Raw genomic sequence first — 288,358 nt, 5'->3', positions numbered from 1 at the left:
TGTTACTGTGAGGAGAAATGAACTAAACCAGTCTATTTGTGGTTACAGTTAATTAGGATAAGAAATGTCAGCAAGCAAAATTTTTTTTAAAAAGAAGGTCTTTTTATGATAAAAATAATTATGATGAATTGACAGGAGAAGGAGTGAACTGTCTTGCAGATTTTTAAGAACATATTAGATAAATATCTGCCAGGAATAATTTGGTTGACTCATGCTTGGGGCAAGGGGAGGTCACTTACTATTTTTATGAATTTGTGTGTGGAGAATTACATTTTGCAATACAACTTGTTATTTATTTCTTCCTCAGCCTAGTATTTGACTAAAAGAAATATATATTTTTTTTTATCAGAACAATCAATGTTGTTTGGGTAAGTACAACTGCTGTGCTAGGCAATCCTGAGTTTCGGCCCAATCAGATTATAAAAGACTCTGTATTTAGCTGAGAAATATGAATTGCAAGAGAGAAGCACTCTCTAGCACTAGAGGTCTAGTCAGACCCTTGCACAGAAGACTTGCCAGAACCACTGAAATGGAGAGCCAGTTTTTAATCTTACTATGACCCGGGATGTTTACAGCTACAGATGTCTCTGTTACAGAGACAGTTTTACATTGCACTAATTTTACAGGTGAGACTGAAGGCCTGTATAATGTACTTAAGGCTGGGGAGTAAGTAACAAAAGGAGAAAGGCCTTCTGATGTATTTGGATCATCATACAGGTTGAAACTTGGGGTTCATCGAGTGCTGTAACCTTTGTCAGAGGGTTACAGGCACCAGCTTAATTCCTCATTTGGGAGAGAGTGTAAAGATTCCACATGATGGCACAGATACATAATAAATTGTCCCTTCCCTTTGGATCTTGAAATGTTGTGCAGTTATTAAGTATCCTTTCCAAAGACTTATACTATGATAATTAGAATAAGTATAGAAATTCTTGATAAATACTCTTTTTCTTTTAAGCCTTGGCCGTTTTTGACCTCAAAGGCTTCCCAGGAAATCAAGATCTGTAGTTTAATCATGTGTGGTTTGAAAAAATGCAGTGATGCTTCCTGTAGTCAATATGTGTGGGGTACTTTGCAGCACTCTTGATGGTAATTAAGATAAAACCCTTATTATAATATGACTGATAAAGACTAGAATGCTTTTTGCAAAAGCTGGCCTTTCAATACAACATGAATTTCAAATTCCGATTCTAGTAACATCTCTGCTTAAATACAAGCCATTGTATGTTAATCACTCTATGATTAAAGTCAGTATTGTTTTAAAACTATTATTTTATCGGTTGTAGTATTCATATTCCCTTCAGACTCTTCTGATTAGTGTTCAACAGCTGTTTCCCTCAACTTAAGAGGGGCTTAAAAATTATGAGTGAAGTCACTTGCCTATGGTGATTAGCTTCCCAAATTATTTTGAGATGAAAGCTTGAATTTAAATGTAATTTATTTTTATAGATTTGTAAACAAAAAAGTACATAGTCATAATTACTTTTTCATTGTAATGATTCTGTATTTTTTTCATTTTATTCAACAGATCTTGGGCAATCAATTTTTTACACTACTACATGCTTACTTCCTTTTCTCAGTGATGATATTTTGAGTACTTTACCCTATACAATGATTTCAACACTAGCTACCTTTCCTCCATTTCTGCACAAGGATATTATAGAGTATCTCAGCACCTCTTTTCTACCTATGGCTATATGTAAGTAGAACAAATAGTATTGTTTTGTCTTGGTGCATAATAGTATCAGACTGTAGGAGTCAAAGCTGGGTCTGTCATAATATTGTAATGGGACATCAATCTACTGTATATATGCAAAATAATTTCATGTGACTACTTTTCAAAGGGAAATAATTCCATAATTTGTATTTATTTGTTATGCTATGCTTTTGTGTGAATTCTTCCTTCATTTACGGGGTGAAGTTCACCTTATTTAAGAAATACCAGGTTTTCAGACTCGTAGAACTTCTGATGCCAACAGTGGGAGTTTTGAATACAGAATCAATGGGCAAACTGCTCCTGAAATTAATAGATGCAATAGCAACATGCGTAACTTTTGCATCTGGACTATATCTGGATGTACAAGTATGATTCTTCTCAATGTAATGATGTTTGTGATGAATTTCTGATTTTTCTTTGTCTTTTCTACACTTTCTTTCTTAAGTTCTGTACTAAATAGCTGTGCCTGTGTCTCCTATCCACAAGTGTTAAGATTGAATTTGATGGTGCCTGCTTTTTTTCCTCTTTCGTTTTTCTTCCCCTCCCTGATTACTTAATTACATAGTCCTTGGACAGTGTGGATCCTGAGGTGTGTTTTGGGCAGTCATCCATGTACCTGATAAAAAGCTTGATGGAATTTCAGTAGTAACAAGAAACGTAACCATATTCTGCAGATGGAAGCGTTAGGGTCAATATTAAGTCAGTTTTAACCAAAAGGCCTTTTACTGTGTGGGATCAAACACTGGAACAGTTTGCTAGAGTAGTTGCAGATTCTCCATCCTGGTACATGCTCAAAGCACAACTGGTCCTGAGTACCTGCTTTAGTTACTTTTCTTTGAGCAGAGGGGTCAGACAAGATGATCTCCAGGGGTCCCTTTTAACATGAACTGTTCTGTGAGTCTGTGAGAATGTCTCCTACTTACTCTGTATTCCAGACCTTTATGGAAAAACATGAAAAACTTTTGTATAGAGATCAACACTGACGTCATTTAAGCATGTAGAAGATGCTGAAGGAAGCATGGTGCAGTGTTGAGATTTAGATTTTATGTAAACTTATCACGTATGTTTTCTGACTCGACCAGTCAATGATCTTGGAAAAAATCCCTTACGTCTCCTGTACCTCAGTTTTCCCATATAAAATAGTAATTGTAATTAGACACCGTATTGAGGTTTTCTCTGTTACCTTTGACAGGTCTAATGACAGTATGCGATATAAGTCATATATATGTGCAATATAGCTCCTCTTTGGGTTAAGATCATAATGCTGCATTAAACAACTCTTTTTTCCATTAGTGCTATCTGTTAAAGAGCAGCTGGAGTTGGTGACTTATCCTGTCTGTCCTCAGATCTGTAGAACTATTCCTCAAAATAACTGGTTGAGCCAAATGCTTGGTTTACTTAAATAGATACTGTTCCCGAACTGCCCTTGACAGAGATTGCATTCGTGCATTTGCATTTGTCATGCTGCCTTTCTTCTCAAACAGTTTTGGTGAGATCTCTGTATGTAACCAGTCTGCTGCATTTTAAATTTGGCTTCTAGTAGTGTCCTACTTTTTTTGCTGATGGCCACATTTTAATTGCCCAGTTGGAGCCGCTGAGTATTTTTCAATTTAAATCCATACAAGTAGACCTTGCTGTAATAATTTGGGGGGCTCTTATTTGTGTGGATGAGATTCAAAAACAAATGAGTGAAGTGCAGAGAAGAGAGCCATAGTACTGCTGGATCATGTGGAGAACAGAGAGAAATTCTCCATTTTCCCTTCCCTTCTTTTTTTCTGGTTGAGTGCTCTTTTAATTGGTGTCCTGGTCTTTCCCCACTGAGAATTGTATGCTCCTTTACAAGGCGAGTGCAGAACCTCTCCTTCCTCTAGTGTTCAACTGTAATTTAAACTGAAAGGGAGGATTCAAGAGATTGTGTAAGCAGTTGGAGAGCCAGATGGGAGGGATGAAAACAGCTCACTGAGCTGGTAGCTACAGTTCTGTGCTTCTATCCCAAATGCTTGGTATTTGGGTCCTGGCAACCAGGCTTGGGAAAGTACTGTGAGGATGGAAAGATATATGCCACATCTCTGTGTAGGAGGTTGCCTTCAGAGCCGTATTGCCCTGTAATAGTTCAGCAAATAAACACCTACACTCTGCAGGGTTTTTCCAAGTATACCATTTAATAGTAGCCCACTTCATAGGAAACCAGAAGGAACTCCGGCCACTTTTTGGGTGAGGTCAAAATTACAATGTAGCTTAGCTACAGTGCTACTGTTTATCATTATCTTAGCACAGTTCACATAACGGTGGGGACTAATGTTTCTGGTATGTAGCTGTAACTTGAGCTCATACCCTGTGCTCCTGGAGAAGTGCTCTGCCATACACCTGCAGCTATCAGCAGCCCCAACCCTTTGTCAGGATGCCTCAACAGCAGGCTTTCCATTTTTTCTTGATTCTTTACCCTCCAGTTCCTTTTCACCCTTCCTACAATCCAAGGCTTAGGTGGACTTGGCTATATAAGTAATGTTATTTTGATCAATCTGTGGGTTCTGAAGGAGAGTGCCTGAGAAGATAACTGTCTGGTTAATGTAGCTCTGGGAATGAAATCTTACTGATCTGGAAAACCAGGTGTGCACTCTGTGAATCAATATCTAGTCATCTTTCTCTTTCACCAGAAAAGATGGAGTACAGAAAGTTTCTAGTTTTTTTAGGTTTTTTGTTTGTTTTGTTTTGGTTTTGTTTGTTTGTTTTAGGTTTTTTCTTTTTTTTTTCTTTCTCTTTTTCTTTATTTCTTTTGTTTTCTTTTCATGACATGGTACCTTAGGAATTTTATTTGCATGTATTGAAAACAGTTACATGCTATTGTCACCTATGACAGTAGAAAATTTATATATTTTTTGCCCTTTCTTTTAAGTGGGATCCTCAAAAAGAGAAGGTGTTCCAGCACATGTCAATCTGTCTGCATCATCAATGCTAATGATTGCAATGCAGTACACATCAAACCCAGGTATGTGTAAACATGAAACACGGTATCATTCTTTCTAAAACTATCAATCAGGAAGAATTGTCAAATGCAATCAGAAAAGTTTAGATGATGGGAAAAATCTGTGTCATTATCCAGCACAGGATGAACAGTAATTGATTTTAGTCAAAACTGGAATTTCTGAACATTGTGCTGGAAGTAATCATTATGTGGATAAGAGATCTCATTGTGATGAAGAAATAGGATTTTGCTCAGGATTGGAGATTCTGGTCTACTCTTGTTTGACATCAGAAAATAATGTTAATATATATGACATCAGTATTGGAGAGAAATACCACTTACCTTGACTATAGGAACTCATAGTAACAGTTTGTCTTATACTGTGATTCATCTACCATCAAGTTCACAACTGGTACTATCTGTTAAAGAAAACAGGTAATGCTGGCTGCAGGCTCAATGGAACAATAATGAATTTAAGTGTAATCATGAGTATCTAAACACAAGTCCAAGGCCATTCTCTCTCACGGTGACACAGTCCCAGTTAAATCAGTGGGATCACATAAACAAATTGAAACAAAAATTTAACCCGAAGGAGCTGTTACATTACATGATAGTTAACTATCTCCTGTTTTATATAGATGGGTTGATGGTGTGTATGTGAGGTGTCACATCATGACATGTACTTCACACAGGTAAATAAAAGCAGCACACCATTCTTAAAAACTACTTTCAGAAGTCAGTTTTTTTCATGAAATGTTCTATTTTTGTTTGTAAATTCCGTGTTCAAACCATCTGAGAAAAACGTTGCCCTGTGGTTTTTGGGAAATCAAACATGTAAAGTAGTTCATTTGTTTGTTTGGTGCAGAGTGGCTCCTGTAGCCTTTGGTATTCGTGGGAATAATGTATTGTTACATGTGACTCCCATTGTTGCCTCAAGATGAATGCAAAGACACCCATTTACATTGTGGCAGAGGGATAAAATTTAAATGAATCATCTGGTATTCTTCAACTAGATGTGTTTAAAAAAGATCTCCATTGCTGTACAAAAAGCTGTACACTCATGATAATCACCTTACTGCATTCCTTAACAGAAACAAGTTACCAATATTAAATTTCTAATATTTTATGATGACTCTCAGGGCAATGATTCTTTAGCACTTTAAAATAAAAAATAATTGGATAGAGTTTTGGATGGACAAAGCAAAGCCAATCAGCTAATGAAATAATTTCTGTAACCTGAGTTTCCATTTCCATATTAAGACTATACTGTCTCTTTTCTCTCAGTGTATCACTGCCAATTGTTGGAATGTCTCATGAAATATAAGCAAGAAGTATGGAAAGTAAGTTTATGATCATATATACTTTGTGGAAATGACTGCATTTGGGTAGCCATGAAAACCAGATGGCTTGAAAATTGAACTGACTGTATGCGAAGAAATTATAAATGATCTTTATATCCAGTCATCCCTCTGGATTATGGAGAGGAAGGTCCCTCTAATTTCTAGTTACTGTCTAGAGACAATTCCATGTTTTGTGGAACAGAGCTCTGTTTCCTAAATACCATGTGGTCGTGGCTCCAATTAGCACAAATTTTAGTAACTAGCAGTCTTCTCAGTTCACGTGGGACTGGATTTTTAAGAGAAGTATTTGTGAGTATTGTCATCATCTGAATCTGCTCTGGATTCAGTTCTTTATCTATATAGCACCTCTTTGCTCCATGGCTATATAGGGGGTTATATAGCCTATATTTTGCTATAGTTAGTACACTGCAGGGTGGGTGGTAGCTGTTGCATGCTCTGATCAAAGTCAGAAGAGCTGAAGTTAGTCATCTAATCTGTCTGTAAGAGCTGCAAAGGAAGTTTGGTAGGGCATGAAATGTATTAATTTTGTGTGTTCAGATGTCTTTGAAAACAAGGACTATTTTGAATTGTGGTTTGTTACCTTGCAAAAATAAACTTTGTACATGTCTTTCCTTAGGATTTGCTATATGTGATAGCCTATGGACCATCTCAAGTTAAACCTCCAGCAGTACAAATGTTATTTCACTATTGGCCCAATTTAAAACCCCCTGGGGCAATCAGTGAGTACAGAGGACTGCAGTACACAGGTCAGTGCAGGTGGTTTTGTATAGGCCAAAAGAAATAAATGATCAGAAGTATGTTAAAGTCACATATTTACAGTTCTATGATGTATTTTGAATTTTTTTGTTTGATAAGTTGTACTTTCATAAGTATTGAATATCTGTTTATCTGCATTTTCAAAAGATGTTATGAAAAATAAAAACTCAGATCGTGGCTAGTAAATACGTTGTCTTATTCCCAGTATTAACTAAACCAGAACAGGAGAAGGAATAGGAAATACTCTGTTTGTTCCAAGTGGTCTGTGAAGCTGCTGCCTTGGCCTTACAATGGTTCTGGTTTATGTTCCTTTCAATTATTGCTTTGTTTGCTTTTGTTCTGCCAGCTGCTAACACTGCTGCTGTTGCTAAGAGTCCTTATCTGGCTGTTACTGTCAAAAAAAGTCAGGTGATGTCAGGTGCAGTCAGTATAATGGATATGTTCTCAAGGTTGATTATAGGATGAAAATGAGAGACAAACTCAGCAATGCAGCTGGAGCTGAGTAGGTGGATGGTACAAAGTCTACTGTCTACCAAACTCCCAGTGGTACTGATGGGACAGTGCTACTACAGGGAAGACTGTCCACTCATGACTTGCTTTTGCCTGCGTGTCTGTCTCAACCTCTGTAATATGGCATATGTTTTTTTCACTTTTAAAATTTCTGGACCAAAATGTGTCATTTTAAATTATAAAAATGAAGGGTTGGAAGAAACCTTAGAAGACCCCCTAGACCAACTCAAGTGCATCCTGAATGTTCCTGATAGAAGTTTGTCTGATCTGTTCTAAAGCTTTCCATTGAAGGGTTGATAGGTTTTCGTGACTTTTTTTAAAAAAAATCTTCATGTACTGCTCTGCATCACTTCTATGCAAGCAGGTGTGTAAACTAAGCATGATATTCCATCTGAACTGTTACTAACACTGGATAGACTGGATTTTTTTTAATATGTATAAGTTTTTCGTTAATATATCCCAGAATGGGATGAGTATTATCTGCAGTTGCATAGCATTTTGACGTGGGGGCAACCTGTAGAGAGCATCCAAATGTTGCCACTTGAGCATTCCTTTGTTATTTACTTCTTGTTGTTACAAAACTAAGGCTCCTTCTGTCACTGGACTAGTTTTCCTTTGTTATAGTTGTGTTTTTGTTTTGCCTGGGATGTTACTGAATTTACTCAGCTACTCCTACCATCCTGCTCCTGGAGTGGAAGGATATTTAATTAATCAAGGTGTCAGTGAGATGAAGAAGGGTCTGCAACAGGAATCTCCATGTCTTACTTTTTCCATTTCTTCGCTGAGTCCATGGTTCATTTCATTGTATCATAAGTAAGTCAGTAGGCATGTATGTTCAAGTTGTTTATTGTAATTATTAAGCCTCCTGAGGAATGGCTATTTGTGTAGTACTCATGTTGTATAGTACTTACTACAAGAGGATCTTGTTCTCAATTGATATCACTAGACACAAAGAATATAAATATCTCTTCTCCATTTATTAATCAGCTGTGTTTTGGTTTTGCAGCCTGGAATCCTATTCATTGCCAGCACATTGAATGCCATAATGCAATTAACAAACCAGCTGTGAAGGTACTGCTGTTATTTCAGGGGTCAAACCCAACTATCTGGGGGATGGGAGGTTGCACTTTTACCCCAGCCATATGCTGTGGTTTTGTGCAGGTGACCAAGAGCAGGAGCTAAGGGAACAGCAAAGCCTGTTGAGACCACGGGTGTCAGACCTTTGTGAATATGTTCTTTGACTGCTTAAAGCAAGATGAGATATTCACTGCAACTACCATGGGCCAGATCTTGAAATTAAACATGGGGATGGTTGTAGAACACTTTATAAAATTCTAAACTGGCTCCTGGCTAATCCCTGTAAATATTTTCCTGAACATGTATATGTGTATAAATACGTGCACAAATATTACTGTATACAGGAAACATTATTTCAATTGCATAAGTACATGTTCACCTTGGTATCTTGGCTGAGGTCATACAATGCACCTACTCTGATTGTGATCCTTTGCTTGAAATGTGTCCTAAAGCAAATGGCAAAAAAGCTTTACTTACCTCTTCTGCAGCCCTGTTGAAGGAGGTAAATTGTATCTTCACACACAGAGTAAAAATGCAAAAACGTTTGACACAATTTGATGGCAGCGGCAAGAATACATCCCGAGTCCAGAGCATATTACAGTTAGGTGTACTAATTAATTGATTTGTATCTAGTTAAATATGTAGACACAACCAATTTTTCTAGCATCAATTCATATACTAACATAATTTCTTTAGTCAAACAGTTCTTCAGTGAGCCTTTTCTGCAGGTTCTGTTACTGACAGGGCATAATGGTGGTACCTATCTCAAAAGTCCTGGAAGAGACCACCTTCCTGTCTATTCCAATCATTCTCAATGATCCCTCATTTATAGGAAAAATGCTGAAAGGTGTTGCTTCATGTTGAAGTGATCGCTAGATTCAGACTAATAACTCAATAAAGCAAGATGTCAAAAAAGTACAGTTCCAAGCTTTGCAGATGAAATACTTGAATATTTTTGAACGATCTCTTATCTTCATTTTGACAGAACCAGTCTTGATCAGTCGCCACTCAGAAAAATGCAGCCTGTTTTGTCTTGTAGAGATGAATGTAAATTTGGTTAACAAAAATGAGAAACATTCAAGGACACATTTGTCTTTGTAAATTAGGTCTTGCACTTGAATGGATTAAGAAACATTTTGATTAAAGTGGTTAAGATATTGTGTATGCATACTACTGTTCAATGTTTCCTTAGTAGTACAGAACACTTTGACAAATATGTATGTAACTGGCTATTAACTGTAACTGTTTTCTGTAACTGACTAATGTGAAAGAATAAAAGCTAATGCAAGACAAAGTCTGGACCTATGTTACCAAGGGAACTGTGAGTCTTTGTTCTGTCACTGCAGTTGTGCTGTGTGTTAACAACTGTGATGACTGAAAATTAGATTTTGCTGGAAGAGGTGTTACTGAGAGAGAAAAATCTAGACTTTTACATTACCTTCTCCTAAACAATGGAACCTCTAAGTGACTATGTCTTTGGGTGGAAAAAAATAAATTAGAAGTCTATAGTGAATATGCAATGTGAATATGTAACACAATGTACCTGTCTTTCAGACAGTGATAATACTGATACTGAAGGATGTCCTATTTCTTATAGGCTCTTATTTTTCACGTATATCCTTCTCTTTTTTAGAAATAATTTGAGATCTTGTGTGCCACATCCTGAGTACCCTCTTTCAGAAAGTTGCTGTCAACACATATCAGAGCTGTGTTACATTGTATGTCCTAGCATTAATGTGTTGAACTTTTTCAGTGGGTTTCAGTGAACAGGTGTCTTAATTCTTTTCCTTCTCTGTTTTTCAGATGTGCATTGACCCATCCTTGTCTGTGGCTTTGGGTGATAAGCCACCTCCCCTATATCTCTGTGAAGAATGCAGCCAGAGAATTGCAGGGTAGGTAAGCTAAGAGCTGTAAAGTGATCAAATATCATCAGACTCCAGAGTTCAGAACTCTGGAGTTTTGCCTAATTTTCTTATGATTAGCATATACTTTATATAGATAAACCTGATGAAATATATGGAGCATGCTGCCATTTGTTATGAATAAGGATTGCAGAAATTTGTCTCGCATGATCAGCATTTGCACCTAGCTTAAACAGAAGGGAATTTTGAAGTTGAGATCTCTGAATGGATACTGTGGGATGCATTGACTATAACAGGGGAACCTCATTATTGTACAAGCTTCTGCTTATGAAATGTCTTTTGTCCTCATCCATTAGTTGCCATTAAAAGCAAAACGTTACAGTGAAGGCTCTTTCACAGAGACTTCATTGGTTTTCTGTAGCATGTATTTGGGGTTATTCTCTAAGGTATACTGTGAGGCAGCAGAGATCAAAGAAATTGATCCAGGATTGGCTGGTACTTGAAAGAAATATGGCCTGAGATGAATTAACCTCACTTGGGTTTTTGGTTTGATTTTTCTTTTTTTCCTTTAAATTGCTAATATGGTTTGCATTAGTTTATAAAATCTACTAATACTTACAGGGAATGCAAATCATTAGTTGAAATGGGCAAGATTACAGGTGATTCAGAACCTACATGAGTGTTTTTCTCCCCAGTTTAAGACGACTTTATATCACACCAGCTGTGGGAAAAGCAATTACATCTCACCTTAGGTTTTAAGGCATCATTGATTTAAAGCTGCAGGAAAAAGTAGCTGGATTCTGTAGAAGCATAGCTTCTATGGACACTCACAGAAAATAGTACTGGTAGTTTGGTTTTTTCCTATGTTCATCTGTTATTCTTCACTATCATTTCTTAACTGTCAGGCTTTCAGAGCACACACTATTTTAATTTGATAAATTTATGCCTCAAAAGTAATTTTGGAAAGCCTTGAACATGGTGACCAACATCAGCAAAGTGGTAATTTAATAAGACAGGCACAACAAAGAGACGTAATGTAAAGCAGCCTGCAGTTTATAGAACTACATTTGAAAAAAGTAGCTTCAGAATAACGTCAGTGCTACCACATTATCTCAGTTTCCTCTGTGCAAAAAATAAATGCATAGATAAACAAAAAATGGAAAGCTAATTATATCTATAATATTTATAGGGATCACAGTGAGTGGTTGATTGATGTTCTTCTGCCACAAGGTAAGAGGTATTTTAAGGGTAGGTACAAACTAGTCATAATTGTACAAACCTATGGTTCTGATATTTCTGCATACTGTATTACTTGCAATGCTGCATTCTGTTCAAAAGAGGGTTTTTTTAGAATTTTAAAGTAGTTTGTACTTAATGCTGCTGAATGACCTTGAAGTACTATGAAAAATTGACTAATCCTCTATCTGAAAATTGATACAACTCTTTATGTGTGAGGAAACAGAGACAACTGACAATTTTGAAATCTTGAAGTATTCACAGTTGGGACCAAGTTCTTAAAAAGTATTTGTGTCCCACACCAGTGTCCAAACAGGGGAGCTGGTTCTTCCAGTAACCTGGGTCTGATTCGAAAGCTCTTAAAGCTTGCGAAAATCTGTAATATGAGCCTGCAAAGGATATTGGAAAAAAACATAAAAATATAAAACATAAAAAACATAAAATATTTTTCCATGATCCAGTCATTGATCCGATCATTGTCCTTTGGCCAGTGATATTTTATTATCTACTAGAATGCAGACAAAGCTTGTTGACAGACTAATCAGCATGTTATCTAAAATAACCCTTTCAGGGACACAAGGAAGACACCACCTCTCTCTTTGCTCTGCAAACTGAAAATTCGTAAGCAGTTGAGATTTTTTTGCTGTCTGCTTTTAGTTGAAATGTTACCCAGATTAAGAATGTTTTATTTACTTAAGGGAAGTACTTCCTTTTAATCAGCCACTTAAATTTACTGAATCATATGTTGCCAGGACAACAGATGGAATAGCTACTGCTTACAGGTTCAATCTGCAAACATTTCACATGAAATTATAGGCCACAGACGTAGTAGCTACTTCATCCATATTCACTACTCTTTTATCCCATTAACTTTCACAAGCAGTGTAGGCACATCTAAGCTATGTTACTTACAGCATGCCACAGTAGTGTGCCTACGAGGTGTACTTCTACAAGTCTGTCCAGGAGGCAGAAGCATAGGCAGAAGGTGGATGGGTAGGAGAGCACACCACACTTAATGCACAAATGCTGTTATTGCATTTCAATGTGGAAATAGCCATAGGCTTAAGTATAGTGTCCTACCTTATGCTGTCCAACTGGCTTAGAGGTTTTGACAGTATCTGGAAACCCAAGTTTAGCCTTAGAGATTTCCTTGCAGGAAGTCCTTTTTCCCATGGCTGCCATAATAAAACAGAAAGATCGTCATTTTGTGTTCATGTTTTGTATGCCTTCCCCTTACAGCTGAAATTTCTGCTATATGTCAGAAGAAGGTAAGATTCAGCCATTCGTGTGATGAGGCATGATTTGATGTTGTGTGTAGTGTCATTCCATTACTATGTAGTGTGCACTTCTTTGTATCATTCCAAAATTTCACAATTTATCCATGAATGCATTTGTTGATGGATGAGAATGATTCAGCAGCAAGGTTTCTTTTTGTTAAAACTGACAGTGTTTGATTTGAGTTGTAGATTTTAGTTGAAGTGTCAATTAGTAAAGCAATTCAATTATGCAATTGAGCTCATTTTGTATTCTATAACTCTGCCTATGAAGAGGGTAGAGGAAGAGGTGGATTAATCCTAAATTGGACAAAAATCGTACTCTACAATGTATATTTTTAAAAGTCTTCAGTGCTTGGCTCTGAAAAGATTGCTGACAAAAAGAATCTGCTTGCAATACATACTAGCTAGTGTGTTTTAATAACACTTTAACAGCCAGGGATACAGTGCATAGCATATTCTAGTTCTCATATGGTAATGAAAGCTTTTATGTTGGGCTGGATTACTAGGTGGCAAAAATAAAGATAGCACCTATTTCAGAGCCTTGGTCAGTTACCTGTGATAAGGTAGATCCTTACATAGCATAAACTGTGTCATGGTGGCACCATTTTTTTGCAATCCTAAGGATCTGCCTGTTGCTACTTGTAATTTAAAAAGACATTCTGAAGCATAAGAGAATGAGCGTAAATTTTAGAGATTGCTCCAAACCAGAAGGTTGAGGCTGATGACTTAAATGTCAATTTGGTCTGCTCCAAAGGAAGAGCAACTGTGACATTTAGGTTCAGGCTCGACACTTGATCCTGAGTTTATCTTTCTGGAAGGTCAGTGATACTTGACTTTAGGAGTTTGCACACAGTAGTGCTTATATTTAATGATTTTGGAAATTACCAACACTTGAGCCAGTTCCCAAGTTTTCACGCCTATTTTCATTCCATTTCCTGATACCTGTGGCCTGATAAAATCTTTTCTGTTTTTCAGAACTGTAGTTCACACGTCAGAAGAGCTGTTGTCACGTGCTTCTCAGCGGGCTGCTGTGGCCGCCATGGCAACAGGCCAGTGCGCTACTGCAAGAGATGCCACTCGAATCACCACAGCAGCGAAGTTGGGGCAGCTGCAGAAACCCACCTGTATCAGACCTCACCCCCTCCTATCAACACCCGGGAGTGTGGGGCAGAGGAACTCGTGTGTACTGTGGAAGCTGTGATCAGGTAATATGGCAGCTTAGGAGGCATCAGTATGTAAAGCAGGATCAGGCTTTCCTGTAAATATTACCTGCAGGTCTTGTGCAAGTGGATTTTAGATTCACCTGGGTGAGTTCGGAGCACGGACACTGAACTCCAGCTGCCTTATCAGACAACAGATCAGCTGTGAGTGTTGTCCTGACCAGGAAGTCAGCCTTGAGTCCTAGAATTTGATGTTATTTTATTACTGTTCTCAGGAAAATGATGACATCTAATGCCTTAACCTGTAGTTATTCTTGGTTACTCTTACCTGTATCCAGTGCAGGAAAGTTGCATTCACTGACCACAAGCTTGTTTTATAGCTTGCTGAAGGAAGCAGAGTTTCATGCTGAGCAGAGGGAGCATGAACTCAACCGCAGGAGACAGATGGGCCTCTCCTCTTCCCATCACTCCCTGGACAACACAGACTTTGATAATAAAGATGATGACAAGCATGACCAACGCCTCCTGAGCCAGTTTGGAATATGGTTCTTGGTGAGAAATTCATGCTTTCTTCTCACTCTTCATGGTTCAGTCTACTTTCTGAAGCCTCAGTTTTAGCTAATATTTTTTCCCCACTTCTTTGGAAAGTTGGAGACTTTTCTGATTTGTAAGCAAAAAGTTGTTCTTTGAAGCTGTCAGACTAGGAGATTTCATAACTAGTTTGGGTGGAGCTTGTGACTGCCTCTGACTACTACGTAGAGTGTAGAACAGAATTGTTCAGTCTAGGTTCTTAATTGACTTTCTATGCGCCATCAGCTTCTGCTCACAAGTACCCCTTGCTGAGTGTCATTATTTTAACTTCAAAAGGCAATCCCCTAAGAATCTATTTTTCACCTTCCAGCTTTCAGCATCACTCTCTGGAAGCACAGCTTTCTCTCTTACCTCCAAAAGGCTGGAGGAGTCTTAATGGGCTGCTCTTCCTTCCTGCGTTTTGCTTGGTCTGTCTGGATCAGCCAGTGTATTCCAGCTGATTTACCTGGTGTGGCTTGACAGAATGAAGCTGTGCTGGTTCTACCACTCACAATAGTTAGCAGAGATTATTCCAAAATATCAGGACTGCTGCTGGCCAGTTCATGAGCAGGCCAGGCTGCAACCTGATAGATCCTCAGAAATTGCATTCTGCAATTCCCCTTCAGGAGAATTCTCCCTCTCAGGCTGTTTCCAATTCCCTTTGAGTTCTCAGGCTCTCTCCTCAGTCACCCAGTGACAGGTGGGGAATAGCAGGACCCTCATCTGTCATCTAAACAGAGATAGGATCTCTGGATGGCCAGGTGCCAGGTGTGGAATTCCGTAGCCCTTAAAGACTTTGGAGCAGGGGAGAATAATGTTGATTATTATGTGGGGATTTCTGAGGACCTAAAACTCACTCCAAGTGAGGACAAAAAATCAAAATTGGAATCTTTTTGCAAAGTAAAGATCACTTATTGTATTAAGTAGACATCTTCTTTCAGAATTTTTGAAGTTCTTGATTTGACTTTTTATCTTGTATGTTTTATATACGTGTGCGTATGTATATCTCATATTTTACCAGGTATTACATTACCTTCTGAAATGAAAAGTCATTTTAAAGTTCAAACCAAAACATTTCAGTTTGTCAAAGCATTCTATATTGATATTTTTCAGTGTTGAAAGTAAATAAAAAAATTCAGTGCTTGGCTTTTTTTTATTTTCTGGTTTGGAAATGTTTTGTCAATTGTCCTGTGCCAACCTCTGCTTAAAACTGATCATCTTATTTGTCTTCTAGATATATCCTTGTAAATCTGAGAATATGCAAAATATAGTTGATAAATAATTTGTCACCTTTAATTCTAGAAATGAAAGTTGATTTGTGTTTCTCTCTTCCAGGTGAGCCTTTGCACTCCCAGTGAGAATACACCCACAGAGAGTTTAGCAAGGCTGGTTAGCATGGTATTCCAATGGTTTCACTCTACAGCTTACATGATGGATGATGAAGTTGGTAGCTTGGTTGAAAAGCTCAAACCTCAGTTTGTTACTAAGTGGTTGAAGACTGTTTGTGATGTCCGTTTTGATGTCATGGTTATGTGCCTCCTTCCTAAACCAATGGAGTTTGCCAGGGTAAGAATGATTTATCTGAAGGTTCCTTTATTTGCTGCAGATATTAAGGTCTTAAGTAAAAAGATCTTTTTTTTCCTAGTCTGTCAAGGCAAAGAAATCTCAATGGTAGAGGGAACAGTGAAGTTCAGGAATTTTTGCTCTTCATAGCATTTTTAGTTTTACTATATTAGAAAGTGAGCATTATTTACACTAATACGAAGACAGGTTGGAAGAATGTAGTAAGTATTGAAAAAATACTGCATGTTTTTGATAGCTGCATGTTTTCATTATGCTGCTGAAGTACCCAAACTTGTCTTTAGTAAAAGGTATCGTTTGCCTACTCACAAATATAAGCCTGTCCTTTCATAATGTTTCTCTGTTCTTTGCATACCTCATCTCTGAAGCTGTGAATTCAGGTTTGTGAAATCACACAGTTGTAACCAAAGGGAATTCTGGGCATACTGATGCCCTGTAGCTTCAGAGACCTGATTTAAGTGACTGAGTTGAAGACCAGTCTGACATGGTTTGCCTTGTTGCTGGTGAAGAGAAAGAGATTTACCTGGAAGGCCATCCAGGGTGCCTAAGTGCAACCACTGGTAGGATCTCTTCCAGAAAGAGTGTCATTCTTTCTGTCGTAGAATCATAGAATCAACTGGGTTGGAAAAGACCTCCGAGATCATCAAGTGCAACCCTTGATCCAACACTGCCGTGGTTATCAGACCATGGCACTAAGTGCCACATCCAGTCTCATCTTAAAAACCTCCAGGGATGGTGAATCCACCATCTCCCTGGGCAGCCCATTCCAATGTCTGATTACTCTTTCTATAAAAAATTTCTTCCTAATGTCCAACATAAATCTCCCCTGGCACAGCTTAAGATCATGCCCTCTTGTCCTGCTGCTGGTTGCCTGGGAGAAGAGACTGATGCCCACCTGGCTACAACCTCCTTTCAGGGAGTTGTAGAGAGTGATGAGGTCTCCCCTGACCTTCCTCTTCTCCAGGCTGAACAACCCCAGCTCCCTCAGCCCCTCCTCACAGGACTTGTGCTCAAGTCCCTTCACCAGCTTTGTTGCTCTTCTCTAGACCTGCTCCAGCACCCCAACATCCTTCCTGAACTGAGGGGCCCAGAACTGGACACAGTACTCCAGTTGCAGCCTCACCAACGCTGAGTACAGTACCTTCCCTGGTCCTGCTGACCACATTGTTCCTTGGCCACCTGGGCACACTGCTGGCTCATGTTCAGCTTCCTGTCAATACAAATTCCCATGTCCCTTTCTGCCTGGCTGCTCTCCAGCCACTCTGTGACCCCCCTGTAGCGCTGCATGGGGTTGTTGTGACTAAAGTGGAGGACCTGACACTTGGCCTTATTGAACCTCATCCCATTGGAATCAGACCATCTCTCCAGGTTGTCCAGATCCCTCTGCAGAGCCCTCCTGGTTTCCAGCAGATCAACACTCCTCCCCAACTGGGTATCATCTGCAAATTTGCTGATGGTGGACTCAATCCCCTCATCCAGATCATCAATAAAGATATTAAATAGAACTGGGCTCAACACTGATCCCTGGAGGACACCACTAGTGACCGGCTGCCAACTGGATGCAGCCCCTTTCTCCACCACTCTCTGGGCCTCGTCCGCCACCCAGTTCCTGACCCAGAACAGAGTGCCCCTGTCCAAGCCATGGGCTGCTCCATAATTAGGATGATCTGTCCATTAATTATGAAGCAGAAATCACCACTTAAGCATGCTTTTCCAAGACATTCATTTTGTGACCTCTCATGTAAAATGTTCAGAAGACATGTTGGGTTTGTTTCCCAAAAATAAGTTTTGTTTCCTAAAATTAAGGCTATGCTAGAAAGGGCTGTTGGGACTTGATGTGATGTATCACATCATCAGGCATGAGCATCTGTGCATTTTTCATGACCTAACTAATGGGATTTGCTGTAGACAGACCAGCGTACGAGTGCAGACCAGCATGTATATGTGTCTTACTGTGAACCATTGCTCGGAAGATACATAGGACTGTGGGAGGATTGGAGGGCAGCTGAGGGAATTTGAGAGATGGATGGATACTTTGACTGTTAGAAACTGAAAAAAGAGATCAGAGTTTTGAGGCTAGGGGGTAGAGGAAGGACTGAACCTCATTCTGTAATCTCTTATGTATTTTTTTCTTGGATCCAGCCCCTCTTTTGAATTTTGTTACCCCCAAAGACTAGACTGACAACTTGCCAGATTTGCAGGGCTTCATTAGAACATGTAGACAAATAGCCATGAAATTAGCTGTGATGAAGAAGAAAAAGTAGTTTGTTGGCCGAGATTACCAGTAGTTTCTGCCAGAACAGCAGGCATCTCAAGAACCATTAGTCAGGAACAGCAGATGTGAGCTGAGGTCAGTTAGAATAATTAATCTCTGTACACCAATTACGTACGTGCTTAGAAGTACACTTTTTTGGCTTACATCACTAAGAACCTTTCCTCAATAAAACCCTAAACAAACATCTATGAAAGAACACCTGGTACAGACCATGTTTCTCAAAATAAACATCCAGCACTGTAACAATTTATGGAGAGCAAATACTTTATGGTGCAGTTTAATGAAATAAATGTGTCCCTTTTTGAGAACTGTAAACAGTAGTACACTGTAAACAGTAATATAATGGCCTGGAAGTGAGTGAACTTCTAAGACTTTGACAGTGCTTTTGGGTACTGTGAGTCAAATAGGAGAGGAAAAAGCAATGCAACCCCCGTGGCCGAATTCTAAATTCTGCCTTGCAGGTACTAATGATCACCCCCTACAGTTTCCTGGCTGCAACACACTGAACAAATTTATGATGCTTGGCAATTTACGGGGACTAGAAATGTTGTTCATCATTGTAATGCTTGGAAATACCCACAGGTTGGCGGATACTGGGACAAATCGTGTAGTGCTGTAACCCAGTTAAAAGAAGGGCTAAATCGAATCCTTTGCTTGATTCCATATAATGTGATAAACCAGTCAGTGTGGGAATGTATCATGCCAGAATGGTTGGAAGCTATAAGGACAGAAGTGCCTGACAATCAACTGAAAGAGTTTCGGGAAGTACTGAGGTATGTAGACATAAGTTGGAATCATTCTGTTGTTGCTATGTTGATTCTTGAGCGTTGTAGCACAAGACGGTGACAAGGAATAAAAATGCTTATATGTGCAACAGACAGTAGTGAGCGAATGCTTCTGATTTGTTTTTGTGACATATTTAGACTAAAGCACTTAAGCTTTGGGAAAAGTCTTTTATTGCTTCTGATATCCTCATATCTGTATCAAGAACCAAGTACATGGATGCTTCTTCGCTGTGAGCAAGTCACATTTTTAGTGACTTCCTGCAACATGTTGGAAGGACCATCTTTCTCCTTCTGTCAAGTTGATGAGAAATGGTGGGGATTAGTAGAGCTGTCAGTGATATATTTATTTAGCTAATATCTTCCCCTATTGAGCTAAGAAAACACCAGAATAAGAATGGTGGCTGAGTCATAATTTCATGCCTTTAACAGTAAAACTTCACATTGCCTTTTAATTGATGAAAAGGCTCTGAAACTGACTGTAAGTTCATATCTCTAGGTATTGCTGTAAACTTTTTTTTAGTGCAAGCATGGAATAGTGGACTACTGGTGTGATAAGAAATTTTCCAATTTTTACATTGAATGTTGGAGGAGATATTGCTGTCAAATGCAACTGGGCATATTAGATGTGATGTAAATTCTTAAGGTGCGTCACCAAATTCAGAGATGAACTTACACAGTCAGGACAGGTGGTATCAGCAACCTAGCAACCCTGTGGAGGGTGAAAATGCAAGCTTTCTACCAGTTTTCTGTTATGTCTCATATGGTGTGTGCCATCATAACTCAGTGATGATATGTTTTTGTTCTACTTTTCAGCAAAATGTTTGACACTGAACTTTGTCCTCTCCCTTTCTCCATGGAGGAGATGTTTGGCTTTATTAGTTGTCGATTCACAGGATATCCATCCTCTGTGCAAGAGCAAGCATTACTCTGGCTGCATGTAAGTGTCCTCTCTTGATGACTCATGCTGGAAGAGCTTTTAATTTTGAAAAAGAAAAGAAAAAGGAGAGTAAAAAAATGAAGCCACTTAGCCACTTTTCCAGAGTTCATACAATCCTTCTGCTCTTTGCTTAGCTCTTGTGTAAGGATGGTTGGTAGACGGACCCTGAGAAGCTTTGTTACTAACCCATCATGAGCAGTAATCTAGTTGACAGGGTGGTGATCTAGTTGACAAGGTGGGGATCAGTCAGAGGTTGGACTTTATGATCTTGGAGGTCTTTTCCAACCTAAATAATTTTGTGATTCTGTAATAAAATGGAAGGCTGGGAATTTCTTTTACCTCTGAATGCCAGTTGTGTTTTCAGGGTCATTGAGCTGGTTGACTTTTTGACAGCGGAATTTGTTCTGTAGATTCCAAAATTAATTCCAGACTCCAGAAACAGCTGTAGTTGTTCCTGCATATGAAGACCTGAATGAGACTAGCTCTATACCCATCAAGCTTTCTGCTGCTCTGACCCTTTTGCACTATATTTGCCCACAAAACTGGCATTCACCCAATGTTCATATTTTAAAGCTACAGGGATAATCATGTCAGCTGAGAGTGGTGACTTCAAAAGGGGTGTAAAATTTTCCACAGCACCTTGGAATAATACCTGTACTTTTCATTATCGCTTCTTTTCTGCTGAGGCTTATTTTAATTGAGCCTCTGCAAAGACCAATTTACCTGATGACCGTAGCAATTTTCAGGTATACAAGGTTTTCAATTAAAGCATGATATTTTTAGAATTTTCTTGACTTAATAACATTTAATGACAAGTACAAATGAGCTTATATTTTTTCTGAGTGTTGGTGACAAAATAGATTGTGAATATTCTCAGTGATTTGCAAAAAACCATCCCGTTACTATGTTGACACCTATAGGCTACCATTGTGACTGGATTCTTAGAATAAATACAGGAACTCAGTTTTAAGTAGTAATAAATAGAGTAAATAGTTATTCATTCAAGTATTGGTAATCTTCTGCTTTACAGAAATATTTTTGTGGAATAACCTCACATCCCTGTATGGTTTTGTGCATAAAACTGATCTCAAGGTGCACCAAGTGGATGCCAACAAATAATTTGAAAATAACCTATTTTTTACCAGTTTTCTTTTGCCTGGATTCTAACAGAAATCTAAACTTGCACCTCACCTCATTGAATCCCAAAATTAAATACATGGAATTTGCTGAGCTGAGGATTGTATTATAAAGATGCTTATAAAGTAGATGGTGTTTGTGATTAAACTTGAAACTTACTTTTTATTTATTGTCTATCCTCAGGTGTTGTCTGAACTTGACATTGTTGTACCTCTTCAGTTACTAATCAGCATGTTTTCTGATGGAGTTAATTCTGTAAAAGAGTTAGCAAATCAAAGAAAATCGAGAGTCAGTGAACTGGCAGGAAATCTTGCAGCTCGGAGGGTAACTGTTTCTTATCCTGCTTATTTTTTTTGCTTAGAACAGTCTTCCTAATAGAATGCATGTGAAGGATTAAAAAACCATCTTTCAATATGGCAGCATTTGATTAGAAACACTGTAAATTTTGAAAATGGAAGAAAATTGACGTAACTTCACTTAACATCGCTCTATCACATGATCAGTGTAAAGATAATACAGGTAGCAACTTGGTATCTTTTCCAACCTTTTCTGTTCTTTTCACCTTCTATTAATAACTGTCAATGGCAAGTTGTTATGGACAACTGGTCACCCAGAATAATCTTTTGTGTTCTGGTACGAATTTGGTGGGCCCAGGTATGTTTTGGAAGAGTGATGGAACAGAATTATTTCTGTTTCCCAGAATTTTTTTTCCACACCCAAGAGATGCAAAATTTGATCTGAAGTTGCCAAAGGCTTTTGGTCTGAAAGAAAACACATACAACTCTGTAGGCATTACACGTGCTTGGTCTGGCTAACTTCCCGGTAGTTTGGATGAAGTGCTTCAAGGACATCAGGAACAAGATTGCTTGGGAAGATCAGATTCTTTAGATTTAAGGAACTACAGCATCGAGGCAGTTGATGATGCCTTACATGTGGTCTGCCTGTCTTCTGATGTAGCTCTGCAGACAGCTCTCCCACATCTAACCCAGGATCACTTCTAAACTAAGCAGAAAAATTGACTAACTTACTCTCTGGTCTTTCAGACCACACCTGACCTGAAAATAGACCTCATGTGTCATCTACGTGTGTATCTCCCTACAACACCTAGAGCTTCTCAGAGTATTTTAGATGGCCTATTGTGGTGTGGGCATAAATCAGTGCAGACATACACATCTTATTACCATTGCGTCTAGTTCAATTCCAGCTACCTGTACTCTTAGTACAGCCTTAGTTAACACCCTTCTCTTGAGATGGCCTCCTTTATTAGCCTCCTGCTATTAAAATTAGTGTCCATAGATCATGAAGCAGATCATTGTAACCTGATGGCTGCTTTACTGCCTGCACCAGTTTTCTGTTTGGTTTATGATATTAAGATTCCTCCTCAGTAAGAGTAATATAACGAGTGTCAGCCACTTAGCTTAAGAGAATATATACATCTGTGCAGAATATGGTTCTCATACTTCTATCATATTCTATCATTTAGTGGCATTAAGGGACGTGTATATTTTGCAAAACAGCTACAGAAGAGTAAGGCTGTCATAGTTCTTGATATTTTTTCCGTTTTCATATAGAATGGGATTTCTTAAATGTCTAACAGTCATTTGGACATGTTGATTTTTTAATATTTTCAGGTGAGCGTTGCTTCTGACCCTGGGCGCAGAGTTCAGAACAACATGCTGAGTCCTTACCCAAGCCCCTTCCAGAGCCCATTCCGGAGTCCAATACGTAGTCCTTTTCACAGCCCTTTCAAGAACTTCGGACACCCTAGTGGAAAAACAATTGATTTTGACTGTGAAGATGAAGAAATGAATCTTAATTGCTTCATTCTGATGTTTGATCTCATACTGAAACAGGTACTTGCAGAAGAAAAACACCCACATGGAAGGGACACTGAAGTTCTGTAGTCACTTTTGGCTCTCCTTTGATCCTATATTGATTCCCTTTCTGTTCAGGGATGAAGTATAAGACATTTAAATTCCAATACAGCTGTCATCTGCCTTTACCTCTATAGGAGTTATAGGTTCATGTTCATTGAAGTTAAATACTTCCACATTCAGGTTAGACACTAACCTCATAATAGTGAAAGGAACTTCTTGAAGATTTCTACAGACTAGAAGCAGAGGATTGTTGATAGGCTTAGATTAGATACATAATTTTTGTATAGCTAAATTTGGACATTGTGAATCCAAGGGCAAGTGCTTTAGATAACTGTCTCCAGGTAAAATTAGTGTATCCTGTGCTTGAAATTGTCTCTTTAGTTTAGTTGTTGGAGCTCAGGCCTCAACACCAGTGAAAATTTAAAATTTAATATGTTACAGTTTATCTCAAATTCTTCCCAGCACTCTAATATAAAACTAGTAGAAATTTAGGATGAGTCAGACAGTTAGGACTCTGGCTTTTAAATAAATAATAAATCCTTACCATTTTCACTTTCTTTCAGATGGAACTCCAGGATGATGGTGTCACTTTGGGCTTAGAGAACAGCATTTCAAAAGATATAATATCCATCATAAACAATGTATTTCAGGCACCCTGGGGTGGTTCTCACACCTGTCAGAAAGATGAAAAAGCAGTTGAATGTGGCCTGTGCCAGTCCAGCATTCTGTGTTACCAGCTGGGTTTTGAGCTGCTGGAACAGCTTGCTCCAAAGGAAGAAATTAGGCTTGTGGTAAGTAGAGCTGGGAAAGGGTCTGTATTATTGGTGTGCTCAAACTCCTCTTCCTCATTTTTCTCCTTCCATTGTGCTTGAGGGAGCAAAGCTGCACTGACCTTTGGCAGGAAGGATTCAGAAGGTTAAAGCAAATGCCACTGAACTGTAAAATTTAAGTCTGAATTGATTCAATGAACCCAGGGAAGATGACAATATTCATCCACTGTGAACTCTTCCCCTGTAAACATTCAAATGCTGTTTCACTTTGAAAGGTTACTCCTGTGATACTGTCTCTCAAGTATAAATGTAAAATAATCGGTTTAATACTTAGTGCTTTTTGTCTTCTTTTAAAAGCAAAGAGTGGGTACTTTGAAATGATTAATGATTTTGAATGAATCAGTTGTCAAGTGAGCAAGCCTTAGTTGGTGCTTGACCATTGAAAATGCTGAGCATTGTTGAAAAACCAAATGTACTTCAGGTTGTGTATCCAACTTTTCAGACACAAATCTGTACTCTTCAATCGCTAGTCATCATTAAAGTCTTCTGTAGGTTTGCAGAAGAACTAGAGCGTTTTCCTGTGGTGGTGATGGTTTGATGAATTTGTTTTAAGCTGTATGTCTATTATACATAACTGTTCCAACTGATAGTTGAGAAGACAGCATCATTCCACTTATTCTGAGTGCTCATTTGCTGTGACATGATAGTAGCAGATGTTTATTAGTATTTCTTTTTTCAGTGGAGGGCATAGTGATGGCCTTCTAAGTGTAAAAGATTCAGGACTTCATTTGGATGTTTTTGCTAGTAGAAGGTATTGTGCATGTGGTATTCAGTATTTGTGCTAGAAAAATGTTCTCGTGCCTGGTCAGTACAGATTCTCATCTCAAAATTAGCAAGTAGTGCAGTCTTGGATGCTGGAGCATGGTACCACTTCTAGGATCCACTCTGCAATTTACAACATAAATGTCACAACGACAACCTTTAATCCTGAGCTCCTGGCCACTGGCAGAAGTAACTACAGCCTATTCCTTTGTTCAATGTAAAAGTGGTTGAGGTACGTCCTGCCCCTAAGCCTGTAACTCTGCAATCATGTAGGAGATGCCTTGCTCCTGTCTGTTACTCCTTTCATGCAAGGATGACAAACTTGGTGAAACATTGGCTCCGTGACTAGATCCACCTAAGGTCAATATGGATATGCAGTTTCTGTTAAATCCATGTCTGAAACATAGTCTTTCTGTTGGTATGCATTTGCTGATGCAAAATATTAGATAGCAGGTGATTTGAATGCACAAATGTACATGGAACTAAACAATGCCTCATTTGAGCTCAGCTTATCACACCAAATGTAGCTTTAACAGCAGGATATGGACAATATCAAGAAATGAATTTAACCTATTATATTCTTAAAGGAGCCCACAGATAACCTCGAAGATAGTCTTCTGTATACTAGACCTGAGTTTATTATAGGAACTGAAGGAGAAGAGGAAGACAAATCAGCACCAAAACATGGAGAAAATCCAGGAAATCACACAGAGACCACAGAAAATGCTGGTAGGTAGAGGATGAGAAGGTTGAGTATTTCCATAAGGCTTTGAAAGTAATGCTTTACTCATATAGAATACAAGTTTCTGAAGCACTCTTTCAGTTCAATAGTGCACAGTCACTTTTTTATCATGCATTTAATTATTTCAACATATTAATTAAATAAGAAGGCTGTATTTAGGTTGGTAGCATGTATGACTGTCTCTCAGAAAATTGTTAAAAGAAATTTTGACTTTTTGAACATAAAATAGCAAAAACATTGCATGCCAAATTCCATGCTGTTCTAACTTTATTGACTCAGGTTCTGTGGCTAGAATTAATATATCTTTCATAACCTCAACATTCTTTAGTTTCATTTTTAATCCACAGATAAAAGAATTTTAACATTGTCTGTAACTTACATTTTTAACAGCGATAAAAAATGACACAGAAAGAAAGTTTTGTTATCAGCAACTTCCAGTTACCTTGAAGCTCATATACACTATATTGCAGGTAACATTGATTACTTGTTTGTTTGGTTTGAATTGTTGGTGGTGTCATTATGTTGACAGTAATACATCTGCTTACACAGGAAATGTCAAGGTTTGAAGAACCAGACATTCTTTTTAACATGCTGAATTGTCTGAAGATCCTGTGTCTTCATGGGGAATGCCTATATATAGCAAGAAAGGACCATCCACAATTTCTTGCCTATATTCAAGATCACATGCTGATTTCAAGGTAGGTTTTTATTGCATATTGTGTCCTCATACTTTGTTGGTTCTCCAGCTATACATTTGTTGTTAGCATCAAAGAATTTTCAGGTTTAGTATGGAAAATTAACAAGGGTGGTAGGGAAGCATGGAAGGGTTAAGAAACCCATTTAAGAGCTCATTGCACAGGCTAATTAAGACATTAGAAATGAAGCCAAGGTACCCTGCGTTGTCCATCATGGCTACTCTGTCATGCACCATTTGTTTTGAATAATAGCATTATGTGAGACTGAGGTATCTTCCCTGACTCTACAACATAAAATAAAATACGATGTAGAGACAGGTACATGGTTTATAGGACTTTAACATTAAAGCTGAGAGAACAACAGTATTGCACCTTATTTTTATGAGAAAAAGGAAGATTTTTCATTTAGAATCAGAGCGAATTGGATTAAAATCTGTGCATTTTAAGATTCTCTTTGGAGAAAGGGACTTTACAGAAAACTAGCTGAATAAACATCAGCATATAATCTTCTAAAATAGTGTGTTCATCACCACTTACAGCTGCTCTGTATCAATTTCACTGAGCATCTCCTGAGGCTGTAAGGTTTCAGCAGACTAGAGAATCTGTTCTGAATCTAGATACCAGCAAATTGTGAACACGCAACATCTTAGTTATTCGTTGTGCCGGGACAGTTCATGTGGCTTATGTTCTGAAGCTGGTCATGCTGAAACTCCTAATTCATAGGACAGTTTATGTTCCATGGTAGTTGCCTTGAGTTAGGCAACCTCTTTTAAAATTTGAAGTGTTTCAAAGTAAGGAATATTTAAACCTGGATTTTCCAGAAAAACTGCTCAAGTTGAAGATTTCCAAGTAGCTCTGTTTTCCTACAAGCCGCTCTGTAGAATTCACGTAAGTCTCTAGGATGGCTCACGAAGATTTTCATGAAAAGTGCATTACATTTAGAAGAAAGGATATAAAGGGAGTGTTTTTATAAGCAGGTTTGCTCTTTTTTGTCTTTCCAGTTTATGGGGAGTTGTGAAGTCTGAGTTCTCTCAGCTTTCTTCCCTGGCAGTCCCACTTCTTCTTCATGCACTTTCGCTTCCCCATGGAGCTGACATTTTCTGGACAATCATAAACAGCAATTTCAACAGCAAAGATTGGAAGATGAGATTCGAAGCAGGTAGGCCTGAGGAATGTACTCTATTTTCTCTTTGTTACTTCTCTGAAGAGGTAGAACTTTCTCTGCTGTAACTGAGGAGACCAGTAATAGATGATGATCTTTTTGCTGCTATGGAGAGTTTTGAAGATAGTCTGTTGCAAAACTATGGCACAACAGTGCTATAGAATAGAGGAGAGCATGAAACATTTTGGGTAATAAAAACAAAATTACAACTCTCGCTAGCTATTTTTGTTGTTACTTTCTCAACTCGGCATGTTTCTAGGAAAGTTCTATTCATCGATACATAAAGAAGCCATTGCCTAAATGAATATGTCTCTTTTCTTTGTCTGGGTACGTGATGGCTACAGTGGAGAAGGTAGCTGTTTTGTGCAGATTTTTGGATATTCACTCTGTGACAAAAAACCACCTACTGAAGTACTCCTTAGCTCATGCATTCTGCTGTTTCCTGACTGCTGTGGAAGATGTCAACCCAGCAGTAGCTACAAGAGCTGGGTTATTACTTGACACCATAAAGAGACCAGCTTTACAGGTGGGTGCATTACATGGGAAAAAGTACATTCAAACAGGAAACTGGGTTTTCACCTGAAGTTCAGATGTACAGCATCACAGTCACTGCTAATACATCTTTAGGCAAGCGTTATAGGTCTTGGTCATTGACATAGGCACAAAATAGCCAAGGGAAATGGTACTGCCCTACCCCCAACTTAGAATCATGGAGTTGTTTACATTGGAAAAGACCTTTTAAAGATCATCTAGTCCAACCATAAATACTTTGATGACTGCAGAGGATACTATTGCGTTTGAAGTGGTTGTAAAAAGCTGTAAATATTTTTTATTACTTTAAAATAATTTGATATTTTTCAATTAAAAATACATTTTTAAGTCTTATGACACCCTGCTGAGCTCACAATGAGAAAATATATTTGAGCAAAACCAAACATGGCCTTGATCTTCAAGAAATTTACCTAGACATGTCATTTTGTCATGTGAGAGAACCTGTCAATCCGAATTCTCATGATTAAAACTAAATGGATTATGAGAGAGAGATAAGCAAGATAAATAAATCTCATAGTACACGGTTCAGTTCTAGTTCTGTGGAGAATAGAATGAATATGTATTTTGAAACGTTCAGTTTTGCTGCCTGTAAGAAGTTGTTAATATTTACTAGTTTTATTCCATTTGGTACCTTTTCAAAATAGTTTCCAGAGAACTTGAATTCAGTGAGACTGTTACCAGTATACCACACTTCCATATTTAATGTGAGCTTTCTTCTCAAAGTTAAGTCTTGACACTAGAGCCGAAATTCTAGTGCAAGTAGTGTACAGAAGAATTTTGAGGCAAAGTGCCTCTGATACACTTCACCGTGTAATTTTTCTTCCTCTATTTGGGCTTGATGATTCATTCTTTTTATAATTAAGGGCTTGATTCGGTTACCTGAATGTAAGGTTTTTCTCAAGCAGGGGTGTATGAGCAAAGTACTTTGATATTGTGTACCAAATGTTCAGTAGGACAGAACTTTGCCTGCACCTTTACATTCCTCAAAGTCCTAGCAAATTCTACATTCTAAATATGATGTTCATTTATCTCCTTATTTACCTTACTTTCCTGTTGATATCAATAGCATTAATTCTGACTTAAAGGACTTGATAGAAAAAAGGAGCTAAATCTTTATCCTATACTAATTGGCAGGAGTTGTGACCTTTCACCTCCTTTTGCTTTAAAATATCCTGAAAAGACTTCATATCTCACTTCTATGTTATTTTTTTTGTTTCCCTCTATAGGGTCTCTGCCTCTGCCTTGATTTCCAGTTTGACACAGTAGTCAAGGACAGGCCCACAATTCTTAGTAAGCTTTTGCTACTTCATTTTTTAAAAGCAGACATTCCAGCTTTGAGCTGGGAGTTCTTTGTGAATCGCTTTGAGACCCTGTCTCTGGAAGCACAGCTTCATCTGGACTGCAACAAAGAATTCCCTTTCCCAACAAGTAAGCAGAATCGAAATCAATCTGATCTCCTTTTATCATGTTCTGGAATTTAATCTTCCTGCAAGGGTCTGAGAGACTTGTAGGTATCACATGTATAAATTCTCTGAAATTAAGTAATCTTTCAGGCCAAAAGAAAATAAATCAAAGTGAGGATTTTTTGACTGCCCAACTACGGATTAAGCTATAGTCTTTTGCACCTTTGGGCATCATGTTTTGTTCTCCCTAGCATGTGATTGCCAGCCTTGGTTGAAATGCAGTCTGGTTCTATCATCAACTACAACCTGCATTAACCCACCTGTTCTACTGTAGCTGTTCTTATGCTGTCAAGTTCACTGTTTTCGAAGTCCTAAATTGTACCTGACCCTGTTCTGTGGTGGTCTGTCTAAACTCAGCCCTAGGAGCTGTATGATCCTCAAAAAACCCCCAGTGTATGTGGCATAACACAAGAGGCACGTGGACTCCTGGAACCAGTGTTCAGTTAACTATTCTTGCAGTGATAAATGTATGTAAATGTTTATCCTGTTCATACTTGGTTTCTTGATGAGATACCATGTCTCCTTACATTCACTAGGAGGGGACTAAAAAATAATTCATGCATGATTGTTTAGCATTTAGAGTAATTGAAAATTTCCTAACACAAGTGGTGGCCCATAAGGAAGATCTATTTCCATCTAATTTTCTTGGAGGAGGTGGGAACAGCTGTTTGAACAGCATGTGCTCCCTCAGCAGCCTAATGCCTCCTCCTACATTTGCATGAAGCCCAATGCTTGAAAATTCCTGGGTGCTGCTGCACAGGAGAGGGGTGGAACTGCAAATGTATTTTCTTCTCCGTATATTAGTAGCTTAACCCAATCCTGGGAACTGCTGATGTGGCCTGAGGAGGGAATCTTGACACTGTTTTCTAGCATCTCTAGCTGCAAGTGTGGGGTCATATCTTTAAATATGTGTATTTGGGAGTTATTTAAATTATGCAAAAGATAATTTTTAGATTTCTTTTTAACCTTCTCTTTGCCATTTCAAAGAGTGGTGCAAAGGATGGGCTCACTGGCTTCAGTCACTCAGATCAATAAACTCAAGGGGTTTCAGTGCACTCTAGACGTAAGTATGGAAAAGTATTGGTGACCACATTAAGACATGCAGTGATGCTGCTGGTAACACCACTGTAACTGCATAATGAACACTCACAGGTTTTTTGTTCATATACAGGACGGTAGGTGTAGGCAGGACCAGAGGTCAGTGAGGCAAGACTAGAGGCCAAATTTGTGTATGAGTGCACTAAATGTGATCTGTACTCGTGATATTTTTGCCATTTTAAGTAGGGTGCATCTCATATTCCCTTAGCCTGAAATTCAGGTTTTGATTTTAAGAAGCTGTTTTTATCCAATCTCTAAAGAAGAAAGTAACAGCAAAATTTTTTAACATAGTTATGCCATTTGGGGTTTTATGGATTTCAGAATGAGAGCATGCAAATGAGTACCTTGCAGGTGGACCCCTTGAGCCCATATGAAGCTTTCTTGACTGGAGTGGGACCTGGGGCCCAGTTGCATTAGGCACTTGGCAGCGCTGGGGCCTCACCATGCTGTGGAATGAATCCTAACTTGGTCAATTGCATTTGCAAAGCTATCACTGCTGTCCGGACAAATGTCGCCAACCTCAGTGATGCAGCAATGTGGAAGATCAAGAGGGCTCGTTTCGCGCGTAACCGTCAGAAGAGTGTGCGCTCCCTGAGGGACAGTGTGAAGGGACCAGCGGAGTCAAAGAGAGCACTCTCCCTTCCAGAAACCTTAACCACCAAAATTCGTTGAGTATCTATTTACGTTTTTGTGACACACCTCCGTCTTCTCCCTTAGGATCGTATCCTATTTATGGGTACACATTGGAGCTGCCAATATTTATCCAATTGGATAGCATATTTAGGTTTCTGACTGTTTTGGGCATTATTCAGATAATGACAAGTTAGTGAGTTTGACAAAGAACATAGACAGACATTATGTCTATGCTGTGTTTGTTTAAAATGACATAACAAAATGCTCCAAGACTAGTTTGTATATAGATCTTTATTTGTGGCTAAAACACACCAGTTTTGTCTTAAATAGAAGCAGTGTTTACAGGAAAATTAATTTGTTACTAATTTATCTATTATTTGTAATTATTAATCAGTGCATGCAGTATATGGTAGACATGTAAAATCAACTTTTAATGTCTCAAATGAATTTTTGGATATACTCAGAATGCTTTTGTTAAGAAAACAATGTCAATGCAGCACATCCTTCCTGCTAGCTTCTATAGGAGGATGTAGGTGCAGGAAAACCATAGGCCTATATGGAGTGCCATGCAGATACCTTTCCAAGCAGAAATAAAGTTCAACCATTCTCATTTAGAGAATTTTACGAACACAAATTAGTGTTTATATTCAAATTGGACCTCTCATGTTGCTCTTACCCATATAAAAGGATGATAAAACTTTCAAACTTGGTGCTAGTAAACTATTAAGTTACAAAGTAATTTTTCTTCCAACACTCCCTCTGCCCTCGAATATTTTGGGATTCTTAGGTAATCCTGCTTGACCAATTATCGATCCTGCACATGGACTCCTGTGTGATAACTCTTCTAACAGCAAAATTAAATGATGGAGAAAGTTAGAGTTATAGAACATGGTGCACAAAACCTGTAGGGCACAGAAGAGACACATTCCAAGCAATTACACTCACTGCCTGACAACAGCGCCATGAGTAAATGGCACATAAATATGCTAGCACTGAATATATGCTAAGTGTAAGATGTCAGTGCTGCCTTATTAAACAGAGTTGCTCTTGTTTTTTTTAAAGCTGTGAGCTTGACCAGACATGAGCAGTCTGCACCAGCACTTGGAGGAACACCAGAGCAAACACCAGGTGGGTTTGACAAGGGAGGTGTGTTTTGATGGAACAGGAAAAGGAAGGCTCTAACTCTGACTCTCTTGCTGAATCATGAGATAAACTTACACAAGATGGAAGTTGTCTAAGTGGCACAGTGAATCACATCTCAGCATGGTTCCAAAAAGTGTAAATTGAAGCTTTGCTCACAGTCTATACTGAAAACTGCCTCCAGTTGTAAACAGTACTTCAGAGTTGGGAGGAGGTTATTCAGAGGCAGTCAGCTATGCCAGCAGTGCCTCACCTTCCTGTGTTTCATTGTCCACAAGTAAATCTTTAGTAAACTGGCCCTGTGGGTCACCTATGTTGAGCCTGATCTTTGACTGTCAGGTTTTACAGACAGCTTTTGCTTGTCAGTACCGTAAATAACACTTATCTCTTCTGTATGCTTACAGACATCTTAAGTCCTTTGTTTTGTATTAAGTGACATTTTGTGAAGATGTCACCCTTCTGTCAGGCATCTGTAGAACAGATAGCTCAGTAGGGTCCAAGTAATCTCTTATGTAATTGTGACTACTGGCAGTTCTTGCTTTGAGTGCTGTGTAGACTGACAATTTGGAAATGAAAAAGTCTCAGATTCAAATCTTTTCATGCTCCTTCTTCAAGACTTGGATACTTCCAACAGATGCAAATTCAGAATCAGAACATACCAGTTTATTGGGCGATCAGCTGAAAGGAAGATATCTTGTCAGTGTGGGTGCTGACTAAGCTGAGAAATGGAATAGTAGAGCTTCTGAATTAGTGGTATATAGCCCTGTTCTCCTAGCCCAGTGAGAGCTGCAAGTCAACCAGTTTCTTACAGAACTGGTGGGTTGTCACAGGCTCATAGAAGGAACAAGTGAAATAATGGTGTGATGAATAGATGTGTCAGTGAATGACTGTTCTTCACTTAATGGCACCAGTCACCTGGTATGTACTGGGCTTAAAGGAACTTGTCATATAAAGAGTGTCGGTCTCACAGTAGGCATTGTTAGCCATTGTGATTTTATTAGATGTATTCCGGTATTTTGAACCTTCACTTTCCATGCTCAGGCTCTCTTCTGCCTCTTAATCACCTGAGGTTCAAATGAAATTTCCACTAAAAATGTATATATAAAAGAAGTTGCATGTAGCTAGTAACTACTGATCTGAAGTCTGATGATATGATTCAGAATATCACAGATGATTTGGGAACTAGGAGACAAGTGACTGTCCCTCTCCTCCTGCCCAGTATTTATTATTTCTTTCTGAAATAAATAAATAAATTCTTGTAAAAAATTATTTTAAGGTTTGACTCATTGTTTTTAACACTGCATTGGCAGTACTGAGCATATCTGATTCAGCTAAGGAACTGACTGACTCCTGAACAGAGGCTCTACATCTGTTGTAGAAAAACATTTGTTTTACACTTATCACTTGAATGAACTAGTCCTCGTGCTGGTCTGTTCTTTCTAGATCTAAAACTGTCATTCTTGCACAGTCCAAATGCAAGCTGAGTTCTGCGTGCATTTTGTATGCATTGAACACCAGGATCATGTATTTGTTCCTGTATCCTCTACCTGTATCCTGGACAGTCACTGAGAGAGTTCAGCCTAGAGGAGACTGAGGGGAGACCTCATTGTGATCTACAACTTCCTTGTGAGAGGAGGAGGAGGGGCAGCCACTGATCTCTGTGGTGACCGGTGACAGAACCCAGGGAATGGCCTGAAGTTGTGTCAGGGGAGGATTAGGTTGGATATGAGAAAGAGGTTCTTCACCCAGCAGGTGGTTGGATGCTGGAACAGGCTCCCCAGGGAAGTGATTACAGCACCAAGCCTGACAGAGTTCAAGAAGTGTTTGGATGATACTCTCAGGCACACTCTTGGGAGCAAGGCCAGGAGCTGGACTCGATGATCCTGGATCATCGAGGTCCCATCCTGGACCCACTCGATGACCATGGGTCCCTTCCAACTCAGAATATTCTGTGATTCTGTAAAGTAAAATGTCAGGAAAAGTCCTGGGAAGTCTTTGTTAGCTAGTGTTAGTATTATGAAATACTGGCAAAATTGAGCATTTTGTCACTGAGCTTCTAAATTATATTGTTCAGCAAGTGAAAGTAAAATGGATTAATCTTTTCGGATTAATTACTCATGGAGTTCTGTTTGGAGAACCAGGATTTATTTAGAGCTCAGTGATCCTTTTCCTCACTTCATCTTATCTCCTTCTTTGTTTTCTTGAAAATATCACAACATGTTAAAGAGATGAAAATAAATAGGGCTAATTAAAACAGATCTAATGTCATCCTTAAAAATTATGTCTTTATGATACAATTTCATGGAAAATTTTAACCTGGGTGTAATATGTGGAAATATTATTTCTCAGTTGATGTCCACAAAGCTAAGGTTATTTACTACGTGCATTTTTAATGTGCTTCTGAAAATGGTACTTGCTTTATTTCTCATTCAAATTATTTCAGATTTCATTGTTTTTGCATCTGCAAATCTTGGTCCAGCAAAAGCTTGGGTAGAGAATTTTCATTTTGAGGGAAGGTTTCAGTAAATAAAAAATCCCAGTGAAAACTGTCTGGAACAAAAAATATCGTATAACATGAAGTTCATAGTTTCTTTTTACCAAAATGAGACCAGGAAAGGAAAGTTATTCTTAATAGATGTGGATCTGAAAATTGCACAACCCCCCGCCCAGTGGAATGACAGTTTTCATTTTCACCTGTCATAGAAATAACAACCTTCTCCCATGCTCTGCAAAACAGCGAATCAAACAAACCCCTTTGCTCACCCACCAGTAAAAAATGTAAAATATTTTACCATTATTCAAAAAACTAACAGACACTGCAGTTTGTCTAGTGAAGATGCAGTTGTACCAGCAAAGGAGTCCCTTGTCAGAATAGCATATTACATTGAGAATATCGGTAAATTAGAATATTAAAATAATTTTTAGTATTTACTATAAATATATAGCTATGAATGTACATAAAACCTAGGGCATGTAAGTAACTTTAACAGACTAAGTGGATGTTAAATGCTGACTAGTAACCCTAACACAGATGCAGGAGCCATTTTAAGATTATACTTTGAGTAATCTTGCTTGTTTAATTTTCAAATTAGTGTTTTTGCAAAAGTAAGGACTATGTCTGGTAGTTGAAAGGATTTACGCTTGAAATGAAAACAAGCAGATCGCTTTATAATTCTGCTTCATACCAGCTTCCTTTATCTCAGTTATTCACTGTCAGACAGATTTTAACCATGGATCAGAATATACATCAGAATACATTTTAGTAACTAATTTAGTAATTAATTTTAATTATTCAGTTATAGTGATTAATGAACAAACTAAAATTAATGGTGCAATAAAAAAATTAATGTTCATGTATTGCCCTGTTTTGATGCTGTCAAAATATTTCTTTTGTTCCCTTTGTTGATCAATACAATGAAAAGTTTTTAATTTATTTTGCATGTAATGCATATATAATGCATTTTATTTATACAAAAATATTTAAGTTTCTCTTTTAAAATAGAACACTGTGGACTAACATACTTTACTGTTATTTGACTATGGATTTATTCAGAATTATTTAATAAAAAGAGTTGTATCAACTGTTGTGTGAAATGATTTCTGTTTTTTCATTCCTAGTGTTACTACCATGTAGAGCTTTAGAAACAGCTAAGCACTAAAAAAAGGCTTCATACATAGGGTGAAATGGAAGAGAATAATTTCAAAGGGAATTGCTAGAAAATTCTATTAATCATACATGGTTTTAAGAGTGACTGGAAATACTATATTTTAAAAAAAAATTAAAATACAAGAATGAAAACACTTGCCCAGTTGGCAACTGTTATTTGCAGTGTGTCTGTTTTGGGTAGTGACAGCCAGCATCCAAGCCTTCCTGTGCTTTGTAAGTAGCCTCTTGTCTTTAGCATTATCATATTCCTGTGGAAAGTACTACAGATTGATTATTTCCATTCAGAGTTTATAAACCAAATCTTAAGGTTCTACTCTGGGAAAAAGTCACCAATGTTTTCACATAATACATAGTGTCCTAAGAACTAATAAATGATAATAGTGCCTATGTTTTGGTCCAGGTTATTTAAGTGAAATACAGATTCAATGCTGAAAGGGAAAGTCTTCATTCTTTGTTTAATCATTATTTGGTAGAATTTTTCATATTTCCTACCTGTATTCTGTACCCCATTTATAGTGTTACTCAGTGTCTGATTCCAGTCTCTCTTGTGCTGATAGGACAACCCTCCCCAGAGAATGATAATACGATAAAAGACCTGCTGCCAGAGGATGCTGGGATTGATCACCAGACTGTGCACCAGCTCATTACGGTGCTAATGAAGTTCATGGCAAAGGATGAGAGCAGCGCCGAGTCAGACATCAGCAGTGCTAAAGCTTTCAACACAGTCAAGCGCCATCTGTACGTCCTGCTTGGCTATGATCAGCAGGAAGGATGCTTCATGATTGCACCGCAAAAAATGCGTGTTTCAACATGCTTTAATGCCTTTATTGCTGGAATAGCACAGGTAGGTGAAGGCACTTAACTACTTTTTGCCTCTATTGCTTATTGCCTGTTGTTGAAATGGTGGTAGCACAGCGTTCTTTGTAGCAAAATAATGGCTAAATGTGTTAATCTGACTTAAAACTTCAAGACCTATTCTGTTGGTGAAAGAATTTCTACTTTCTACTAGTAGTCTAAACTTGCTGCCTCATTGGCATAGGGATAATGGTTTTGTGTGCATGGAGGCATGCAAATACTATTACTGTATGAAAAATTAGTGACTGCTTCAGACCTCTTTGCCTTCTTTCACTAGCCTGTGAACGCCTTACTTTCCTCCTGTGTATTTCCTCCTTTCCTCTTCAGGAAGACCTGGGACCCATGTGTTCTTGCTTGTTTCCCTGCGTGAGTGATCTGTAAACTCTTGAACATTCTTCACTTTGTAGGAGGCTCATTTTTCTTCCAGTATTTTCTCTTTTCCCTTTCCTAGGAAGTGGCATCACCATGATGAACTTTTGCCTACAGTGCTATGATAAATGACCAAGCACATCTTTGCCTTGTACCTTCTTTCTCCATCTTGTAAGGAGGACCATAATTTTCTACCTCACAAGGCTCTTCTAAGGCTCAATTAATTCTTAGTCATAGCAAGTGCGTGGTACTGGGCTGAAAAATATTTCACACTTATAGAGTATTATTTGCAATGAAGCATTATCATGGCTTCAATGCTTTTTCCTTATCACAGACTCTTATAAAGGATTACCTTAGGGGAACAAGAGGGTTTTGATTTCAGATGTCCACTGTAACCTTCAAATTTCAGTGATCATAGTTGACCTGATTTTCATAAGTACTGCTTACTGCAACTGTAAATATCATCGCCTGCCTTTCTCTTCCACTTTTAAAACATCTCATGATAGCTGAATTCACCATTTCTGTTTAAAAGCTTCATAATTGAATCCTAGTTCCTCTGACGTCAAATGGAGTTTGAGAACTTCAGTAGGCCAGGATTTTTTTCTGTGCAGCAGACATCAATATTTTAGTTTATATTTTAGGGGAATTTGTTTCTTAGCTATAGGGCTGCTTAGTGTTGGGAATCACCTTTACTGCAAGAGAAATGCTCTTTGCAATCTGAAGATGTGTTTCCGCAATGTAAAGTCAATACTGAGCTCCTAAGAGATCTATTTCAGTTTTAGTTCCTGCTGAAGTCATAAATACTTGCTTTCCCCGCCAGCTCCACAAAGGTTGGGATTGGGTTGGCTTGCTGGTTCGTTGATTTTGATTCAAAGCTTGGTTGGAATCGCCAGTTCAAGAAAAAAAAAGTCCAATATCTCTTAGTATTTTTCATCATAAAATCTGAGTATTTTGAACTGCTGAAGACATAACCCGCCTATTTCTCCCCCTGGCAGCCCAAGCTGCCTGTTTGGCGCTGGCCGCCAGTGCGGTGCTGCCCCACGTGGTGGCGCTGCTGCGCAGGCCTGGCCCAGCATCCATCCCAAATCTCCCTGTGACAGCTTAAAAAGTGGGTCTGCTCAGCCTGAGACGTTTGCATTACAGTACGTACTGTGCGTTAAGGCAGCGCTCTATCTTCTTTGTATGGATGAGTTTTTCCTAACCGTGCTCTGTAACTATCACAAGTTACATAGGCACTGCAGTGTAGGACCAAATTCGGTGATTATATATCATATATTCAACAGGCTCGCCCTACATGGAAAGGCATGGGATTCATCTCTTTAGCTTTGTGTGCACGCAACACAAATATTTGAGACAGCTGCACATCGAACTGGAGAATTTTATGTGGAAAAACTAGTCATCTTGTTTAGAGAGAACTTGAGACATGAGTTTAGTGTTTGTAAATTAGGCTCATCCCCTTGTTCCAATGAAAAACAAAACAATTACAGACTGTCTGTTTAAATGTACAGAGCTCCTGATAAAATGTACTTAGTCCACTGAAACTGCAGGGACATGTTAGATCTTGGGGTTGTGCTGGACTTCGTTTGGCCTGTTGTTACATCTTCCCAGGTGTCAACCACTGTAGGTCAGCATCAGAGACGAGAGCTTTGTGGATCCTTGTTAGCATCTAGTTTAACTGCTGATTTCAGGGTGTGTGATTTTAAAAATAGCTAATGTTGCAATGCTAATGGGAAGATTATGAAAAATAGCAATGCAGTTTCAGTCGAAAGCACAGTTGTGCCAGGGTAGTGGGAATATGTGGTCTTACTGCACCTAACGATCAGGATTCAAACCTCTAGGGCAGACCCCAAATAGCATGATGCTCTTCAAAGTTCATGGAAGGCAAGGCATATGAGTAGCAGTAATCACAGCAACCTGTCTGGGGCCACTTAAGATTGATGAGTATTTTATTTAAAGCAAGATATTTTTCATTCACTTTATTCTTGGATCCTTTAGAATTTTTATGCTTAGACTTCCCACATAACACAGTGGACACACTCTTACCTTTGCTATGGTGGAGAGTGGGATTCTAGTGTCATTACCTAGTTCCAGAACCTGGGGCTTAAACATCTAATGTGGCAAGCCTGTTGAGAAAAAAATAGAAAACAGCTGCATCCTATCTGTTAAACATGGGATATACATGATATGGTTTTGTGTGTTGAAGTATGATCAGCTTGTGCTATAATACAGGGCTATCCCAGCATAATATACTTTATGAAATTGCCAGTGTATGTTAGGATTTAGACTGTACTGGATGAAAGGCTTTCAGAACACATTTTCTTTTGTTTAATTTTGCCTATCTAGCTAAAATGAGAAGATGGCAAACTCGCAGAAAGCTTCTAACTGGTAGTGAGGCTTCCTTAAAACTGTCCATTTCTTTTCACTTAACTAGGACCTCAAGTGTATTATTTTTCAACATAAGTGGATTTGGTTTTGGTGAGGTAACTCCTGTACTCTTTTCAGGTGATGGACTATAACATTAACCTGGGAAAACACCTTCTTCCCTTGGTGGTGCAGGTGTTGAAATATTGCACGTGTCCTCAGCTAAGGCATTACTTTCAACAGCCTCCTCGCTGCTCCCTCTGGTCCCTCAAACCTCACATTCGGCAGATGTGGTTAAAGGCTTTGCTCGTTATTCTCTATAAGGTGAGTGGTCTTAAAAAGAAGCTGTCCACAGAAAAAATTACGCTTCAATTTAAAATTTGTTACAGGGAACACCTAAATGTACAGCAAGTGAAAGGAACTGTAAAGAACACTTTTCTTTTATATGCTTACTTACTGCATTTAATTTTAATGTCTGAAATAGTTAGGCTTTCTTCTGTGCTACTGACTTCATCTATGCTTCTGCAGTGTATATTGTCTTTTGTGTGTTTACCTGAGAAAGAAAAGTATGAATTTGAAAATAGGAAAATGATGTATGAAATTCCAGTGAGAAGTATTTTGAGTAACTTAAAATTAGTTTTGAAAAATTAGTAACTTTAAATGGGGGAGTGTGTCAGTTTAACAGCTTGTATTCTTTAGCTGAGTGATGCTTTTAGGAAGTGTTGTTAAATGGTAATGTGTCTATGCACTGAAATGGGGCTGTGAGTACTTTTGAGGTGCTTAACAAATTTCTAGGAAGTCTGTAGGGTATACAAGGAAGTGGAGACACTAAATGTTACTAATATGGACTTTTAATATTTTATTAAAATAATTCTGTGTACAAAGCTGACAACAGTCCTGCTTCTCATGGTGTAATTGTGAATGTATGATGAAAGGAAGGCGAAGGGCATCCAGCTGACCATATTCTTGTAATATTTCTATTTTACTGCCTAAATGTTTATCCAAGGAGAAAAGTTAGTTTTTAAGCTGAAGTTTTTCTCTTTCGCTGAACAGTACCCCTACAGAGACTGTGAAATCAGCAAGATTGTACTGCACCTAATCCACATCACAGTCAATACCCTCAACGCTCAGTATCACAGCTGCAAGCCCCATGCAACTGCTGGTCCTTTGTATAGTGACAACAGTAACATAAGCCGATACAGTGAGAAGGAGAAAGGTACTTTTAACACTGATTTGTATGATAGTCATTGATTTAATTCGTTAAATCTTGCAGTTGTTGTAGAAATGGGTAAATACGGTCTAAACCTTAGAACATAATACTCAGAATTAAGTCTGAAGTGTGACTTTTATGACCAGCTATAGCCACCTACAGTAAAAGACATTCACAGTTGCTCCTTAGGTTGAGATGTCTCACATCTCTTGGGGGGAGTGTATCTTAAACTTAGTAGTTCAGTCATCATGATAGTGATGATAGTTCTTAGCCTTTTCCATGACAATGCTAACTGACCATGTTCACATGCAAGGTGTGCAACCAGCCTAATGCCACATTCTGATTTTACATTGTCATGACTTGGAATCATAGCAAGAAAAGAGAAAATTATCAATTCAGTCTATAGTTTGCTTTTCTCTGTTAAAGGAGCTGAAGTTGACTAGCTTAATGCAAATGTATTTGTGAATGTCTAAGGGCAGAAGAGAATGGTTCAACCCCTTGAGTCAGTGTTTGATTGTTAACTCTATGTGCTTGCAAAGGTGCTCTCATGATGTGAGCTGGTGTAAGCTTGGGCCTTGAAGTCACATGGTGTCACTGAGTGTAACTCCTTACAATTGTGAGGTTTATTACATGGTAAGTGTTAGTGATCAAAAGGTTTTATCAGGTTTAGCAGGTTCTTTTGATGATAATCTATAGCTGCTTTTCAGCTATTTTGCCTTTTAGCTGCTTGTCTGTGATTTACATCCTCCTTCTCAAACAGTCGTCTTAGTGTGGAGTAAACTTCTGAAAAAAAATCCAAGAAGCACTCTTGTTATGCGTGTTGGTCCCTTTTCCTCTTGCTGCTTGTTGCTTGTGAAAAGATATCCAGCAAAAGAAGAACACATTTTTTTTATTACCTGAACACCCTATTACTCAGCTCTTGAAAATTAAAGCAAGCTTAACATGGATTTAACCTATGTATCACATATTCTCACTCACTTGGATGTTTAGTATTGGTAGTGGAGGGCTAAGAGTGTTTAAATAACTGTGGCCTTACTATAAATTTGTCTTTGTTTTGAGCCAAGTTAATGATTTAATTCGTAGTGACTTAATAATGCTGAGGGTAGTAATGATACATTTATAAAATGCATTGACTTTCTGGATTGATTCTGAGATGTTTCTAAGACAAAGTGAGGTGACTAAGTACCCAGCTTGTCCAACACTGGTTCCCTGGGTGGCCTTGTGTCTCACTTCATCATTGTTTCCCTATGTTTACATTAAGGTTAATAATATTTACTTGCTTTCCAAAGCTGTTGTGATGGGCTTTGGGCTGCGTGGAGGTAAAGGACCATAAATGGACGCATTTTACTCTGTAAATACTGACTTAACCATAGGGCTTATTCTCCTCCTTTGTGGAAGGGCTGCAGAAAAAGGAGGATGTAGGAAAGTTTTCTTCCATCTGCAAGAAGCAGCCAATATAATTCCATAGGGACTTGGAAAGTTGAAGCCTTTCCCACCTTTTCTTAGGAGACTTGTTTAATCTCTGGTCAGGTAGTGTGTGTATTGCTGCCATCATCAAAAGTGATGTTTAGAGAAATGAACAGATGAGAATTTCTTGTCAGGCAGCAAGAATCCCTATACTAAAGATGGATTTTCCAACTATTGAACCTTTTTCCTACTTTTTCTGCAAAACTTTGTTGTGGGGTTTGTGAGTGTTGTGGGAATCAAGTATACAGACTGCTGTAGAACCGGTGATAAATATTGTGAGAAGAAGCATTTGTTGCCATGGGGAAGAAGAAGTCACACATAGGATGTGACATTAAAAGTGATCTCCTAACTTATTAAACCCAGTTCATGTAGAAATTCTTACTATCAACCTTGTTTGATTTTTCTGGATTTGTCATTTCAATTAGGTATCTTATGCCCTGGTGCTTTTAGGTGGCAGTTCCATAGCTTCACATGTACTAGCACTTTCCAGAAATTTCAAAGCTAAAGATATTTATGTTGAATTTAAGTCTTCAGTTTTTGTCCATTCTAACTCTTTGACTTACTTGCCTCTCCACTCCTAGACACCAAATGCATTTCCTCTCCATATTTGCTTGCTAGAATAAACAAGGCAAACTTTGTTTTTCTTTTGAGTGCTCTGTTTTCTTTATGGTCCCAGTAGTGTTTTATTTCCTTGAAGATGAATCACTGGATGTAGAATCACAGAATGATTCCTCGTGATAAGTATGGATTTTTCCTTTTTTTATTTCTGTTTCTTTTAATAGCCATTTCATACAGATGATGTGGCACTTTTCAGATGGATAAATAGATTTGGATCTTTCTTTCTCTTTGCCATTTTCAACTGGCAGGTCTCAGAGCATAATGTTTTACTATTACTACTTATATCAATAATTTCATAGTTCATACTCTTAGGTCTTATTCTATTACCAGCTTCTCCAGATTATCCATTTCTTCCTTTTTCGCTTTTGTATTTTGCTGGTTTATTACTGACCCTGCAGTTCTTTGAGTAATTTCCGTCTTCTTCAAGTTACCATTTCTCACTGAGCATTACAGAAGTTGTTTACTCGAGTCAGTGTCCCGATCAAGTGTATTTCTTCCATCTAAACAATCTGTATTATTATCAGTAGAAAATATCAGCTTAGAATGGTAAAAGCATTGGTATACTTTTGTTGTGTTGTAACCCATTTTTCATTTATCTCTGACTTTAACTGAAGAGATAACAAGAATGACAAAGTTATACCTGGGATATAAATTGTCTTGCAGACTTAAGATGATTCTTCATTTTTCAATCAAATTTAGTTGAAACTAGCTGGGGTTTTGTTACATAGACAGCTTTTCATTCGAGAAATTGTGCTCTCTTAAGAGTAATAAAGCTTTTTCTTTCTTCAGCAGAGGAAGACAGTGTTTTTGATGAATCTGATATTCATGATACACCAACTGGACCTTGCAATAAAGAGTCTCAAACTTTCTTTGCAAGACTGAAAAGAATTGGTGGCAGCAAAATGGTGAAATATCAACCAGTTGAGATGAATGCTCAAAGAAGTATGAATTGTTTTGTTGGTATAAATTCATGTAGAAATACAATTTCCTACTCTGAGTTTCAAGCTAACACCTTTCTTTGTAGAGTTTGTTGCACTGCCTGATTTGAATACAACTGCTCTATCTGACTTAAAAGAGCAGATACTCCTCATTTTCCTGAATGAATTATCTTTCAAGAATCTCAGAGTAGGCATTCCAGAATAAAAATATCTGAAATCAGCAGTTGTTTTCTGAAACTTTAAGCTCTTTTGAATTAAAAAAAATTGTGAGGATTTGTTGGAATTTTCTTTGACCATTGGGCTGAAGATTTTTACTGAAATTAATTTTTACTAGAAATTGATTTTGTTGGTGAGGTGGGACTCAATGGTAAGCAAATTTATTGTTGCTGCTGCAAATGTTACGCTTTCCCATTGGCAAAAATGGTCATTTGGGGATTTTGAAAAGTTGGAACTATTTTGATTTCAAATTTAGGGTTCTGAAATGAATAGCCTAAAAAAAGTTGAAGAGATTTCCATCACCACCCACTTGCCTTTTTTTTGTTTCAGGTATTTGAATGGGGTAGGGGGGATGATTCTGACTAGAGCAAACATCTACTTTATTCCTCACTTCTTTTTTTGCGTGGTGATTCATGTGTGGAGTATTTTGAAATATGGGGATATTGATGATTAGGAATATCCTGTCTTATGTGAAAATATGTAATTCATAATAATAATACAACAGTGTTAACCCCTAAAAATGTTCTCAGTGAGTATGTTTGCATAGCAAAATACCAGTGCGGTGGTAGTACCAGCAAGTGTAACTGTGCTTGCTTCCCTCCTCCCTAGGACAAGGAGCTATGACTAAGTGGTGTGATAGTTGCTAGACTTACAGCTAATACTACCCTTGCTTCTTGAATTAGAAGCATCCATTTTAAGCCCACTTTGCTGCAGTAAATTAATGTAGGTGTACTACATGCAGTCAGCCCCAAGTGTCTGTAGAAATGTCTCCTTTCAATGCACAAGGCTAAACAGTCTATCTTCAGGGTACATCTGTCCAGGATGTATAGAGTTTGGACAGTTTTTAGATAAACCCTATTATCCAAATGGCAGGTTTTTTTTATTATTCTTTGTAAATATCTGTGTAATGTGATTCTGAGGTTAAAACGAATGTGGACAATTTTGACTAATACTAGGTTTGTATTTGAAATGCTAGTCATGTTGAATTGTGAGATAAAGATGAAGATATCTGCCAAAAGTCTCCAACTGAGGTAGTATTAGCTCTTTCTGTTTTGATCAGGTGAAATAGAGCTGGCTGAATATAGAGAGACGGGGGCCTTACAAGACAGTATTCTACGCTGTGTGAGAGAAGAAAGCATTCAGAAAAAAAAACTGCGCTCTCTAAAACAAAAATCTCTTGATATAGGGAATGCAGACTCCCTGTTGTTTTCATTAGATGAACATCGCAGGAAGTCCTGCATAGACCGGTGTGACTTAGAAAAACCACCTGTCCCTGCTGCTTATGCCATGCACAGGCAGAGCGATTATGGACGATCTCGGCAGAATTCTTCTACTAAAGCTGAAAATATAGAAACACAAGAAAGTCTTCCTCGTACAGAGAGTTTCCAGGAAACAAGAAGGCCCGTCATACCAGAAGTTAGGCTAAACTGCATGGAAACCTATGAAGTAAAAGTGGACTCCCCAGTTAAACCTGCTGGTCCCAAGGAAGATTTAGATCTGATAGATTTGTCCTCTGATTCAACATCGGGTCCTGAAAAGCATTCAGTGCTCTCCACTTCAGACAGTGACTCTTTAGTCTTTGAACCACTTCCTCCCCTTCGAATAGTGGAGAGTGATGAAGAAGAAGAAACAACAAACCCGCTGAACGATGAGGTCTCTGGCAAAACTACTGTGTCATCTCCTTCAACTCCTATCAATGTCTCTGCACTCAGCCTTAGCACAACTCCTCTGGTACAGTTCAGCATTGAAGATTGCTCCAAAGACTTTAGTTCTAAGGATACAAGCAACAATACTTCATCAGGAATCGAGGAGATAATTTCCACTTCTCCCAAAGATCAAAAGGACTCTTCAGAGTTAGTTAAGCTGGAAGAACCTCAGGACATGTCCTCTGGGAACCCACTAACACTGAAACAGAAGAGGGACCTGCTGCAGAAGTCATTTGCCCTTCCAGAAATGTCCCTTGATGATAACTCAGAGCTCAATGTGGAGGAAATTAGACCTAGTGGAACAATTCCAAGCCCTAATGTAAAGACAGTCCTTATTAAAGTCCCCGAAGATTCTGAAAAGCAAACAGAAAGTGATAAACTTGATACCAACACAGAGTCTGACACTGAACAAAACGCAGAGCAGAAACAAGAAGAGGAGACTGAGGAGTCAGAATTTAAGATTCAAATTGTTCCTCGCCAGAGAAAGCAGAGGAAGATTGCTGTGAGTGCTATTCAGAGAGAATACCTGGACATTTCCTTTAACATCCTTGACAAGCTGGGAGAGCAGAAGGAGTCAGGTGAGCTCACTGACCCAATCGAAAGGATTATTACTGCATGAAGGTTTTAGTAACAGACTGGTGTAAGGAGATGTGTATATTTACAGGGAGAGATGTGTATATGTAGCATCTGACGTGGTCCCAGCCAGCTGATGCTTCCAGGTGTTTGTTTCTCACAAGGAATGTACTGATACAGGCATTGTGCCTGTGCGAGGGCCCATTTGAAAAGAAAGTAGAGCTCAATGACAAAAATATTCATTCTGATTCGAAGTTAAGAAGTGAAACTCCATGGCCTCTTTATGCAGGGAGTCAGAAAAATGGTCATATCTCTGTGCCTTTTATCCTGCTGAACTAATCCATGCTACACTGATTCTCTTCTGGTGTAGTGATTTCTGGCCTTTATTTCTTTTTCCAGCATAAGGCAGTGGAAAGCAGAGTGGATCACAAAGTGCAAAGCTGAGCAGGCTGTAAACTTCAGAACTAAGAGCACTTAGAATTAACCACAGTTTGCATTTAGGAACAGACATACACACATATTTTGGTTTTATACACTAAAAGCTTTTGTATTAGGTATCCACAAAGTTTACATGGCCTGTTTAAATCTTTGTTAAAAGTTTAAAATTCAAGCATGGGGAATCCTCTGTGTACCCTAAGTTTTTCCAGGTGATTTCAGTGCAAAGTTTTGTTACTAAGTTTTTTCAGATGGAGAGAAAGTAAGTTTTTTCCATTTCCTCAGTTTCCAATTGAAACTGTGAAACAGTTTGAAAAACTGTATGCTGCTGCACTTTTAATTGTGTGGTGCAGTGAGGGGGAATATTTATGCATTCCCGACCTCACTTTTTTCTTAGTTGCTTCAGAGACAATCACAGTGTACTTTCTTATTATGATATTCCACTTTCACAAGGAGCAGTCGTTCAGTGTAATCATAGTTACATTTTCCCCTTTATGTTTCAGGCCTATTGTCCCATTTATGGTTCTAGTAAGCTGAAGAACTACTGGAGCTTTATAGAAATTAAAGAGAGCTGAGTGCTTTTGAACCTTTTATATGGATACTCAGGGAAGCAGAGTCCTGAAAGAATTGTGCAATTAGACTCAGTGCTTCTTTGACCATTCATAAGGGCCAGTTTTCATGCAATAACTAGCACTATCATCCCTGAAACTGCTGTGCCAGTCCTGTATCGCCAAGTGGAATCTTTTTAGTGAAAGAATCTTAAACTTTATGAATCTTTGGGATCAACTGCTGGATCAGCAGCCTTTTGAAGGGTAAACCAGACAACATGTTGGAGATAAGGCTTTTAAAAGATGTTAAACCATCACTTAAACTAGATTTACATCAGTGGTACCTCTATTATTTCCATGTTGGTGGTTCCAATAATCACTCTGAGAGTGGGATCAAGATCAAACTATGTGCATTTATTAGTTCTGAGCTCTAAAGACCACAGGCAGCAGTCTCCTTTAAAGTGATTTTGAGCACTAGATCCCTGTTCCCCTATAAAAATTCTTGTGAAACACACACTGAATCCTTTTGAAACTGCTGGGAATGCCAGATGGTGTATGGATGACTGAAATGATTCGAAAAAGCACAATTTTCACATGCAGATCCTGCTGCCAAAGGACTTTCAACACTGGAAATGCCGAGAGAGTCATCATCTGCACCGACCCTTGAAGCAGGTGTCCCAGAGACAAGCAGTCACTCTTCCATATCAAGTAAGTTTACCTCTGGTTTGAGGATTAAATCAAAGTTACTGTATTTGTGCAGCAAATGCATAGCATGTATGGTAAATTCCTTCCTCTGAGTTTCATGGATTTGTGGAAATAATGTGTTGGATATAATTAGATCTGTTAAACCTCTGATGGTCAGCAGGATTTTAGCAGTTAATGGGTACAAGATTTTCTGTTGTGACATGGCAGGTTTGATAACTGTGGTTTTCTTGAATTAAGGTAGGTAGCAGCAGCTAAAAGCAATATTTCACTAAAGCATTGTCAACTGTCAGTGCACAGAAGCAGAGGATGAGAACTCCACAGGGCTGTTACTGTGGCCTTTGATACATTTCTTGCTGTACCTTAGGGAAAGAATCTCATGCAATTTTTGTAAAATGCCTTGAATGCCACTTCCTCAGCTGCTTGCTGTAATGTGGTAACTATTTATCTGAGACTCCCATATCCATTTCAATTGAAAATGAACTATATTGACTCAAGTAGACATGACACATAGCTTAACAGAACACATGAAGATAACATGGTTAGAACACTAACAAAATTCAGAATGGTGTGTTCATCTAGGTAGTGCTAAATAACACATCTGAAGGCTGATGGAACAGAACTCTGACTAATAGAAAAGGGAGGGGAAATGACCTTTGATACCAGTGAACTGCTAGATCAGCTCAACTGTCTTGCTGCGCTTCAATTTCAGATTGCTATAGAAATGTTGAATTTCAGTTTCTGAAATTCATTGTCTGCTGATTTGATCAGAAGGGGTGTCTGGCCTATGAAAGGAAGGTGTTAATTTAGACATGCAAGTTGAATACTCTGAATTAGATCTTACCTCTCCAGTTTTCCCACACGCGTCTCGTGTCATGTGTATCTCATAGTCAGAGAATATTTGTTGGCCAACTAATGATACAGATGTCACTTAGTAAAGCAGCTGAAGAGGTACCAGTTAAGACCTATCTCTTTTGGGTTTAGCTGAGTGCTAAGGATTCCTGTAAATACCAACATATGACACTGAGATTAGCTCAGTTGTTTAGAGCATGGTGTTAGTAACTCCAAGGTCATGGCTTTGATCCCCATATGAGCCATTCAGTTATGAGTTGGATTCGATGTTCCTTGTGGGTCCCTTCCAACTCAGAATATTCTGTGGTTCTGTGAAATTGGAAATATTACCTCTATGATGTTAAGCCTAAGTTCCTATGTAAATATTTCTTTCCTCTTTCTGTGTACCTCAGTTTCCAGCTGCAAAAAAGAACATGAATGCTTCCATTGTGTCTCTTGTCCATTTAGACTGAAATGGTTGTGACCTACTGTGTGTCTTTACAGTGCTTGGCATAAAAAGCCCTGATCAGGTCTGTGAGCACAAGACACTTCAGTAACACAAAGAGATAACATTACTTTTACAGCCAGTGCCTGGCCACAGGAAGCATACATCACTGACTGTGACAGGAAGATTTTGCCTTTGAACTTCTCTTTTTGAGTAGAGAATTCCACAGGAACGGAGGGATGATTGTGTTGATCACTAGCTAACAAATGAAAGAGTTGCCAGCTACTATATGAGGGTTACTGATTTTCTCATGATTGTTAGGTTTGTTGGAGAAAACCTGAGAAGGGAAAACTTCCCTCCCTATGGCACTAGTCAGTCACAGGCATGAAAAGTTATGTGCTGGTCCACAGCAATCAACCTGGCTCCAACGCTGTTCAAATGCTGGCAACTCTTTGGTTTTGTGTTTTTTGTGTGTGTGTGTGGTTTTTTTTGGTTTTTTTTGTTTTTTTTTGTCTGTTTGTTTGTTTGTTTTTTAATTTGTTGTTGTTGTTGGTTTGTTGTTTGTTTTTGGTTGGTTGGTTTTTTGTTTTTTTTTTTTTGTTTTATATTTGTGTGTTTGGGGGTTTTATTTTATTTTATTTTTATTTTATTTTTTTGATAAGCTTATCAATATTTGAAATCATGGCTGTCCTTGAGAAATGAGGTAAATAGTCCTGGAAATACAAACCTGCTCAACAATAGCCTGGTCATGTGAAATATGCATGAAATTTTTTAAATTGCAATCACAAAAAGCTGTTAAGAAAATTCAAAGAGATAATTTTCTCTATTTTGACAGTCATCTGCTCTCCAAGCAGTCTTGTCAGTTCTAACATTAATTGCTGTTCTTTCATCAGGAAATTCTGTGCTTGATAAAGTGATAAAGCATCTATTTAAAATCATTGCCCTGGAAACGATGAAAATTCTGTTTTTTTCCTAATTTGCTCTGAAAGGCAACTGCAGTATAACTTTTAAAAGTGAAATATGGAATGGTCTCTTGGTCAGCTTCAGTTCCGCAAGCTCAGTTACACCAGGACTGCTTTGAAAAAATGCTGTAGAGGTTTGTACTTGGACCAAAAATAGAATTTAAGTGGACTTTGAAAGGATATAACTGAAAAGGATATAATGAGGAAAACTTGAAATACTTTATCCGATAAAATAATTTCAGTGTACAGATTTCCTCTGAAGTATTTATTGTGTTTACTATTATGCAAGGCCTGTGTATGTTTTGTGAGGGAGTACTCTGTTTACTCTGCATTTTAAAGTCTCTGATAGAAACTGAGTAGAGCAATTTTAGGAGAAGGCACTCAACCCTTCAGAGCTTTCTGAAAGTTGTAATTTATCCCTTATCTCTGGTTCTTCATCACAGTTAATAAAGTGAAATGCTGGGTTTAATTTCACAGCTTAGCTGGGTACTGTTTGGAATTTTAGAACAGAACTAACTGATATTATGTTAATGTCCTTTTTAATGATGTTGAATGTAGTGCAGATGAAAATAATCATTCAGAAAAGATTTTACTTTGTTGCCCTTGTTTTAAGGCCCTACTGAGGAAAGAAGTTAAACATATACTTAAGACAACATTTTAAAAGCTTTCCTGGATATTTATGTCAGCAGTTTCACAGTCCTTGTTCAAGCATGGCCTTAAAACTCTGTCTTCGTACTGTGAACAATGATTTTATTTTCAGTGGTGGAAATATATTGTTCGGACTCAACTGTCAAAGTGAATTTATTATACTCATTCAATTTGAATTATTTTATGAATGAAGGAAAAAGTAAGAAACTCAGGAATTGTGTATAATCTGTTTCTTCTTCAGTTTGAGCATAGAAAATACATAGAATCATTTAGGTTGGAAATTACCTTAGCATGGTAATTTAGCCAAGTCCACCCTTAAGTCATGTTCCTAAGCACCAAATCAACATAAACAAAAAGTGTGAAATTTTAAATCCACTTTATGTTTTGATTTTGAGCATTATCCAGTGAGAAATATCTCATAAAGCAATCCTTTTAAAGAAGTAAATAGTTGGATGAGGAAGAATTGAATGCTTGTTGATAAATAGCTTTGTGCAGGAAGTATGGCAGTAAAGTTACAAAAGGGTCTCATCTTCAAAGGTGTGCTGGCTTCACACTCCAGCAGAATGGGCAGGTGTTAAGCCTGAGTGGTGGGTATGTAGGACTGTGTTCAGGTTGTGCCACCCACGAAGGGTGCTGGTGGTACCCTTGGAGGGTGCTGGTGGAGGGTGCTAGTGTCAGTGAATTTGTTTTCTTGCAGTGAGCACAGACGTAGAGCAGCAATCCTTACTTTGCCAGGGGGAGACTGAGTTTCCTTCCTTGGTACATTGTATATGAGTGAGATTCAAGTACACATTTATTGACTCAGAATGGGAATTTTGGGGTAGTATCTGACACTTCACAGATACCCAGTGTTTTGATGAACTTTCGTGATATTTGGAGATAAAAAGGCACTGACAGTTGACACAGTGAATCCAAGCCACTTCTGACTGATGGCATTGAGGCCAGAACTGTACCCTGTGTAGTTGTGTGAAAGGTGTGTATTGACTTGAGAAAGATCCTTAGAGCAAGCAGTCATCGTCCTTTCAGTATTTATATAATGCTGGCTTGTAAGATCAGGAAATAAGAGTAGTTTTAAGTGTTGTCTGAGCTCCTGAAATCCTTTTGCATTTCTGACTTGCAGCTCAGTTCAGACAAATGAAAAGAGGCTCTTTGGGAGCTCTGACAATGAACCAGCTAATGAAGAGGCAGCTGGAACACCAGTCTAGTGCTCCTCACAATATCAGCACTTGGGATACTGGTGAGCTGCATTTATTGTTCTTTATTTTTATTTTCTAAACCAACTACCGTGTAACAATCCACTTAAAAAAAGAGGAATATTTCTGTTCTACCATCACAGATAAGTAATCAAGATCAAGTCTAAAGTGAATCTTTGTAGTGAGTACAAGATTCTCACCTGGTATGAGTTGGAATAGTTACGTATTTGGGAGGTAGATCCTCTGGTACAGTGGTGTGCCTACAGTTTTGCATATTACCTGGATTATTCCCTGGCCTCATTGAAAGAAATGGAAGTATCACTGTTGATTTCATTAGGTATAGGATTTCATCCCTGGTGCATGGAATTATTTATTTGCATGTGTTTTTACAATGGTGTTGGTACATCACAGAGTTGTGCCTTATACCAGCCAGTTTTGTTTCTCTTTAGAGAAGTTTCTACCAGCTCATGCTGAACACATGAAGTTTCTGTTCACTCACTGTTTTTTCTCCCCTTAAGATGAATGAAAGGGATGAAAACTGAATTAAACACAACATTTACTCATTACTTGTTTTATTTGTTTTTATCATCTGTAAAACATTTTCAGTTATGACCAAATTCATAGCAGATGTAACTAAACAATGACTTCATTCTGGTTTATCATAAATGCTAGATATTTCAATGCTCATCTTGATGTTAGTGGCATTACACAATCGTGCTACTTAGGAATTTATTAGCAGATCCAGATGCATCCAGAGACAGGAATGCTTAAAATGTTATATGGTACTTCTGCTGACTGAATTGTCTCACCACCAGCTCTGGATAACTGAGTTGAAATTTGTCACCAATTTAGATTTCAGCATGAAGTTCCATCAAACTAAATTTTGTAGCTGAAGAGTGGCTAAAGATGTGGTACGTAGTTCAGGATTATCCTTTTTATTCCAGTCTGCTGAGCAGCATGCTCAGCATGACATCCTTAAATCATAAAGGTCACAATTTGTCAAAGATAACAATGGTGGTCGTATCAGCAGGTAAGTTTATTTATTGAGGAGTCTTAACTGGATCAGCTAATCTCTCAGACAGGGTTTTAAAGATTAAAAAGTTACTGTTTTTTTTCTGCAAGAAGTAGTTAGCCTGTATTCAAGAGAAACGAGTCAATACTCAACACCACTTAGGAATTCTGTCTTGTTAATCCTGTTGCAAGTTTAGTAGCTTTCTTCACAACATCTATGACTTTTCCCTCCAACATTAATTTCAGCTAAAGGCCTTCAAGCATGGAGAAGCAAAAGAAAATGTTCTTTTCTGGAAAGCTTTTCATCTCTTAGTCTCTTGTTCAACCACTAGCTTAAAAGTAAAATTATTATTTGTACAGTGGGGTTTTTTTTCAGGACAAATGCTCAGTGTGACTATTTGTAATTTCAATGTCACACCACAGTTTTAAGAAATGAAAATATGAGTTGTTATATTTATGTACCAGCTAGGAGGTGGTCTCATCCTACATAAGTATATGACTTGTGTTTGGTCCATGCGCACTTTAGTAATTTATTTATTTATTATGTGGATATGTAATTGCTCATTTCAAACCACTCTTTTCTCAGGCTTGCTATCTGTAGAATAAAATCATTCGGTGCCTGGCTTCTTTCAGTACAAACTATATCTGACTTCTAGTCTCTTGGTATTTCTAAACACTGTCTCTTTCTCATTTTGTGGTTCATATATTTCGTATCTTGTTGAAACTTTATGGCTAGGACTTCCTTCCCTTTTTTAATGACATTTTTCTAAAATGCTTTCTTTGTTATTTGGTTACCTGTGTCCTTTTTCCTTTATGGACTTCTTTTGTCTTTCTCTCCCCTTCCTCTCTATGCTTAAAAAATTAACTCTTTTGTTTGGTTTTTTTTCAGTAGCAGTTGTATTTGTCTTTTTCTTGTTTTAACAGTTCAAGACTTGTGGTGCTGGTGACTGGTGACAGATGCCGGAATCATAGTTCCGGAGACTGAAATTCTTTCTTTATTCACAGAGCAGATACAGCATGGAAAGAGGCTGTGCAATGTTCCTGTTTGCCTAAACCCTGACTTGGAGGGACCACCACTAAGAATCAGAGGTTAGTTCAGTGTCCATTTGACCTGTCTCTCTGCTAAGACTGCCAGGAAGGTTTTATAGCTAGTACAAAATGGTACTGAATTTTATGTTCCATTCAGCTGTTTTAAAGCCCTCAACTGTCCTGCAGATTGTAGGTTATTGGGAAATTATTGCACAAAACATTTAATTTAAGACAGGAACAACTGATAAGGAAGTACTGGCTTTCCTCTGTTATTTGTTTTGGCTGTCAACCCGGAAATAAAAGACTCTGTGTGCAGTGTGGTTGAATGTAATTTCTTTATGAACTTTCCTCCCTCTCAGCTGAAGTACATCCAGACTTTCTTACAGCCCTGCAGTGAGGCAGTGACCTACCTTCTTTGCCTAAATCATGTGTTTTTTTTCCTACTCTTCAGTAAACAAGAGAGGACATTTTCATTTTGAGTGGTTAAGTCTTATTTCAGCATTGTAACATGCGTTATGACTGCTTTTAGCATTTGTGTGCTGCAGTGGTGACTTAAATCTAGAGAACATGACAATGAAACTTCCAAAGTCACAACAGAGGGATCTTTATGCATTTGTGAGGGAAAGGAAAAACTTCTCTAGAAAAACCTGAAGATCTATTCCTATTCCTTGCATTCTGGATGTTGTCCTACATTACTGGAGTATTCTGGACTTCCGTCATATCCAATAAAATCTTAGGGGGCAGTTATGAAGTCCTAAACTCTCTATGTAGACGAAATGTTTCCTTCCATGCTTAGTGAAATGTTTGTTGAAAACCTGTCCTATTCTTGTGAAACAAGCCCTCATCACTCCACATATTTGGACTTCAGAAAGGGTGTGAGCTTCTTAGATTATTTTGCCTGAGAGCTGATGTTAAATATGCTTTTCCTGCCATAACAGGATTATCTCATAGCAAATTCCATCTGAACCTTACACAGAGAAGCTTCCTTCTGTTTCCATACTTAAATATTATCAGAACAGGCTAATGTTAACATTAAATCTGAATCTACAGATTGAAGCAACCAGAAAGTCAATAATGAATTATTTAATCTGTGGTTGAATTGGCATCAAAAGGGCTTTGATACTCTTTTAAAAATTGGTTCACAAAATGAGCTTTTCATAAATTGGTCTTTAGAGTGAGACACTCTTGGGGGACAGCTTATATAAATAATGATGAGGTTTATCAGCTGAGCTCCATGGCTTTGTTATTGCAGCTGAGCTGTATAGGAACAGGAGTTAATGCTGTTTCTTTTATGGCAGCTACATGTGACAACAAAGAGATATATTTTTCTTTAAGAACAGAATATCTTGTTTTGTCTTAGTGACTTCGAGAATGAAACTGTTAACAATATTTAAATGTTCATCATGAGGCATTGCAGATGAATGATGTAGCTCATACATCACAGTAACTTTGATCCAAGTTTCTGATGGCTCATAAATGAGTGTGATTATTCTCAAGTGTTTCTGAGCAATCAGACTAGCTGGAGAGTTGTCTTTTCTGTATGTTATTTGGTTTTGTTTGGTTTGGGGTTTGGATTTTTTTTTTCAATTGCTGTTGTCTCCTTAATGAAAACAAAGGGACCAAGGGAGGAAAACTCTCCTTACTGGAGAGAAGTTAGACAGTCGGACTACCCATATTGCTGTAATTCTGTAAAGCAGTGCTCTCAGAAGCCAGGACTTTGGATCTTTCATTATACATAACTTTTCCTATTAAAACAAGCATCTATCAGACATTAGGTGCATATAATGTGCCAAAGGCAAAGGTAACCCCATATGTTGGCATGATCACAGTGGCTGTGCCCCCAGTGAACAACTCAGCTTTGAAGAATAAAGATATTTGTGAAGGCTTTCAATAGAAAGCATTTCTAATGATCAGCCCTCCAATGTTTTCAATATTTTTCAACTCCTCATGAATTATTTCTTCTATCTGTTCTTTCCTGGTTTCCCTCCTGTGGCTCTGTTAGGGACGGTATGAATAGACTGATGACCTGGTTTTGAGACATAAGAACTTATTTTCTTCTTCATGTCACTGAGAACTGTGGAAAGTTAATTGTCCACAAGTATGGGGGAAGAATACAATCTTCTCATGTCCACTCTCATAGCAACTGTAGAGCCATCCTCTCTCCCTACTAGATACAATTGTATCCACTTTCCTGGACTTCTTGTTATTTTTCATCTTTTTTTTTCACCAAGGATTTATTTATTTATTTTTAATTGATAGTTCCAGGTAATTGGAATAATCTGGCAGAAGCGAGGAATGTGCTATATGTCCTTTTGTGGACACACTTTATTTCTTATTTCTAGGCATAGTAAAACCATTATGGTTATTCTTTAGAAGTTTGCTCTTTGGATTTCTGTTTTATGATTTTCTTTCCTTTTTTTTTTCCCCCTAATTGCCATAAGGTGCTACAAAATCTAGCTTGCTGTCAGCACCCAGTATAGTCAGTATGTTTGTACCTGCACCAGAAGAATTTGCTGATGACCAGCCCATTTTGATGACTGACAAGTAAGTTTTTTTTTCTGTTCCTTTCAAAGAACTAGTTGAACTTTAAATATGTCAAGTAAAGTATAGATATACTTTATGGAAACATTCTGTTATTTATCTCTATGCCAAGTTTTTTACTTATTTTTTTTTACCTCAAGGTAAACACTTCCTAAACACTGCCAGCAAGATGTGGTTTTAATTCAGTAGGACCTGGATGATTTTGCCCAGGTGAAATGATGACTCAGGCTATTGCGTGTGCGCAGAGGGCAAGGGAAGCACTTTCCATCCTATTTTAAATCAAGGGTTCTTTGTGATCCATCAGAAACCACTTTTGTCTTAGGGAAAAAAAAGAAGTTCTATATAAAAATTCCTTTGGGTTTCTGTTGAAATCAGTATTGCGTAATCATGTGTAATCAATGTAGCATTTTTAAAGCTGATACTCACTGATCCTCAAAGCTTTTTCAAACCCTAATTGGTTGATTCAAATACCTCTAAAGGAAGTGTTAAACAGAAGTATATTCATTTAATGGAGAAGTAAAGCAGTCATCAGGGAGCCATGCAATACTTGGGAAGAGAAACCACAAGTTTTTTCCTGCTCAGTCCAAACATGCAAGGATAATCACTGGAGAAAGACAGGACCATTGTGCAGGCTGTGACTGGAAGTGGACCTTATTGTGTGACTAAGTGAAGCATCCCAAAAGTTAGTCTGGTCTGTGGCACTTCCCTTGGCCATTTCAGCAAAGCTTAAGCACCACCTATTAAGATACAGACCAGCTCGGCTTGACTTTCATGGCTTTATTGGCGTATTTTCTTTCTGTTCAGTAACAAAGGCAAGAAAATTGCCTGTTCAGTTCCATTAAGTTAAAATCTCACAATCTGCTGGAGTCATTAGCAACTGATTGATCAAATTAAGCAAGCCTTCCTACTGGGCTGAGATGAGCCAGTTTCCCACGTTGGTTTGCCTTTTTCCTAGGTTGTGAAAGCCTGTCTCATCTCTCCTAAATCTGACATCCCCTTTATAATTAGACATTACGGAGCTCTTTCAGAACTTCAGCAGTTGTCTTTGAGCATTTCAGACAGGATAAGTGACTCAGAAGCAAATCTGCCCTGGGAAAGTAGACTTGTCTGAAATCTAAGATTCTGTGCCCCTGAAAGGTCCTTTCATTTATTTCTTAATAGCTGTAACTGCTGTGGGAACCAATCATATTGTTTCCTAATTGTGTAATTTGTTATTCATAATTCATGATTGACAGGAAGGGCAATGTGAAATTGTTCCATCTCTTTAAGATCATCTATGAGTGTCATTGTTTGTGTCTATGCTACTACACAGAAGAGTGCCAGGGGCTTGAGCCCTTGCCTGAGTCCAAGTCATATGAATTGGCTTGTGCTCACTTTGCTGAGGGCTAGTCTTCACTGCTGCAGGTTTCTCTTGGATAGTGCAAACTGTAGCAGACCAATACAGTGAGGGAGTTGGAATACAATTACCAAGGAAGGACTCAAAACAAGGCCAGCCCTGTGGCCCTCTTTCATTTGTCACGGAAGAAACAGCCAGTGAAGCTAGTGAGAAGCTTCATTAACATTTAAAAGCTATACAGTATTATTAATTATAGAATGATCACAATTACATTATTTTTCTAAATAAATTTGGAGTAGAATGTACTAAGTAATAGTATTTTAAAAAGACATAATTATATACAGATGTATGTATAGTAATACTTTGTTTTAAATTTGTTAATATCAGTTTTAAAAACTGTTCTTTGCAGGTGCCATGACTGTGGGGCTATTCTTGAAGAATATGATGAAGAAACACTAGGCCTAGCCATAGTTGTGCTCTCAACCTTCATTCACCTTAGTCCAGACTTGGCTGCTCCTCTGCTATTGGACATCATGCAGTCTGTAGGAAGGTAAATTCAGGACTTTCCTCTCTCCAATAAGATTGAAAGAATTTTGTGCCTGGAATTGGGTTTACATAACCTTCACTGTAAAAAGGTATATCTTTTAGAACTCTTAAGTAAATAACATCTGTTTCTGTCTTGTCTTCGTTACTCATCATTTTATAAATTTCTTATGTAACTTCTTCCACTATTAGTTCAATTTTGGGCAGCTCCTTTGATATTTTCCCTTTTTACTCTCCAAAGGGAGATTCCAGCCGAGGCATCTCCCCAGTTTGTCCTACTGTAAGCAGTGATGTAAAGAACAAATTCAGATTTTTTGCAGTACCCTTATTTATTTACTACCCTGTTTATTACCTGAACAGCATTTGATGCAGCAATTGGCATGCTTCTTGATTGCTTTATGTGAAGAAAAATTTACTGTTAGTTTTTATTCCTCCTACTAGTTGCTCCTTGAACTGTTTTTTTGTGCTTTGCTAGTTGCTCCTTGAACTGCCTTCCTGTGGTTTTTATATTCTATTTGCTTTCATTTGAGACATGACTTCATCTTTTTGAGAGGCCTTCTTTTTGTAATAATCTCCCTCACCTTACTTTCTTCTGCTCTTCTGAAGACTTCCTTAACAAGTACCATACCTTTGCCCTGTGCTTCCGCTGTAATATTCTTAAACAGCTTCTGTGCTTCTTACAAAAAATGAATTCTCTTGGCTCCCCCTTTTTCCTGCTTTGACAGAATTTTTCACTTTTATGTGATTCCTGCTTTAGAAGTTATGCAGAAGTGTGATCAGGTTTTCTGAACTTTGCTCCTGGAGGACTCCTAGGTAGGATCATTCATTAGCATACCTGAAAGTCTTCAGGCTTTACACCTGTATTTTTTATGCTAATTAAGACTAGGTAACAAGTTGCATCTCCTCATGAGGGCTTCCAAACCAGCTGCTGCCCGAGGTTGTCTCTGATAAGGTCTTAAACACATTACCTGTGGTTGCTACCTTGGCCACTTCCACGGCTTTTTGCCTCAGAGGTGGGATGAGTGTGTTGGGGGTGTTATAGAATAAATTTCTGAGCAGCACTAGACATGTAGAAATGATGCTCTCCTCCTCCATGTTCTTTTTAGTGACTGAAGTTCAATTTGCTTGACTGTGGCTTCTGCAGGGGCACAGCTCTTCACAGCCCTGCTTCTCCATTACTTCCCAATTCCATTTAAACACAGCAGCTAGTCAAGTCCTCTATTTCCATTAATTGCAAGGCTGCACTTCCTTGCCATCACTGGTAATTAACTCCAGTGGAGGCAAAGTTTCTAATCTAGACAGATACTCATTCCGTATGACTCTTGTAAATACAGCAGTACTACAGCCACAGAGAGTAAGTAATTTGGAAGATGAATTAGTCTTGTTGCTACTGGCTGTAGTTTTGGACAAATTCTAAGTTCAATAAGAGGCTCCCCACAAAAGAATTATTTTGAATATATGCTAAATAAGTAACATATACAGGCAGAGAGGCATTCAGGTACCTCATGTATATAACCTAAGTCTGTCTTTCATCTAGCAGTGCCATATCATTACCTCCAAATACCCATCTAGCAGCAGAAGTGAGAATGAATTAGACTTTTTGCATTTCTATTTTTACAAAAAGAACCGCTGCTTTCATGCATAGAAGAGGAAACAAGGAGTTAGGTAATCCAAGGTCTTTCAGAATACCTAAACAACACACAGAGAGATTTTCAAAAGTTATTTGGGTACACACAAATACAAAGGGGCATTTATTGTGATTTTCAGAAGACAAGAAATTTTTGGGTTCAAATGACTGAGAATTAGAGATTGACATGTTCCTAAGATTCTGACATGCATTTTAGTTTATGCTCTGGTTCCTGAATTAAGATTTTTGATTTGGTGATTCTTATTTTATTGATTTCCAAACAGTAAAACTGGATTTGAAAGTTTAAACATTTAGACTCTTGACAGTGAAGAGCTTTGAAAAGGTTAACTTCTGTTCCTAATATGTACAGATTTAAACACATCCGTTTACTACCTACTGTCCATTTACTGTTCTGCTTTGTGGTCTGCAAAGTGGAGGTAATGATGGGAGTTCGTGGCCTTTGTGCAACTAAGATATTTAGAGTAATGATAAATACATACAAACTGTACCTTTCACAAAGTTTAAGGTGTTCCCAAGCGTTCAGTGTAGTTTATGTCTCATGAAGTTTTTCCAAAGTTAGAAACCAAATACTTTGTTTATCATAAAACCCATGCTTGCATTATCAAATTCAAAAGGAGAAGAGAACATTGGACTTCGACTTCTTTTAGAAGACAGATTTTAAGGTCTTGTTTTTCTATCCTTCAGCAGATTTTTGAAGGCAAGTATCATGTCCATTGGACATGTGATTAGTCTCATTGCATTCTGCAGAAATCCTCATGTGCTTTAATGTAATCCCATGCTACAGTTATTCCAGAATAAAGGTCTGTAGTGCTTGAAGGTGGCTTCAGACCTTTTCACCCAGAAAAAACTTTGCACAGCAGAATTAATATGTTGTATTTTAGTGTGGATTCCTCTTAAAAATAGTGGAGTCAGGAACTCTAATGAATTTTTCTGATTTATGCTACCACAACTGAAGAAAATTTAATCTTCAATCCCCTGCACCATCCAGTTTGAGATTATTGCACTGTTGACAGTATACTGTGTCCCCAGCTTGCCAGGCGTAATTAATGAAAATCACCATCCATTTTGGTTTATGCTGTTGCATTCAGATGAGCTGCCTTAGGGTCCTTTTTGGATTTTCTGTGGTGTTTAGAGAGGAAACTATCTTCAGAACAGAGGCTGAGCAACAACCTAAAAGGATCATAAATCAAAAATAAACATTGAAGACCAGGTCATCAGCAGATATAAAATAATGTAGTTCTCTGAACTTTCCACTTAGATATATTGTCTTATACCATCTGAAATACTAATGTGCAGCAGATTAAAGTAAAAAATGCATAGTATTTTGTATGTAAGAGATGTTTCCTGTGTACATGTTTATAATTGCTTTTTAGTGGCTTTTATTATTAAAGGTGTGTTGCTTTGACATTGTAAGCCCTGATTCTGTTCATTTACATGTCCTGCATATTGAAGTGCATGATTTTACTTTAAGATTGTGTCCAGTGTTTTCATCACTGAATGCCCGTATTTAACTTTAAAGTCTATATTTAGGTACTAAAATAAATGACCTGATTTTGGGAACGCAGTCTTTCTCATCTGACTTTGTCAGAGCTCATAGGTAACTTAGCATTTCTGAAATTAGGACAGTTATTTAGGTGCCAAAATGTGGAACTAGGAGCCTTACTTCAGACTGCGAAGCAGAGAATTTTTTGCTTAGTCTGTGTTGCTGAGTTAATCAGAAACAATTCAGTCAGTAGGCACCTTCTGGCAAACTTTCTTTCCCTCTAAAAAAAAATCAGTTATTATCCATGATATGCTGTAAGGCAATAACTTCACTATCTTTGTGTAGTAGAGGGAGCCAAGTAGATTTGTCTTTAGAGCTGTTAAGTATTAGTGAAACTGCAAGAGTGAATAGGGTTTATATGTCATGCAAACATGATTTTTCTGAATTTAAATGCTCTGCAGAAGATCTTTCTGGTGACATTTTAAATGTTCTCTAAAGTTGTTGTTCATTATTTATTTAAAATAATACTTTATTGGCTTACTTAAAAGCGAAACTCAGGAAAGCGTATATGAGCTTCAGTTACTTTTTTATTTTTATTCCAGGTTGGCATCAAGCACCAGTTTTTCTAATCAAGCAGAAAGGTATGGTAGCAAATGATACCTTGACAAAAATGAAACAATGAATCTAAAGCATCGTATTCCCTGACCCTGAAATCAACTAAATTTAACTTTTAAAAAATGTTATTTAAGGTTTGTGAGTAAGAGGAAAAAACTGCTCTTTCCCGCTTGTTTCAAATACCATGTGTGTTCTGAAGATGAACAGGAACCCTTATTCATATGTATTAAACTTGAAAAAACTCAGATTCAAATGTAATTTAAAGAGGCTGCCTGGTTTTCACAATTTCAATGCAGCTTTTTCTAACTTGTCCAGTGTTCAGTATTTGTCTCGATGAACTCTCTCTATACATTCAGTCAAATGAATTGTCCTTGGCCATGGATAATCCCTGGAAGTGTTGTCTTATGAAGTAAAACAGATGCTGAATAGGTTAAATTCATTTTGAGAAGCTGTACAGCATGTTAAGATATGCAGTTTATGAGTAAATAGGTAATACTTTAGCTTTTTAAATTAAATCATTCATTTATGAGTGATTAGGAAGTATTTAAGCTCTTGAAGAAAACTGCAAGAGGCAAATAAATATTATTGTTCTTGTTTTCTTATTGTTCTTATGTATGTTGGTAAAGCAGAGAGCCTTACCCTGTGTCACTGAAATACACAGGGTGAGAGCAGGATTGTATTTTGCACTCAGATAACTCACAAATAAAACTGGAAAATCAGGAAAAATACAAATACAAATATTTATTGAGACAAATACTTTAGGTTTGTGTACATAACTTATTCAGCTCTTCATAGTTGATCTGAAGTCATAAAATCAATATGCTAAATTTTTGGGGGGATCGGGACAGTTCTGCTATTGACTATCTCACTCAAAACTGAACAGTTCCACAATTAGAAAGAGTAGCATCATTATTTTCTCCCTGTAGTTAGCTTTGAGAAGTGTTTTATCTGCAATGCATTTTTTTTCTTCTTTTTTTCTTGCCTTCATTTCAGCATGATGATCCCTGGAAATGCTGCAGGTGTGGCCAAGCAGTTCCTCCGTTGTGTGTTCCATCAGCTGGCTCCCAATGGCATCTTCCCTCAGCTCTTCCAGAGCATTATTAAAGGTAATGTGCGATACCTGAGTGCATTTCTGACCTTTGGTTTCCTCTGTATGAACAGCCAGTGCAAAAATGTCCTTCAAATTTCAGATGGAAGCTTTTTAAGGACCTTGGCCACGTCTCTTATGGACTTCAGTGAGCTGAGTTCCATTGCTGCTCTGAGCCAGCTCTTAGAGGTATGTTGACAATTGGCTGTATTAATGGTGCTAGTTTTATTAGCGTTGCCAAGCACAGTGGATTATTTTGCCTCATTCGAGTTCAAACTGGCATCATCAAAAACAAAGTAAATTTTTGTATTGTCATCCCTGGAAGCAAGCTGTCCTCACCATTTTCTTTCTGGGTTTTGCTCTCACTAGTAGTTTGGGTTTTTTTTGTTTTGGTTTTGTTTTGTTTTTTTTAATCTCACACCAGCTCCTGGAGCTATTCTATTCATTGGTAGTGAGACCCATTCTTTCTTAAGAGTTAGGATCCTGTTTATAACATTTTGGCTCAAAATCTTTTGGTCAGTAGTTTAGGAACTGAACTGGACTAACACATAAATGTCACATATACAGTTCAAATTCTCTCCACAACATTATCATTAACATCACAGAAAAGCTAAGTGGTATTTGATCTGAACAAATTAGCCTCAGCACTTCCAAATACTGTTTAAGGGACCATTTCTGCATGTGTACGTTTGTTCACTGTTCTCATTTTCTTTCCCAGGGTTTAAACAACAAAAAGAATTTGCCAGCAGGGGGGGCAATGCTACGCTGTTTGGATAACATTGCTACCTTTATGGAAGCCTTGCCGATGGATTCACCCAGCAACCTCTGGACCACGATTAGTAATCAGTTTCAGACCTTTCTTACTAAACTCCCATGTGTTTTGCCACTTAAGGTATGATGTATGGACATCTGAAACAAGATATACTACCATTGTTCAGGATGTACTGAAACAGTGGGAAAACTGTGGATGACAAATCAGAGTGTCATGTGAATATTTTCTAATGATTCGACTAATGTTTCCAGAGGACTGGATTTATTGCACCTCTGATCCATCCCTTTAATTATGTTTTCCGTGGGTAACAATAGCGACTGACCAGTTGACTCTTTGCTTCTTTCTTGGCTTTTTGCCTATATGCTTTTCATACCCTGTCTTTGTCAGATTGTATTTGAGAGAGTCAACATTTAGGCAATAAAAATCCATGTGGTTTTAACTGTTAAAACTAAATAAAACTCTCAAGAAAAGCAGCATCACTTAATTAATTTGCTGAAAGTACACAGTAGTCAGACAGGCAGAGAGAACTGAGACTACTGGGAATTGGGCCTAGCTTGTTCGGCTGATCAGGCTGTAGTTCTGGCTGTAATCAGAATATAGTTGCAGAAACTGAATCTAGAAGCTTTAGACTCTGCTTTCTGAGAACTCAGAGGACATACAGCAGGATCTTAAGTCATAGGAGTATATTTCCAGATATCTTTTCAGTAAAGACAGTAAAAACTTTATTTCCTATGGTATGAATGAGCCCAGTGGTAATTTCTTCTGTGCAAAGTAGTGTTGCTCAGTATGAGCTGAGGGATCCAAGATCTGATTTTGTGATTGATAACATTGTCTTTTCAATATGGGGTCATTGCCCAAGTACATGAATGATATTAAATTCCATGGCAGTACTATGCAATAGTCAGATCTTGAAACCTCTTTAGGTTTTGGAAGATTGAGACATTATCCTGCAGCACTTATTAAACCAAACAGGCAATAACCATTCCCTCTGTATACTAGCCACCCCAATCTGCTGCGTCTTATGTAACTGAAATAAATAGAAAGAAATTAATTGGATCTTAGTGGTTCCAACTGCATATGTGCCATTCACAGAACCTTTAAGGTGAAGTGTTTACTCTGATTTTCATGGAGTAAAGCTAACTTCCCTAAACTAGCCCTTTAGTGGAGTGATCTCATCTCAAGGCCTATGCTGAGGTATGTTACCACTGAAGGGATACAATTGTATTCAGGAATAAGCCACTTTAGAGAAAGTAATTAAGAAATCATTTTTCAGACTCTGCCTATAACTTACTCATAGCTGCTACCACTGTAAGCGAGATGTGCACAGAAAGGTGCTAACTCTGTTTTTTATTTTCTTTTCTGTCTTCAAATATGTTCAGTGTTCTTTAGACTCTAGTTTAAGAATCATGATTTGCTTGTTGAAGATACCCACCACTAGTGCCACCAGGGTAAGTTCCAAGAAGATAAAATTCTATTGCCTCAGATTTAGCCAGCCTGTGCTACTGTATCTATTGTATACTGTTGTGCTACTGTATTGTGTGCTTATTCCCTGGCTAGGAAAGTAATATATAAACATAAAATGGTGCAGTCCAATACTCTTTGGAGAATAATAAGATCTTTGGAATCTAGGTTACAGTAAAGCGTGGATAGAATTACATTCTTGCGTGGGTGTGAATGTATATCTTCTTAAAGATTTGATGTTCTCTTTTTTTTTCACCTCCTCTTTTTTTTCTTGAAAAAACCCCACATGAGTAATGAACTTCCTTAGGCATTTTTCGGTACAATTCCACTGAGGTCAGTGAGGTTTTCCTGCATAAACACTACAGAATCTCGTATACCTCATAAGCACTGTGTCAGAGGTGAAACTGTTCTCTAATTTTTCGCTTCTAATTTCTCACAGAAGCAGGAAAGCAGATAACACAGCTGTTGGACCAAAGCAATGTAAATCCCAGGCAGAAAGACTCTGAGCTAAAAATAGTACTGTTCCATTCAGGCATTTCTGAGTTGGAATGCTTTTTGCTGTGTTGGGCAACCAGTTATTGATTTCTCTAAATCATGTCATTGCAGAGTCTTCTGGACCCTTTTTCAAAATTGCTAAGTTTTATAATTCAGAATGCTGTCTTCACTCTGGCCTACCTGGTGGAACTGTGTGGTTTGTGCTACCGAGCCTTCACTAAGGTAACAATGATGCTGTATCTTCCTTTGGGGACAAGGGAAAAATAGGACCAAGTCCTACTTCCCACAAGTAGTTTGGAAGTAAAGATGAAATCTTTGTCAAGTTTCAGACATGTCAACAGTTTTAATGTAGTTTGGCTAATCAAGTAGTTATCATGATTCAGTGCCTTTTAATAATACTGAGCTTTACATTCATAGTAAAGATGCAGATGAAGGGAACCTGCTGATAACATTTTTCAGAAAAGTATTTTGGTGTGATTTCATGACTTGGACTTTTTTTTCTCTTGTTGAGAAGATACCTGGTATTCATGCATTGCTTAAAATGTCTGTACAGTCATATCTTTCCTAGTGCACAGGTTTAGCCACACACTTTGTGAGTAGAAATGTAAACATTCCTGGTAGTGCCTTTTGAGAGCACAGCTGCGGGGGGAGGCAGCAGATAATTAAGTAAAATGGAAGACTCCAAGTTAGAAGTTTTCCAGCTTAGGTAATGTTTCATTCTGTATTAGCATTTCCCTTTGGCATGCACGGCTGTAAGCTGTGTAGAAAAGAGAACAGTATGTGTGCACCTTAAAAAGGTTTTAAGGTTCCTGGATGAAAGCTATGGTCTACAAATACAATCAATTACTACTAAGTTTCATTTTTGTAGCTACCAGTAAGAAACTGAACAACAAAATCCACAAAAAGCAATCAAACCTTTTACTAAGGTCGTATATGCTCCATTATGTAGATGGTCAAGGTCCTGAGTGAAAATGCTGCTTCAGCCACTAAGTGCACAATTTTCCATCCTTGATATGTTTGTCAGAACAGTAATTAATCCTCAGGAAACATTTTATCATAAGTAGCTACATGATTTTCTATATGGGTAATGTATAGCTGGAATATGTGTTGTTTGAGTCTTGATAAGACTTAAAATATTGCTGGACAAACAGTGAAGAAATGATAGAAGGAATGACACTCACAGAAAAGCTGCACCACAAGAAAATCAGAAACACTTTTACCAGATGTAATGGTTTGAAGCCAACAGTATGTTTGATGACAGCAAGCAAATACTACCTTTTTGTCTCATTTGAAACAGTAGATTTTATGAGACAGAAAAATCCTGAATACAGAAGAGATCATCTAGCTTTTGGAAGTAATTTGAGTTAGATTTATAGTTAAGGCTTTGGGAAAGGCAAAGTGAAAAAAATTAATGACTGCTGTTAAAAAAAAAGAAATCATTTGTAATGTGTTTCTCTACAGTGAAAATTACTGTAGGTAAATAAGAGTGTTGTTTGTGATAGAATACCAAATAGAAGTGAATTCCAGAATAATTTGTGAGCATTGAAACTATTCAAATTTAATTACTTGTTTTGCAACTTTGAGTATGCTGACTGGAACAAAACAGCAACTTTCAGCTAAGCTGTGGATGGTTCTTGTCCTTTCAAAGAGCAAGCTAGTCCGACATGCACTTTGTAGAGGTCAGTGCTGTACAACCACTCCAAATCTTTTTTTATCTCCACCATTTTCCTAATACCCTGTGGCAGAAATATCTGAGTTTCTCTTGTCTTGGAGCCTGAAGACTCACGTCAATCTGATATTTCCTTGTCTGAGTTTCTTTTCCAGGTCAGCAATTTGATTTTCTCAGTGCCTTTGGAACTCTCAGTTGAGAGTAGCATCTCTTCTGTGGATTGTAATCTTATCTTTAAGTTTTCCTTTTAAGTATCTTAAGGTCCTAAATGGACACTTTCTGGCTTTCTTATCTCTTACAGCTGCAGAAGTTTGAACCTGAACATAGCCTTTTGCTAGTATTCTGTTGTCCCTTACAAAGGAAATGCAGAATGCCTCATGATTTTGCTATCGAATTTTTTGAAAGAATATTAAGTGGCTGATCTTCACTATTTGTAATTACCATAATACCAACAGAGGTAAAATAAAGAATTTTGCTTTATACTGGCTTACTTGGAGGATAGCATACCACTCCATTAAATATCCAAATTTACTCTTCTTATTACTAAGTTTGGAACCTGTGGTACTGCTAGAACTTCAGTAGTTTCATGTACTACATGTAGACATCTGGTAAGTCACAATTTGAAGGTTGCAAGGCATTTTTTTATAGGGATGCATAGACATTTGAGAGGGTTAATTTGGCTGAACAGTGGCTAAAGTGTTGCATTCTTTACACTCTGATACCAGGTTTACACATGGGGTTCCCCTGGGTGTTATTCTCGTGCAACAATGACTCTGTGGCAGAATATGAAGTTCTTAAAGTATTTATAAACTAGGCTTATACATATTTATCACCAGCATAATGATAGGAATAAGTAGACTTGGATAGGAAGGGTATTCTGGGCCATGGACTTACGTGTCATCACTCCTGCTTATAGTGCAGGAAGCAAGAGGTCAGATGTCAAAAAACATTTTGCCTGATTTTGCTCGATCTCTCTGTTCTGCATGTGCTTAACAAACATTAAGAGTTTAGACTGTGAGATAGGAGGCTTCTTTGAGAAAGAGGTAGTTAACTGTTGTATTATCCTTAAAACCAAGAAGAGCTGGGATTCTTGAAGCCTGTGATTCCTTTCCAGTGTTCTGACAAAGCAATTTATTATGGCCCAATTATGTCCTGTATTGCATAGATGTTAGTATGTTAGGTAACTGGAAGCTTTTGAAAGAATTTTGTTTCTGTTCTTTTCCAGTATGTGCAGGCTACTGTGCTGGGTTACTGATAGGAACTTCTGTCCACTTTTTTGAGGCATATAATTGTCAACTGACTTGAGGATGGCACTGTGTAATGTATGCATTCCAAGACTGAAGGCATGTGATGGTAGGAAGGGTCACTCTTCCTGGTGAATTTTAGGAAGTAGTCAGAGCCTGTTTGCACCATGAGTATTGTGCACTGTTCTGGTTCTCCATTCCCAGTCAGAGTGGAGTAGAATCAGAGAAAGTTCAGGTAAGAGGTAAGAAGAATGATCAAAAAGTAGGATGAGTTCCACATACAGAGAAATTAGGTTAGGGCTCTTTAATCTGAAAGAGCAACAACTGATGGGAATGTGAGAGGTCTGCAAGGTCATAAGACAGGGATGGGTAATTTCATTCCTTTCCAGTACAAGAACATACTAAGTTTGTAGGACTTGGTGTCAAAGCAAGTAATGGGAAGTGATTCTTCAACAGTGTGTGACTCCTTGCCAAGTACCGTGTGTACTAAATGAGTCCAAGAGGTCAATGGGCACCTACGTGGAAGAGAAATCCACTGAGAGTTATGAATTATACAGAAACCACACTGAGCTCAGAAGGTCCCTGAGCTGAAAATAGTTGGTGGAATTATATGTGCTTGCCTTGTTTTTTTTCTTCCTTTTGCTTCTGCAATGGCTTAGTTGGAGACAAGTTACTGAAGACATTTGTTCTGGTCTGAACTCTCCTGGATATTCTTATATTGTATTATTTTTATCAGAGCACCACTCATGCATGTGGAACGTGTGACTTTTGAATGCTTGCCCCCTCAAGTAATGGTTTCATAACACAGCTGATTTTGGAGTGTTAGCTTCCTATGAGTTTAGCCTAGACTGCAGCAATGTAGTCAGACAAGGACAAGGACTGCAGTTTGGGGCCCATTCCATCATCTAAATGTGTTATCTGTCTGCACACTCCATGTAATTGAAGATGAAACTAGGGAGGTTGAAGTAAGGTCTGTTGATTCACAGACTGGCATCATAATGTCCATGAAAGACATACCATTCTGTTGTTTTGGCACCTTCTCCGAAATTGAGGCCTGATATTTAAAATCTGTTTTCATTAAAAGATATGTGTGTTCTGTGGAAGACAAGCAGTGTTGCTGTAAACTCTGTTTGATAGTATGCTACACACATAGTGTGGTGACATCAGTTCTCTGAAGAGGAACACTGGTGACTGTTTGGTCTGCTGCAAGCAAAGCTCTCTCTCACTTTCAGCTACTCATGTTCTCCAGGTCCTTCTTTTAGCTGCATTCTCTACCGTGTGTGGCTGGAGGTGGCTTCAAACTGACTATCACTAACTATACCTTGAAAGACTTCTCTGAGGAAGAGACAAATGAACCCATTTTACAGATACTGCAGAGAAACCGAGGCCCTGATTGAGTAAAAATTTTCACTCATTTAGCTTAAGTGAGCAGGCAAGTGCATGCGATTTACAAGATGGAAGATACTAGATTTTTAATCTTAAGCACACTTTGGATATGCTCTCATTACTGGACAATATTATTTCATTTCTAATGGTTGTCTGAAAGAGAACACAGCCTAAGTTGTCCTGCTGATCAAAATTCTTGAGTTGCCATGGTTGGTAGCAGGTTATAGATTTGTTCCACATTTTTATCTTACCATCTAAAGTCAGAGAATGTCAAAGTAAGATGTATAACAGGCCCATCTTATCTCTTGTACCTCCTTGCTGACTCAGCTCTACCGCTCTATTCTTAGGCTTCTGTCTTCTAATCTCCTCTGGCTGATTTCCCCCTATGTTTTAAAATGTTTCTGGTGTAGCAACTGTAGCCAAGACTTTTTATTGTGAAAGTGGAAAAGTACTGCTAGACTAATGAGTGAAAATGGATGTCCAAGCAGCCATAGTGCAGCCACCTTTATTTTAAGGGGAATAACAGCAGAAAAAAAGTATGGTAAAATGTAAACCATTTTTGGCAGGTTCAATGAAAGAATGATGCTAAATACTATACCAGTTTTGCTCTCCTGTGTCATTTTTTACTGCTTTCCCCTCTTCTTATTGTATGGAACTTAGTGACAGCTACATTTGTATGCCTGGGCTTTTAACTGTTTTATAAAATCTATCTGTATTTCATATGTGAAATATTAAATCTTGGATATAGTGCCTGATAAAACATCAAAGCATAATGACATTCACTGTTGTCTGTTCAATCAAGTCCATAGAATTATATCAGTGATGAGTGATGTCTGCTTTTTTGTGAGACAGGAGAAACTAGTACACTTTTGTAACTTTGTTATTCTCAAACTTAAATAAAAAGTATCCCTGTTTACTAGTGGCTGTTGGTGACTTTCAGGACATTCATAATTCTGTGTTCTTTTTGTTGTAGGAAAGGGACAAATTCTACTTGACGCGCAGTGTCATATTGGAGTTACTGCAAGCACTCAAGTTAAAGTCACCCTTGCCAGACATGAATCTGCTGCTGTTGGTGCAGGTACAGGAGATTCTTATGTTATTCTCATACTGAACCTGTCTCAGCCCAACTTCAGGAGTGGGACAGAAGAAAAACTAAGTCCAACATGGTTGCAAAAAGTACCAGCAATGTTAGGGAAAGCAGGAACTCTTTGAATGGAAATCCAGTTACTTATGTATGCATTGTTGCATACATTTAGGCTTCCACATTAAAATTTAAGAAACATTTCACAGAATGATAATGAGCTGTGCATCACTGCTGCCATATTGAGGATCATAGAATATATCTTGAGTTGGAAGGGACCCATAAGGGTTGAGTCCATTGAGCTTCATACCATGTCGCAGTGGAGCAGGTGCCCCAGGTGCTCATATCCTAGCCCCAAGCACAGTGTGCAGTTTGTTTGGGGAAGGGTGCTAGTTGATCATGGGCCAAAACTCAGTTTCTAGCAGTAGGCTGTCTCCAGTCCCTGAAGGTCATTGTCTTTTAACCTGTAGTTTTTCAGTAAAGAATACATAGACAATATTTCTGTTCTTTTCATTCTGTGGAGTTAAGCTAACTTTTTCATTGGAATATCTGAGGAAATAAGACACAGACTTGTGAAAACTTCTTCTGCCTCTGAGATGGCAAGTGCGACACAGTTTGGCACCACAAACCTGTCCCACAAAAACAATTTACTGAAGTTCTTCAAATGTAATCACAGGTAGTGGGCTCTCATTGTTTACAATGAGCTAACAATGAAATGTGTTTAGGAACTTAAAATTCTAGGGAACCAGCATAACAGCAGTCCATAAAGTGCAAGCAAGATGTTTATTACGTAGATCATTCATAATGCTTCCAGCATCTGAGCTCCATTCACTCTTTCCCTTCCCATTATGGGATCAGAGCTTCATGTAGCTTACTATGGCCTTATTTTCTTCTGAATACTGGTACATTAGTCATAGTAAGTAAGTGATTGCCAGTTGACAGAGAAATAATACTGACAAATGAAATTATATAGCCATTAGGATAACTCTGAAAACAATTATTTTGCCATCAGTGTTAGGGGAAGAATTTGGGGAGGGAACGCTTGTTTTTTTTTGTTTTTTTTTTTTTCTTTTGTTGGTAAAGGGTTATTTTTTAAAATCTATTTTAATTTAAAAAACAGGAATTTACCCTTTTAAAAAAATTATTATTAATTTCAAACTTCTTTTTTTTCACTCCCAACCAATACCATCAATTAGCTTAACAACCACCAATCTCTTTCTGTTTTACAGGTACAGTGATGCACCTTGATACTGTGTGCATTGGTATTTGGTTGACTAGAACTGACTTTTCTTGTATTACAGAATAAAGCAATTATTCTGCATTACTCCATTGTATAGCTTAGTCCTGTGACTGCCCCAAAGGATGACCATCCCCCAGTTTAGGCAATCCTGAATTTCTCATTTGAGAATGCAAACATGCCATGTCAGTTTTAGCAGTGGTATTTAACCAATGAACACTTGCCCTTCATATTGAGTCAAACACCTGATGGACCCAGTAAGCAAAACTATGCATCTTTATATTATCTCATAAAGTTAAAGTGATATTTGCCTGGATTTTCCTCCTAGCACTGTTCCCATATGCTGTATTCACTTTGGGATGTATTCATACCTTACACAACAGCATCTAATGTGGATATAAATGTCTTTTATGATGTCTTTCTTTCAGAGGCTGATGAAGTGATTCATATTTCCTGCTATCCAAAGCAGCCAGCTTCTGTTTTTATGCAGTCAGTGGTAAAGAATAGGGGTTGTATTCAGACCATCTGCCATAGATGATGCCTACTGGAGGCATGATGACTACTTCTCCCATTGACTGTGCAAATTGGCAGCTCTCAGTAGTATGTGGTCTGAATCATTCAACAGCTTCTTGAATTTAAATACCATAGTAACCACTAAGCCCACTGTAATTTAAGAAATTTGCTAGTAAAAACGCATACATATCTGATTTTTTAAATTTTCTTTGGTGTCATTAATAGAATGAAGGGATTAGTTCATTTACCACACAGAACCACTACAATATTAATTCAAATTGTATGATTTGAATCAATAAGGCCATAGCAGAATTAATACAGCACCAAACAGAAATGGCTTTAATTTCCAACAGTCGTGTCTCCATGGACATGTGAGCTTGTATGCAAGATTCCATACAGACAGTGCACACAGAATACAGAGATTCCATCAAAATGTTCCAGATAACAAAGAAACTAAGAACACTTTAATTTAATGATAGATCATTCGTGGGCTGACTAACAAAGGAATTCCTAGAAATGTACATTTGACACCCACATTTTTCCAGATTATATAGTGCCATCAGTGTCACTGGTGACATAAGTGCTAAGATGAGAGTTAACTTTATCCCACTTTACAAAGAATGAGAATTTTAACCACATCACTTCAATCGTTGCATAGGTGTCCTGGATGATAAAGGATACAGAAAGTCTGTCTCCTTGATTTGTCCTAGCAAATGAAAGCCATCATGTACATGCTGCTGTTCCATGGGTTTCCATAGGAACTGCTTCTTCACCCAGCATTTTGTTTCCCATTGCTTTTCTCCTGCTCACATTTCATTAGCACACATCTTCAGGATTTTCACTGACTTCAGGTTGTATTAGTGTCTCTTTAGAATTTACTTGTTCAGTCAGGCTCTAAGATTCAGTGTATCTGATCTGTTTTGTTTAGGTGACTCCTATTTTGGGAGGAGCTAATTTAAATCAGTGTATATCTAGTGGTTTCACTTTATGTTTCTGTGAAACTCTAATCTACTAATTACTGAATGAAAAGATTTAAGGTGACATATAATATGTTTATAAGAATATATATTTTAAAACATCGGATTATGAGTAGAGGTATAATATATACAGATTATGATGTATAGATAATTCATTACAGTCAGCAGACATTACAGTTTAGACATTACACTGCAGCTGTATCTCAGCAGGCAATGCCAGTAAGATGCATGACAACTACTTACCCATTTCTCATTTCTTTACACTGTCAGGGTATTTTTCTTTCCCTTTTTTTTCCTTTTTTTTTTGTTAATTTACACGACTGCCATGAAATTGCTTGCCAGTGACGTCTTAATGTATTATAAATTTGTAGAGGGAAACACATAAATGACAGTGAATTGGACTGGAAATGTAAGAAATTTTTCATTTTGAGTTTGGTTTCCCTGTGTTGTAGCGAGGTCGGGGTCAGTCTCTTTTCCCAAGTGACAAGTGAAAGGACAAGAGAAGATGACCTCAAGTTGCACCAGAAGAGTTTTAGGTTGGCTATTAGGAAAAATTTCTTCACTGAAAGAATTGTCAGGCACGGGGACAGACTGCCCAGGGAAGTGATGGAGTGGAGCAGCACATAAGGGTATGGTTTAGTGGTAGCCTTGGCAGTGTTAGGTTTATGGTTGGACTCTGGTCTTAACGTCTTTTCCAACCTAAATGATTCTGATTCTATGATCCTTTTTTGACTGCATTGCAACTTCAGGAAGGATGCCTGGAACTGCCAGTCTGACAATGAGAAAAATAAGCTAAACAAGGCCTAATTATTCGCTAGAGGATGACTTAAATTTATCAGTTTTTTTCACATGTAAATTAATATTTCTTATTTAACCCAAACTCTTCTGTACAAAAGATACAGAAAAGCTATAGATATATAGTTGGGGTTTTTTTTATATAGCTCTCCTGCTTTTTTAGAAAGCTTACAGCAGACCAGTAGAGGTTCCTTTGGGTGCTGTTTCTTGTTGTTGTTTTGAAAAGAAAATGTTTGAAATAAATGACATTTGTCTTTGGTGAGGGTTTTTTGTGACTTAGATGTTGAGTCCTGTACAGTGGCTGTAGCAGTGCACTGAATTGTTGGGTGCTAAATATACCCAGCCAAATTCGTCATGGAATTATGGGGGTATTTTGCAGCTGATGTAGTACAAGAGAAGCCAAATCTGCACAAAAATGGTTGACTGAAAAATCCTTTACACAGGAAAACAACCTCTCTGTTGTGCAGTGGACCTAGTGTCAGCATTGCTCTTTCTGAAATAGGGTGCATTAAGAAAAAATCTGTCATCTGTTTGCTTAAGTCCATTAATGGTCCTTTTTAAAAGAGAAGTGGAGAGTCATGGTTGCTGTTTGAACTAAGACTCAACAGTCTTTGCTGGATTGATATGCCCATACCCTAAGGCTTTCCTTTGCTTTCCATGTACTTATTATAGCTGTGGCACAGAAGAGCACCAGGCCATGTCTCATCTGAAATATGAGTTAGATTCCTGGTTTATTTCTATTTGACTCATTCTAGTGTAAAATAAATTTTAACCAGAGGAAGAGTCAACTGGAGCCAGGCCAGTGTCTAACTAGTTAGATTATTAGTCTAAACTCAAGTATGTCTCAGACTTTTTTTCAAGACAGGTGAAGTAGTTTCCAAGTCTTGGTTGGCAGTCTGAGTTCAGATTAAATCCAATTGAAAGGTAAAGCTTGTGGAGTGTAAGAGTAAATTCTAGGTCTGTAGAGGATATTCTGAAATTTTCATGAAGTGTTCGGTCATTGAGAGTACTGCTAACACACATGCATTAGACAACCATGAATTATATTGTGTAGTCAATATCTGTCTCAGTTTGTGAAAGTACCGTGGTATTAATTTTCAAGAAAGAAAATTAAGTCTTAGACCTTAGTTTGGCAGTTATTTTCTGTCTGCTCTTTCTTAGAAATTTACATTGCATCACTATGGACAGAAATTGCTCAAGTGCAAATGTAGTGTTAGGACAAGAAGTTGTAGGAACAATCAAATCATATGCAGGGTGTCCAATGCCTTATTGAATCTTATAATGATTAAATAACAGTATTAGCTGGTTTAATATATGAATGATGTGGACATTGGAGATTTTAGGTCAAGGGATTTGGAAATAAAAAGAAATAAAAAAAGAAGAATAAAGCAAGGAAAATAAAAGTGTAAGAGCAATTAGAAATATTCTACTATAACAGAATGACACTGACCATCTCTCAGAAATCACTTGTTTATGTAATACTGCAGCCTGTATTGTGCAGAAGTTATATGACACCATACCAGCATGTTCTCATCTTCAAAACTGTTTGTATAATTCATCGTTGCAGAACTTCAGTGAACATGTTATATCACAGTGAAAAATATAGCATGTTCTCCCTTGTCATTCTCTATCATGGTTTATTCTATAATGAATGAGGAGCATTTGATATATAGAAGGAATAGCAAATATGTATATATATGTTTGTTCATAAAGAAAGTCTGATTTTTATGCAGTATTCTCCAAATTGCTCCTGCACAGCATATGTGTTAATTAAGCACATTAAAGTCAGAATTTTTTCATTATATTTATCTCATTTATAATGATGAGTTAACTAGGTTGTTTGTGAAGAATGAGGTCTAGAAGGGCAAATTACCATGAATAAAATCAAGAAGACATCTGAACTGATTTTAATGAAGTAATGAATAAATTATTAGTGTCTTCAGGTTACTCCAAAAAATTTAAAAAATAACTTGTATTTAATTTTTTCTTAGTTTGTTTGTGCAGATGCTGGAACAAAACTAGCTGAGTCAACAATCTTGCATAAACAGATGATGGCCTCAATGCCTGGAGTAAGTACTGAATCAAAGTCTATTTCTTAGTTCTGTTGTTCTGTTTTTAAAAAAAATATCTTAGTCAGCTTGTTTCCTTAAATTTAATGCTCTTTCTTTTTCATTTCTCCTCTGGTGGGTAAGATGTATTGCAGGCAGAGGTTGAGATGCTTCATCCTTTTTATTAATTTTGGAAAAGTTCTGAACTTGATGTTGCTTCCCTTAGTTTCACTTATAATCTTTAGTCATGTAACTACTTTAGTGGAGCCTGTGCTCAAGACAAATGGAGATCTTCTACTATTCTGTGTGAGGAACAGACCAGCTGAATGCCTCAAAAAATGGTAGCAGGGTGGAAAGCTACAAGCCATTGCTTCCATTCTCACAAAAGATTATTTGGTTAAAGAAGGGAGTTAATGGTATATTCCTGGCAATGTGTAAGGCATTCATCTATATCCTGATGATGAGTTTAGTTTAGGAGTACTAAATTACAAGTACTCCTATTTACCTAGACACTGAGCATGCACCTGATGAATATGCGAAAAAGTAGCACAGTGGGAAGTCTTCTCTTGTTCCATGACACATGTGACTGAGTACCCAAACAGATGGAAGAGGGTTAGCCCAGGTTTGCTTCACAAACTGAGTGAGGAAAATGTTTCCCTATATGTGTGTCAGCTTTAGGGATGATGGGATAGGATCTTTCCCATTATCTTCTGAAGTTCATGATTTTTTAAATGCCAGTCTTTAATAATACCTTTCCTCCCAACAGAATATTTTAATTTATACTTGCTGTAAATAGATAGACTAACACTGGTGTTGGAAGCTGTGATAGGAATGTGATCATTTCAGAAGAAATCATAGAAAATCAGGCTTTGAATGAAACAGAGTAGATGGTTGGAAAGAAGTCTTGTGCAACTGAGCATTATTTTCAGAGATTGGAGTATAGTATCTTGTATAATTCTGTTATTCAGTATTCTGAAACCCACGTGGAATCCTTCGTACACATAAACTAGATGGAGGATATACTGACAGGGTGACCTTATTTTACTGGGTTTTATTCTGTCATGGAAACCGACAGGAACAACCTTTGAAAAGCCAGAAGGTGGCACAGTTCAACACTGTGTAGATTGATATTACCATACAAAAATGAGGAGTGCCCGGGCCAGTTGTTTAAGTATAGAATGCTAGCAGTTTTTCAAATTTCAGCCACTAAAACTCAATTATGGCTTAATAATTTTGCGATCAAAACTAAATCTGGTATACTCAGATAGGGTAATCAACCTCTGTGCTTCAAAGTGTAGTTAATTAAGTAGAGGTCAAAGAGGAGGAGTTTTCTTCTGTAAACTCTACTGCAATGTTTTGCCCTGAGCATATGACTTCGGATAAAGTAGTCTTTGGTGACTTCAAAAGGATATTTAATTTAATAATTTCATCGTTTAGCTTCAAAAGTTAATCATTGCTTTAACTTGGCCCCTAAGCATGAGGCATTCATAGTTCCCCTTGAATTCAGCTAGCATTGTCTTCACCTTAGACTATTAACATGGAAACAGAAGTTTATTTGATACCTAGTGGGTTGGTGGTATCACCTTCTGAAAGCTTGTCTCCGGGGTTCTCTGGTCTGTTCAAAGTCTTTATTTAATCTGACAGCTTTGTTCCGTTGACTGCTTTGCACACCTTGGGCACATAGTGTAATAGCTGAAGGCCAGATTCGCATTTCTCACTATGTTCTAGGAAAAGGATTATGAAAATTTGTACTGCAGAAATACAGCAAGCACCATATGGAGTCCTTTTGTTTTCCCTTTGGGGTCGTTCTTGCTCTGGCACATGTGGCTTCTCAGTGCTCACACCTTTATGATCTAACTGAAGCAGTTTGTAGCTTAAGTGCCATTAAGATGCTGTATTTTGAATGATTTTGATTCAGGAGTATATCAGAAATACTCAGTTTTTAAAAAAGGGAAAAAAAGTAAATTTCAGTGATGTTCATTTTAGTGATGTTTACACATAAAATACCTGAAGACAGTTATTTATACTATTTTTCCATCATGATTAGTGTGAATATAAGGGCATCTGTGCATGTGACTGAATTTCAATTATAGATTATTGTTTCCATTTGCAGAAATGCTCAGCTGCCTGAAAAACTGAGTTGTTAAATTCTCATCGTGTTTTTAAAACTTTGATTTTGGATCACTGTAAATTTCAGGATGACATGACAAGGGTATTCTTGCAAGTTTCATGAGTTAATCTTTTATCGCTGTCACAGATAAGAGTATTTTATAATGCATGAAGAAGCTTACAGACACTGGGCCATCTTATACTGTAATCAGATAAGAGGGCATATTACAGATAGAAGAAGAAGATCAAAGCATACCTATTCTTAATTAAAGTAATCTAACTAAAAAGTAAAATAAAGAATTTGAGACAGACCTTGTATTCTGGTGAAGAAGAAACAAAGACAAAAAACATTGAATGAACATTCAAAACCTGATACTTAAACTTATTTCTGTTGTGTTTTAGTGTGGAACAGCAGCAATGGAATGCATGAGGCAGTATGTTGGGGAAGTGCTGGATTTCATTGCAGATATGCATACCTTAACCAAATTAAAGGTTGGTTCTGAGCATACATTGATTTAAAGTGTATGTGCTTTTTTTAAAAGAAGTGTATTTTCTGTAAGGAACCTGCCTGGGAGAAGTATCTGAGGATGAGTGACAAGGTTTTTTTCTTTCTATTTTAAAAAGCTGTTAGTACTGCTATAGGTTAGAGACTTCTGGGGGATTAGTAAAAAGTAGCTTATGCAGTGTTGAAATGGAGGCTGATTCAAATATAGTGAGCACACAATAGAAATGCAGGCTTGATTTTTCTGAAATGTTGATGATAAGCTAATGATAAGTTTTTCTGAAATGTTGATGATAAGCTAATGTCATAGCAAAGTCACTCTGAGAAGTAGTGGTGTTTAATATAACACAGGGAAACATAAAAGTCCTTGCCTGTATGACTAAGTGCACTCCTCTGGAGGAATCCTGTGTCTCTTCTATACACAGACACTGAAAAAAGGGGGTGTCCTTTTTCTAATGGATGTTGTTTTCATTTTCAGGTTATGTTCTGTTGAGGTGGGGAAAACCCAAATATTGGTCTTACCTCTGTAATTGAAACTGCTTTTTGGTTTATTTTCATTAGTTGGATGCTGATTGTAGCAGGAGTGATAGGAAAATACTTCTGTCAACATAAAATATTTTATTTAGGAATGCATTTCATGAAAGCATCCTAGTAATCATTAGCTGATCAAAACCTAGAATTCCTAAAACTTCTATCTGGTTTTTCACTTTTGTGTTTTGAAATTGGACAAGAAGCTTCCCAAATACGTGGTCTGGCTGTTTAAAACTACATCAGAACCCAATGGTCTAAAATTACATGTTGTTTTGATTTAGCCATGTCATACAGGAATCTGAGAACAAGATTAGCATAATAGGAGAGTAACATATGACTAAAACATTAAGTATTGTAAAAAATAAGCTTTGTCTGTCTTGGAAAATTAAAGGGCAGTTCTTGTTTAACCAGACCAGATAAAACATTCTGTGGTTCCAGCATAGTTGAGAAAATATTTGTAAGCATTTCTGATTTCCGAAATAGTCAGAACTTTAAAAAAATTCACAAAATCTAGATTCAAATTCTTGTAAGCTCATTTAATATATTTACTTACATTACTTGGGTTTTATTAACAGAGGTGTTACTCACTAGGAAGTGAGTCCTAAGATCATCCAGTTGTACAGTTTCTTACTACAAGTATGTATTATCAACAGCATCTGGAGCACCAAGCTAACTAAGAATGCTATATGATTTATATGGCTGGTAACAATCCCAACCGCAAAATTTTAATATGTGTTCAAATTTGGAAATTTCTACTCTCTCTAGGAATTGAGTGAAGAGAAATAGTTGTTTGTTTATTCTTGCCTCATATCGTCTTTTGCGAGTCTGAGAATATTTTTTTGAAAGAGGTTAATTATTTTCAGTCCTTTGTATTAGCAACTACTGCATTATTGAAAAGGTAAAAATGTTAATTCTGAAGATAATCACATTTCAGTGTACTGTTTCAATTCAGCTTATCATGCTTTTTATCCCTTTGGGATAACAGTTTGCAAAGTTTGGCAAGGCTTTATTTAGAAAATTCCACCTTTTTTGAAAATGTATAATGTATCTGCCTACATACCTGTCTATCCTTTTTACCTGGCTGTATAACAAAGCCATTAGATATTCATGCTGGTAAACAGGGTTTTTTTCTCTTGAAAGAGACTTTAATTAAGTGATTTTTGAGAGTGTAAGTTTCTGGAGTCAGATACTTATCTGTTACAAAAATATTATTGGTTCACTGATTTTTTTATCCTATTATAATAATTGAATAACTGATGACCTAGATTTTCTTGTACAAAGCATATGGCTCTCCTTTTAAGCAAGCAACTGCATGTATTCTGTTATAGTCTAGTAGCAGAAGGTAATGCAAAGTTAGCTTAATAGAAATATAGAAGTATTTCAAGAAGCACCAATGAAACATTCCTTAAAGCTGGAAAAGCAGGATAATAAATCATCTTTCCAGGAATAAATATATATGTGTTTCTTGGTAAAAGGTTGGCCCTTTTTATTTCCAGGGTTCTAAGGCATTTTAACAACAGAATAGTGCAATATAGTCATATTGCAGGTGAATAAGTGAGAGCTTCTTTCTGAATGTGTAAATGGAATATTGTACAGGGAAGGCACTTCCTGCCCAGATGCTGTCTTGTTAAATGTTTAGATTCTTCCATCTTCACTTAAGCTCTCTGGATGTTCAAGCATTTATCAGCTGTTGAGTTTGCTCAGACAAAAGCTGCCTATACATTTTGTACAATTTATATTTTGTGTAGGCTCTTGAAAATATGACCCTCTGTGGAAAGATCTGCATATAAAGCTGTTACTAATATAGCTAATACAGGGACTAATACTAATACAGGGACTGGACAATTTTTTAAAATCTGTTTCTGGGTTTTGTTTTGTAGACACAGTTAGAGATCCTGAGAAAGAACTGAAGGGAAATGAAATAGAACATGCTGTTGCTTGGAGGAACTTAGGGTTTGGGTAGGAAATCAGATCTTTGCCTTACAGAGTCACATGAAGACTTGTTCTCAGCCACTGCATGAAGACACGTTTGGTGGACATCTGAAAGTTGGTTTAGCTCAGATTGCTGCTATGGAAATCACTCGGGGAAACCACAGAGACAACAAAGCTGTGATCCGATATTTGCCTTGGCTTTACCATCCTCCTTCTGCAATGCAACAAGGGTGAGAATGCTTTTCCACAGAAAGGAATACTAAAATGAGTTAGAAATCTTCGCCAAGTTCTGTGTTTATTGCCAGATTCCATAGATAAGACCCACAGTAGGGAATAATGGGAGTGGGACATGGAAGCAGCTGGTCAGCAGCTCCCTGATCCTTACCTGAGGAGTTTGTCAATGTAATATTTAAAGTACATGCCAAAGAGACAGTGGAGGTAACTTCAGTGGCTTGACTGGAGTTACCTTGGAAATTATCTTGATTCTTGATCTAGATGCAGACAGTGAAAAGCACACAAGTGCCTGATCAATCCTAGAATGATAGAAAATATTTTGGGAATTACAGAGAATACAATGGGAAATGGCCTTTGAAATTAGGGAGTACAAATGAGTGAGAACTCCTAAGGATAAGCCTACTGATGTGATGATAAAAATACTAACTTCATCTAGTTAATGTTAGGTGTGAGAAATCCTGCTCAAGACATGTTTTTTGTCCCTTTTCACTGTGATAAATCCTGATATGCAGCATTTTATCTTCTGAAAAAAGGGAGATACTGTCCCTTGTCTTACCATGACAACAAATGAGATGTTTTGAGTCTAGGCCATTTGACTATGTATTCTTGTCCTAGATTTATCCTGGACTACCTGTCCACTAAGTTCTGTGTAGTCTGAGTCTTCTCCCAAGCTGTACCAATGATCTGTGCCTCCATCACACTGAGACTGCATCTGCTTAATGTGCATAAGGAGACTCCATATTTTGGGGAAAGCCAGAAAAGCTATTATTGTTTAAAATCTGCTCTCTCTTGACAGGCCCAAAGAGTTCATAGAATGTGTCTCACACATTCGTTTGCTGTCCTGGCTACTTCTGGGTTCTCTGACACATAATGTTGTCTGTCCAAATTCTCCATCATCTTGCATGCCTATTCCACTGGATGCAGGCTCACAAATTGCTGACCACCTTATTGTTATTCTGATTGGGTTTCCAGAGCAATCAAAGGTAAGGGATTTCATGTTATATGTGGAGAGGTGTTGTGTGTTGGCCTTATTGCAAACACTTATTTATTTTTTTATAACAAAAAAGGAGGGATAAAACCTTAATAAAATCTGGGATCTAGGGAAAGAGGTCTCTGTAGTTTTTTTTACATAGCTGCCTCTTTATGCATGGAAAACTGATGAAATCACCACAATTAGGTTTGAAGTTCAACTACTTCAAAATGTCTCAGCACAGGAGTGAGGAAGGCAAAACTGAATTTCAAATTGAAGCTTTAGCAATGACCTAAATTGTAGCAAATCTCTCAGAAAATTATTTATCCTAGTTGTATAGTCAGGCTGGATAATTTGTAAATAATTTTATGATCAAAATAATTGCAAACAGTGATGATTCAAGCACAACTTTTTTCTCAAGGTGCTCGGGACAAGAAGAGTTATTGAAGATTATAAGACATTTGTGACAGTAGTTTAACACAAGTATAGCAGCAGTCTTTGACACCAACAAGGTTTTTATTAGTGACAGAAGTGGAATGATCACACATTTATCTTGTACATAAAATCCTCCTTTCTTTCCCTTCACCTAGCCAAGACACTGGTGCTTCCCATTCATTTCTTTGGCCTTTTTTTGCTCTTTCAAATACCTCTTTCCAGTTACCAGGCAACCATTGCGGTGTTTGGTGCAGTCAGACGACCACAGAGCATGAATTCCTGTTGCACTTGCAAACTGAGAAGACATATCTGGCCAGAATTATCTTTGTTGTAGTGAAGTAGTTAATGTCCAGCAGTCCTGGAGGCTCAGACACTGTGATATATAACAAGAATTAGCAAAGAGCCATGCTTTATGCAAAATGAGTTCTCTCTTAGTTTTTCAAAACTTACTTTCCTTGACTGTTTTCCTGTGACTGTGAGCAGTCCCAACAAAGTAGAAATGGATGACAAGTTAACAGAACACATGTAAGATCATGTATTTTGTGTGATAGCCATCCTTTTAGGTGATCAGAAGCTGAATGACTTAATCCAGTAGCATTTCTGAAATGGAGTCATATATGCCAGGGCCTCTAGGCCTTTCACAGATTGCAGTGAAATTTTCCAGGAAGAAAGTCTCAGAACTAGTCCTGAATACCTGTTTTGCAAAAGTAACCTTCTTTTAAAGGAACTGACCTTAATGCCATTCTCTTAGATTGCATGGGAGTGTGTTTGCAAATGCAGTTTTTAGTCTGAAAATATAAGCCCATTTTTTAAACATGGAGAAGATGTTATCAAGTGTACTTGACTTACTGGCTCCTACTTAGAGGGAAATATAGGAACGGGAGGGGAGAGACTGCACAGTCTTGGGATGCATGACAGAGAAGTGCTTTGATGAAAGCCTCTGCGCTGTATCCCAATACACTTACTCAAATAGACATTTTCTTGTATTTTCTGTTTCTGTACAGACATCTGTTCTGCACATGTGTTCCCTCTTCCATGCATTTATATTTGCTCAGCTCTGGACAGTGTACTGTGAACAAACAGCAGTAGCTCCGACAGTCCAGAATCAGAATGAATTTAGCTTTACAGCCATCCTTACAGCCCTGGAGTTCTGGAGCCGAGTGACACCGAGCATCCTCCAGCTAATGGCACATAACAAAGTGGTGAGTCAGGTGCTGCAGACAGATTTAGTACAGATTAAACTCGGAGAGGGCTTGGCTCTGCTTCAGTGTTTCAGTGGAGTACAACAGACTATGAATAACATCATAAAGTGACTTCGTTGCTTTTGAGAAATTAAAGGGATAGCTAATTAGTAGTGGTTTAACTTTGCAGTGGGCCTGAAACAGGATCTAACCAGGTTCTGCCTGAATCAGAATCAAGAGCTAGAGTCACTGCTTGTTGGATTAAGAGCTCCTTGAATCAGGTTTCATATATCCTGTTCTTAACTGTGATCTGTTGTTTTATCTGACTCTGCCTTACAGCAGCAATGAAGTGTTCTAGGATAATTCTATGAATATCCACTTGATTATTTTTTACCATGTGATGGTGAAAAAATGCACAGCTGCTGACAATTGACTATTCATAACTCACTGGCCACTCATCAAAAATAAGCTGCATAAATATCACTTCAGTTTTGAGTAATGAATGACCTGAAGGAGGTATCTCTAGAGATAAGAGTTGAAAAGGAAATGTTCAGTACATCCAGAAATCATCCAGACTGTTTATTTGGAAATAACTTTTAAGCATTTGTTTATCTCAAATACTCACTGCTGTTGGAGCAATTTTGTACAATAAGAACCCAGAGGGGTCCCAGCAGCCCTCTCATAGCTGGTACCATTGCTTGCCCTTGACTAATGATTCTCTGTGCCTGCAGGCTTAGGATTAAGAGCTTGTTTCTGATGGGCAAGACCTACTGTTTCCCACTTCTCAGAAAGTCATGACGGGTCAAAACTTTTTAACTGAGATGTTAACTAGTAACTGTGGCTCTGGCGAGCCTGATGTTAGCTTTGAGTGAGAAACATCCTTTATACACAACCCAGTCCGCTGAGTCAGGTGCTCTTAAGGTTTGGGTTTTTAAGGTTTGGTGCTTTCGAGTTTTTCGTTCTGTGTTTGTTTGGATTTTATTTTTTCTTTTTTAAATATGTAATTTCCCTTTCCCCATGTGAAACATCTTCCATCCCAGGCAGGCATGGACCTTGCCCTTTTAATTGTCATTGTGTGGGCTGCACTTGAATGTCTCTGAACCAATTACTATTTGCTTGTGTCTTGTCCATATCAGGCAAGGGCCACCTAAAGCTGTCTTTAGATGATATTTTAGCCTCTGACACCTAGTGAGGTCTCTGTGGTTCACAAGCCACTTTTGGGAACAGTACTTCATGAAGCTCCATTTGAAGAAATGGGAAGTGTGCATAATGTTTCTAACCAGCCAGTTGTTTAGTCAGACATAAAAGCCTCTTGTCAAGCCTTAGGACAAGAACATGACCTGGAAGTCCCAAGTTCCAATCCTGGTTCTGAAAGTATATCGTTAAGTGGCTTTAGTGCAAGTTATTAAGCTCTCTGCTTCAGCCATTGCTCTTTGAAATGTAGATAATAATACTTGCTGGTCTCACAGGGGTGTTGTGAGGTTAATTACTTAGTGTTTGTGAAACACTTTGAAGATGAAAAGCACAACATAAAAGCTAAGTTTATTATTATTGAGGGGAATTTACATGTAGTTTAGACAGGCACTGTAAATGCTCACTGCTGGCTCAGGGTGTTTGTCTTGTATCTATGAATTAACACAATATGAAATATAAAAAGCTGTCTACTACCAAATAAGTGATATTTGCATCTGTCATAAATTGTGGTACAAAATGGAAGAATTATAGACTAGCTGTCAGTTCAAAACAATAAATTGTCTTTTAATGGGGGATAAAAAGATGGGTTTTGTGAGTATGTTAATTTTCGAAGATTCAGTGAATAAAAATACCAATTTGTGACACACAGATTGATGAGAACTACACAGCAAAATAAAAACAATTTATGATGTCTGAAAAGAACAAAGCTGAAGGAAACTTGTTTTGATGTGTGATATGAATTAAAATACATCAAGCACTTGAAATATTTAATAGATAGATGTTATCGCATCAGGAGAAAACGAAATAAAAAGAATGTCCCGTATGTGCTCATGTAGTATTTAATCTTGTATGTCAGTGGTTAATAAATGCACATCTAGTGATTCAGTATAACTGCCCAGCAAATACAGGAAGACTGTGCTTAGAGAGTGTTGGCTTAGCTTACTACGTTGTTATGCTGGACATTGTTTGATTTTATGCTTGACTTTTTTTTCCAAGATGGTGGAAATGGTGTGCCTGCATGTGATCAGTTTAATGGAGGCTTTACAGGAATGCAACTCTACTATCTTTGTAAAGGTAGGCGTACCATACCATGAATATTTACTTAATGCTGCTGCCTGACTATTGTGATGTCTAAACATACTGTCCTCTGCTTCCCCTCCCACTGAGAAAAAGAAAGTGGAAGAAACTGAAGTTGAATGATAATGCAGAAATAAAATGTAGTAGAGCATAATGAAAAGTAAAATCTCTGGTAAGAAGACCAGACCATAATCTCAAATTCAAGTTCTCCTGATTTTTTTAAGGCAACATTTAATCTACTTCCTCTTTGCGTTGTTGCAATGGTCTTAGTCCTCTACTAGACATAACTGATGTTGCTGACTTTGGGAACTTCTAGCTAGTGTCTGAATTTTCAGCCATCTTTTAATCATCATAGGTCCTTTGCAGATCAACTCACTGTGCTGAGCCTCCTGTTTTTAGGTGAATAACAAAACATTCGTGCCACAGTGGTTTTCTTGTTATTTTATGTGTACCTGTTGATTTTTTAGAAATCAGTAGTCAGTCTCCTATGAGTTACCACAGTGTTTGCAGAATAGATTCCCAAAGGAGTAGGGTAGTCTCACAAGCATAAATTGATTTTACTAGCCTTTTTTACATGTTTTCACAGTGCATTATTCTGAAGAGAGTTTTCACATGAAATATAAGCAAATCAAGTAGTTAAGGTTAATATAGTTCTTCTGTTGCCATAAAGGAAACTTCTGACTGTTGCTTTACTCCAGTCTTTTATGATCCAGCAAGAATTGAAAATAAAGTAGCTAAAATTGAAGGTCTTTTATGTCAACTGGCATAAAAGCATTCACATTTACTGTGAAAATACAGGTTTATAGTCAGTAATGGCTTGATTCACTACAGAAATTCTGTCACTAAGGGATGTTAAAGTGATTATGGCTATCCCTGGAAGACATGTAGGCTTCTCTTTCAGCCGTCCAGGATGTTCAGAATTTGGCAAGGATGAAGAATGGCTTTAAAGCTGTGAAAATAGAGGCCTTTAGGGCCAAATCCCTGTCATGATTCAAATGAATGCTTTCAAGGGGGTTATATTTGAGAGTATATATTAATACTGTGCTAAATCAGGTTAAAAGGACATTGTTGTTACTACAAAATCAAGCTCATAAAACTGTGAAACTCAGAGTTAAGTTGCTAAGCTTTCATGTTTAGTGGATGGGAGATGGAAGAGAAGAATCTGGGTGACCAAATCCCCTTCATTCAGCCCTAAAGTGAAATCCTGAAAGAACAATATACATACATAATGGTACTATAGGATTTTTAGTTCCAGGTTACTATATTTTTTTTATAACTAAGTGTAAAAGTAGGTACTGTAGATCTGAAAAGTATGTGTCATAATTTAGGGAAAGACTTACTGTATTGTTTAAGCCCTTCAGAGATTCAGCAGCACAAAGTTTACAGAGGAACCTGTGAGTGGCTTCTCTATAATTTAAAAAAAAATCAAATTTGATACTGTCTCTTCTTCAGTGGCTGTGAAGTGGATCTGAACTTTGTTACTCCTACTTCAGAAGTCTGCAAGGATGACAATTCTTTGAAAACAGTTGACTGGACAGTCTTTTGGTAGCTTGTTTTATTCTAGACAATTTTATCTTGTGTTTTAAAGATTTTTGTTTCTTTTATTTTAGATGTAAGTCTTTCAAACAAGGTTTAGTTTTCACTGAAGGAAAGGACATAGTGTAGTGAGATATATTTTTTTATACAGAACATTGTTTACACTTTCAGAGATTCATTCAGCAAAATTAATAATTACCAATTATTTTCTCTTGGAACAGAGCTCATTAGCACTGAAAAATATTGACCATTTATCATTCATATAATGATGTTTACTGCAGTGTCTTTTATTCTGTCTAAGGATTCAGGTGCTGCAAGAACTTACTTTGTTAATGAAGTCATGGCATGACTCAACACACACATTTTTAATGCACCAAAATGAGAAGGTGGTGCATGTCACATGGTGCCAGGCAGTTTAGGGGGTAGCTATCCTACCTAGGTGGTCATTTTATGTATGACAAGTGAGGGGAAATTTGTCATAAAACAAGCGAGAAAGAGATGACATAAACAATCTCCTTCACTGAAAGAAGAACTTTCTTTACACCTGAGATAAGCATTCCTTCATCTCCTCCTTGTGTTGGTGCTGTGCGATTTCCTCCTCCTGGTACCATTGGCCTTTGCTATTAAATTAAAGTCACGCTGATAGCATTGAGGCAGGTCTTGATTACTTCCTGTAGTCTTTGAGCCATTCCATATATTCACAGAGGATATTTTTTGGATCTGATATTAGACTATCTTTACCAGTCTGCTGCAGAAAACAAAGTTGCTTTCTTGTGAAAACATTTCAACCATTATGCATTTAATTTTCTTACTAAGTTGTAGTGAGATATATATATACACACACACATTTACACAGATGCACATATACCTGCATCTATATTTAATTCATTATATATTCCTCTGAGGGGAAGCATTCTGCTTTAGGAGAGCTTAAATAGAAGTGTTCGATTTTTCTCCTGTTTTATTATGTCAAAGGAACTGGGAAACTGGCCATCCCAGTGATAGTTGTTGATGATGGGGACCAGCTCCTTGCTAATCACATCTTTGTCTGACCATCAAATGTACCTCTGAGGAACCTGGGGGCTTACAGTAAAGACAGGAACAGCTCACCAATCACAAGGCCATTTTTAGAGATTCAGGGGTTCTAGGCAGCTCCAGCAGCTGCTGGGTAGCTTTCTAGAGAACTGGGCAGGCAGCAGAGTTGGGAAGCCAGAACAGCACAGTGACCAGTCTATTGTACAGCCTGATTTCCATAAAAAATTGCTTTGGAATCAATATAATTCCATTGAAAATATAAACTCAAAAAATTTAACATTGTCTGACAGCACTCTGTTCTTCCAGCTTTTCTAACTACCTTTATGTATTCTTCCTTTGTGAAGAAAAGGTGGCCTAGGGATTAGTTAACAAAACTCAAATGCTTCAATAAAAATGTCTTCTTGTCTCATTTATCTGTCTGGCAGCTGTAGCACTAGAGGATTTGCTTGCTTGTGCCTGCAGCAGAATGTTGTGTTTCCCTAAATGAGTTCAGACCCTGGAAGACAGAAGTGGTGCTGGAGGACAAAGATCTGTATCTAACCTTAGACCTCTCCGTAAGAGACGTCGATATAAGCTAGTTTCCATAAGTGCCCTTTATAGTCAGTGGAGATAAACAGTATTTTTGGACATGATTCATCTTGATCTATTTTAGATACTTGCTTTGGGACAAGATGAACTGGATGTGAAGTGCTTCATTCTCTCAGCTGACTGTAAAAGTTGTCCAGTGAATTGGTTCAGATGCAGTGGGGTATCCTAAGTTTTCTACCTAGCTTCCCTCCTTGCTTGACATACTTCTGACACCAGTCCTGTCACCACTGGCTGTCTGCATAGGAACTTTGTTAATGCTGGATGAAATTTTCAGTGACATTTTGTTGATGGCACTGGGGCACAGAGCATGGCTTCTCAGTATAAATACCTGTTTTCTCCTCACCAAAGAACACTCCAGCAGTCACTGGATTTTATTAAGCACTTCATTAGTGTGAGAGCCCACAGAAGGATGTACAGAGCTCACGTCTGCTGCATCTGGCTGCATTCCAGCTGTTTTGGCATTCATCTCTCTGTAAATGCTGAGGTTTGACTATGGTTCTTCATGTGGTAGACTTAAGTAATGAGTCCTGACAGAGCTGCATATGATTCTCCAGCAAAACAGCACTGAAATTGAAACAATTATCATTCCTTGCACAAGGGAAGCAGCACTTTATCTAATGTTGTCAATAGTGATTAGGTTTAACTTGCAGCTCCCGGAAGCGTAATTGGCAAATTGCAAAGTTTAATGCCATTTGGAGGAACATTTTAGAACAGTAACCTCAGTGGTTAAATTAATATTGGAAAACATGAATACTTTTGCTAGAAATGCCTCTCTGTCTTCCATAAGCTTGTCATGTTACACTTACACAGAAGTAAAACTTCCCTAAGGAGCAGGAGTCTGAAATGCATACCAGTCCAGTTCAATAGCAAGTGACAGATTTGTATACCTCCTCACCTTTTAATTCTGGATAGTTTTTACCTGTTCTACCAGGCCTAGAGAATGTCTTACATCCTGCAGTGAAGCACTGATGTGACTAGTCCTTATAAAATGCTGGTTACCATTTAAATATATGGCATTTTATTAGGAACCTCTGCTGCATGTTTTTTTCAGTTCCCGATGAATGCCTCACGTTGCAGAATGTTTACTGTATTCACTCCAGTACTGCTCACCTGCATATACAGAAACACCCTCACAAGGAAAATAAGTGATTTCCTTTAACAAGTTTTTATTCTGTACTCTCATCATTGCCTTAAACAGGATATTAATAATTGTTACCAGTGATTCATCAAGCTAGAAACAAGGGGAGCTGGCTTCTTTACCTCCAACAGTTACCTTCCCCAAAACATATGCATCATTTAAAAATAACCACATTCTCAGATTTGTGGTTCAAACTATGTCAATTCAAATGGCTAAATGCATTAGATATATCCTTTTCTGTCTCACAGTAACTGAAGCATGTTTACAGTCACTTGTGTAATAACAAAATATACCTCTCGTCTTACAGCTCATACCAATGTGGTTGCCAATGATACAGTCAAACCTAAAGGTGAGTATTTTTCTAGTACCTTATCTTTTTATTCTTGGTGTTATACATTCCTGTAAATTCTGGAAGTAAGATCACTAGATGCGGGTCTCCAAACTCTCTCAAAATAGATCCTTTTAGTGTGTCCAGATGAAGATCTCAAGTTTGAGTATACAGAGCATCACTGGCTGAGATACTTGCCCTGTAATCAGTACTGCTCTCCTTTTCCCTTCTGAAACACTTTCCTGTAACCTGCAGGTTCTGCATCGAGGCCTTTCCTCAATATTTACTGAGATTGGTTGTTCCCTGATCTGTGGTTTTCTTTGATGTCTTAGGCTTGAGAGTCCCCTGACAAATCAGGATTGTGACTGTTGACTCAAGAGATAGATTTGGGTTCTAAAGCAGGTATTATGGGCTTGGGTAAAACTGTGCCAGCTGGCCCTCCTCGTAAGAGAGAGCAAGGTGGATCGAAGTGGTTTGTGAGTCAAGAAAATTTTGGTGAAGAGAATAAAAGTCTTGGAGTTGGTGTCAATATGGAGTTGTTTCTGTAAGCACATTTGCCCTCTGTGGCAACACTACAGTGCAGGATGTGGAAGAAAGAAATTCAGCACTCGGGCAGGTGTAAGAACTTTCCCTGGCCAACAACCTGTACCTGTCACAGTGCTGTATTAAAGGAAAGAAACTGAATGGTTTGCATTATTTCAACAGCATTTATCTGCTGGACTACAGCTACGCCTCCAAGCCATCCAGAGCAATGTCAACCATCACAGCCTAAGGATGTTACAGGGGTCAGGACAAATGAACAATAGCTCGTCTGTGCTCCGCAAATGGCTACAGTGTACCCAGTTCAAAATGGCTCAAGTAGAAATTCAGTCATCAGAAGCTGCGTCTCAATTTTATCCTTTATGATTCGTGTAATTTGTTCCAAAATATTAATTTTTTAGCCTAGCAATAACAGAGTTAGAGCTGTAAAAGACCTTTTGTATAAGTCAGTATACAGAGTATATACTGTATCTATACTTTTTAGCCTAGGACAGATTGTGAAAAAGCTTATAATGGGTGAAGCTCAGAGCCTGATCCTGCTAGTTTATAATTACAATTACTCAGGATCAACAGGTTCTAAGTCTGCATTCATGAGCATATATTTGGAGGATTGGACTCAAATCTATCACACTGTACATATCTCTCTGATCATTGAAATATCTTGTTCTTAAATGTTTCTTTACATTATTTTTGAAGCTAAGACGAAAATCACTTTTCTTTAACTTCTATTTTTTTTAAAAATAGAATTGTGGGTATTCACAAACATGGAAGTGCTATGTTGCTATTTTTTTGACAATAACAAAATAAAACTGGGTTTTTAGGAACCTTTATAGGAGTTTTTAGGGGGGGATGTCTTTTTTTTTTTTTAGATTCACAGCTGGCAATGCAATAAAATCTGTCACTATAAAACAGTGATGTTCTAATGAGGCTTTTTGTCATCATCTTCTGGGAAAACAGCAGCTTGTAAGGAGAGTTGTTATGAAGTGCACTTAGAAATTAGGTTGTTAAACTGTGCCAATTCATTCGTCTTTTTTTCAGTACGTTTTCCAAAACTGCCAAGTCTGATTTATAATTCTTTGAAATACTGCTTTTACTTCATTGATTCTCTGCTGCTCTTCTTTGTAGGTTTCATAGAAGCCTTTTTAATTTTGTGATTACTGTATTGTATTCTTCTGTCAATACTTGTATACAGTGCAATTAAAAATGGATATCCCAGATCTATTCTTATTGATGTCTACAGAATTTATGTTGCAGACTTCAAGAGGAGCATGATTGGACCTGAAATTTTGCATAATGGTATTTACAAATCCCAGCATTTGCATACTGCTGTATTAAACATGATGTTTAATAACAGATGGATTTTAATATTGTTAGGGGACTCAGCCAAAGCCCATTGGAATCTAAGGAGAATCAATTAACTCAGTGGATTTTACATAAAATCTTGAAAGCATCATAGTTTACCACCTCTTGTAATAAATACTTAAATCTGTGCAATCCCAGTTGTATTTTCTGTATTTATTCTGTAATGCACTGATTAGAAGAATAACAAACATTAAGTTGTATATTAGAATGCTATTAAATCCCTAGTCCTTATTACCACTCTCGGAATCTGCCTAGGTACATCTCAGCTTTTGTGAAGGGTCAATCTTTCCTCACTGCATTTACTAAAATAAGAATGGAAATGTTTGCATATATGCCACTATAATACCATTATACATTAAAAAACAACAATCAAAAATAAAACTAACCTATGAAACACAGAAAAGACAGTAAGGCATGTGCTAGCTTGCTTAAAATAGCCCCCTATCTGTGTTTTCAATGGGGAGAAATTGATTTGGCTTTCCTTCCTTCTTAGGATTCACACATTATAGGGTCTAAGCTTAAATGGCAAAGGGGGCATTCAGTACTTCAACCTTTTCCACGTCATGTATAACCAGGTGCCCTGTCTTATTCAGCAGCAGGTCCACATTTTCCCCAGTCTTCCTTTTGTCCCCTATGTACTTATAGAAGCCCTTCTTTTTGATATCCCTTGCCAGCTTCAAATACTGCTGGGCTTTAGCTTTCCTAACTTCATCCCTGGATGACTGGACAATGTCTCTGCATTTCTTCCAGAATGCCCATCCTTGCTTCTGCCCTCTGTATGCCTCCTTTTTGTGTTTGAGTTTGGCCAGGAGTTTTTTGTCTGTCCACACAGGTCTCCTGGTGTTTTTGTCTGACTTTCAACTCATTGGCATTGTCATGAATGACAATGAGGTCAAATAATCCCCGGCAAAGGTATCGGCAAAAGCAGGTTTAATATAAAAGTGAAAGTTGGCAAGGTCCACTCTCCTATTTTCGTCGGTGGCTACAGCACACAGAGAAAAATCAGACTAAAATCAATAAATCATTCTAAAACTAAAATCAGCCTAAAATGATCTACATGGAGGCTGGGGATGAAAAAGGGATAAGGATAAAAAGGAATGAGAGACACCCTCCTATTGAGTCACAAGGGTTCAGAGTGGACCTTCTTGCTGAACTGAACAACAGTGTTTAGGCCTAAAGGTTTTAACAGCACTTAACAGCACTTAATTGATAGCCTAATTTAAACAATTTAACAAAAGATACTATAGAATTTACTATAAACAGTAACTCACTTATAGGCCTATCTTACTTATGCACCTAACACGTTTAAGAGTCTAAGAGAGGAACATTCATAGTACATTTGCTAGAGCACATTTGCACTCACCATGTCTTCTTCTTGGTTGTGTCTGCAACACAGGTGATAACTTTGCTGGGTAACCACATAAATAGGGCCCAGGTTCACTATTGTGAGGACTGGGATCACCCTAATGAAACAGGAGTGCTATTGGGCCCCTGAAAGTGGGACATGTAGGAGAGAGATATGTTTGTGTTTTGATGTGCTGTGACCCGGTGAATCTGAAAGACAACTGAAAGGCAAGGAGAGGGAGGAAATATGAGGCCCTCGGGTGGGTACAATGGGAACTGTGGAAACTTGAAAGATGAAGACATGATTTGCAGGGAAGAGCAGAGCCTGAGAAAATTTGTCTTTAAAGCTAACTTCTGGAAAGGAGAATCTATGATCAGGCATCTCACTTGGTAGATAATGCATGTAGACAATGTGGCATAAGTGCTTTCCCTGCCTAGCAAAATCTCTGCTTCAAAGCATCTAGTGTTCAGACTGGCAAAACACAAAACAAATGCAAATATAGTGGTGGGTAGTTATTAAAATTAAACACAAGCCAAAACCAGACCTGCTGAATCCAGGTCTGGAACTAAACACTTTAAACCTTTGTGGGAATTGAGATCTGGTTTCAGCTCTGGGTTTAGAGATAAGAGCTGGTCACAGAATCTACTTCCATTTTTGAGCATAGGGTTTAGTATGTATCTGTCACTGATTATAATTAATACGGTTCCTATGGAGCTGTCATGCGTAGGCAAATTAAGACTACATATAAACTGAGAAGCTGCTTTAGCACAGAGAATACAGCCTGGAAGATGGTATGACCAATGATTAGGGGTATGTGGACTAATAAAAACAAATAGCATGGGGCTTGGCCAGGTATGTGTGCTTTAACACTTCATGAAAATCTCTTTAAGTGCACTCTAGGGATCTTCAGAAGTACAGAAATCTGCATTAGTAGTTTTTTAAAGCACTGTAAAATATATCTTTACTCTGCCTGAGGTCAATATACAACTCAAGTGAGTCACTCACATTAAGTCTCTGAAATAGCCTAGAGCAGCAATTCTTTATATTCTGTAGGAAGATTAGGAAGTAAATAACATTTGGTGTTCCCTGAAAATGCTACCAAGTAGCAGGGGCCAATCTTTCTGCTCTGCCACGCTCCCAGAGTGGCTGTGTCTCTGTGCACATGTCACTAGGAGCAGAATCCATCCTCCGTCTGATCATAGAGACCTGCCATTTAGGAAGAACGTTTAGTCTTCTGTTGAAATAAGCTGCTTAAATCAACGCCTGTTACCAGGCCTGACCTAGTAAAAGAATCAATTTACTGTGTGCTGAACTGTGAAATTTCCAACAACAAGGGGCACTTTGGATGAAGCGATGGTTAAAACCTCACACCGGCTGCAGTGCGTCCTACCGCTGGGTTACATAACCCGTGTCCTGAGTGCGGGGTTAATGTCTACGTGGGCATCTCAGGGTGCTTTCCTCTGCCTGTCAAGAAAGCCATGGCCTGAGCTACACACAGGGTCACACAAACAAAGGCTTTTGCAGCACATCAGTTACTATCTACATACATGCCTTATCTTGTACGTAATGTTTCTGCAACGTGTCATTAGAGCCATGGCAGTCCAAAGGCCCTAAAAACACAGTTGGTTTTCTGGCTTTCTTTTCCATGCTATGACAGCAGTCGATGTGCTCTAGGACTGACGAACATTCTGAGATGGAAGATCTTTCTGAACTCTGGCCTGCACAGCCTCCTTTCAAGCTGGATGAAGATTACCAGAGCCCAGGGCTGTTTGTCTTTGCTATCGTGTCCTGGAAAAGAGCTCTGCAGCCAAGAATCCTGTGCTGTTCCCCCAGCTGCACGCAGCTCTGGGAGAGTTCTATCCACAGTTTTTCTTGTTGACTTTTACAGCAAGGCTGAAGTCTGTTTTTTTCAAAAGGATCTGAATCTCGATTACACAGCAGCCATTTAGTCAACAATGTGGGTCTTCATTTTAGCAGTCTACCTGAAGTCAGGAAGAGGCAACAGCATTACAGTTTGTGGGACTTGATGCAAATTAGGAAGGAAGGGCTCTGCATTTGTCATTTGATTTATAACTCTGAATTACTCTATGCCCTTCAGCCTCTCCCTGCTGAGAACAATTTCAGCTGGAGGCTGAGCATCAAGGGACAGCAGTGAGAATTGTAACCGAAGGGGAAGGTATCCTGGTGGTCTCCAACTGCAAAGGGCTCAGGAAGAGAACTTGAATCCACCCTTGGCATTGCCCTCCCCGGGGCTTGCTGATGGGGAGTTGGGCTATCACTGGAAATGCCTCCAGTCAGATAACAGGAGGCCACATGACAGTGAGACCTGACCCGTCTGGTGAGCTGCTATGGTACCTAAATCCTGCAACTGGGAACTGGGGGGATTTCAGCTATCACTGTGTATGGTTTGTGTATGATAATGTGTGCAAGGGGCAGGAGGGGGTGAAGAGCTGGCAGGGCTTGGGAAGGGTGGCTGGTTTCTTCATTCATCATTATGAAGCATTAACATGGAAAAGCAGAACCCATGACTCAGTCATTGAAAGTCTACATCATGAATTATTTTCCAGCATTTTGCTGGAATTTGATAGATACCACAGGGCTTTCAGCCAACTGGCGAGCAGCCTTCTGTGCCTTGCCCCAGGTAACCTACTCTAACACTGCATTTAAACAGCTCCTCATCAAACCTGACAAGCCATGACTGAGAGCTGGGAGGCTCTGAGTTTGATAGACACGATGTAATGCTAGGTTCAGTTTTCTCAATGCATAATTCAGCAGCTGGGCAACATAACTGTTACAGCTGTTCTACTACTTTAAATCCTTTTAGAAAGGTACAATAGCACATCTGTGAAGTTTTACACACAGAATAAAAATTTTATAGGTAATAGATTTTTTATACAGGTTAGCTTTTCTGGCAGCTCCACTACTTTCATGTCCAATTGATTGCAGTAAAATTCTTTACAAAAGCTTTGCTACACCTGGGAATCCTTGTCATGCAGGAAAAGTACCAGTAAAACAGAATATAAAGGACTATCACTAAAAGATATCGTTAGTGATATCCAAAGAAAGTACAAACTGCCAGACATGTAGCGAAATCTACAGAGAAGTACGATTTATACCTGTTACAGATCACACCCTGTATTTATAGCTCAGAAGGAGCAAGGCCTGATATGGTGAAGCAACTGAGCACCACAGCAATATGTGTTTCAGGTGCTAGTTGATTCCAGGGAGGTGTCAGATTAAACTGCTAAACTGATGCAGCCATGATCTGATTGTCCTCCAGATTCATTTATTCAAGACCAGGTTTTGCCATCATTTTAGAATCAAGTTAACAATGGAGATTTTATTCTTTGTCATGTGTGTGTGTGGCATATCTGTTCTCCTGTTTGCTCTGATCACACACAGAGTCCAGCACCTTCCTAAATCGTCTTAGTGCTCCAGAAGCTGCAGCTCAACTATTGCTCAGGAGATCCTGTTAACTGTACCTGATCAAAGCATTTTTCACATTTTTCAATAGCATATAAAATCATAGTATTGGCATTTTCCTCCCTGTGATCACCACCCTTAAGACACCAATCCGGCTCATGTCAGATGTTCATCTGTTGTAAGTGTGTGTCCTGAGTAACAATAGCCCAGACATGTTTTCAAGCTTTCCCAGGAAAAATGTTAGAGGACCATATTATTTTACCAACTGATTTTGTTAGGCCAGCTTTCAAATTTAAAATAGTTTATTTCTTTTTCCTTGCACCAGACCCTATATCAGTCTCAACAACATTTATGCTTGGATCCCAGTCAGAACTTTCTCAGCCCATCTCTAATGATTATTTAAGATCCATTAAGAGTTGTCAGGGTGAGAAAAGCTGTACAAGCCAGGACAAAAATATGCTTCCTACTGATTTTATGAAATTTAAACATCCATTTACAGTTAAAGACTTCCATGTAGAGATAGCCTTCTTCAGAACCTTTTCAGTAGTAATATTTATCTATGTTTCATTGTAGCTACTTCAATATTTTCTAACATTTCTGTCAAAATGAATTGCAACTGATTCACCTAATGTGTACTAATTTGCAAATTAATTCTATTAACTGAATTAGGCTTAACTGATCTACATTGTCCAATTATTCATCTGACTCACCCATCCACAGACAGGAGGAGTAGCCTCAATGGGCTATTGTTCTGTTCCTTTTGAATTACAAAACAGCTGCTAGTTTTCCCAAGCTGTGAGGCTGAGATGAAACATTAGGGCTGCTGAAGATGCTTTACTTCAAATGAGAGTATTAGATATAGGGAATTTAATGTTGCCTCAAGTGTCACAAAGGTGCAGAATGACATGGCTCAGAATCCACAGCAGCATTTCAAGGCTCTACTTAGTCCTGCCTGAGGGTGTTTTCCCATGTACTGTGACATCTCTCCAGGGATTTGTAGTGAGTGTTACTATTCTACTTAGGGTGTGTGAAGTAGAGCAGGACAAATAAACGGTCCCCCTTATGGCTTCCATTGGTGGACCAGCCCTAAGTGTGACATAATGCTATTCCCTCACCATTCAGCAAAACAAGAAGGGTTTTGGTGAGTCTTTGATCTCCCTTATCTCTTCAAGAATGCAAGGAGCATGGCCTGTAGAGACCTGAAGAACCAAGGAAGTGCTGTTCCTGCCCTGTTCCAGGTGTGAGTGGGAAAGGCCACACTAAGATGCTTTGGGATGGGCATGTAGACCTGTGCCAGTGTGAGGTTTCCCTGACCAACTTTTCCAGCTGAGAAACCTGGATCTTAAATTTTACCCAGAGGTTAATTTTCAGGTAAGTGATAGCAGCCTGGGGCATTTAAAATGCAACTCACTTTCTTAATAAAGCATAGTTCCAGAGGTCAGGAAATGAACGTCAGATGTTGGGACATTTACATCCCTTGCAGCTAATTTTACTTTTTGACATGGGACAGCTGTTTTGGCTGGTACCTAGAGCAGAGGGAAACATAGAAGGCACCTCAAATATGTCTGGTTTGGGTTGAGCTTAGAGCTAAAGCTAAGAGGGGCCTTTGTCATAATTTCAGAGCAAAAGGAACAGCTGATCTTATAATCACAGACAACATGAAGGATCCTGGCATCATCAAATAAAAAACCTAGATGTGATTTAGCTTATTATCTCTGAGTCAACAACATCTTGCCTGAGTTGTCACATGATTCTGAAGTGGACCCAAATCTTAGGTGCCCTCCTTAGTCTACTCATTTTAAGTTCAGTAAAATATTAATTCTCAGTGCTGCTTCCATATGAAAAACTGAAAGTACCAGCGAAGTGTATTGATTTTTAAAAGTGAAAACTGAGTCTCAAGGGAGTCTGGCTAGCTCAGAGGATTGTGTAATACACTGGCAAATCTGACATCCATTGCTATCTCCAGAAGACAGTGATAGCTTATGATTGTGGAGTGATGCTCACTTTTAGCCCACTCTCAGGGAGTAAAAGCCTTGACTCTTTGAGATTTCTGGGCATTCACCTCAAAGGGAGCAGGCACATTGCAGTTCTGATCTAAACACCTTCAGTTATTGCTTGTTGCTTAGGTTTTGTTTTTAGAGGGTGTTCTGTTGCTGAAAATCTCCCTTTAAGAGCCTTAAAAGAGACAGATAGCAATTTAAGAACTACATAAAGGAAAAAACATTTTCATTATTGAGAGGATTGCTTTATAATTTTCAACATAAAAAGGGTATTTCTAATTCAATGACTTACTATGCTTAAGCAACATGAATATAGCTCAGAAAAACTGCAAGAGTGATCCCCAAAGTGTCTCTGTAAATACCATACTTTTTGTGCTCTGAATATTGCAGAAGCAGTTAAGCTTCTCAGAACAACTTTTTAATTAAAGCAACAAAATGTGCCACTCACCACAGAACTGAAGTGGCCTCCTCTTTGCCTTCTAAATAGTAATTATGATTTCAACTCCTTTATCGCCACTTCTACTAAGCAAGAATCAAAAAGCAATCAAGTCTGAAGGACTGTAGGAATCTCAGATTAATACAATCAGCCCAACAGTAGGGAGACTTCTTTTTCTGGTGTAAAAATAGCAAATAGCAATGCCAAGTAGGTCCTTTTTTTTTTTTTTTTTATTGCCACTTGTTTCACACCATTAAATGCTTTGAAAGAAAGGTACAGTAACTGCAGCTATGATAGTTAAACTTTAGATAAATGTACCTGTCAGAATATAAATGAAATCTTATATCACTTTGCTCATTTTGTTTTGTTTTTCCCATCCTAAATAAAATTACAGAGAATTAAATTTTTGAAGCATGACCATTGCACAGAGAATCATTCAGCTAAGAGCTGGCCACCTGCAAGAGATTCTCTCCTCCCTCCCCTTAAGCTTGTTATTTATTGTCTCCGTTACTAATTAGGTTTGCTGACTTAAATTTAGTTTGCAGATGATGGATTTTAAACAATATTGTAAGGGACAGGACATCAAGGTCAATATCTAAAATTTGTAAAGTAGTTACCTTCAGAGGGCTCATGCTCTGTAATAGCCCAGGAAGGGAGACGCTGCGAGCTGAGCTGACACTCTTGTTAGTGTTTTTTGTTGTTGTGGGGTTTTTTCACCCTGAAACCACAGCATGCAGCAGATAGGACTGCTGGTAGTGGCACCATAGTTATGAAAGTTAAAAGCCTTACTCATTAAAAGCAACACCTGGTATGTGTGAAGGGCTTCCCTAGGCATCTGGAAAATGCTTCCATGGTGGAAAAACAATACATTTTCTTGCAATCTGAGGACAAACTGACAAGGAGTAAAAGGGAGAGGGAAGCACTATAAGCATTTTGGATAAACATTGACTGCTTTATTCCTTACTGCAAATTCAGACAGGAGCTTTTCAAGGCTGAAGGGAGAAGAGTCATAATTGGATCCATGGCTAATTCTGCAGCAGTGAGGTGCAGTTACAGTCTAATCTTTCATATGTATAAAATGGAAAATTCCACTTCAGTTCAGTTCTGGTGCTAGATCTACTTTAAATCTTTCTTTTCTCCCCCATTAGGCCTAATGACTTCATTACAGTCTCTTGTGATATAAGGCACTGCTTGGAGCAATAGGGTGATTGGAGTATGGTCCTCCACTGGTTTCATGGTTCAGGGAGCCCTCTCAGTAGCAGAGTTTCACCTTTTGGTCTATGGGGACTAGGGACCATAAGAAGAGTATTCTCTGACAAAAAGCCCAGGGTGAAAAAGCAAGAATAATTTTAGACTAAGTGTACTTTGGTGGAGTCTCATCTCTCTGAGAGATCTGAGCTGTTTGTTCAGCCAGACTGGAATTTCCTTCCCTGACTGATGTGGTGGTGTCGGAATTCTTCTGAAATCCATTCAGTCTTCCTTGACTTCTACATTACTTTTCCTTTTGCCATGGCATACCTAGGCTTTAACTTGTGATCAGCCAGAAAGTGGTCAGCCAGTTGGTCTCGATGATCATTGTAGGCCCCTTCCAAGAGATATGTCCTATTCTATATCTGGGGTGGCATGTCCAGGGCTGGGAATCTGTGATGATGCCTTTGTCACTGGAAGTTCTTCTTTCAGCATCAGCATCAGCATCAGCTGTGGTCTCAAAGATATGCAGACTCTCGGCTAGATCTGCAAAGGCTTGTGTAAGACTTCTTCTTATGAAATGCAGGTGGCTGGGGCTACAGCCTTGAGATCTTCCTAAGAAATCTAATAAGTTGTAATTGTTATTACTCATTTATATACAAAGCCAGGATGACAATCTGAAACAAACTTAGAATCACTGGTTTACAGAATATTCCAGTAATTCATGCATTACTGACAGAAAACCCCAGTATTTCAGGTTGTTATTGTTCCATACTTGCTTGTGATATCTTGGTATTTATATATGCAAAGTCTTGCTTTTTCACACTGTGAGTAAGTGGAGGGAATCACTAATTTCAATCAGTCTTACATCAGTAATAATTCAGCTCTCCCCAGCAGGTTGATTAGGTTCGTTGGATAAGACAGCTGTAGGATGTGCTGTGACAGGAGAGAATGACTGTTTGCTGAAACACTGCTGTCCATGGAGGTGGTTTATTTGGGAAATGCCAGCAGTGGGTGAGATGGAAAGGATGTGTTTGAAAGCTTAGAAGCTAATGATGGGACAGGCTACTTCCTACTAGAGAAAGAAGAGGACTTGGAATAATTGTTTCTGGTTTTGTTCCAAGTCATTGCTCTTTATTGGATTAGCCAAGCTAAAATCCCCTCTAAATTAATGCTTAGGAACAAAACATATGTAATAATAGAAATAATATTTATGTAATTAAATTTATTTGTCCCCAAATTACCTGATCTCCTTTGCTGTCACAGAGTTATATTCTAAAATGTGCATATTTTGATACTACATTCAATTCCAGCATACACAGATTTAAGTTGTGACTGAAGTACTGATACAACCATTTTATGCTTTTGTGAGGCAAACCGAATTGGAGACTTGTATAGATCTACTCTGTAATATACAAATAGGAAAAAAAATTGTTTAATGTATGGTATTCATTGAGATACTGTGATTACATTGACTTCAGTAATTGTCAGCAGTCAAATGATCTGCATAGTAATGCCCTGGGACTGGACATGGAGAAGAGAGGACTCACTTCCATCTTCTTGGTCCCAGAGTGGCACCAGTCTTAGACAATGCATCTGTGTCTCAGTTCCTTCATCATATTGGAGGGAGGTAAGACTAACCTCCCTCAGAGCAATTTTATGAAAATTAGGTTTATATTTGTAAAGCCCTCTGAGAAATGTCAAAGGAACTTGCCCATCCCCAGGGTCTCTGTGTAAAGATCTGTGCACAAATTATGGTTTAAAAGGAATTTGAAGGCCACAAGAGATAGAGATCTGAGGTAGCCATGGGGTCTCAATGGGTCAGTGGAAGAAATTCCACATGAACCTGTAAGCAAAACAAATAAAGCCAAACCAGTTCTTTGTAAATTCCAGTACTCCTAGAGGGAAAATTACCCACTCAACAAGCATTTCAGATGAACTTTTTCTGGATGTGCTACCTGACTTTGAGGGCATATCAAAATTAAATTAGAAGTAGAGTAGCTCACATATTGGATGGGGCAGAAAGAATTTAATTTATTCGACCTTTAGAGATTGCATCATGTTTTGAAATTTAGAAGTGAACTTATATTCCGGATTGAACCTGCCTGTACTTCATGCCAGAAAGACTGATTATAGCCGAAGAAGGGCAATTTGATATGTTTTCATAACAATATTTTGTTAGCACTAATAGGCAGCCAAATGCCAAACAGAAGATTAATTGAAGCAAGTCAGGGAAGAGCTGAAGTTCAGCTGGGAAGTCCTTAATGAGCAAAATACAAATTGTACATCATTGTCAGTGACCCACAAATATTTCTGAGAAATATTTCTTCCTGTTAAGAAGCAAAGAGATGTTCTTAAATTTAAACAAAGGGGGAAATTGGGAAAGAAAGGTCTTACTAATAAAAAGGTAGAAGGAGGAAGAGATGAACAATAGCATGACAGGCTGTGGAATGGTTTGTATTTTCTCTAGAAAGATGGCTTTCAGTTCTCTGAACATCTGATGACTTTGGTGCCTTATATCACTACAGTTCTGGACCCTGAGCTACCAACGGTCATAAATCGCACAGTACACGTCTGATCCCTTTAGGGGAATTTGTGTGCCTGAAGCAGCTCCTTGGTATATGTAAGACATCTGCCTGTGATGCAAGAGGGGTACGGTAAATTGTTGCTTCTGCACAAGGGAGTTGTAGCCAATCTTCTCCCTGAAGAGTGGTGTGTGCACCCACTCGTAGGGCAGGATTTGCCAATTGGGGAAACTTCTGCTAAAAATCCAAACTTATTCACTCCTTCAAAGGTTTGAAATGTAGTCACCCAACAGCCCAAAAAACCAAAAAGATGGAACCTTCCAAATACCAGAGCAAAATCCAGTGTTATCCTTTTACAATCATCAGCAACGATAAGTCAGTTTTGGGTTGGACAATGGAGTGGGTTCAGAGTAGGACGGATGACAGAAAATGGTCCATAAAGGCAATTCCATCTGCATTTTTTCCCCAGACATGTAAATAAATTGTTTTTTTGGGGGGAAAAAATATTGCTGCTTTTGGAAAAAAGTAGATGTTTTATTTTTCTTAGTTTTGATGAGATGTTTTAGCTAAGGATAAAGGCTTCTATCAAATTCTGATCCTGCAGAAAACATTTTCTCCTCAGATCCAGTTTCTACTTTTCCTCAGCATAACAACCTCAGGCCTTACATGGCAGAGGAGTAACATTTATTAAGCTTCAGTGGCAGGAACTGATGAGCTTAGCAAAGATGTCACAGGGTGCTTTGCTTGCAGGCATGTGTGTAGAGTAACAATTCAGAGACAATCACTTAAAGTCTAAATCAGGCAACTTCTTGATCAATGAAAAAACACACTCAGAAAATTAAATTGTGAAAAGTCAAGCTTGGTTGTTCATTTTCTAGAGGGTGTGATGGAGTGGGAAAAGCAATAGAAAACAAGCTCTCTGAACTCAGAAAGCCTACTCCCTGCTGTGCTCCAGATTTCCTGCTAAGTCCCCTCTGTGCCAGCCCCAGGAGGTGTGCGAGTCTGTGTTGGAACAATTTAATTACCCATCCCAGAAACAGTGCTGGAGACACTGTGCACTCCACTTTTGGGAAGTTTGGGGCTGGATGCAAGCAGTTTCCTCTCCTGATCCTGACAGAGAAGCTAGAGTCCCTATGTAACACACCCACTTTTCCTGCCATGACTGGAAGAATGTATAAGCTTTTAATCTCAGAAGCTTCCCTGGGGGAGGGAAGGAGCAGAAACATACTGAAGAGACAGCAAAGCCTTTTAAAATCTGGCATGGTGGTAGTCACAGAGATGGAGACAGTGGCATTCCACTGCAGTCTGCTGGCCTGTCTGCTCCTCAGCTTTCTCCTCCCTCTTTATGGAACTGCAGTGTGTGACTGTGCTTGTCATGGGCTGGCCTCACTTTCCTGCTGCTGCACTACTAACGTAGCTCTGTATACCGCTGCACTCAGAGCACAGACATGTCATCAGTATAACACACCAGGCTCCTGGGAGACTATGGAATGCATTTTGGGAAGCTGTGGAAGCTGATGAAGACAAGCAAGCTTATGTATATCTGCAGCAACCCTTCTGTTTGACGTTTTCAGAGGAGGCTTTCCACAACCAGAACTGACTGGCCACCACTAGTCTATCTTATGGGCTTCAGTGCCTGGATGATTCCTGGAGGTATCTGTCTTCCTTGGTGCAGAGTTAGCATTTGTGAAAAACATATTTAAACACCTAGTTCATTTTACTTAAACACCCATCTCATTTTATCTCTACTTGCATGCAGTACAACTGCCATGGTGGGGCATGGGGAGATGCAATGTTTCCCACTTCTCTGGCATATAAAGCAGCTGCTTTGCTGATTTGATTTATACTGAGGTTTGACTCTGGCTCTTACCTCCAGGATGTGGCTGCCTTTGGGTTTCTTGGTTTTCTTTCTTTTCTTTCCTCTCTCCCCATTTTGCACAATATTGACTAGACAGGCCAATGATGATGACTCCCTTTCACCCTGGTCAGTGCCCTCACCCCAGGCTGTAAAGCTGGAGTCTCCCTGCACATTCTGGTCAGATCGAGTCAGAAAAAACAACCAGTTTGTGATTCCTGGTGAGTTTTAGCATTCAGAATTGCTCGGCTGGATGGAGCCCAGAACAGATCTACTCTGGTGGGGGTGTCCCAGCAGCATGTGAGTTTAAGCCCCTGTGAATGCAGGCAGCAGCTCAAGAGGCACTCGAAAGCCCTGCCTTTGGATTGCTCTGTCAGATGTCTGCTGGGGATCTGGCTTTGTTTGTTTTGTCCATGTCTTCAGAGAAGTACATGACAGAATGAGGATTTACATAAAAGTCTCTGTCTCCCTTTTTTTTTTTTTAATAAATCTAAAAGGAAACTTATTTTGGACTGAAACTAACTTTGAGGGAGGAACAAAGGAAGTTGTTTACAATGTCTAGGTCATTGGATCACAAGAGAAGAAAAATAGAATTTATGTAATAGGTCACATCGGTCACACTGTTCAAAATTTCAGATTGTGATTGGTTAGATGAAAATTTTATCAACAAACTGTTTGCAGAAGAATGTCCCTGTATCAGGGTTTGTTTGGATTAGAAATAATGAGAAGTCTTCTTGCATGCAGACTTAAAGATCTTAAATGAAGAAACAATGTCAGATCAGAGCATCAGCTGCTCAACTAATTAACTTAATGGATTTGGCTCTCTAGAGTAGAAGCGGTTCTGCATCACTTTTCCTGGTGGTTTTTTTGTTTGTTTGTTTTCCTGTTGTTGTTTGTTTTTTAATTCCACATTTGAGCACTGTTAATTTTAATCTGATTTTTCTGACCCTGTACTGTCTGAATACCTCAAACCCTCTATAGAACATTTTCATGTACAACAAAAAGCCAAGCCCTGCTGACATTAAACCATAAGACACAGATTTAGTTTTATGCCTGTTGGGACAGTGGAAGCTTAAGAGGCTTTGCCAATTTTCCTGGATATATTCACATTTTGACCTTTCTCTACTGTGAAACTCATAAATATAGCGAAACCAAGTTTCACATCTTCAGGGTAGATAAATTTCTGATTGAAATGCTACTCTGAGGCATGTTCTTTTTTGTATGAATTTTCTCCCCCAGCTAGAAAGAAAAATAGAAACCTTCCTGTCCTAACTGGTTTGGACAAGTAAACTAAGAGGGTCTGCAGATGTTTAAAGTGGTTACAAGAAAATGCCAACCTCTTTAACTACAGGAAAGTTAGAGAAAGATACACTGCCTTTGAACTGCTTTCTCCATTGAAAGAGAAATGCATTTATTTCAAAAGTTAAAAATGCCAAGAAAAAAAGCAGCAAGAAAAGGCAGTCATTTCCATCAAAGACAGTGACAGAATAAGCATTGTTGTGGCTCAGAGTGTATCTGTCACTAAATGTGGTGACTGGGTGTGTAGGGCCATGCTGGCAGGGTCAGACTGTACACAGGAGCAGCTTCAGGGACTCTTGCTGAGTCCTCCCCACTGGATGTTATAGGTATCCCCCAAACTGTGGGCTTTTTGGGCTATTCCTTATGAGCTTTTTTGTGCAGGTCACTGAGTCTCACAATTTTCCCCTTTTTAGAGTAGGAATAAAATTTCTCAATTTCTCCTTGATTTTTCTATCTCTTCAGTTATTTGGAGACAGAATATCTCTTGTTATATGCATGCCCAGCATAACTGGACCTCTCTCATGATATGCCCATCTGCAATGAGGCATAGTTGGATGGAAATTCACATTTAGAACCAAAAGAGAATAATTATTCTTCTATGATGAACAGATCTTCTGTTCCAACAGACAAATCAGAATATTGGTACTGATACTTATTAAGTCCTTTTTCCCATCTTAGACTCAAAACAAGGACATGTTCCATATTATTATTACTACTATTATTATTAAATTATTTCACTATTATTATATTAGATTCACATATCCTAGCACCCATATCTGTTTTAAGTGAAACATATTCTTGAAAGACATTGCTATTTTCTTCTTCTTGCCAAGGTCTCTACATAGTGTAAAAGCATGCTTGTCCTAAGTAGCACAGCTAGAGCCCCTAGGAGAAGGCATTTGAAATGCTGTTTGCATTTTTGGCTGCATTTATAGGAATACATTTCTGCAAGGCCCTTCTATAATCTGTGAAATCATAGGAAGCCAGAGCATAAGGGAAATATACAGCTTCATCTTTCTATGAGGGTTTTTTATAACCTGTCATTGAAAAGAAATAAATTATCTTCAAAAATCCATGTCAAATAAGTACGTCACCTAAAAAGCTCTGTATTGCTTGACTAGTTTGCTACAGGGTAGCTTTGTATAATTCCTTGGATAAAATAAATGTTATGAGCTTTCTCTTTCCAGGTAATTACATGGTATCATGCTTAGCCACACTTAACCCCAGGATATCCTGACCATGGCAAGATTTCATGTGCAGTACAGAGATGAAGATAAGAGTTAACATGACCATATCACAGGTTTAGGACATCTTGGCTACCCTTTGCTCCTGACCATCAAGGTAAATGCATTAAAGGAGAACTCCTTAAATGTGTAACACAGGCCCCATTAAACAGATCATAAATGTTCTTCAAACAGGTAATCAAACAACAAATATTAAGACAACCAGTAGTAAGGTGATGTCAGAATAGCAAAAAAAAGAAGCAAGCAGTGAAACACAGTAGAGTAGATCAAAAGAGCAGGGCAGTACATCTAGTACTGCAGCGTGGAGATCCCCCTATTTAAAGAATATTAATTGGGCAGCGATTGATTTTTAAGGAGAGGCTGGATACTGTGGATAAAGGATCATTATTTTAATAATGCAGATAAACTGGCGCCCTGGAACCTGTCTGGAAAAGTGTTCTGTATTTGCCTAAATAATGGAGATAAGGTAATGAAAAGGTCTGGGGTACTGGAAGCCATCCTTGTGCTGCAGGCAGAGGGCACAGGGCTGTGCAGGAGCAAAGATAGTCACAAGGATGGGGAGAGGGAATAGGGCAGATACCAGTTCACAACAGGACAACTTTTATTCCTGACAGTTTGGTGAAGGGAGAAAAAGGGATCTTTGCTTTCAATAAAACTGAAGATCCTTTGCTCCAGTGTGAGGTGACCTTTTACAAGGTGAAGATCTCAGCTCATTTCTATGACTGGGGCAGATTTATGGCAGTTGCTCTATTTTGCATGAAGTAGCACAATTCTATGGGAGGGACAGATTGCAGCATGCTATCATTAGTGAGGCAAGACTGCACTATTTCTGTTCTTGGGTGACTTATCAGAAATTGATGTTATCCATATGTTGGGGGTTTTTATCTACATAAAATTGTAAAGTGGAAAAAAAGTGCCACCCATAAAAATAGAATGAACTAGTAAATAATTAAAACATTGAACAAAAGAGAAAAGGGAAAACGGAAGAGAGAAAAATTTTGAAGTGTGGTATCAGTTCTATTGCCTCTATCATTTTAACTTAGTGACTGGGAGATGGGATCAGACAAATAACCTTTTTGCCCAGTTTATCCTTTCCTACAGCACCCACTGCCAGTAAACTGTAGTGTAGTTTTCCTCATTGGGCAGCTGAAGGGGCTCTGTCTGAGGAGTCACAATTGCTTTCAGGGAGGTGGTGGGTGCATATGCAAATAATTACTGCTGGATCCACAGGGCACTGGAAAAAAATTCTTCTGACTCTAGCAAATGCTCTTTGTGGGCCCTGCATTGATGTTCCCAAATCAGTTGCCTAAATTTACCTCAACTTTGAGACTATATTCACTGATGCTGGCTAAGAGAGAGAGCAGTCATACTCTGAGATCTGTGAGGGCTAATGAAAACTCAGCACTTGCCTGTTACCTCTTTCAACCACACGGTCCAGGGAGAAGCAGAAGCTTTGATGTTTCACAGATTTCACAGAATATTCTGAGCTGGGTCCCTTCCTTTGTTCAAAGCTTTAAAATGCAAGGAGAATCTAGAAAACATTTATCCCTAGAAACAAACAAATAAACAAACTGCAGTCCTCTGTGAGATGAGATCCAGGTAGGCAACAAGCAAAGAAGAAACAAATGCTTGTATGAGCTGCAGTGCTGTATCTGAACATCTGGGTACCTCCAGTCCATCAGAGTCTGACATCCTCCACAGGCTCTACTGCCACCAGGAAAGTGCAGGAGAGTCTGTCTCTACAGCCTGGCACAGGCACCCTCAGCCTACCAGAGGTCATGTGGAAAAGCTCCTACCACAATCCCTAGTTCTGTAAATTCAGTTTTCATACAGCTGGTGATGCCCCCTGAGGCCCTGCTGGTTTGTGGATGCAGGTAGGGTCCATCAGGGTGAACTTACATTTATCACAGCTGAGAAGGGTTTTAAATTTGGCCTGAAAATGTGGCTCTTAGCTAAAAATCTGTCTTTTTGTTGAGTTATTTTGGATCACAGAGATGAAGAACTAGGAAAAAAATAACACCTTTGTTCACCAGGATAGTTTCAGATTGTGTTTTCAAGGACCCAATACCTGTTTCATTTATCATACCAGTAAGATTGATTAACGTTGTATCAAGAATGCACAGGCTGGCCTTGTGCTTACCATTCAATATCAATCAGAGAGGAGGACATGATCTACAACAAGGGCTTCATCAAAATGTGACAACTTTTCCCTCCAATGCTTTTCCAGAGCTATGACTTTCTGTGAGAGTGGTTTCATGCAGCACATGAGGCCGTGAGGCTGAGCCTCAGCGGTGAGGTGGTGAGCAGGATGGGATGCTCATTGCTCAGCTCTGCTGAGTAAAATATATGAGTAAAAACATAGAGGCATCTACTGGGAAAATCACATTTAATTAGAAGGGAATAAAATGAACATGCAGAATAAAAAGAGACCAGAGCTGTCGCAGAAAGGAAGTTGAATTAATCCATCTGAGAATTCTCTGAATAATGATTATTATTAATAATGCTGAGCATTATGTAGCATTTTTTGGGTCAAGTTCATTGCTATGAATCATCACAACAAATGTGGAATGTAGGTTATTCTTTAGTATTCAAATGTCATATCTAATGTATATTAGTTTTAGTTATCACTATCATATGATAAGGAGATGAATTCTGTCTTTGTTATTGAAAGGATTTTCCCACCTCTACTGCAAATAAGAATCTCATCACTTGTGCATCACCTTAGTCTGTCACCTCGCATATCAAGTATGGAATAAAATGTACAGAACAGAATATGGAATAACTGTTTTTATCTTCAGTGTAATTTTAAAATGTGTTCCTTTTTGCAAAACAAAACTTAAGATAAACCTTTTATACTTTGGTTTCAACAAACATAATCTTATCTACTTCAAGCCCCAGAACTCTGTATGACACAGCACTCCCTTTGGTCTGGAAAGCCTGAACACAAACCGACCAGCAGCCAAGGTCCTATACCAACCCAGTGCATGGGAGTCAAGCCATGGATATTAGTACACTTAGGGCACCACTCTATAAAAAACATTAACCACACAGCTCCATTTCCCCTCCTCAATTCTTCAGATCTGGCAGTTTCAGCATACCCTTAATTATCAGCAGCTAGGATAATTTGCTGGGCACCTTTGATAGTTAGGATCTCCTTCTCTAATCTAACATCAAGGGTTTGCAGCCTCAGCTGATGATCTATCTCATTCATACACATTATTTACAGGCCATTGTCTTAATTCAGTTACAGCTGAAAATTAATACAGGCCAAAGCAAGATCTGATATTCTGATTGTTTTCCAGACACACTCTAGAGAATGATGCATCTGACAGAGAGAAACTGTCCTGAAGCAGATCTCACCCTGTATAGACAAGTTGTTTGGGTAACCAGGAGAGCAGTTAACAAGTTTGAAAAACAATTGTGAAAGAGATATTTTAAAAATATCTGTTCATGCTATGAAAAACATCAACAGGAACATCCCTAGAGTAAAGGCATGTTTTCCTGGAGTAACTGGGCTTGAGGGTTTGAAATGTTTGGAAAAGGTGGGTTCATAGCTAATATATTTTAGACTCTCTTTTTTTTTTTTTTTCCCACTTTCTTTCTGATGATTAAATGTAAGTCAAGGCAGAAAATCCCTGAAAACCCAAACTCAGTGCTTATTGGTTTTAAGCTCTCCTAAGCTGTCATGTTGCTTTCAGCTGCTTGGTTCCCTTGGAGAAAGGGCACGTCTGTGCAATGCTTGCTGAATTCATCTGACAGTGACAGACTGAGCCATCAGAAGGGTTGAGTTGGCTTTTCGGACAGCTCTGGTCATTTTTGTCAACAGTCTGTGACCAGCCCACTTGGATAGATGATGCAGCTCCTCACCCTGAGGCGAGTCAGGTCAAAGGGCATTCTCTTCCTCACTTACACATCTGGGTTCTTTTCCCCGATATGAGAAACTGCTCAAAATAGGAGGAAAAACAGATTTGAAGGAGGTGTCCTATGGCTGCTACAGCTTTTCTTAGCCTAAAAAAGAAAATGGATTGTAGGAAGAGTGGCTTAGTGCTTTAATACCCTTGCAATCTGCATTTACATGTTCACTTCAACATTGGAGAGCTGGCCTTGCCAGAAGGCTGGGCTGGGATCCTGGGGTCCTCTCCCGTGTGCTCTCCAGATCCCCCTGAGGTCCCAGTTTGGGTTTCTTTCTCTGGAGACAGCAGCTGAACCTCTGAGCAGCCATGACCCAAAACTGCTGTGAAAGCCTGTGCTGCGTGTGCTGCTCCTGGCCAGGAGTGAGGAGGAGGCACCACAGGCTCTTCAGCTGTCCCATGCAGTGGGTGCCTGACCAGGCTGTGCAAGTGACCTCAAAGGTATTGTCTGCCCGACAATTATTGTTTTCAGAATAACATTCATCTACGCAGACTGAACTAAATTGCATCCATGTGCACACATATAAATATGTGCGCACACACACACACACACACACACGGTGTTTTGCATCAAATTTCATAAAGTCTTGTTTTGTATTAATGAATTGACTGTGTTTTCCAGAATGAAGTTGCATTTTCTGTACAAGTTTGTATGAATACATCCAGTTTTGGATGGACTGTTCATACTCTGATTATTGATTATTGATTATTGTTACCCAATTCTGCATAATGTTTCACTACAATGGGTGTCTGACGTCATTGGACTGGATGCTACCCACCCTGCTGAACTGCCTGTGTGCAGCAGCATCTGCCCTCTCAGCATCAGTAAATTCAGACCCTGTGAGACATGTTTTGTGTTACAGCAGTTGTTCCTATGCAACCAAACAGACTGAGGCTGTTCAGCCCCCCCAGGCATAGGTACTTATTTTAGGGTAAGATGGGTTGCCATCTGGAGATGCCATCTTTCTTCACTGAAAACAAGATTCTTGAGAATTTAGATGTATTAAACACTACATTTTTAGTTTGGTTAAAATTAGATGAGAGAAATCCTGCCTCAAGTATTCAGTGGCTTCGTAAATCACAGGTGTTGAGAATAAACCTCTTCTCCCTGTGACAAATGAAACTGCAATATTACTGATATTCCTCAAGGTACTGACAGCAGAAGTGGAGCCAATTCAGATCACATGGTGCTGGACAGAGAATGTCTCTCAGCATGTTTAGACAGCAGCCAGCACAGTAGAAATACCAAATGGGAATTCATCACAAGGCTCATCTTGGTAAGTCAAAACTCTTTTAAAGGGAATGTTGAATTTAGAGCATCCCTCAAATTTATGATGGAGCAGTTTCCTGTTTGTAAGATAAATAGCATTTCGGAGAAGACCTTTTTTTCTCTCAGAAATGATAAATTTTAATTCTAAAAGTGCTTGGCTCCATCTGGTATCTGATCAACACAATTCCTACACAACATTACAATGACTAAAATAAACTTCTGGTGCTTTTCCCCATGCCTATTTCTATGGAGTAGTTCTACTGCTTTTAGTAGGGCCATTAAAGATGACATGCAACCTTGTGGGCACCACACAGCCTGATGCCTCACCTAAGGAACTGCTTGCTAAATATGCATTTCTTTTTTCTTCCTGGACAAGCTTCTTCAACACAGAAAGATCATAATCTGAAACTCATGAGTCACTGAAATGCAGCCAAACCTCCAATTTGGAGACCTGAATTCATGTTAGAAGTGATGAGGCATGAGGAAAAAAAAACCCCAAACAAAATAGCTGCTGAATCTGTAATTTCTTCATTCCGGTCCATTCCTCCATGCCCATAAAGCCTCAGTAACTTCAGATTTGTATCTTCAGTACATAAAAAAAGTTGAGGAAAAAGATAAACCCAGAGATATCTCCCACTCCCTTCCCCCTCTTCTCCTCCTTCCCCCATAGTTTTTCAAAGGAGAATCAGATAATAACAATTCTGCCTCAGTGGTTGGGGGCAGGGAGAAATTCTTTCCTCAAAAGATGCCCTGAAACAGTTTATGCTGCACTGCCATGGAAAATTGCAGATAGTTGCTGCTGACTTATAAACAGTCAGCATGTGTACATCTATGTGTGTGTCTGAATGTACCTGCATGCAGGAGGCAGGTTTAGATAGCTGTAAAATCATAGCTTTGTCTGTGCAATGCCAAAGGTATCAGGAAACAGGAGAGTGGAGCAGATTCACATGGTCATTCATTCGAGGGATTTCTAATGCTGAAGGTCTCTGTCTGCATGTATGACCAACATCACCTGTTTCAAGGTAAAAAAATACCATGAGTAGGAAGGTTCTACTTTTTATTTCTCCTAAGTGGTTTTTCTATTCTACTAAGGTCTGTTTCTACCAAGATATCTGAAGATGAGAGCATCCTAACTATTGCAAATATTTTGAGCAAAACTCACCACTAATTTTGAACTAAATTTACAAATGGTTTTGAGCTTTAAAAACAAATGAGCTGCATTGCTTTTATTTAGCTCAACTCTTGTTTTTATTACATATATTGAATTGAATAATTCTTGGACAAGAACTGATTGAACTTCAGTGTTTTAATTTTAGCAGGAATGTTAAGAAATGAAGCAACCTCACTGCAGAGAGGTTTTTCAGTGGACTTACCTATCCAGTATAAATGGCCCGTAAAGAAGGGAAACCCTGAGTTTCCAGAGGCTTGTAACTTAACAAAAACATTGCTCAGCTTATCAAATCTAATCCATCTCCAAAGATCGAAGGAATTAGAGATTCTCAAAAAAAACCAGTTAGAAGTTACTGTTAGGTTTTGTTATAATATTTTTTTCCCAAATATAATTCTTGGAAGAAACTGTTTTTCTGCAACTCCTGGACAAATGCAAAGGTCAGCTTGCAGCAGAAGTCAGCTTGGAAAATTTCAGCACAAACTGTTCACACCTATAGGTTATAAGCATGCTAAATACTGGGTCTTCAAATAGAATGGCCCAAGAAAATTACCACTGTTTCTGGCATCCATGTGTACTGTATGTACTTTTTGTGGTTTTACCATCCAAACTTGGTCCTGTGTAATGCTTAAAATGAAGAGGGGGTAGGTGTGATACATTCCTAGAAAATTTTACAGGTGAGTTTTCTGCTCCAGAGATTTTCTGAGGGGCTGTTGAAGGGACACCAGAGGCACATAGCCTGCCAGAAAAGTTTTACTTGATGATTCCTGATGCTTTCATCACCTTCCTCAAAAAGTTGTTAGCAAAGGAATGACTTGGAGCAATCCAAGCCTAGCAAAGCAGTCCTGCCTGCCAGCCAGCCAGTCAGTCATAGGTTAGGGTGACCTCCTGCTTCCAGGGCAACTTGCTGGGGACAAGGCAAATAGCATTTCTTCCCCTGGGTCCAGAGGTCGCAAGGGACAACATGTTTAAAGCAAACAAGGCTCTGAAACACTCTTGTTTGAAATTCCACCTGAAATTCTTGCATTATTATTACATCCAGTGTTTTAATACAACTAAGCTATCACCCCAGCAGCCAATATCTCCATTTGTGGGCACAGAGCCATGTACTCCATGGTTACCCCACAGGGATTTGGTTGCTGGTGGCCAGGGCAGCCAGGGTGAGCAGGGCAGCAGGTGTCAGGCTCGTGATGCTGAGCAAGGAGCTGTGCGATGCCTTGTTGTGGTGGAATAGGCTCAGGGAGTTTCCTGCTCTCTGATTTCTCCCTGCCACCTCTGAGGGGGCCATGGGTCCAGACAGGATTTCCTCCTGCTGCTTGGGTACAGCACCAGGACCTTGGGATGGGGCAATACCTTCAGATAACTCAGTGTGGCTGAGCGTGGGCAGGAGGGACCTGGCTTTCATAAGCAGCTGCTTATGAAAATTTCCCATTTTGCTCCTGAATGCCTGCCTGCCTTTCTGCTACCGCTGGAGAGGTGAGCAGATGGGTGATCAGGTGCATTTGTGTTTTAATCCCTCCTTAAAAGGAACACACAGGCTTTGAAATATTCTGTTAAGCAAATGGCTGCAAATGAGGTGTGAAGCCCACAGCCAGGATTTACCCCTCACTCTGTCCTTTGTACTTCTCTCACTCTCCTGGTACCTTCCTGCACCACCCCCCGCCCCTTCTTTTTTTTTTTTTTTTTTTTTTAATTTTCCGGTAGGCATCAATTAGATGAGGGCTTTTCCTTTTAAACATTGGGATTTTCACTCGGCCTGCTAAGGCTGTCAGGTCTTATTTGCTGCTGAACAGTTCATGCTTTGGTGCTGGACAATACATGAATGTTTAAATTGCTTGAAATGTCTAATTGAATTATCCTCAAATTACAAATCAAAATAGGAGAGGCTGTCTCTGGCTCACAGGCTCATTCACTGGGATGTGTTTGCTGTACTGCTGCTTTTCTTTATATTTTCTTTTCTGCTTCCGACTACGCCCATGTTAAATGGAACTTAAATACTGAAAGCATTTCTGTCTGTGTGTGCAGGGGGAAGTGATGCCGAACGTAAAGGGAAATTTATTCATGTTCGGGCTCCAAGTTCTTTTTGTGCTGCACAAAAATGAATTCATGAAATTTATTTCAATGCACAGGAAAGGAAAACAGCCAGCTGCTATTTACAAAGAAACTTCCTTTCTCTTTCAGCCACAGTGATATATCATATAAAATACTTTCAGGCAGATATATATATATAAAAATATATATATATATACAATTTAACTACTTTTTTAATGAGAGCTCACAGGTTAAGGAAACCAACAGCCATTAAAAAGATTTGATGTATCTAGCCAGCACTCATGACAAAATCAGCTTCTTAAAGCCTTGCCATTTATACAACAAGGGATAAATTTAAATCCATAGGATTTTCTTGTGTAAGTTGTTATGGGAGGCAGAGATGGGTCTCCAAGCATCACATCTGCCCGGCCCTGCCCTCTCCCCAGCAACACTGGAGACTGATCAGAAACTCTAGTTAGTGCAGAAATGCTTCTTTCATGGGTATAATATTTTTTATGGCATTTAATAATACATGATACAGGGGGGTTGACTACTTACCTCCAGCCTCAATTGGTTTGCTGCTGCATCTTAACTTGTTCAATGACTGTCTGTACCAAGGGCCCAAAGTGGGTATTGTTGCTCCATATTGTACCCAGCAGCTACACCATTCCTCCTCTCCCCAGAAAACACCCCTGCAGGGGCTGCACACTTCATCCAGGGGTTCATACCTCCCTCCATGGCTGTCAGGACATCTCACGTGCTATATATTAGCTGATCAGGTAAGGAGCCCTTGCCAGGGCTCACAGCACTGCATGGATGCTCACACCCAGACAGGCTGGGCTGGCAGGACACTCAGTCTAATCAGGAGAATTGCCAATCCCCATGGATATACCAAACTGTGCCACGGCATAAGACAGAGGCAGCAGGACAAGCATTTAAATGCTGCACTCACAAAAGTGAGGGCTTTTATTTCAGCTAAAACCAAAAATAAGACAAGTTCAAAACATGTTAGGCATCTTGGTATTCTCAGTATCTTTTCCTGAACAATTAAAAAAAAAAAAAAGTAGTTTCAGGTCACTTTCAAGGGCAACTTCTTGTTAGCTTGCAATTAAACAAGTGTTTCTATGTGTCTTCTGGTTGAAGACATAATAGTTAGAAAAGAACCTTAAGGAAATGGCTTAGATAAAACCTGTATTAATGGAAAATCAGCTCTGAAGGGATAATTTTGATAAGAAAGAAACATATATTAAAATGTTAACACTTTAGTAACTGAAGACTAATACACACTATAACATCAGTTGTTGGTTGTTTTTTTAAAACATTTGATTGCTTTTTGGGCAAAGATTACAACTGCATGATTCAAGTAGTTGCCCAAATAAGAGCATATTTCAGAAATGGAGAAAGCTCTAGTTTGGAACTAATTGTACTGGACATCTTTTAAAATGATGTAGACTTTGGAAATGTGTGTGCCTAGACAAAACTAGTGAAAAGGACTTCATGATTTTATATTACCGAAATCACAGAATACACCCCATCCCTCTCATTACAAATTTCTTGCTCCTTCTCCAAATATATTAAAACTTCGTAATCTAATTTCTCTCTGGTATCATAACACAGGTTTCCAGTGATGGGACAGTGGAGGAAAAGCATACCAGGCAACACCAGGCTCTTCAGCACAGCAAGTTGCTGCATATTGCATTATTTAACAATGTTTTCAGCTATACTCGAGATGTAACCTTGGTTTTAGGTTTGGAGCTCTTTTACTGTGCTCTAGTCTAATCAAATTTGCACCCAATGCTCCTGTTGCTTGCTGTGACCATTTCACCATAGCTAAAGCATGACAAGAGCTCAGCCAAACAGCATGGAATTCTGGGCTGATATTTTTAGTGTAAGTAGGACTTGAGGGACCTCACCAGAATTTCACCAGGGTGTGCCCTACTTTTTTTCTGCTGCATGGTTTCCCTGTGGTCTCTTCCTGATTGTGGCGATCTCTTCAAAGTGACATCCTTCTTCCTCTGCTGCAAATTGGAGGTAGGAATGTTTATCCAACAGCTTTGATGCCTGAAGCAGGGGTCAATGACTTCCAGAGGCATTTTCTTTCTCAGTGGTCACAGGGAAATTTTAATGTGGAAGTTTTCTTCTGCGAAACGTCTCTGATATTTAAGTCTGCTGGATATCATAGTCTATGACAGAATGGTTATTGCTGTAATTCATTAAACTGCCACTTGATCACTTTTCATTATAGAATCATAGAATTGTTTATGTCGGAAAAGGATCATCAAGTCCAACCACTAACTTAGCACCACCATGTTCACCGCTAAACCATGTCCCTAAGTGGCACATCTACACGTCTTTTAAATAGGTCCAGGGTTGGTGACTCTACCACTTCCCTGGGCAGCCTCGTCCAATGCTTGATAACCCTTTCGGTGAAGAAATTTTTCTTAATATCCAAACTAAAACTCCCTTGGTGCAACTTGAGGCCATCTTCTTTTGTCCTATCACTTGTTATTTTGGAGAAGACACTGACCCCCACCGTGTTAGAACCTCCTTCCAGGTAGCTGTAGAGAGAGATAAGGTTTCCACTGAGCCTTTGTTCCTCCAAACTAAACACCCCCATCTCCCTCAGCTGATCCTCATAAGACTTGTGCTCCAGACCCTTCATACTCCTGCCATGCTAGATGATTAGCGTTCCTCAGTCCCATTTAAGGTTTCTGTCCAGCTGGGACATGAAATAATTCCTAAGGGACCAGCAAAAACTGTTAGGGAATACTGTCTTGGAAACTAAAGACAATCAAGATGCCTCCCGATTTATAACAAAATCCTCCCATCCCATGGCTGGTGTTCAACTGACCTCAGTCAGGTACCTGGCAGTCCCTGGGAAATTACTTCAGCCTCCTTCTGTGGCTGGGGAAGGAAGACTCCACTGTAAAGGAGGGGTTCAGGTGGTGGCAGCCCCTTGGCTTCAGAGAACCTCACGCAGGGTGTGCTCTGAACAGGGAGGGGTGAATACCAGCAAAAGGACACGGGTTTAATTACTCTGTGTCAGTGTTGGTCTGCTGAAGGACTGGTCCATAACTGGCTTTTGCTCTTGCGTGGAAAAGGGAGGGTGAAGCCCACCCAGGGAGTTAGAATATAAAATGATGCACATTATCTCTTGCACCAAAATAAATAAAGGTATGTAGTGTTATGTGAAAGACAAAGAAACAAGTCTAAAACTAGACTATGTTGTTCGGGAAACTTCCAGCCTCTCAGCATAAAGAGAAAGGGTTTCATGAACTTTGTGGGGCTGCAGGAATGTCTGAGTGTAATTCCTTTGCTTACACAGCACCAGCAGTGCACATATCTGGGATTAAACTGCAGGTTTAGGTGAGATAGAACCAGAACCTGGCTGGACACATGCACAAGCAGCAGCCCCAAGCTTCTCCAAAACCATAACAGAAAGTGTTCATGCAAGCAGGGTGAATTTGGGCAATAAAAGAGTGCTGAAGAGGCACTGCAGCCATTCCTCCCTTCAACATGTAGGCTGTTCTCAACTATATAACTGACAGGACACAGGAAACTTTTTACAAGTACATTTTTATTTAAAATAAAAATTAATTATGGTGGCTTTTTAAAATAGGGTACTGCACAATCTGTATATGCAACACAGTTTTTGGTACAGAACATACTTATTGAGCAATATCCTTAAATACTAAATATATATTAATGGCTTTCGAGAAACATGACAACATTAATTTTGATATTTTTTTCTCTTTAATCATTTAACCACTGATACAGATTTCCTATAAACAATATTTGTTTTCATCTGTACATGTGGTACACAGTCAAGAAGGCAGATCTTAGAATATTTACATTCATGCATTGATTTAAACACACTATGTTGCAGTTTAAAATAATATATTTTTGTTTGTACAGGTGCAAGGAGTATTGTAAATACATATCTACCATAGGCCTGATTCTCCATTGCTTGGCAGTGTCTATGGTCATGACCTGGTTGGAGCAGGATGCCCACACTTTCTTCACATGCTGTGACCATATGGCATGCAAGACCGGACAATTAGGTCTCTGTATAGATATATATATCTCAATATATTTATATCTTATGCTTAGTAGAACTTTCCTCTTTCCTTCCATGTCTGTTTTTGCAGCATCTGTCCAAGGCAGAGATGCTTTCCGAGGCACACCGCTGAGTTGGGTGTGGGTGAGGAAGGGTGGCAGCTCCACCTTCCTGATGCTGCTGAGGAACAAGGAAACTCAACAGCTCAGGCCCTTAAAGTGCACTCCCCGCTAGTGGTGATCCTTGAGAAGAGATTTTGAGTGGCTGCTCTCCCTCAGACTGAGCACAGCAGTTTGCTCAGTCTGTCTGGTGGTGGTCAGAGCAGAACAGGTAACTTCTGTGTAGAAACTGGTCACCTTTGCATCTGCTGGGGATCCGGCTATTTTGTGAATGGAGCTATGAACTATGAAGGACTGTTCTATCTCTGATGCTTTGGTGGCTAAAAAGGAACTCAAAATGCTTTTAAAGCTGCATATTAGATTGCCAGTTCCCCAGATCCAGGATCACTGCTTAGTGAAGCGCTTATCCATCAGGCCTACTCCTTTCCTTTTGTATTTAATTATAGTACAATAAGGAAGCACAGAAGCCTCTCTTATAAAAGCTTTGCAAGTAGTCTGTAGAGTGTTAAACACAAGCTCATACCACATCAGCAGGCTTCTGAATTCACTCCTGAGAGACAATGCCCTTCTAGCCTTTCTTTTTTGAAGACTTACATCTGCTTCCAGTATACTTTTCTAAGCACTTCTGAATATCACTTTAAATTTCCGTGCAGTGTAGTCAACTGTACCTAGGTAGGAATCTAAAGGCAAAACTACCTCATGGAAGATTTCCCACCTCTCCTTGCCGTGCCATGGAGTGAGGGCTGAGAGCTAAGTATCTGGGCAAGCAGAGGAGCAGCTCTTGGGCTGTCTGCTGCTGCTCTTCTGTGGCCAACGCACTAGAAAAGCACAAGGGAAATGTCTGTTCCAAGAACTATTATGGTGATTATGTGCCCAGATACATTTATCAGCATGTTGCATATAACAATAGTGTATATCTGCCTATGCAAATAAGCTACATCTATATCTCTCAAAATACTGCCACAGAGCTGGTACGTACTTTTATCTTGATTATACAGATGGGTAAATTGAGGCACAGAGAGGCAAAATTACTTGCTAGTAAAGAGCAGATTCAGTGGCAGAGTTGAAAACAGATCCTAGTCCACATGTGCTACTTCTTGCAATGCCCTGCCTCCCTGCTCTCCATGAAGTTTTTAATGTTTATGTTCTCCTGAGGAGTCCTCAGGAGGCCTGGGGGAGTTTGTTTGTGGGTTGTGTCATGCACCAGGGTCTTCTCTAGTGAGGACATTTTACCATTTACATCAATGAAAATCAGACAGTGTCTAGTGACCATCTCTTTCTTGCAAAAACAGATGCATTTTGATGGACTTGTTGTAATTCTCATCGTACAGAACATGCCTTTAAAGCTGAATTAGGAATAAAATAAAACCAACAACCTTTAGGAGAAAGTGCTAATCCTGAGCCTGTATCATGCTAAACTTATCTGCATTCATACTTTATACTCTCAGAGACACATGCAACCAGTCTCAAACTATGCAACGTTTTCACATTTAGGCTGAAACAAGTGGAGTAAAAAAAGAAAGGCAAACATAGGTAACTACATCAAAATAAATGTTATAGCTTAAAAATATTCTAGAAATATACTTGTAATATTATTATTATAGTATTTAGGAACTAAGTGCTTCAGGCAATCATCATTTGGGATACTAGACACAAAGTGTAAATCCTGTCATTTTAATCCCACTTTGGATCTAAGAACATATCACTCTGTCTTGTGCAAGCACACAAAATGACTGTGTCTGGGAATGATCGTACTCTTGGGCAAAGGGTTACTTATTCCCTTTCACTTTTGTAATTGCATTCATTTCCCAAGAGGATCTAGCTTTAAAAAATAATTTTATGTGGTTAAACTTTTACATAGTGATGACAGACTAAAAAGTTAAATGAATAAATCCATAAATTTCTCAAGAGCAGTATATAGCAGCATTTCATTTTATCATTAAAAAGATACTTATATTTACATACACCCTACTGTTCAACAGGTAATAGAAAGCTACAGATGGGCCTGAGCTGAAACTGCTGATTTGAACGTCCCAGAGCTTCTTTTGGGGAAGGTCTGCAGAACACTGTCTTCCTCTACCATCAGGCCAAACTCTGCATCTCAGTAATAGACCAACTGCAGGCAGGAATGCATTCAAATCAAGGTCTGATTTCTGCAGTTCAGGCACATCCTTATATAAAACTGGTGTGCTGCAGTACCGAGGGACATAACAGCCAGGGCACAGCCACATCCCAGAGACGGGGTTGACACCTGGGAGTTACTCACAGACGCGGAGACTCAGTGGTATTGAAGCTTTATGCCTGGACAAGAAGCCAGGGTGTAAATTTGTCTTTGACTGCATCATTACTTTCAGCACAGAGGTAAACGGAGACATACACGTGGAGGTATGACACGAAAAAAAGTTTTCAGGAGATGGGGAAAGACCAGCATCTCAACTAGTCTCATCACCTTTATCCTAAGGGTAACTTACTGAGTCTAACCTGAGATCCTACATTAAATGAATTTGGGTAGATTCAGCCTTGCTTTAAATAGTCTGCAATCCACCTCACAGAACGTATACTAAGCTATTACACTGAATTTGGCATAATCGGCGTTCTCGGCTCAGGAGAGGCAGAGACTGAGTTAACGTGGGCACAACCAGCTTACTGGACCCTCAAAAGTGGTCCTCCAAGCCAGACCTGCAATGTCCCTAGTGGGTCAGTTCAGGAGACTCAACACTTTAAGAAAAGAACACTAGCCAGTGAATGAAGAGGACTTCAAAGGGCTGCTAGTCCTTTCAACACAATCCCGCCCAAATACGCCAAGATGTAAACAATATCTTTCCTGTAGGAGTTTCCCTGGGGAATCAACATGATGCAAACCCAGAGAAATGTGTAGAATTTTGCAAAGGAAGGACATTTTTAAAGATAAAATTTAAATGTCATGAAAAAAAAGAGTCTGATTATGAAGTAATAACGTTCAAAGTACCTCTTAATAACATCTCTCTTTCAATAGCAATGATAATTGCTAAAATCTTACATTTTGATTTCTTTTGCCTGAAAAGTCTTCAGCTGTCGAAATTGCATAGTCACCAGACTGCGGATAAATTTCCTGGGACAAGTCACAAGTTCACGCAAATTTTCCTTGATGGCTTAACAAAAACCTTTGTTCCCCTTTTAATAATGAAATAATAAGAATGCTAAGAATGAATTATTAGCGTACAAAACTGCACAGGCTGGAGAAGCACGTAGGTAACACCTCCCACCATATAGAGGGAGGTGTCCTCCCATATAGAGGGAGACACCTCCCTCTGACTGATTTATGAAAAGCTGCTACCACCCTGGCAGATCACCCTCTCCTCAAAAGACCCTACTTCAGCAGCTTTTTGTGGACACTCAATACAAACATAAAAGTAAGGGGGAAGAGAGGAAGAAGAAAAGCGGGAGGCATCGCAACATCGCTTTCATGAGATGCAGCATGCAATGCTTATGCCTTTGTGAGGCCTTTTCTCCGGGCAGCCCAGGTGGGTGAGTTTATCCTCCCTTGGAGAAGCAGCAAGCCTGGAGAGCAGCCTGCTTTTCCCTTCTGGATCACTGATGCGTGCGCTGTTTCTGAAATGGAAGTCCTTGGCCACACAGCTCCCTTCGTTGCCTTATTTCACCCACCTTGCATACTCCATGTGTGTGCTTTGAAAGTTTACCACCTCCTGCGCCCTTGGCGGGGTTTCAGGGATTATACAACCGCATTGTTATCAACTGTTTTGTTGTTCTGGGAGGAGGTCATTGCATATTCGGACCGACTGGTTCCGTTCTCTTCTTTTCTCATTGGTTTCCTTGGGTGATCCCAGGTTCGGTGATGTATAGGCAGGGTGGGGAGAAAAGAAAGAACAGAGATAAACATCTTCTTTGTCAATATAGATTGAAAGCAAGGACATGTAAGGTACATCACAATGCTGAACTTTTCCTATCTCTTTTTCCCTTTCTGAACACGGACCAAATCAGTAGTTAAAATTTGTCAAGCATCATGATCCACCTGGAGGGCGAGAGGTCTGATCCTGAGGTCTCATGATGTGCTATTGGTGTGCCCATGCTAATTTGGATACCTGTAATAGATACAGGTGTACCTGTTACATGAGATGAAGGCTGCTGGAAGGAGCGTCCTCCACCATCACCTCTATCTCTGGAAGAGAGGCTGGGATGCTGGTTGGGCTCTGCCTCGGAGGAGTCCTGGCCTTCCTCCTCAAAGTGTTACATCATTCAAACTGGGATGATGACCAGTTGTGTCCAACTCACCATAAAACCCATAAAACCACACTGTGTTTGGTAGGAGTAGACTCATCTGACCAGCACAGATACATACACCTGTGGTGACCTGACAATCTTCACAGCCAATGGAGAAAAACAGGTACTAATAAAACATGGTTCAGAATAGCTTAAAGTAGAAACACAAAATAAGTCAGATGCTTTGTGCCCAAGGCATTTGTTTTTCTCTGCATTCTCTGGGCATCAGGCAAAGCATCAACAGTTGGTCGAGGGAAGGGATTGTCCCACTCTGCTCTGCACTGGGGCAGCCTCACTTTGAATACTGTGTGCAGTTTTGGTCACCACAAAATAAGACAGACATAAAGCTATTAGGGAGTGTCTAAAGAAGGGCAATGAAGATGGTGAAGGGCCTTGAGGGGAAGCCGTATGAGGAGCAACTGAGGGCACTCGGTGTGTTCAGCCTGCAGAAGAGGAGACTGAGGAGAGACCTCATTGCAGTTACAACTTCCTTGTGAGGGGAAGAGCAGGGGCAGGCACTGATCATTTCTCTGTGGTGACCAGTGACAGGATCACAGGGAATGGCCTGAGGTTGTGTCAGGGGAGATTTAGGTTGGATATTAGAAAGAGGTTCTTCAGATAGAGGGTGGTTGGGCACTGGAACAGGCTCCCCAGGGAAGTAAGTGGTGACAGCATCAAGCCTGACAGAGTTCAAGAAGCATTTGGACAATGCTCTCAGGCACATGATGTGACCCTTGGGGATGGTCCTGTGCAGGGCCAGGAATTGGACTTGATGATCCTTGTGGGTCCTTTCCAACTTTGCATATTCTGTGATTCTGTGAAAAAGCTTTGTGCTTTCCACACAGATATTTCAGACATTAGGGCCTTGAGTTTAAGGTGCTTCTGAGGGCAAAAAGAGGACCAGATACATGTAATAAAACAGTCTGTCTGTGCAATTGTTCTTGACAATGTTTAAAAAACCAATCAGCAATTAATGACAGTTAATGACAATTTCAGCAAAGTATTAATAAAAGATTTATGGAGAATGATTACAAGAAAATAAATTTGTTTGCTTGTAATTTCAAAGACAATACTTCTGATTGTGTTATTTTATACTTCTCTTTAGCTGGTTAGAGTTAAAATTTGTTAATATTAGCCATGATTCCAGAATGGAAATGGAAGGCAAGGGAGGACTAAGAGTTGTTGAGACTAAGGGTTTTATGAACTGTTTTTCAGTCCTTAACATGCAGTGCCTGTCTGCATCTGACATAAGGTCCTGTGGCTCTGTCTTTTGTGACACTGTAAAGCACCCTGCCACATCCTTGACAAAAGGGATGAAGAATTTGATGGCAACACTTATTTTTTTTCTGGGTAGGAAAATTGCTGTGGCTATCTAAACTTCTTTGCTGCTTACAAAAATTCTTTCCTTTTGCTTTTCCCCCAGTTCTGAACCTATCAATGATCAAAAAATGAAGACATTTTGGCCACTTCTACTTGCTGTTTGTCTCCTGCTTACCCCTTCTTTCTTCGGTCTCTCTCTCTGCACCTCTCCAGTTCCATTTTCTTTTTGCCCTGTCTAACCTTCCTCTTCTTTCTTTATGCTAAAAAATGTATTCCTCTCATTTTTATCTACATATTTCTCTTTTCTAGAAGTGATTTTAAGACAGATCGCTTCAGTTCTCCTGAAATGTTTTTTAGTTTCCTCCCTGGGGTTTTTTTTTCTTTTCTTGCTTTTCTTTTTTTTTTTTTTCTTCAGTTGCTCTTCCCTGAGAGCTGCCATTTGCTCTTTCCCTGGAGAGGTTGCCAGGGGTATGACACCACTGGCACTTGCATGCATTGGAAGGGTATTTTTTCAGAACCGGCAAATAAGGGAATGGAGATTTTATCAAGATTCTTCTTCTGCCTTATCAATTGCTCAGGGTTAGTGCTAGCAAAACAGAGCAGCTATTTTCTTGTCTCAATGAAATGACTACTGTCAGATGCAAAAGTTCAGGCTTGGAGACTGCTCTGTTTAATTCTTTCACTCAATTTGTTTCCAAATTCACATCAGGAATGGACTTGGGGTCAAGCCTGACCAAGTTACACTATTTAAATCATTGACTTGGCACACTTGCATGCACTTGTCACCATGATTAAAACTGACCTTTTTTATTTAGATATGCAAGGTCATTTTGGCCTGTTGAGATTTTTCAGGTGCCCTCTTGCATTAGGGCATGGCTCTCTGTGTGCCACTAGCTCTTTTTTATTCCAGATTTCGTTGACTGTTGAGATCCAAGCATGCAAATTTTCCTCTTACACATCAAGGGGAACCCCTTTATCCTATTTTCTGCCTAATATGCATGATCTTCCAATGTGTAATACTCCAAGCCCCCTTTAAGAGGACGAGCTATGGACACGCATTTATGCATTTCCATTCCAGGGTTGCTCTTCACTGGTCAAAGGGATGTTTCAAATTAGTAAGGGAATGAGTAGGGAACTATTCATATCTGTGACATACTCACTTGGTGGCAGGCGAAACAGGCTGTTTGCTAATAAATGGTTTGGATTGTTTTACAGTATGATTTGCTATACATTGTGCTTGGATGTTTAGCGAACAAATCGGTGTGTTCTTCATGCCAAACATCTGTGAATGAAAGGGCCGTGCAATTCTGTACAGCTTAGTACATGCCCGAAATGATGCCTCAGATTCCATATTGACCTCGTCACCACACATGCATTAACTTGCATGAGTCCTAAAACCAAGAAAGCACGAAACATCCATTTAATAGTGTATTTCACATGTCAAACTTAAATTTCAGAGGAGGTTCTGATCACATTATAAACCTTATTTACCAAAGAATTTCATACTGGCTTGTCATACTGGCTTGTACCAATCCTTTGCAGAGTCCTGTGTAAAGGTCAATGTAATGATGCACATTCAAACATAATTTGTATGTTCTGTGTTCAGGAAATTTCCTACAGGAAACATAATTTTTGGCTCTTTACTATGTCTAGCCACAAAACTCAGTATATTTGACAAAACTCTCCTTGCCAGCTTTGGCTACTGGTATAAATTTGGCAGGGAGTTACTGTCAGTAAGGCAGTTGTGTGGTAGAGTATTAGGGGAGAGCTTCACCTCGTGTCCCACTTGAACACACTTAAGAAAACCTCTATAGATGACTATTCAGACGAAATCAAGCAAGAGCAGAGCAAACTATTAATTTAATCAGGACTTTATTATGCCTCATTATAGGCTTACTGAAGCTTTGAGGAGAATAAGACCACTTAGAAATGGGAATTTAAGTTTTGTCCAGAACAGTAAACTGCAACAGAGTTTAAAAGTCACTGTGCAATCCACAACTCATACACTTGCAGGTGCTTCATGCTTGAAAGGGATGAGAGTTAAGAATAAAACCTGATTTCATAAGGCAAGTCTGAGTGTTGCAAACCTGTTTGCTGTGGCCTACCTCCATAGCAATGCCTCTGTTGAGTGCCAGTGCATCATGGGCAGTATCTGGGAAGGCTGGGCCCTGGGGAAACCCAATCAAGCTAGGAGGGGGTGACCTTGGGCTGGCAGCAGAGAGATGACAGGATCTCAAATTCATCTCCTTCTGGGGTTCCCATTCCTGACTCAGCACTGCCAGGAGACACTTGTCTCGACTTGGGATTTGCTGCCCTGGATTATTCCCTGAGGAAACACATATCCTATTTCTTATGAAATGGGAATAGAGTGTCATTCTTCTTTTCAAATGTAGTTAGAGGAGGAAAGACTGTTTTTTTAGTGTGTGTTGTTCAAGGAGATGCCCAATGCTCAGAAGATCAAAGTGAAACTTCACTCTTCCCCGAGCAGTGGTACAAAATTGTAAAAGCCATCTACAAAAATACATCTCTCTCTATATATATATCTGAAAGATTGCATTGTATGGGTATCAGTATCAACTGACAGAGATTTTACCAATGGTGAAAGCTGTGAGGCGTCTCTGTACTGTCTTAGCACAACTGTACCCGTGCCAAAGTTGGCACAAGGTACCCATGCAAAAAATCCTTTTGTGTTTTCAGCTCCTCTTGGGAAGTTGCTTTTAACAGTGTACAAAGAACTTGTCTCTCCTCTCACAGCACTTTCACCTCAAGAAAGCTCCTACCCATAACAAAGCTGCTACCAAGCTCTCTGGGCAGCCCCACTAGTGCACATCACAGCACAGGGCTGTGCAAGGATAAGCAGCTGGGGAGCTGCCCCACCAGCAAAAGCGGCTGAAAGGAGGAGGTAAATCAGAGAGCTGTTTCGCTTATAAGTGCAATGATTTCAAAGCTCTTCTCCATAATGATGAATATTTCATTAGCTATCGACACATAAAAAATGTTTTTCAATAAAACTGGGTCTCATACAAGACACCCATTTACTTCATAGGATTGGTCTATCCTATGAGTCCCCAGTGCACAGCAGAAATATCCAAGCTACTTATTTACCAGTAGAGATCAAACTGCAGTGGCATCTTCCTGGGTTACAAAAAGTTGTCCAAGAAACAAGGTAAATATCTATTAAGCATATTTTCACTCAGCTTCATCTCCTGGGCTAGGATGCTAGCAGTACTTGTGGCAGCTATGTTTAGAGCTCTCAGCTAGACTTCACTGCTGGAAGACCAGACAAGATGATGTGTGGGCTCTAGTCACACTTCAAAAACATCCTTATTTAGCAGATACAGGGTAGGACTGGAAGAATAAATTTTGTAATGTTATTCAATTACTAGACCATCAATCTGCATAACTTGCATGTTTATAAGAATATAAAGAACATGAATGGAGGCTGTTTACATCTCAGTACTGGGGGTGTTCATCAAACAGCCATTTGCTTCATGCTGGCCATCAGTCATCAGAGGCAAATCAGTTCCCACAATAGAAACTGGTGGGAGAAGTGAACTTGCTTTTAAGACTGGTTTGTGAACAGGACTCCTGCTAGAGGAGCTCAGTGAACTGACAACAGTTGCTTTCAGGGACACAGCCATCAAATTTGTGTGCAGCCACCCACAATGAGCCTTGCTGGCCAGCCTGGTGCTATGGCTCAGACATATGGGCCTCATGTTGAAAAAGGACACTTGTCTGGTGAGAGTTTTCAGAGCCACTGAAAGAAGAATCACATTTCAACTTCTCCCCTTTGACTGTCTCAGAAGGACAAAAAAAATTAGTCCAGATATATTCTACTTGATAATCTAAAGATAGAAAACAAAGAAGAAACCCTAATGACGAAAATTCTCTGAAACCTTGTTTTTTCTCTATTAAATTAGTTAACGGCCATATGTGGACCATTTATCTGTCCAGAAAAGAGGCAGTATACTATTCATTATTTGTAGAAAGAGGTTACTGGCTCAACTACTTTCCATGTACAAAGTAAATGTTTTACAGTTATAATAAAACACAGCTCCATCTGGACAACTTTCAGCAACACATTCACTACTGCTCAGTGTTTGTCATGGACCAAAGTTCAGTACTCCCAGTCTCCCAAGGCTCTTACATTCCCCATATTTCCATCTCCTCTCTGGTAAGTTAGACAGTCCAGCATCTAAAAGACAAACTGTCTTGTCCCAGTGTTTATTACGTATTACCCCAATATGTGATTTTTTTTTTTACTTACTCTTCCAAACTAGAGAGTATTATAGGTAACTTGGATGATACTACCTGCAGCATTTGGAAGGTCTATGTATATTGGGTTATTTTCAGTTTTGGACATTTGATGGAGCTCTCCTTCCTCAAGCTTCATTGCCCCTCTTCTCCTTACAAAAAATAAATAAAAAATATTTTGTGAATCAGAAAAGGCCATTCTTTCCCTAGAGACCTTTGAGTACTTCAGTCTTGGCCAAACAAAACTAGTGATCAGGTGATAAATAATATTTACAAGAGCAAGTAAGCATACAATTTTTACATCTTCAGACCTTTTCTGTCTGTCTTGTGAGGAGAAGGAGAGAAGATCTGTACAAATGCCCTGCACAGTGTTAGGACTATTATGCAAAAGGGGAAAGTCTCTTTCACAGCTCTGGAAGTCATATTGCAGCAATAGGCTTTGATCTAACCCCAAGATACAATCACCCAAGGAGGGATTCTTCTTTTCTGGCTGTTCACATGAGCATTTAGAAGCCTGCAATTTACCGCTAATTTGGCTCTCCCTCACAGCCAGTTTTAGCTGACTGGTTCCTGGCGTATATTTAAGCAAGCCCTGCAGGTGTGTGGGTGATTTCTGTTTTGGGATGGTTCACACTCAAATCCCCCTCTCTGTGCACAGATTGAAGATCCAGTCTTTGCTGAGTGCTTCTCTTGGGGAAAAAAAAAAATCCATACGTAACTGCTCTGCAGCCATTCATCAGCACTTAGAGGTTCCCTGAGCTGGTGCACTCAGGCTTGCAAAGCGTGGCAGGCAGATCTCTTTCTGCAGAACTGCATCTATCCCAGCCTGCTAAAGTCGCTCTGGGTATATCTGAAGGAAGGATTTGGCCCGTTCAGATTGCAAGTAATTGCAGTAGATTGCTGAGCCGCACATGAAATTCAAGAAGTGGAGTTTAGTCTTCATTTATTTTGAGCAGTGCAAAGTCAGAGTAAATCCACAGACTTTGTTGGACTTGATGAAGATTTGTTCTGATGTTACAGAGGAAGATCTGTCCCTGGGAGACTAAGGTGATGCAATCCCATTTCCTACTAAGTCCTTCAATGAAGCTAAGTTCAGAATTTTTCTCCTACACAAAACCAATCTTAAGGAAGAGAAGCAGCTTTATTATTAGGATACCGGACAATTAACTGACTGATTGATAAAAGTACTTTCAGTGACCCCTCACATTGCAACTCATTCTTTGCATTCCCTCTAATGATCTTTAAAAGGTTTTATTGACTGGACGGTTATTACAGCCGATGTCTGTCGGGTGTTCTCAGTGTGGAATACACTGTTGATATGTTTTGATTATAAAAAGAAAAAAATGAATGAGACCAATATAAAAAAATGAGTTCATGTTGCCAGCTTTCCAGCCTGGCAAAAAGCCACTAAATGAAATCAAAAACCTCAAACAAACAAACTAAAAACAAACAAAAAAACTCCCAACCAAAACCCCAAAAACCAAAAGAAGAAGAAAAAAAAAGACATTGAATGGAACAAAGTCAAAACACGTCTGGAGGATGGTCATGTCCATGGCCCTGCCATTTGGGCAGTGCCATTTAGGGATGAGCTGGCCACACTCCTGCTCCTCAAAGGCCTGTCCTGCTGCAGAGCAGTGCAGGCAGCTAAGGCACATTCATGGAGCTCAGTTCATGGTGCACCACGATCTTCCAAGCAATCCAGAAACAGCCTGGGATTGGCAATATGTATGTCCCACCCAGATAAATGGAATTATATGTAACTCTATTGCGTTAGGCTTGATCTGTCCTAACAAGTCTATAATTTAAAGAGAGTAGCCAGCTCCAATTTCTGTCCTAACTTCTTACAGAAGTCAATAAACAAGCTTGAACAGTCTAGTCTAAAGAAAAGAAAGAGTGGATGGGATTGGCCTCAGGGAACACCAGAAAAGGAGAAGGGCATTTGAAAGGAAGAAATGAGAAGAAGCCATAGGTAAATTTAGGCTGGAGATGCAAATAAAAGTTTCTTTCACTCTCAAAATACCAATTTGAACTGGGATCTCTGGAAGAGAGAGCAGGGAGAGAGAGAAAACTACACAGCTTCCATATTGGAGGGGAAAGTGGAGGAAGGAAAAGGTAGAAGAATCCCCTACCATGTCTGCAAACTGAATGGTTTTTGGTGTCCATGCTTCCAGTCAGGTTGGGCATCAGTACTAGAAAGATGTGGGGTTGGAATAATAAGGGACTGAGAGAGGACATGATCAAGGGCTGCTCTTCATCTCTTGCTGTCTCTGAAGGACAGTATGTCTCTCACCAGCCAAGTGACTGTAGATACTTCCATTTTAGGCAGTGGACTTTTCCATCCTTAAAACAAAGTTGATCTTCTGTGCTACTTTGTGCCCAGATTTTTTGCCTAATACAAGTAACTACCTTGCCATTTAATCACTGGTAAACATAGGCAAGACCTTGAATGATAAGACTTGATCCATACAGAAGAACAAGGCTCAAGAATAATTTCACAAAATTATTTAAATAGTATGATTAATTTCTGTACAGATGAACAAGAATTCTCTGTAGATCTTCTGCTATATAAATGTCTTCAAGAGAGGAGTGTCTGCAACACAAATAAATGCAAGGAACTGAGAAGAAAATCAAAACTTGTAAAATGAACTGACCTTTGCAGCTATCTAGATCACTTTTCATTTGAGGCAATCTGTCTCTACCTCCAACTAGAGTGAAGCCACTATTTCCAAGCATCTGCTTCTGGCTTTCTCCACTCACAACGAAGAGTCTGCAGAGCCAGACCCTGCTCTTTGCAGGATAAATGCAAACCCACTGTGCATGGACTGGACAGGGTGGTCCCAGCCTTCCCATGCTCCAGGTGGGCAATGGGGCAAGTCCATGCAGAAGCAGAGCAACCAGAAAGTCCTGCACACCTTGATGTCTACCAAAAGATTCAGTTTTGTGCAGATGTGGCTTTAGAAAATTGTAACTGGGGACAATTTCTGAGGAAGAAATTGAGTTCAGCCAGTCTCCACACTGGCTTCTCAGGGCTCAGAGCAACTGAAGGGAAGAACCTACAGTTCCAGTAGCTTGGGAGTATTAACATTTCATAAGGTTTCATGCTGCTGCCTCAAAAAGCAAACACCAAAGGGAGCACTATTTCTCCACGTGGGACCTCTTTTCATGGCTTCTTTTAAAGGCCAGAATGAGGAACTACCTATTTTCCCACTCCAACCTTGCACACAGCTGGGATCAGACTCTACATACATCTCTTTACATACATCTTTAACCCTCTGTTATTAGTGCTTCACTCCTTCACCTGGCATTAGCTTGGGGAATGGATGCTGTGACGTTCATCTCCACGAATGCTCTCTGACACGGCTAATTAGCCAGCAGCTCTCCAGGAGCATCATTCTCCAGCCCAGCCATACTGGAGGGGGTGGCCATGTGCCTGCTGATGGAGGGGACACTGGTGTGAGAGCAAGGCAAGAATGTGGCAGAGCAGGACCACCCCACACAGTGCCATCTTCTCCCACCCCCAGCTCTGCCTACACCGACCTACTGCGTGTGTTGCCTTCATGGCAAGGCTCTCCAAAGCAGGGAGCTATGTGCTGCTTAGCAACCCTGCAGCATAATAAACATTCAGCAATAAATACACAGGGTCCAGAGGAGGAAGGACAGAGGTAGCAGAAATCAGACCGTGCAGCCACACAAGTGGTGGCAGCACAGCTGCAAGGGGCTCTACAGTGGTGGCTGCAAGCGATTGATGTGCACCCCTGGTGTGTCACAGATCTGCAGAAGGGGACCCTGTCTGAACCCTTTCCTGCTGGGCAGTGTGGCTGCAGGGCAGTAAATAGCAGAGCAAGGGGGGTATGTGCAGGATGTAACCTTCCTTCAGTGGGGACCCTTGAAACCAGCTCAAGTGGACAAGAACCTCTGAGCCTTTCTTTAATAACACCTGCTCTCTGTGAGGGCATGGTAAAGCTGAGATCTTGTTAACACACCAAGTTGTGACTAACTAAACAAGGTGTGAAGCTAATGCACATAAATTACAGTGGGAAATAAAATTTGTTTTGGTCAGATGCCTCATTACTTCTGGCTGGGATTCCCTGCACAGGAGGGAAGTGCTTCCGAGCGCAGCTCCTGCTGTCGAGCTCTGCCTTTCCCTGGGGTTTCTGCACACTGGAGTCCAGGTTAGAGCCAGGCATCAAAATCAAAGCCAGCAGAAGCCACAAATTAGGGGAGTCAAGGGTGGCACCAAGCCAAGGCTGCTGGCCAGAAGGATGCTGAAAGGTCAGGCAGGAAGGGGGTGTCTTCTACGTGGCCAAATTTTGGGGCAATGGTAGGGTGATGCAGAAAATAAAGTTCTGCAGAAAACATGAAAGGGCAGAGACAGGGAGTAGGGAAAGGAGCATGTGCACAGGGCTGAGAGGGGTGCCTGAATGGTCTGATCGTATTGAAAGTGTTTGGATGCTTGTGATGGGTGGGAGATCAACTGGTGCTCAGCTGCTTCTCGTTCAGGTCTGGCTTCTTGTCAGGCTGAGGCAGAACAGACTCAGTCTGGCAAAGCCTGCCTGGGGCAGTGTGGGGCATGTGTGGGAACTGCTAGGGCACTCCCATGCTTTTCTAACTTTTTTGTTCTAACTGTTGGGGGTTTAGAACTCCGGCAAATTCACCACGTGTGCTGAACTTACGAGGAGCTGCAGTTATTCAGACACTGGAGAAATCAGGCTTTATTGCTTTACTCCAGATGCAAAGCAAAAGGGGCAATAAGGGCACCCAGGAGGTTTCTATAGGAATCTTACTGTGTAAAGGGAATTTCTGGGTCATACAGAGCTGGAGTAAAGGATCCACACAGCACCCTACTACCATGGGCACAATTTCTTCTTCTGAATTACAAAAAGATTGACCCAAGAACCCCAGGATGCTGCTGCTGGGTTCTTGTAGGCTGTAAAAGACACAGTCCTAAGCTCAAATCAAGACAAAAACTTTCTTCAAATGTGCTGGGTATGCCTCAGCCACAGCTGTGGCTTTTCACCAACAGGGTCAGCCACAGGTGACCTCCTGTCAGCTTGCAAAAACTATGATTGGCTTAAAAATTATATGAAGGTCTAAGAAAATTTTATTTCTTTGCCTTCCGGAAAAAATGTAATAAAAACATCATGGTAAACCTGGCAACTCTCCTCTCCTGTATATTTTAAAGCTCTAGCATTCACCTGTGTCTTCTAATTGTGCTGGGGTAAATCCAACCAATATAATTAGACCACCATGAGCATTATAGTCTGCTATGAGCATATAAAATACACCCATGGCTACTAGATTGCACTTAGGAAGTAACTCTACAATACTTGGCTCTATTAGTAGACTTCTGCCTGTTCAATTTCTTCTGCAGTAGAAAGAGAAGTTTGTTTCAGGTCACAGTGGAAAGTTAATTGTTCACAAGATAGATTGTAATGCTCTTCAGATTTCTGTTGACATCTTTATCAATATATCACAAATTATGAGTGAAAAAGTGCGAAATGATCCATCAGAGAGTATTCTGTGAAACACTTGGACCTCTTGCTTTATGCTAAAGACTAAAGCCTCCTGAAGGCTTCCAGTCTTCCCAGCTATGAGAAACACTGGGGCATTTTATCCATTTATGACCACAAACTTTCTCCCTAGCAGAATGTGAGTTTGTACAACTTAGAAGAGACACAGAAATCCTGCCCTATAACAGCTATGAAAACATGTAGCACTTATAAAAATCCCAGACTGACATCACTGGAGAGCAGATCCTTCTGCTTATCCAACCAACACATTCTGCAGAGGCAACAGCAAAGCACACTGTCCTGTACAGCAGTGCTAATACAGCTTGGCTCAGCTGTCTTTCTAAGTAAAAGACTATTTCATCCACTTTATACAGAAGTCCTTGATCTGTCAAAGGAACCTAACAAGTAGTAGAAATATTTCTGCTGTTGTACTTAAAAAAAGTGGCCAATCTTCCTTCATCTTGATGCACCCAAAAAACACGGGGCAGTGTCAACTACCAGTAACCTGTCCAAAATCCCCAGTGATGTCACTAAATTAACAGAATAAATACAGCAGAGCTCTGGAATTTCTAGTGGGCTTGGGTCAAGTTGTAAAGCTGTTCAGCAGCTTGCTTGTCTCATAAACACTACCCTGGAAATTATTGCACAACCACCATCTAGACTTCAATACTGTTTGGGATAACAACTGATTTTCCTTGTACTAGCACACAGTTTTCATCAGGCAGGGCTACATTTAGGTTAATAAATAGTGATAGCTTTGAAAGAACACAAGAAAACCAGCAAGAACTCTCCATCTGTGGAGATATCCAAAACCCAGCAGAACACAGATGTGAGCAACCTGCTCTAGATGACTCTGTTAGAGCAGAAGTTTGGATTAGAAGCTATCTCTTCCAACCTCAATCATTCTGTGATTCTATGAACTCATTTCTTGATGGTTAAAATATGGGATTTCCTGAAGAAAGATTGGTTGCTCAGGGTATTTAAACTGCCTTTATAAGACCACCTGCTGCCTCATTCCAAAGATGAGAGTAAATTAACTACTGGGAGATGATTAGGCAGAGAGGCTAAGCAACACATGGGGATGTTGGGCTTTGGTTGGGGGTAACAGAAGACCTGGACAATGGTGTTCAGTGGTAGATACTGATCCTGTTGTTGTTAAGCATCAACATTCAGACAGTGGAATTGGGCTACAATGTGTTTTCCTTGTTTTTCCAAAATTTTCAAGTCTTTCAACTGCCCTCAGTAACATTCCCAAGATCTTCCAATGAAGACCCTATTCCCTTTTGAATGGCATTTCTTAGGGGTTGATCTGTTTTGCAGAACTGAACTGGTCTGACATCGATGAATTGCATCAAGGAGACAGAGATCTGCCCCCATAGACCTTCTTGTTCCCTCTCAGCATTTCCCACTCAAACAGTATTTTTAAACCCAGCTTTTCTATCAACTATCTTATTCTGTGTCTCCTGAGTAACTGCTGTCTTTACTGGCACCTGCTGAGAATTAAGGCACCATTTCAGTACAAAACCTTCTAATATGTCAGATAGAATAGAAGAGATCAACAATCTCAATTCACCTTGACCCATCTGTCATCAGTCATGCCATGAGTATCTTCTTTTAAGCGGATAAGAACATTTAAGGTGCTGTTCTGTCTTTCCCCACGACAGACAGCACTGTTTTGTTGCAATTAATAATGATTTTGGACTAGATCGTACTTGGCCTCCGTGGCTCACAGGAGATGGCCACATAGAGGACTACACAGTTCTTGCTCTTTGGGGGAGTCAGTGGTATATATGGGCTGGAGGAAAGGTACAGGGCCATGACCTGTTTAGTGGGCAATCAATTCCTGCACCATGGGACACTCTCACCACAGCCCCCACTGCTACTTCTTGGCCTCCTCAGTGTTTTTGCCTCACAAGCATCTGCCTCATTTTGTTAAACAAAGCCAAATTTCAGAACCTTGCTCCCACTTTTGAAACTATATCTTGCAGTATACAGGGACCATAAATCATACACTAATGCTAAGCACCCTAAAAATACCTGAGCAATGAATTTTAAGACAGTTTAAATATGACCTGTTGTTTTATTTCAGTCCAATGTTTTCTTCCATTTAATTATTATTTGAATGTGAACTCAGTGCCTATTTAAGGAAGTGCATATGTAGGCATTTTATGGTACCTTTCTCTGAGGCTATGGGACACATACAAAACAGCAGCTTGACAAAGTTAGAATAGTGAATAAAAGGTGTATCATGAAAAACTTGCCTACCATCAGCCTGTTTTCCCCTGCTGACTTAGAAAGAGGGCTCTTTGGCAGCAAGCCCTGTGGTACATCTGAGAACAGATGTATCCATCCTACCTAAAATCCAGCAGAGCCAAGGAGCCACATCCCTAGACACAATGAGCTGCTCATGAATCATCTCAGACAGTACAGATGTTCTGAAGATACTAAGTGTATGGTTTTCACATGTTGGAAAGCCATCTGAAACACCTCCTGCCAGGTTGCATAGCTGGCACATCACTTGTCACAGAGACCAGGATGTTCAGCTTTGTTTTCCCCTTTGAGGTTTAAGAGATGGCTCCAGTATCTTAATTTCATACAGAAAACCAGGGATGTATTTTTCCCTTTTATGTAAATATCTTACTCCTCTCACAGACACCGACACACCAGTGAGCTGCAGAAATAAGATTATATATTGCAGGTCCCTCTCTCCCCCATCTCATCTGCTTATTTACCAAATAACTCTCATTAATCCTCTTTACTCTGTTTACTTCTCACTTTCCTTCAGTCTTACTGTCTCACTATTATTCAGGTGCTTGCAGATGTTAAAAAAAGCTTAAGAGACAGTCACCTCCCCAGCTGATTAAAATGAATTAAATTCCACTGATTGTTTTTGATTCTGAATTGATTTACACCAGATGAAGATGAGCTGCTGGCATTCACTGTGTACTTGCCCAAGCCCACAGATCATGTAATATACTGAAATAATCCAGCTTCGTCCAGCTTATACTAGTTATGAACTGTCCTTGGACCTCCTGGTTTTACTTCTTGATGACAGTCTTCTGGGGCAAGAGTAAGAATGGCAAGTTTTTACAGACAGAGACATGATAGGTAATTACTTGGAGGTATTCTAGATTTTGAACCAGTTATTCATCTGCTCTTGCTATGTTTTACAGAAATCACTGGTTGTGAGATCACTTTTTTATCCATTAAATGAGTGGAAAAGTCCCACTGCTTACACTGAGGCTGAGCTCCAGCCAGTGATCAAGCCTGTCCTAGAAATCTGCAAATGTCACAGATTGTGCTAAGCAACACTATCATGTATGATGTCCTCTGGTGCTTGATCTGTGCGGCAACACACACCTGTACCCGGTGTGCAGGTCATGCAGTGTCCAATGCTGCAGTCATCAGCAACACACAGAGGAAATTTAGAGGTTGTTAGAAGTGCCTTTGAAGTATGGCTCCATATGTATTTTCCCATATGTATTAACCTGCCTAGCATTTCTCTGAGTATTAAAGTTGATAGATGCAATTTGCTATTAGTTCCCTCATGGACAAGAGAGGTCAAATCCATTCACTGGAATGGATTTTAGCATTTCTTATGACCATTTTGTACTGGGAGAACCTGAGTATTTCCAGGGGAGACGCACGGATGGAGGTAGTAGCATGCTTGCTTGGTTCAGGTAGTTATTACACACAAAGAAGCACCAATCCACTAGGCTGTATTTTATTACAAAATGTCTTAGTGCCTAAAATTGGTGATATGCTGAAGTTTCAGTTTTTACGAGGGAAAACAAACTACCCTGAGAGAAACAGTTTATATACAGATTGAATAAAAATACATCTGAGTTATGATACCTCAAGGACAGTTAGTCCCTCTCTTCCTGCTTCAGAAAAGCAGACATGAGAGAGTTTGACTGGGTCTGGCCCTTGGAAACCAGGAAATGAGATTTCAACTTAAGCACAATAGGATTTTTCCTTTTCTTTTCTACTTCAAATTTGATTCACATGAAAGTGAGGGATTAATACAACAGATACAAACTCTGTGCAAATAAATCCCTGCCTGCACTTTCCTACTAAAACATTTAACCCTTGTTACACCCTACAATCAGATGACTGCTGTTATTTCACTCTTCATCATCTCTTCAGTGGAGGTAGGAGACAGATTTGTCAGAGATGCTGCAATGACAGAGGTTACAGTTCCAGAAGATGTGCAGGAAGGAGGGCCTAGAGGGAGAAGTGCAGAGGAGAGCTGGTGGGATGGGGGTGTGAGAAAGGACAGGGCAGCCAATACTTATGGAGCCAGAGGCTGGGAACCCACTGGAGGGACTCTAGGCTTCAGTATCACCCAGATTAATCCCGTTACCCTTTCTCTAGCCACTTCTACCTCCCAATAAAAAAAGAGAGTGGAGGATTTCTCACTCTAACTAAAGCCGATTCAGCTCAACAATATATGATAATACTCTGTGTTGAAGGTAGAGATGTTTCTCTCATGAAGCATCTCATCTTATTTCCCAGCATTTATCAATAGATATCTTTTACAGTGAATCAAGAAACCTGAACTGCTGGGGAATGCTGCCAGGCACTTTAGGGCATTCTTTTAGCAGAACTGTTTTAAGAAGGACTCATTGATGAAAAGAAATGTTCTAGTTAGTCTGTAAAATTCTAATTAATAAGATTTTCCTTCACAGCTGTCCATCCCACATTCGAGCAGTTTTTAGCTTAGCATTTGTCAGCGGTATGAATGTCAACAATAAGAAGATCTAAGAGGAATTTTACTTTTCTCTGAGCTTAATGCCTGTTCAAGCAGATAACTTGTATGTTGATATTCATATTGTTGACAAATAATGGGTATCTTCATCAAGTATCAGTATTATTCTTCACTGACATGAAGCATGAGGCTGTTATGTGAATTCCCCAAACCTTTACAAGGCAGCTCTAAATTCGTCTATTTAAATTTTGTTTCTGTTCCTCCCATCTATTCCTCCCATCTACCAGCATCACGTCAGATTTGAAAAGCAATTCCTTGCCTAGGCACAAGTTGCCCTGGAGGGTTACTGCTCCCACATGTATATTTTGCAGCCTTGACACAAATCATTCACAATTTGGCAGACAAATACAAATGAGCAGCAATGATAGATCAGGATCTGTAAGTGAGAGATTTTTCACTGTGTTACCAAGTCAAATGGACTCTGATCCCTGTCCTCCAGAAATAATTTTTTAAAAGTGCAGTTGCTACAGTGAAAGCTTTCCAGCTTCCCCCAAATAATAAACATTCATTTCAGCTAAACTAGAATAGCAAAGATTCTTATGTAAATTTAATAAGAAATAAAATAGAGACTTCTCTCTTTTTGTTTGAATTCTCCCTTTTTGATGCTCTTTCAAACCCTGTATAAATTTTTTGAACAATCACAAAGCATGTCCAATGCTCCACCATTGCGATGTCCCTGCTGAGGCTCAACAGAAATCCTGCAATCGCTCTGCATGGAGATAACATTTTTCATTAAAGGTATTTTCATTTAGTTTCCTTTTTTTTCCCTCCAAGAAAATATAATTCAAAAATGACAAAGTTGAGAAAAATTGTTATTTAATCCAAGCTGCAATTCAATGTCACTGCAGTGTCTCATGAGAGGTATGGATGGCATATTGCGATATCTACTTCAGGCTGGGTCACCTGGATATACTAAGAGCTTCTGTCCAAGACACTTACAGTATAAAACATGACACCATGAAGACACTATTGTGGGGTGCTGTCAGAGCCATATTAAAACCAACAGAGGAGAAAATAACCTTCATCCATCTAGCCTACAAGTCACACAAGTTTCTTTCTCCTCTAAGTTGACCCTTTGGACTTGCAGTTGGAGCCTTCCTACAGAAATGTTAGTTTTGACTTTTTTCACTAGAATACAAAATGTTATTTAAGTGAAGAAATTATTCTCACTCCCATTTTTCTGTGCAACTGAAGTCAATACTTTCTAACTACTCAAGGCTATAAGAAGCACAGCTATTGCAAAGACAGTGACCTGAAATGGTTACTACACACTGTGTTGTACATAGGTTTCATAGAGGATTTTACATTAAAAGAGACAGGTTTTGAATTTCATTCCATAGGTTATAATTTTGAAGGAAGAATAAATTAGAAGTAGAGCCTCCAAATGAAGATTTAGAGTTAAAAGAGCTTGCATCAATTTGAAGTGCTAAAATTAGTGATGGACCTGGGCCAAAAATCTCATATCCCTCATGTAAATTTTGAATACTACCAGAAGTGGACAGGACAGTTTCCCACCTCTATACTTGGCCAAGCCAAAGCTCTCCACATTCACCAGTGACCTGCAGCAATTTGACTTCAGGCAAGTTCTTATTAATCTGAACACTGCACTCTATCCCATTTCTAGTTTTTCCCCTCCTCATGCCCATGACTGAACTTCACCCTTTACACAGGCAAGATGCAGTACATAAGTAACTTTCCAATGGAAACACATGTTGACTACAGGATGCCTTTTGTCTTTAGGATGCCTTTAAACAAAACAAAGTGTCAGGCAAATCCTGGGTCAACCTTTGTGGGGCTACATTGCCTTAGGCACAGTAAAAGCATCTGGAGTCTTACCTTTTTATGGCTTTGTAGCAAATGATGACAACTACAAAGAGGAACACTAGTGTGGCACAGCATACTGCAATGATAATAATCAGGCCTGGCCACCAGGTCTCTTCAGTGGGACAGAAGGTAGACTTGGGAGCTGTAAAAACAGAGTAGAAAAATACATGAGTTCCCCCAAATCAACAGGGTATAATCAGATACACTTCAGTCTCCCCTGCAGTAGCACTATACCAGGGCCACAGATACAGGCAAAGAGGTTATTTCACGTTTAGAACCTGTTTCTTTTTTTTCCCCAAGCAACCAATTGCTCTTTTGGGTACCAGATATTTCTTGTCATGGTCCTCAGACGACCAAGTTCTCTGTGTTAGCATTGTCTACAATCTGGTGCTCAGCATGAAGGAGAAAGGCTCAGCTCTGCTACTTGTGGGAAACATCTCCCTCTGCATTTGCCATCTCCTGCTGCATCAGATTTAATTTTAGAGAGAGATGTTAAGCTGATAAGAGTAGGTTTTGAAAGCCCATTAGGGGAGGTTTGCTGGGGAGCTGCAACAGTGCCTACCAATCCATATTGCAGCTAATATTACTGTAACCTTTGAGTGAGGAAGAGGGATTTGTTTTAAAAGAATATGAATTCTATTACATTTATTAATTACGTTCAGAGTATTATAGTTGACAAGATTCTTTTTCATTGCACTGTCTTTTAATTCTAAGTCAAACAGTTAAGAAATGTTAACATTAAAAAATGTTAACTTGTGAAAATATAAGCAGTTATCATTACATTTTTCCTATTACACTTACAGCTAGAATTTTCTATGTAAATATTACTCAAACAATATTTTGTATCTGGTGGCATTTAGTTAATATATTTTTCTTTGGGGCCATGTTCCTTTTCCCATGCTTTGGGGGGATACTTATTTCCTGAAGAACGGTGAGCAACAGCCAATGCCACGAGCAGTACCAGTGTATTACGAAAGGCAAAGAGACCCTTTAATGCAGCATGTGCAATCACATAAACTACATGAGAATTTCAGTCACATTAAGTGAAGTTTAATAATGAATCAGTCAATGGGACTGTCTATATCTACGTGCTCAGCTAAGAAGGGGAGAGAATTAAATATAGCAAAAAGGTCTTTTTGGTTTAATTTGATATTCTGAACTCCCTTTTACATACATCACAAATAGCTGCACAAGGTAAAATATGTCATCAGTCTGGCATTATTTACTGTGATTTGACCTCTGCTGTGTCTCTTGTGTTTGATTAGGAAAAGACATACACATACCCTTAGATTAACTCCTAACAGGTTAAGTCCTGAACTACAGAATTACTGAGAAAAGATTTTTTTTTCATTTGCAAGAGGCATAGAGGAGTTGGCAACATTCATCCCAAGAAATCTCCAGGAGAACCTTAGGAAAAGACTAGGTAAAACACTGTAAGAAGTAATCAAAATAATAAACCCAACAGCCTGATAATTTATGGGCAGTTCAGCATTTGGTACCAATAAAAGGTTGTCTTTCTCACATGTATCAGCCCTCAACACATGCTATCATTATGATCATACTTGTCTAGCAAATATTGCCTTCCATTTATTGTGCATATATTGACTGTGAGGGTGGGGTGTTTTTTGCATTTGTTTCTTGTTTTTTGCCCTATGGGAGAGAAAAAGAAAGCTGAAAAATGTAGTGATTTTAAAAACTAGTGGTTCCTGGCTTCTTCATTGACTATGTCCACTCCTAGACAGTCCCAGCAACTGAATTTCTACTTTATTACTATGTCAGCTGCAGAAATCAGTTTTCAGTGGTTGATGGAACTATTTATTCCGTTGTGATAAAGCTAATGATTTTAATATTCTCTGAAAGCTTTCAATGTCATTTTTTCCTAAGATTCCAGAACAAAAGGCATTTCAAAGATGACAAAATTTTTGCATGAAGGAGCAGGCAGTCTCAAGGTCAATTTTACCCTTCTCATGTTGTCCTGAAAAACACAAAAGATTGCAGTGAAGTCAAAGGAAACACATCCATCATCAGGTGTCATGTAAAATTTGATGAGGTCACAGAAAATGTGAGAAGTGCAGCTATCCTTATCTAATCCTCGTTCTTCTTCAAAGGCGGGATCAACCAAACTAGTCAAAAAGAAAATGATAATGAGACTGTGTTGCTCCTCAGCACAACAAATGAGACTGACAAATAGCAGAGACAGGGTATAAAGCCAGGCTTGCCACATGTCTGTGCTCCTTCATGGTTTATCACTGTATTTTTACATGGAGAATAAACATATATATGTGGGATTGAATAGTAAATATTACTTCTGAGAGCCTGTATGCAGTCATTAATGACAGGAAAATATGAACTGCTAATGTGGAGGTGACTCCTAATCCATCTGGCTCAGTTCCCTTCCCCACTGGTCCAGATCAGGCACTCAGAAAGAAGCACAAGAAATCACACTGGAATCCTTTTTCTTAGTGGCTCATGGCTTCACACAGCTTTAAAAATTATTTTCTATTTCTACCCCTTATTATTTATTGCTAGGTAGTCTTGTTTTCCTTAGAAATGTCCACTCTTTTTTTAATAAGCTCCTAGTTGCATGCACGTTTCTGCCTTTCCCTGTATGCATTCACACAGCCCTCATTACCCTGGCATTTCTATGTCCTTAATGCATTTCTCCTCACAATTATCCTCTGAGGAAGAGCAGAACTGCTTTTAATCCCTTATGCTGATGGGAAGGCTGAGTCTGGCCTTCGTGGATGACTCTGTGTGCAGCTAGAAATGTCAGCTGAGAGGGGAACTTCCCAAAGAGCCCGCAAGGTGCCTGGGAAGCACCATGTCCTCAGAGAGATGCTTCTGAGTTCCACACTGAGCTCCTGATGTTAGGGAGCTGTAGATGTCTCAGTTTCCATGGGCTGGAGCTCACAGTTCAGCTCCCTGGGGCACCCCTGGACTGGGGAGGCTCTCCATCCTGTGCTGGACTCCCAGAGCCCATCTGCACACAGCTTCAGCTGCTTACAGCATGACTGCTTCCTGGATTGACTCACTCCTGGCTGCTCTTCACTGTTCTCAAAGTCAGGTGAATGGAGACAAATTATTTTCACAGAGCAAAAAACCCAGGAAAATGTACTTTTTCTCCTAAACCTTGAAGTGTCGTTCTGCACACTGAACACACCGCTGGGTGGGAAGTGATAAGAAAGTGATGACATTTTAAAGAAGATGAGAAGGGTAAGCTAAGCAATCACAGTCTGACATCCTTATAGAAATCTTGCCAAAATAATGATATCTCATTCAATAAATAAAATATTAAAATAAATAATTGATGCTAAACAGCACAGGCTTAGGAAGATACATCTTGTCAAACTAACTAGATATTTTCTGAGGAGTTTACTAGTTTGGTAAATAGATGTATTAGTGCTCATGAGATAACCTTAGATTTGATATGACATCTGACTTAATTCCACATAATGTTGGGGTTATGAAACTATAAAGCTACACAGTAAGTGTGGCACACATAAATTGATTTAAAAGCCAGAGAACCATTATGTCTCAAAATCTAACTATAAATGGAAAGTCACTGCTGAGATAATGTGCAATTTAATAGTGACCTCCCATTTGCCCCAAAATAGGGTGAAGGATACGGGTAGAATTTGTAAATGACTCAGGAATGTGCTCCAACACAAACAGAGACAAACATATTTAGCTTAGAAATAGGGTAATTATTATCATTAAGGATAATTAACCATTACCATAGTCTTTCAGCTCTGGTCAAGCATTCCAATGAAAAATTTAGGTTCTATCTTTTCCTGTAAGAAGTCTAAATTCAGCTGAAGAGTTGAACTCAGAATAAGAACTGAGTAAGTAAAGAAAATGCTCTGTCTCTGCAAAGTCCACATGAGGAAATGCCTTTTAAATCTTAGCCTTAAAATTCATGAAGTACATGAAGTTGGTAAGGTTTGCTCTTAGAGGGCCATCACCTTCTCTTATTTCCATCAGCACCAGGCCTAAATAAATACAATGAAGAAACAGACCCACTTCACACCTACAGTGGATTGTTGGATCCAACTTATTGAAAACAAATTAATGAAAAAGTACTTTTAGAGCAAAGGTATCCTGCAAACTATTTCAGCACCACAAAAATCTTACACCTGCTTTCTTTGACTAAGTTTGTTTCGAAGGCTCAGCACAAAGACACAGCTCCAGTTCTAATGTTAGCAGGTATCTGACCACACATGGCTCTAGCCGGAAATGAGCATACCAGGAAAGATTAGCTCAGCTACAGAGGGTTTCCCTCAATGTTCAGGCACAAAAATAGAGGTTGTATCACTAGAAAGAATGCTTACATAAAATTGCAAGGAAGTCTTTGATTTCTTTTTATTAAATCTCAATGGGTCACTCTCAAAACTGCTCTGAGCTTCCAAAACAAAAAAAAACTCTAATGAAGCTGTTTTAATCTTCTGGGTTAAGTATTAAATTGTTTTGTATAAGTTATAAAAGCGACACATTCTTGAACTGCCTGAGACAGATATAGAAACAGGACTTGGAATCCTTGGATACACCATGAAGTTATCTTTAGTGGTCCTGGCTGTACTTTATGAAGCTCATATTTTTGAACTCTAGTGCTCCTGTAATTTATTTTGTTTAGGGTTATTACTTTCCATTACAAACATGGGTTTTAGGCTAATCGCTCTTTGCATGGGAATGCCAGGACAAAGTAACACCACCAAGTTTGTCAGAAGACAGAAAGTGTTCCATCATGGGGGCCCCACTGGGCTGAGCTGGTGCCTCTGTGCAGCCCTCAGCAGCGATGCTGAGACAGGGACCCTGTATCAGGGCATCCCTTCCCACCAGCCATCCCCCATCAGCCAGCCCAGCAAAGCAAAGCAAAGGAAAATAGAGCAGAGCAAAGCAAAGCAAAACAAAACAAAGAACAAACCAAAATCAAACACAGGGCTAAGCTGGAAAATAGCTAAGGGAGGCAGAGACCCATGCTTCCATGTGCAATCCCAGGGGAGCTGTCTCTGGCTGAGGTCTGAGTGTGTCAATTCACTCACAGGCTCAGTTCCAAGCAGCTGGTGAGTGTCCATTGATATGATGTGGAAGGGTGACAGTGACCTCCATCACCTCTCTACAAGAACAGTGACTTCATGCCTAAAAAAGGAAGAGAACTTCCAAGATAAAGCAAAACTGATTATGATTTTTCCTCCTGCTTTTATTCCTGTTCTTGCAGAAAGGTCGAGATTGCTGTCAGAATGATCTTTATGAGACATCTTTTTATTGGTGCTAATATTGTATATTCACAACAGGCAGGGGCCATCTCTATTCCTGCAGCACTTCTCTTGCTATTGTAGAGCTATTATAAGCCATGTGCTTATAATTAGCATGTTAGAAAGCAGGATTAGATTTTATTTGAAGGCAGGTTCATACAGCAAGGGCCTCAAATGTTTTATCAGTCTTAGATGGAAATTAAAGGGAACTGGAGATGCAGGCAATGTGTTTTTAGCAACCTCTATGCATGTCACATATTCCAGAGACCTGTTAATCTGCTGGCTAAGCCAGGGTTTGTAGTTCTACTTTCATCTTTCCTCCTATTTGCTCTATTATTTTGATATATTCATGTAAGTTGCACGTTGACATCTCCATTTGCGAGACACTAGTTCCTACACCCATTATTACACTGGGATGCAGGGACAAGCCCAGAAAATGTGAAGAGGTTTAGATATGATTTCAGATGTTAAGGTATATGAAAAAAAATCCCAGTTAAATATGGAGATGGATTTTGTGTCTGTTGCACTTTGGGTCTTATCACATCAAGGTGCCTCATAGAAGCCCCTGTGGAATAGAGGAGTTCAATGAATCCCCTGATTAATGTGAAATAACTTGGGTTCTGTGAGGAGAAACCCTACAGAAGGAACAGTTACACTGACACCAAGGCTCGGACATTTACTCTATGAGTATAGTGCTGTGTAAAACATGAGAAAAAAGGGAGCCTCTATCACGTGCCTATATCTGTTTTGAGAAAGCTGATTTCAGTCCTTAGCCTGAGATCTCTTGTCTACTTTTACATAAGGTCCTTTAGTCCCCCCAGCAGTGTAAATTCACCCTAAAGTGAGTGCTGATTAACTTTATGCTGATTAACTTAATTGTACATCCGGAAGAAGCTTTAGGCAGCTAATAAAAAAGGTCCAAGGACTCAAGAGATGTAAAGTAGTAGAAGTACACACAGCCATGGGACTGGTGCCAGCTGAGGATCTTGTCCCAGCATCCGCATAATGATGCTCATAAGTGCCCCGGAGGCTCTGGGCTCTCTGGGAGCAAGATTTGTTACCTTACTCGGGGTGATGGGGAAAGATTCGTGAGACAGTGTCAGTTCATGTCCCCTCTGTTTGCTGTATTTCACCACGTAAGAAATGCTACAGATGTGTTTGGATAATCCATGTGATAGGAACACACTGTATGTAGCCAGGGCTGCTAACAGCCAGAGCCAGCCAGCACAGGAAAACAATCCTTCGAAAGAGCCTGCTAGTGAAGTTCATGTTGCTGCTAGACCTTGATACAAATATAGATCTTCAGCTGTTATCCTGAAAGGCATTTTGGGAATAGGCAAAGTATGTGTTCCCTTTCACATTCTTGGACTTAAGTGGAAAATTTCCTGGGAGGATGGGGGAGAGGAGGCTGACCAGGAGGTGGGCGACCTTGGTGCCTGTTCCTGGAGCAGGAAGTCAAGCATGACACGAATCCTCATGCTTGCCCCAGCGCAGAGCCCCGTGGCTTGTGTGTGGCCAGAGGGAACCCTGAGCTCTCATTCACGTGGCAGCTGCAGCTGCCTGTAGAAGGCAATGCTCAGGCTGGTGATCAGGTGCAGACAAGCTCACCAAAGGAAGGAAGGATGGAAGGATTGACATTTTCCACTGACTGATGAAGAAGCGGCTTATCTAACCATGTCAGGCTTCTGTGTGCTATGGGGGGAACTCCCTGGTGTTTGCATATATAAACACACAAAATATATGATTACATATATGTGTATACATATGTGCATACATATACATGTATATGTATGTGTATGTATGTGTATAAACACACATATATACATAGAAAGGAGATATATATAATATATATATTTAATGTATGTCTACAAAGGGGTATACCTATGCATCCATATAAATGAAACCTCTGCAAATAATTTTGTTAAATGTGTTTACATTCTGAGTGGTTCCTCAGGATTTATTAGTAACTGTTGGTGACAGAATAAGAGAACCTACCAACTCCTCTACCAACTCTTTTTTTTTCTTCTCCCTCTTCCATGCACTTGAGATTTCTTTCATCAGCTGAACATATAAAGACAAATGTTTACATTTGGGGCACCTCTGTATGTGTTTGAAATTATTTATTTTGAAGATATAGGAGCTATTAGATATAGAATCATAGAATCAACTGGGTTGGAAAAGACCTTTGAGATCACCAAGTCCAACCCTGGATCCAACCCCGCCATGGTTACCAGACCATGGCACTAAGTGCCACATCCAGTCTCATCTTAAAAACCTTCAGGGATAGTGAATCCACTACCTCCCTGGGCAGCCCATTCCAATATCTGATTACTCTCTCTGTAAAGAATTTCTTCCTAATATCCAACATAAACCTCCCCTGATAGAGCTTAGGATCGTGCCCTCTCGTCCTATCGCTGGTTGTCTGGGAGAAGAGACCAACCCCCACCTGGCTACAACCTCCTTTCACGGAGCTGGAGAGAGTGATGAGGTCTCCCCCGAGTCTTCTCCAGGCTAAACAACCCCAGCTCCCTCAGCCTCTCCTCATAGGACTTGTGCTCGAGTTCCTTTGCCAGCCTCATTGCTCTTCTCTGGACCTGCTCAATATCATTCCTGAACTGAGGGGCCCAGAACTGGACACAGTACTCCAGGTGTGGTGTCACCAGCGCTGAGTAAAGGGGAAGAATCATTTTTCTGGTCCTGCTGGCCACATTGTTCCTGATACAGGCCAGGAGGCCATTGGCCATATGAATGGATGCACTTTACTGTCTCTCTGGTAGGTTTGAAAATCAGTTCATCAACCTCCCTTCACAGCAGTTGCCTGCAGACAACACACCTGGCCATGCTTGAACTCCTGAAGGGGAGATGTAGGAGCACAACACATCAAATGCCAAAAGCAATGCTGGTATCAACAGGGGCCTCAGGTCTAGGCCAGCCCCCTCCCTGACTGGCTGGTTACAGACTCAGAGACAGCCTGCAAGAAGCCATAATCCCCCTCTGCACTGCCTCCAGACCCCAGAGCAAAGCCAGAGCTAAGTCTATGACTGAGAGGGAAGGGTGGAGGCACTCCCAGATTTCAGCTATGGTGGAGCCAACACAGGAGGAGTCTGAGCAGGTCTAGCCTCAATCACATGAGCTTATGGTGTCACCAGATGCTGTCGCCAGCAACACATACACACAATTATACACTGAAGAAAGATAAACTGAATTTGGCCAGGACTGCAACGGGGCAACTTCTTTGCCCATGGTAAGACATGGTTATAACCAAATGCATTTAACTGCAGGCTGGAGGGCTTTGGGCAAGACCGTCCCCCTCCTGGCATTCCAATGGTAGGTACAGTTGGTCTCCTGGGAGATATGAAACCACATAGATGAGATACTGGGAGCAGCCCATCTTAGAAAAGCAAGGCGGTGTCATGTGCACTGCCACATGCTTGCATATATCTGCTCAGAGAAACTGTGGATGCTCCATCCCTGGAGTGTTCAAGGCCAGGCTGGATGGGGCTTCGAGCCAACCTGGTGTAGTGGAAGGTGTCCCTGCCCAGGGCAGGGGGTTTGGACTAGATGAGCTTTAAATGTCCCTTCTGACCCAAACCATTGTGTGGCTCTGTGATGTTTAAATGTCCAGCATGGAGGTGCTCTGTCATTGCAGCTTCTTGGCACAGCAGCTGAGACACAGCCCTAGCCCTGCTGCTGCTTTGCCATTGCTTCCCTCTGAGCAGCAGAAACAAAGCAAGCTCCAAAGGAGAGTTCCAAACACTAGAACAGTCTCAGATGGCTTAACTCCAGGAAATACAATAAAATATGAGACTCCCACAGCACTGTGGCTTCCCAGGGCTGTTCTGTTCAAAGTGATGGACACATTGCTTCCCGTTTAGAGAGTCGGGGGTAAAAAGGGTGCAGGATCGATACCACAGAAAGCCAGGTCATCATTACAGCCACCATTAACTCAAGGGACTAGGCCAACACAGCAGGAATGTAAAGCAGGAATAGAGAACAACAATAATAGACGAAGACCACCTGGGACAAGTTCATCTCCAGTAAATCCGAACATGATGGAAAGAATTTGGATTATCACAGTCCCCAGTGAGCAATGACCCAGAAAGCTGCTTTGCTGGACCTGTTCCCTCAGATCCTGCACACAGAACAGGAGGAAGATACTACTCAGTGAGGAAAGACCAAAGAACTGTTTCCAACCAGCAATATCCTACGCCAACTCACTCATCTCTGTAGCACTGCTGTAACTGTACATGATTTGCAACAAACTGGCTTAAAGAAAAGAAGAATCACGTTATTCTGGAGCAAATTTTATTCCAGAAAAGACTTCTGTTTATGTTTGTTTTGGGTTTTTTTGTTTTGTTTTGTTTTTTTTTAAACTTCCTTATAGATCTTCACCCTTCCTGTTGCCTGTAATCTTAGGGCCATCTCCAGAGTGCCAGGAGCCAGTTGGGTAAACAACCAGGCAATAGCGGTGTGCTCAGCAGAAGCCTGTCCTGATTTACGGCCTCCCTGGAACAGCTAGGTTAAATAACACTGGTAGAAATCAGCTATTCCTGTAGCAGATGATACTTCTGTTTATTGCATTATGTTGCAGACAAGTTTATATCATGCAGCTGTTCTATGCATATGTTCCTACTACATTTTTAAGGGGGATACTGCAATCACTACGCAGCGGGAACTTCTGCTATAATAAAAACGTGTGGGATTGATGCTGGAGAAATTCCCTCCCCCGCAGCTCTTACACTGTAGACGCTGTTATTCTACACTCCTGGTTTCCTCATCTCCTTAGTTTTCTCCTCCTTTCTAAAAACACTTCCCTTCTGAAACAAGAAACATGCTTAGTTTTTGAGACTGGAATGTGCAGGAGGTAGAGGAAAGGGGCACTTCTGCAGGAATTTTCTAAAGGTCACAGGCAATAGAGTAGTGCATGGCTCATTTCAAGAAACAGATCTGAAACTGCAGGTGAAAAACCCTGAGCCTGGATACAGTCAGTGAGAAAGAGAGCAGCTGGGTGGGGGAGTTTTAAGTGTGATGCTCAAGATCTAACCTTTAGAGGTTATTGAACCTGCATGCATTTAGGTTTGAGTTTTGCAGTGGATTTCACTAAAGCTCCATGTTGCTCTGCTGTCTTGGTAGGTGTCCTGCAGCTGCTTTTCCTTGGTAGATTTGAGATTCCTATAGAAAATGAAAATATAATAAGGATCAAAATAAAACAATAGCAGGTGAAAGTATTGGTCGCCCAGACATAAGTGAAGCACATTGTGAGGAAGTGGCTTGTGCAAAGTCACTGCAGCTCTGTGAGAGAGCCAGGAAACAAAATGTCTTTTGACTCCTGGCCAGTCCTACCCTCTGGAACATGTTGCCTCTTCTTTGAGAGTAAACACAAACACTTGATTTGGCCAAAACTACATTATGGGGTGGAAGCAAAAAACTCCCTTTTTGACTTCCCAGGCAGGTGCCAAATCTCTGCCCCAAGCCAGCACACTGACACCATGCCCAGGAGCTCTGTGCAGGCAAGACCTACGGACAGGAACAAGGCAGGATCCCACAGGGTGCCCAGGAAGGGATGATGCTAAGCTTGTAGGATAACCTGTATTGGTTTTGTACAACTACAGAGGAAAACTAAAGAACAGTTCTACATACTTATGGAAGGATGCCAATGCACAGATCAGAGCAGTCAATGAATTGTCAAACAAATTAGGGAGGGAAAGTCTGTGTTCCAAACGATCGACAGGCTGAGGGCCAGACCTGCCAGCCTTAATCCTACTAGGTTGTTGGTGAAGCTGATGGGACCCACCAGAACTGAGGCACAACCCCGCAAGTAGGGGCAAAACATGGTTTCAGCTGCCAAGGTCTTTTGGGTGAGAGTGGGGTTAGAGAGCAAAGAGAGAGAATCTGTTCTCTGAAGCACGATCTGGAGAAGCAGTAGCATTTATAGACCTTGTGGAAAAAAGGCTTTTAAGGAGATTACATCATAGCTAGCTTCTGTGTTAACACTCAGCTCTGGCATTTATCTTTACAATGCATGCTCACATCAGCCACTGCCCTCTGATCTGACTTTGTCCTGTGTTTTTCTAATAGCAGTCTCCCGATGAGACGCCGTTTTTCCATCATCATTTGATTCTCTCTCAACATAAAGGATTGAATTGTTTTTACCCCGATTAAATCACACCCTATTGGTTTCTGTCCCAAGCAAATGAGAACTGAAGTCTGTGCCTTGCAAGGCAGCCTTCTCCTTGCAGCTACACCGACATTCAGGAGAGCCTCGTGGGTACCTTCAGAGTTGCCTGCTCTCCACAGCCTGGATCACCACCAGGCTAGGCAGCACTGAGACAGTCCCGGTGACACCTCCAGGTAGTCCTAAGTCCTGACCCTCTGTGGGAGCTGATGCTTAAGTGAGCCCTGCTGTACTTGGTGGCCTGTTTTCTGAAATGCAGATGTCGATGAAATTAGCGGGTATCTGATTCCTCCAAGAAACAGGTCACAAGTGCCTGAGAATTTGTTGTTAAATTAGTACCCTGGAATTTATTTTAGAAGGTGACCTGATTTCCAGAGATTCCATTCAGACAACCAGAATGATTTAAGTCGGGTATGCAGATAAAAACCCTTAAGTTAATCTTCTGAGTTTTATGGTACAAGCTTTAACCTCTCTTTACTTAGGCAGAGTGTCACCGTGAGGGGAAGACAAGAAATTCCTCTCAGGAAGTGGGTTCCATGCTTAGCTCTCCCCCTTGATTGTTGGGTGATTTGGAAAGACCTCTACTCCAGCCTTGTTTCTCCTTCTCCAGGATGGGAACAGGATAGCCTCATCTTTCTAAATAACTGCAAGATGTAAAGATAAAAAGTGCAACACAAGGCTGCATGTCAACACCACTGTTATTCCTTTCCCGATTCTTTAATAAATAGGTCCACTTATAAGTACTTCATCTATATTTCTAAAAGGACTAGCTCTATTTCCTGATCTTCCTGTCAACTAACTTTTCAAGGAAACACAGCAGTAAGGCCACAGTCTGTGACAGAACAGCAGAGCACAGCACTGACCTGGGGACAGTAATTCTCAGTTCTTTTGAACAGAGGCACCACTGAGAGACATAGAGATAAGCCAGCACAGTACCATCCACTTCATTGCACAAACACACAGTCTGACTCTCCAGCAGCGAGTGACGTGCACAGGCACGTTATGAGCATTGGCAATTCTTCAGTGGGGAAAAATCAGTGCTGAGCATCATCTCCTTGTCCCAGCAAACGTGATGACCTCATCACATTACAGCAGTGAAAAGAGCATCCTGGAAAAAAAGCGGCCTGAAAACACTGAACCTCCATGCTAAGTCTGCCTTTGCCATTTCAGCACACTTCGGCATATTTCTATTAACAAGATTGCACACAGACATGCATACAGATGTGTCCCTCCCCCCATTCTGCTCTGGCTGGCACAGATTTCCCAGGGAGGATCTAAAAACCAGTATGACACACAGAGATGAGTGGACTCCCAACATGTTTTAAATATGAGCTTGGTGGCTATGACAGTCTGTCATGAGCCTTGCAGAGCAAGCAAATACTGCAGCCTGTCCCCTGCCAGCATGCCCCAGGTATGGTGTCCTGTGGCCACTTCTGCAAGGAGCTGGATGGCCGCCCCACTGTGCGAGGCTGTTCCTCGCTGCATCTCATAACAAGGTTGAAACAACCCAGAAGCTTCTGTTCTGGTGTTTGTTGTGGTGGGTGCCTGCATGCTGAGACCCACGTAGCTCAGTACAGGCATGAACAACTTCAACATGGACAGGAGGAGGTTTGCTGTTAGGAATCAGATATGTGGAAACTTGTTCAAGCTTCCTGGGAAAAGAGCTACCTTTGCTTGCAGGTTTATGGCACTGGGCCCTGAGCCATTTGACATCAGAAAAAAGTAGGGACCAGTGAAAGAAGGGTTGCTTCCAAACTGGAACTCACTAGGGAAAGCAGATGCATTTTCCCACTTTCATCACATAGCCAATATCCCCTCCCAGATCCACTGCAGTAAGATAACTATGAAAAGAAATGAGTCTTCTGGAGAGTTTCTTCCCCAATCAAGCTGGCCTGCTTTCAGGCTGCTTGAGAGGCTGTCTTAGGGCAGAAGATGGGCTCATCACCAGCTACCAGATATTTCTGGGAGAGACAGGCTCCTTCATTGGGCAGTTAAGCTGCAGAAGGCATCTCATGGAGAAGTTACTGCCAAAGAGCAAAGACATTAAGTAGAAAATTGGCCTCATCCTCCTTTGTGACCTGCTGGTCACTACTCACCTCAGATCAACAGTGAGGAAGTGATTTGTAAACAACACATAGAAAGCACCTCTCCACTCCAAAATAAGGTGGAGTGGGCCACGGCTTAGGACACTTACTGTAGTGGTTTGAACCTTGTTTTCCCCCAGAGGCTAAGAAAAGTGGTAACCCCCAAGGGGTGGAAACGCCTGGAAGTTTTGAAGTTCTGTCCAATGGGCGCTCCTGCAGAAATGTAAACATACCACAAGCTGACTGGAAGTGAAGAGCTGTAGTTTGGTAGTAGTAGAAGTAGCCATGTTGTAGGAGCCACGAGGAAAGGGGCCCGGAGCCCCTCGGGGCCTCTGGGGCCCGCCAGCCCCAGTTGGGGGCTACAGAGACTTGGAACAGTGTTAAGCTGGACTATGTGTCTGTAGCTGTGAGCTGGGAGATGTTTTCGCCAAACTGGGCAGCGGCCGGAGAAGGCAGCAGCCGGCACTGACCGGAGAAGCGGTGGCAGAGAGCCAGAAGAGATAAGATGGAGCAACAGAGACATGCAGCACCAGAGAGAGAGAGAGAGAGAGAGAAGAGCTGAGAAGCTCAGAGCATCCTGGGAAGCTGGACCGGGACAGAGAGGAATGTAGAAGGAGTAACCTTGGCTCCCCCCCTCGCACTGCTGCCAAGGTGGCAGCCTGAGGCAGGGCACAGAGGCCCTGCAAGGAGCTTGAATCTCCTGGAGATACCAGACTGTCACGAAGACCCCCTGCGTCTCGTGATATGACGTGGTGGAACGACCTTTGTCTGGGGTAACGAAGCCCACGGAAGACCCCTCGGTTGGTTGGCGACGGGGTCGAGGGAGCTTGGATACCTCCCTCGTGAGTGCTGGCAGAGATCCAGCAACAGCTGCATGCATGAGAGGGAGAGATAGACTGCTTCTGCTACTCTGAAGAAACTGCTGCCCTGAGAGACTGGAAGGGATCTGTCCTTCTTTCCCTCCTGGACTTTTACTTGGAGGGGAGAAGAGATCTGATCCATTGTAAATACTATATGTCATGGTAGAGATAGTTGTGATCGTGTGTATAAAATGTTATAGTATTTATTTGTACAGTCATTGTAATATATTCCCTTTCCCCCATTCTGAGTCTGGCTGTGTTTTGTCTGGAAAAACCCATCTCACATTAGGTTGAGATGTGGGAGGGGGGATGGAGCTAGGGAATTAGGATTTTGGGACTATCTCAAACCATGACACTTACTGAGAGCTAAGTGGTTTGGAGAGCTCATTCAGCATCCATCTGCATTTTTAGATGATAAAAGCTCTTAAAAAGCTAGCTCTTGCTTCCACTGAGCCTCAGGCACCCTTGGATGAAATCTATGCCCCAAAAGGTGCCATGAAGGCAGGTTCCAGTGAGCCTGTTAAGGTCTTGTGGTAGTGGCAGTTGTGTGGACACTGTAAGTACAAATAGTGATAGCCTTTCCAGGTTGTTAATTCCTATATTTGCTGATATAGCAAACTCCTTTGTCAGGGTTTTGTTGAAGCTGTATCATCACTGACAGAGGAGAAATAAGACAGAACATAGTGCTGTGTTGTACCATGGGTTCATGTCCAGCCCCTCAGGCTGCCTCCTTTCATTCATTACTGTGTGGTAACAGTATGGCCATAGACTTTGCATCTCACTCCCGGCATGGTCATCCTTGCTGTGTGATGGTACAGAGTCCTCTTCAACGAGTGGTAGGACAGGACACAGCTGATCAATTCTACAGCAATTATAGTTCACTTTTGAGCCTAATAATATTAATAATAATAATAATCTTCAGTGCTTGATGTCCACTAGTCTCAAATCCAGATTTTACAGAGGTGAAAACATATCTTTGTTTCAGATATAACAACTCTGAGTGGCTGATAGGGTAGCTGACTCTCTTGTGATCTCCCAGTAGATTGGTGGCAAGAAGGATAAGCAGTGCCCTGGACTCTCTTTTCACCGTTCCCCAGAGGGTGGGCAAGATGCCTGACTTGCAGGAGTCACAGTACATCACCATCAAATATTCTGAGAGCTTATCAATCTTTCAGCTCTTGCAGTGAACAGACCTTCAAAGGAGGGATGATATAGGCTGAAATTCAAACAGCTGCAACATGGTTTCAGGAGTCTAAACTCCTATATTGATGACCAGTCTTTGACCAGCAAATGATTAATGAGATACCTCAGGGCTGGTAGATTCAAGCCCACAGAAAGATGACAGATTTTCTTGGTATAATGTCTTATGTACAGATTGAATTAAAGTCCAGATCTGCACAACTTCTTCGAGTTCAACAGCATTCACGAGTGGTGCCATCAAAATCACAGGCTATGCAATGTGAATAAAATTCTGTGATACTGGTATAACTAAGATATTATCTTGCGGAAAGCTTTTTAAAGAGGTCAGGAACCTCCAGGTAATAGCAAAGACGGGACAAACCTCATGCCTTAGAGCTGACACTTTCTCATTAGTGCCTTCAGAGAAGCCTGATACAAAACCAGCTTCAGTCAACTGCAGACTGAATTTCCTAACACAGATTGTGGAAGACTTGGAAATACGCAGAACATTTTCCTAATGTGTTAATACAGTTGTTTATAAGGCACTGGTTTGTGTTCATCTCTGAAAAATTAATGGTCTGCCTGTTGGGCACTCCACTATATGGAGAGAGTGACTATAATAGTCATACACTTTAGATTGGTAAGTATAGATGGCTTTAACAGGTTTACTTTACTAAGAAAGCCATATTGCAAATCATATGACTAAGTTTTATGGAACAGTCGGCTGACTAAGTAGCTGATACTTTTGTTGGTGTACGGCATCTATAGAAACATTATCCTGCTGTTTGATATTACATGGTTTATTCCTTGTATAATTTCAATGGCTCAGTTATTGCCAGAAATAAGAGCTACGGTGATCACTTAAAAATGCCCCTCAGGAGATCAATAAATAATTCCCATACCTAGTGCACTTAAGTTCCTTTTCCAAATTCTATTCAGGTTCAACTTAAGGGAAATTAAGTTGATGACACATGTAGAGTAAAATGGAACTGATGTGTGTAATGCCTTCCAAACCAGGAGTAAATTTAATTCTAATATAAATAAAATTGTATTTTTCAACTGATAAATTTTCATGCAGTTTCCATAAAATATAGAACACTAAAAAGGCAATTACATCACATTTAACAGCTCACGGCATTTCACCATGCCAAATGCCCAATATAAAGTCCTCAATCACCACTCAGTCCATCTGTAACTCTCTGAAAGGTAAAAGAAAAGGCACAGGTTACCTTCCAGTCACAAATACAACTAAATTGGTTGCACGTTGCTGCCTGCACTGTCCTCAGGCCTTACACAGAAGTCTAGACCTGCACAGGTAGGCAAGCTTTTGCAGAAGTGCTGCTCACCATCACTCCTTGCTGAAGCCTACAGCTGTAAGCAGCCTATGCTGTAGAATGGTGCCCTATAAAGAGGAGGTAGAGCACCTGCAGCTCGACAAACCGAAGCGAGGGTTATACCAAACCCTCCCTGTGCTCCACTGACAGTAGTTTCCTTTGATAGTGGCTATGAAATAAGATTATGCATTGCTTCCAGAAGGAGAGGAAAATGTCCAGAGATGATTCAAGAGAATCTGCTCCATTGGTAAAGGTCCAGTTTAATAGCAGCATTTGTCAAGGAACAGATCTTCGTCTAAAAATATTTCTAACCAATGAACCGATGAAATACCAGCTCCATTTAAAAGACACTTCAAAATTATAAAACGATTAATTTAAATAACAATTAGGAATCCACAATCTGCTGCTGTATTTATGTGGTTATAATGGTAATATGATTTACTAGTGGAAGTATTAAATTAACTTGCATAATTATTAATGACAGTTTTTGGCAGTGGCATCAGTTATTAACCTATGTTCATAGTATATTAATGGACACTATGTCCTCACTTTGGGATAACATCCCAAATTCCCAGACTGCTGCTTCCTTGATCTGCTATATTGATTTAAAAATTACCCATAAGTTGCAATTACACAAGCAGTGCAACACCTTTGTATCATGTTCACAAAAATACAACGCTCACAACCATTACAAGAACATATTTCTGTGGGTCTTCTTTAGCGAGGTCAGCCGCTTAGCCCTCCCTGCTGGAACAGCTTGTGCCAATTAAGCATTGACTTCTGACTTGTCAAGATGAGGCACAACTCCTTCTGCCAGGGGCAGGTGAACCTACAGTTACTTGTAAATCAGCAGCCTCTGACTCATCAGTAACTTCACTGAGGATTTGTTATCTTCTTAATCACTGAAATGGTAGGCACGTACAAATGGACTGCCATCCACAGAAGGAATTAATGGCTCCAGCTTAGCCAACTCCTTCTGCTTAAAAAAAAAAAAACAAAACAAGAAAACAAGCTGTTGGAATATGCATCTCAGAATGGAAAGGACTGTTCTACTGCAGAAACAGTTTAATATCTCATGTTTCTTTTAAAAAATTAGACAATGTTTTTAATCTATAGATAACAGAACTCCCACTGATTCCTGCACTGCAAAATCTGTCCTGAGGCTCTTACTTTTAAATACTTCAAAATGCATTTTCAAGAGAGAGGATTTTTCCATTATATAGATTTATTACTGCATGAAAAATTCAAAACAAATACACAAGGTCCCAGAGCAGGGGGAAGATTCATCACTTGCCCAAATAATGATTAGACTTGACAAAACATTTCAGAATTTATTGTGGTGAAAAACTCTGAATTGGGAAAGGAGTGGAATCTGTGATTGACAAGTCTGCTCTAACCAGCGTTTTACACAGACAGAGAGGGAGTTTACAACAGCCCAATATGAGATGTCAGGTGCACGAGTGACAACGGAATCCTATCATGGAAGTATTAGCAGGAACCTTTCCAATCTTACCTGCTTTTTAGTCACTAGTCCAGCTCTTCAGACTTAATATAACATTTTAGATGCTCGAACTATTTAAAATTTCTTATTTGACTGCTGCTTAAGAAATGTCCTTACCCTAAATAATTTTCGCATTTTGATTCAGAGGTGAGGACCTTTAACATTTATTCCTACACCAGAAATAACTGTGCTAAATCCAGAAAACATCAGGATTTTGAAGTCTTTATGTCTTCAGTGATAAAATCAGAGGTGCCTGCTGTTTGAGGCAGAAAATCCAAACACTGCATTTCTGATTTAGGTGAGTGAATTCTGCTTAAATCCAGTCTTGGACGCTTAATGATTTGGTTCACTGTGCTAAGAGAGATCGGAGTGTCTGTGATGTGAAAACAACATGATGGAGACCTGGACTAGACTCTATATGTGCTATCATCTATGACTCCAGGCTGCGGGGTTGGATTTCAATTTAGATTTGAGAGCCTCAAAATCCTACTGCCAATTCTGAGAGTCACATTCCTCCAGTAACACGAAAGTGTATGTGGGAGAAGACAAGAACTGAATTTTGGTTTTGCTTTGTAAATTATGAACAATGCTCTCATAGAAGACTGCAATTCAGAGTATGACAGCTGTGTTACCAAAACTGGAAGGGCTTCCCTGTTTCAGCATACTGTTTGCATTTAAAAACAGTCACTGTCTAGACCAGACTTGCTCTCACAGTAGCAGTCACTACCACAAATGTCTTCATGTAGGAGATGATGTGGCCCTGGCCATTTTGGCGCTACTGTAGTTCTCTCTCTGCTGTTCAGTTTTGGTAGTCAATATGTTGTATGAAGCATGGAGGAAAACGTCTTCCCCATATTATAAAACAAACCCAGCCCTGTCTGTTTGCTAACAATTCCCTTGGACATCAGCACTTGGGAGAAATCAACCCAAGACTCCTCAAGTGTGTCCAAATATCTCCTTCAGTGCAGTTCCTCAGGGGTCACTATTAGGACCAGTGCTGTTTAACATCTGTGTCAGCAACACAGATAGTGGGATTGAGTGCACCCTCAGCAAGTTTGCCAGCAACACGAAGATGTGTCATGCAGTCAACACACTGGAGGGAACGGATGCCATCCAGAGGGACCTTGACAAGCTTGAGAGGTGGGCCCGTGCAAACCTTGTGAAGTTCAACAAGGTCCGGCACCCAAATCAGGGCAATGCCGAGCACAGATACAGGCTGGGTGGAGACTGGATTGAGAGTAGCCCTGAGGTGGAAGACTTGGGGATGTTGCTGAACAAGAAACAGTGTGAGCTTGCAGCCATGTCCTGGGCTGCATGAATATAAGCATGACCATCATGTTGAGGAAGTTGATTCTTCCCTCTACCCCACTCTCATGAGACTCCACCTGCAGAACAGTGATCGGCTCTGGGGTGCCCAACATAAGGAGAATGTGAATCTCTTGGAGTGAGTCTAGGGGAGGAGCATGAAGATGATCAGAGGGCTGGATCACCTATTCTACAAAGACAGGCTGAGAGAGTTGGAGTTGTTCCTGAGAGGGTTGGAGAAGGCTTCAGGGAGATGTTGTAGCACCTTCCAGTACCTGAATGGAGACTACAAGAAATCTGGAGAGGGGCATTTTAGAAGGGCATGTAGGAATAAGGATAAAGGGTAACAGATTTAAATGGAAAGAGCATAAATTTAGATTAGGTATTAAGAAGAAATTTTTTACTGGGAAGTGGTGAGGCATTGGAATAGGTTGCCCAGAGAAGCTCGGGATGCCCCATTCCTGGAAGTGTTCAAGGCCAGGTTGGATGTGGCTTTGAGCAACCCGGTCTAGTGAAAGTGTCCTTGACTGTGGCAGAGGGGTGGAATTAGACAGTCTTCAAGGTCCCTTTTAACATGATCCATTCCATAATTCTATTATCTGTCCCAAAAGATCTGAATGTCCTTAGCTTTCCTGCTTGCACTGAAGGGACCCTGCACACTTTCTGAAATCAAGCTGTACATCTGAGCTTATATAGTTGCCAAGAGTTTTCAGCCTTCCTGGAGTTGGTCATTTTTATTTTGGCATTTTTGTCAGTCCAAATAATTAGTTAATTAAATGCTCTATCTCTGAAGATAAAGGAAAAGATTTCACCTTAAAAACAGAATCATACAATTACTGCATGGAGATTAGAGTCTTCTGCAGTGATGTCATTCAGTCTGGCTTTGCACTGACGTGATCATGCTTGATCTCAACTGTCAGCTCAGGACAAACTGTCACTGAGGTCAAGAGATGTAAAGACTTCACTGCATACCTGTGTGCAAGCATACAGCATGGTTCATGTATCCAGACTCAGCTTAAGTTTCATCCTCTAAATTTTGACTGAAGCAATATTTGACTGAACCCTTCCATCATATAGAGAGCAGATGGTAGTACTGTGGACTCCTCACACAGTTCAGGAGATGGGTAGAGCAGAGACAGCAAATGTTGCTCACCAGCAGGTGAGGAGTTCATGTAGAACATCCTTTCTCTTTCTTGTACCATTTTAAAGACGTACTTTCTGAAATGTTTTTTTCCTCAGACCTTACACAGTCTAAAACTGATACTGACTGCAGCTCTAACCCTTTCCTGTTTTGAAAGTCTGCCTTTCATTTTCAAAGTCCTTTCTTCTTTGCAATGCCCCTGGAGAAACCTGCATTCTCACAGACTATTTAAGGGTTGACAACAGCAGTTTCTTAGATTTTTAAGGGTCAACATCATTTGAACTAGCTTAATCTCATGGGTCCATGAAGGCAGGTTAGAAATGCTGCCTAAACAAGTACTCCATCCACCTTGTCTTAGTCCTGGCTGAAATCCAGAGACAAAGAGGAAAGCAGATCGGGGGGAAAAAAGACACAGTTAATTAAAGGCCAGGTTCTGAGCATCTCTATCTCTTTCAGGTCACTAGAGCCTTATTGAGGGAGCACACTCACTGAAAGTTCCTCCTTCCTTTGTTGTCAGCATCTAAGCTTAGTTGGCCTTAGGCCCCTCAGAGCCTCATGAGCTTTCCCTTCACTTTATCAACGAGCAGTTTTTCTAGGCATGGGTTAAAGTGCAGGCTGCTGCTTGCATAAGGGGACTTACTCCGGAAACATCAATATGCCAGACTGTCTGGAGGAACGTCAGTCGGCTCCGAGACCACATCTCCTGACAGTCCTCCCACTTCATCACACAGTCCCCACCATCTGACTTTCTTCTAACATGGGCTGGAGCCCCTTTCCTTGAAGAACCTCAGCAAGGTATACATCCTGAACAAGACAGCAGTATCTCAATGTGTTGCCAACAAACTGCATCTGGAATGAAGCTCAGGAAACCAAAAACTTAAATTCTCCATAGGCCCCACTTTGCAGAAAAAGATAAGGGTCACCCAGCAAAACTGAGAGAACCAGCATCCACAGGGGGCAGCACAGCCAATGGTAGCCTTCCTGGACACCCACACATTCCTGCTGTAAATACACAACTATAACAGGGAGGTGTCTCCTAAAGCCTGGAAAGCTGGTGTTCCTAACACTGCTCGAGGTTTTAGACTGCCTGCTAAGCTGTGTGTAATTCTACTAAATTTCTGCAGAGGGAATTAGCTTTTTTTCACTCAGAGTAAACACAACATTTGCCAGTTATTATATATGAATTATGGAATTCACAACATTTAATAGATTTTGTATAAATCTATCTGCAGGAAACAGAACTAATGATTTGTTGCTGGATCAACCTGTCGATATCAAAATGTCTAAAGAGATGCTTAATGGACTGCCAGTTGATGTAATATTTTTGGATTTCAGTAAAGCTTTTGATACTGTCTCTCACAGGATCCTTCTGGACAAATGTCCAGCACACAGCTGGATAAGCACATCATGTGATGGGTGAGCAATTGGCTCACGGGTTGAGCACAGAAGGTAATAGCGAATGGGGAAACATCAGACTGGTGACCTGTCACTAGTGGGGTTCTGCAGGACTCCATCTTAGGCCTTGTGCTCTTCAACATCTTCATAAATTACTTCAACGCAGGACTGGAAGGGACACTAAGAAAGTCTGCAGATGACACAAAACTCAGAGGAGCTGTTGACTCCCTCAAAGGCAGGGAGGCCCTGCAGAGAGACCTCAACAAATTACAGGACTGGGCAATCATCAAATATTTGAAGTTCAACAAGGGAAAGTGCCAGATTGTGCACCTGGGATGGGGCAACCCTGGATGTACAGACAGACTGGGGAATGAGATGCTGGAAAGCAGTGCCACAGAAAGGGACCTGTGGGTCCTGGTTGATGGCAAGCTGAATATGAGTCAGCAGTGCCCTGGCAGCCAGGAGGGCCAACAGTGTCCTGGGGGGCATCAGGCACAGTATCTCCAGCCAGTCAAGGGAGGGGATTGTCCCACTCTGCTCTGCACTGGTGTGGCCTCACCTTGAATATTGGGGCAGTTTTGGGCACCACGATATAAGAAAGATATTAAGCTATTGGAGAGTGTCCAAAGGAGGGCAACAAAGATGATGAAGGGCCTTGAGGGGAAGCTGTGTGAGGAGTGGCTGAGGGCACTTGGTCTGTTCAGCCTGCAGAAGAGGAGACTGAAGAGAGACCTCATTGTAGTCTACAACTTCCTCATGAGGGGAAGAGGGGTGGCAGACATTGTTCTGTTCTCTGTGGTGACCTGTGACAGAACTCGAGGGAATGGACTGAAGTTGTGCCAGCAGAGATTTAGGTAGAATATTAGAAAGAGGTTCTTCACATAGAAGAAGGGTGGTTGGATGCTGTAATGGGCTCCTCAGGGAAGTGGTGACAGCACCAAGCCTGACAGTTCAAGAAGCATTTGGCTGATACACTCAGGCACATGGTGTGACTCTTGGGGATGGTCCTGTGCAAGGTCAGGAGTTGGACTCGATGGTCCTTGTGGGTCCTTTCCAATTCAGCATATTCTGTGATTCTGTAACTGTTCCTGAAAGTCCTCAGTTGTCCTCAAGAACAATAACAGCCTTTCAGGGAATGATTCAGCTGCTCACAAACAGTTACCCAGTGCCATCCCATACAACCAAGCAGGGCTGCAAAACACTCAGGAGGGACTAATAAAGAGGACACAAAGGATCCCCGGCTTTTCCACAGCAGCAGCTGGAGCGCACATGTCAAAGAGCACTAGATGGCTTCATTTAGCAGGTAACTGAACTGTCAGCATCTGTAGTTATTGGATAGACAGGAATTTTGTATGTACTGGCTTTAATCATCCAGCCCAAACCACAGTAGCTGTTTTAGAGTTGATCTAAACCTCCAGCAAGATTCAGTTTGATTGCTGAGAGAGCTTTTAAGGACAGTACCTAGCAGACTGCAGCCTTTTGTGGCTCACAAACCTCTGACAGCAATGCCAGCATCTTTATGGAGTGCCTTGTGGGGCAGATACCGTACCTTGTAAAGGTAAAAATCTTGCAGCTCCCAGGCTGCTGCTTTTTTGCTAAAGTCTTTCCAATGCTAAACTTTAATCACTTAGAAAGTACAAAGTGCAAGTCTAGCATCAACCACTTCACAATAGCTCGTTTTGGCTTTTTAGTGCCCTCTTCTCTGAATACTATTTTAAAAGCAGTATCTATAACATCAATATTTAACCACTAGGCTTGTTCCTTATCACAAGGATGAGGATTGCTGTATATGTGGGCTAAATCACAGTGCCTAGACAGCTGATAATAATGAAAGCATCTTTCAAGATGAGGCACTTGATTGCTACTCTAAAGCTTACTGGTGAAAGAAATGTGTAATCTATTTTTTTCATTGTATTTGAAATGAAGTCACTTGCTTAAATATTAGTCATCTGGATATCTATAGCTCATTTTTAAAACTGGGTTAGCACCTGGCAATCCAGCCTGAGTAAGCATCAGGCTATCCCAGTCACAGGCCCATTTGAATTCTTGTTCATCTTTTTGCAATGTGTGACAGACTTCTTTTTTTCTGACATGACTTCCTTCCCACTTCACAGGAGACAAATCCATGCACTCAAAGCAGCTGCCTGATGGCAGCCCAGGGAGGGGAAGCAGCCTGGCAGTAGTTCCCTCTTCCCACTGCAGCTGGACAGCGGGGCTGGTCCCTGTGCCAATGCTACTCTGCCACATCTTGTCTCCCTCAGGGCAACAGGGTGCCCCAGGTACAAGAAAACAGAGCGGCAGAGTATGTCATTTTCTGCCTGTTATACAAAGATCAAGGTAATTTTCAATATTACTGTCCATGACATTTTCCTGAACATTGAAAGAGATTTTTTCTGCTATAAAAAACATCCCTCTCTCCTTTCCCAGATGTCTTTGTACTTTCTTTCCCAAGTGTTTCCCTGTTGTTTTTTCTCTGCCTTTGCCTTAATTTTCTGCAGTGTAGCACAAGTACAAATCATGCTCCTGGCAGAAAAGACACTGAAAAATTCTGCCTGTCCTCTGTCTGACTAAAAGCTGTGCAGATGACTTCATGTCTTCTGCACATCTGGAGACTGCATTGATAAAGACAAACGGCCCAATGATGATACCTAATGATTTATTTTTCCTTGGGGGAAGTGCTGAGGATACTAGATATACTTTGCAACGTTGCTCCCAGGAGAGTTTATATAAGCAGGGAGATGAATTAACAGGCAGCCTTATAGGGAGAGATGAATTTGTGAAAATGCATAAACATTAAGGAGATTTGCTGGAATACCAAATACCTGGGACCTAGTCCATGTCTCTGCACCCAGTGAGTGCACATAGCACTGGTGAGGTCTGTCCCACTGTACAGGGACTGTGTCTGGGGGACCACCAGCACAGCTATCACTCTCCAGAAATGATCTGTGCATCAGGGATCACAGGACCACTGATGTGGAAGGGAGCTGGCAGAGCTGAAGGTACCAAGTGTGCCTGGCACGGGGATGCATGGCTGGAAATTAGGAGGAACTCGGATAAGGATGGGGAGCATTGATTTTTATGAAGAGAAATAGATAAGTCTTAGCCTGTATGTGCATCAGTGGGAAAACTGCTCAATTGCCACTGACTCCTGACATGCCTCTGATTTTTGTAACAGTTGTAATTAATTTCCCTTGGAGTACCCAGACTGTCAAGCCGCATACCTGGCGTAAAAGGAGTTCATGCAACTCAAAGGTCAGCACAGTGCTAAGTCTCTGTAGGAAAGCATTTCCCAGGGCTAGGGGATTAGGAAACCATTTAAAACTAGGGAATCATATATAATACAATGATAGGAGGGAACTTGTCTGGCTTTCCTCCAAAAGCTAAGCATCATTCATTGATCAGAAAACAGATCTCCATCTCTACCGAGAACACTTCTTCCTCCATTTGCTAAGTGGAAAATGACAAACAAGCTAGCTGTGCCCTCTCCCACATCCTTTCTCCTTCTGTCTGTCCAGGTGTCCCCGTTGCTTTGCCCTCCTTCAGCGCACCACAACTGTACCAGTGGCTACTTACTCGGCACCGCCAGCAACCTCGGAGGCGGTGGAGGTGGAGGAGGCGGTGGTAACAGTGGAGGTGGCCTGCACTGGCAAATTTCCTGGCAGCTCTCTGTAACTTTCTCTGCTACAGGCTTGGAGCATGACTTCTGGGGCTCACCCTGAGTGATCTGTGAAGAAACAAGTCATTGCATGAGCAGCAGAACAGTGACAACTGATTTTCCATGAATGTGTTTCTTAGACTTGAGTATTCGAGTGGCACCTCAGACCTGTAGGGAGAACTGAGCTCACGTTCCTCACTAAGGTGACTACACGAGTGTCTATTCCCTATGTGGTTCCCATTTTTTTATCTTTTATTTTTTTATTTAATATATCTTCAAGACTCCTTTCGACTCTGTCAAATTTGGTTGAAATTGACCAGCTGGTTTTTGAGTTATTATGGAGTAAGGAGAAGGCAGGCAGTGGCAGACAATATGATTGCGTAAGCCTTCTTTCCTTAGGAAAGCCATCTAGCAGCATGCATTATTCACGGGGTCAGTGCTGCAAGCCAAAGAGAGCTAATAAAAATTACAAGACAGTTAGGGTCAGGATTATGTTCATTTTCCTTATGGCAGAACTGAAAGCCAGAGGACATCTCTCCTCTGCTTTGCCAGCATCACTTTGAAGTTGAGAGAGCATTTCACAGGGTGTTTCACTTCCCACCAAGAGGAGAGGGAACACATATTTTACTCATCTGTAGACCACAGCAACGACACGGTTAAAATGGAAATGCCACATTGTAACCTGTGTAACATGCAGTGTTGGCTAATAAAACTGAAGATGAGGCACTGCAGAACCCAAGTATGGGCATTGATTGGCAACAGACAATGATTTAGCCAGTACTGGTATATGATATATTCAATAGCTTGATCTAGTCATGACAAGGACCACTTACAAACAGCAAATTTGTCTTATCATCAGCAGTATTTACATAACTAATGATTTAAGGAATATTCATTAAAATTCCTAATATAATGCTACAAAATGGAGTCAGTCCCTAATGAAAAGGAAATTTGCTGAGCATCACAGAAGCTTCTGAGACATATTAACTTCAAAGGTCTCTAAGCCAGCTCTTTCTGAATGACTTATACTCAGATGGAAAATACTGGATACAATTTTAAGGAGACAAAGAAAAGTGTAAAATATTAATAAGCATGTTATCTAACAAGCATTTTGAATGTAAGTATCAGGAGACCACCTGGGACAGACTTGTGCCTTGCTGAAGCTAAGGACAGTTACACTAGCATTCAACTATTGCCTCATGCAGTTTGGTCTCAGATGGATTATTTTCCTAACAGTTTTGGCCTAACATCATCCTCTGTAATCAGGGTTTTTCCACAACATGTCGATCATTACAAAGAGGATGTTTCATGCCATGCTTTCTGATTTCTTTTAGGCACGCTTCTTCTGCCTCTCTGCCTATCCTCAGGGTCACCCGGGGTTGCCTTCTCCTCGCTTCTCTCTACCGACCAAGCTTTGCTTCCCTTCCCTGCCAGCTCTGGGCACAGTCTGTCTCCTCTACCTTTTCAACCCTAGCCCCCAGGCTAGGCACCTCTCCCACTCCCCGCAGCTGGGCACCAAGGGGGCTGCATTGCCTCTTGGCTGCAGGAAAGCTGTGCACAGCTTTATATTTCTGGCCAAAAAGAGAGATGTGGCTAATTAAAACAACATCACTGCACAAAGGACACGTTCACATGCGTAGGAGGTTTCTAAATCCAGAAAGACGCATTACTCTGGCCTCAGGGAAATGGAGGTAGGGCTTTGTTGATTAAATATTATAGGGAGGGAGGGAGGAAAGAATAGAAAAGTCTACATGTAGCTGAGTCGGAAGGACAGCTCAGCACAGCATAAGGCAGAAGGCTCAGTTCTTTAAACAGCTTGTCAAAATCTATTACCAAACATAGGGAAAAACAAATTCAACACAAGTGCTTTCCAAGTTTCCCCTTCACCATCAGGTAATAGTAACAGGACAGTTAAAGACCATCTCAGACAGCTTCCAGGAACTTACACAAACTCTCTGAACGCCCTAATGAATCAAAGTGACTCGGCTGCATAATCCCTCATGACTGGTAATAAATCTGTCTGCTAAGCAGGTTTATTTATTTTTAAAGTAAGTGATCCCAAGCAGCAGAATATCCTCCATACTGCCTCAGCTCTTTCAACACTGTTCACACATGGCGTTGGGGTGCTAGGCACGCTCCCAAGAAGAGCCCCATGAGAAAAGCATCGACTCTGTGCAGTGGCTGTGGCACACCTTGTTGAATGGGTATGACAATGTTTACTGTGCTGATGGAAGGAGGTGGGGTACCATCTCTCCACTGGTCCCAGCAACTGATCAGGAAGCAACTATTAACTCCTAGCTATAACTACTGTCCCCTAACTAGATCCTTTGTTATTGAATCCTATGAGCTCACTACAGTCTCACATGAACCAGTGTGATGGGAGAAGATAGACACAGGGCAGAATAACATTGAGCAGACTTGGAGCCAGCTTTGTTTGCAAACCAGAAGCAGCTTTGTGTATGTAAGTCTGAAGACAGTACTGGTATGGCAAAGCTACATTGACTTATTGCTCTAACCTAATATGAACATAAACCAAAAGCTTCCTCTGTCTTTTTTTTAGAGTTATTGACTGCTTTTAAATCCCTGGAGTCTCTCCTACCCTAGCCTGGTAATAGAGTGTCCTCAGAAACCACTGGATAATTTTCTCAATTACTTTGCAGACAATATTAACCCTATACACGACCAGCCACTCCTTGCTCCTGTCTACTTTGAAAATATTACTTTTGGGGAAAAAAAAAAAGTTGCTTTGTCTCTCAGTATCTGAGCCTGCACCTTTAGCAAAATTCTGTATGATCATTTTTAAAGAATTGTGAAAGAACTGACATTTAAAAGCAGAGGCTTTATCACCTATTTGTTTCCCTTCTCTTGTCACTGAGTAAAATGTCTGGTTGTTAGAAGATACCTGTAGGAACACAGATATTACCTTGCCAGGGGTTTTTCTGAGATGGTTAGTTTTCAATAACAAAGATATTGTAAGTTGGCTGAAATCTGGTAGGAAAAGGAAAGACTCAAATAGAGGTTGAGGGCCTCGAAAAGGAGAGAAATAGCCAAGGACTGCTGCAAGAAGACAGAATAGCAACAGTAACATAAAACAGTAGATAACAGTAGCAAAATAGAATTAGGAAAGAAAGAAAGACATTTGGATCCTTTTCAAGGAAAAAAAAATCCCCCTGTTGATGTCTATTAGTCTTCTTATGAAAGAAACGAAGGCTGTTACTTGTGTCTCCTAAAGGTAAGCAGAACAAATCACTAGAAAATATGCAATCTTGCTCTGGCAGAAGATGATAAAATAATACTTCATGTTTCTTTCTTACTGTCTGAAATTCAAGGTAAGTTGCCTTTACAGCATGTGGCAGGAGAAAAAAGGCATGTTGAAAGAACCTAATCTTTTTCTGGCCAGGTCTGCTAATTGAATCTGGCCTCAAACTTTACTGCTTGCTTGTTCTGCTGGACACTTTCATGGTCCCAGAATGGCTTTGGAAGCCCTTTGCAGGCTCATGTGTAACTAGAAACCCAACAGGCTGCCAGGCAGTTTGTAGCACAGAGGTTGCCTTGGCAAGGGTTCACTTCTGGAAATGGACCCCACAGGGCTTGCTCCCTAGCTGTTACCTCCACACCTTCCAGCCATTTGTCTGGGTGCTGGAGAAGCCATGGCCTGTCTTAAACTTGGTTGTTTGTTTGGTATGAGGCTTTCTTAAAACACACTCAGCAGCTAGCCAGTCTAGACATGTTGCCTGGACTTCAAGCTGATGCATTTTTTTTTCTCTGCTCTGAAAATATGTAGGCTTGACTTTATGGATTTTTGCATTTCATGCGAACATGTTTTGCAAAAAGGACAAACGTTTTAAAATATTTATGGAAATGAAAATCTGATCCACAAATGTCCAGGGAAAAACAAACAGAAAGTGGTAACTGGTGGTTTCCTTTTGCAGTCTCTGTTGAGGTTTGTACCTGTAGCATATTTCTCTTTAATCCAAAATCTCCTTTAGAAAGAGTGGTCCTAGTCCCACTTTACATAAAGTGGAGGAACAGCTCACCCTGATCGGGGGCCGCCTGCATGTGGCCAGAGCTCTTTAGTATTTCAGAGTCCCATGTGATTGCAGCAGTCCACGAGCATGTTCTACAGAGTGGGATGGGAAACAGGATTAATACACTCCCTGGAGGGTGGGCCTCTTGCGACTTTTTTAATCAGGTAAAAGGAGGAAAGCTTTAAAAGAAAACTGCAGTTGACTGAAAAGGCACAGGGACCTCTAAAAGCCTCCTGACGTAGCAAGAGCTTTGTCTCTTGGAAGCAGTCTACAGAGATGAGATCTCAACACCACTGCATAAATCCCAGGACAGCTCTGTGTAATTCACATCAGAGTTAATCCAGATCCATGTTTATGAAACCAGAAAAAATGTGACCCTGCTATTTATCATGACCCTTACTGCTCTGTTTTTTAAATTATGTCAAAAGCATCAGACAGAATCATCCCATCCTTCTTGTCACAGAGCTGGCTATGAGGCTAACGAGAAAAAATTGTGGGGTTTGTTTTGGTTTTGCTTTTAATAAAATAAATGCTTCTCCTTTGATTAGCATCTGACTGATTCTCTTAAGTGTCACAAGGCAGGGCCTAGGGAGGGAATGCAAAGAGGTGGGAGGGAAGGCAATGCCACACATAAGTCATTGCACAGACGAATGGGTGAAAAGGGGATGGGAGAAGAGACGTGAGAAAACATGACGGCTGCTATAGATGGAGCAGGGGCAGGGGAGCGACACGATGCGACATTACAGAATTAGTCAAGGAGAAACATGGCTTGTGAGACTTTGAAGATAAACAACAAGGATTATGACTCAACATGGGGAAGGGAGTCATGGGAGGGGTTCAAAGATGAAGGAGTTTCAGTCACAGGAAGGACGGAAGGGTGGCATGCAGGTGAGCATTCCACACCTGCCCTTCCCATTGGTACCTGCTGATAGGAGCCCTAGATTAAGCCTAGTTTTGGGAGAACTGGGCAAAAGCTTGAGCAGCTTTATTGCTTGCTCTTTGACAGAACAGCAGGCAATAGCAGAAGTACAGTTGATGAATGGGACAACAAAACTTCCAAATTACAGCAAGGAAAGCTTGCACTCCTTGGCTTTTGCATTTCTCAGAGCCTGTTTCAATTTTTATAAACATAATTATTTTTGAAAGATTGTCTTAGATTATCTGAGTAGTTTGCCAGAAAGATGTTTATGCAAGTTTTTTTTTTCTATTTGATTGACTGACTGACTACAGGAGAGGTTGCAAGAGGCATCTCTTTTCACCCAACTATGCTTCCCTGAAAAATGCAGTTATAGTTTTAACTTAAGCTCAGCTACCTGAATACTTGAGCAGGACAACAGGAAGGTAGATAGCACTGGCAGGGGAATTGGGTTGTTTTTGTTGTATTTCTGTTCATTTTAATCTGTAAGGAGCACAAATCCTCTTTGTCATTCATGGCAAGAGACAAGATGCTAAAACAAACAACATCTCTCTTTAATCTCTTGGGAGTCACTAAGTTTAGATCAGGGAGTAAAAGATGTGGAGTCTCCACTATGTTTTCTCCAAGAAAGAAACTGTAATTGGTCAGTTCTTGAACGGCACTTGGCTGGCTCATCAATCACTTCTCTGAAGACATATATGATAAATAAACTTTAAAATATCGAAGTGACGCATTTGAGTTGAGCTTTGCTGCTGTTCTGAGTCTCCAAACTGGATGGGTGCTCTCCCTCACTATATACAGTTTCTCCCAGTCTCTCTTGCTGGTCACCTCACGTTACAATCAAGGTCACAAAACACCACCGCGTCGTAGTTAGCAAAAGCTGATTCAGCCCTTAACCCACAGAATCCTCAATTCGCAATCAACACCGAAAACCCACGGCAAGGCATGACCACCGGGTCTCCGCTCCGCCACTGCCTCTTTCCGTGCATCTTGCCACCTACAGCAAAACGCGCTTTCCAACCCTCCGGCCGCCAGCGCGCCGAAGAAAGTCAACTCCATCCTGCTCGGACCGACCGCTCTCGGACCGAGTTCGGCGCTTCGGGGCTGTCCCCGGCCGCCCGTCCCGCACACTCGCCGTCCCGCAGCGCCCAGCGAGGGGGGCCCGCGCCCCTGAGAGCAACAGCTCACCCCGATCGGGGGCCGCCTGCGCGACCACCGCCCCGCCACGGCCTCCTCCCGCAGTGCCGGGGGTGCCGGAGGGGCTCTGCCCGCGCCCCCGCTTGCTCCCGCCCCGGCCCCGGCCCGCCGCCCCCCTCGCCCCGCAGCTACGAGCGGGCTAGGGCGACCCTACCTGGAGGGACCCCCAGAGCGGGTGGAGGGCACAGTGTAGCAGCAAGGAGGGCCAGCAGCGGCGGAGCAGCCCCAGCAGCTGCCGGAGCAGCATCCCTCCTGGGCGGGTGGGCGGGGGCGCGGGCTCCGGGCGACCTGGGGAGGGAGCAGAGCGAGCCGGCAGCAGAGGCGTTGGCTCGCACCCATGCCCGGAGCGCGACTGTCCCAACTTTAATTCTGGAGGGGAGGGAGGGAAGGCGGGAGGGAAGGAGGGGGGGAGGGAGGCAGGGAGATGGGCGGGTGGGGAGGGGAAAGAGTGGTCGGGAAAACCCAGAGCCCTTCAAGTCCCAGCTCCCTCAGCAGGGAGAGGCGCCTCCACCCCCGCCCTGCCCACCTCCCTCCCCGCCCGCCCCGCCGGCTCCCCCTCCACGGGATGCTCTGGCAGTAGCCGCCGGCAGCCTGCCCGTGCTGGGGGCTGCCCGGCCGGCGCTCACCGCTGAGCCCGGGGCTCCCTCACACCCGAGGGGGTGAGCGGGCGGCGGAAAAAGTTTGGAGCCGGGCGCAGGGGAAAAGGGGCAGGGCCGGGGCCGGAGCCTGAGGGGAGAGGCGAGGCAAAGGGAGCGGCGCGGCCGCGCAACCCGGGGATTGCATCTCCCCCCTGTCCGCCGGCGCCGCCGCCGCTGCTGCTGCAGTGATTTTTCAAGCCCATCAAGGCAGTCCCTTCCGCGCACGGCTCCCCTCGTCTCTCCCTCCCCGCCCGGGCTCCTCCCGGCGGCTGCCCTCCGCTCAGCCCCGGCGGGGGCGGCCCCCGGGAAGCTCGGGCACCTCCGGCAGCCGGGAAGCGCCGCACCCGCCCACCGCGCCCTCCCCGCAGCCGGGAGCGGGACCGAGCCAAGGGGAAAGCGCGGGATCAACCGGCACCTCCCGTCCTGGAGGAGCCTTATCCAGAATTGCGGCCAGGTGGTTTTGGGGTTGGTGGTTGTTGGTGTTCCCCCCTTCGCTCACGAGTGATACAAGGGCTTGTCCTGCGACAGGCGGGAGCTGGGGCTGGGTCAGCCCAGTGTCTCTGGGATGTAATAGGGAAGACGCTTCATGGCATTTGTGTTTCTATGTTCTAGGAAAGCACGCGGAAATGTGTAACTACTTGCGGGGAAGTGGATAGACCACCTTCCCCTTCCCCCCTCCTCCCCTCCACAATAGCAAGGCACCACAACCCGGCTTCCCCACAAGAAGGAAACAGTAGAAAATCAAGGATGAAGACGGTTTTGCTTTCAGTGAAGCAGTAAATGAGCAAAACAACTGCTGTGTGAATGGTGGCTGTTGCTGAAAGTTGGGCTTTATGGGTATCAGGATGACCATCAAATGTCTGTTGTTGGGTCAATGGCACAGGAGTCCTGTTTTCAATGTTTCAAATGCAGTAAGCACGTGGGTTTGAACAAAATATTGGACACAGGGATATTTCATATCCCGAGATGAATAGGTTTGAGGATACTGAATTTAGTTTTTCTTTGTATTTCTTGCACCCACTGAGTCAAGTTTAATAATCAGTTTCATAAAAATCTGCTCAGAGAAGTGGGAATGGAAATACATTAACTTCTCAGCTGATACACAGCTAAAATTTTCTTTTCATACCACTGTTACACCACCATCTCCATTTCAGCCCCAACAGGTGCTGGTTTAAATGTCAGGACTATAAGGCCTAGCAGCATCTTACAAATGAGAACAGCATACTGGAATGTAACGGTGTTACACCTGAGTCGAGGTAGACTCATTGAACCTAGACATTTATTGTAAATCCCTGCCTTGTGGTTTTGTAAGGGCAGAATACCGAGAGGTAGAGACATTGTGGGCAGTAATTGTACAGCAAATATATTTTCTGTAATGATGCTGAAAAAGATGGTGTCCTTTTCTGTAAGCCTACTGTGTAATACACAGGGCTTAATATATTGTGCTCATTCAATTATAGTTTTAGTGAGCTGGAGTCACAAGAGAGAGCAAAGCTTTTCAGGCTTTCTGGTGATTTCCTGAAGGTATTTCAGCACTTGGTCACAGTACAGAACATAATAAATTGCACCATCTGTATACATAGTTCTTGGTTCTTGACAGAATGAGAGATAAGGCTTTAGGCATTGTACACCAAAAAAATGCAACACAGATTTATTTTCTTTCAGTATTTACAAAGCCTTAATGTCTGAAGAACTGTGGATTTGCCTGCCATTAGCAATTGTCCAAGTAGCTATTTGTCCATCTCAAAGCACTGTTTCTGTGGTTCCAAGACAACCCAGGGAACTGAGTAGACAGAGCCAAACTCAACCCCGTCGCATAGAAGCAAGTGTAATCAGGGATATTGTTCTGACACAAAAAAGAGCAGAGTTTAGCCCAGGTAATCAGCATCCTTTCTGTTTCACTGTGGTAATTGACAGTTCCCATGGGAAAATGATTGGTCTGCAGATATATTAAATCCATCCTTTGGACCCAGTCATGTGGTCCACACACAGGCATATTTCCCATTAGTCTGAATGGCTAAAGAAAGGGCTGAATATGTGCCCTGTTCTTGTCCACATGACACCAGTGCTTTTAATTAATTACATTGGCTTCTCTTCTGTAGTTTCTATGGAGAGAAAATAGAGTCCAGGAATTTTTCCCACTTACAAGGAAGATAAATGATGTAATACTTGCAAGACTGTAGGCCCTGAATCAATGAGAGGCTTGAAATATGTTTTGCTTAATAACGCGTTAAGTATTTTGCAGCACCAGGACTGGTGTGTGCAAGAACAGAATGATTTGTTTGTAGCAGTCACACTACTGAAGTGTTGAGCAGGATAATGGCTAGGGCTACCATCCCTGAACCAGAACCAGGATTTCCTGATTACCGCTACCAGACACAACTTCCCTGCCACCTTGGGCATATTTTTAAAATTACTTACACCAGGTTCCCTTCCTGTCAAAACCAGCATGACCAGATCTAGCTACCTGAAATTTGTATTGTGTTTGGTGGGAAAAGCAGTAACGGGGTCCTGTTCTCCAAAATGTGTTTAGCACATCACAGAATTCATGACCAATATCAGTTCCTTTGCTGGTGTGATCAACAAAGGTCCATGCTCTGGCTCAGTGCTCTGGAGATAAAAAGTGTGTTAAAAGTAAGTGTTACAGCTCAAAATAATAACTTCAGCTATTTTAAAAGGGATTTTTTATTTGTTTTCAGAAAAAGACTGCACAAATAGCATCATTCAAGCAGTTTTTTGGAAGCTTTAAGTTGAATATTAACACTTAATAGAATGATGACCATTACTTTTTCCTTTTCATCTTTGGTTTGATTACCAAAGGAGTATTTATGTTGTTTACTTTGTGGCTTTTTTCCAAAACAATTGCTGATAATTGAAAAAATTGTTATTAACACTCCAGTGCAACAGCTACTCAGGAAACATTAGTAAGGACTGCAGCACTGATTACCTGTACAAACAAATATTACTGTACTCCTTTAATCTAAGTAGCCATAATGGTTATAATGGACTTTAGGAGGCTATTTATTTTGTTGGTATTGATGGAGTTTACAGTATGAATTCAAGTGTTCAGAGGGCACAGGAGTAGGTTCCCTTCGAGGTTGACTTGTCAAAACTTCATTAAAATCAATAGATATTCCCAGTCTCACTTTGTCCCTATGTCTTCTGAAACATCAGAGTGGAGTTTTAGCTGGAGCTAGTGGCAGAGGAAGTGAAGGCGACCTCTTCTCAGGCTCTGTGGTCAGTCAGGCCTAGGAAGAATCCACTTAAGCTTTTTTTGCTAATGACATTTCTGGATGTGAGTCAATGAACTGAAGAAGAGTGTCCGACCTGGTGAAATGCTAGCCAAAACATAAACAGAAAATATTTCAGCACTGAATTTTCAAAGCCTTCTGCAGCCTGAAAGCATGATCTGTCTCAGATTAATTTTTGGGTTTCAGTCTAGAAAACCATTAGCAAGCAATGGCTTGCACTGAAAATATTTTTGTTGCTATTTTTAAAATATATTTTTATTACTCCATATATCTAAAGCAGTGCTTTCAACATGTGGAAAGCAAATTTACTGGTTTTGAATTGAAAGTCTCTGCCAGAAATGTACACCTTATTGGGAAGTTTTTAGAAGATCAGAAATCAATAAAGGTCACAGTGTCCGAAACAGTGGAGGAATTTGCATTTCTCCAAACACCGTCATCAGTTCCCAGGGAGGGGATAGAATTCTTCTTGATGATCCCAATTATTTGATAAAACTGAGGACCGTGCAAAGAATAGATTTGATTTTTGGAAGATTTGATCATTTAAAATTTGATTCCTAACTTTGAGCATATTTAGAATAAATTGTTGTAACATCTGATTCTTTGATTTTCATTATACTCAAGGACTGGAAATGAGTCTTAAGTTTTATTAGTGTCCAAATATCAGTAAGTGCTCTTCAAGTTTTCTCTCACATAAATATGGGCTATGGCACTGCATCTGGAAAACAAAAGCAGGGTGTTTCCTTTTTTTTGCTATAGATCAGGAATAGCTTAATCAAAATCGATGGCTCCATGTCAGTTTAGGTGAGGAGTGAATAGGACCAATGTTGGAGAGCTGCATCATGTAGTCTTTAGCTTGTACTCCATCACTTGAAATTACAGGACATGGCAGATTCATGGGCAAAAAAGCTGTGGCTATACATCATGTAAGCCTGTTCTTGTCTTTTCCGTTTTTTAGCTCTGAGATGCTGCATTCAGTGATAAACAGGCCTCCTGCTTACTCACTTTCAGTAGTTTCTCACATTTTGTTCTCTTCAGCAAATGGATTTGCTCAGCAGTATCCCTACTCTTTGTTTATAAATATAAAGATAAAACGTGTGGGATTAGTTATTAAAGTGTCCAGAAAATCCTAGATGTGAGGAAGAGCTTGTATGTCCCATGTCTGGTTTTTTCAGCTTTATCAGTTGTTCACACAACATATTACTACTTCTTACATATATTACATTCTTAGTCCCTTATGGCTATTATAATGAAGTCCCTACATCCTGAGCGAACTACAGGTTGCAGGAATCACTTAAGTGCCATATCACTTTTCGTTCATTATATATTGCTGCTTAGGTCTCATCTGTCTTTACAGAAGATTAAATACTTGTTATTTGAATGTGTAAAAGACAGTATAAAAACACTGCCTTCACATTTACTTTTGGACTCTGTTTGGCTCCCTTGCAGATTCAATATAAAAGGCAGGGCTGGTTACACATTTCCAAGAGGAATTCCTCATCTGCTTTATATGGGAAATCCAGTACAAATGTCTAATAGTTGTGGTCTGTAGCTGCTTCTCTTGAAAATGACTGGTCAGGTGATAAAAGTTCAGCAAACCCTAGTAAGCCCTGAAAAGATACCTTGTTGTTTATTCCATACTACTATTAAGGATGTGTTTCTGTACTATCCTTGAGATTCTTGTGGATGAAGAATGATATAAGACTGGAACCATGGTTGCCAAGACTATTATGGAAACAGATAGCAAGGACAGGGCTGAGTAAACGTACACGAGTCGAAGTAGTTCCAGATGAAAGGCAAGGATGGAGAATCACTGCTCCTAAAACAAAACTATCAGTTTAGCTGCCTTTTTTTTTTTTTTTTAAAGTCCCCCTTCAAGGAGAAACCTGCATATATTTTGATCTGACTGATATAATTTTGATTGTCAGTTTAGTGAATCCCAAGCATCAGAATATTCCCTAAAACTACCAGTCCAGCAGTTTCTATGCCTAGCAAAAGTATGATTGAATTGGGGACTAAAACTACTGTGTGCAGGTCTGTATATTTGACAGTGTTTTGTTAAAAAATGCTTGAAAGATGGTCCATTTCACAGAACATTGCTTTCTCTTTCTTCTGCCTCTCTCTTACTTCTTACCTCTGTTTTTAATTGATATGATTCCTAGTCTGAAAATTGACATGATTCCTAGTAACCAGATTTTAGTAAGCTATGGGTCTGCAGATCTCAGGTATGGGTTGCTCAACCTGTCTTGGTGGCTGTGAGCACACAGACCATCTGGGTTCATATCTGGGTTCCAAGCTGTGGGGATGCTAAGAGGAAATCATGAAGGTGTTATTAATTGTTATAAGAAAATACTGGTAGAAACACACCCAAAGTAATTTTTATTTTTCTTCAGTTACCCATAAGTTCTACAGCAGTGGATTTTGGTAAAGAGCCATTCTGCTGTTTCTTTAACAACACATTTGACAAACGTGGCATCCACTGTGGTGAGGTGGATGAGATAATCTGTGCCACTGACAAATATGTGACATTTGTTAATGGTACGGAAAGAAATATAAGATTGTGCTAATGTTCAACACAGAATTTTGGTGAATAATTTATATCAGCCGAGGTTAAGAGTTAAGAGCCAGACTCTGAGCAGGTCACATTGTAATTGGCCCATCTGTCTCATAACAAGAGCTATTGATTGGTTATAAATCACAGCTGGTGGGGGACTATCACAAAGATACCACTGGCAGCAGAGCTTGCCACTGAGATCTGCTGCGGTCGTACTGCGCTGGGGTTAATGGGGAGAGTTTCTTTCCAACATCTGGATGCTGAGAACCAAACACTGCTCTGGGACAAACACTGACAGCTGTCACTGGCATTACTGATAGCACCTCCCAGCTCTCCCAACAAGTCTTCTGTTGGTCCATAATACAGGCTTTTGTTTAATATATTGACTCAAATCTGTCCAGCACATTTGTACTCTCCTGACAATAATTGCTTCTCTGTTTGCAGCTGGGAAGGAAGATCCAGCAGTTTGTCAGTGTTTTCTAGACTTTTACAGGGTGTTAAATCTCTCTAAGTCTTTTGCATCATCTGTGTCTGAAGTCACTCTGAGGCACACCAATCCAGTTGGCCACTGCTGTCATGTCTTACATCCTGTGTGGTCTCTAATGTCTGAAGAAAGAGAAGAAGATACCTAAATTGGTGCCTACACTTTTTGGTTTGCAGAAGATATACCGGGATCTGCCTGCTGATCATAGGTGGTAGGTTATCTTAGTGTTTGGTAAGATACTGCTAGAATCTTGTTATATTAGGCCAGTAGATAGGAGGATGGTTCTTTGTGGCTTAGACTGGCTGTCAAAGAGCCACACACACACAGACTGCCTGACAGACCATGTCTCCTTCCTTGTACAGAAGACAGCCAAACATACAGGTGTTTCAGAACTGAAAACTGCACTAATCCTTGCTTGGCCATTGAAGAACAGATGAATGCTGGTACAAAAGTTAAATTATCTGTATTATAAAATATTTTAAACATTGAGGTACTGTGGGTTCCCTGTTGTCCCCTCTATGTATTTTCTAGGGTCAGAAGGCATTTTTCTGGCAGCAAGGCCCACTGCAGAGGTAGGCCTGGAGGCATACACAGTGCAAAGAATTTTCTCAGCTACACATAAAGGAAAGGCAACAATATGTTTAGGCCACAATTCTAAGAAAAAAGGTGTAAGTTCTGAAATTATCTCTTATTGATAAAATCTCAGTTATTATCTTTATGTTTCTGAGATTCCATCTTTTTGGCAACATTCAAACCCTTGATATGTTCTTTTTCCTTCTTCATCTTAACAAATACGTGTTCTACCAAATACTAGGTAAAAGAAGAAAGTTCTCAACAGGGCCTGGCAGTCCACAGTTCCTCCAGCTGAAGCACTTACACCTTGGAGTGCTCTTTATCTTGCAGTTTGCTTTGTCTCATGAAACTGAGAGAGCTCTCAAGAGGTTCCAGGAAGACAGTGGTTAAGTTTTCCATCTTCACGTCCCCTAACATCAGTGCCTACACTCTGTTCCACACAGCTTGAGGTGTGCTCTCTCTTGCTTTAAAATGCCACTATCCTTCTCAGCCTACATGAAAAGGGATGAAGGAACATGCTGCAAAATTCCCATGCTGTCTTTGTTGTGATGAGTGATGAGCCACATCATGTTTTTTCTAGCACTAAGAATTCTTAGCTAGTGAGGAAATTTTTGGGGTATTTTTGTATATGCAACATATTTGCTTGCTTCTTACTTGTGGTATAATCAGAGAGAAGAAAGAGTCTCGATATATTTTTAAGTACTCTATCACTGGATATTTTAAAGGATATTAGAAATGCATCTGTAAGGATCAACAGAGGCTAAACCAGTTTGAGGACTAGAGGACGGATCAGATCCATCTTTGTCAGCCCTTTCTGTTCCCCCGACCATCAAGTATTAGTTTGTGCCATATTTTCACAATGGTTTTATTTCAAAGTGGGCTAGGTTTTGAATGATGCTGCTTTCACTTTTTCCATTTTTCTTTGCTTGTTAGTTCTGCTTGTCTGTGCAGGAGGTGGAGGAAGAGCCTGTGTCTTTTTTTTTCTTTTCTTTTTTAATTTTGCAATTTTTTTTTCCTCATTCTGATGTCTTGGAAACCCCTGGGAGGCACTGTTTTGAGGAACCTTCCCATCAATTTATCTGATGCAGTGGTGGAAGATAACTAGTGTACAAGGTATTATGAAGAGATAATGGAGGCAGCAGTAGCTGATCTTTGCTAATGACGACACATTTCAGCTTCTCCTGGCACAGTGTCCACCTAAGCACACAGCCACATGCAGCCTTAGCAGCGTTGGTTGGGGTCACTCACTCCCAGAGGAGTAACATGCTGATGTGTGGTATGTCTCACATTGCTGACTGCCCCTTGTGCCATTTTGTCTGCCCCCTTGTCTTGTTTAACTGACTGTTAGGCGCTGTCTTAAGATGCTTCCTCTGTCCTTTACCTTATCCCTCACTTCAAATCCCAAATGCAGGATCTTCCACTGGTTGCTAATTTGAGAAGAAACACACCTAAAGCCCCTCTGCAAGATTGACATTATTTTGCATTCATCTCAGTGCCACCTAAGCATTTTGAGATCCTCTCATGGAAGTCATTACATAAATGCAAAGCATTGTATTCTTCAATGTTTAAATCATGACAGATTTTGAATACATATTTTTTTCGTGAGTCAGTCGTGAATAATTACAATTTGCATTTAATATTTTCCTGTATTCAGCATACCCTCCTTCTCATTTAATCCTTCTGACTTGTGCTGCTGTAATAACTCTAAACCTGAATTACAGAAGCAATTGTGGATTACCTTGCTGTTAACTCGGTGATGAGTAATCTTTCTATACCTATAGGCAGGAATAATTGGCAATTGTCTGTATGAGCAGGGAGAAAACCCATAACCAAAGGAAACATTTCTCTGTTTATGAACTGGTGAATCCATTTTACTTGCTTTGTATCCAAAGCTATAGTGACTGTCTAATGTGAATATTATTTCCTTTTCCTTATTGCTGCAGTGCCAAGGGATGAACTAGTATTGGGCCTTCACTTAATATGGCCCAGGTCAAATGCTAAGGAATAGGCAGGGATGCCCTAGTGCACTTGCAGAACATTGAGAAGGTATATATTTTACCCAATTGTATATGGTATTAAATTATATAAATTATATGGTATTAAGGGAAAGTGATAAGCAAACTGTCTTTGAAGTATCTTTGTTTGCAAAGGGCAGCTTATTTTTTCTTGGAAACACCATGTTATTTATCTAATCAGCTCCTTAGCTGCCATTTTCTGATTTCCCCTAAAAAAATTGACCAGGTGACAGCAGCAGTCCTGCTGAGTCCCAGCTGTGGGAGAGGAGCTGAAATGCCTGCAGCAGCCTGTGTGTACCCATGCCTGTAGAACACTGTCCAATGAACTGGAAATCCACAGTCCAGCTCCACACATTTGTCCTAGACATATAGGAATGTAATTCTGCCATTGTATACTGGATATTGCAGGCAGGAGCAATTCTTTGTTGCTTTCAGGTAGTGACACGACAAGAGTTAGGACCTCCATGGGCCTGCCATGCTGCTTTCCATAAAAAACCCCCAGTGTCCTTTTGAATGTCTTTGCAATGAGTCCTCCCACTGGGAAAGGAAATAGGGTCCTGAAGATGGTATATCCTATGGCTCTTTTCATTATGGGGGATTTTAAGAGGGATGACTTCTTGCTCAGGGGAACAAATGTTTACTCTTGAGTTAAAAAATTCCTCATAATAAAGCTGTTTTACCAGATGCTGGTTTACCCCATCCTTCTCCTGCACTCGAATATATTCTCATAATGCTCATTTTTGCTGTAATAATCCAGCATCAACTATGCTGATAGTCCCACACAGAACAGTTTAGAACAGCTAAGAGCTGCTTTGGGTGCCAGAGCAAACAGACTGGTTCTCTTTCCCCTTTTTCCTTCCTTTTTCCTTCTATAGGTTAACCTGGTGCTGATATCCTCTTCTCCCTGGCCCTGGTGGTGGTGGAGGGGCAGAGCCAGTCCAGAGTCCCAGGACATTCTCTCCTGGCCACCCTGGTGGAGTTTGGCATCACTGTTCAGGGTGTGCATTAGTCCTTTTCTCTCCAATTTTATGGTGCTGGAGCATGATTAGCTCTCAGCTAGTACAGGTCTTCCCCTCTCATCTTTTAAAATGTAACTCAGTCATCAGGCTTCTTCCCAAGCATCTCATATGAGCAGTTATTAGATCCCATTTTGGTGTTTGAATCTGGAAGCCGAGCTCTCCACTGCCAGTTTGGAAAATAAGACACCACACAGATGCAGAAAGAGAATAATTGCACCAGAATGCATTTGCTGGAAAGCGAGCCGGCAAACTCAGCGGTTGCATTTTCACACAGAGGCTTCAGTGGGGTCCCCTGTCTGCAGTGAGCCACCTGTACACAGAGGCCTCCAGGCACCTTTGGCTCAGATAACATCTGTCTCTCACAATTCAAACTCATTTCTGTAACTAGCTCAAGTGCAAGAAAACACTGCTTCTCCTCTCCTTACAACCAGTTTTACTTAGAACCAGGTCAAGTTTCAGCTTTGACTTGATTCAAGTAGAGAGTTCTGGTATGCCCTGTCAGATCCTACTGGCACCTACAGGTTGAGAAACTCCATCATCAACAGGCACTCTGCATATTTTCATTTTGGAAAGGGGGAAAGTTTGAGTTGAAAAGCTTTCTGTAGTGTCAACCATCTGTTTTCAAGAGCATTTCTCTTTGTGCTATTTCCAGTCTGAACTGGGGGTGAGGTGTAGCCTTTTTCAGTTATCCATTCATTCTTCATTTTAATTTATTTAAATTGCTCATCCATCTTGTTCATCAATGTGTTGCTTTGCTCACCACCAAGATAATAAATTCCTGTACTCATAAAAACTTTGGTGCATTACTTCTGTAACATAAATATGCTTATTAACTTTTCTACAGAATGACTTCCATGAGGAAGATGGCATATGTGCACACTGGAAGGAAGATAAGAGTCTGAAGTAATTGGATTAGCTGTAATAGAAGAATGGGTGAGCTGCGGGGATGGAATTCACCCAAGACTAATTTGGAGCACAGAATATGAGAGTGCTGCAAATCCGATAGCAAATGATGCTTGCTTATACTGCAATTAAGGAGGCTTTGTAAGTGTATATCTAACACTGCATCTGTGTATCATCTATAGGATGTAGGGTCCATGCACCTACAGATACTTGCATACAGTATTATTTGATGAAAAGGGGCCCTGATGAATACATTTATTCAGGCTAAGAAAACTATAGGAATTTCACCACATTTCATAGTCCAGTAGAAATAGCTACAATAGCTATGTATGCTTCTTTCCTTCTCCTCCTTACCTTTAGCTCTCAAATCTGAAACAACTCCTGCTTCCTCCACTGGCATTAGCTGGAGGCACTGCTTGTAGGAAATCCTGTATGTTTAGTTATGGGGGAGGCTCCTCAGAGCTAGCTCAAAAAGAAGAGCATTGACCTTTAATCCAGGAAAGATAATTCGGAAACAAGTTTTATAGAAGACTTCAATAATGTGATTCTCCCAGAGCACTGGCTGCAGAAAGATAGAGCCAGGATAACTCACACATTGGGTACAAACACATGTGACTCATATACATCAACCGGAAAAGATGAAGTTTCTCTGTTCTGTTGACCCATGAGGACCAATGTGCCTCATGTTAAAATTTAAAGACTCTGCGACGTTCTCCATGTTCCTATTCCTGCTCTCCAATTACTCGTTCCTCCTCCTATTGACGAAAAAATTCAGCTTTCCTACTGATCTCCTTCCTGGAGCAGAGGTAATTATTCCCCACAGTGGTCTCCAGGACCTTGCATGTTGCCTATGGAGACCTGAAGCTTCATGTTCAACCTTGCTGAAGGTGCCCCAAGAGTCAGTCCTCTGGAGCCTCCTGACAGCTGAACTCAGCCAACATTGCCAAAATGTCTGCCGAGGGCTGTGTTGCCAGTGATGGAACTTTGTTTCCAAACTCTCTTTACCCTGTTTCACTTTCATTCGATTTATAGTTGTCTCTGATAGTTGAGATTAATGTGGATTTTGTTTTACAAGCCAGCATGGAGTTAATTTGCAGAGTATTTATTGCTCCAGCTACACAGAGGACATAAATCACCTTTGAAAGAAAATGCCCTGTTGCATGCAATGGGCTCAGTAAGTTTGTCTAAACCTGTAAAAAGTTGCCATTTAATCTCTGCCTGAGGTTAAATCCTGTGAAACTAAGTCTGAGCAGTAAAAGAGTAGTAAGCTTTCATCTTTCAGGAGTACTCAGCCCTTACTTCTTTCCACGGGCTCTTAAGCTTTTATTCAGTGCTCAGTGGAGATGAATATAACATGCCCATAGCCCTCTCTTGAACAGAATAAATTAATTTATATATTTACTTACATGGCTATATATCAATGTATTTTAATGTAATACAATGTAATATAATGTATTTTTAATGTAATACAGCAATGTGTTTTTTTAAAGAAACTCCTCACCTGCAAATGGCTCTCCACATTAAAAAATCAAGATCTCCAAAGACAGTTAATGATTTTGAGCAGCATTGTTGAGTGCTCAGCCTAAGATAACAATGTCAGCTTCATTGAGACTTTTGGGATATAACTCAAGCCATTCACCAAAACATTTTTCTGGATATCATTCATGCCTTCTGTATTATACCAGGCCTGACCTCTTACATTTTCAGGTAATTTTTCACCCAGGCACATATGAATCTATCAAATATCCCTACTTCAACATTACCTGTGAGATGGCTCGATATACAATGACCTCTCAATCTGGCTAGAATTGGCCATTTTGAGACTGATTTATAGTAAAAACTTGATTTTTTTCTGTAGTATCGACCAGTCTGTCCCATGTACTTGTCCTGTAGTCAGTTTTGGTGTTCATTTAGAAGTACCAGAAACAAAAGTGCCTTGTTACCTTCCTTAGTAAATGTAATGAGACAACCAGTTCTGGGTCATCCCGAGTGGCAACTACATCCACTACCTGTATGTTCCCGTACCTATTTTGCTTTTGGACTTCGCAGGCCTTACTGATTTTGACAGACTTTCATACACAGAATAGTTGCTGTTACTGCCTACATGGCATCCAACAGCTCCATGGGACTGTTTCTATGCTTATAAGACTTTCCATTATAATGCTAAGTAAATGCAAGTTTTCAAACAAATTTAACAGATTGTTTTTATTTGTCAGCAGTTTACAATGTAAGCCCAATGATTTTTTTTATTTCTAAAATTTGTCATGTCTCCAACCTTGGCTATTGAAATATTGGGGAAAAACTGATGTTTGTTTTCAGACATTCATTCATTCAACTGCTTTTGATGAATATCCCAAAATGTCATGTTTGATTTTGCTTCTGGCTTCTCACAGAAAACCTGCCTGTTCCAAGGGGACCTGTTTGATAACATTAAATAACCATTATATGAGGGGTTGTTTTACTGTGATTTAGTAAAGCAGAGCAGGCTGCTTCTGCATCTCAGAAGAATAAGGATCAATCTCCTGCTTTTCCCAGCACTGTGCCCATTCATATCTGGATATTTATGAACAATATAACTCCTAAAGAAGAGAACACTGTAACCGTATTGCTCAATATATACACATATGAGATGTATATCGTTTCAGCCTCTCTGTGCTCAGCAGAACAACCAGAGAAGCCTGCTAGTGTACCAGATAGGAAAATAGCTAAACACAGGGACTGGAATGCACAGATAACCATCACAGATCCAAACCTCTGATGTGCTTACTGTACATCAGGAGAGAAAGACCCCCTTCTAAAATAAAACAAAGCAGAAAACAGAACAAGTGTGAGCTGAAGTGATAAATTATAGAGGACTTCACGTAGAGAAATCAAATAAATCTCTAAATATTTTTAGCAAGCTCACTTTCCTTTCAGTAGCTCACCAGGAGGTTCAGTTGTCTCACCTGGCATCTTATTAATACTGCACTGATTGGTGAGCGTGCAGGGATGGAGCAGCACTGGTTAATCGCGCCTTCGAGGAAATTGGGAAAATAACACAGGAGATACTTCACAAACAGCGAATTGAGCTTTATTTGTGAAAAAGGGTCTGTTTTCACAACAGGTGGTCAATAAATCTAGCAGTGTAATGGATCATAGCTATAAGTCAGGTTTCGAATGTTCCCAACTGCAGGTAGCATCTGTCTTATTTGTGAATCTGATCACAAACATTCTTTGCTGCAAATGCAAGATGGAGTTTCTCCATTTGGCTTACTTACTTTCCTTTGTGTCTTTTACTTGGTCTCTTCTTTGGATCCTGATATTTCAGAAGACTATTTTTGATCAATATAATGCTAATGCAGTGCCTAGTGATTTCTTTATTTTGAACTAAAAATCTCTTTCATAAGCAATTCCCTCTAGAAAGGTTCCTTTTAGTATTATGCACTACTTGGATTTTTCCTCAGGAATGCAATGTTAGTTTTCTTTTTAATTCTCTTTAAACTGATGACACTAATGCTCTCTATAAAACTTGTTGTGGGCCCTGCTCTGTATCTCATATATATTTGGGATTAAGGAGAATTTATTATCATGTGGTCCTAAAGCAGCTTTTTCAAAGTCTTGAGTAAACTCTCCTGTCAGGTGAGTGCCAATTATATATTATAGGGAAAAAAAATAGTTTTAAAAATAGATCCAAGGAAGATCTGAAGGCTTGAGATGAACAGTTAGGGGAAACAAGACTGGGAATTTTTATTCCATTTGAGGGGGCTGGGAACATTCACAGCAGAGACCAGAGTCACCTCCTCAGAGAGCTCAGTGCATAGGCACACATACTGCATATATAAATATACATGATCTTTTGGGAGACACCTGAAGTTTAAAATCCATCCTTTGCATTGGGTTCTTTCCAGACACCCCAAATCAGATACCTAAATACGGAAACAACCACAAAGCCAATCTGTTTTGAATGCATTAGTCTGGCATTTCCAGTGTTTTTGGAAGAGGTATGTAAACTCACAAAGCAGTATTTCATGCCTTGCACATAAAGTGATTTCAAAGACAGTCACTCATTGAAGAAAAGAAAAAGAAAAAGAAAAAGAACAGAAGTCTTTGTGTTCTGTAAAGGGGAAATCTCAGAAGTTAAACATGCAGGTTGTGGAGGAAAATGCTTTTTAGTGCAAAAAGAAAGGTTATGCTGAATGTTGTCATCCTAAAACTGGTATTCCTCACCACAAGCATGGGAACTGTTCGGAATTTATAACCTTGATAACTTCAACTGCAGCAAAGTATATATAAGTGGATCAATTTTTAATATGTTTAACTGCAAATCTGACAGTGACAAACCCTTCAATGAATCACAGGCTCAACTTCTGGTTTGAAGTTAACAGCAATTTCATTAGATTTGACTGCAAAAAAACACCTTGGCATGATTTAATGTTATAAATTATGAACTATTCAAATTGCTCACTGAAAACATTATTTAAAGATGTACTTTAAACATAAGAAAATCTAAGTAAGCTGTATATTTAATGGGTTATACATTTCTTTTCCAGGAGACTATTTCACATTGGGAATTATCACACTAACTTGTCAGCATGATCTAGTGGTATGAGCAGGGGCATCGAAGTTGGTAGGTACAAGGCAGGCAGTATGTGGTCCTGAGAAAGACACTTCACTTCTGCATTGTTTTTTCACCTGTAAAATAGGGAGTGGGGGAAGAGTAATGAAGCTCTCCTGAAGTCTGCACGAAGTTAATGTTTGTAAAACACTTTGAGGGTTGCAAATGAAAAAGGTGATAGAAAAGTGTTATAACTTCAGTTATTTCTAATCATTTTTTTTTCAAGCAGAGGTCAGATCCTCAGATTTGGCTTTTTTAGGGATTGTAAATCTGCCCTCATGGTGCAATTAGTGGGAATCCCCACACACTGTAAAAATGCTTTTCTATTTATTTCTGCTGCAGCTTGGACATCCAGCTCCATTTTTTACTTGAAAATTTAATAATGACATATGATGGAGGTAAAGAATTGAAAACTTTGTAAGAAAATCAGAGTTTCTCCATTCTTGCCTAAACCAGCCTCCCATACTGGCTGCTCTAACTAGCACTGTAGATCATTTGTTCTTTTTGCATTAAAAGCCCTAAATCACTCGTTTCCATTGTTGTTTCTTAACTCCTTAAACTAATAATTGGTACTAACAACTTTAACACCTGCTGCCTTCTTACTTGACTTTGATTCATGTAGACCAACCTGTAAAAACATTAAATGTTTTTAACATCACCCTTGCTAGTCTTGCAGGCTCCAGCAATCATTTCCTTTCATGACTCTCCCCTAAGCAGAATTTTCATCTTAAATGTTCTGCATCTCTGAAGCCAAATTGCTGCACATGACATCTTCTGTTAATGCATATGAAATTTAATTTCATTTAAAAATACCTCTAAAACAGTTGGTTTTGTTCACATTTATCTAAATATGATGTTTAAAGCATGCAAAATTTTTTTTTTGATCATGAGAGATCAGAAATTAATCTGAGTGGTTATCCAGCAGTCATCAAAATTGTAACAGGACAAGACTGTGGCATGAAGATCCTCCTAATAACAGGAATATGGGTTCACTGGCCCCTGTGATGTCTACTGCAGTGCTGAATCTTCATCCTTCTCCTGGTTCCTTCTTGTTATGATTTGTTATGGTTACTGGGGACCTGGATACCTGGCAGCATTCTGTGTAGTCCAGGGTTTTGCCTGGTCAAGAAATATCTGTTCCCTGTAGACGGGTCAATTCTAGCTCACATTCCCCTCCAAAGGAAAGCTACTGGTACATTATTTCAAAAAAAAAAATAAAAGTCTCCTGTGCTTGATTAGTGCTGGCTGTCATAAAACCCAGACTGCTGGGTCATATGCTTTGAGGATGACACCTCTTTTTTTCTCACAGTCATAAAAAGCCTTTCAGAGAGGCAAATTTAATAGCAAAACATCATTGAAACATGGGCTAACTCCCATTGTGTCATTGTAACCTCTGTCTCTGGGAGTTATTAGCTAGGGTGACAGGCTTTGCACTTATTTATTCTTCCACTGGCAGTGAGAACATCAGAGTGCAAAGGTCCCTAAGGGACTGCTCATTCTCATTCCTAATTGGGGTATTTAACAGTTTCTATCACAGGCCTTTTAAGGTTGAATGTGAACTGTGTCCTTTTAGCCAGAAGATACTGTTCAGCAAATTGACAGCCAAATCTTTTAGAACAATATTGTTATTTTTTATATACTATCCTAAGGCTTCTGGGTGAGAAAAAGGGAGAAATAATTGCTTAATACTGGGAGAGACTCAGGCACAAGTTAGAATTCATGCCTATCTATTAAAGTAGAAAAATTTCTATATTGTATATCCAGTAGAATAACCAAAAAGTTAGATTTGTACTTAAAGAAACAAATGTCCTCTTTTCTGTAATCGGTTCTTGCTTGGAAGAAACCTCTCAGCACATTCTGTGAATGTATTTCAGTCTAATCCACCATCCAGGTGTTTCAACCTGGAAATACCTTAGTGATTGAATTCTCCCCCTGCAGTACTTGCTCTCCAGGGGACTTCCTCACGTCGGCACTAAACTAGACTAGACTAGACTAGACTACCTAACCTTGTAGTCTCAGAGTTCAAAACTCACTCCCATCAGTGTATTGCCAGAATCCAAGAGGGGTAATGTTTTTACAAGATTTGTTGTTTTCAAGGATGCTGGCTTTTTGTTCTGATATGAAATATGCTGGAAGACCAAAGTGAGAGGCTTCAAGTCCTCAGAAGTCGCCCAGACATTACCTGCCTGATGCTGTTCAACAAATAGCTAAGACTTAAAGTTCAAATTAAATAGGACTTTACTCATGTGTTTTACTGAAACATGATTTACAAAAAGAAAACATATGAAAGAAGCTCGTGCTTCTATCTGCTTCTTTTTGATGAGTAAAGCTTGAGAAATATCTATTTCCATCATCTGGCATTGTCACAGTCAATCACATAACAAGCATGTGCAGACACTATCTCAGATATCAATATATTTTTGCTGGTTGTCTTCCTTATAGCTCCCATAAAAGCTTTGCAAAGCCCAAGTTGCCAGCCTTCAAGGTGCTCTGTGCTGGTATTTCCACCAGATATTCTCTGGACAGGATAGGGTACATAAAGATAATGGATAGAAGGGACTGCATTAAGGCGAGAGGAAAAAAGTTACATTCTGAAAAACACAGGGTATTCAAATTATGATTTGAAAGTACAGTAAATCAGAGCTATCCTATAGTCAGCGTAGTGTATTCCCTCTTCTGACATATATTCTACCATAGCAGTAATATCCAACCAATCACCACTATTTTTATTGTATTGCCTTAATTTGCCAGTGCATTGTGCCAGATTTTGTAGTGTTTCTCAAACAACAGGTCAGGATATAGATGTCTGATAAAGCAGAGAAGTCATTTGTAAAGATCTGGTTATTATTTTTGAAGAAGAATATATGCACATGGCAGGAACAGCCAAGCAAGTGGATGGCCTTAGGAAAAGAGGACATATGGAGGGCCAGACCTTGACTGTGGTAAGCATGTAATCTGCATACAGATCCCCAAGATCTGAAGTTAATTCTAATTAACTTCAAGAGGGGATGGGTTAGTTGTGAGTCTAGAAGGTCGTGATTTAAGAACCCGTGCTATTGTACAACTGCTCCTACGTGAGGGAACACATAGACTAGCTTTATGTACATCCTCTTACACCACTTCATATATCACCTCTTACTGATCAAGCACTCCAGAGAGACTGCACTCTTGCAGCTTTGTGGAAAAGAATATGAGAAAACTGGTACCCAAGCAAATTCCTGAAATATGTTCTTACATTAAAAAAAAAATAAAATTCTTTCGTTGTGTTCAACTCCTGTCTATAAATCTTCTTTTCTTGGCAGTGTTATTAAGAACAACTGGCTGAAGCAGCACTGTTCTTAGCTGAGATTCTTGTTGTCCTACGAATCTGTCAGCCAAGTTACAGGAGTAAGTATAGAGAATCAATAGTCTTTTTGGCAAAGAGAAAGAGCTGACATTGATTCTTCCAACTCTGGCAGCTGCCTTTCATACTGTGCCCTTCAATGTGTGGTCAAGGCCTGTCTGTGGTCCTGTTGCAACCTTGTAGGGTGTTCAGCATAGGAGGAAAAAGGAGAGTCTAATAGAATCACATCTTCCCTAACTTCCACAAGTTAAGGACTGGGCGAGTTCAATAGAACTTCAGACCTTCAGAGGCATAGATGGGACTGGGTGAAAAGGCTCTTCTCACTCCTCCCTGTCTTGGATGTTCGATCATCTGGCAGTGTTCTGTGAGTGTCCTCAGTGGACTTCTGGAGAATTCTTCTGTCATAATTCAATATATCTGACTAGATAATAAGATATGGTCCAGAAACTACCATTAAATTAATAACTGTTGACTACAGTCATAGGCTATGTTACAGACATACAAAAGCTTGAACTTGCAAATGAGCCAGGTTACTGAGATTTAACACAGGCAAAACCAGAAAGGTAATCTATCCACATTATGATAATAACACTCACAAGGTGAAGTCATGATATAGTTCCTTTTTCCCCCCATACTTTCCTATCACTGCTCCTTAAAACCAGGAAGTAATACCACATTTGGCTGATGTTGCCTTGCACACCTTTTGGGTATTTGCTTTTTCTCAACTCAACTGTTTTTTGAAATGCTGTGCACCTCTACAAGAGCCCAGCCAGAGGTGGGTAGAGGATTTATTTTGTAATGATTATTCTGAATCCTAAATACCACCTAGTAAAACAATCACTCATAATTGGACTTCTTTAAGCATTCTTTGTTTTACATCTTTAATTCATTAACCTTGGTATTGTCGGCATGTTGCCACAATCAAATACAACTTATTCCATGTTGTGCAGTGAGAGCCAAGGGCAGATCTCACACTGGGCTGTTGTCTAATGGACCTCGAGCGCCTGTTAAATGTAACAGCATCCTAAATATAGGTATCTAGCAAGGGGAGAGGATGTATGTGCTGGAGATGACTTGGTATACATCCAGGTGCTGAGCTGGGCAAACCCAGTCCTTTAATCACAGTTTCATCAAATACCTGACAAATTTTTTAAAGCGCAAACTGATTTCACCCTTGAGCTACAGCTAAACTAGAATTCCTACAGGGCTGTTTCAATTTTGCTTACTTGGATGCTGTTCTCAGAGGAGAGAACTAACATATAGGCTTTGCTCAACATCTGCGGTACTTTTCAAATCACAGATAATCAGTGGATAATGCAAAATGATATAATTTGCATCAGAAAGATAACTGAAAAGCCTCTTACACATATTAGTGGGCATAATTTAGCCCTTTGATGTTAGAACAACAAAAGAATATTAAGGGCAAGTTCTGCTTTGTGCAATATGTGCTGATAGAAGAGCTGAAGCCAATGACATCCTGTAGATTTCTGCCACCTTTTCTCATGTTGACCTGCCTGTGGCCAGCTCCCAAAGGTTCCCGTAGAGCAACATGTGATACAAAAAGCCAGAGGCCCAGCTGTTTGGAAATGATAACTTCCTCAACTTAGGGAATCAAAAGACCTGCTAAAGCCAAGCATCCTCACTAGTGCTGCAAAGGGAAGTGATAAAAAGCACCCTGAGAAACTTCTTTTTAATCTTGTTAGAAGTAAGAATAATTGAACAACCCAAAGTGTCATAAGCAATTTGTGTCTATGTGACAGACAACAGACCTGTTTTTCAAGGTGATGATTACACTGACTTCCCAGCAGAAGCTCAATCAAATCTGTGGTTATATGGTTTCCTTCCAAACTGGAAAACACAGCAGTGCTGGTGTTATCTTATAATGCTTTTGTGGATATGAATTTATCATGTGCCTCCTAGCTGGGCTTTCCTTCAGTGGTCGTGTCAGTCCAGAGTCCACCAGCAGGACCATCCCATCTCAGCTGGTCATGTTGGCTTGCTTCAGTCCTGACTTTCTGCCTGATTTGGTCAAAGCAAATACCATACTCCACAGTATTTAGGCCACTTAATAGTTTTTAGGAGCCATCATTTCCAGTATTATCTATGCTCAGGAGAAAGCACGGTGGGAGCAAAGTGCTATATATTGTAGTCTGTGGTGTGTTAAAGGAAAATAAAGTCAGTTACTGCCATGTGTGCAAACAGAAGAACAACCCTTGGCACTTTCAGCTTTATAAATTGTGGTTTTAGTATAACTTCTGCACCTTCTCTACAACCCATATTCCAAGAGATCACTGAAGAACCAGTGATCAGCTATTACTCTTCAAAGACAAAAGATTAATTCTGTTTTAAAACATAAAAAAGCATTTGTGTTTCTTAAAATCCCCACAAGGGTAAGATGCTAGATTTTACTGGTGAATCTGATTGTTATAGGCATCAACAAGACCTTCTGTTATCAAAGATATTTTTTTCCCGGAACTCCAGGTTTTTGTCCATCCTCTTAACAATGTCATTTTATTACAGCATGTGAATCAAAACACTCTGCTAATAGCAAGGCCTATTGCTTTTCCTGCTTAGTACCCATTTGACACCTATCTATTGACTTCATCTTGGTGCACGGTCAGAGCTGTCCTTAGGTATTCTTTACCTTTTATTTGCATCAATTAATATTCCAAACTGCCTATCAGCTATCAAACTTTCATCTAGAGGCTTAATGATATTTTATTGCTAGTGATTTTCTCAATTCAGGCTATTAACAAACAATGAGTGTTTTGATGAAAAATAATGCAAGTATTTTTCATTGTAAATAATGGATCTAAGTTGGACTTCTCCTACTTATCAGATTTTTGCTGAGCTATGCCAGTATGCACAAAATCAACCCCCAGTCTTCTGACATCAGAGGCTGATGTAACTTCCATGGATTTAGTAGATCTGTCTGCAAGTGTAAATTCACTGAATGAAGTGGCTTCTCCTGCTCTTGTTGAACTAACTGAGAAATACCCTAAATAAACAGGATCATGATCTGGTCAGCTGGGGAGTGTCTGTTTATAGATAAACCGATTCTTCTCCTATTACATGTGTTCAGAACTTGTCAAACTCCTCTGACTTCAAAGTAACTATTCTGGATTTACAGCTGTGTAAATGAGAGGAGAATCAGACTCAAGAGAGAAAGAAAGAGTGGTCACTAAGCTGGTTTGTGGATTTCCTTGGGTGAGAAAAGGAAGTACAGACAGTGGCGTTGGGGATTTTTTTTCTCTCCCCCCCCCCCCCCCAGGTATTTGTTTACAACCTATGTTTCCTTTATTATTGACTTTCAATAATACATCTCAACATTTTTTTTCCATGTGCTAAAAATATAGCTGGTTTTAATATTCCTAGCACTGGCTTATAAAAACCTTTAAGTACAAAGCCCTAAGTCAGTAGCAGAAGTCCCCTTCTGTCTCAAGAGGAATGACTGATGCAAATAAAGACTGGAAAGCTGGCACAAATGTTGTTCTCAAGCATATAATGAAAACATCTCCAAAGAATATATTGGGGGTAGGAGAAAGCCAGAGGAGATCAAAGATCCTGCTGTGGCTGGGTGGCTGCTGCTGCAGCAACCATGCCATAGGAGCCTGGGTACGGTTTTATCTGTTGTCTCTGACCAAACTAGGAGGCTTCCTCCATGGCTTGCATGGGAGCCTTGTGCACAAAGAGAAACAGGCGCACACACAGAGCCCTCTCCATGCACTAGGGAACAACACAACACTTCTTAAAACAAATATATACTCCTAAACATTTCTTTTTAGCAATAATCAGGGATAAAGTTTACTTTCCTGGATAGGCCTCTCTTATTAGAAAGAACTTATGAAAAAAAGGGAATGTGGGTCTTCTTATCTCAACCACCCTCCCCTTCCTTTGCTTAGGAAAAGAGGATAGCAACAGAGAACAAAGACTCATGTGCTCACTGAGCCTGGGAACCCAATGGTGTGTTTTCATTTGTTGCTTCTTTCCATAATAGTTGTGATCATTAGTACAAATCACTTTATTTCATCGTGCTCATCCTCCCTTATTTCTAGAGTAATAACTCATGCAGGAAAGGTCAATAAGGAAAGCATCAATGCCTGGTGGCAGGTATCAACTATCACTACCATAGATTGATAAATGGCATGCAAATCCTGACTTCTTTAAATGACATGGGCTTAACTAGACATAGGTGTGGAGGTTTCTTGCTTGTTCATGCCCTACAGGGTGCACTTACATATTATGGGGAGAGTGATCCTGAAAAGTCAGGTCGTTCTGCTATCTTAGTACTTCATCTTGTGTGTTTTGATGGTCTTTTGCAACTCATCTCAAGTAGCACTGCAGCCTGACTGCAGTCCCAGAGCCCCTTCAAGGGAATTTAGAGTTTGTTCAGACCTTTCCTTTCTTGCAAAAGCTAATATGAGTAATATAGGCTGGACTGCAACTGATGTATTTTGACATATCTTCTTTAATCACCAGGGACCTACACTGGCTTGGCCTGGTTACCAAACTAATTTAATTTAACTGATAACAGCATATTCACTTCCTTGGGGTGTAAGAGAGGTAAATACATAGCTCTGCTCCCAGGGAGCTGAAGCAGTATTGTGAGCCCACAGTTTCAATAAACTGTGGAGCAAAGAGTGAAACAAATTGGTAAGGGAGTTTTGCGTGAGATTATTTTGTTGTGCGTTGTTGGGGGCTTTTTTGTTTTGGTTTTTTCCTTATTTTTATTTTGTTCCCCTTACCCATCCTCCCCATTGGTTTGGGACATGAAGCAACTGAAGTTGTAGTTGCTATTCCACTGAATAATTAATAGCTATTTCTGAGTTGGGTATTTTATTATTTATCAAAAAACACCACTTCATCAGAGCTAAGGAGACTATTAAAAATCTATTGGTTTTGAAAAAGCCTTCACTGGTGGAATTTGTTGCAGAGTGTAACAAGAACAAATTCCTGAACTGCAGCTGCTTCAGAGACAAGGTTTCCAGTTGGACAAAAGGCTATTTAACTTTGTTCACATCGGCAGTGGCCTTGGGAAACAGGTATTACCCCAGCAAGGTTACTGCTGCTGGTTCTGATGAAATATCTCAGAGATGGAGAAATAGGGTTGAAGATGCAGGGACAAGGAGGGAGACACATGGCAAACACTCGCAGCAATTTCAGGGCATATTACTCCCTAGGCAGCACCAGCAGGGCTTGCTCAGGTTGTAACAGGAAAGCTTTTGGTAGTCCCATTACACCATAAGAACGCAGGAGAACAAGGACAGTCTCTCCCTCAGACTTGTGCTCTCTGTCCTTGGCCTGGAGACCCCCCTGCTTGGGTGCAGCTTGTGGTGAGACATTCTGTCTGCTGATTGACTCAACATGCCGATCCCTCTGTACTGCTTAACAGGTGCCATGGTCCCTGGGAGAAAATAACTTGCTCTTTAGTCTTAGAGATACTCCTACTTAATAAGTGGAAATATGTCTCCTCCAGCCCTGCTGTCTGTCTCTGACTGCAAAGTGAGGTGGAATGCTCCTTTCTGCCTCCTAGCTCCATGACTTGTGTGCCAGCGGCCACTGATGCTCTGCAAATGAATGTAACATGAGGGACATCACTGAGTCCAGGGAGGAAAGGATGGCACTGATCACTGAAGGGCTTCAGAAATGCAATAAGTCAAATTTTAGTACACTGCAGTATTGTTTAACTGGCAATATTTCTCTGCAAATGGATAGACCAGGCAGTTCTAGAGGCAACGGTGAGCCTGTAAATTGCTTGTATGTTTCTGCAGAATGGTTCACTGCTCTTTTATGAACAAAAATGTACTTTCTGCAGCTGCTCTCAGTCAGTGCTTCTGAGAGCTTTAACGTGGTAGTGTCTAGCGTCTGATTATTCCCACAGATTAATCAGGCCCCCTCTCCCCTCAGTTTTTGTTCTGGAGTCCCTAAATACATTTTGGTTTTACTTTGGATCTATTCTTTGAGTTTGTTTGTTTGTTTGTTTTTCTTTTCATTTCATTTTGCAGCATTGAGCACTGTTGGAATAGTCCTTTCCCATGTTGTTCCCGTGCTCTGTGCTTTTTAAATTATTCCATGCAGCTTCATATTTGTTCAAACAGAAATGGCAAGGGGTGTTGTTGTCAGGGGTAATCACCCTCCCGCGGAGATGAGAAGTACAAGGTGTAAATGAGTACCTCTGCTCCCAGAGGCAGTGTTAGCCAGCAACAAGCCACACTCCAGGAGCTGTCTTAGAGGTATTGTGGAATGTCTTGTTTTTCCATATAAATCACTCAAATAAATTATCATGATGGCTGGAAACTGCTGGCTGATGCTAAAATGTCTTAAATGAAGACACAAAGATAAATCTTTTGAGCACTTACCATCATGACATATTCCATTAGTCCGTTATTATTTAATTACTGGCAAGGGGCAGTGTCAGGGAGCAGAGCAGGGGGATTGCCAAAGGACTTTCTTCTTTAGACAGGAGGCAACCAGAGCATGGATTGAGGGGCACGCTGAGGTCACTACAATTTCAAAAGGATCCGAAGGATCCTGGCATGTCTGCCCTGTCATGTAAGGGTACCCAAGGTGGCTTTAACTAGCCTGCTAGGGCAAACTTGCCACCTTGCAGACTCCTGTGGAAGCTGTTTTTGCTGCTGCTTTGCCAGCTCCTAGTGTCACTGTCTCAGGAGATCTCCTGGCCTTCTTCCCCCTTCACATCACGGGGCAGCTGTCAGTCTCATCTGCATGGGTGAGGCTTCATCTGGATCTGTCCCCTGAAGTGCATGGTGACTTCGGTCTACTTGGGCCTGAGATGCATGTTTTACTTTTTGTACTTTTTAACTTGATTTTTACTTAATTTTTTTTTTATGTATGGAAAAATAGCTCTTCCTGCTTCTTATCCTTCATCCTGGAGATGGCAAAAAGGGTGTTGAAAGACACTGGGAAGGCTTGGATGCCGCTAGTTCCAAACAGGAGTAATAGGGCACATGTAGGGAAGGAGATCTGCTGTGCTTTAGACGACCTCTTCAAGCTTGTTGCCTAAGGTAAAAAAACAAGCTATGGGCGACATGGCAAAATGATTGTGTTCAAAATGCTCCAAAGTCTGGATCTTCCAGGTGTGGACCCTGTCTGTGGGCTCACACAGAACTCAATACTTGGCACACCTGGTTGTGACTCACAATTTATGGCTGATAAAATTACACAGGAAGGCATATTCTGTGATTCATGTGCAAGACTGCATCCATTGCGCTTACTCTTGCAAATCAGCCACAGGCAGTGCATGATCAGAAGCACTCTCACTGACAGCAGAGTGCATGGGCCCTGCTGACACCTCTCTAGAGCCACCTCTTCCAGACAGTTCACCATCCACGATCCCCATGGCACAGGAGAGAGAGGGTGGTACTGTCAGCTCTCCATCACCCACAACTACTTTATCTGGATTGTGGATTAGCTGCTGCACAGAGAGAGACACAAAAAGCTAGTGAGGTGCCTGCTGGACCTGCTCAGGTACCTATGGCACAGCCTGCAGCAGGCTTTTCCCCTTTTCCCTTTGCTGAAGCACTCCAGAACTACACTCATGACCCCAGACCAGCGATTGGCAAGCCTGGCTGAGGAAGGAGAAGGGCTAGTACACTGTAGACAGGGTCCTGGAGAGGAGGGTGGCCATGGGCTGAAGTGTGCTGGTATATTAAAGCAGCCATGGCAGGTGTGAAGAGGCAACAGTGAGTCTGAAGTAACTGCAGTTTTCACAGCAGTAAGGTCTGGTGAGGTGCACTTTGAGCATCAGAAGCGTTTTGGAGGTAGAGACCTTGGTGTCTAGGGCCAAGGGTGGATTAGGTGCCATCAACTTCCACCACTTGCTGCCAATGATGATGGTAACAGTGTTAGGCCAGTCCAGGGTTCATCTGCAGACAGACTTCTGCGATACACCATGGCCATCTGTAATTCCTCTGGACCTGGCATCTCTTCCACCTTGTTTTCTTCCCATTTTTCAGTACTTTCCCTACTGGGGAGAGGTCTGGATTGGGCCAGGTTCAGATGGAAAGGGAAGAGGCAAAATCTCTAAGGTCATATAACTAGTGGTCAGACCTTCTTGTGCCAAACCAAGCCCCTGCCATTAGCATTACAAGAAACTCCATGCACCTTTATAGGCTGTCATGGAGGAGACAAGTTTTTTGTCACAGAGAGCTCTGTGTAGCAAGCTGGAAGCACACATCACACTACACATTTGTGGAGATGCCCTTGTATTAACTAAAGATACGTGTATAACGTGTGTAACTTGTGGCCTTCGTGTAAGGCTGCTCTGCATAGGGAGGGACAGTTTTCTTGCCATGTAAGCCACAGGTAAGCTTCTGTGTCCAAAAGCTGTATGGGGACATGTCCAAGTCCACCACTGGGATAAGGAGGTGATGAAGCTGAAAGAATTGTTTACATTAAAAAGTATGGAGATGGAAAGATTGCTGGAAGTAAAAGCCACTCTTTCCTGGGAATTGCAGCAACTGATGTGCCTATCAATACACACACCCTCCTCGATGCTTGCAAAAGTCCTCCCCTCTCCCCCAACATCTGAAAAGCTCTTCTTTTACCTGTATTGTCTGCATTATCTGCACTAATCAGTCTGTCATCCCTTCCTCTGTTTGCATAAGGTTGATAGATGGATGAACAGAGTGAGAGATGCAGCTCATCAAGCTCCCTGCCCTGCCTCAGGGCTGGGACCCTCCGTGAGTTTTGGCACAGACTGAGCTGGGGGGCTCACAGGCACAGCCACACACTGCCCCTCAGCTGTGCTCTTCCCCTTGTCAGCCTGGCTGGGCACCAGGGGTCCTGGATTAATCCCTTGGATGCTGCTCACTGCCCCAAACATTGCATCCATTGAAATAGTTTTTATTCTCTCATAATGGCAGTGTGCACGAGGTCAGACTGATCCCAAGTACCTTCCTGTTTGATGTGCAAAATGAAACAGGAGAGCTCAGGATTATGCACTGAAAAATGGCACCTCCATGTATTTAAATTAAGTAGGGTGCATGAATTCATTATGATCTGAAAGCTCTTCAAACACTGCCTAAGTAGGTACAACAGCTTCAGATGAGCCTCAGGACTAGTTGCTAATGCATATACTTGAGAAAGTTTCCTGGTTTTTTTTTTCCTGTGCCTACTTACAGCCACAGAGCTCCAGCTTGAAAAGAGTATCCATGCAAAAGGAGGTCCACTAAAAGAAGCTAAAAATATCTTCAGTGTAATTTGACTCTCAGCTGCAGGTCTACAATTCTCAGGACTTCCCTTCCACTATGTAGAGAGGAAACAAACTCTGCCTTGGCATAGACAGTAGTAGCAATAATGAAAACAATATTTTTTAGCAATGAGCAGACATTTTTGTATTGCATAGAAAATAATATCATTTTTATAGTCTCAAAATTTTAAAGCTTAAAAGGTTCACTGTGATCATAAGAGTGCTATGATCATCTTCTATGACTCCTTGGTTCTATTTCTTGCGGTGGTTTTTTATTTTTTCAATCAATTAATACAGAATTATATCTTGCTATAATTTTGATAAGGCTGCAAGCTATGATCCTGGCATTGCTACTTCCTGCAAGGAACTGGCATCGGACCCCCAGTTTGTTTTAAGATATGTAGGAAATTAGGAAAGAGCCCTGTAGCTGTGATTAAAACACCTCAACCCCCTTGCTTAGCTGTACATCTGTCTTTATAAGTCTGTGCATGGAGATAACTCATATCTTAAACTAATTTTTCATCCCTAAGGAAGCCTTTTCATCTCCTGCACAATGCGCAGGGGTTCCTCCTCATGCATGACAAACTGCAACAGTTTGGTGGATCTGCAGAACATGGTTTCAGTTTTCCAAACCTCCTGGCAGCTCTAAGGGTTTCAAGTCGATTAGTGGGACAAGTTGTCGGCAGCTTTAACTCTCAAACCCTCTTAGTGAGTGAAACTTTTCCCACCACAAAATGGCAGCACAAGATACACTGGGAGGATAAGCTACACACTATCATCACCTAGCTGGCACTGGGGCAGGTCCTGCCCTGTGTCCTGTGGTGGAACCTGCACTCAGGCTCTGGCATGCCTCCTCCAGCCAGCCCTACTGCCATCACCAGCCTGAGGCACAGGATGCCTCGGTGTTGGTCACAGCTGAGCAAGATAGAAAGTGCAACTGCCTACCCCTGATCGCTCGTGCATTTTCTTACCCTGAATAAGCAAACCCCCTATTCCCCTCCCTTCATAGGACCAAGACCCTGGGAAGTGAAGTCCTTTCAAGTTCTGTCTTCAAGGGCAGCTCATCTGACTGCACATCCCCAGACACAGGCGGAGCATGTTTTAAAGACAGTTCTTCACTTCTGAGAGGAAAAGGTCATGAATATCAGTCACTCTCAAATTCAAAAGGCTGCTTCATCCTAATCAGGGAGGTGAAATGTTGCTGGCTGTTTTCTGCAGCCAGTGCTTTGCCCTGAGGATATCAGAGATGCTCAGTGTTATCATAGACACCCCTACACACCCAAACAAAAGGAGATGACTAGCTGACCAACAGCCCCCACTGCCTGGCACCAGGACCCTTACCGTAAGTTGTGCTGAGCTGGACACCAGGTAAAGGTGTGCTCATGTCACAGTGCAGTGGAAATCACTGGAGCTGAAAGACCAAGAAATGGGGGAATAAGGGACATACCTCAGGTCCTGTCCCTATCCATAATGTGAACAGTAAATCACTGCTGCCATGCTGGCAAAAGCTGAGCTGTCACATTGGAACAATACAAATAGAATGAGAAAGAGTAAGAGAGTAATTGAACCACCTTTCATCAGCAGCCAAGGGTTTACAAAAACCTAACACTTGGGTCTCCCAAACGGTGGTAACTGGATCAACTTCAAGTTTATATTTGCAGTTTTTCCAGTCATTTCTCAAAGTTCAGTCTCTTCCTCCTGTGTTGTGGGGGTGTAACCATAGCTTTAGCTTTAGAAAGGACTTGACTGTCTTGGAAAGACAGGGGTAAGTTTAAAGATAATGCCTAGTTGTGCAACTGTGATGGGACTCAGGAGACCCAGAAAAAGAGAATTAGAGAAAAGACAGCTGTTTTCTGCTCTCCTCCTTCCAACCACTATTACATTTGTCTTCGCTGATGAAGTTGGGAATCAACCATTCCCTCCACAGTCATGCTTCACCCTCCTCAGCAACCATTAACCGTCTCCTTCGAAAAGGATTTCCAACCAGGAGAATACAGCATCCCCTGGGACTCCTACCTCCTAGACCTCAAAACACCACTAAATGGAACAGATGAAAACAAGGACATCAAAAAGGAAAAAAACTCTGCTTCCCTCCTGAACAGGCATCATGAGACAAGCTGTAACTGAGAGCCAGCCCTCACATCAGTGTGCACAGCAGGAGAGGGCAGTAGTGCTGCTGAGACCTGGGCAAGGCTGAGAGCTCAGATATATACAGTGTCTATAGTGATCCAGAGGCAAACAGCATTTTGCTTTCATCACTGTCCAAGAGCATCCTTAGGGTAATGCTATTTCCCCACACAACCAGAAACTTGAGAGACATGAGGATCCTAGTGCTCCCCTGGGTGGCCTACAGCCCCAGGATGGACTGTACCATGTCTGTGCCCCAGCAATAGGTAGGGACTGAAAATGGACCCAGTGCTTACATCAGGGCACAGAGGTATGAGGAAGAGATAAAGGTGCTCTAACATGTGTCCCCTCATGCTGCCAGGCTCTCTGAAATTGCAGCTGCACACCAGTATGTGACTGCTAAGTACAACCAGGTAACTCAGCACTTGGAGGGCTCTGGCAGAGGGTTTTAAGAAGACAATTTCAGTTACGTCCTCAGGATAATCTTCACTTACTTTCAGTTTTATCTGTCACAAACTTTGGTTCCAAATTGGCATGGGTGTAATCACTTTCTTCTCTTCATCTGGGAACAGGGAAGAAGTAAATCACAAGCTAGCGGATGTGGTCTTTCTGTACAGAGTTTTTTGTTTTAGTTAAACTTTGGAGATGTTCTTGAACTTCTTGCATTTTCCAGGCATTTAAAGGCACCATGAATTACAATGTAATTGAAAAATGGGCCTGTTTCATAGAAATGAAGTGTAACCAATAGCTCCGGTCTGCTGACTTAATAAAGAAGCTTAACATTATTATAACTATATTAATAACAAGGCCAGCTAGCCATTAGCAAGAGGAGTTCATTCATCGCATCTCTCTGACACTTTCCAGCTTGCTCTTTCATGGTAAATGAGTGCTGCTTGTGTTCATTTTCTATTCAGATAATTCCCATCAGCAAGATAAACATAGGGGTGAGAGATCCTACTTTACTTCTAAATAAGAGCTGTTAGCAAGATGATGATAGAAATGATATTAATCTATGACAGAGGAAAATACAAAGAGGAGAAGGAATGATAGAGAAAGCAGTCCTGGTGCAGAAGAGCAGAGGACGATGATAAGGAGGAACCTGAAGCCCTGATCCAGAGCAGTCCAAGATTTTTTAACAACTCACCCCAAGCTAAAAGAGACTCGCTAATGGACAGAAGCACTGAAGGGCCTGGAACAGAGACAGACAGATGAACTCACTGGAAGCTTGTTGTGTTTAGCTTTATAGCAAGCTCCTAACTGAATCAATATGAGCCACATATATTCCCACTGGTCCTTCATTCTGCTTCACAATCTTGTTTTGAATAAACGTCTCAGCATTTCAGAGACATGTCAGCTTGGATGTATTTCATTGACCAGTTGCACTTAATATTATCTGCTTGATATAACACTGTGAAGGATCCGTTCCATTTTCCTTGTCACACCAGCAGATAAGGTGTACTCAACAGGTTAGCCAACCTACCCAAAAAATCTCTCTGCTGAAGAGTAGGTATTACCAGCTCAGCAAAGACATCAGTTTTGTGCTAAAGAAGGGAAGGCAGTTGATGCAATCTTTTTGGATTTTAGTAAAGCTTTTGATACTGTCTCTCACAGGATCCTTCTGGATAAACACATAATGAAGTGGGTGAGCAATTGGCTCATGGGTGGAGCACAGAGGCTAATAGTGAATGGGGAAACATCAGACTGGTGACCTGTCACTAGTGGGGTTCTGTAGGACTCCATCTTAGGCCTTGTGCTCTTCAACATCTTCATAAATTACTTCAACGCAGGACTGGAAGGGACACTAAGCAAGTCTGCAGATGACACAAAACTCAGAGGAGCTGTTGATTCCCTCAAAGGCAGGGAGGCCCTGCAGAGAGACCTCAACAAATTACAGGACTGGGCAATCATCAAGCATTTGAAGTTCAACAAGGGAAAGTGCTGGATTCTGCACCTGAGATGGGGCAACCCTGGATGTACAGACAGACTGGGGAATGAGATGCTGGAAAGCAGTGCCACAGAAAGGGACCTGTGGGTCCTGGTTGATGGCAAGCTGAATATGAGTCAGCAGTGCCCTGGCAGCCAGGAGGGCCAACAGTGTCCTGGGGGGCATCAGGCACAGCATCGTCAGCTGGTCAAGGGAGGGGATTGTCCCGCTCTGCTCTGCACTGGTGTGGCCTCACCTTGAATATTGGGGCAGTTTTGGGTGCCACAATATAAGAAAGATATTAAGCTATTGGAGAGTGTCCAAAGGAGGGTAATGAAGATGGTGAAGGGCCTTGAGGGGAAGCTGTGTGAGGAGTAGCTGAGGGCACTTGATCTGTTCAGCCTGGAGGAGACTGAGGTGAGACCTCATTGCAGTCTTCAACTTCCTTGTAGTGGAAGATGGGAGGCAGGCATTGATCTGTTCTCTGTGGTGACTGGTGACAGGACCCAAGGGAATGGCCTGAAGTTGTGTCAGGGGAGGTTTAGGTTGGATATTAGAAAAAAGTTCTTCACCCAGAGGGTGGTTGGACACTGGAACAGGCTCCCCAGCCTGTCAAGTGGTGACAGCACCAAGCCTGACAGAGTTCAAAAAGCATTCAGATGATACTCTCAGGCACATGGTGTGACTCTTGAGGATGGTTCTGTGCAGGGCTAAGGGTTGGATTCAATGATTCTTGTGGGTCCCTTCCAACTCGGCATAATCTGTAACTCTGTGAAACTGCTCCAGTGTTAGGTGTTTCTTTCTGGGCTGCAGGACTTCATCGCGTCTCCTCTTGCTCCGTTCACCTCTTCCATGGGTACCAACCAACCTTTGTACATAATCAGTCAGAACCGTTGTTTCAGTTACCATAACAAATTTAAACTGAGTTTAAAGCTTGATGCCTGTTTCAGACCTAAAGAATGATTTCTGTATTCAAAAGTTTACTTGTTTTTAACAATTATTTTAGTTGCACTGATAGAACTAATTTCTACACCCCTTTGTCTTGCTTCCATCTGCCTGTAGTAAAACAGTGTGAAGTCTGGCAAAAGGCAGTTTTTAAGGGAAATCTATTCAGCTTCTGATGTGTAAAATGCAGATGTATCTAAAAAAAATGCAGCCTTCTTTTGTGTCAAATACATAGCAATCAGAATTTATTTTTTTTCTACAAGCCTTCCTGAAAATGGATTATCTAAATCTTCTGTCTGCAAATCCATATTCCCACTACCAAGCAATCTCTCCAGAGCCAACAAGCATTCACACTCTTAGTGCTCACCACAGTTGCTAAACAGTAGGCTGATATGTCTTTTGTATTGGTGATTAGGGCTGCCTGCACACTGCAAACAGGGTTTGTAAATATTTGTGAAAACCTCTGAATGCTGCTGGGTTCCTCCATGTTTCTGATCCATACAGTAGTTACCTTCACAGATATTTCTAGAAAATCCTCCCCCCCTCTCTGAAATTGTTGGAGCAATAGATTTGCATGACTGAAGCTCAGCCTGTACAGAAGAGTAAAGGAAAGGACAATGAAGCACTCTCATGTTGAGGCTTCTGTGTACTACAGTTGCAGAAATAATGCTGAGTAGGCATGCTTGATGGACATGCTTGTGCATTAAAATACAAAAACAATTTTAGAAAGAAACTCTTCTGAATTAGTTCAATTTTCAGTTGTTCACTTTGTTCACTTTAAAATTGTTTTACTGTGGTTTTCTTTATGTTTACTCCTTTTTTTTTTGTAACAGCTATTCCTGGGAAGTGTATTCAGATAACAAAATTAGACTCAGTCCAGTGGTAACAATACACTTTAAAGGTTTTAAAAAGCCACTGTTAAACAATAACAAACAAGCAAACAGATGATAGTGCTGATCGTTTTGTAGGGACAGTTAATTTTTTTCTTACAAAAACTTTTTGAAAAGGGGATGTTTCATTCACAGCATTTGGACCAGGTCTGCCATGACATTTTCAAACTCCAGTTACTCCCTGTGCAGCTGGCTTGCTGGATTCACCCTGTGGTGGCTGGCTGCACTGGCCTGGATGTAATCTTGTTTGCATAGTTAGTCACACACAAAACGGAGAATTACTCTACTGTATGAACAGGGTATTCATTACTTGCTACATCCCATTTTAAAGGTTTAGTTCACCCAATCAAGAAACATGATACAATGTGACACAGCTGAACTGACATAAAATGAATTAACCCATTAGCTGAAACTTGGGTTACCTAAATGGTCCAGGAAATCATGAATGGATAATTAATGATTAATTCTTAGAAAGAAAAAAAATAAAAGCTTTATTTTAGTCTCAAAGGGTTTCTGACCAGTATGCTTGCACAAATATGAACTAATGTAATAGCAAGAAGGAAGAGACTAATGCATCTGCATCAAACCAGTGAGGCTACCATGCCAGAAGCCCTTCTGGTATGCAACCAAGCCTGTCCTAAAGGTGGCAAAATCCCCACATGTTCAGGGATACTTTTGTTCCTAGAGGTTGTAGGATCACATCAGGCCAATTCAGCTCATACAATAAGCCTTGCCAAACTCTTGATAGATTGCTCCTTCCCTCAAAACAGATTTAGCAGCATCTCCAGTTTGGTCTGCCAAGTTCCTTGCACTGGTAAAGACCTTGCACAGAGAACAGGGTCTGGTCCAGGGTATAGCGCAGTGGGCCACCCCTATTTGAACAAATCCTACCTGACCACAGAGGTAGGATGCTCATGATTATATGCTGCTTTTCTTAGTAAGCGTCTGGATGTGATGGCACAAAACACCAGGTGTGTTCAAAACCGTGGAGTGATCTTCTCTGTCAGAAAGCTTTGGTCAGCTTTGTCCTTAGAGTGACATTACAGAATGACATTTGAAATCTTAAAACAAACTAGATTAATAATAGCAAATCCCTATAAACTATGAGTAATTCAAATTCCTGAATATCATGACAAATTCCATGGAAGATAAAGATTCTTCTGAAAAAGTATCTCCACCTGCAGACTGCTTTTACCAAGCTACTCAGTGAACAACTGGTCTAGTGCTACTGTCTGGTCTCTTCTCAACACTTCCATACCTGGAAGAATGGCTGATAAAATTTCATTGATATTACTTATAGATTTCTATTTTCTTTATTTTTAGCAAAAGTTGTATCATTGCATAAGCATCTTTCTCTCTTGAAGTAATTAAGACTCTGCCGAAGTCCAGTTGCAGAGAAAGACAGGTTTGTAAGAGTGTGCATGTGTTTGGAAGGAGATTTGACAGCTTGTGAGTTATCTAGGGTTGAAAACCTGACAATTGGATTGTAATGTTTGAAATTAATATTGCTGGTTTAATTACCAAATAAATCTTTGTATATGTTCAGGGAGCTGATGGGGTACTTCTTTTTGTGGACAATATACCTTCTGCTTTCCTCAACTTTCATTATTTATACCTGCCTGATACTATACCCCTGATGTTCTTGGTATCCATTCATTTGGAAAAAGGGAAAGGTTACTTTTCATAATAGCTTTCTCATGCTGCATAAGATAGATTGTAAAATGACTGCTTTTTGGCTGGGGAAAAAAAGGAAAATTCCTCTATTGTCACAAATCACTGTCTGCATTTTACAATACTATATCTCTCCGAGCAGCTGCAGTTTAGTGTAGGGATTGCCCTTCTTCAGCAACATGAATGTGTTCTTAAACAGCTGGAGATAAGCACATTCAGAGCCTTACTGAGAACACACCATCACATTTCCATTGGTAATAAGCAAAACATCTACAGTACTTTCCATTTGAAATGAGCTTTACTGTAAGCTAAAGATACCAGCAACCAAGAAAAAATATCATGTCAGGTGGGCAGTAGTCTCTTGGAAGCATGGTGGCTCTTGCCCTTACACATTAGCAATAAAATTCATCGCTGTGATATCTCCAGTAAACACAGATGCTTACTTGCACCTTCAAGGGAATTTTTTCTCATTCTTGGAGTTATTATAGAGATGATTTTGAAACAAAGAAAGGTGCAAGACTGTAAACAGCAGGGTACTACATGCTAAGGAGATTTAAGAATTATACAGTTGCAGATAACTGTATGGTTTGGGATTTTTTTTTCCTCTCATTTACTCAAGTTGTGGTTCCTATGTTTGCATGGTAACCTTGTCAAGGACTGCATGAGACAAAATACTATCCAACAACAGTGCGTGACCATAGGCTGCGTTTGATGCTTCCGCTATAGGATGAGGGCTCATGACACAGTTGGGATCCAAACATCTCCCCAGATCAGTGGGTTTCTGAGTTGCCCCCTCAGGTCACACACAGGCTCCTGTGGACAGCTGTGGCATTGCTCAGGCTTGCAGAGCTCCTGCTTTGGGCACAGAAAGAGGAGTACCCTCAGCCACAGCTGGGCTGTCAGCATAAGACAGGCTGGGTTTGAGCCCCCAGGGACAGAGAAAGGACCTCATGCTCACCTGCCCCAAATTTGCCCTTTATGCAGGAGTAAAGAAAAAGATGACTTAGACACTGTAGTGCTCTCCTGTTCCTAGGCCATTTTGGTATGAAAAGCTCCTGAATTTGCTTTATTTCACACTGACTGCAGCAATTTTGGTAACTGCCAAAGAGCTTGCTGAGCAATAACGATGGCTCCTACCTCTTCTTTGCTCTGCCAGCCTCCCATGTGGAAATGGGGCTGGCTGGCTGCAGCCACATTGCTGAGTCAAGACCCCAAAATGATTCTTACTAAAGGGAATTCTAACATGAGGCATCTTTCCCTCTGTTTTTCCATGCTGAAGCAATAGCAAACCACCCTCCACTCAGTTCCTTTTGTAAATGTACCTGTTGTGTTTGACCCACTGAGACAGATGAAGTGACCCTACAGCCAAATTTTTGGCTACACAGCTAACTCTCACAAATGTTACCGGCCATTTTTCCTTTGATGGAACTGCAGCACTGGGGCTGTGGGCTAACCATGCTCTCTGGTTAGCTTTTCAGGTCAGCTTTTCAGGTCAGCTGATATAGGAATATGCACCATTAACCCCCTCTTCAACAATAAAGTTCCCCAATCCCTCCATATGGGATCAGCCTTCACAGAGATGTGCAACAGGGCCAGTTGAAATGAGGTGTCTGGGTGAAGGCTTTGTTTTCTTTCTTGTGTTAAACTATCCTTGGTGCCCCGTTGCACAGGGGTCTCCAGAGGCAGAGAGACACCCTGCAGGGGAGAAAAGACAGGTTGATGGTACATTTTGTATTTGTGACTCCATGAGATATATGTGAGCTAATAAAGCTCTATCTGGATTTACATGAACAAGATACCCACTGAAATGCTTCAGCATTTAAAAAAAATCCTGATTAAAAAGTTGGCCTTCACTTCTAGCTCCAAGCAGGCAAGGACTGCAAATAAAAAACTGCCTCTCTCACTCTTCTATTGGGAGAATTTTGCATAAATTAAAATTAATGCATTTTTTCAACTAGGTCAGTGGAATGTAAATGTTCTGTTCCAGAGAGGATTATACATGGTAACTCAGTTAAGGGACACACAGCACAGATCAATCCTGCTGCATTTATCAAAGCTGAGCTGTTTGGAACAGAAAGCAACCAAAGTTTTCCTACCAAAACCACTTCATTGCAGTATCAGAAGGCTCCTGAGGCTGAGGATGGGTATTTGTCTCACTCCTGGGAAATTTCAAAGTCTTTCACTTTTGTCTCTATGTCGGATAAGTCCTCAAATGTGGTCATGAAATCTGTATGATAAAATGGGACAGCAGAAACATCCCCATCTCAGTGAGTTTTAGCTCCAGTGGGAAAATGCCTCCCTGTGTTTGCAAACCAGGCAATGCAACACGAGACTCAGCAGCAAGTTGAGCAAAATTGAATTTGTGCTGCCCCAGGAGCTTGTCTGCTCCTGCTGTCAGGCCCGCATCTGGTTGCTGCTAGTTGTGTGCTGCCTTCAACAACTGCCTACTTTGTTTATGTTTTAGACCCCACAGTCAGCCTAGATGCAGACACTGTGCCAACTGATCTAGTGCATCTGAGCCCCTGGTAGAGTCTGCAAACAAGTAAATAAGAAGAAATATAATTTTATATATCTCTCTCTGGCTTGGATTTTCTCCTGCACCACAAATCTGCAAGCACACACACACTCAAGTGTATAGAAATGAATGGCCACCCTGACTTCCTGCCATGCTGGGGAGAGGCTTCAGAGATAAGCAGGCATGTTGCTGCTTTCAGAACTGGACCAGGACTTTTGTTTTGATGGGCTCAGTACTGTATATTCTGGTGTAAGAAAAGATGCTGTGACTGAGACCATAATAAAACAACAACTCAAACAAAATCTTCACAAAAAAATAAAGTATTTTTTTCATGATGGATGACACTTTGAATTACGTTAGCTCCCTAGAACAACTTCGTCTTTTAAAAAAAATCATAACTAAATCTTTCTGAGCTGCAGACGTCCTTTTATGAAGATCAAAACAAAACTGCTATCAATGCAGAATAGTCCCAAACAAACTCGTAAGTAGTAGCGGAAGGAAATGGGACCTTGTCTTTCACATGGTTCCAGTACACACATTCCTTGCCTCTCACTGCATAATCATACCCAGGATGTATTTTCCCATTCCTTCAAATAAAAAATGCTCCTGTGAATAAGATGAAAAGTCTCTATAGCCCAGTATCTCACCTCAGATATCAGCTTATGTAGATATTTAAGGAAGGGCACAAGGACAGGGGCAGTATACAGTGATCTGCACCTGATACCCTCTTCTGGTTTTTGACAATCAATAGTTTCAAGAGTCCCTGAGCTACAGGTTGAAGGTGGGTTTTTCATCCTAACAGTGGTCCTATATGGCATGACTTTGTCTAAGTCTTATTTAAACGCATTTGTGCAACAACAAGTTGCTGTTTTGGCAACAAGTCCCATGATTTAATGCATCATGTGGAAAATTTCTTCCTTATGGTTTAAATCTATTGTAGGATAATTTAATTTGTTGTCCCTAATTCTTGTATCAGAGAAATACAAATTAACCTTGGTCTGTTTACCTTCTCCATGCCATTGGCGATTTTATACACTTACATCTAGTCACCTCAGGTAGTTTTCTTTCCAAGTTGAAAAGGTCCAATTTAGTCTTTCATGAAAAATAAACTGTTACAAAACTCTGACCATCCTTGTTACCTGTTCTATATCTTTTCTAAAGTTATTAGCTCAGTGCTGGAACACTATTTTCTGTTCTGTTTTATTGTGTTCTCTCATTTAGCAATTCCTACTATCCAATTTGCCTTTTGACTGTTGCAGGGCAGTAAGTGATGTTTTCAGAAACCTCAATTTCAGTTACCCAAGATCTTTCTTGAGTGTTGCTATCTAGAGACCGTCACTGCAGATGTATAAGTAGAGTTATTTTTTCCCTAAGTGCCTTACTTTGCACTTGTCAATACTGAATTTCATCTGGCACTTCACTGTCAGTTGGTATTATAAGCTCCTTCTGCAAAAGTCAGCTTTAGCTTTGATTATTATGAATAATTTTGTATCATCTGCAAACTTCGCCAGTATTCACCCGCTTTGCCATGCCCCATATAGCGATGGTGAACAGCATCGATCCTAGCATAAGCCCTTAGACACCCCTTTTGTAAACCTACCACCAATCCAGAGGAAATGTTGCTATATTTATTCTGTTATTCATACAGCTCCCTATTACATTACTCACCTTTGTTCCTTGAGGTGGTGGCTGGTGTAAGTTCTGCTTTGGTAGCTCAGAAATTTCATATTTGCTCTTTCAGCACACTTAGTTGAATGCTATCTTGTCCTTGTTGTTTTATCCAGGTCAATTTATCCAAAAGGGTCTGCTTTTCAGAGGCTGGCTGTGCTTCTCTTTGTCCGAAGGTGTTCCACCTTGCCATCAAAGCTTCAGCTCTGGGAATAATGCAGTTGTAATCACTTGTTCATCAGAAAATGTAAACCTTTTGCATTTTCCAGCAAAACGAATCCTTAAAAGAAGGGTCCTGTACATCTAGGTTAAGCTCTTAGACTGAGGGGGATTTCTCGACCAGCTCAGGCCTGAGGACTCCCTCAGTATCCAACACTTAAGTTCTATCAGTTGCAACTGGACAATTGTTTCAAATATATCACATTGTAAACCTGGACTGCTGGAATTAGTATTCTGTTCAGCATTGAACACAGTGGAGTAGTGTCTTTTGCATTGTCCAAACGAAGTGGGTTAGGGAGAACTGATTGCTGCTAATCAAAGGTTAATTTAGTAGAGTCCATATAAATAAGAATATGTTGACATCTTTAGAGTGCACATAAGCTCGTGCTCATGTATTCCTCTGAACTGGGATCTACAGCAGCACACATATATGCTCATACCTCTTCCTGTCAGTGAGAAGGAGACTTCCAGCAGGACAGCAAGTTGCATTTTCACCCTTTCTCTTCCTATTTACTCTCAGTGCAGGTAGCTCTATAGTCTACAGATCTTTCTCTGACAAGCAGATGAAGAGGCAGAGCTCTGTTTTAGTCAGGCTGGCAAAGAGTAAGTCTCCTCTAGTTTACTTTGTGTCACTCCTATCTGATAGAACAAACAGCAGTCACTAAGCTGAGGATTGCCAAAGCTATGCCAAAGTATTGCTTGTACCACTCTTTGCTGTCCTTGAGCCTAGCTTCATATTATAATTCCATGAAGAAAAGAATACAAATTCTGCTAAGTATTTCAGGTATAAAAGCCTCCTCAGACATAAAAAGTTTCATCAGATATAAAAGTCTATTAATTTCATTGCCAAGGTGCAAATCACACTGCAAGCAATAGACATTTAAGCTACTCTCACAAATAGCTACAAATACTTCTCATTCACCATGACCCACTGATTAGAGAATTTTGTGAGCGAAGCACTACTTAAAAGTACTATCCATCTGGATTAATTTCCCTGGTCCTCCATGATGGATCAGACCAGGCTCTCCAATACCACTATCTGTCATGTGAAGCTTTGCTCGTGCCTGGCAGCTTGATGCACAGATCTAGCTTGTGCAACAGTGACAGGCTTTCCGATGTACTACATTCACTGGGGGCAGAAAGAAAAGAAGAAAAATGACAAACTTGGCATCAGACTTGGAAAAATTGGTTTGGCTGCCCAATTTGGACAATATATTCTTATTGTTATTTGTCATAAGCAATTAAACATTAATTTTTTCTTTATTAGCATTCTCTCTTCAAAAGATGATTGAAGAGATTGTGTTAAGGCAAATAAACTTTTTTTTTTTTTTTTTTACTTCAGCATATTGGTGCTCAAAGTAGTTTACATTCTGCAGGAGCACATACCGAACCCTGCTGCCTCCTGTCAGCACCCACCATAGAATCCCAGTGGACGTAAACACTGCAATATCCCAGAAAAGCAGAGTGCTAATGTGCTCCAAGTACCCAGCTCTTGCGCTTTTAATGGAAAACTAATGGTGGAACCTAATTTGGCACCTGTAAAAATCCACGCCCAGTTAAATTTTGGCTTCAGTGGGAGTACCAAGCCCAGAGCTTCTAGAGCAAATACTGAGCTCCAGCAGAGACTGATTCTGATCACTAATGCCTCGATCAATACTGGCTCTGTAATTTGCTCGATTTCTTCACTGCAATATGTGCTGCAGACCCTATTTTCCTCAGCAAATCTTACCGATGCTTTATGAATGCAGGATTGGTCCCGAAGATTTGGATTCAAGCGCCTGGAAGGCGCTGAGGATGCTCAGGCAGCAATGAACTGAGGGAGCTCTAGGGCTGTCCTGGGTTTTGCTCAGGCATCCTTGAACCTTTTGCCCGTGCAAGGGACTCCTGGATACAGAAGCTCGTTTGTTTCCCTGCGATGGTTTTTCTGTTCTCCCGGTGCGCAGCGTTTTAGCAGCAGCAGCACAGTGTGGGGAGATGAGAGCAACTCCCGAACGCACCTCTCAGCACCGTCTGAAAGGGGATAAGGGAGAAGGGAGGGAGGGGATTTGTTATAAATAACAGTTAACCCCTGATGTTGGCTTTTCTGACCGGAGTAAAGGCTGCGGCTTGCCGGGGCCGGGAGCAGCGCTGGAGGAGAGGAAGGGAAAGAAAAAGGCAGGAAAGGAGGAAAGGAAGCAGGGAGGAAGAAAACGAAGGAAGGAAGGAAGGAGGCAGAGGGAAGAGGACGGACCATAGCAAAGAGGAAAACCCACGGAGGGAGCGGGCCGGGCCCAGCTGGGCTCCCGCAGCGCCGCCTCGCGGCACCGCCGCGGCACAGCCCCGGCTCGGGCTGTTCCAGCGCACCCCGGGGAAGGGGATGTGGATTTACGTGCTGTTCCCTGGAGCAGAGCGGCGAGGCGGACAGGCGTTTTCCCCGGGTGATGGCCCCGTACCTGTGCCAGCACAGCCTGGGAATCAAATGCACCACGCTGAGAGGCAGACCTTGGCATATACACTTAGTCCCAAGGTGCTCAGCACAAAGGCGCACATTTGGGCACCGTCAGGGTAATAAGGACGGCAGCAGCACTCCAGAGAAGTGTATGCTTCTCCATCTCTGTGATAATTTCCTCTCCTGTGGAAGTTTCTACCCACCTTGCAGAAAAGCAGGCCCTGCAAAGCTCCTTGTGACCAGCTTGTTCAGCAAGTGCAGTGTGCTGTTCGCATTTCCCGACACTCACCTCCCATGGACCCTTCTAGGGGTTCCCAAGGTGACCCTCAGCAGCAGCTACAGCCCTCATCACCTTTCCACAGTCCTTTGAAGCAAAAGGATAACTTTAGAGAAGGACATTTCCAAAACTGGGATGGAGAGATGACACTGAACTTGGTACAACCTTGATTCTACTTCTTTGAGAACTGCTCCCTACAGCAAAGGTGGCTGAACTCCCCAAATTATGAATTGTGCTAAAGTTATAAGATAAAAGATAGTGTAGCTGCATGGTGTGGTTCACCAGTGCTGGTGGGCAGATAGTCTGTCTGGAAACACAGTAAGGGAGGCAATCGGAAGGAAATGTTAGGGATATAACCGTGCCTTGCTAAATAGATAGCTGTGTGCCTCGTGGCCAGACTGCCCTGGGGGCCAGCTCAGGGCAGCACTGCCTGGGGCTGTCTGCATCTTATCCCAATGCCAAGGGCTGCCAAATTGCACATGCAACTCTGTCTGGGCTGTGGGACAGGGGCATGCCCCAGGGTAAGGAATTGCTGGTGCAGGAGTGTCAGGGGTGTGTTTCTGGCTGCACCCAGCACTGATTTCAGTGTTGAAACACTGATGTGGAGAAGCCTCATCCAAGACAGTGGAACAGAGAACAGGGCTGTGAGCCTGACCAAAATGCGGGTAGGAGGAGCACTACCCTTCTGGTCTCACATGGCCCTTCTGCACTGTAAACTCAAGATCCAGACTCATCCCCTGTCCAGCACCCATTGTGCATTTCTTATTTTGCAGCTTTTAAGAGAAGGTCTTCACCTTTTCACATGTTTATATTGATGTCTGTATTTTTTTGATCTTTTCTGCAGCACAGTTTCTCATCAACAGAAGCTCCATGTAGCGTTTGGCGTGGAGTTCATTACTGATCTTGAAATTAATTAATTCAGAATTATATAAAGAAACCTATATTTGGCCCTACTGCTTCTTCTCAGTGCATACCTGCTGTGTGGGGAGATAGAATTTAAACCTCCAGAAGGACCAAACCAAGGCCATGCTCTTTTTTAAACATTATCTTATTTACCAGAAAGAGACACAGTGAAAGGCAGGATGAGCTTTGATCGTGCCCAATTATGGAGTGTAATATTGGATACATGAATACAACATTGTCATGGGTGCTTTTCTTTTCTGCCCAGAAAAACAAAATTCTCCTTAAAGAAACAGCTGTGTCCTGCCTGCAGCCTGCAGAAGAATGGCATTAGTCACGTGCAGTCCAACACGTAGCACAATTGTAAAGTTCGCTCTATGAGACTGACAGGAGCTATTCATATCGGCCCTCTCCACCATCTGCCTGAATGGCAGGCTGCGGGGTAGCTGCAGCCCCCCCTCACCGTCTCTGCATGGCCTCAGCACTTAGTGCCTGCTCAAAGTCTGTCCCCAAGTGCAGAAAATCAGGGATTGAAAGCAAAGAGAGGATGTCACTCAGGTCAAAGCAGACTGTCAAGAAGGAAAAAAAAAGAGTGGGGCGAAAGAGTCAAAACTATCTGTTGGGAGAGCCAGGTTGCTCTTCTCCTGGGAGCAAAGGTGTTAGTTACAATGAGAAGATGAGGAGAGAGAGCAAAGTGGACAACTGGACAGCAGGAATCTGGGAAGAAATTCCATATTCTCCTTCCCTGAGATTAGAGGACTCATATACTCCTTCCCTGAGCTCTGGGGCAGGACCAGGCTGCATGAGGGTCAGTGGCAGAGCAAGACAGCCCTGCTGCTGTCTGCAGCACCTGTGTGCTGGGGTGCAGGAAGGGATGCCAAGGGCTTTGGCTGCACCCCTATGCACACTCTGTCAGACATTCCTTTCATATGAACCCACAGGTCCTGAGTTGGCCAGGCTCACATCCCAGGCTGAGACCAGGCTCCAAGTCTAGAGAACAACCTGTTCAGAGGTCTGAACAGTGTCAGTACCATACTACCTGTCTCCCTCACCCCTTTTTCCCCTGCCACTTTGAAGGTCAAACTAGATGGAGGGAGGTTTATTTTCATCCTATAAGCTGTTGTTCGTTCTCATTTCCAGGCAATGATATTTTTCCTCATGACAGAAATTCCTGCTATCAGTTCCTGAGGTGCGTGGCTCAGAGTTATTGCAATCCTTTCCTCTCTCATTGCATTTACTCCTAAGATTACCCAGTTCTTGCAGTTTGATGTTAAATAACATCCATTTTTATGTCATCAGTGTGTCATTGACATCTTTCCACTTCAGTCACTGTCAACATGAAATATAAAATCAGGATCCCTGAGTAAGAGTGTTAGTGTCTTCTTCCATCTCAATACTACTCCTCTCCAGGCCAATACTTCTGGTTTCACATGAACCATTATCACCTCCCGTCACACTCTTGGCTCTCTTTTTCAAGTGTGGAAGCAAAGCAGAGACTTAGGAAGCAGCAGGTGAGTGAAAAGATATTATGCAACTGAAATATCTTTGCTTTTAACTGCCTGTAGGGGACAAAGTAAAGGAACAATTCACTGGTGACCCATCTGGAAATTTTCCAGCTTATTGTCTTACGTTTCCCAACTGTTGGACCCCCATTTTCTCTTTGCTTCAAAGTGCACATCCACTAACCTCAACAAGGAGTCCTCTCCTCTCCGAACCTCTCCTCTCCTCCTGACAGTAGGGTGAACCCTGTGACAAAACCTGTTGCTTAGGTTAGTATGTAGAAAAAGCTTCATTTTAGTGGAGGAAAAAGAATTTTGAGTTAACTAGTGTCAGAACAGTGACCTCTGACATTTTTTTGCTGCTCATCTGTTTAGTGAGCTGCCTTTTGCTTTACCAGCATGATTTGGGTGTTCCTGCTCTTTGAAATGCTTGTGACACTTAGGAGAGAGGGATCCCTGCCCCAGTTAATGGTGTGCCTTGTGGTTAGTGCATCTGCTCACATGGTCCAGGACAGCCTGGTGCTGGAATACCTTTGCTGAATGGGCCCCTCAGCCTGGAAAAAAGCTGTGGGAGATTTTTATGTAGAAGTGACTAAATATTGACATCACTTACGAGTGACACTTTAAAAACACTTTGCAGGTATTTTTGTGCAAGAAAACCTTCATTCAGTCGTGAAGGAAATACTGCATTTTAGGAGAGACCTGGCTGCAATTTTCAAATGAACGGATTAATTCTTGTGCTTTACTTTAAAAAAGGAGTCAGAAAACTTTACATAGCAAAAATTCCCAAGAAGACAGCTGTCAGGGGGTGACATGTCGGATATGAAGTGGCTCTCCAGCTGGTCCCTGTCTGCATGCTGGGAAGGCATGTGGAGACATTTTTTCAATTGCTGTACTAGTTTGACATGTTCACAGTGGAAAATGATGTATCATTCTTGAGCCTTTGGTTGGTGGACACTTCAAAGTGCATTGGATCCTCGTAGAGGAGTGCCCTATTGTTAATTGTTTCTTTCACATGTACATTGGGATGAACATGGTGAGAGCAGCGAGGAACAAAAGGGCTCCGGTGGCCTCTTAGAGAAAACCCTGTGCAGCTCAACCTGAGTCTGACCTTGAAAGGGTGGGTTGCTCTGGTTTTTAAATCCTGCTTGCTGGTTCATTCCCCTCTGGCACCCCACTGTTACCCAGCTGCAGGAGAATGAGATGCCGGAGCACTGAGCATAGCAAGGCATGGGGAGCCCCTCCAGCCCTGCCATGTGGTGCCCAAGAAGCCACATCCTGCACAAGCATCCTTCTGGGGGAGATGGGCATGGCTGTAGTCTAGGAGCTTGGAATGGGCTTCTGCAGTAAGTATGTTGGAGGGGTGCTGAGTTTTCATTATCCCCCAGTAAGCAGGCAAGCCATATCCACCCTCCTCAGTCAACTGACCCCTTAGCCATCAGTCTCAGAGAACAGGGTCTTGAGCCCCTATGATTAGATGTAGGTCACATAATACATGGCATGAGTTTCTCAGGTCTCTGAGGATATAGTTCATTAAAAGACTGAGACAATCCTTTACTCCCAGGCATCTGTCACATGTCTCTCTGTCTCCCCCTCTTACCCCCTTGGGAGATCAACTAGCTCTAATGGGAGACTGCACTGTACTTTGTGATGTCCAGACTGGGTTTGGAAGTTCCACCACAGGAGGCAGTTTGTTCCTGCAGAGACATGATCCCTTGGTGTACACCTCTTTCAATGAGCTCTCCCTATAGCCTCAGGTGCACAGAAGTGTCTGTGTCGGGTCACAGAGAGGGGCCAAGCTCCTGCTAGTGAATCCTGAAATACGTGCTCAAGTAGGTGACTGGAAATTGCCCCCCACAAATGATCTGAAAAGAGAACAGAGGTTTGAATGCTGGCATAAGTAGATGACAGAGGGTGCAGAGAGGGCTTGCTGCCCCAGGTTTGCTAGGGAATGAATTGCTTCTAAAATAGAAGCTGGAGGAGAGAGGCACATCTGCAAGTAGCAAATCAGCCACTCTGTTACAGCCCACTGCAGTGCCATAAACTGTAGCACATTCTGTTGCAGGATGTGCTGACTCCGGGGTCTCCCAAGACCTGAAACACCTGAGCCTGAGCACCATCATATGTGGCTCAGGCCACACTGGAAGAAATGATGTGAATAGGGATGTCAGCACTGCGTGCAGCAGTACGGAGACACTGAAGAGTCATCCTTGAGGCCTCTGCCCAGTGTTTCGTATAATGGCACAGTCCAGATCTTGACTTCCTCTGATGAAAATTGGATCGATAGAAATAAAGTAAAATAACTGTCAGTAATATAATTGTAAAATATAGCTGTTTTCAACCCTCAGTGCTCAGGCCTTACATCAGTAAGGTAGATTTTACTTGCAAAATGGCTTGGACTTCAGTCCCTGCTTTCTGCACGGTATGTGTGTGTTTGGTTCAGAGCTGGCAGCATCTCGCTGACAGTGGGTGCACAGGTCCTGTGGCCCTCTCCAGTCTTCCCATCCCTAGGGTGTGGACTGGAGAGGGAGCATCGCTGCTCCAGCTGCGGAAGGCAACAAATCCCGGCTGGCATATAGGCTGCTGCCAGCTCTGTGTCATCAGTGTGTCCAGTGCACACGAAGGGCAGCTCTTCTGCTCTCCTCTTCCTCCAGCTCTAGGTTTTACTGTGCTATTAAGTAATTGCCACCCCTTAGGGATAAGCCTGCGAGAAGGCGAAGGGCTCACATAACTCTGCATCAGTAAAGGAAGCAGCTCAATTAGCATTTCACACGCCTTTTCTTCCCTCTCTTCTTACCTTCCCTGCAGCGGGCATGCTTTCCCCTTAAAGGATTGTCCTGTTTCTGCTCCTTGCCAGCGTTGGCAGGGTGACAGTAGTCGAGTGTGCAAACTTGTGCTATTGTCCCCAGGCCAGGGGGAGTCATGGAGACCCACTAATATGACACAGGAAAATGTTTGCTGATGGCAATTCTATGGGCTTTGTCTAACTCTTTCTCCATCATGACGACTCGATTTAAGTCTCTAACTGTTTGACTACAGATGCAAGAGTACTATCCAACTCCATCCTTTTGTTCGGGTAGTTTGAATGGGTAATTCAGCTTTTGTGTAACTCAATTGAGGGGGCAAACATAAAGACAAGATTCTTGAGCGCTCAAGCTCCCTTTCCATGGATATCTGCACATCTCTTTAGAGATTTGTTCCTTTCCTACCTTTTTCTGACATCATCCTCCCCTTAAAAAAAAAAAAAGGGCTCTGATGGGGAACGGTTAAAAGTAGGCTAGTCCAGTCCCCCGTATTACATTGTCCTGTGCCAATGAAGCATGGTTAGTATCAGCCCCCAGAGAGCTTTGGGGAGTGCAGGGAAAAGGGTGTCTAAACTTTCCTAACTCGTCCTCATCCTGAAGCATATTCTCTTAGATTGTGTTGTTTTCAAAAGAAAGGCTTCCGTAGGGGTGAAGAGGATGGGGAGAATGGTAGAAATCGTGGGGAAATGATTGTATTTATTAGCTGTCTTTCTGCGGCTGTCCCCATGGAGACAATTTGTGATGGCAAAGAATGCAAGGAGGGGAGGCTGATGCCTGATTGGGATGCTTTGTATTTGGCAAAGTGGCTTCTGATTGGCCTGGGAGAGCCCCGAACTCGCCGGAGTCGATATTCATTCAGCTTGCTCAAGTGCTTGCTAAACTGCATCCAAACACTGGCGGGCCCTGGCTGCCTCCGCCGAGGTTGGCGGTGTGTAACCTGCCTAACGAGATTAGCAGGGAAGGGGCTCTTCTCTGCAGCGACGCAGCCGCCAGCACCGGTGAGAAAAGCTGCCGCGCGCCGGGTGAGTGTCCGTGCTTGCTTACAGGGAGGCCACCCCGGCTTCTGCCCACTTCAGTGCTATCTAACAAGATTAGGCACCGAGCTGGCTGGCATTCATGAGCCAGTCCCCGTGCCGGTGTGTACTGGGGCAGCAGTGCGGGGTTGTGGGCTGCGGGCACGCGTCGGCTCCAACAGGAGTTTTCCTGCACGGAGGCGAGCTGACGGACAACTTGTTTGGGTGGCTGAGAAGTTTGACACGTCCTCCCACCTTCCCTCCATTTGCTTGGTGCTATTTGAACCAAAGCTTCTTGCTCTTAAGTCTGCCTGTCATGTTTTGCAGGTTTGCCAAGGTTTGTCCAAAGGCGGATTATAAACTTTTCATGAGAAACTCTGCACGGTGCATCCAGTGAAATGGCATCAGACAGTGAGGTAAAAACCCTACTGAACTTCGTCAACCTGGCCTCCAGCGACATCAAAGCGGCTCTGGATAAATCAGCTCCTTGTCGCCGGTCAGTTGACCACAGAAAATACTTACAGAAGCAGCTCAAGCGGTTTTCTCAGAAGTACTCACGGATGCCACGGTGTCACCCCAGCAAACCCCCTGAGTGTGGCTGGCGCAGGGGGGCAGAGGATCGAGGCCGTGGCCCCCAGCCCGAGGCACCTGACCCCAGCCCCCATGGTGGGGCTGCCACCGAGAAGGTGATGCAGACAGCCGAGGCAGAGGAGAGCCTCACTGGAGAACGGGTTTTGCAGGAGCAAAAACCTGAGGCTGTCCGACCGGACCAGGTGCCCATGAGGAAGAGACAGCTCCCTGCCTCCTTCTGGGAAGAGCCACGGCCAGCTCAGAGCCTGACGGCCAGGGCCTTTCCTGCCAGTCCTGAGGGGCTCCCAGCCCCCAGAGACCCTCCTCCCTATGAGGGGAAGAAAAGCAAATGGAGCCCAGATGCTGCTAGCCCAGAGAGCCCTCCTGACCCTGCACCACATGCTGGGGAGAAGGACCCTGCCGGGGTCCTCTCAAGCCGGGTGGGTGCCTGGACCTGCTGCCCCTTCCCTTGCCCTGGGACAGGGGTGTACCAGCCCCCGGGAGCGCTGCCCCCATCGCCCTTCCCAGGGCTGGGACTGTGGAGGAAGAGTGCAGCCACACTGCCGGCGGAGGTGCCACACTTCTGCAAGGAGGCCGATGGCACGGGGCAAAAACTCTACAGGCCTATGGTTCTGAAACCCATCCCCACCAAGCCCGCCATCCCCCCACCCATCTTCAATGTTTTCGGCTATCTTTAGCGGGGCGGTGTCAGAGTCATGCTGAACACAACAGCTCCTGAGGGTGAATTGAAACGCCCGGTCAGCCATCAGGCATGAGCTGCTGGCAGCGTGGAGCGGCAAGGGAAGGAGACCAGTGATCACACCCTCTTCCTCGTGGGCGGGCTGGGCGGAATTAGTAACTGTTGGGAAGCTACTTGAGCTCCACTCTCCTCTCAGTACGCGGGTGTAAATCGGGAATAAACCTTACGAAGCTGGTGGCATGGAGCATGAGGCAAAACAGGGCTCTTTCATGGATGAGTATTGTCTGAGGCGCAGTGAGCGGGGCTGCAGGCCATTCATAGCTGCACTTGTAACACCTAGGAGACCTCCTCCATGTGGGAACATCTTTCTGGGGCTGCCCTGCAGCAGCAGCAGTGAAATGACATGAATTAAACCCATTCAAAAAGTTTTTGTACTTTAAAGTAATTCCAGAGAAGTCAAGATATTCAGGTTGCTTGGTTTTGCGTGCAGGAGACTGGAAGGACAGTATTTAATGTAGAAACTACACTTGTGAATGATTTAAGCTCTTGTTGTATGTAAATACTGGAAGAATTAAAAGAAAAAAATAAGGGAAGAAAGGAGGTTAATTTTATTTTGGTGATTCTGCAAATGCAGTCTGTCTAGTTTTATTCCACGGGATAGACACAGGTTTTATTTTCTAACTGGTGGGGAGATATGAGGGCTGAAATCTCTGCCTACGCAGATTGATATAAACTTGAAAGTAATTCTGATGCTGGGAAATTAGCTAGCATTAAGCTGGTGCAAATGGAAGCAGGATGAATTTCCACATCAGGAATTACTCTGCACTAACAGAACAAATGAAGAATTGTATTAGTTTAATACAAAACCATGAAGTATGATAGAAGGGAAAAAGTGTAAAGAACAGCCTGCCTTGATTTCTGGCTCACAGATGTCTTTTGTTTTGCCTGATTTTAAGATGCTATCCCAAGACCTGGCTGTAAATGTTTTGCCTAGTATTTTCCTAATTATTTCAACAAATTGGCATTGAAGAATTTATTACAATTTTTTTTTAAAATTAGGTTTCTCTTAAACCCATGGAGAAAGTGTTACTAAGACACAGAACATGAGATCTGAGATGTTTAATATTGCAGGTGTATGTATCTGTTCGGTTATACTGGAGTATATCACTGAAGTCAAAAGAAGAATATTTTGAGGGGTAAAAGGGCCAGAGAATGGACACCTGTAATATCCCAAGGCCTGAACATGTACTGTTGCTGAAGCTAATGGGAACTTCACCCAGGTTCAATAAAAAGTGGCCTTGATTGTTTTGGTCTCTGACTAGTGAAGATCTTTATGACTCCTGGTGTCTCTGCAAGGGTTAAAAAACAGGCAACACTTCATTCAAGCACATTGCAGTCATGAAAAAATTATATCTGAGGCAACTGTAGAGTGCCATTTTGGATCTTCTGATGGGCCTTGGTGTTGTATAACCAGGTTGCAACTTTCGTTAGAATACGAATTACTCACAGGCTAAAAGTATTTAGTTCTTTCCCCAAACTTCACATATCCCAACAATGTTCACTTTTATGGAAACAACAGCTGTAATGTGTTAGTAGAGCAAGACAAAAGTAGAATTGGAGATGGCTTTCATTGCTTTCTCCTTGCTACCAGCACTTAATATATGTATCAATCCTGCATAAACTATTCCTTTAGGAAGAGAGCAGGAGCTATCTTTGATAGCACATACCTGCAACTACATGCAAGGGGTGAGATGGTAAAGAGCTGATCTACGGGTTAAAGACATCAAGTTAGCTCTTGATCCAGAAGTGAAGATAGGAACATACTTAGATGCCTTTCCCTTTTTGGAAAAAAATCCTTGAGGAAGCTGTCCCTCTCCCCAAGGACACTAACAGAAACCAGAGGCAGTACCCCCATTGAAGTTAATTGGAGAGCAATAGCTTTTAATTTACAGAGCGATAGGCAAGGAATTTTTTACATGGAAATAGGGGTCCATCAATAGCTCTGAGTCACTGTTGTAATCCAGATGAAGCCAGATGCTGAACTCTGTCTCAGTGCTGTCAGTGCAGAGCAGCCTCCTTGGTGTTGGTCTGGGTGAGCAGAGCAGGTCATGGAATGAACTACAGGTATTGCAGAGATTGCTGTGCACAAGTGTTCCTGCTTGAATTCAGAAGGGAAATTTCAAAGTGCTGTGTATCACAGCAGATTATGCATTCCTATCCAAATTAAAACACTTAGTAAAGTGGATAGCCTCTGTATAAATTTTATTTCTGGAGAAATCCAGAGAAAGAAGAGAGTTAAAATCAAGTTTCTCTTTTCTGAATGTTAAATTCTTTGTTTTCTTTTTCTTCTTTTAAAGTCTTTCTTATTTGAATGTATATTGCTGCACATTTTCCATGTAGTAGAATAGCGTTTTTTAAAGGATCAAACCAGATCATTCTAAATGACTTCTGACTCGGATATTTATGCTCTTACTCTCAGATTTAAACTAATGTTACTTTTTAAAATCCTTTGTGACATGGATGGCCCTTGCTGGGGCTTTGAACTGGAGCAGCAGTGAAGTAAAACATAAATGAACAGAAGACAATTGTTAAGTATATTCAAAATCACTGAATGGGGATGTGTGAGACTTTCTGAAAGGTTTGCAAAGAATAGCAACTCTGTCTCCTCTTTAGTAATATGTACTGTTCTCTTATCCCTGAGATTAACATCAGAATTATTAATTGTTCAAGCTGGGATTGAATCAGAATTTTCCTGGATATTTTTGTGTTTGGCTGTTGTTATTCAGGACAGCTGATAGCTCTTCAGAATCTACTTGTTTATTCATACTTTGTTTGAAAGATGGAAACATAACATTTGAGAGCTGCTATTTACAAGAACAATGCAAATTTAAACTTTGAAAACCACAATAGCTTTTATAAATAATGGGAAGGGAGAGGTAAATGAAAAAGCTTTCATACAAAAGGAAATACAAAAAAAAAAAATCAAAAAAAGTGCACAAGAACATCAAGTGAATTGCACATTTTGCAGTAAAAAAAGTACAGTAACCTGGTCATGAAATATTCCTAGAACATTTCACATAAATTCATTGTCTTGGAAAGGAGAATATTTATCACACTCAGTAAAAGCAAGCCACTTTACTTTGCACTAGAACTACTGATCTGCTTATAAAGCCTGGTTTGGTTGGGTTTGGGGCTATTTTTCTTTTCACAGTAACTTCTAAGCAGATGCATTAAAGGCACATTGAATTTGTGCAGATTCAGTATTTTGCACAAAATAGTATGTCAGTGACTGGAGCAGGCTCCATTTCAGTGCAAATAATTGTAAACTGAGTATGTGAAGTTTTGCTGTAACAATCAAGCAGAAAGGACTCAATAACATTGTAATTACCAGATTCCCCCTCTAATAGACTCTTCTCACCTCAGTTTCTGTGCACAGCGTGCACTTATCCTTTCCACAATTGTGTTATATTCCCATCAGACCAGTGTTCTCCAGCTTAGTGACTCCTGCTCAGGACAGATGGTTGACAGCAAACCAGGTAGAAATTAAGGGCTCTTGGTTGAAAGAAAAATGGACTTTCCACATTTGTGCCATTCAAACCTAGTTTCACCTTCTCCAAGGACATAAAAAGAAATTGCAACTTGCTAGACTGTTGTGGACACAACAATGTTGGCTCGGGGGAAATTCCCATTTTGGGATAGCTTATGAAATCCCACTTCTCTGGTTATACATGCAGTTGGTGACTGTGAATCCTTTCTATCAGCCAGGGTCTCCAGTGCTGTCACCGCACACCAAACAAACACTAAAGTGGTCTCCAGCAAGCTGTGTTTGTATCCATCACCCTCTACAACTCTGCTTTGTTACACTTATTTAATTTCAAGGACTTTTCTTCTGATTTATATCAACGTAAGTAGGACCCAGGCCTTCGCTGTTCAGCCCCAGAAAGTGAGAGATGGATGAACTCCACAGTTGATTTTCTGTCTCTCAAGGTACTGCTTACCAATACAGGGCCTTCACTGGCAAAACTGGTCTAGAGATTTCCTGTACCCCATCCTTTTCTCTCCACCCAATATTTTTCTAACATGAAGAAATTCCCTGTTCACACTGGAGGAGACAAGGGGGTAGATCCTAAACTGACAGTAAAGGAAGTCACTGGAAGAAACATCACCAGTGGAGGAATCTCACCTGACTTTCCAAAGCTTTGCAAGAAGATCATCGTTCAGTGTGAATTGAAACTCTGTTGGTTGTTCAACTTTTGCATTCAGGGAGGGGACAGCTGTGGCAGAATGCCGTAGCTGTAACCAAGTTTAGTTCTGCTAACATCCTGTCCCACAAGTGCTGAGCACATTTCACACAGTCATCACAGAATCTGAACTTGTGTGCCCAGACAGACCTGTATGTGTGCAACACACTTTAGTCCTGTGTTAAGGTATAAAACTCCACACAAATAAAAGTCAGTGCAATGCATTTTCCCTACTTACATTTCTATCTGATTCCATGCATGGTATGTAGACCAACAAATAAAACCAGATCTGCCATGTGTCTGGTGGGGACTCCAAGCAGACCATGATGCACAGCTCCTTTATGACCTAAGGTAATAATGAGTGTGCTTCTAGCATAAGATCTGCATAGATGTCGTTCCAAATTTCAGTTCTTTCGTACTTTCTTAGGTGCCTATTCAGGAATGAAGCACTCATCAAAGGAGTTCAGCAAGTCACACCTGTCAGCTGAACTGTAGTCACTGCCAATAACCACTCATGGGCTCCTTGGCCTCCCCAGCTGTGAGGGAATGTGACTTGTTAAAAACTTCAATAAAAGAATTTCACGGACAATTATAGTTGTTCAGCAGATAGATGGTAACTTGTTAAGCTGCCATAAATCAGTTGAGGATCTGAGCTGTAAATAGGTGACCTAATTTTCAAAGAAGCTAAGATAATAACTTTTATCAGTGTCAAAGGGAGCTAATAGATATTTCAGATTTCCAAAGTCAGAAAATTCAGGGCTAAATCCCAAGGTTTTTAGTCTGCCTCACTAATATATGACACTAAATGTGATACCCCTGGCTTCAGTGGAACTACACCTAGTGCAAGCAACTTGAGATTGTTTAGGCATCTGAATAAGGATTTGGAAGCCTAATTCTGGGTATTCATTTTCATAAATTTTGAAGTCTGACTTTCATAATTTTGAAGTAATTTCTCTTTCTTCCATTGATAGTATTGCTATAGCCACAGAGGTCCAAGGAGTTAGGAAAGGCTGGGTTTTGTAGAGATAAGATCTTCTAGGGGAGGAACAGATTAAGGTAGTGTAATAGTGTTGCCTCTACTTCACACCACTCTCTGTTCCCTGGCCTCTAGGGCTTTGTTTTGTTCTGACACCAGATTCATGACAGTGTAAACCTACTGTTTACAGTGCAGCTACTTCTAATTTACACCAAGAAAAGAAAAAAAAAAAAAGCTCAGATTTACTTTCAAATCCCCAGTCTAGGAAATTCTCTCAAACAGAATGACGTTGCAAATGTAATACAGAATGAACTCCATTCACTATGTGCAAATACAGTTTTTACTTCCTCCTTAAATAAACCTTTCCTTGATTTTTAAAGGATTCATCATTTCTGGATTTTAGTCTGTTGAAGAAATCTGAGATTTGAATGTTCAGAAATCAAGTACTCTACTCAATAAGAAAGATACAAAAAAAAAAAGAAAAAGTGTTAGCAAGGTGGTGTAAAAGTATCAGAGAATTAGCAACCCGCACACTTAGCAGAAATCCAAACAACAGAATAGAAAATACAATAAAAATCTCAGTCAGTGAAGGAAATGTGATTGTCTTCCCAAATATGTTGACTCTCAACAATTTCTTAATTGTGATCACAGCAAGGATGCTAAGCTTCACCACAACCCCTGGATACCTTTGTATTCCTCTCCAAGTATTGGTACGACTCATTTGTCAGTGTCAGCTTTCATTTCTTGTTCTTTGCAGAACAAGCACAGAGGTGAATCATATGTGTTTGCTCTTGAAAAACCTAACAACAGTCCTATCTTTAGCTCTGTCTCCTCCATTTTCTTCTCACTCACGCTTCAAAAGCATATTTCTCTTAGATTAGTCATTGGAGGGTGCTTGACCAAGCCAGCAGCAATTCCTCCCCGCTGTGGGCCCTTGCCATGCTGGTGATGCTGGGTGCCATGCCGGGAAGCCACTGCATATCCAGCATGCCTGGGGTCACTGTCTGTAATCGTGCTGTAAGTACCGGATCAGTCTGTCTGGGAGAGGCAAGGTGTCAAGCAGCTTAATGCGGTTTCTTCCAACCAGGCTTCGTACCTTGATGCGGCAAAGATGGGAAAGAGGTCGCGGGGGTTCTGAAAGACAGACAGGTTAGAAGCATGAGCAGAACAGTTTTAACTTCAAATGGACAGCTCAGCTTGGCCAGAACAGTGTGAAGAGGAAAATGGGAGAAGGAATATAAAAAGGGGTGGTTCTCTGTAATGAAGGGATAAGGTGTCTGAGATTGATAGAAGATCGTCTTTCTGGGACATGACACAGGGAAGAAAGTGGGGTTGGAAAGTAGGGTGCTGTACCCATCTCAGCCTTAGAGATGGGCTTTCTAGGAGGATCTGTATAAGCCACTTCAAAGTATTCAGCCTTCCCACTGAAAAAAATGCAGTAGGTACCAAATTTACCTTGATGCCAGAAACCTAATTCTGATACTGTCTATGAAAGACTTTGTATCCTGAGGGAAAGGATATTTAGGAGAGCACAATACAAATAAAGACTTTAAAGGCCTCTGGTCATGAGGCTGCTGTGGGGATTGTCACGCTGCCCACCTGTCCTGACCTGACTGCACCCCAGGTACAGCCAAATGGGCCTTTCTGCATCACAATGCTCATTCCCAGTGAGTCAAAACCAAGGCTGGTGTATGTTTCACATCACAGTCAGTGACACCCCAGAAATTTCTAGTGCCTAATACCCAGTCCAAAGTATAATTCAGTCGCAGTAGGGAAATCCTTTCCATTTTATGGGATGAATACTTAGGTGATGGTGACTGAGGTTTTGAATCTAACAATGGGACTAGTTGTGTCAGATTCTCTCCTGGGTGACCATACCTGCTTTTTCTTTAATGACAGCCCAGTCCTCATAGCTGTCAATATGCTCCTTGAGCCGGGAACAGAGCTGCACATTACCCACATAATCCAGGAGAACATCAATGATTGGCCCAGCCCAGCGACTTATCTCTGGAGTAGACACCATTTCACAAAACTTCAAGGAAAAACAGATTGACTACAGTCAGTGAATGCAGTTGTGGAAACAACAATAACAATGGCCCTGACAACTTCGATTTCCCTCGCCCTTCTACCAGCAATGAGGGAAATCACCAGTTTCCCTTCAGAAAACTTAAAAGCCTATTCTTTGACAACTAAGAGTAGAACCCCATCTTTACAATCCCAGGATGACACAAATCCCTGGTGAAGTCCTAGCTCTGGAGCATGGAAGAATGATGAATTGTTTACAAGTCCAAAGGTCCTACTTCCACAGAAGTGTGAGGGCAGGGGAAAATTGCCCCAAGTCAGTGAGGGGCTGCTGAAAGGTCCATGCAGTCCAGGGCACTATGACCAAGCATTCTGGGTCCCTTTCCCTTCTTGGAAGGGGCTCTGTGGGGCTACCGTGCAAAAGGAGGCTTAGGGAAAGAGGGAGATTCAGCAGAGCACAGCACCTCCTGCTTCTTGTGAACCCACTAGTGTCTGCAGCTTTTGGGGACCAAACATCTTACTAGAAACAAGCTGGGAGAATGGAAGAAGTCTCCACACAGATGAATCCCAGGCAGTTTTACTCACTTATGAGAGAACTATCCTGGGCCTAATAGAGAGGCATCTTCCTTACTCAGTCCTGGATCAGGCAAATTTTCTATTGCCTACAGTGCGAGCTGCAGAATACTCTGAGCCATTGCATGGTGGGCTGCTTATGGAGATACTGCAGAATAGACTTAAGGACCTGACTTCAGGCAGTCTCATTTCAGAAAAGTGGTGATTTTCCTTCTCACTTTAATCTAAATATGTATATTATATCAGTCAGCCTCATCTGTCTCTTCTAGTGTTCTGCATATGATGAGGATATCTGTGGATGTATCTGCATGTGAACAACCAGGAAGTTTAACATGAATTAAATCATGCTGTGTGAGTAAGAACTCAGGCACAGAGCTGAATCCAATTGAATGATGGTGGCTTAAGCACCATCCATCAGCTTAGTCACTGAGACTGTATGCAAACACCCTCCAAGCTCACACTAAATGGGAAAGAAAACGCACCAGCTTAAACCTCTTTCAGTCTAAGCTCCTGTAACTAGATCAAATTTGATTATACATCCATGAGTCCTAACTCAAAATGCATTAAACTGTTGTGTGGATACCCTTATTCAGAAATAAAATTATATTCTCTTACCTACTAAGGAATAAAGCTGCAGAAAAGGCTATTTTACTCAGGGTAAAAGCATTCACAGAGGTGTTTACTACTCTTCTCTTATTTTTCACTGAACATTACTGTGTATTGTTTCCCAGAAGAACTAGATACAGTGATGTCTGAAGGATCGCAGTGGACAACCCCCAGTTTCCTACCTGGACTGCTCATAGGAAGTTCAGTTAGTATAGCTGGCTGCCACTTTCCAGTGCATATGCCACTGCCATGCAGTTATCCATAGGATGCACCAGCTGGGGATCTGCACTATCACCTCCATACAGCAACTTTTTTATCAGTTTAAATGAAGATACATGTAGAGTAATAAAACACTGGATCTTATTTGCTCTGTTCTTGTCTCTCCCAGAGACCTTGCCTGCCTCTTTCTGTCTTCCCTATTCACAAGCTCAATCTACAAAAACATTTTCTGGAATAAACCTGTTTCAAAAGACATTGCAGGAAAATAAACACAACAAAATGTAGGAAACTAATGCAAACCTGCAACTGCAGGCAATGGGGTTGACTCAGGGACAAAGTGGTTCTGAGCCTGTGTCCTCAGCAGAAACCTGAATGCCCTCTCGCGGCAGTACGATACCGCTCTCCCCACCTTCATGGATTTGACAGCAATTCTGGAAACACAGAGGAAGGCAGCAACCATTTTTCTGCATTCACTTTCTCCAGGACACATTAATTTAGTGGCAACAGTAAGGATTTATAGTTATGCATTTTCCAAATCCACTTACAGTAGCTCATAGTCTTTTAAAGACTAATCATTCAGATTTATTACCCTTACGTAATCTTACACAAGAAAAAAGAAAATGCATGTCCTTTGTGTGGAGAAGGCTACAGTTTCATAAGATCCTCTGTATTTCAGAATACAAACCATAGCATAACTATATATCTTGAAGCTATGTCACACGTCTTACTTCTATTAACCAAAATACTAGCAGTAAAAGCAATTTAAAAACAGTATTAGAGGGAATGAATTGCTTTTTTTTTGTATGCATTTGTCCCTTACTGCTCTCTCTCTCTAGGCACAGATAAAATTTTGTACAGCTTTTGCTACCTCTGCCTTATGTGGTCTGACCTTTGAGGAGATGACTGTGAATGACCTAATATCTTGTTAGGCGATAGTTTTAGGTGAGATCCAGAGGGAACGGGTTTTGAGTGGCTAGGATACCATAGAGGGCTACAGACAAACCGTCTTTCCCTGCCCTGGAATTCCATCTCTCTGTTCACTCTATGTGCTACCATATCATGAAACAAGGACTAGAGATGATACATTCTATTAATTATTCTTTGACAAAGTAAGTGGAATCCTGGAAGAATTTTGCTGTGGCAAACATTCTCAGGGAAAAGTCAGCTCTCTTTGGGATAAAAGATTATTGTGATGGACTCTTACCATCCTCTTTATAAGATTTTTTTGTTTGTTTGTTTTTTTCTCCAGATGTTTTACTGGAGAGTAAAGTCTTTTGGAAGACAGGACTGATAATAAGGTAAAGATTTCCTAGGATCTTTTAATATTTTCCTTTATTCTATCTGCCACTGAAGAACATTTATTGGTAACCATGTCTTTGAGATTCTTCTGAATCCCTCAAAACTACACTTAAACTAGACAGAAGTTGATTTATTTCTTCCCTGATTCTTTGCAAAATAGAAAGACTGCTGTGTTGAAATTTCTTTTTTGTGTAGCATATTGAATGATAGTAAATTTTGATTGGAAGGTCAGACTTCATTTGAGATATATTGGAAGGAGAGAACATACAGAAATCAGAAAAAAAAAGTAATCTGAGATTCTGCAAACTCCATTAAGGTACTGAGAGTCCAATCCCAGTCCAATGGAAGCTGAGCAATCTGCACTTTGGAAAGTACCACAAAGATACATGTATAAAATGTGCATATGCAAAATCTGTCTTTGAAAATATGAAATCATGGATCAAAATCTCCTAACCTCTTGTGAAAACTTCAAATATAATTCACAGTCATATAGCTAATGTAATAATTTATACTCTCTCTCTGTGACTCCTTAGCCAGTAAACTTAGAAGGTGCAAATATTTACATTCACTAGTTTACCCTCATAAAGTGAAGCTCTAGACAATTTTAATGTAACCAGTAGATAAAATTCCATATCAGACAAAACAAATCTTACAGGACATTTAAAAAAAGCAGGTTTCTACTATCTGTATGCTACCACCCATACATCTGTCAGGAAAATATACCTCACTCCTGCACCTCAGGCCCAGAGGAAAAGAATGTTATAGAACTGTCAGTAAGGCTGTCAAGATGGCTATAATTCACTGTAAATTCAAGCTGGTGCCACAGAGGCTGTTGACTACCTTCCTGCTGTCATTGAACATGAACTTGGAACATTCACAGACACTTATTGAGCCTTTTTTCTGTAAATAAAGTGGAGATATTGGCAACTTCTCTCATCAGAAAGTTGTGAGAAAAAATACACTAAATTTCTCAAGATCTATGGGTAGGAGCTGTCCTCAGAAGTCCTACAGGTAGACTGGGCAGTGCTTACCTGTACTGTGGTTGGCTCCTTGGTCAGCTGAGGATCATTAAGTCTTTCCCGTCTGTAATTTAATGCAGGATGGGGGCCATTCCCATACTGACACTCGAAACAGGAACTTGCATCACAGCCCAGATCCAGGAGATACTTCAGCACGGAGAGGTACTTCATTGAAAACATGATGGTAGCTGGAAATGTGGTGGGATGACTTGATATATAGGCATCAATGTTTGCTCCATGGTCAAGGAGCAGTTTCATGGTCTTCATGCAGCCATGACGGATGGAGATGAGTAATGGGTTGATGAGGTCAATATTGGGGTTGGCTCCAGCTTGCAGCAGGAGCTCTGTGGCGTAGATATTGTTGTTAAAAACTGCAAAATAGAGGGGGGTGGTGCGTCTGTCCTCATAAAGGCAGGACCGTTCATTGGAGAGGGCACTGTTGACCTCGTAGCCAGCATCTATCAGCTCTTCCAAGATGTCATCGTTGTTCCGCTCGGCTGCCAAGTGCAGGGGGCTGATGCCACTACGTTTGACGCGGGTGCGGCTGGTCACAGGGATCAGCATGGAGACAATCCTGCCAGCAGGAGAGTCAGCGAATAGCAGTGAGCTCTAGAGGATTTACAAGCCTACAGCAAATCATAGCTTTATGGCTGTAACCATAAGACAGAGTACTTAGGCACAGGAACAACTCTGAGAGAACCCGGGGTGTAAACTTTAAACCTATGAACAACTCCCTCTGCTCCTACCTTGCCAAAAATGTGAGTTGTATGACCCCCTCTCTCATGGAGGAACACTTTTATTTTTTGATTACCATCCAGTTTCTGCGATGTAATGGCAACTACAGGACCGATATGCTGGCACTCGCCTACCCTCTTGTAACTTCTCTTAGGTTCCACAGCCCAAATGGCAGACAACCAGCCAGGATCTACAAGATGTCCTGCACCTTCATCATCATGCTGTGGGTAGGACTAGAGGAAAAGGCAGACACGCCTCAGCCTGAGGTGCCAGCAGAAAGGCTGTATCTCCCCACCTTTTAGGGATTGCTTTATTGCTCAGCAGAGACGGGTACCAACATGAAGCGCTGACAAGTGCTGTGGGTCACGGCCACAGCAAAAGGCATAGGTTAAAATACATATTTGGTTCCCAGATCTCCCCTGGCAGATTTTACAATTCAGTTATTGCCCTGCATTGATCCTATCCTGGAGGCCCTCACTGTGTGGCTTTTGGCTGTGGCAAATCCGTGGGGCTGTCAATGTCCGTCCCAGATCATGGGGAGCCAAAAAGACAATTAGTAAAGGGGAGAAAAAGAAATAAAAATATTCTCCAGGCTGGTTTCCATGTTTTAGCCAAGGGAGAAAAAATGTACAGCCAAGTCCTAAACCCCAGTAGTGAGGGATTGCTATTGGAACGGATGATGTGGCCTTAAACACAGCGACATCAATCAAGCTGCTCTCCTTATGTAATGTGAATTTCAAATATATGATGTATAGGAGCCCTGCAGTTGCAAATCTGTGATCATTTTTATGTCTGCACAGGTGTCATTGGAGCTGCATGACCAACCCAATGGGTTAAACCTTCATTTCCTGCTATAAAGTTGGGTGGTTTAGCCAAGGCACCAGGTTGATTGTGTAGATACAGATAAGTCACCTTTCGGTACTTTCAGGCAGAGACTAAGGACCATCCAATGTGAGTCTGCCTGCTGTTTCCAGAGATGACCATGCTCCCTACATAATGTCTGTGGAGAGAGGGGTATCTAAATAGGAACTTGTGAGAGTTCAGCGAGCCAAGCACACCTTCTTCTTTTTTTTTCCTCCTATGCAGATTCCTCTATCTAGCAGCCAACAGCTTTGGTAACGCACAAACATGCAAAGCTCAGTTTCCTACCATGTAGAAAGTCTCCTTTAAAATGCTGCGTATCTTCAGCTTGACTGCAATGGCTAGTCCCAACAGCGGGCCCTCAAACATGTATTTACATAATGAACATAATAAGCCAAATATAAGTGCCAGTCTCAGTAAAACCTTTATTTGTGACAATCTTGTGATCCTGTGAAATGATCCTGTGAAAGATTGAGCCTCCAACGCTCCGAAGAACTGAAATAAGAGTTGAAGATGCATTGCACTTTACAGGATTATGTTCCTATTTACATGATGGACTATTGATGTCTCCAAGTTACTTCTAAATCTCATTTTTAAACAAAAATGTTTTTCAAATTATGTAAGTATCTTGGGAAATTAAGCACTTTTTTTTCTCTAAGCAGCCACACTAGTTTTCTAGCACTGTGACACTCGCCAGGGAGCAGGAGGTTTGGGTGCTGGTGAGTTGGCAACTTCCCATCATCAGCAAATGTTCTGTAAGAGCCTAATAACAAAAAGGGCACAGAGCACTGTGAGGACACCATGCCAAGTACCAGCATTAGTCATCCCATGATCAAATGTTTTGAAGATTTAAGGGTCTGTTTTGTTCTTTCCCTCCAGCGTATGTGCTTCAGCCAGCTCTTCACATCTGAGTTAAAGAGGCACTGCATCATTTCAGTCTGCAAGGGGAACCTGAACCTCCCTGCAGGGGTGCCACACTCAGGCTCCACATCCAAATGCTGGAGTGTTCTAGAGGTCAGTACAGTCCCTGTACTCCACATTTGTTTTGGTATGATAAGCAGGAAACATCAAATTTGTATCAATTTCATTGTGTAGCTCAAACTTGTCTCTCTTTCTTGCCCTTCAAAGTGGATTGGGTCAGTAATATGGTGCCTCTATCTCTGCAGCCTTTCCTATCTCTCTGTAGGAAGAATGCAGCTCAAGTGAAGGCAGCCAAGACCAGAGAAGTCAGACTACAGCCCATGTCTGTCACAGGGCTGAGCTTCATGTACCATTTTGAAATGGTGCCAAGTTTCTCCTTATCCCTGACTCCTGCTTCTGTGATTTCTATTTATTAGAAATTAAATGGAGCAGGAGGCAGAGCATGCTTAGTAGGAGTGTGCCAAGAGTTTACTGATTTCTATTTACTTAATAAATCTGCTCACACTTCAAAAAGTCTTCCCTTCTCAGCATCTCAGTTCCGAGGGGGAAAGAGTTAAATGACTGCTTGCAATTGTTCTACAGCTCATGAGATGACCTTTATGAATTTCTGGTCAGTATTGACAAGGTGTCATTTAAAATAAACAAACACCAAGCAACAAGAGTTGACAGTTGAGCCCTGGGACCACATTCTTTGCTTTTTGATGGTAAGGAGCCTTCATGCTCTGGCAAAAAGTTGAAGTGTGGAATTCCTGCAGAATTACGTACTAAATCTGCAGGAATACAGAGGTCACCGTGAAGGGTGTTATTTTACTGAATACCAAAGGAATTAAGAATGATCAGCCAATTGGACTAAAGCTTTGTCATTTAGATAAATATTTATAAGAGAATATCTCTTTCTTTTGTCTTTCTCTTGCACTTAGTTTGCGGCAGTTGTGCATAAAAATTTATGTTCACTCTTTTACAAGTGAAACACAGAGTTTGGCCTAAATTCTGGTCTCATTTATGCTGCTGGTTGTCAGGAATAACAGATATAAGACCTGAATCAAGCTCTTGTTTTCATTATATATATATATATAATATATATATATATAATATATTATATTCATAATAATCACATTGCAAAGTTTCCATGATAAATTTCTTTTCAGGTCATAGTGTGGGACTACTGAGGGGAGGAAAATATTAAGAGAGCTGGGCCGGACTTTATATAAAAACTGGATACAGATCAACTTACTGTACTTTCAGATAAACTTTTTCAAAACTGGAGCTGGATTCTGTCTCTGGCGCAAGGAAATGTCTTTGTAAATCAAACCCTGGAGAAAATTTTGAGTCATGCCTGCATTAATCTGTGTGGGGTATCCATGAACATGCTGTAAGTGTATAAACCTGTTACATAAATCGACATTGAGCTTCCCTCTAGAATACACAGCTTGCACGGGGAAGTAGGCCTACTCCAACTACAGAAAATTAATATCCTCGGGTCTAACAAAGTGTTTGGACAAGCTTAATTGACAGTCCCAAGCAAACCTAAACACTACGATGAAAAACTTTATGGGAAGGTGTAATGATGTCAAAAGCTTTTATTCCTTAGAGACTGTGAAATATGTAAGAATCCACTCTAGCAGTTGTCTGCAAAGATAGCTGTATTGTCCGGAAACAGTCCTTGCGGTTGGATAGACTCTCTCATTTGCCTGTTCTCCCATTTGCCTGTTCCTAGAAGTATTTTGATAGAAACTGCAATAATCAGAAGAGTCCTCTACAGTCAGAAAAGGGGTTTGTCACTGCAAGATATGACTGTGTTTTGCAAACTTAGCTGTGGGTCGCTCACCCTTCCAGCAGCAAGGGGTTAAAGGCAGGAACTAAAACTTGCTGTAGGATCAGAAGTACATGCTATGGAGTCCAGGCTCAGAAGCATCCTGCAATGTCCCAGATTTTGAAAGAGCCAGGTAAACGCTATTTACATGACAGTGCAACAATTCCATCCCAGACAGCATCTTCTATATTGATATACTTTATCACAGACTGTAGAGTTTGTCCCTTTCCCAGAAACATCTCTATTTCAGAGGACTGTAAAAATCTACCTGATTCCTGGTTATTTTTCCATTAGTTACTATTCTCACTGTTTTAAAGAATATGCTCAGCTCTGTCCCAAACACATTTCATTTGAGGCAGAAACCACAGGGTCTTTTTATGCATTTGTCTGCTATAATTAAGAGTTATTTAATCACTCAGTAATAAAATATATTTTCCAGACCATGAGCAATTCTTGTCCTTCTTTTCTGAAGCCATTCCAATTTCCTGAAAGGTTTCTGAAAGGGAGGATACCAGAACTGAACACCATATTCTAGCAACAGTCTCACTAATGCCCTAGAGATTCACTTAACCACTTCCTGCTGTCAGCAGTTGAATTATTGTCAATAAACCTGAACATAGCAGAGATGAGTCCAACATCTTCTGCTTGTGCAGAAGAATCACAATGGACTCATGTAGGAAACTACGCTGCAAAAACTATTGAGGACTAACACTCCCCACCAATACTTTTTTAATTTCATCTCAAGAATATTTTGAGGATCTCAGTTTAATCCACTTCCAAGATACATGATGTTATTTAGCTGCAATAGGTGATGTCTTGGTAAAGTTAAAGAAATCTTTCACCCTTCATTCCTGCTCACCCCATCCCATCCCAACCTGCAAACACACTCTTCAGTGTATAATTTCTGGCCCAAGCTCTGCAAGCAGAAAACCCCATTCTCAACTAATAGCTCCCTTGCTCATAATGCCAAAAATTAGATCTGAAACATTACATTCTCCTTTTCATAAGAATGTTAGATTCTTGTCTAAAAGATGAAACTATGAAATTAAATAAAACTTACTCGCAAATCCCTTTTTTGGCTGCTATGTGAAGAGGTAACAGGCCATCCTTATTGGCTTTGTTAGCATCTGCTCCTTGGGACAAAAGAAACTCCACAATATGTACATGTCCATTTTTACAGGCTTCATAAAGGGCAGTGGCATTATCACTGGCTTGAGTATTTATATCAGCACCTAGGAAGGAAGAAAATCTTTTAGCACCAAAAGGCTAAAATCAAATGGAAGGAACATGCTTTGAATGAACACTACATCTCCACAACACTGGAAATACAAAATGTGCTGGATGGGGTTGTGAAGGAGGGCATATCAAAGATGACATAGTCATATCAGTTATATACCATTATATCACAAATTTGCACAGGCTTTTAATATGATGGGTATTTTATGAGGGAGAGTTTGTCATGGGTAGCAACCATTAGGTCCCAGTCATGAATCCAGACTCCATTCAGCTATAGCTCAAAGGAAAAAAACTTTAAAATGGGTTGTTCTTTATATACCATGGCCTTTCCTTCAAACACAATAATTCCACTAATATTTATATGTTTTCACTATGTATATACACTATTCCTGATCAGGAGTTTGGACTAGATGATCTCAATAAGTGCTTTCCAAAATTCTATGGATATGTATTTATGATATATGTTTATACATATCATTCATACTCTATATATTCACACTATATTTATAGAATTTATACTATGTTTTGGTTTTAGTACATATCCAGGCTAATACAATACTCTCTAAAAAGACATCTGCATAGTGCCAAGCAAAAATTCTAAACAGGCTTTATTTGGGCATATCTTAATCGATGAATATTGCATTTCAAAACTCAGCACCTGAGATCATATCTCTTCACGAGAGCTGAAGTTTGGCTCCAGATAGTTTTACAAAAAAAAATAAAAATATTAATGTGCGAATTTTTCTTTCTTGAGCTCTAATGTGTGCTTGGCTTAATAAAAAACATGCAAATATAAAGCAAGACAACACTTTTTTGCCATGAACAATTTGGAATCTATCTTTTTCTGTTATAGATATTCAAGGCCCAAAAGCCTGGGTTTTGACTGTCATATATTGTACCATGGCGTTCTCAGGCAGGCTGCTCTATGTGTATCCTAAATGGGAATGACATTTCACTGGGGTTTTGCTTCTAAACTCCAGCAAAGAAATCATGTTTGATCATGAAACATTTCCCTGTGTTCTCACCCTAAGCTGAAGCATCTGTGTTGTGTTTGGCCCTTTGAAGGTGCTGTAGTTGGAAACATCAGGAGAACTGCAGTGACAAAACATAATGAGGGACTACGTTCTTAATGAGAAAGAAGCTGTTTTTATGATGAACATTGCTCGTCATAAACAATGAATGATATAATTCCTGGGATTTTCAGAGGACCTTTTCAGGCTTGATAAAATTGGACAGTTTTATTGGAATTTCTCCTGTGTATTTTTCTCAAAATTGAACTTCAAGGAAATCCTCTATCTAGTTTGGAACACAAATCAAATTGTGGCTTAGTTTCTAACATTGTAGGCAGCATGATGGACTAACTGGTCATGTAAAATTTTTCTGACAAGACTAGTTGGGCAGCAGATCACATTTTTTGTTCCCCAACTCTCATATCTTTCTTAGCCATACTAACTGTTTCAGAAGTTTTATTTCATCTGTGTTAAGCTCTTGTTTCACAAGTGCAGGACCCAGATCTTACCTGCATTGAAGATATTAGCCCACTGTGAAAATAAAATACGCCTCAGAATAGTATTAAAGTATGCTCTGCTTAGTGTAAAGCTGTTTCACACAAGTGGAGCATTAAAAGGTATGTTTAGTATAAGTTAGATTAAAATTCACTCTTTATATGGTTAAAAATTTACACATAGGGAGAGCTAGTCTGCTTCTATTTGATGTAAGCCATTAACTCTACAACAGTACTCTGCCTATTTTCAGCAGAATACATTAAGAGGAGGACAGCTAACATTGCCCATCACTGCACATGTTCATGAGCAGATGAGGTAGGCTAAAGTTCAACTTCTGCCGTCTATTACCACCTACAATTGTCTTTTATGACTTTGGGCTACATGTTTCAGCAGTGTGAGTTTAGAAAGCTCAAGAAATACAGTTAGACAGCACCATATTACTTCCCAGAGTAGGTGACCATGAATGAATGCTGAAGAAGTGTACGTGTCTAGATCATGCTCTCTGAAAGACCCTACCCAACTCCACCATCTGGAACAACGGGGTTTTAGTGCCTCTGCAGGCTAGGTCTTGCCTCCAGAGACACAAAAAATGCACCAGGGAGAGTTACTGGAAACTTCTAACTACTAAGAATTAAATGAATAAAGGCATATAATGGCACGGCTGTACTCACCACATTTTGCGAGGTATCTCAAGGCTTCCAGCTGCCCACTCTCAGCTGCCACAAATAAAGAAGTGATCCCGTAGGCATTTGCTGACTCAATCTTGGCACCCCCTTTCACAAGAATATCAATAATCTCCAGGTCATTTCGGGAGACAGCCTCATGGAGAGCAGTCCATCCTCGATTACAACGATGGTTGGTATCCGCATTGTACTGTACCAGGAGTCTTGCGGCTTCCGCATTCTTACGCTCACAGGCTGTTTTGGAAAAATGGGAAGAGACTAGGACAGGCTTTTGCAAATATTCTGGGTGTTGTATATTCATTTCATGTAGCTTAAGGCAGCGTAACACTGATAAGCCATAGTAAGACTAAAGACCCATTCAGGTATGAGGGCCAAGGCTGCTGCCAAAAACACTGCCTGGGACTCCTAAAGGATGTGATAGTGAAAACAATCTTCAGCTGGGAGGTGGTGGGAGCTAAGTGTCCTGTGCAAGGGTTGTGCCAAGCCTGGTACTGGGTGGAATCCAGCCCAGCATATTTGTACCAACTGGACACCACAGTGACCAAGTGGGGTGACAAATGTGCAGGAAATAATTTACAAAGATCAAATATGTTACATAAATCACATGACATGAACACTTTCTTTCCAAATTCTGTGCAAACTGACACTTTATCTTACTGTCCTGGACTGCAGATAAAGCATTTGTTATACAATGTACAGAAGAGAGGCTGGCACATTTCATAGCAGTTGTTTTTTTTTCTTTGAAATAATAGTGTCTTTTTTTCACAGAAGTGCCACCTTTTGGTTTTGATCCTTCCCTTGGGATATCTCCATGACTTCCTCTCCCATAAACAGGTGTCACTCGTGTACTGAAAGCAACTATGTAATTAGCTGCTTCTGTAATTACCTATCTATAGCTCTGAAGAGTTTAATTTGCTTCCATATGAGGGATGGCTACTTTGTTATGATAGACTTTTTTTTAATTTGTTTTTGTTTGTTTGTTTGTTTCTGTTGTTGTAAGATAAACTAGAAGATACTGCATCAATGCTAGCACATTGTTATTAAGAGTTTTTCTCTGCCTAAAGTGTTCTTTTCACATCGTTGTTGTTATTATTATTACTATGAGCACTACTATTACCACCACTACTGTGTGTTTAATGCACAGCTGAACAGCTTTCCTTTAGCCAACTAAAAGCCAGAATTTTAAAACAAAAGCATTTTAAACTGAGCAGCTCTAATGACAGGCATCCAAAGCTGGAGGTAAGATTGGTGTTTTAACCAGTAATATGTGCTTTTAACGTTTTAGAGTGCTAAAAATTGTCATGGCAGGAGCAAAGGCAGATTGACACGAAGGTGTGAGAGATCATCTCCTTCTATGAATCTTTGTGATGTCATGGATTTATTGCTATTCTGCTAAAGAAAGAAAGTGTTCTCTCCAACTAGCAGCAAAGTAATACGTCCACGTTAAATATTTTATCCACCTTGCTGAGTCGTTTATAATTTTATGCCTCGCCATAGGACACAGCTTGGCCTGGCTCACACAGTATATGAATCACTGGCATGTCTACAGTTACTGTACTTCCACATCGAACATCTACTTAGGTCCTACTGTTTAAAAAAGCATTCATATTCCAGTACTCTCCAGCTTTCTGTAAGTTTGGGACATTGCGTGGACAGCCTGTGCTTAGGGCCCCACTGAACCTCTCACACCCCACCCTCAGCACCACATCAAAGCTTGCACCCTGCAGGGCAGCTGCTAATCCTGTTTCTATTACAGATAAGAAAAAAGGCCATGGCATGGCAGGTCAGATGTAAGAGATAGAGGACTACTGCAGGGAAGTAGAAAACAGGAGCTAATTGCCGAGTTTCTGCCCTTTATCACAAGTGATCCTGCAGTTCTGCCTTGGTGGTGCCAGAAGAGTTCAGCATCCCTGGAAAAGCAGCTACACACCTTTGTAGAGCGGCGTTTCTCTGGCCTTGTTGGAGATGTCAGGCTCAGCCCCAGCCTGCAGCAGGGTGAGCAGGCAGTCCAGGTTGCCCCGGCTGGTGGCCAGGTAGAGAGCTGTCTCCTCATTGAGAGTGCGTTGGTCGATGGTGCTGGGGTACGCTGTGGAGGAATGGTGAGCCCAAAGTCATTACGGCGTGTAGTGCACAAGTATCTACAGCATCATCACCTTCCAAAATCCTTGGAGTTTCAAGTAAGTTTTTATTGTTTCTTTTCCTTTTCCATGATCAATATAAGTTAGGAATATACTATAACGTTACTATAATTCAGATTGAGTATCTAAATCTGTCACCAGTTTAGATTAAAATGTTCAGCTATGGCTACTAGTGATGCAGAAAGTTGTTGAGTAACTTCAGCAGCAATTTGAAAACAAACTACAGGAGTTAACTGCCTTCAAGCACAAGCAAAGAGGTGATGGGTTGGATCTCCAGCCAGTGGCAAGTGAGGTGATTCCTGTCAGCTTTGGCAGCTGAGCAGCTCATAATAGTAGAGAGCTCAGCTTCAAGGCTTTAGTGTGAGACATCCTTGGCTTGGCAGGATCTATCCCGATATCAGTTTCTCCCAAATATCCTAACTTTTAAGGCTTCAGTTTGGAAACCTATTTTCCAATAGAAAATGAAATTAATATACAGTCAGAGAGGTTGGAAAAAAGTTTCACACACAGTCCCAGGCCAGGATTGGGATGCTGCTAATACTGCCTTTTAGTTTATTCATATTCTTCTTCTCCATTTTGTAATTAATTAGTTTTAAGTTCACTGACCTTTTTGCAACAGGCTCAGGCAACCCACTTGGCCATAGTATGCAGCTTCGTGGAGGGGTATCCAGCCATCCTTATTAGGTTTAGAAAGGTTTTTTCCTGATTTCATCATGTTGCATACTGCTTTTTCATCTCCATCCTTGATCGCTGCCACTACAGGGTCAAGTTCTCTTTGAAACAAGATTAAAACTTGATTACTGCTTCCTTCATTACTGAGAAGCTTTTTGGAGCAACATTACTGTATCATTTGATCAAAATAGTGAACCCCTTCAGCCTATATACCAAGTATTTGTGGCCCTGAGGTGTCTTGCCACAGGGCCTGTAGAGGTAAATTTGTCTTCTCTAATTTTACCATTCTCAGCAAATCAAGAATCGCTCTCTAGAGGAACTGATCTCTCTCCTCAGAGAGTAAGGAAAGTGTAGGTGTAACTAATCTCTGACATAAACAGTTATTTTAAGTATCTGGATTTGGGGAATACTAGCCCTGCCCTTGCTCTGTACACTGCGAAGTGCCCATGACTGTGATAATTATTTCACCTTGCTGTCCCATGTGGCATGGTGCTTCCATATGAGCTCTTTTAAACAAGATCAGCTTTGAAGAGCATTGCCCCTGTTCACCCCTGAAGAAATGTTCAGATTTGCAGGTGGCTTTAGCAAAAGTTATCAATAAATCTTACTCTTGTATTTTGAAAATACTTCCTATTTGCTTACACAATCCAATTTTCAGAATTTAGCTGATCCAATAATCACAGAATCACAGAATATACTGAGTTGGAAGGGACCCACAAGGATCATCGAGTCCAACTCCTGGACCTGCACAGGACCATCCCCAAGAGTCACACCATGTGCCAGAAAGTATCATCCAAACGCTCCTTCAACTCTGTCAGGCTCAGTGCTGTGACCACTTCACTGGGGAGCCTGTTCCAGTGCCCAAACACTGCCTGGGTGAAGAACCTTTGTCTTTCATCCAACCTAAACCTTCCCTGACATAACTTCAGGCCATTCCTTCAGGTCCGTGTGAACATTAGGGTGTTTGTCTTGACTCTCCTTTTTTTCATCCAGGGATGGCTGAAAAAAAATACACCCACCTGAATGAAATTCTGAGCTGCCCTTCATCATGTCATCACAGAGATCCACAGCTATAGTTATTTCAGCATTGAAAAAACAGATTTTCAGAAATAGTAACTATTTCAAACACTATTGACCTTAAAAAATATGTCTCCAGTGTCTCAGTAAGACATATGACATGCTGGACACTTCTGAAAATCTGGTTGTTAGCTGTTAAGTGGTTCATGACTTGATCCATTCTAACCCAACAAACCACTCACAGGCTCCACAGGGTCAAATAACTTCTAGACACAAGGATTAAAAGGAATGAAAAACTATTAGGGAGGAAGTGAATATTTAAAAGTCTCTCCAGAGTTCAAAGTCATTGAAATGTGTAGAATCAGTGGATATATAAATAAATCTTTTATTTGGTGCTACCTAGTTCTGATACTTCCAAGAAGAGGCTCACTATGAAAATCTACAAAAAGCATAAAGTGTGCTCCATACTACCCAGCATGAGGCACAACGAACAGCCTACAAGTGCACTTTGCCCTCACAAGCCTTCCCTCTGCCAAGGATGCATTCCACACACTCTGGGCACTGACCCATTTCTCCAAGCTCTGTAAGAGTGGTTGCAGAGCAGGGCTGACCCGGGCACATGAGTCCTTCTGCAGAGCAACAGTGAGAGCTACTGGGAGTCTCCCCACAGAGCAGGGGTCACAACACTGCCTGACAGTCACCATGTCCCCAGTCAGCGGTGCCTGCAGCAGGGCCTGCTACCCTCCTTCTACCTCATCTGAGGCTGCCAGGAGCGTGATAGAGGCAGGGAGCTGGGAAGTGAGTCCTCTACAGCCAAGTCAGGCAGGACCCCTGCCCGTGGTGGACAGCAGCTCTGTGCATGATGCTGGGCTGTGCCTTCCAGTGTTGGCATCTGCTTGAGCTCCTGCTGAGCTGTGCTGGGACAAGGCAGCCACAGCTTTCTTATTTTGATGCACTAAATAACTAAGCTCTAGAACAGCTAACATTGTAAAGGAAGAAGCACTTTTCTGGTTCTAATGGGAACTTGCAAAAAATTAATGTGGGCTATACTTTCAGAGACAGAGAGCAAGAGGTTCATGAGAACATAGGAGCATTTGTGGTTTGAAATAACTCTATGGAAAAAAACTTGCAGTCCTGAAGCCAGAGAGATGTGGGAGACAGGGAGGTGTGCGTGTCTCAGAGAGACTGTTAGCATAGACAGGGTAAGAATACAGCATGTGTTAAAGGTCATGCAGGGTAGTGATTATGGGAACAACCTTAAACTCTAGTTATGACAGAATGAAAGTCTAAAATACCACAATAGAGTGAGATCAGAGACATAAAAATATGGGCAGGTTAGCACAGGTCTCCTCACAAAGCAGATTACTGGTATAACCTCTGTATTTAGTGCGAGTTACAGGAGCAACACTGGATTCCATTGTCTTGCAGGGGCTGGATGGACCAGCAGCCTGAAACTCACACAGGCATCACTAATTTCAGTTTGCCCAAAGGTACCTAATCTGTGCCATAAACATTGATATTAGCATTGAAAGAAAAGTCACCAAGCTGCTTTTCTGAGGATAAACTCAGGGCCTTGAAGTAGAACAGGTGAACTCAATACCTATGCCAGAGAATGGGAGAAACCACCATTTCCCAGGTGAAAAAGTGCTTGGTGCCTCTTGCTCTTTCTCTACAGCTGAAAGCAGTGATTTCAAAACAGTATAGTCACAAAAATAACAAGACTGGAATGGGGAGAGATATGGGACACAAGGTCAGGCGTTTTGCCTGAGAAGATAGCAGCTAGAGCAGGCAGCTGTCTCCCTGGTCACAGCCCTCCCAGGAGGAATCAACTGACCTCCGATAACTGCCAGGCTAAGGTCCCAGGGACACAGCTGTATCTTCAGGCTGATTAAAGTACCCTGGGGACTAAGCCTAAAATTGCTAATTTTGTAAGGATAATAAATTTTTATACAGGTGTTAGAAACTGAGCATTTTGTTGAAATCAGCTGACAGCAACCATTGGCATCTCTGGCTGGGAGAGGAGGCGGAGGTGGGGGATCTTCATCTTTCAACACCTCTGGCACCAGGCTGCTGAAACCATCTGTTGTTCTGTGCAAAAGTTCATGTTACACGTACACTGCAACCTCAGGATTTGGGCACATGATAGAGTTACTGGCACATAATAAGTTACTGTGTGCCAGGTGGACCATGGCAGGAGGCTGTGCATGGGGCTGGCACACAGCAAATGCAAGGTGAATCACGTTATATGAGACCTCAGTGAAAGCAGGAGGGTACCTTGGATTTGTGGTAGGGTTAAAAATGTGTGAAGAATCAGTTACTATTCTGCTTAAGCCCTCAGATCTTGAATGAAGCAAACTTCTGTCGGGTTCCTTGACCTTAAATGATTCCTGAGTAAGATGAGGGGGTTTACTGGACGAGGCTGCAGATGCTTTAGCCAAGCAAATTCCAGATCAGAACAGAAAGTTTAATGAATCTCCATGTGAAATCCTTGTTTTCTGCCTGGTTTATAATTGGCTGTTATAAAACCCCAGCATATTCTTCTGCCTGGATTTCATCAGATATAGAAAAAACAAGTATTAAAACTATGATGTAAGTCTTAATATCTGATGAAATCTTAACCTTATAGGCAACTCGAAAGAATTACTGCATTTCAAAGGCCAGTAGCCAAGACAATAAATACTCATTGCAGATGAGATATATGGTGAGGTCAATTTGAAGTGCTGCAGAAGAGGTTCAGTGGAGTATGGAAAAGTTCATGAAGCTCTTTCTTTTCCTACCAGCCTGGAGTGATGCAGGCAGCATTGAAGCAACAGCACTTCCCCAGGTGAAGCCAAATATCATCCCTTCCTGGATCTGAGACTAGGGTAAAATCATGCTCTCCTGTGGCTTCCCAGCTATATTTTTGCTCTCACTTGGCAGAAGAGGAGGGCTGGTTTATCAGCCTTATCCCAGCCTTTTTGCAGGCTGAACTCAATCAAGCTGCTTGATGCAGAAGAACAGCCTGCACCCCACCCTGCTGCTGGACCCAGAGCATCATAGAGGCATGCAAGGAGTGCAGAGCACGTACTGAGAGGATGTGATTTCAGTGTGGCCAAGGGGAGCTGGCAGGTGACAGGGATAAGGCAGGCTTCATGCTGCAGCAGAAAGAGGTGTTCACAATGTCAGGGAGGGTAATGGCAGTGGAGGGCCAGGAACAGACCCTGCATCAGCCAGGATGCAGGGGGAAGTGAGGAAGATTGTAGCGCTGGGTGAGGGATGAAAGGAAGAAGAGTGTTGGAGGAGTAGTCCCTGCAACCAGGCATCCAGGGAGAGACTCGTAACACAGATAAAAAAAAAGTAGATTTGAACTGGGTAGATAAAAAGGGCAGGGAATTTTTTTCTGCAAGGATACAGAGAAGTCCTGCCTACAATACTTTTCTCTTGTCATCTGATAGCTAAGGGCAGGTGCACATATCTACTCTGCCTGCAGAGAGTTGTAATAAACCCATCACAGTCCAGACATTTCCACTACACTCGGGCACTGTGGCAGAGCTTAGGCCACCCCCTTGCCTGTCTGCTTTCCTCATCCAAGACTCTGTTCACTTAAGCTTATTTGCAGCCCTCCTAACAGCAAAGCACAGCCAGGAGGATCAGAGTCAGTCAAGCTAGTTTCCTCTGGGCAAGTAAGCCCTCTTGAGTGTGGCAGAACAGCACAGATATGGCTGGGAAAAGGCACAGCATCTTGGGAGCATTTATAAAATATTTACTTTGAAGGACTGCACTTTCTTATCTTGTTTATATACGGTGATACATTTTTTTCCCCATTCTTCCCCATTGTTGAACCCTGAACTTAATACCAATGCAATATACAATTACTATCAGCACCTGCCTGCCTCATCTACCATGTTGATAAGTGAGCCAGTCTATATAAATCACAGTGCATTTGTCCCTTCGCTGCTGTCCTTGTCACCTCAGAGCTACTGACTGACCAAGAATCCCCAGGACATGTACACTGAAGGGATGCAGAGAGATGAAGAGGGAGAAGGGAACAAGGGAGGTTTGAGGTGGCTCAACTGCAAGAGCCTGGGCATGGTCTGGGACAGCTAGGAGATTGGAAGGAAGGGCAGGAGTGCAGCAAGGGTGTGGTGCAGGTGTCAGCAAGACCTCCTCCAGATGAACACACCATCTCCCCCCACCACACACCATCGCCACCCAGAAGTGATGTCTTAGTGGGAGAGTGGGTAGCAAGGCTTGTTTTGACTGCAGGGTAAAACAGGAGAGGAAGAGGGAGACACTTACACGGGCTGGGATGTGCTGCACAGGCTGCTGTCGTACCTTCGCCTGACACCCCAGGCTGCCCCCGAGCTGGATGGCTGAGCACGGCCTGTCTGCTGGGCCGCCAATCTGGAGTGGCGATGACATGAATGGAATAAGGAAAAATACTCCGAATAGGAGAAACAGGTCATGCTGAGGCAGAAAGAGAGACACACATCCACAGAAATGGAGCGAGAAAGCCTGCCGGTCAGGGCGTTGAATAAAAGCAGATGGCCACGGCTTGCACTGCACTGGATTCAGCTGCTCACTCGGCTCGAGTTTATTTTTGGCCCTCTGAGGAAGCGTCAGGGGATTCAAATGACCATATAAGACAACAGTGTGGTTAACCCTACCACCACCGCACAGGAAGCAGGCATGAGGCGAGGTGAGGTGACATTCATCACCTCCACAGTGCCACGCAAGCAGGTCAGAGACAAGTGCAGAGGAGGACCCAGGATGTCTGGGTGTCAGCTCCACTTCAGTTTGGCTCTCCCAGGTGGCAGAAGTGTTCAGCAGTGCTACAGATCTGGTGATACAAGCTGGAAAGGTTTTCCCTCCAGTGGGAGGTCAAACTCTGCTGGGCTGAGGCAAGGGCAGAACAGGTTAATGCACAGAAATGCTAATGCTGCCTTTTGCCAAAATATCAGTTGTCAAAGGATACCCAAGGAGGACAAGACCAAATGGCCAGGGAAGCCCTTATTCTCCCCAGCGTCAGGTCCCCACAGCACAGCTGACAGTTTAAGAGCATAGTAATGACACTGAAAAGCCACAACCTTTGGTGGGAAGTAGGATTGGAGGCTATACTGCATCCTGATTCCACAGCTATGAACATGCTTACATTGAATTATCATTGAATTGTTCCCAGTTTCCCACCCTTGGAAACCAAACAACCACAGGTGTTAATGAGCAAGGTGTCAGAGGGTGGAGTTATGACAAAGAAGGAGGAGCAAAACTTTGGTTACTCCTAGTTTATTAAAAAATGAAAAATTAGTTTAAAAGGATATTTTCCCTTGTTTTGGAGGTGACTTTGGGACCTATTCCCTTTTCCCTTGAGAAATCTACCTTATATAAAATGAAAGGGGAACATGGCCTGGGTTCGAAACTGTCAGCAGGTCTCTGTGATGACAGCTCAGCATTGCAGGGGAGGGGGATGGTGCCACAATTTCGTGTCTGGAGCTGTTCTTGTCTGAGAGTAGCATGTTTGAAGTCTCTGACTGATCTGAAATAGCCACATCCTCTAAAAACTGGAGTATCTAAAAGGTAGCCAGCTCACATTATACCTATTTTTTGCATCTCTCTTATGTTTTCCTATAACAAATGCTGTCCTCCCTCTCTGGTGAAACCTAAGCTCGGCATATAGTGTGTCCCTGAGGGGGAAAGGAGCAGGTAGCCTCAGGAGGGCTTCTGTGGCTCAGGAAAGCTTGTGTCCCTTTTTTTTTGTTTTATTTGTTACTTAAAACAGACAACATCAAGCATATTCTCATTTTGCTGTGAGCGCATAAATTGTTGACCTCATTGGATTTATAGCAGACTCTGGCTTTCACACTAATGACAGGCTTGCGGAGGAGCCGCCTGGCAAAGCTAATTAGAGAGCACGTGGTCTGACAGGGGAGGCTGTTTTCCCTTCCCGGGCAAGGACTCACTTACCTTTGCCAAGGGTAGATGCGGTAAGGTGGGTTGTGGGGGCTGGCACGGCTGGGGGTGGCCACCGCACCAGCACATGCCACCATTGACTTCTGGTGGCTCTGGGCACCTGGCTGACCTGCAGGGTCCTCCTCCAAGCTCTGCTGGATGGCCATCTTTATAAGCTCATCTTCACTCAGGCTACTGTACAGACTGTATTCCTCACAGCCTATTGTTTGTCTTTGAGTATTTGCTGCTGTTGTAGCCATTTTTATTATTCTTTTCTTTCCTGTAAAAAGAAATTGTGATCATCAAAATCTGGAAAATGAAAGAAAGAGACTCAACTATCTTGTGCTCAACTATCAGCTCTGCCTCTTGATTAGACTGACCAGAAAATCCTTCAGAAATCCTCCACTAGGGAGAGAATGTTATCTGCTAAAATCTGCATGTAAACTTAATGAACTAAGTCTTTTCTATCACACAGAAATAACTGTTTTAACTGGTGTTTTAAAAAGAGGAAGTGAGCTGTTGCACACAGGGCAGGTTTTTATCTACTTCTTTTGGTTTCCAAATCTCAAGAGAAAATAGGTAAAGGAAATTCCCGTAAAATTAAAGGGGTACAGTTTTGAATTTTATTTAGGAGAAGACCAATGGATGTCTCTTTTTATTGGCTTTTTCTTGCTCTAATTGCAGGAAATTAAGGGAAGAGGTTTGTCTCTTTGCTGGTTTTCTGAAAGGACAGATTCTCCACCATGAAGTGTAAAGAAACTGTTGAGCAAGTTTTTCCTCCATATCTGGAGATCTCTCGAGCAACATGCAAAGCTATGCTTTGAAGTGCCTTTGTTTCACTCAGCGAGGAAAGCAACACAAGATTGCTGTGTTTCACTTCTGATTTTTTGCTTTTTCACAGAACAAAGTTCAAGGTCATGAGTGAGCTGGAAATGAGAGAAGGGGGAAACACTGGGGCACACTCAACAATCACAGAATGACTGTGAGCCACCAATGCAGCATGAACTAAAAAGGCCAGAATAATCCAAAATACTGAAGAATTTCCAGCAGTGATAGAGAAGTACTAATGGCATGAATGGTATGATGCTCTAGCAGGATCTCATTTGGATGACAAAGAGCACTCTGGCCACCAGTGTTCAAGAGCCAAGGGATTATTTTATGGGAGGAAAAGGAAAAGCTTGCCTCGGAAGATGACAGCCAACATGGAATAGGTTTACTTTTTATAAGCACTGAGTGAGAACTGTGTAAAATAATGGAGAACAGTGGGATGAGGAGCAACAAGAACAAGCTGCCCAGGAGGACATGAGCATGACAGGGTGGGACAGGGACCCAGCAGGAGGAGGCTGTGGAGGCATGTCCCCCACGTGCAGAGAGGTGAGGGGCTGGCTGAGAGCACCTGTAGGGTTATCAAAAAAGCTGCCTGGCCCCACCCTGTGTCTGCCGGTTCCTGTCCCAGCCATGCCACAGCAGGGTTGGTCTGCAGCTCCACACAGCCTGGCTGAGCCCAGGTTCAGGTCCCACTGATCTGGCCCATCCGGCAGAGCCACGAGCATGAGCACCACTGTGCAGGAACCTGCCTCAGCAGGAGCCTCAGGGAGCCATCAGCTTCTCTTCCTGTGCAGCTGCTCTCTCCAGCAGACAGGGCCTCTGCCCCCAGCTCACCAGGTGCCTGGGGCAGCCTGGCTTCCTGGGCACTCGCACCTACATTGATGGCAGACAAGCCTCACACCAGGAAGGTACCCTGCTATGGTAGCCCTTGCTGCTGTGTGCACAGCCCAGAGACGGTCCTGACCTGGAGGAAATGGTAGCTCACCAAATGGCAACAGGGCCATATCTATGCATGTCCAGACTCTCATGTTTGTTTCTTTAACCATAATTTAAAAAACCCCACCCCCTCACTAAGTAATACAGTTTGAAGAAATTGCAAGAATTTGAATTAAGCCGTAAGTAACTTAAAATCTTGAATTTAAGGTTTTCATTTCAGACATGGTGGTATCTCCCACATCAATAGCCACCTCAGACTAGCCAAGCCCACCCCAGAAGTGTGAAGACTTCAGTGTAAAGGGAAGCCCAGCAGATTTCAGGCTGACATTATGATGTTTAACAACAAAGGATATATTTCACATCCATGAAAAATGCCAAAATAAAACCTTCAATTGGCTCTAAACAATGCTGTCAAATTTTGATGGGTTTTATTTTTTTAATTTATTTATTTTGTTTATTTATTTTATTTTTTTTATTTCTGTTTTCAGCCATATCTCTCATGGCTACAGTTGGTTCCCTTCTCCAGTGGGAGCTGGTATGCCTCAGCTCTGCTATGACCCTTGCTGTCCCTAAGATCCAAGCCCAGACACCAAGTAACAGATAGCTCTTGTATGGAGCTGCTGCCCGTCCTGCACCCCAGCTGCTCCAATACCTGTCTTTGGCTGTGCTCCAGTGAGTGTCTGGCCAAGAACAATGACACAACTTTGCTTTTCCTGTAGCTGCTGCTGCTGTTTGGCTCTCTCAGCTCCTGAAATGCTGAGCAGCACTTGCATAGCTGCCCATAGGTACTCACGTAGTAGCTGGTGAATGGCAGATGTGTGGAATCCACGGGCTGGAGTCAGAGGGCTTGTCTGCAGCATCCAGCGCTGCATCCAGCACTGTAATGCCTTAATGTATGGACCTGGCCCCAATGGTGACTCAGAGACCTAAACAAAGCCGTCAGTGGAGAGGGCAGGATCTGATGGTAAGCTCCTAATGGAGGTGATGCACAGTGACTCTTTGAAGGAGGCAAGAATGGAAATGAAACTGCTCCTCTTTGAGGGCAACCTGCACCAGTGCAACCTGGGACACAGATCCTTCCTCTGTATCCTGCCCAATCCCATCACCGGCATCCTTATGCCACAGGAGGTACGGCAGGCAGTGAATCCATCCTCACTGTGCTTCTGAGCTGGGTGTTGCAGTACTTTCAGGGGCAGTCAGGCCTTTGAGGAGTGTGCAGGAGACTACTACCAACATGATACCACACCCTGGCACAGAGGAGCTAACTGATTTAGCTATCTCACTAAATTCCCGATGGATCCAGGTATAAAAGCCATTTCTGTACATCTTCCCCTCCCTTCTTTTGTTTCACACCTTGTTAAGGCACAGGGAGTGAAAGGGAGATTTTGTGTTTGCATGGATCATTCCTATTTCACCCTCTTATTCTTAGTAGGGGTTAACTGGGTCCAATCCACTTGCAGAGCAAAGGGAGAATGTTTTCTGCATGTTGGTGAGCCTCACTAATCTAAATATTTTGACAAGAGTTCCACAGAGTGCAGAAACAACAGTGTTAGCTGCAGCTCACACCACTGACTCATCTTGCAGGGAGAAACTTTGTAGGGCTCAAAATAAAGCTTTTTTGTCTGCTCATTGAACTGCACAAACATGATGAAGGTGTGAGGGTCATATCCTGGGGCTGCAGGAGCTTTTGGGCCCTTACTGAGAGCCAGAGACAGCCTTGGCTGCCCTGAAACCCCACAGAGACTGTTACAGTTGGACTTGAAGCTGTTCTTGCATACCCCTGCCTGTGTCCCCTTGCTCAGAATGACCTGTGTGGTGTGACTGAGTTTGGCAGGAGGCACAACACATGCCTTCTCCCTACAGCTCCCTGTGCAACAGCCCTGAGTGGAGTGGAGCAGAGCAGAGCTACCACCCTCACCTTCCACCCGGGGCTGCTTTTGTTTGAAGCTGGAGTACCACAGGGCACCAGCACTGATCCAAGTTAAGTCTATAAGAAGTCACAGTGAGCCAGCTGAGCTGCAATGACAGACTGAGCACATGCCCTGGCTGGAGGCTAAAAGCACCAGCACCTGGTTCAGTTTACCCTTCTTTCCCTATGGCTGAGCTTGGTGTTTTCCTGTGAGTTCCTGGCACTGCAATAGCTCAGCTGATACAGCAGGGCTAAGGTTACCCCATCTGAGGCCATCAGTGAACTGCCAACCACAGCCTTATGAAAACTCACTAGACTAATGCGCTGTAAGGTAAATATTTTCCACATCCTGTAATGAAGGTGTGAAAAAAAACCCCAATCTCTGTTGCTAGAAATGTTTGAGCCGGTTTAGAGTAGCGAGATCTGGCCAAAGTGGTCTTTCTAAATGCAGCTTGAATCTATTTGCTTGCCCTAAGCCTGCTTAGCGTAGGTTTACGGTACTGGAATCAGATTTATAAGTTAAATGCTGAGTTTACTGTTCACCCTAACTTCAGGTTTTGTGGGGATGTTTTAATGTTTGGCTGTACCCTGTATTTCTCTGACAGCCCAAGATTCTGTCCTCACATGCAGGTAGCACACAGCATGGCATCTACTGGGACAGCAGAACCTGATTTTTAAAGCTGTGGGTGTAATGCCCTTATTATTCCTTAGAGAATGCTTTGCCTTCAGGTCTGGATGGCTTCACTAGTGATCTCTCTTGGCAGAAACATATTTTAGGATGCTGCTCTCTGTGCTGCCACTTAGTAGTTCAGTCTGACAAGATCTTCTGGAATCTAGACTTACCACCATTTCCACATAGAATCTGATACTTATTTTTAATTTTGCTGTCCTGATTTCAGAGAGAGTTTGTTTATTTATATGTAGGAACCAGGCCTGCGCTATAGAGGGGTAACTTAGCTGCATCCAGTGACCAGAAGGCAAGGTTAGAAATGAAATGCTTGTGCCAGGGCCACACTGCAATGCTCTGTCTTGGGTTCATGGGCAGGTGTACCCGGCAGATCTCTGAAACCAAAGGTATTACTCACCAGGGTGGCTACCAGTAATCACCTGCTTGATAGCAAAAGCCACAGACAAACACTTAGGTTGCTATTATAGTTGGACGACAAGCTCTGTCAACATACAGTGTTTGGGAGAATGGGCCTCCGATCCCTGATGCAACATAAATAAACAAGGATTACAGCTGGCTTTGAACATGCAGAACCGTGCAATTCAATACCATTAGCATCTGAAACAACTGGTCCCCATTGATAGCACTTCCTTAAAGAAAAGCTTAGGGGGGCTGCCTGTCCTCCCTTAATAGATTCCAGGCAGCAGAATTAGCAGAATTACTTATTTCTGTCAAAGGAGGGTGGCAGGTGAATGACAAGGTCATTAAGGGAACAGAGCCAGACTTTGCCTGCCTTTGCTCTTTTATCCCAGTCAACTGGTAACTCAGTACAGGACCCTGGTATTTATGGCTCAAGGTGTGATAAACCATATTTCTGAAAACATAACCAAGTCTCTGGAGGCTGCAAAAGAGAGAGGAGAAGAGCAGCTTCATAATTTTGTCTTTTGCAAGGAATGATTAAGCCCCAGCCTCTGCAAATATGTTTGCCTTTCCACGTGTTTGTCATTACTTCTGAAAGCAGAAGGAGTGAGTGGGGGAAGGCAAACACGGCTGGATGTCTTCACAGCAAACCAAGCCTCCACTTCATTTCTTACTGCGGCACCTTTCAGGACAAATCCTCTGGGGGCAATGGAAACCAGATCAACTTGCAGCACTCAAAGTACTCATATTTTTGCTGCATTTTAGGTCAGTTTCCAGATAAATCTTTGCAGTTCTCTAAGGATATTATACTGGATAACTACTACAGGGAAGCAAATGATTTTTTAAAACCAGAAAGATTTCAGTGCCCATCAGATCTGCCAGAGCTGAGACATTGGAAGAATGACACCTCACGCTGTCCGGCTGCAGCAACAGGCAAGGATTCTTTGTAGTGACAGCTTATGCAGACGGCTCAAGTTCTAGCCCAGTGCTGAAGGAGCAAAGCCAGGCTTCCCGAAGGAATCCTCTGAGCAAACAAATCCCCTTGTTCAGCCCCAGCTGTCAAAGCAGGTCACCTATCAGTCTGGCATATCCTCTGATGCCACAAAATCATGATTTTGCACAAATTCTTTACTGGAAATCATACACCTGCAAAATTTTATTTCTTCTCAGAACACATTAATTCACACAGCAATCAGTGCAATATTAGCTTCTTTTCAAACCAACTAAACGTTTATAAATTAAAGAAATCATTTGCCAAAGTAATTTTTCTCCTTCACACTGTGCCTTGTATGCTACATTCCACTTTAGTATATTGTAGCTACAGCACTGATTTCTGAGTAAGATACTCTAGGGACAAAGCATCACCTGCAAGTTAAAAAAAAATAAGGAAAAGACAGAGCTACTGTTCTGTTTAATACCAGAGAGTGTTTTATGGCATATTTGAAAAAAACAAACCCCCAAACAAACAAAAGCAAATCACAAAACTTTTCAAGACTGTGTTAGGGTGTTAGGTTATAAACTGTTGTAGGAATAAATATTTACATAGACACAGTAAACCGAGAAGTTGGAAATACTAATTAAGTTCAAAACATGCATGTTTGCATTACCTTTTTGTTCTGAAATAAAAGGGTAAAAATACTGTTGAAATTGGTTATCTCCTTGATTAAGTCTTAATTCAGAAAATCCTTGCTGGTATTTGTCTCCCTGCTTTGCCTGGATGTTTCGATCAACTGCAGGACAGCTTGGAAACACTCTCGCTTTGAAGCCTGGAGTTTATTTCTGGATCACCCCATGATCAGCGAATACAAGCCAAAATATAAGTTGTTCCGAATCTCAGATTTCCTGTTTGAAGATGCACGGCAGAAACTTTTACTGATCCTGAAGTTCTTCCTCGTTGCGTTATCTGACAAACTTCACTTCATTGAGCATCCTGTAGCTAAATGACACAAAGTTGACCTTTCTGTTACATCATTATTTATTGTCTCTGACAAGTAAACCATATATGGACATGTTTCTGGAACCTAAAGAAGAAAAAAAAAATTGCCATGTAATTTTGAAGTAAAATATGCTGTCCTGGAGAGTTTTATTTACTTGGGGGGAAGTGAGCTCCCTTTACTTTTCTTTTAGCTGATACTTGTTAAACAAAACAGCCAAACATTACATGGATATTTACTGATGCTTTAGAGTTGTTCATATATTTTCAAGGCTGCAAGTTGGAGACTTCAGGATTCCAAAAAATGACAAAAGCAGTTGTGAACCTGTTCCAAGTAGTATTTGTAAGAGCTTACTAGTGGAAAAGAACTGCTCTTGTACCACCTAAATGTGAACAACAGATGCTCTCTCAGACTCCTTGAGGCCATAAATGGGAAGTGATAGCCACCTTCCCCACATCTGGAAGAGGGCAAGCTGGCCCAGGAGGAGATTCTGTGAGACAGCACTGATCCAGGGATGAATTAGAAGAAAAGAATCAGGTACATATAGGAGAACTGACACTTGGATCGGCTGGAACGTTGGGATAATAATGCTCAGTTTGGGAAGGTTTCCATGTGTTTGCCCAACTAACACAATGAATAAAGGGAAACTATAACACAATATCAAAATGATGCCTATGCTTTTTCCTTCAGCTCCTGCTTTACTGATTGCCACAGCAAAACGTTGCATATAGAGAGAAAAAAGCCTAGATTGCAGTGGGTCTGCAATCCTTTCTGAGTACCTTGAGAAGCCTCAGGCTACCTGTACATACCCTGTCAGTGCATAAACACCCCCATCTAAAGTTTAGCAAGAACAATCTTGAAGGGAAAAAATGTAGCCAAACCATATCATCCACTAATATGCAATTCCTTCCAACTCATCTACTTCTTTTGTAGAGTCTTTGAGGACCAGCATGATTTCCCTCTCCATTTTACTCCAGCGTGAGAGGATGGCCAGTACATGACACATCTCCCTTCCCTGCCGTCCAAAAAGCTATCTGTCCCTCATAACTAGTGCTAGGGCTGTTGTTTTGTCCAGAGTTAGGGTCATTCAGCAGTTACTGTGACAGGCAGAGGAGCCCTGGAGGTCATCACCAAAAGTGCGTGAAGTTCTTATGCCCTTGACAAGATGTCAGCCAACCCTCTTTGACTTTTAAACAATACCCAGTGCTTTTTTTACCCTGACACTACCTCAAGATTGTAACTAGCCTAGCCTTGGCTTAAAACCAGAACTGAATATCTGCCACTTTTAACCCTTCCACTTGCTTTTTGGCAATCTCTCACCAAATTCACGCCCCTGTCACGGTCTGGTTGATCACTGAACTCAAGAAAAAATGCTGATACTGTGATGCAGATTCACACTTCGTATAGGCAAGGGTGCCTGTGTCTTGCAGGATGGACTGTTTGATTAACACAAAGATACTGGGGCTCAAGGTCCCGTAAACCATGAACACTGTAGGTGGTTGCCCATGACATTCAAAGCAAGCACACTCCTCAGCTCCCTTGCAGAGCTCTGTGCACCCCGTTGATATATTTGAAACTGCTATAAATGCTGATGCACAATTTTCCAATAAAAGCACAGGACTCTGCTTCAGAAGATCTATTTTCAGATACCACTAACTCTCCCTTTTGTCTTGAGTAAATCATTTAGCTCCTCTGGGTATCATTTTCTACATTAGTGAAGTGGAAATAATCAAATGCATTAACTTCAGAGAACAGTCCAAAATTCCTTGCTGATGGGAAGCCAACAGGACTACTTATATGGATAGAGATTGCTGAATAAGGCCTTATTTAATTAGTATCTGTGAAATCCTCAGAGTAAGACCTCATAGAAGTTTGAAATTTTAATTACAGAAACAATACTGTACAGAAATGAAATCATACATTTGGGGGTTGTTTTTTTTCCCAATAAAACCGTGTTGTATCTTTATTACAACACATCCAAAGCATAATAATAACAATCATTATGATTTATTAGCATTGCATCAGATTGGCTAATATTTCCCCTGGGGCATGCAAAGTTACAGATCTGCATTTTCAGCTTAACCCCAAGACATTCCAATAGACTACAAATGTCACCTGAAAAAATAAATATGTACATTTATACTATTTTCTGGAAAAAATTTCAAGGTCAGACACTGCATATAAGATCTACTTGCTTTATCTTTAAATAAGAGTAATGGAAATGTCTGACATGCTGATGGGGGAGTCAGGTAGGGTCTCACAAACAGTGAAAGAGATTTGAATCTGCGAGAAGAAAAGAAGGATGACCATGTGAAAATGAATGGCAAAATGAACAGCAGGATAGCTTTATTCTTCATGTTTCCTCAAAACAGCCAGCAGAAGTCAGGTTAGGAAAGCACATTTAACATTTCTTTCATTTTTGGATTTGTTCAGGGTCTCTCCCTCCTTTAGTTGAATTAAGTATTCTTCATCTCTACTAAGCTACACAGCTGAATCAGGCAGCTGAAGCTTGAGAAAAAACAGTTGATTTGTGCATCCCAGGGGACTGGTGAGCTATTTACTGATCCATTCTGTGTGCAGAGCTGCCATAGATGTGCCATCACATGATGAAATGCATGAAATTGCCACAAATTGTATTCCATAGACTGTACCTACCTATGGTGACTAACTCAACTGCATCCAAACACTTGGCTCATGTGTGGCTGTTCTGAAAGGAAGAAAATGCTGATTAGTTTTGACAGTAACAGTTCCTGGACAGAAAATCCTCATAATACTTCGCTTCAGAACAGCATACCTCTTTGTGCACCAATTACATGGAACTGTTCCCTTGTTACTTAGATTTGGACTGAACTTTTTTGCTGCAGAAAGGCAGCAAGGTGTTTTCGGTGTCATATTTCACTGAGAGCATAGAGCCAGGGCACACATATTTTACCATCATATTCCAGCAAGCAGAGCTTTGCATTCAGTGTTGTCATGTTGTGCTTCCATCGGACACTCCCAAAGTTAAAATGCAACCACTAGAACCACAGGAAACTCTCCTGTGCCTCTTGCTACACAACCCACATTCAAATAACAAGAATATAGAAACTCCCACAAGGGGAGATGGTTTCAATTTCCTTTGCAAGAACTAATGATTGCTTTGGCCACAGTATCCCAAGAGAGGTGAGGAGTAAGAGGCACTTGTATGGGAAAAGGTGCAGGATGTCACACATGCCCTGGGGGAATGAATATGATAGACATTTTTCCTTGCTGACTTTGCTGCCTAAATACTTCATTACTGGAAAGATGTAGGTGTTTTGAGATCACTCTACTAAGAATATAATTCCCTTTCATGAGGAATTTATCCCACTTTAATGGCTGCTGACACACCCCCCGTGTCAGAGTGGTCTTTGACTCAGTGTAGATTTCCATCTCTGCACAGTGGCTCCTCACAGAATACTTTTCCCTTTCAAATCCAACCAAAATGAAGTCCTCACTCCTCTGGAAATATGACATGAGCACCAAGGGGAACAACCAGTATCCAGGGTCCTAAGCCCCATTTCAGGTATCTGATAGCTCAGCCCTGCCAGTGAGCTTTGGAAGAGTGTGCAGCTACTACAGTCACACCTCTCTGCAAATGTCACCATAAGGTCACATCCACTGACTCAAACTGAAAGAAGAATCAGTCAGAGGGAACATGAAATGCTAATATGAAATGAGCACAACCCAAAGACTATATAAACAAATATATGTTCCTTGGAGGAAGAGGGAAATCATAAACATTATCATTTAGTTCTCTTTGCTGTGCAAATATCATTTATCTTATGTTATAATGTATGTTAGTAAGAACTCTGATGAAAGACTCACCTTTACCTTGACCTTTAAAAAATCCACAAAATTCAGAGATATTGCTGCAACCCCCTTGCTTTGAGGCTCTTGGAGGAGGAGAATGGCAGCCTGAGGCACAAGCTGCCATGAATAGCAAAGGTCCTGTTAAAAAACAGTGACTCCAAATCAGCATTGATGGAAAGATGAAATTAATTCTTATGGAAAACAACCTTTTCACAGTTTTTTTAAGGCAGTCTTTGGAAATATTCAATGGCTTTTTACCTCTCCATTTGGTCCCTTAGGCTAGTTTATGAACAAAGTCTCTTTTGAAGCTTTTCTCTGGTACCCTCTAATTCCATTAAGACTGATTTGTTTCTAACTATTGTGTCTGCTGTATGCAAAAAGACCTATTGCATTGCTCTCCTTCCCTTCCTGCAATGACATGAGAACAACAGGCTTACTATGTATGGATCTGTCTTTGCTTTACATGCCACAGATAAACAGACCTTGAAAAACAAAACACCTTAATTCTGCAGCTTGCAGAAATGTCCATAACTTTTAACACAAGGAAGTTCAAGGAATTATGACTTTCTATATGCTTGGATTGAACCTAAAATAGGTGCTAGTGGAGTGGCAAGGCAGAGCAGGGCCTTCCTGTGAACAGGCCCAGGGAAGACATGGGTGGATTGGGCTCCTGAAGGATGGATTCCAGCCTGGGATGGATGCTGAAGGTTGCTTCTGACCAACCCCAATGGAAGTGGGTTCACTGCCATGGGGCTCAGAAACTTGAAATAGGGGGGCAAGCTGCCATCCACATTGACTCCTGCCATGTTATGCTGGCCCACTACCCTGATGAGATATCCAGGCCTGGGGCATTGCCGGTTGCTGTGCAGACGAGAGCAGTGGAGGAACCAGAACACTGTGCTAAAGGACACTGCACCACCATCTCTATTTACCCAGTGCTGGTTTTGTGTGCGATCAAATTCATATGTGACAGATACCATATCTGAAGCCCTTGTCAAATGCACTCCTTTCTACTGCCATGGAGAAAGCTTCATTATCTTACACTGACTGAGCATGCAGGAGAGAGGATCAGAAGTTTATACCTCCTTTACGTTCAAATCACAAAGCTACAGGTTTGTTTTGCAGGGCTGACATTTAATTATTTGCCCTACAACTCAAGTTAAATTCAGAGCTAAATTTAGGACAAGTGTCTGGACAGAATGTCATGACACCAGTGTATATCTGTTGCACGACATACCATATGAACGAGTAATTTTCAACTCAGTTAAAAATAACCATACACTTACCTAATTCAGCAGACTTCTGGGCTTTGTCTACTGAGCTGGTAAGCAGACAGTGCAATAGTAAGAGTCACAAGTATACTGTGGGAAGAAACATCTCTAAAAGGAAGAAGACAAAAAATATCCTTCTGTGTCCTCTCTTTTTTTGTGTGTCAAGTAACAAGTACTGTCCCATAGTAATACAAGTATGACATCCGGATTATCTTAAAAATCGATTTGAATAAGTAAATTAAAGTGGAATTGTGAAAAGAGTTTTTTCCCATTGAAGTGAGAGATCTCTGATTCCTTAAGGGCGGAGTCAAATGGCTGTTAATGCTCCCACCCCAACCCTAGAAGAGGACAGATATTTTCACAGTAAAGAATTAGCTTGCTACTACCTGGTTTCCTCAGCTACAAGATGGCTATATAACACCAATTAATGTGGCTTCGTCAGGGAGACTCAGATCTCCAAACTAAGAATCATTAGCTTCCTGAGCTGTGTTTGGAGATAATAGCTCCAGGGAAAACATAAGCACAGGAAAAACATACCTGTTGTACAAGTGTCAAAACCACAAAGGGAGATAGCAAATCTGTTTAACACCTTTACAGATAAGATGAGAACAGCACAACAGTACAGATGAATGCTGGAGTAAAGAGCTGAATTTCAGCCAAGCTGCCTTGATGTCACCGAGAGCTGTAACAATAAGCAGAATTTATTTTCTCTATTTGAGCTTCTGACATGCTTCTCTCCTTTGGCATTTATCTAGACCTACCTTGCTGATAAGGAAAGGTCAGGGTGTTTTCACCAGGCCTTGGATGGTGGTGCTGTGGGCACTTCAGCCATGCAGGGGTGATAGCCATCAATATGGAGTTCTCCAGCTGGAGGAGCTGGCAGCCCCCATGGTTCCTTGCTGTGGAAACATCCTTATAGGTCCCCAGCCCCACTCATGTCCCTGGAGCTACAGCCTGGCAGAGGGAAGGTCACCAGGATGAGACAGTAAATGCTGAATGCTGCTGACCATCAAATTGAGGAGCCAACAGCTGTAACAAGTAAAACCAGCTGGTTATCGAGGTGCTCTGAGAGCACCAGGGCAGCTTGTGGGGCTGCTGAGCAAGCACTGTTGGAGTGCCTGTGACAGCTGAGCAAGGAGAGGGTTTTGTTTCAAGGCAGTAGAAATGGGATACAAGCAGTTACCTGGGTCACTAAGCTAAAGCTGGTCCAGCCCAAAAGGAGGGAGCTGGTACCTGACAGTTGCCTCGTATCTGATGGGAGCCTGTGCAGGCTCAGTGTGGGGGCAGGATGATCAATCATATCATGGACTACAGAAGGTACTGCCAGGTATCCTCAGTAAAACAATCTCACCCTTAGGTGGGACAGTCCTCTGGGAGGAGAGCAAGGCACAGTACCATGACAGTGTAGGGAAATGTATCCATCTACTTTGTGCTTGCTCTCCAGACACAAAAGCACTTTACTGTGAGGGCATGCCAGCATAACACCTTTCAAAAGTGCTTAAATCATGTTTACTGTTTTTTCCTTTAATGAGTGATTTCCTTTTGACCTGAGATTGTGAGACAAGATAATGTGCCAAACTATTCACACTATATATGAGTGAGGTTAGTGCATGCACAGTTTCAAAGACATTTTTCTTGAAATGCTGCAAAGACTGAGTCATTTCTTGGTTGGCACATTCTATTTTTCATGAAAATGATTTTGCTTTCTCTGCTGCAATTGTACATCATGTCTGTCACATTAGTTGTGGTCACTGTTACATATAATGGATTAACCTCTGATATAATCTTATTTTCTGTTGCTTGGCACCTAAAAATCAATCAGGCCATTGGTCGGCTTAGGTCAACCCCATAGGTTGACCCTGACAGTGGTAGTTTAGGAGCATTTGCAGGAAACTTTGGTCAGTATAAATCGTTTCCCTCAGAGACATTCTGCCATTTCATGATGACTGGTTTAAATCTTCAAAACTTGGCACTTTGCAATCTTTCCAAATTTTTTTTGATTATTTACTCCTCAATAGTCCCATTTTCATATAACACTGAACCCAGATTTGAATCTTGCTCAATTCTTTATCTCTGTGACATTTTGAAGCCTCGTGTCCCAGAGCTGCAAATAGCACATTCTTGTGCTAATGTTGTTCTGGCAACCTCTTGCTGTGTGCCAGCAAAGACCCACAAGTGGTTTGAACACCAGGAGCAGGGACCTCACTCAATGTATGCTGGCACTGTAAGTCAGGTTCTAGGGGAAAGCCAGGCTGCAGGCACCAACCTACCTTTAACACATTGAGTCACACAGAAATGACACCAGGGTGTATGCTGGAAACATGGACTTCAGGTTGCACAGGAAACTGTGGCTAGCTTTAAAACACAAAGAAAAAAACCCCAAAACCTGATACATGCACCAAGGCTTCACTTTTGCAGTCAGCAGCTCTTAGTGAATGTGTCAGGAGACATACTGGGGCAGTCTGTGCAGAACATGGCAGCACCAGAGCTTGAGACACATTTGTGTCTGAAAAGAGCCAAAACACTCCTAATCTCAAAGAAAATGATTGATAGTGTAAATTTTCACCAGTGCTATGAAATGTTTCTGGCAATTTGTTCACTGCTCAGGATATGAAGACGAACGGAGTGTTTCATAATAATGTTATCAATTTTTTTAAATTTTTTTTTTAAAGGGGAGAAAAAAGGAAGATTTACCAGAAACCTCTGGAGTAACTGTAGGGTGCTGTCCTCATTACTGATCTTTGTAATCACAATCTATACCACATGTTTGGTCCCAGCATTGGTTTGTGTCTGCTCTGCATCACATTTGTGTGACAAAGCATGGGAACTAATATCAGTTTGGTGGTATGTTCTGGTATGTTGGTTCAGTACCAGAGAAGATGACGGAGTCACACTGGAGTAAGTGAGGAGTCAAAATACCCTAGGGTCTTATAACACACTAGAAATAAGTAAATATGCAAAGAAAGAATAGATCAACCAGGCATTACCAACTTTTCTTTCTCTGGGGTAATTATATTTTGTTACTTCTGAAAAACTAATATCTTCTCTTCTGAGCCTCCTGTCATGCAAAGCACACACATGAAAAAGGACTGTGTCTCTCTCTTCATATATATATATATGTGCATATGAACAGATATCTTACTGGAAATTTTGTATACTTGGGTAAAGACAGTGAAGTCCCTTACTTAAGGTATCCATTGCAGGTACAAATTAGTATGGCAAGAGAATAGCTGGGGAAAATATTGCAGAAGATGTGGGCTTTCTCCAGCTTTCTTCATATAAAGAAATAGTTCATATAGTTAAATCTCCACTTCCAGACAATTTCCATCTGTCTTTACCTTCCTCACTGTATGCAGGAAAACTGACAAACGAAGGCAGGCAATGCAGACTTTTGCATTTATTTACGTACAGAACAAGCAGATTTTTAGATACTATAAATCAGCACATTCCTAATTACTTTAGTGGAACTGTATTTAATTGTTTCCAAAGTAGGAGCACAAGAATCACTTCAGGGAGAGACATGTATGTTCTATCAGGAGGTTTTTAAAACTCTGCTTCAGATCCGTGAAACAAAGTGACACACAAATGGTGCACTGCAGGTGGTTATGCTGAATTGGAGTAAGCAAACAAAAGAGTTTATTGTAGGAAGTATATATCTTTACTCTTCTGGGTGTACAGGTCAGGGTTCTGTACTGGTTAAGCATCCTCAGGAAAAAATCATCATAAAGGTTAGCAGCATAGGATGCATATTAGCACAGAACCAAAAGAAATTATGAAAAAATAAATCTGCAATTACATATAACTAAAATGGCATAACCCAGATACAAGCATGGGACTCTGCACCTCTTGCTTATTTCATAGAGGGAAACCAGACTTTGCTGTGCAAATGAAACAAAATACTGCTGAGACAACTGCCATTTAGAATAATAATAATAAAAAAAAAGATAAAATTTTTGTACCTCTGCACATACTGCAGTAAATATGCACAGATGCACCACAGATGCAAAGAGAGAAGTATGAACCATGTGAAAAAAGGACAGCACCAAGAAAGCCAAACAGCTTCTGAAAAATTAAAGACATTAAATCCCAACCCTCCAATTCTGTTTGTAGCATTTGTATTTTGATGCTATCCTGGGAACTGATTATATTGAATTTTTTGCAGTTGATTTTGAAGCTTTCAGGTTGAAAATTCCCCCAAGGTGCTACATGCGGCAAGGAAGGGACATTTGCCCAGATAAGGTTGTTGACATGACTTGGCAGATCTCTGGACAGTGGCAAGCAGTAGAAATATTTGCCAGGGTAAGCCTGATCACCTGACCTACCATCTCTGCCTGGACATGGCTAAGGCTTCTGGGGGAACAGGGCTTACAGCTGTGGCCAGGAAGTGGCTCTCCATTGCTCCCCTTTGCTCAGAAGAGATTGGCAGGAGATTTACATCCATCTTGAAATTTATATTTCTCCAAATCATAGTTTGGTATAATTAAAACAAATGGGGCTGGATTGTGTTAGTGCAGGCAGAGGCTGTCAACATTTCCACCCCCAACTCTGCTCCCTTTCTTTTCAGTAGAAATCATCAAAATGCATATGGCTTACTGAATAGAGCACTGTGTGTTGGGAAAGGCTCCTAGTGTACTCCCAACTTCATGTGAGAAACCAGGTGTCCCAGCAATCTCAAATGAGGTATTTGCTGCAAGTGAAGAAAAGCAAAGAAATATTTTGTGACCCTGTTGGGTGAATTCAGGTAGATGACTTCAAATCCCACCACACCCTTGAATATAAAAGAAGAAACCTTGATGGGGAACATGGTGCTTGGAGATTCTCAGAAACAATAGTGCTTCTAAAGAATTTAGGATAAAAGGGAAGAATAACTGAGTAGTAAGTTTCCTGTACATGTAAAGCAGCTCTATCTGTAAACTTAGCGTTGTACATTTAAGGGTGGCACCCCACAACATAAAACCAAACTGGTTGATCTCAGTAGACACTGACTGAATTTAAATTTGTTTTGCAACATGGGGAAGGGAGATTGTAGAAGACAGTGAGATGATTCATAATTGCAGAATCAGAATTTATAGCGAATAATATGGAGTCAATAAAAATAAAAAGACAGAACACCATGATTAATACAACACATATGTGCACAAGTGGTTGACTCAGCCCCAGAAAAGCCTAGAACAGATCTGGGAAACTGAGTATGTGCAGCTGCTGCTCACATTAGTCCATCTAATCCATCCATCATCTCTAATGTGCCCACCGCTGTGGTATCTATTTGCATAGCACAGAGCTCAGGCAAATACATGTATTAACCCACTTTATATAAGTTGCTGCACAAACCTACTTACATAGGTGCTTAGGGCTAGCTGAATTGCCCATCAGCCTTCTCAAAATGGTGCAAAAGGACCAAGAAGCACAGTCCTTCCCACATATGTTGACAGTATTTCTTTCCAATAGAGTATCTCTTCAAAAGAATCAGCCAGAAATGCCCATTAATTTTGCACATTTCAAGACCATTCTCTTATAGTTTGCCTTCAAAGACCTCCAATCCCAGTAATAAAACACTCCAGACTTCTAAAATTTATTATCATAAACAAATCAAATATGTAAGATCACATAAGACATTTTGTATAGCACTAATCCTGGAACAGAAGCCTCATTTTTCATATCATATCTCTCACACTTATTCTGTGCCCAGTGGAAAATCTGTAGCTAGGCCCATGTGTCACTTTCTTTTTTGTAAAACCTATGAGACCAGGTACTTTCTTCAGTATTCCAACAGTTATGCCCACTGAATGCCCACTCTGCAGAAGTGGCGAGAAAAACTTTTCATCTGAAGAAAATCTTCAGAAGCTGCTTAGCATCCATCTATACCAGAAGATTAATTCAAGAGACTATCACACTCTGAATTACACTGATAAACATATGTCAATCTTGCTGGGCAGGACCCAAGAGAATGCCCTGAAGTTGTGTCAGAGGATGTTTAGGTTGGAAATTAGAAGAAGATTCTTCACTCAGAGGGTGGTGGTTGGGCACTGGAACAGGTTCCCCAGGGAAGTGGTGACAGCACCAAGCCTGACAGAGTTTAAGAAGTGTTTGGACAATACTCTTGGGCACATGGTGTGATTCTTGGGGTTGGTCTTGTGCAGGGCCAGGAGCTGGATTTGATGATCCTTGTGAGTTTCTTCCAACTCAGCATATTCTGTGATTCTTCGACCTGGGCTCACATATCTATAAAATTTCAAATTTTTGGAATTAAACAGTGATTCCAAAGTGTAATTTAAAGGCTGTCAGGTTGGTAAGTTTTAGGTTGACTCTTCCTGTTGGAAGGCTTGCCTGCCTCCTGAATGCCTTTCTCCATTGTGCAATATGATGCAACGTATTTGCTGCCTGGCCCCTGAGTGCAGTGCTAAAGTATAATCTTTGCACCAACTTGTCAGGAAGCTAGACAGGTCTGTTTTATGTTCCCTCAATCTGTATTTAGTCCACTCCGTCTTCATAGGGAGCCCTGCCCAGATAGATATATACATATTTATAAAAACAGGCATTCATTTTATACACAGAACATCTCAAAGTACAGTCATGTCTGTAAACATCTGGGCCAAAACCCCTCTGGCATTGAAACCGCTGATGCCAGAGCAATGAAAGAAACTCTTTTCTTTGGCTCAACGCAACCCTTCCTCATCTTTGCTATTATGCACTACTGAGCAGAGCTGTGTGACCGTATGCCACAACAAAGCACCACATATCACTGCTATTAACAGGCTTAAGAAAGGTACTAGGAAGGAAATCTCATTACTGCAAGCTGATATTTCTCATACAAGGTCTGATTCCAGATGCAAATTCTTGATCTGTTTGTAAACATGAAGTGGAGTCTTTATTTCTTTTTAAATTTCATTTAACTTAATATTGAACCGAAAAGGAATGTTGGAATAGCAAAAAATACTGGAATGACCTTGCTTCATAAAATAAAATTTTCCAAATAGTGTAATTGTTTTTGAAACCAATCAAGCTTTATAAAAATCAGAATATTAAACTTCCCCTATCACCGATTCATAAATTTTTAAAGAACTTTTCAAACAATCACTGTATTCAGTATGCAAAGGACAAATCTACAAGAGATAAGGAGATGCATCCTGCCCTCATCTTTTCTAATTAACCTTATTGTGACACCAACAAATGCAACTGATTCCCTTTCAATTCACATCAGCATCACTGAGCTTATGACTTGGCCAAAGAATTAATTATGTCTCAACAGAAAATCTGTAACTAGGAATGTCATCAAAAGAAATATGATGAAGGGTGTTGCCTGGTCTGTCTTTGCTGGCAAATAAGTAATTTTTTAAAAACATGTCAATTGAGTAATTTCCTGGCTGATACAAACATCTTGTCCCACATCAATGGTGTTACCTGCCAGCAGAGAGAGTCCAGGTCTGGAATGAAGATAACCAAGGTGACTTGTGATTTTGCCTGGCATGGCCTAGGTGATAGATAGCATCATCAGTACTAACATATGGACAGTCCCTTCTGCTGGTCCCCAGGGGAGGGGAGGAGAAATTATCACCTTCAACCCTCTCTGAGAGATGAGCTCTTGCTCTCCTTACTTACATACTGTGGGTATGAGATCAGAAAGATTGGAAGTCCTGTATGACGTTTTGCTTTTTCTGCATATCCTTGGGAAACTTGATTCTTTAACAACTTTACACAGGGAAAGTCAGCTATGAATTCTTTTCTAAGGATGAAATGCCTGCTGAAGCCAAAGGTCATTTCACGGTGTACAGGCAAGTGAACATGGAGTAAGAAATTAATGATTTTAGTGATGCTTTGGTTGATTTGATTGACTGTTGTATGTTTTCCCATGGAGGAAGAGGACAGAGGTGTCACTCATGTCCCCATCATCCACGAGGTGGGACAAATCTCTTTGCCTATTCACATGTATGCCAGAGAATCTCAGGCAACAGCATTTTCTCATTAAATCAAAGCAAACTCTTACCTATTAAATTATCCACTACCCTCTCAGTGCACAGTGCGTGTGTCAGCTAAGCTCACCCCAGACATTTCCAGCTAACTGTTGTCATTTGGATCCAAATTTGGGGCCCTAGAGAAGTGAGTGCGTGGCACTCTGTTATTCAGGAAAATTACCTTCTTATGGTTTATTGACAGCCCAGGTGAGGCAGTGTCATGAGTGCAGGAAGCCAAGCATATAGCAGATTTAAAATGTCTGTTCAAATTTGAGCTAAGACACATTTTTATAGAGAGACTTCCCTCAAAGGAAATTCTACATTTAAAAAATATGCTTTTTTTTTTGTACATACAACAACCCAAAAGCAGTTATTCATTATGAGAAAAAGGCAAAAAATCAGCAACGCAACCAAAAAAGAAATACATACTCTGTTAAGGAAATAAATCTTACTTCTGAGTCTTCAACAATAGCATCTGTAGCTGTGGACAATTCCAGTTTGGAATGTCCAATTATTACATGTTAATTCTACCTCAGGTACTTCCTTCCCTCCTCTGTGCAGAACGTGGGTTCTGCCCAGGTCCTGTGCTTCAATTTACCCCATGTAACTGTGGGCAACAAGCAATACTTCACAGTCTCATCACCTTACACCACCCTGAATCACGATAGAGAGAAATTAATGGCAATAGACAGTGTAGAAATATCACTGGCCCATTACAGGAGGAGGATGGTCACCTCACAAACAGAGACAAGGCAGAGGTGTTTAATGCTTCTCTCTGTCTTCAACACGGAAGATGGACCAAGGGGGTCTCAGTGCCCTGAGCTGGAGGACCATGACTGCAAGAATGATCAACTCCCAGCTGCTCCTGAAATTGTGCTTTCCCAATCTGGTTCAAGAAGTGTTTAGATGATACTCTCAGGCACATGGTGTGACTTTTGGGGATGGTTCAGTGCAGGGTCAGGACTTGTGCTTGATTATCCTTGTATGTCCCTTCCAACTCAGCAGATACCTTCTTGGGCAGTGCAGAACTTGAGAGAGCTACACTGACCTCTCAGGATGTTTACTTTTGTTCATCAGCTCCAGGGTTGTTTAATCATCTAACTTTGGCACCTCTTTGAAATGCCTAGGTGCCCTAGAAGATCAGCAAGCCCTCTACTCAGTTAAAACCCCCACACTCGGTTACATTTTTCTGGACATTAGGCCCATATGTAGCAAAATTTGTCCAACACTAGCCAGTGTGTACAACTGTCTATTTATTTAAATCAATATGCACCCAAGCCAGCATAAATCCAGCACTGTATGATTCAGGGCTGCACTCTGGGCATTTCCCAGCTTGACCTAGCCATGAATATACGAGACTCTAAGGACTGCTCAGACCCACTTGTCAGTGTCCTACCAGCCTCACTGGTCATAATAGTGTGAGTACAGCCCAGCCTAGCCCACCACCTTCTCCTTTGCTGCACCTTAAATGCACCCTGATCAAAAGGTGCCTTCCCACTTTATGCTTCTTGGGGGTAGTGGCAGGATGGGACCTTGAGTCACGGTGGGTCCTTGCATGCTCACAGCAAGTCTCATGGTTTACTTCAACCGAACAGGGAGTTCCTAAAACTGTTGCACTCCTGTTCAGGTTTGGGATCACCACATAAAGGGTATGACTGTACTGTGAGGGTCAGGAGTTGGAACATGACATTTTGACCAGATTTAGGACAAAGAGATTGTACTCTGAATTGGCTTTATGCAGTCACAGGGGGATTTGCTGTGTGCCTTTACTGGCTTGCAAAGCTGATTTTCTTTGTAGGCCCCCAGCAAGACACTGAAAAGCAGTGCAAATATGCTCCAGAAGACTCTGCTTCTAAAGAGAGGTCAAAGTCAATTCTGTCACAGCAGAGCTTGTTGCCAAGTGGCAACAAATTAAAGTGAGGATGAAATCTGTGTCCCAGCGAAGAGCAGAGCTGACCACCAAGCACATCAAGACATAAGCATCCTTCTCCACTGTGCTGGGAGAGGAGAGCCCTGGCATCAGGGTTTAGTCCTGCTTCATTCCTTTGTGACTCTCTTCTGGCTGTTCATGGGTAGTCTTTGCACATTTACACACACTGCACTCAGTAGTAAATTTAAGCAACAGGCATAGTCCATTAGAGCAGGGGAATTGCTGCAAACTGTAGTCTTTCTCCAAGGGAGAGTAAAGTGTTCGCTGTCTCTCTGGGGGACATTCCACATGCAGTGACAGGAGTGACTTTCATAATTTACCATGACACGTGACTCCATGCTGCAGCCTGCATAGACTGCAGTCTAGGTCTTTGCTCGGGCTGTTAAATCCTTCAAGTTGGATTTAGCAATGGCACTGAGGTCAGTTATTACATGAACATCTTCCCCTGTGCTCCATTTCCAGTGTGAACACTTCAATTGTTTGGGACTTGATCTGATGGAAGCTAATACATCTATACAGGGCACTGGATAATCTGGCAGTTTACCAAGTCCCTGTGTGGGATGTCTCATCCCCCTGTTAAATGCAGCATTTAATTTCTTTTGTGCCAGAATGCGAATCAAACTTTTAATTTTCTGTAGTTTTTTTAAGACTAATGGGAAAAGAGGAAATGAGGCAGCACAAACTACCAAGCAGAAGTAGAGTCAAATGAAATGACAGAGGGATAGAAAAATAAACTTGTAGCAGAGCTGAAAAATTGAGAGTGAGGTAAGGGCTAAGTTTCCCCTGCCACAATATCAGACTGGTGCATCTCCATTGTTCCATCTATTCTGTTAGTAAAAAAAATTAGCACAACAGTACAGTATTGATAATAGGAGCAAGGTACTAAAAGGGACTCATTGCAACTTTAAGTCTTGTCCCCTGCTGTTGTAGTAAACATTATGTACAATCCTCATTCAGAACATAATGAGAGCCATCAAAAAAGAGCAAGGAAATCTGGGCTAAACACAGTAAGGGGCTTTAAGAACTACTTAGCTGGACAAGATAAATTTAAATTTGGCTGTTTTAAAGCCAAAATAGACTCAAAATCTGGGAGCTCAGGTTCCTTTTGCAGTCAGTGGGGATTAAGGTCTGTTATCTAGCCTGTTTATCAATAAAGCAGCTGTGTAAAAAATGTGGATGATGGAGCACTGCCTCCCCCTCCTCTAGTCATGATTAAAATACAGTGCCTCTTGATCATGGTGAGAAGCTCTCCAGGTTTAAATCGTAGGACATCAGTTGGTGATCAGCTACTTTCGATGGAGCTGAGAGATGAGTAAATAATGAAGCTGCTCAGCCTGAGCAGTGCTGGGCACATGGTGATGCAGAGCCTGCAGCTCCCAGGAGGCTCTTAATGCCTATGGCAGAGTGCTAAGTGATTTAGGCACCTCCAGCATTAGAGGGCTTTTAAGAGGCTGTAACTTGCAATGACAGTGTGCCAAGGGATGGTGTCCAACATGACTGTAGCCCCAGCTCCTGTTAAACCCAGGAATATATTGTTCAAGACCTCTTTCCTCTGATTACATGCTTTCTTCTAATTGACTCATGGCCCTTTATTTCTTTTGCTGCCAACTCTCCTTTAGCTTAACTGGCTCTTCGTTCTCCCTAATGTTATGCCCTTGCTTTATTTATAGAAAGCACTGGTATCCACTCTGGGATACTTTCTCACTAGCGGTGAGCCAGCCAAGTTCCCGTTGTCCCAGACAGGCTCTCAGCTCCCCTGCTCTGCTCAGCTCTCCCTACGGCACCTGTGTGGTCCGAGTCTGCCTTTCAGGAACACTGCATACAGCATTTGGGAGTAGATCTCATTAAAGTTTAGTACCATGGGACATTTATACTTGCTATTATTAAGTATTATGATTATTAGCATTCCTATTATTTCAGGAGACCACTGGGAGGCTGAACAGTTAGAACTACTGGATTTCCCTCTCAAAGGATAGTTGTTTTATATACTCCTCCAACATCATGGAAATCCTCCTCATGAGGCATAACACAATTAAAAGTTCCTTTGACACCAAAAGATCCTTTTAACAGCATACTTCATTCTTACTGTTTGAACTAACTCTTCTAAAATAGTCATGTGTTTCTTCATTTTCTTTTCAGGTAGCAAAAGGTAAGAGAGGATAATTGCTAAATACAAAGTATTTGATGGTTTTCTGCTGAAAACCAGTGACAAATTGCCTAATGGTGTTACTCTAAGGCACCTGCTGTTTCCTTTACTGTAATAACAGCAACTGACACTGCCTCCCTTTGCTCCTGAGCTGGGTCCAGTACTTGCAGTCACCAGCATTCAGCTGTGCAGAGGTGTGCTGGGCTGCAGCTGGCACCTGATGGCAGGAGCAGCAGGTAGCGAGTCACACTGACTGGGAATGAGCCTGCGTGTCTGGTTAGCACTGTCAAGTGGTAGGCAGAGGATGAGGGAGCCAGATCCCTTCTATAATAGCAGCATCCCAGTTCGACCCTGGGATCTACATAGCCTTACATCTGGAAACTAGGAGCACAAACTCCTCCAGGTGATATCAAGGGACAAAATTCTTCAACTTACCAACACAATTCTGCTTGCGAGGAAAGTAAGTCAGGACTGCATAGTGCAGCTTAGCAGCATCACCACAATTGATTGATAGGGTTGTCTGCTTGGGAATTAGGTTAGGCCAAGATGACATGAAGTTGCTGAAAGGATTCACAAAGTATATGGTTCATTTCTACCTTGCTCAGTTTGCTATTGAAGATGGAGTCTAAAGCATTCCTCTTGCACAGGAAGCTCTGAGACCTGCAAACACCAACCATGTACCACAGACAGGTCTGCTGAGCCCGCAGAAGAGGGCTGTGATACTTGGATGGCTCCACTACATTACCCCTGCAAGCACAGACTGGACTGACAGTGACTATAAGCATTCTGAGCCTCCCGAGCCCCGTTTCCCATTTCCATCATTGGCTGTTAGCTCTGTTTTGCTCCTGGCTCCACAAAACCGCATAACACTAAGGTGGAGCCAACTTGAAGAAACCTGCCTGGACAAATTGCAGCCTACTGGCCTTGCTTAACACTTTTCTCAGACCACATAGGCACATTCTCAGGCCTCAGAATTTGGGTTTTGACTATGGTTGGATTCCCCCCCTTCCAATGACTGTGGATCTTGCCCTGAAATGGCTCTACAGCACTTGCTTGCATGGGAGAAATGTGGATAAGACACATTTCTGAACTTCTGCTTCCACCCTTTTGTGAGTGACATATTCTGTATTTCTCCATTTCTTTATTAGAGGATTAGAGTTGCAGTAGAAGAGGTTCCAGACTGTTTTATAGCTCAATATTTTTTAGCAAACTGGTTGTGACCCCTGTAGTCCCATGCAAGACAACCAAGAAGGTTGTAATATGTTTAAACTTTTATTACACTATAAAATGAATACAGTCCTGCTCCCTGACCTGCCCGCTCCTCATGTCTAAGGTCAACTATGCTCTGTCAGCTTCTCCAAACAAGCAAATCAGTCCAACAAGCTTTGATACTTTTTTTCTCCTGCTTTTATAGAAAATATACTGGAGTCAAGGGAATATTTGTGTTAGAATGAGGGGGGCTACTATCCAGTGGAGGCTGTTAAACATATAGATCCAGCTTGCAGAAGGCTAATTGGGTGCAGATAAACCCATTTCTGTTTTAATGCTGTATTTAAACACTTAGGTGGTTTTCTTTTAAATAAATCACTGTTGGGTTGTTTACATAAAGGTGAGGGACCTGTTTATCATTACTAAAATCTCTAATCCTGCTGAGTTACACATACCTTAGAGATGATGCATTAAATGAATTTTCAAAAATGCATCTTAAATCCTATCCAAATCCTTTCTAGTATTCCAGGTCTTTGGGTTTTTAATCCAGTCTCAACCTGGAGTGATAATTTTGCACCACAAGATTTACCAGATAGAGCTATTTAACACCTAGTCAGGTGTTAAGCCTATAAATAGTTTATCTCTTGGCAAGATTTAGACCTTGAGCCATGAAAAGTCACTGGCTTGTTTTCACTGTGAGGTCAAGCCTCTTTAAAGAGTAGCCTGTTTAAAGGACAGAGAAGCCTCCCTGCAGACTTTAAAAAAAACTACAAAACATAAAAAAACCCTACAAAACCCAAGCCAAAACCCAAACCAAAGAGCTTTTTTTAAAAACCATTTCACTCATTGGTGTGAAGTCTCACGCTGGATTGATTTCCTTGTGGGAATACCGAGTCCCACTGTATTCATTCTCTGCTGATGGAGCAACACCTTACTTGGTGAAATGTTTTCCATCTTTCTGTCTTTATCACCATATTTTCCAGAAATTAGATTCCCTGGGATTAGAATTTTAAAGCCCTTTGACATGAAATCACTTTGGCTGTGCTGTCTTGTTTTCTTACCTTTCACATTCTCTGAGTAGAACAGGGTTGTTTCCTTTTGTCAGACTTTCACCAGCACAGGCACTTTACATAATTTTCTCGCACCTCAATCTAGCCCATGCTTTGGACTCAGCAGATTAAGTAGCAGTCCCTCCTGTTCAGGTAGGGGTGAGAAAGAAGACACAGTGTGGTTTTGCCACAGGAGTCTATTTCAAGCCTTCTTCAAAGTTGCAGGAAAACCTGCAGGCGCATCTGAAAATGTGAAACTCCCACATTTGAAAACTGGCAATTACAAAGGAATCCCAATTTCTATTTTTGGAATTCTTCACCGTTGAGATGACCTCCAGATGTGGTAGAGGGGAGCAAGCTGAGAGCTGAGATACGAGTGCTCCTAATTAGTCATCTTGAATCAATTCCTGCTACTAGACACACTCCCCAGAAGTGAGATTAGGTTGTTATGCAGAAGTCCTGATTCTTTGTGGATTTTGTAAGGTGTAGTCACTTCCTCAGAAGTCCATGAGAATAATATATCCCACAGGAAGAAATCTGCACATCAGCAGGATTTAGCTCCTACCATGACAAGAAAGGACCATTAGGTACATGTGACAGATGGTAGGTGCCACCTCTATCCACTTTGTGGTCCATTTGCCTTCTGTCCTTCGACTGATTATTTGGAACTTGTTGGGGAACTCAGGGTAAGAGGAAACACAAGACTCAACTACAAACCAGAACTTGATAAAGAATTTAGTCATCCTGTCAGATGACCACAAAAAGAAGCCAGTATGACCTTGAAGCCATGCTGTGGGAACATGATAGCACAAAAATCATGATGTTACTAAGCATGTTATTTATGGTTTATAGGGTGGTATGTAGGTCAAGTCACACCACTTAAAAATCAAATACTTGGTAGTGAATTCCATCTTCTTGCAAGAATTCTTTAGAGCTCAGACTCACATATAACAGCTGAGGAGGAGAATGTTTCTCCAGTTATTGCTGACCATAAATATAAAATATATCCCCCTCATTTGAACAGGGTAGGAAAAAATCCCTTTTGTCAAATGAGTGGTGTCAGTGGCAACTGCACAGCCTGGATACCCTCCCTGTTGGAATCTTTCATGGATATCAAGTGGGTTCCTGGAGGGAGGCCAAGTGCAATTCAGGCCACAATGATACACAAACATGGTGACTGAAGCCTATTTTTGAGCCATGTTTACAGAATATTGCTACTGAGGCTGATTTCTATGGTTAAAAGAATACTCAAAATATTTTTGGTTAAACTAATCACCCTTATTCATTATTTAATTGGTATAAATTGGGAAACCATGCCCTTGCTGGGAGAGAAGGCAGTCCCAAAAAGCCTGTCTCCTAATATCATTGCCCTGGATCTGATTTATACTCCAGGCCAGGTCTGAGGGAGGCTCCAGTGTTGCCCATTGGGTGTGGGCTGTGCCTGGGTGGCACTACTCCTGGCACTAACCTTTCTGCTCAGAAATGCCTGAGTGGTGATGCCAGAGCTGCTCGATGGTTACCTCAGCATTGATGGTGAGAGAAGGAAATGATCCTACCAGCAAAGGCAAAGCTGCACAGCCCCTTGCAGAGCCTTGGTGCTTGGGGACCATCCCAGCCTACACTCATCCCTGCCTAGCCCCAGAAGCAGGCTTGGTAAATTCAAAGACTCTTCTAGTCACTAAGAAAGCTACTTGGTAATTGGAAGCCACTGCAGCCAACAATCGTTCTGCAAGCAAGAGACACAACAGTGGGTCAACTTTCTGCACTCTTCATCCAGATGCTGATGAGTGAGCTTTCCCACTCCAGATGAAGGGCAGCATCTAGTGGAAAAAAACAGAGGTGGAGTTACACACTAGCCAGGAGAAAGGTCACTTCAGACAGCAGGTGAGCAGGTTGCATGAGGCCAGACAGAGTCACAGGGAGGAAATGGGTACAGGGACAAAAGCATTAGTGTCATTGGGCAGCTGCCAGAAGAAAAAGATGATCTCCCAAAGGGGTTTGTACTGGGCTGAACCCCAGTGAGTTGCCCTGCTCACCAGGCACTCTGGCAAATGCAGTACCATCCAGACCAGCAGTTATGCCAATGGCAGCAGGAGTACAAACAGCCAGGAACAAGAAGCTCCAAACTGTCTCTCAGCTCTACAAGCAAGCTACAAAGAGACTGAGAAAAGGTCACATAACACCATGTTTCAATTTCCCCACAAAGAGCAATATTTCTCTACCTCTCGCTTTTTTTTCTGAAAGTAAGTAGATATATTAAAGAACAGAAATACTGGGGGAAAGGTTTTAAAAAGGGCTACATATGATCAGCAGCACATGCACCTATGCATGTGTGGTATGCACATTACACAAAGCATAGTCCCACTTGCTGCCAGTCTGCAATATTAGCAGCATTAACGGATTCAGCTCCTTTAGGTGATCTGACAACAGACAGGTTATAAAGCCAGGACAGGGAGACTTGTACTTCTTGGCCGAGATATGTCACAACATGTTCTTCAAAGCCGATTTTTCAGGATTCAGCCCCTGGGAATGTAAACCTGAGGAGCAGAGTATCATTGGAGAAAACCATAGAGCATGCAGTCTGCTAGGATAAATAAATCCACTTGGAGACTGCCTAAGCTTAGCTATATATGGACATTTCTAGAAAGTGGGAACTGCCATGGTTTTCCCATTAATATTTCAAGGGTTTTCTTCAGCCTTTTCCAAAGCCCTGTATTAAAGAGGTTTAGCAGAATAATCCTGTCTTAACAGTGATAACAGAGACGTGGAGAAGTGCTTGGTCAGAGGAGGAGCCAGTGAAAGGGCCAGTAATAGCATCCAGACAGTTCCCAAGCTGTTACAGCTTTGGGTTTAACTCTGAACATTGCCTCAGGTCTCTCAATCTTCAGTTGAAATCCTGGCCCTACTGAGACAAGACAAATTACTTTACCTTGCAAAAATAAAAAGGGAAGAGGAAATCAGTTGAGCTTCGTGGTCTCAAATCTCAGATTGTGGACCTAGTCTGTATCTATGTGCATTTCTTAGCAAGGACAAGAAATCCTAATGGTAGTACATGCTAATAACAATATATAATCCCAGTACTGGCCAGGACTAGTTAATGACGTACAGAAACACACTCCTTCACTTATTCTGATCCACCCTGCCTGCATTCCTGGCTACAGCATGTGCCTGCAATGGACAGCATAGCCCCATGACAATACTGTGGTGTTGGGCATGGGCTGAGGACAGCAGAGCTGTAAACTCAAATCCTGTAGATTAGGAGGTTACTTAAGGCAATTAATGGTTTCCTGCAGAGGAATTTCCTCTTTTTCCTCACTGGAATTCACTTTTGAAAAAATTCATATCATACACTTAGTGACACAGACTGATGAATTTGGAACATTGCCATTTGGAGCTGGAGACCAAACTCAGTGCAAGATGCTTCAAGGAAGGCACAAAACAAGGTGATGGTGGGTAGTGGTGGAATAATACAATGTGGTGATAAAAATTGGAAAGCATCCACATGGCACTATTTTAGATGAATGTACTGCTGCTTCAACCCATTAAAACTGCAAACCTCAGCATTAGGATAGCTGGTTTTTTTTAACCAGTTCTTCTTCTAATGCTCCTTTTCATTGCTTTTTCATGCATATCCAACTTGGTAAAAATAGATGTAATTGCTGCATAATAGAAACACACTGGTAATAGAAAATATTGACATTTCACTGGTTGTACTAGGAATCAGTGGGACCAGTGCACACTTTGGTGCACTCTGATTCAGAGCATCCACTTTGAAATCAGTGCAGAACCCCTCATGTTAGTTTCTTCTTCTCTGGGAAAAAGACGGTGTTACAAAATGGACAAATTATTACCTACCTTGAACACCGTGTGGGTGGAAGAGCAGAGGCTCTCCAGGGACAGATGATGTGAGGAATGAGGGAATAAGAAAGGGTAAGACACAAATCCAGCATCACAGAGCTCATGATACCATGACAGTACTTTGGTACTGGCCAGTAACACACACACTGTACTGTGTTATCGCAGCATCCATCACTTTGTGATGGATGAGAATTTAATGAGAAGTTATTCATTACCTGTGAAACACAGGGGCTCCACTGACTTATGCATGGTGAATACCTTACCTGGGATTTCCATTGGCATAACAGCATGTTCCATTCAGTTTTTCTGCAAGCTCCCAAATCTCTACACTAGGGCAAGCTTGCTAGAAAACACTACCTAATTAGAAAGGAAGCATCTGACACTGCTTTGCACCAGGCTGCAGTGAACTAAACCCCTGACTCCTTCCTCACACTCATCTAAACAGAAGAGCAGGTTGCTAAAGTTTTGTTTCCTAAGAGTCATGTCATTAGGCGCTCCTAAGTGACTCACCAGCAGATGAAGCTGGAGGCACTCATTGCAGGCAGCATTAAGTTCTTTCAGATCTAGCATCAAACTTGTTCTTTTGTCTCAGTCCAAAGGTAGCATCAGTTTTAATAGCTCAAACCACTCCTCAAGATCAGCCCTCCTTGAGTCACAAAGAATGATCCAGCTAGTAAAAGCCCTGTGTGACAGCAGCTGAGTACTGGTCGTGCCCCATGTTTATTGCCAAAGTCAACAAGGAGTGGTACTGGTGCCAAGGATGCTAAGCTTTAGGACAGGTAGGCAAGGAGTGGTAAAAGCTTGCACTGGTGTCTCTGGCAGGTGTGGAGCTGTGTCCAGAGCACAGAGTTATATTCACAAATGCTCTCCAAAACATCCCACCACCGTGCTGCAGATCCTGCTCCCCTCTCACCTTGCTCTCCAATGAGGGTGTAGTAATGATGGCTCTTCATCCAAAGCATGAGCCAGTGGGCTGGAAAGCACTGGGCTGCTCAGCAAACTACACTGAATAATGTTTTGAATGAAAATTTCTTCTGATCACACAGAGGACAGAAGGAACATCTTTTCTCCATTTGTGTCACAACCCCATGTGCAGTCAGTCCACTGGTAAACGAATAACAGTTGCTTCCTTCAGAAAAGAAGCAATTGTAAAAAGTTCCTCTTCAGCTCTCCTGTAGCCCCCTTTAGGTACTGGAAGGTGCTATAAGGTCTCTCTGGAGCCTTCTCTTCTCTACCTGAACAACTCCAACACTCTCAGCCTGTCTTCATAGAGGCATGGTCCAGTCCTCTTGATCATCCTTGTGTCCCTCCTTTGGACTTGCTCCAACAGGTCTATGTCCTTCTTATGTTGGAGCCCCAGAGCTGGATGCAGTACTCCAGGTAGGGTCTCAAGAGGATGGAGTACAGAGGGAGTATCACCTCTCTTGGCCTGACTCAGTCACCCCAGATTCTGCTAAGTTCCACATTTCAGATTTTTGGATGATTTTGTGATACTATAGTTACTATATATAGTGCTGCTGTATAGTTAAAGACCCAGAATAAACCAGTACCTCTGTGGTTTCTACAGATATAAGCAAAAACCTGAACAAAATCACCAAAACCATATCACCTGTGCTTATTTGGAGAACGACATAGATTTTCCTTTGGTGTTGAAGGCTCAAATCAATAGTGTTTGGAAGCTGATGCTGTTTGATAAGTAGGAATTGTCAAAGCTCATTTCACAGCTTTGAAGCCTTTAAAAACATCCCATTTATAACAAACAACCCTACAACCAACCAGGACCAAGTCAGAAGAACAATCAACAGCAAACTAAGTTGTACAGTAAAATAAAAAAGAAAATAAGAACGTGCCTAAAGACCTGAGGAAGGCAAGTGTTCCTGTTGCTGATGTGTTAAGAGAAATGATTGCAGAATAGTTTATGCATGTGAAGCATGACCCTGGTAACTGTCCAGTTCAGTCAGCTGAGGGACAGCGTCCTTTGCCAATGGAAGGGACAGGCAGTGCCACAGAGGTCTGCAAGGTTTCATTTACCATGCATAGCATCATGAGTATCTTGTCTGATCAGCTTCACTGGGACTTAAAAAGTAGGATTTAGAAGTGACTGGATGCATCCTATACTTTCTGGACGCCTCTTCCCATCTCTTTACTCCAAGTGTCCTCACCCAAGACTGCTACCTGTGTCTCTCCTCCCATGTTTATCATTGTGCAGAAGAGAGCCCAAAGCATCAGGCACATGGAAAATGCTGTCATGCTCCAGTCCCAGAGTGAATCTTTTCAACTTGGTAACTGTTAATAGGCACTGCTAATGCTGAAACTGCTTCTGAATGTAAACAAGAATTTCCAAAATTGTGGGGTTTGATAGAAAATGAAATGGACCTTTGAGAGACTATAACAGATACGTAAATACCTGGAAAATGGAAGTCACAGGGTCTTTAGACTACAGTTGAACTTTGCTCCCTGTATTCTTCAGCTTTCCTAGAGGCCAGGATCACCCACTCTCCCCCAAGAAACAAGGCCAGTACCTCCCAGGGCGAGGAGGCTGAGGGGTCACCTCAGGATCTCAGCTCTAAGATGAGAATGACAGCTGCAAATGTAAAATGTGACTTTTCCGAGGCATGACAGCTCCTGTTTTGACTGCAGTCTTCCATGTTTTCGGAAATTAAGTCAGAATTTTCCACTGAATGAAACATTTCCATTTCAGCAACAATTTCCCTCACTTCCCCTCTCCTACCAAAATGCTTGAAAGAATTTCAACTAAAACTGTAAACTGCCACATACAATTTTTATTTTCTAACTTTTTTTCTTTAGGCCACCTAAGGCCCCTTTTCTGTAGGAAAACCAAATGTTTGGAGTTGCTATAGTCTTTCTTTCTTTGACAGGCTTACAAGGGCAGAATGGTGCCCATGCTGAACTTGGTTCCTCTGGTAGAAATCAGAAGCCCTGGAAGGACAAAACTCAGAAACGTTTCATTTCACCTCTTTGCACCTGCCTGTGCATTGTGTAAAATGCAACAGAATTGCATTGGCCCACGCAGCTCTGGGTGCAGGACAGTGGCAACCAGGTGCTTCTATTCCTCACCTACAGTTCCCCACCACCTTCTTCCAGCTCCCATGGAGATTCCTGCCTTCAGCTGCTCATCATTGCCCACTGCAGGGACATGCTTTTAATGCCAGCCCAGGTCATTACCCTCTTGAGCAAACCGGGATTCAGCTGCTCCAGCTTCTTCAGGGCAGCCCAAAAGAGGGTAGCAATGTCAGCTATGGGTCGTGCCTGTGGATTGCCCCATTGCAGCCCCATTGCACGCACCCAAATTCCCATGGCCCAACTGCTGGGCTATGAAGATCTACAAACAGATAACCAGTATAAATGGAGAGTTGGTCTAAGCCTGTGTAAGCATCACAATTAGGAATCTACAGAGTGCAAGTACCAATGATTGAAGCATCTAAGTGAGCTTTCCCAAAGGAGAAACTCAGAAAAAGCATTTGCTGAAACCATTTACTGACAAAAGTGCAGAGACTTAAACAATCCTTGTTTCAGGGAGAGACAAATAAGGAAAACAATCCAGAACTGCTGTGTCTGAACAGCTTTGGGACAGTAGCAGGGTTTGTCCATCTGAGCACAAAATGCCCATCCTTGCTGTCAAGACCCACATCTGCTTCCTTCACACCATGGTTTTGTCCAGAAGTTTTCCAGTTTCTTTCAGCCTGCTTCACTGGAGTGGACTTAAAGGACAACCTCGATCATTGTCATCCCCAGGACTGACAGATCCTGAGGATTTAAGTGAGGTTAAAGCCTAGTCTGCTTCATCATCTTTGTTGCTGAGATAAAT

At 41.0% G+C, this 288,358-nt stretch overlaps 4 protein-coding genes and 2 long non-coding RNA genes across 23 annotated transcripts in view; 3 read left to right on the top strand and 3 right to left on the bottom strand.

The window, feature by feature from the left end:
- UNC79 (unc-79 homolog, NALCN channel complex subunit) overlaps positions 1-93,804 on the top strand; it is a 105,645-nt gene extending 11,841 nt beyond the window's left edge. For 4 of the 12 annotated variants that reach the window (XM_027637899.1, XM_027637898.1, XM_027637900.1 and 1 more), the window contains 49 exons: positions 1,529-1,699; positions 4,614-4,706; positions 5,967-6,022; positions 6,660-6,789; positions 8,316-8,380; positions 10,190-10,278; positions 11,438-11,478; positions 12,724-12,752; positions 13,737-13,966; positions 14,302-14,473; positions 15,827-16,057; positions 18,930-19,120; positions 19,946-20,069; positions 21,390-21,530; positions 22,838-23,059; positions 23,647-23,874; positions 25,263-25,404; positions 25,808-25,887; positions 25,967-26,115; positions 27,114-27,271; positions 27,619-27,800; positions 29,053-29,254; positions 30,875-31,054; positions 32,083-32,148; positions 36,385-36,671; positions 39,554-39,736; positions 40,466-40,628; positions 43,497-43,649; positions 44,922-46,145; positions 47,724-47,831; positions 51,832-51,948; positions 53,921-54,004; positions 56,386-56,488; positions 58,231-58,371; positions 62,098-62,136; positions 63,104-63,216; positions 63,301-63,386; positions 63,916-64,089; positions 65,349-65,417; positions 66,037-66,147; positions 71,198-71,302; positions 76,819-76,896; positions 79,387-79,476; positions 82,004-82,179; positions 82,980-83,166; positions 84,593-84,790; positions 86,960-87,037; positions 91,645-91,686; positions 92,371-92,571. In XM_027637899.1, coding sequence (XP_027493700.1) covers positions 1,529-1,699; positions 4,614-4,706; positions 5,967-6,022; positions 6,660-6,789; positions 8,316-8,380; positions 10,190-10,278; positions 11,438-11,478; positions 12,724-12,752; positions 13,737-13,966; positions 14,302-14,473; positions 15,827-16,057; positions 18,930-19,120; positions 19,946-20,069; positions 21,390-21,530; positions 22,838-23,059; positions 23,647-23,874; positions 25,263-25,404; positions 25,808-25,887; positions 25,967-26,115; positions 27,114-27,271; positions 27,619-27,800; positions 29,053-29,254; positions 30,875-31,054; positions 32,083-32,148; positions 36,385-36,671; positions 39,554-39,736; positions 40,466-40,628; positions 43,497-43,649; positions 44,922-46,145; positions 47,724-47,831; positions 51,832-51,948; positions 53,921-54,004; positions 56,386-56,488; positions 58,231-58,371; positions 62,098-62,136; positions 63,104-63,216; positions 63,301-63,386; positions 63,916-64,089; positions 65,349-65,417; positions 66,037-66,147; positions 71,198-71,302; positions 76,819-76,896; positions 79,387-79,476; positions 82,004-82,179; positions 82,980-83,166; positions 84,593-84,790; positions 86,960-87,037; positions 91,645-91,686; positions 92,371-92,571 — 7,682 coding nt within the window. Of the gene's footprint in view, positions 1-1,065; positions 1,090-1,528; positions 1,700-2,007; positions 2,084-4,613; positions 4,707-5,966; positions 6,023-6,659; positions 6,790-8,315; positions 8,381-10,189; positions 10,279-11,437; positions 11,479-12,723; positions 12,753-13,736; positions 13,967-14,301; positions 14,474-15,826; positions 16,058-18,929; positions 19,121-19,945; positions 20,070-21,389; positions 21,531-22,837; positions 23,060-23,646; positions 23,875-25,262; positions 25,405-25,807; positions 25,888-25,966; positions 26,116-27,113; positions 27,272-27,618; positions 27,801-29,052; positions 29,255-30,874; positions 31,055-32,082; positions 32,149-36,384; positions 36,672-39,553; positions 39,737-40,465; positions 40,629-43,496; positions 43,650-44,921; positions 46,146-47,723; positions 47,832-51,831; positions 51,949-53,920; positions 54,005-56,385; positions 56,489-58,230; positions 58,372-62,097; positions 62,137-63,103; positions 63,217-63,300; positions 63,387-63,915; positions 64,090-65,348; positions 65,418-66,036; positions 66,148-71,197; positions 71,303-76,818; positions 76,897-79,386; positions 79,477-82,003; positions 82,180-82,979; positions 83,167-84,592; positions 84,791-86,959; positions 87,038-91,644; positions 91,687-92,370 lie in introns of those variants that run through there. The other 8 variants (XM_027637901.1, XM_027637904.1, XM_027637893.1 and 5 more) reach the window with 8 other exon arrangements.
- Positions 93,805-120,820: 27,016 nt separating this feature from the next.
- On the bottom strand, positions 120,821-176,270 carry PRIMA1 (proline rich membrane anchor 1). Of its 3 annotated transcripts, XM_027638206.1 has the most exons (5): positions 176,023-176,270; positions 175,551-175,684; positions 169,174-169,324; positions 143,387-143,516; positions 120,821-125,250 (listed from the first exon to the last, which is right to left on the bottom strand). In XM_027638206.1, exons 2-5 carry the CDS (start codon positions 175,641-175,643, stop codon positions 125,151-125,153), a joined length of 474 nt encoding a protein of 157 aa, XP_027494007.1. In that variant the 5' UTR covers positions 175,644-175,684; positions 176,023-176,270; the 3' UTR covers positions 120,821-125,150. The 3 variants fall into 3 exon arrangements, with proteins under 3 accessions (XP_027494007.1, XP_027494006.1, XP_027494008.1); XM_027638205.1 differs by lacking the exon at positions 176,023-176,270 and having other exon boundaries at positions 175,551-175,794; XM_027638207.1 differs by lacking the exons at positions 120,821-125,250; positions 176,023-176,270 and adding an exon at positions 126,485-128,409 and having other exon boundaries at positions 175,551-175,803.
- A 2,618-nt stretch (positions 176,271-178,888) lies between these two features.
- LOC113944743 lies at positions 178,889-218,250 on the bottom strand. 4 transcript variants are annotated; one of them, XR_003526769.1, is made up of 4 exons: positions 218,168-218,250; positions 217,667-217,947; positions 215,719-215,924; positions 178,889-179,372 (listed from the first exon to the last, which is right to left on the bottom strand). It is a non-coding gene; the product is annotated as an uncharacterized LOC113944743 (long non-coding RNA). The 4 variants fall into 4 exon arrangements; XR_003526768.1 differs by lacking the exon at positions 178,889-179,372 and adding an exon at positions 191,330-191,501; XR_003526770.1 differs by lacking the exon at positions 178,889-179,372 and adding an exon at positions 194,686-195,188.
- Positions 218,251-224,512: 6,262 nt separating this feature from the next.
- FAM181A (family with sequence similarity 181 member A) lies at positions 224,513-226,772 on the top strand. Its single transcript, XM_027638204.1, has 2 exons — positions 224,513-224,867; positions 225,186-226,772. The coding sequence occupies exon 2, from the start codon at positions 225,257-225,259 to the stop codon at positions 226,124-226,126; it is 870 nt and encodes a 289-aa protein (XP_027494005.1). The 5' UTR covers positions 224,513-224,867; positions 225,186-225,256; the 3' UTR covers positions 226,127-226,772.
- A 2,155-nt stretch (positions 226,773-228,927) lies between these two features.
- ASB2 (ankyrin repeat and SOCS box containing 2) lies at positions 228,928-269,169 on the bottom strand. Of its 2 annotated transcripts, XM_027638202.1 has the most exons (12): positions 269,080-269,169; positions 263,939-263,990; positions 260,957-261,279; positions 254,605-254,869; positions 252,943-253,047; positions 247,582-247,748; positions 246,768-246,923; positions 244,826-245,071; positions 242,474-242,645; positions 237,096-237,657; positions 233,224-233,377; positions 228,928-232,479 (listed from the first exon to the last, which is right to left on the bottom strand). In XM_027638202.1, the coding sequence occupies exons 4-12, from the start codon at positions 254,847-254,849 to the stop codon at positions 232,343-232,345; spliced, it is 1,944 nt and encodes a 647-aa protein (XP_027494003.1). In that variant the 5' UTR covers positions 254,850-254,869; positions 260,957-261,279; positions 263,939-263,990; positions 269,080-269,169; the 3' UTR covers positions 228,928-232,342. The 2 variants fall into 2 exon arrangements, with proteins under 2 accessions (XP_027494003.1, XP_027494004.1); XM_027638203.1 differs by lacking the exons at positions 252,943-253,047; positions 263,939-263,990; positions 269,080-269,169.
- On the top strand, positions 237,587-240,522 carry LOC113944744. Its single transcript, XR_003526771.1, has 3 exons — positions 237,587-237,671; positions 239,559-239,693; positions 239,846-240,522. It is a non-coding gene; the product is annotated as an uncharacterized LOC113944744 (long non-coding RNA).
- Positions 269,170-288,358: the final 19,189 nt, after the last annotated feature.

The sequence above is a fragment of the Corapipo altera genome, unplaced genomic scaffold (assembly GCF_003945725.1).
Source record: "Corapipo altera isolate COAL_440 unplaced genomic scaffold, ASM394572v1 23, whole genome shotgun sequence".
NCBI lineage: Eukaryota > Metazoa > Chordata > Aves > Passeriformes > Pipridae > Corapipo > Corapipo altera.
This window is presented reverse-complemented; position numbering and strand designations above follow the sequence as displayed.

Excerpts from the sequence above, each read along its gene's own strand:
- PRIMA1 (XM_027638206.1), bottom strand. The coding sequence starts at position 175,643 with ATGCTGCTCCGGCAGCTGCTGGGGCTGCTCCGCCGCTGCTGGCCCTCC. Across the intron at positions 143,517-169,173 it reads GAGGTTGCTGGCGGTGCCGA|CTCCCAAGTCTACCTTCTGT; the intron begins GTAAGTAGCCAC and ends CTGTTTTTACAG. Across the intron at positions 125,251-143,386 it reads TGCTACAAAGCCATAAAAAG|GAAACCAATGAGAAAAGAAG; the intron begins GTAAGACTCCAG and ends GGATCACCCAAG.
- FAM181A (XM_027638204.1), top strand. The coding sequence starts at position 225,257 with ATGGCATCAGACAGTGAGGTAAAAACCCTACTGAACTTCGTCAACCTG.
- ASB2 (XM_027638202.1), bottom strand. The coding sequence starts at position 254,849 with ATGGCTACAACAGCAGCAAATACTCAAAGACAAACAATAGGCTGTGAG. Across the intron at positions 253,048-254,604 it reads CGCATCTACCCTTGGCAAAG|ATTGGCGGCCCAGCAGACAG; the intron begins GTAAGTGAGTCC and ends TCGCCACTCCAG. Across the intron at positions 233,378-237,095 it reads AGGAGCCAACCACAGTACAG|TTTTGTGAAATGGTGTCTAC; the intron begins GTAAGCACTGCC and ends TTTTCCTTGAAG.